This window comes from Gouania willdenowi, chromosome 1 (assembly GCF_900634775.1).
Source record: "Gouania willdenowi chromosome 1, fGouWil2.1, whole genome shotgun sequence".
Lineage (NCBI taxonomy): Eukaryota > Metazoa > Chordata > Actinopteri > Blenniiformes > Gobiesocidae > Gouania > Gouania willdenowi.
Window position 1 is genome coordinate 26891894 of NC_041044.1, and position 288358 is coordinate 27180251.

The window sequence follows — 288358 nt, forward strand, 5'->3', positions numbered from 1 at the left end:
TCTTTGGATTGGATTTAGAGCTGCTTCCTACAACGACAAATATCTCTGGCTGTATGGTAAGCAGTTTGAGCATACATTTGATATTGGTGATATAAATCATAGTTGAGCTCGGCTAGTCCTCAAATTTGGACTACATGTACTCAACGTTGGTTTACTAGTACACGAGAACACTTTACTAGTGAAACAAAAAGTGTCAGGAGTAAGCCTTCAATGCTAATAAAGGGGTGGGGGAAACCAAATCTAGGCTTACCATTGGCTTTCGAAAATATTATAACCAATCAGGGTACTTGATTTGGTTCTAATCCCTCCTACTTCATTTTCATTAGATATACTAGCAGCTACCAGTGAATCGGTGAACAATCTTTGACTATTAGTGAAATTTTGAGTGTTCTAGTGCGCAAGTAGACCTTACTAGTAAAGGAAATTGTCTGCTAGTAGACAATTTTGTTTTACTAGTTGTACTAGTTAGGCTAGTAATATATTTTAAGTCTACCAGTACCACTAGAAAACCAACATTGAATACCTGTACTCCAAATTTGAGTACTAGTAGAGCATAAACATGGTTGATATCACCAATATCAAATTTATGCTCAAACCGCTTTACATACGACCTGCCACCTAAACCTGCGAGGCAGCGATTCCAAACCCCACCAACGTGTAGCTCCAGGGTAACAGGAGCACATGGTAGGTGGTACATGGAAACTTTCACCAACCAATTTCAAGATTAGAACTTATGTGCGGTTGGCTGGCTTGTTGTCTTGCACTCACAAAGTAATGAAATAAAACCTCCGCTTTTTGGCTATATGCACCTATTCAAGTTGATTGCCATTAACCAAGAAAAAACTTGTGGTTTTTTGTCATTTGCTTGAGTGGGATTTATCCAAGCAGCTAAGTACCGTTTCATCACAATTCTGCCAAATTTAGGCAAAAATGTGTTTTCAATACATTTTAGAGTAATAACTTGTCAACAAAATAATTAAAAGCATATATATATATATATATATATATATATATATATATATAAGAGGTGTCCCAATCCGATATTGATATTGGATATTGGTCCGATATTAGCCAGAAAATGAATATCGTATTTTATCTGACAGCATCTAAAATCATCGGTACAAGCACTCCGATAAAATTTTCCGCTCCAGCATTTCTATCCATAGGTGACTGTGGTTCACACTCCAACAAAGTTTGTATATTATGTTGAAGGTTAAAATTTATGTAACCAATTGGTTAATAATAAATGGGTCAGTTTTTCTCATACCTACTGTTGCTGACTATTGTTCTCTGTTTGAGTGACATCACTTGATCGGGACATCCCTAATATCTCTCTCTCTCTCTCTCTCTCTATATATATATATATATATATATAATGTGCTTGTTGTTATTGAGGTTGCTTTGCTGTAACTAATTTGAAGTGAAGTGGATAAATATTTATTATTGTAATAAAAGGAAGACATTTTTGTATGTTGACTAAAAAAGCTAGACACACGTCAGCGCTATCAGAGTGGACAGAAGGCGAGCACTGGTCCGTGGAATACTTTTTCGGTATATGAAAGCTGATGATTGGGGGAATCACTGCTGTAAAGGATGGAGATCAGGTTTCCAGAAAAACCCACCAGACAAGTTTATGGCAACCGTCAGAGACGCCGGCCTGTTCTATGAGTACACTATGCGAGCTGTAATGTTTGTATAGTAGCCATCAAATGCCTCACAGCATGTACACCAGGGTCTAGACTCCTAGAGGAGAGCTAGCAGTCTTAGCTCAGAGGGCTATGTTTCTCCTGAGCCTGTGTTTTACGGATTTGATGGTGCATTCGGCCACTGTGTCACCAATAATTCCCTCCTTGTGACCGGTAACTTTGTTGTTGTTCAATAAGAAGTAAAGATTACGTTAAGATTTTTGCTATGTATAATTCTCACCAAGTGACAGGCTTGTATCCCTTGTTTGCCGTTGCCTCTCCTATCTTGGGTGGGCTGCTCAGAAAACCCTCTCCAAACCCTTACCACAAGATTTGGTTAGTTTCAAGGTTAACCCACATGAAGATGTGGTCCAGGGAATAAAAAAAATAATTTTGACAGCTGCTGTTTTTGTATCCATGTCTCTGAGCCTCTGGAGGCTTGTATTTTGTTTCTGTTCAGAAAAAAATGATCTTGGATAGATCAGCTATAAAGATAGAAGTGATCAAAGCTGTATCCAGCACAATCACTCGTTATGATATTGTAATGTTATTTAATTATACGGACAAAATAAGTAATGTATTTATTCGTTTTATTAATACACAGCATATTGAACTACCATATCTTCCTTTATGTGAAAAAAAAAAACCATGTTGCGTGCTGTCTGGTCAGGTTATGCCTACTTTCTACCAGAGCACAGACACTGAACTTGTACAGACCTCTTGATGATCTCACTTGTTTTGTAGACCATTAAGGATCAGGTACATTTCTCCACACTTTTTCAGATGAATCTACCAAAAAGGTTTCTTTGTGAGTGACACGTGCACTGCCGACATTCCCTTGCAAACCCCCTGGTATGCGGAAAACACGTGAGGGAGAGAAGCAGAGCAGAGCCCTTCCCCCGACATGTGAGAGTATTTTCTTTAGCTTGATATGAGCTTTAAACAGATCAACCAAATGTCTAAGTATACCACCACTTTAGTAAGTGTCTCATTACAAGTACCATTAAGGATGACACAAACATCAGTCATTAAATAGGAGGAGGAGCCTGTCTCGCCCCCTACTGGTCCCACAGCTAATTGCAGGTGGTTTGTGATCAAGTAGTCCACAAAATGGCTGACCTAAATCACACTGATTCAGTGAGAGCCACAAAATGAAAAGGAAATAAAATAACTGCTATTGCTGGTTGCCATGTATGATAATTAAGCTCCGTTGAACACAGCTGCTAGGCAACATTTAGTTAAATGTAAATTTTTCCTTGATCTGTGTTTGTCGTAATCATGTCATTTTGAAGAATGTGGAGAATATGAATTCTATATATATATATATATATATATATATAATCACTTTATTGGGTATTGTTCTGTCAGTCTGATCCAGAATCATTCAGGTTGTAGACAGAACAAGAAGAGAGGCTGGATTAACATGATTCGTATTACGAACTTTAACAAACGGCAGCCACATTTATTGCGAACGATCTTCAAGTTTATTCCGTTTGAATAATAACTGAAGAAGCCACTGTGCAAACACAGAAAAATTGTATGTATACACAAAGGGAAGGAAAGAAGGCAGATGCAGGAGTGTTTGTGTGCTTGGCTAGGCTTGGATACAACAAAGGTTGAATGAATGGAACCCCATATTTTCCAGGAGGACATTGCTTGTTCCTTGTGATTCCAGCTTCACGAGGAAGGGCACGGCATAGGATCCAATGTCCTCTATGCTGGACGAGGACTTTTGAAACTGGTGACCTTGGGGCTGTGAGACAATTCCCCATATATTTTTTACTCTGTGTCATGTCATATTAAAACAGCTAAATTATTCTTCATACAGTGAAAGCAGAGGATGGATGGGCAATGAGAGTTACACCAAGGAAGAAAAAATTAAATCAGTGGGATCATTGCATTTTGACTAGTTGAAACTAGCATATTTAAAAAGCTTCTTTTTTTTTTTGCCTAAACAATTATAGACTATGTGTCATGTAAGGAGGGAAAGCTAAAGAACCTAAAAAATGTCATCTGTTTGGGGTAGATGCAGTGATTTTTCCCTCTCTCACCCATAAAATACAACTACAAGGACAAACAGACAGACAGACACAGCTACAGACTGTAGCAGACCGGTAGTTTAAACAACATGTTCAGGTCGTTTCTCAACAGGCCCCTCCCCCTCCAACTGGCCCCTCCTCCTCCACGCTGGTGTCCTGCTCCTTTCTGTCGGTACACCAACCGCCATTCCGTTGCCTCGCTGAGGAGCTGCAGCCACCGTGACTGTGGGTCCTCTGTCCAGGGAGAAAAGCAGCTCCTGTCGCGGCAGCAATACACACACACTCCGTGGACGCGGCTTCATCCCGTGGCTGCTCATACTCACCCCCAGCACCTCTGTAACCGGCTGGACGGGATAGAAGACGGCTACTCGACGCGTCCGCTCTGTATTTTTTAACCGACCGACCGAGCCAACCGACCAATTCTCCCCTCCCTCCACCATTTGTATGACTGACGGTGACGTCGGTTCGAAGGAGGAGCCAATTCCGGAGAGCGGGGACAGACGCTGTCGACTACAGAGACTGAATAAACCACTCACCGGTGGCTCTGCAGTGCGCACCGGTTTCCCTTTGGAGTGGAGGAACACCGCTAGACTCAAATACAGGACTACTGGTGAGTGATCGTACTGCAACTTGGTGTTAGCTAACCAGATTTGAGTTGATTAATAAACCGTTGAATGTTGACAACAAAGATTTTAAACATCAGAATTCTCTTACTTTGCAATTACCTACATTGTGCAGTTAGTGATTGCTGCAGTTGAGACATTTGAATGTTAGCTAGCATGGAGCCTATACTAGCTAAACAGACATGCTTTTTTTTTTTTTTTTTTTTGTACGTATCGCATGTTATTTCAAATATGATTTTCCCACTTGAATTATTGTTAACTACGGGTTAAATGGTTTGCTAATATTTGTCATTTTACAGTTTTTCTTTTTTTTTTTTTTTTTTGTTTAAGAAAAAAAAAGCCAAAACTTTTTTAAGTTCAACAAAACTCATTCTAGATTGACTTCTGGTAGTCCAACATTTGTCGTCTGTAAAACTTGTACAAGAGTTCTACTTTTGTGGATGGCAACCAATTTCGTAAACTTTATTTGTCATAAATGGATTGCAACGGATAAAAGTGTACGTGAAACGAATTAACGAGAATGTGCCAAAAACACTATTAGATATTTTTGTCATGATTATAACTGATTTGAAATTTATCGCAATTTTTAGCGATGTTGCAATTTGGTTTTTTTTACATTAAAATGCAATTATATCTTGGGCCTGATGTTGGCTAGCATAAAATCTAGCAGAGGCCGAAAGCACTGTCGCGGATAAAGTCCATAATGTAAACGAGACAGATTTATATGCGGGTGTTGAACTTCGCTCCACAGACATGTTTTAGGACTAGCAATATGCATTGACTAAAGGTTTTTATTGTTGGCGACTACTTGGTTGAGGTAAGTAATCCATTTTGAAAATGGTTGTGAAATTTCGCAAGTTTGTGATACCTTGTATTTGATTAGCATCAAGATTTATCTAAAGAGATATATCAAAAATGTATTGGTTAATACTTGTGTATTGTGTTTATTTATTATGTACAATGAAGAAAAACAAAAACACATCGACCCAGTTTTCTTTTAGCTTGAAAAAACGAAATGTTAATGCTCATTTCACGTAGTTTCGTGTGATCAAATGTTTTTTTTCACAGTGATTCACAGATACCTTACATTTGCACATAGTCCTTTGATGTATTTTCAACTTAATTTGTTTTTATGAAACCCAACCCTACTAAGTCAGTGTAGCGGCCATGTTGTGTTAGTGCTAGAGCAAAGCAGCAGGAACAGACGGCACGCTGCACAGAGAGGATTGGGGGAGGGGCAAAAAAAAGGAAAGACATTTTTTGACAGTTCTCTCAAGCTCTCCTCTATAAATCAAGAGACTATTAGAAGAAAACAAGTAGCACTGCTTTGTCACATTGAAATTTAATTTTTAAATCTGGATTTCATTTAGGGTTCAGTGAGCATTGTCAGTCAAACCAAGGGATTTCAAAACAATTGTCCAACACTTACTGTAAACACAAAGTTTAGATCAAAGTGCAATGAGTAAAAAAATATTTTCAGGTAAAAGGAAGCAGCTCCACACAATAATTACATTGTGCTGCTGAACCTCCCCCCTCTCGGTCTAAAGTGGTACAGCCCAGTAATTTTCCACATGCAGCTCTGTCCTTGGATGTGGGTGTGGCCTAACGGCCATGGTAATGCAAGTGTATGCAGTTTTTTGGTTTTCTGTTTAATGCAATTTTTTTGAAACTGCAACAAGTACTTCAAGCGCATCCTTTAGAAATTATGCCCAATTATCTACAAAAATATACATTTGATAGAAATGTTAGAATGTCAATATTTAAACATTACCAGAAATTCAGAATGTGATTCAGAGCAATTTAATCATTTGTAGATTGGATATGAGGGTTTGTAGGGTTTATTTCACCACCCCCACTTATCCCTTTAGCACGACTGATGCGATGCTCATCTTGCCATTTATTATATAGCATGGAGTTTTTTTAACTGCAGAGGAGGAAACGGGGAAGGCTTAGCAGCCTGTTGCAGCTTTTGGTTCATGACGACCAAGAACCAGGGCCTTAACCTTCATACAAGGCGATTCTGAATAGATTTCGCAAGTATTACAGCTAGTTTTTTTAAATTAGACATCTGTCACACATTTAGGTATTGCAGGGTTTTTTGTTCCATGTTATTGAGATTCAAAATCCTGCAAGCTTTTCATGTCTCCCAGCAGTTGTACTATACCTGAATGTAGTAAATACATATTCCACCAGCTCTTTACAAGGCCAGATTATGAGGAACTCATTTCATTCAGTTGAATTAGGATGATACTAACAACTCGCAAGTCAGTGGCCCTGAAGGGAGAGGAATGAGAAACCCTCGGCCAGGGGTAGGCAACTCCAGTCCTCGAGGGCCTGATTCTTGAGACTTTTAGATGTCGCCCTGCTCCAACACACCTGAATTGAATGAATGGCTCGTTATATGCTTCTGCAGAGCTTGATGACAACACATTGGTTTCAACCGAGTGTGTTGGAGCAGGGAGACATCTAAAAGTCTCAAGAATCCAGCCCTCGAGGACTGGAGTTGCCTACCACTGGCCAAGGGTTTCTCATTCCTCTCCCTTCAGGGCCATCCTTAGTGTGTCACTGCTATGACATGTTCAGTGGAGTTAGGAATAATTTCAAATCTTTACCATGTAGCTATAATCGTTAAATAAGGGCAACTTGAATTGTAATTGTTAAAATTAATTGAGCTGCTTTTGCACTTTTTTATGGTTATAGAAATCTTCTCTCTCTTTGTGCGCCTCTGATAAAAGAACAAAAATATTTCCAAATGTAACTTTTTTTTTTTTAAATTAGTGAAAATAGGCATTTATTTAGAAATGTATACATTTATTTATAGTGTTCAATTTCTGCATTTTTTAATCATGCCTTTAATATTTTCAAACCGGTTCTAAAACAGTTGGTTTTTACTGCTATTGTGTGGAAAGTGTTATAAATGAGTCGCGTTTCCACACCTTTGTATTTATAAGTGTATTGGATAAATAGCAGGGTTTTTTTCTGGCTCAAATTTAAGCAGAGATGGTACCAGCCTAATCGTTTACAACTGAAATCTCAGAAATCATTCCCTGTTACATGACATAAAATTGCATGTGTATATTTACAAAGTTAAATGTTCGTCTACTTTTGAAAAATTAGCCAGGTAACATCGCAGATGAGTCTTAGTAAATGATAAAGAAATGTCTGTTATTGTTAACGTTTCAATTTCCTACATACATACAGTGCATACGTAAAGTACTTTGTGCTTTACTTTTTCCACATTTTATGTTACAGCCTTATTCCAAATCGTATTAAGTTAATCTCTTCCCTGAAAATTCTGTCGGAGGCTCAGTGCAGATGTCCGTCGGTCCTCTGTAAAATGCCATCATCTTATCTCAGTGTTGGAAGCACTGAGCGACATTTAGTTGAGCGATAGTTGAGCTCAGGTGCATTGTGTTTCCACTGAGCATCTTTGAGAGGTTTCTACAGCTCAATTGGAGTCCACCTGTGGCTAAACCGAGCTATCCGAGGAGAAGGGCCATAGTCAGGGAGGTGACCAAGAACACGATGGTCACTGTCAGAGCTCCAGCATTCCTCTGTGGAGAGAGGAGAACCTTCCAAAAAGACAACCATCTCTGCAGCAATCCACCAAGCAGGCATGTATGGTAGGGTGGCCATTACAAGCCACTCCTTAGTAAAAGGCACATGGCAGCGCGTCTGGAGTTTGCCAAAAGGCACGTAAAGGACTCTCAGACCACGAGTATCTAAATTATCTGGTTTAATGAGACAGCAATTGAAACTATTTGGTGTGTATGTCAGGGGTCATGTTTGGAGGAAACCAGGCACCGCTCATCACCAGGCCAGTACCGTCCCTACAGTGAAGCATGGTGGTGGCGGCATCATTTTATGGGGATGTTTTTCAGCTGCAGGAACTGGCAGACTAGTCGGCATAGAGGGAAAGATGAATGCACCGAAGTACAAAAACATCCCGGATGAAAACCTGCCCCAGAAATTTCTTGACCTCAGACTGGGGCGATGGTTCATTTTTCAGCAGGGCGTTGACCAAAAGCACGCAGCCAAGGTCTCAAAGGCTGTGAATACCAATGTAAATGTGTTTTCTTAAGTTTCTGCTTTTCGCAAATTTGCAAAAATCTAAAAAAAAAAAGTTTTCACAATGTCATTATGGAGTATTTTGTGTAGAATTTTGAGGATAGAGAATAATTGTATATGATTTGGAATAAAGCTGTAACATAACAAAATGTAGTGAAAGTGAAGTGCTTTTAATACTTTTGAGATACACAGTATATTTTGTATATTTTATTTGGGTCATATCGAATGTCAATTGACCTTATTGTGTGCTGCTGCCCAGTGATTGGAAACCTGCTGGTTTCATTCTGAGCTCAGCTGTGTTAACTGCTCTAATCTGGAGCTGTCGGAAAAATTTGCTCTGTACCTTCTACAGCAATGATAATGCAGGGTACAATAAGTGTAATGCTCACCGCTAAGTTAAACTATATCATAGTTTAACCTAGGGTCATTAATTTTCCATTTCAAAAGTTTGTTTTATTCATCTTTCCTTATTTAGATTAATGATTGTTAAATTTCCACCAATCGTACCAATCATAATAAACATAGTCAAATACTACTAAAGGCGGGCGGACACTGCGATTTTTTTTAATTGTACTTAGCTCCAGCTCAAACCGTGCGACTCAATTGCAGAGTTTGAATGTGCGCAGCTCGCGATTCATGTTCTCACGCTATACGAACAGACACTCTGACACGATCTGACTGCTCAAACTGTACGTCCATACACGACACGTTGGAGTCTTGTTTCCAGAAATGCAAACTTACAAAGAAGAAGACCTCTGAAGCGTTTTCTTTAAAAAAAGAAAAGGCAGCGATGCAGTGGAGTAGGAACTGGCTGAACAGACGTGGGCAGTACAGTCCGTCAATTTTACAGCAATCCTAGTGTTCGCGCATGCGCAGTGGGAGAGTTTGAGGTAAGCCGGTCCGTGACACTGCTTCAACAGTGTGATACCCGCACAAAGAGAGACCAGGATTTCAAACATGTTTGATTTCCTTACGACCATATGACTGCTGTTGTACAAAGCTGCTTTAACACCAGTGTAGTTTCCGATTCTGGCGAAATGGGCGGAGAACAGATGATAATTCTATCACATTAATTTGAATCAGCATGTGTTCACATTGCAATTTTTGATCCGCTTCAAATGGGCAAAACCCTGCCAGTTACAGAGCGCCTTGTTTTTGATGCACTGAGATTGTACAGCATTGATATAGTTTTTGTCAGTGACTGCCTCACTCGCCTCTCAGCGTGTCACAACTTGTTGTACTTGAAGACAGCACTCAGCACTTTTTTCTCTCTTGCGCTGCAGTTATCAGTCACAGGTTTAAATTTGATTGGAAATGCTCAGAGAACAGCCAAAAGAAACACTTTCCCCAGGGTTTACACTGGATACATCTCCGCTGCGCCACGGCTCCGATCCGGTTTTGCTCCATTGTCCGCCGTCCGGCGAACCCCACCAGTTGCATTTTGAGTGTGTCACGGTGCAGTCTGGTTGATGTCACAAGACCGATAAGTTCTCGCGATATTTACATAATCGCAGGAGAATGCAGTTAAAAGAAGTGTTATAAACTTTTTTTTAAATTTGAATTACAATGACATACAATATTAAAGTGCAGCAATATTCACAAACAAGTACAGATACAGACGAGCATTTCTGTGGTTAATAGAGCCAGCTAAATAGACTAATTGATAAATAGAGATAGAGAAAAGAGAGAGGAACAAAGAGGAAACATAAATTAATAAGATAAATAAATATTGATAAAGGGGTGAGAGGGAAACACATTAACACTTTTCTGACATATATGTATATATTACATTATTTAGTTTCACAGCTTTTTGGTTTGTTACATGTTTTAAGGTATTAAAATATAAGAGAGAAGAGAAGAGATAATATGATGAAATATAATCTGAAGTGTTTTATTTTGAAAAGTAATCGGAAGTTTTAATGTTTACTATGTGCTTAACTTCCTGTTTCACTGTTGTTGCGTCGTGCTCCGGCAACCTCCAGAAATAGAAGTCCTGCGTATTTCTGCCGAAGGGCTCCGGACTGTCGCAGCTGGGACTGATCAGATACGCAGCGCACCGGACCCGGTGGAAATTAACACATAGACTAAAGTGTGAACCTATCAGCTCGGGTGGCGTGGCGGAGACGTAACTCAGCTGACCCGCAGCCAGTGGAAATTGGGGTTTAGAATGCACTTGTCTGATCCACCCTCGACTTGGTTTGCGTGTTCAAACCAGCCAAAATGAAGCGGCTGTTTCGGGCACATAAATCTTAGAATGTTGTAGGATTTGCTGGTGGCACAGCCTGGGATTCTGGTCTGAAAGTAGCCTATTCTACTTCCTCATTGACTGCCTCCCCGGTCCGATATCAGCCAGAGAACGAATATTGGATCTCATCGGACTGCATCTAAAACCTCAGATATAATATATATTGGGTTTTTTTATTAATCTTCTATTTTATTTTTTTATTTTATTTATTCAATAATAGAATATTCTTATTTTAAAAAGTGAATTATATGTGATCCATTGGTTTATAATAAATTGGTCTGTTTTTTTTTTTTTTTAAATAATCAAGCATTCCACACTACAAAATAAGTAATAAAAGTATGTATGGTTCGTGCTGATATAGTCAATAGTTCAATACTCAAGGTTGTAATATCGGTGTTGTATCGGGACATCCCTAAAATAAATTAATTGCTGAAAGATGGTCAAATTAAAACACAAAGTTAATTTAATTTCTAGATGAAGAGTAGCTTCTCTGCTTTATCACAGTGAAGCCTGTTCCTCTTTTCATTGATAACGTGAACTGCAGCACTGAAAACTTTGTGTCAGCACTTAGCACTGCGTGTCTCACCGTCTCGAAGCGACTTCTCCAAGTGACGTGGGTCATTTGTTGTGCACGCTGCTTTGTTCCCACATTCATGCAACGATTAATGCAGATCCAGTACAGTCACGGTGAGTTGCGGAGGATCCCAATCGATCTTGGTGAAACGTGTGCTGACTGACTCTAAAAACTAACTAATAGTTCAACTTCTGACAGACCTTTTGGAGGCGTGTGTCCATGCAGAGGACTATGTGTGGCTGCTGCGTCAATATAATGCAGAAACATAAATCACACTTGAGACTTGTGTACTTGTGTACTTTTCATTGTTTTCACTCCATGGTCCATCTCAACCTCTGCTTAGAAGATGCTTTAGTGCTCAGATGTATTGAAATATGGCTGCTCCGTGGATATGTTGGTCCGTATTCAGACAAGCATGTGCTGGCCACAGTTTTTGTGAAACATTTAATTATGGCCAGTCGGCAAATCACTATGAAGTGCCACTTGATCAACGATTACCAGTTCAGCTAATACACCAACAGCTATACTTGTCTTTGTACTAGACTTTACATGATCAGGTTTTGTGGGCCGATCACCGATCAGTGAGTTTAGAAAAACAATCACTGATCCATTCATGTGAGTAGGGATGGCTACCGAATTTGGTATTTTTTTTAAGTACCAACTGAATACCTTCGGTACAACCTGATACTGATTTGTAAAATCAAACAGTACCATGTTTGGGTACCGAAACACATTCTTGTGACTGTGAGAGAGTGCAAGACTATTTTCATGCACGACATAACATTGGATGCACAAGAGCGTAATGACGTCAGTTGCTGCAGGTTCAGTAAACATGGCTGAGAGTAAGCAATTGAAAGTAAAGCTCTTGGACCTCATTTATAAAACATTTAGTAGAATCTACACTAAAAGTGAACGTATGTCAAAAATGTGAAAATGCACTATGCAAAAATGTCACACACCTGCACGCACTTTTCCCTTTATAAATTACAGCCCAGTTATAAGTTGGCGCAGGTGAATTCACTTCTTATGCCGCCCTTTCCACGCCCACATTCTACCATAAACGGTCAAAGCAAAGGAGTTCATTAATGGTTTTTGCATGAAAACAAGCTGCTGACCAATGGGATTCTATGGTCATCCGTGCCAGAAGTGACAAGGAAAAGGAATTTCAAAATGAGAAAAATATGCGTGTGAGTGATGAACCCTGGAAAAAATTGGATTTGTTTGGTGGTCACAGTAAAGGTGTAAATAAATGAAAACGAAGTTATTTACAGCAGTCATCACTGCAGTGTAAAATATGACGGAGGTGAAAAGAATTTCTGCTACAGACAAACCTGAGCCCACACTGCATCGCAACTCCAGTTAAACTCGTAATTTTAGGAATTTGTAGGGGCGCAACAGAGTGCGCTTACCTGCTGCACGCTTCACCAACCTGTGGACACTCCATCAAATGGCTTTCCATACACTGCAGTCTGTTGTGGATGTGCAGTCTTGTTGTGCTTCAGGATACGTGGATCATCATGTGTTGATGCCACCGTGCACCAAGTTTGTCCGATTGTATTCACATTTCAACGGTTCATGTTCCGGTACATGCATTAATTTTCACTCAGAAGTTTAATGTGAACATTTAAATCCAGGAGCTAATTGCTCAAATTCGGCCACCAAAATATTTTACCGGTTTACAGCCGAAACACTTACCACTGAAGCAAACCAGCCATAACAATATGCTGTGATGGCGTAGCAAAAGCCGCACCTAGCACGCCCTTATCTGGATACGGGCCAACCTGTCTGCGGAGCGCCGTCTTTCAATACATCTGAGCATTAAAGTGACTTCTAAGCAAAGGTTGAGACGGAGCACAGAGTGAAAAAGTCTGACTTATTATTTCTGTCATGTTGACGCTGTAGCTAAACATAGCCCTTTGTGTTGACCGGGACCCCTACATCGTGCACTGTACACTTACGCGCACCTCCAAAAAATCTTAATAATTACTTTTTATATATGTTTTATTGATTTATTCTTAGAAGTGTTAATATTAATGTATTAAATTGCAATGCCTTAATTTTAATGAGGTTAGTACACAGTCATAAATGCAATGCTACTAATAACTGGCAAAATAATTTATTATTTATGACTACACAAATGTAAATTCTCCTACTTGTCCTTTTAAAAGCGATATTGTTGCAATCATCATTAATACCTAAACAAAACATACAAGTTTATCAACCATTAAAATGTAAGCATTTAATCAAGAAAAAATGTGATGGGTTGCCTCAAGGAATTGTAGTTTTCAAATACCTTGAGGAATTGTCAGTGCAATCTCTATAGCTTGATAGCTAGACAGGTGTCTGCTGCAATGGTCGTCTATGTTCCGGCTCTGCTAGAAAACCAGCTGCAAGTGTGGGGGAGGGGCACTGGAGCTTTGTGTCAAACGACCTACACTCTGACTGTACTGGTAGCTACTGCTAACTACTGCTATTGGATTGTAATTGCACCTCTTTGAAATTGATTATTTACCTTCACAGTAATATGAGGACATTATTTACAGTTAGCTAGTCAACATCGCATCAAATATTTGTAAATGTCCTCAAGATAATAAATGAGCAGAGGACATGCCACAACTTGGTTTTAGAGTATTAAACTGATTGGCTTTGGTAAGACAAAATATAATTAAGCTGTAGGTCTTTGTAGCAGGAATTGTTCATGCAGGAGGAACAGCAGCCATTTTGTGCTGTAGCATGAGCTGCAACCAGTCCTTTGTAGGGTAGGGAAGGGGGGAGGGGAAATGTGGGACGGGCTTGTTTTGTGTCAAACGTTTTAGGTTTCTGTTATTAGTTTCTTGAAGTAAATAAGTGGTTTTCTTGGCCACTTTTGTTATTTGAATCCACTTACTTTAATCCACTTTTAACAACAACTTTAAAAATGTTATGGTCAGACAGAAACAAGGACATCTTTATCGATCCATTAAACTACATAATGACTCCAAAGTTCAGTGGGAACATTGAAAACCATTGTTAAAATCTGAATGAAGGAATAAGATTTTTATGAAGATTTTTCTTCTTCTAGTATGTACTTTTACTTGAACCATTTAAGCTCACATTTTTAATTGTATTTAGTAACTTATTTATCTATATAGCCCCTTTCCTTGCTGTTGCTAAACATATTTCTGCTGCAGTGGTCTACGCTTGGCTGTAAAGCACTAGACAGAAACCAGCTGCAAGTGTGGGGGAGGAGTACTGAAGCTTTATTACAGACAGGAGACTTGCGTTGTAACTGTTTGGTGCTAGCTACTGCTTTACCTGCCGATTGGACTGTAGGACTATAGCTCTTTGTAGGAGGTTGTTATCTTGACATTATTGGTACAGCGTATGTGGAAAGAAACATCCACAGTAGAGGACAAATGTTTTAAAAATCCAAGTAATGATTAATCAGCAATGAAAATGCTTCAAGCTGGTATAGAGTTTTATACATTCTGTATATAGTTTTTGAAACTGTATACCTACAGTAGAAAATTTATTTAGGTTTTGGTAGAAAGGGAATGAAAAGCAGCCATTTTGTGGTGTGGCATTAAATATAACCAGTCCCTTAGAGGGAGGAGAGTGGGGGAAGGGAAATGTGGGATGGGCTAGGCTGTTGACAATTGAGTGAGAAATGGTTTAGTTGCATTTTCCCATACTTAAAAATGTCTTTTCCTAGGTATGCTAAGTTTGTTTTTGTTTTTAATCTACGCATTTAAATGTGTTTAAAGTAACTTGTACTTGATGAAAATGTTTTTCTTTTCATATCTTTCTGTTAAAAATATGACTTGAAAATTAGTAAGTCCAAACGGCTGATGTAAGTCATGTACAGTAATACAGTGTCAGGTTTTTATGATTTTACGTCATCCTAGCTCTGGCTGAATGTTTTTGCTGTAGTGGTTCAGTCCAAGCTCAGCTATAAAACCCCAGCCAGCATTCGGCTACATGTGTGGGGGAGGGGTGGTAAACGTGTGTTAAGCAGGAGACTTGCATTGAGACTGGGTAATGCTAGCTATCGCTAGACTATTCAAAAGAAATGTACCTGTATCCCCTATAAAAGGAGTCTTTAGCCTCATACTTTTACAATAAAATTTCCAACTATTGTTTACCTCTTAGAATTATTCAATCAAAGCCATAGATTTAAAGTTATGTTTAAGTAAATTAAAGCACTTTTTTACCTTTTGTTTTTTGCAATGTACTCTTTTCTAATGTCTTTAATTTGTGCGGGAAAGTCAGCAAATAAGTTGCACCTGTCTATAAGTTATATGCTTGAATGCTAATGTTTCTACCACCTAAAAAAGATCTTCAGAGCAAAATGTTTGTTTGTTTGGTTGGTCCATGCTTTTATCTCCAGCAGACTGGACTATTGTAATTGTCTTCTGACAGGAATCCCCAAAGAGTATCAAACAGCTACAGCTGGTTCAGAACGCTGCAGCTCAGGTCTTAACCAGAACAAAGAGGTCCGAGCACATTTGTCCAGTTTTAAAATTTTTATACTGGCTCTCAGTCAGTCATAGAATAGACTTTAAAGTTCTGCTGCTGGTGCATAAATCTGTGAATGGGTTTGGTCCAGAATACATCAGTAAGATGTGAGTCAGGTATGAACCCAGCAGGTTTCTCAGATCTATGGACACAGGTCAGATAGTGGAGCCCAGAGTTCACAGCAAACAATGTGATGCTGCTTTTAGTTGTTATGCTACAAAGGAGTGGAAAAAAACTGCCAACATAGCTGAAGTCAGCATCCAATGTGAACATTTTTAAATCAAATTTAAAGGCACTCTTTTTCTCTGCTGCCTATGACTGAGAGGGAGATTTTTATTCATTTTATTGTTGTTTGTAAACCCTGTTTGATCTAATGTTTTTATGGATTGTTAAACAGTTTGATGTTTTCTGTTGCTATTTTTAATCATGTAAAACACATGGAATTGCCTTGTGTATGAAAAGCATTCTACAAATAAATTGGCCTTGCCTAAAATTTTCATTTATAAAACAACTGGCATGAAGAATTCAATTTGGCTACTTTTGAATTTATCTGTGTGGTAGCCTTTGAGTCTTAGTTTGGAGGCATAGGAGAGACCTTTAACTTTCTTCTCGGTCCGAGGTAGGTGGCGCTCTGAGGCAACACTCTTTTCATGGCAGAAGCACGAAAACAGAAAACAATATAATAAACTCACTGTTTAAAAGTCTCACTAGCCACTACTAGAATTCTGAAAGCCATCTTCACAACAGATCTTGATATCACTGGCACTCACCTATACAGCTGGTAGACCATACACCTGCCGTTTAATGATATTTTTCGGAATTGATTTTATAAGAACATGTTCTTTAAAAGACATTAAGAAGAATATATTTGTCAACATGTAAAGAGAGCAGAAATTGCAAGTTGATTTCAAATTTAAGTCAGAGGTGAATAAGGGGTTAGGGCAATCAACCTAAAAAACTAAAATACAAACAAATTTAAACCAAGCTGACTAAATGGTTACTGTTTATAGTGCATAAAATTATATCCCAAACCCGGATGTACATTGCACAAAAGAGTTTTAATGTGACTGAACTGAATACTAGGTGGCCATGTTGAATTCCTACTGAATCCAGATGCAAGCAGTGAGGATATGTGAGGCAAGGGAAGACTGCAGAATTTTGTGCAGGATTGTTATAGTGTAGTCTCTTCTATCATTGTCTGAGATTTAGTATGTTCATTTAGGGGGTATGCTACGAAGCTAGATAATTATATCCTGGATTAATCTCCATTAGCGGGCTTCACCTAACCAAACATTCCCTGTCAGAGAGAAGCTGTCCTACGAAGGTCGATAACAACACGCTAATTTAAGCCAAGTGTTTTCAGCCTTGGTACGTGCGCGTTCACATAAAATGGGTGGAGATTGCGGCGTCTGACCAATCATTACAATAGGGAAAACTGGCAGAGCAAGCGTCTTTACAATGAACAAACAGCTTATCATTTTAAACAAATATAATTAATTTAAATCCGTGATGGCAGTGAAGAGCAACAATGTACAGGAGGCGGAGCTTTTATACTTGCTCAGCTCTGATCCACTTTATAACCTGGTCCCGACCAGGTTAGGTGTTAGTTAAGTTTAAAAAAATGAACAATTAAAATCCATAATTCAGAGCACATTGTTTAACTGTAGTATGTTCCTGCTGATGCGGTCAGCCTGACTAGCGTATATGAACGAATGAATGAATGAACGAATTAATTAATTAATGACTTCACTCGTCCGCACATACGGAGGCACAGGCTTCATCAGCTGACTATAGATCAATCCATCAGATACAAATCTATATAATTCCGAAAGGATGTCATCGGTAAATGAAAGGATTGCATTTAACCATGAATAATTGTTCTTTCCTAAACGCAGCTGTCAGATCTGCACCAACCAGGATCTTCTAACAATGGGCACATCAGGAGGTGGGGCTTTAGTACTCGCAAGATCCTAGCCAGAGCAAAACCTGCTCCCGACCAGGCTAGTCGTAAAGCCTAAGTTTCCATGGTGATTTAGCTCCGAAAGACGTTAGCAAGCTTCGTAGGACAGCACACACTGATTAAATACCGGAACTTAGCGCGATAAGAGGTAATCTTGCTTCGTAACATACCCCCTTAGTGTTTAGCTTAAGCACAGCTTATTAAAGATCTTCTCGTGTTTTTAATCAAGGAAATACAGCCTTTTTTAGTCTGAAATTATATGAAGGTTATTTTGACTTGTGACGTGGGTGGGACAGGTGGGATAAAACGGTGGCATGAATCTGTTAATTTGTCTTAGTCGTAAAAATATTTTATCTGTTGTTGTGTGTAAAGTCAGCCTAAGGAACATGGGCTCTAGAATCAGCAGTTGATCATTTTTATAACAAAGGTTTGTAATTCTGTAACTAATTTAATGGAATGTCTCTTTAGGGACTTACATTTGTGCATGGAGATCTTTGCAGATAAACACGCAGGGTCTTTTTTCACTTTGTGGGTGGAGCTTGTTATATGATCTGCTCCTGCTTGTGCAATACCATTTTGTGTTCATCCTGTGGCCATTTTGTAATCTAGCTGTGGCAGAAAGGAGGCTCATGCGTATAGATGGAACAGTAATTTTAATTTACTGTTATCACTGGTTAATCTTAAAACAGATCAGAGTGCACAGGAATGACAGTTAAAGGAAAAAAAAGATGTTTTTGTGCATGTTTGAAGATGTTTTAACGTTCTAATTAAACTTATTCTGTGTCACTGTAATGTCAAGAGACCATTAGTATAATATCTGTATTACGTTTTTTTTTTGTGTATATCTTAAAACGGGGTGTTCACAGTTTTTTTTTAGACAAGTTATCACCCCCACTTCAAAATGGTTCTGCCTGTTTTCCAACAGCCCTCCCTCCCCTGTGAGAGACTGGGCGCAGTCTGCCATTTCTCTCTCGCTTTCCTCCTTGTTTTTACTTACTCGTGCACCTAGCATGTGACTGTAAAGCAAAATAAACAAAACAAAAGAATTTAGAAAGAATGAATATAGTTTAAGAGTGATTTCATTCTTCAAGGTAATATTCTAAACACATTTTTTTTTAATCTTCTTATTGACTTAAATAATTTGCTTTAGGGTATGTCAGTTTTGAAAAGTTGCTACCAATTATAACAAAAAAGACTTAATGCACCATCATTTTTTTAGTTGCTTTCATTGTTTCGCCCCACCCCCACACTCCCCTCTTCAGAAATGGTTCAATCCGTGTTAGTTGCTGTGGCTGTCCTCCCTAGTGTGTGTGTGTATGTGTTAGTAAGAGAGAAGGAGAGAAAGAAATGGGGGAGGGTGCAGCTGCCTCTGGGTGTGGAATGCTTCGGGTGTGCAATTTAGCGCTGGCTGCATGTTGCTAGCTACGCTGTGATTAAAGTACACATTGCGCTGCATGGCTGTCTTGTTTTGTCTTTTCACATTCATAACAGCAGTTTTTACATTTGTCAAATCTCTTCAATTTAGTAAATATACTAAGATTTAAATATAGCGTTTTTAACTGAATTAAAGAAAAATATACACATTTTGTACTGATTTCGTTAAATCTTCACTCTGGACTCTTCACTATCCAGTGTTTGTTTGGTCAACCTGGGTACTCAATTATTTTGGTCCAAGATTTTTCTTTAAAAGTACTTTTTGCATCTTAGTGTTTACCGACTCAAGTTCACTGATTAGCAGGTGATGCTTTTTCCAAATATAAATCAGCACAATTAAGTGTAGGTCGACCTTCCCAGAAGGTTTTATCTATCATATCATTTTTTTAACTGAATCAGCAGCTTTTTGTGGCATTACTCTTCATTTGTTCTTGTCTTTACCTGTAAATGGTAAAGTCTTCATTATCATGTTACAACCAGACTGGGCTCCTTTGTAGACAGTCGTGGCAGAATCATTGAGAAGGACAGAAGTAGGCTGAGGCTAACCAGAGGGCTTAGCTTGTGAACAGCAGAGCTCTTTCGTTCATGAGCTGGTCACATTCTACCTATGTTTCAAACAAAATCCAGCCAACATTACTGAAGCAGGATAGAAGACAGCCATGTATTAGTTTTTTTTAGGTGTAATTATGGTCCTTTTTTAATGATAAAAGGACACCCCCTTCCTTTCAGGCAGAATGGTTTAGTCCATGCTGGCTGTAAATTTCCATTCTGTGGACTAGTTTGTGCTAGAGTTGGGGGATGGGTGTTTCTAAGCAACAGTATTTGCAGTGTACTTGATCTCTCTCTGTGCGCTACTAGCTAAAGTACTACTTTATACATAACACATTCAAGTACTCTGTCTTGACACAAAATTTGTATATAGGAAACTCTGTCATCGGTATTAATAACATGTGTTTATACCATGGGAAAATAAATACTTTGTATGTGATCACAATCCTAGCATACTCATGTAAAGATTATTTATCTCACTTTTCTCCGATAAATGAGTTGATCTATACTTAGCTCAGGCCTTGAACGTCTATTTCTAAAAGTCAGTCTCTGGAAAAAACAAGGTCGACTAGTCTGGAATGAGCCCCTCCCCCTCTCTTTTGTGTTCGGGTGTTGGCTTTTCAGTGTTTTCCCTGCTTCTACAGTCATTCAAAAAAACATGCCGATGCTAATAGTTGCCTTATTTTATGTTTTTTAAATGTTGACTTGACCAAGTATCCATCTCTTTTTATACTTTCCTTTTGCCTCAATCTAAGCTTATTATTCAGTTTAAAATTTCAGTCCAATATTGTCACAGCCCAAAAAGGAATTCGCTAAAAGCAAATATGTCAAACTCTTTAATTCTGAAGAGCTAGTTTTATTAGCCACCATTTGTTTTTTGTTTTTCCCCCCTAGGATTGTCAGTGCATCCTGTGGTAGAGGAGGGAGCAAGAGCCATTTCGAGTCAAACAAAGCTTTAAAAAACCAAACTATTTGAACTCGTACCGGGTTCCTGCGGATCCTTAAAAAAAATCTTAATGGGCATTGAATTAAATGTTTCAAAATTAAGGCCTTATTTGGCATTAAATGTCTTAAATTTGTCTTTCAAAAGAGTTAGAAATCTTTACACATGGTAGCTACGGTTTTGATGATTTCTGACAGTGTAATTCGTCTCCAATCTAACACGTAATATTAATATAGGACTAAATAGTTTTCCGAATGTATCACAGTAACACTATGTAATAGTGTAAAGTTACACTAAACTGCAGTGTGGTTGTGGGTGTAACTCTCGGGCTAACTGCACACTACATACTAGCTGCATGCTACACACAAGCTTAAAGAGGGGTAGTATGTAAAAATCACTTTTTCAAGCTTTATATCATGTTAGTGTGTCATTCCCTCCTGAAAAACATACCTCCAGTGTTGAGTGATTCCCATATTTTTGAGTAATCTTTGAATCTCCTGCCAGCAGCCATTTTTCTGCTGTTTTGCTCGAGGGGACAAGGCTCCGCCTGGGGACGAGGCCCCTCCTATGTTCTCTTTCTCAGTTCAGCCCACAGCACCCACCTCTGCAAATTTTGCTTTGAATTTGCTTATTTTAAATACTTTAGCAAGAAACCCCTGGCTTATGTTGTCTGTACTCATTTATGTACGTATAAAAAAACTTGCTCCTATCCCCCTAAAAGAGAGAACTGCGTGTTGATTGGTCTACTCTGCTCATCGTAGTACAGTACGTAGCTACCTACCTTTACTTTATAAAAAGGCCTTCAGTGAGAAAATGCATTTTTGGATGCGAAGAAAACCGCCCTCTTTTTACACTCAAGGATCAAACAGTGGTTGGAGTTCATCTTTTGAAACGGCCCACGTCCCAAAAAGATCTGCTATGTTTGTTGCAGGCACTATTCAGATGACTGCTTTCAATGCAATACCTATTTGAAAGTGGATTAATAAGTACACTGACACTGAAAAACAATGCGATCCCTACTCTCAAGAGGAATACTTCTTCAGAGCTAGCAGCATGGGTAAGCGATACTGCAACTCAACGTTGTTAGCATTCCTCACTTTGATACCCATTCTAATTTATTGTAGCAAGCTTACACTGTACCATTCTTATAATACAATATTACATGTTGGGATAACTTACTGAAGGGGGGAGTGTTCATGGGCGTGTCAGACAGGCAAGGAGTTTCTTAAAGAGACAAAGGTGAAATCGAAGCGTTTAAACCATAGATTGCTTTGTATTACATCTAGTTGCATTACTTGCTCTATATGATGTGACCTTTAAAAGTGAACATAGAAACCCGCAAACATTCACAAACGTATGCCCTTTCTCAATGCTTTATGCCTATGAGCCGTTTTTGAATTTTTTATGGCTGTTTTTCAACTTTCATGGCACAGCTGTGCTGCTCTCTTTCAGCCTTCTCTACATCAGAGCTGTGAAATGGGCCAAATTTCAGTGTAACTGCTTCCTGAAGACAAATGTATCATGTTCAAATAAACACTTAGGTGAAACCGTTACCAACTTTATGTAATTGATGTGTTTTTTTTCCCATATTGTTTTATCATGATCATGGTCTTCATTTTCCATGTGGCATTAAAAAGATTTTCTGAAGTCTTAAATTCAACTCACATTAAACTGAAGGAACCCTAATTTAGATAGAACATAATTAATTTATTTTCACATGTAGTTCTGTGCCATTCCACACGTACAAATTTTTTGTCAAGGGTCGGCTTAGTAGCTGACATTTTGGACGCAAGGGGCTTTGTTCTCCTGTTATTTTGGCTACAGTGCACAGCATGTGTACAAGCTGCCTCAACATGCTGCAATGTCAACCCTGTGGGTGTAGAAACTAATGTAAAGCCAAGTAATTTTTTAATATTCCTGACCCAAATAAAAAACAACACTGTCAGGGACCAGGCAGCAAAGTGGCTGCAGTTTATTGGCACTGGTTTCACGGTTGAAATGTTTAAGTTCAGTTCATATCAAGTTCTATGCGAGGACCATTTCACGGCAGACTCGTTTACTGATGACACACACATTAAAATGTGCCGTGCGTTAAATATAATACCACGGTATAGCAAGACCTTAGTTCCTGGAGCTCAACCAACCATTATCAAGCAGGGACTCAAAAAGTATGGTCGCATATGGGTTGAAAGACTGCAACATTGTGTGCGTGAAAAATCCAAACAGGTGAGCGACAAACTGATAATGAATGTTACGATTAGTCTTCATTTGAACATGTCAACAAAGCTGATTAGATCCAATTATCACTACGGGCTCTACTTGGGTTAAAACCAGGATGATTCCGAAAGTTTTTATGATGCATATAATAGTTGCTGGCATGACTATCTTAATAATTAATGACAAATATCTGTTTTTTGAATAACAGTTGCTTTATGCAGTAATGTAGGTAGAAAGGCTTGGGTATGAGAGAACTTTGGAGAATCTCCGACCTAAACTATGAGATGAAAGTGCCATTTAATGCTACAGAGAGGCATGTACCAATACGTGAATTACACGCAAAAGTATACGCCCATGAAGATAGACCATGAATTTGATGTACACCATCTGGCAATGTCAATCTGCAAAGACCTGAAAGCTAAAGCCAGCAAGAAAAGGTTCAATCATAAACCATTTATCATGGTCAGCAGCGACATGTGATGGGGATCCTGAGATGCTCGTTGAAGAGTGGAAAAGTAATATTTACCATATGTCTAACAAACGCATTTTAGATGAGAATATTCTGTTCAAGCGATGTATACAACATAATACAACGCAAGGCCAAAGAACTCCAAGAAGTTGGAGGTGGGGGAAAAGAAATGGCTTAAGGTAGACGGCCCTGCACATATGACACTTTGTGCTTTCTTATTAAACAGAAGATTCTTGAATAGGCTTTACACCGATGGGATCGGCCAATATGGTATTTCACTTGCATTTGTGCGCATAGCTGAAAACCTATTCTTGAACGGCGTAAATGTAGCTCGGTTGTAGCGCTGGTCTACTTCCCCGAGTCTACCAGCTTTGAAAGCAGGGGCAGCGTCTGCTATTAGCAGGTAGTACCAAAGGAATTCAGTCGGTACCTAAAAAAAAATAAAATAAAAATTGATTTATTTTATTTATTTATTTATTTATTTTTTAAACTCAATGATCGGTGATCGGCCCAAAAATCCTGATCGTGTAAAGGCTGCTCTTGAAGGACATGAGAAAGGTTGCACATTTTTTGTCATAGTTATGCCCTAGAGGCCTTTCATTCTTTAGTCTTGAATTATGCACCAAAGAAAACAGAGTTGGACTCCCGGCAATGGCAGTGATTTTGCAGCTTGCAGCATTGGACCACAACAGCAATTATGACCAACAGCAAGCTGTATTCAAACACCCTAAGAAAGGCTCAGTTAAAAAAGGAGATAGTCGCACCAGGTACTCAAAAACAACTAATTGCTTGGTGTCTGAACCAGTATTGGAGAAGAAATCATGCAATTGACATTGTGGCAGTATATATTCTTAACACAATATGAAGCATTTAAAGGTTGACAATACTGGATTACGAAAGCAGACTAATGATTTGTTGTAATTAGGAGTGTGACAATATCTCGATACGGCGATATATCGCAATATTTTTCCGCACGATCGATTATCGATATGCTCCCGCTAAATATCGAATTTTTTAAATTTTTTTATTTATTTATTTTTTTTCCAAAAGCTTTTCTGCTTTTTCACTAAAATGTGCAGGTACGTCTTCACAGAAATGTTGTCACTGTTTGTTGAAGGAACCAATATATTGTTTACTGGAATATTGCACTATACTGGTGTCACTGGTAAGAAAGACCCTATTTATTGTTTACAGAAAGCACTATTGGAGATACTTATTCATTTACATTAGTATGTTGACACTTCTTTACAGAAATGTTCCACTAAAATAGTGTCACTGTTCATAGGACACTTTTTCAATTTATTGTCTTTCAGAAATATGAAATAAAAATTGTATTTTTTCACTTAATCTATTTTTTTCTTGTTATGTCATAGATTATTGTAGATTGATTTCTGACCAATATATTGATAATTGCAGTATCGTCATATCGTGAGATAATCGTTATCGTGAGCTTTGTATCGCGTGTTGTATCGTATCGTGAGGTACCCAGAGGTTCCCACCCCTAGTTGTAATGCATATGACAAAAACTGAATGTAAAAGGCAGGATTTAAATTTTAAAAATGTACGACAACATGCTTTTCAACACTAGAACCCTCTACATTGCTTCCAATATATGTTTGACGCAAGATAATTGGCTTCCATGTTCATTATTCATTAGTCAGTTCATTATTCAGTCTATGACATAAATTGCTAGAACTTACACGTATTTGTTAGGAAAAAAAACTGTGTATACACTTTTGTATCTTGTATACATTTTCTGTTGTCATGCTTTGTTTAAATTATTAGAAATATTTGTAATAACTGAAATAATATAAATATAGGGGAATGTACACTTAGTTACCGTACTTTACTGGTTGTGCTCCATCTTAATGAATCTTTTACTCCTGTCAACACAAATTGTCTTTTTTTATCACCTAAGAAATTCAGTCCCAAGAAGGATTCAGTTTCTATTTGAATCAAAATCTAGTTTATTTCTTACTCCCATCTCTATTTTCCTCTGGATAGTGCTTCATTATCTCTGAAACCACACATGCTGGAATTGTGTTTGCCAAGATGATGGCTTTAATTGGTCCAAAGTGAAAACGCATATGAAATTTTCTCTTTTTCCGCGTGACTGTGCTTCCCTCTGTATTTGCATTATTCTTTCACAAGTCCAACTGTCAGGCTACTATAGATATATTACACAACACTGGATATATCACTTGTATCACATAACTTGTGGGCATAACTGTTCATTACACACTGTACATGTAGTTACAAAACAATAAATTATTGTGAAGCATGTTGAACTGAAATATACTGGTAGATCTACAGGAAACCTGTGTCACATATTAAAGTTATATAGATACACACCTGTTTGTTAAAGTTTCTGGTGCCATGTCATTGAGTTTCATTTAGTCCATGATGTATTTATACTGTATATGCGATGCAAAAGACCACTGGTTGTGTGTTAACAGATTATTATCTGCATCACAAATTAATGTCTATCTAATGAACTTTGTCATTAGCTTGCTTGCTATAAACAGTATATGTAAACCCTGTATACAAATCACTTGGTGCAGTGTATACGTCACTTCCAGTAAGAAATGGTTGTCTTCAAGGGCCGAGTGTTGCCTATGGGAACACCTGATATTGTGTCATAAAAAGATATTTTATTCATGTAGGTGTAGATGATAGAACCACATATATGTTTTTGTCTACATGTTAAACATTTGTCTTTTGGATTTTGTTTGACTTTAAAAGCGAGTTGTGTGTGAGTGTGTGTGTATGTGTAATGTTATCTTCTACTTAATATCGCAAAAGCATTTATGTGCCTTTTTGTTAGTTTTGATTACCATCTTAATGTAAACAAGTTTAAATGGTTTTTGTTGTTTTTGTTGCTTGTTTGACAAGTAACCTAAAAACTTAATAGCTTAATAGACAAATGGAAAAGGTTTGTAATTTTATGCATTCTCTTCATTGCTGTCAGCATGGCTTCTACTTGGCTGCAATCACTTAGACTTGAACCAATAGGAGAACCGGGGGTGTGGGGGAGGGAGCAGTCAGCCTGCTCCTGTTGCTACTTGCTTCTGTTTCGTCTCTGTTTTTGTTCGTAACTTTGGTACAAGTGAATTAATTTAGTGGATTCAAAAAGTATTTGAGTAGCTGAAGCTTTTCCGCACTAAAATAAAAGCGGATCTCTGAGTAACCGCTTTGCTGTTTTGTGTTTTATAAAAATACAGCAAAATGTAATCAAATACTGAGGATGAGTCTGATTTTGCCCAGTTTCCCATGTGCAGCGAAGAAACAGGATATTTTAGGGAACCCACCATTTTGTTATGCAGGTTTGTGTGACAGAACCTTCCAGAAAAGAACTAACAGAAAACACTACAGAGCTCTACAGTGACCCTTAGTGAGCATTTTGGGTATTATAGCTCTTTCCTCACCATTCAGTGCGTAAAGAGACGGTGTTGAGCAAGTGCTGCACACTGCATCATTTATTTTTGCTGCTTGGTATCATTATTGTTCTAATCATGCTTTTTGTTGTTTCCTATGTCTTGTCACCTTACAGGCTGCAATGGAAGTGCTTGTTACCGAGGAAAAGAAAAAAATATTCCGAGCTAGAAAAACCATGAAGACTAGTGATCGACAGCATCTAGAGAGCGTTCACAACACTTTGCTAACTGCGACCCCAGGTTTGTCCAACCCATCTCCGCCTCCGTTATTGAACGGTACGCATAAAGAGGATGAGCAAAAAGCAGGGGACAAGGAGCCGAACATCTCAGACTCAAACTCTCCATGTGATCCATCCCCTGCTTCTCCAACCTCTCTGAACTCTCCTGCACCATTCTTGTCCCTAAATCTGTCACCCTCTACTTCTGCCTCGCAAAGTCCAAACGTACTGGATGAAGTTGTTTCACCCACATCACCATTCCACACTCTTAACTTTGAACTGAAGAAGATAGAGAAAGAGAAGAATGATTGTTCACCATCCCCACCCACTACATCTGTTACACTAGTACCAACGGATTGTAAAGAACAGAAAGAGAAGGACACAGAGGTCGTGCAAGAAGTGGAAAAGGATGATGTAAGTTGTCTTTTAAATATATATATATATATATATATATTTGTGTTATTTTGTTCTCAAAGTTGTTAATGTTAACTAACTAGATGCTTAAATGTGATTTATTATTTCAGGAGAAACTGACAACAAAGGACTCGAATGATGTCTTAGAAAAGAAATCTGCTGAAGATTTACCTGAAACAACACCTGAAAATGAGTATACAAGCCCAATGGAGATGGACAAAGAAATTAATGAGGATCCGGACCCTGAACCATGCACAGGAGAAATGAACGATACTGATCTTTCATCCACTAAACTTTCCATCTCAAACCCTCCTTCACCATGCAATCCAACAGTGGAAACCAAGGACAACATCCAAATAAAAGAGCAGGTTAAAAAAGATAGTGTGAAAAAGAAAATGATAAATGAAGAAAATATGGAGGTGATGGTCCAGCCAAAAACGGAAAAACCTGAAGCTGGACAAGTCACCAAGCTGTCTCGACCGTCATCCACGCCACCGTCCACTACAGGTAGGGAGTTAATGTAGTGATAGACTTTATAGTAGTTGCTAATTATTACCACGTAATGACTTTTAGAAATTGAAATTTGACTAGAATCTAATTTACCAATTTATTCTCCTTAAGAAATACTATCGTATTTGGATGATAAATAAATGATAAAAAATATCATGTCATGACACTGATAAATAGACTGATTGCTGCCTAATTTTTCTCATTGTAAGGGTTAAACATTAACCTTACAATGATAAATTACTAAATGCTGTGGAACTATAGCTGACAACTTGAATATAACACAGTGGTAAATAAAGGCTTACGTTGTAGTACATTGTCAGACCAGCTTACAGAACAAACGGTCATTGTTCAATCTTTGTCATTTAGTGAAAGAAGAGAAGTCCTCAACCTCGAGGTTGAAGCGTGCGCTGTCTGAGGGTTATGAGAAAGATGGGCAGAATGTGAAAAGGGAAGGCAAGAGAATCAAAATGGATCAAGAGGAACTAGAAGCCCAGCTTGAAGTGAAGATTACTGCCAAAGCTGGAAATGATCCTAAACTGGAAAAGGTCTGTTTTCAAAAGTCATCTTACTCCTTACATTGTATGAATCATTAATTGTTAAATCTTGAGATCTTTTTAACTTTGTTTCTGTACCGGATGTTGTTCTACAGCTTTTGCAACAACTGGTGGATGAGCGACTCAAAGTTTTGGAGGTGACAATATTCAACAAACATTTCCAAGAGCTCAAGGAGAGAATTGACAAAATCGACTGTGCGACAAAGCACCAAGCAGCTATTAACACTCTTCAAGTATGTACACTAACTTGACCAATTTGTACCAAGTAGCACAATTCTAGTAGTTAAGGTTCCCTTCTTATGGTATCTTTTGTCTGAAATGAAGTTGTCATGTTCTTCCTTAGGCCAAGATAGCCCGGATCGCAAAGAAGTTTGGTGAGGCTAATCAGGCATCGGAGAACAAAAGGAAACAGGAGGTAAAACACGTCTTTAGTCAGATTTGAGAAAAAATGCACCATAATTTCAATTGGATAATTTCTATAATCTGTTCTAAAAGTCAGCTTTTTGATTCCTAAAGGCACTTGCTGCTGCCTCTGCTGCTGCTGCTGCTGCTGCCGCTGCCGCTGCCTCTGCTGCTGCTGCTACTGTAACTGCTACTGCTGCCAAGGCCACAACTGTTACCATCAGCCCTCAACCTCAGCGGTAAGAATCTTCTTATTAACCTGTGTGTTCCAGTCTGAGTTAAAATTATTCAATTAAAAGCTCATTTTTCCATGATAAATTGTCTCTGTTAAACAGACGTTGTTTTCCAAAGTCCCAGGAAACATGCTTGTGATCATAACAATACCAGTTTGTGCAGTGAGATATTTTGTGTCAAAGATAACTTTGGATTTGTATGAACGTGACAATACCAGACTAAAGCCAGTTCTGCTGTTGCAACAGTTGGTAGTGACAGAGGAACCCTGACAATGTCCCAGAATGCTAGCTTTAATCACTCTAAACTTATCGAAAGACAAATGGAAGAAAATAAAACAATCGGTACATCCTTCAATTCCTCGTGCTCATTTGGAAAAAAGAGCTCAACTTCCTATGTTTAGATTGTCGCGATCAACTTTACACTCCTCGCGAGTCCAGGTCTTGAGTCTTGTGACGTTCTACAATGTGAAGCCTGATCACTCTTCAGGCAGTGCGGTGTGTGGTTAAAGCTGCACTTCTCCTCCCAACAGCATGCTCCATCAGCAGACAGTGGGGGTGCAGCCTGAGGTGCCTATTAAGGGATTGGTGCCCTCAGTTGGTACGACTCCTCTGGTCTCTGTCAAGAAGAAGAAGAAAGAAAAAGAAATGGCAAAGGATAAGAGGAAAGACGTGGAGCGCCACATTGCAATGGCAAAAAAGCTTGCGGAGTACAGTCATGACAAATGCAAAGTGGACATTAAACTAAGCAAATTATCTCCTAAGTTGGAGAATGCGCTGTACGAAAAATGCAAGAAAAAATCTGGGTATCCCAGGCCTGACCACTACGCGTCTTATGTGTTTCGCTGCCTGGTTTCATATAAAATCTACAGTAAATGGGTGTCAAGGGTAAGCTACTGTGGATCCTCAGAGAGGGCAGCACTGCCTGTTAACTTAAGAAAGACAATGAGGAAATACATTGAGCACCGATTCCCTTTTCTGACTTGTGACGAGTGGAGAAAGATTCGTGACGTAATTAACGACCTACTGCAAATAATGAGAAGACCGGCATTTTTTCAAGAAAACAATTAAGGAACTTTACTTTTGATACTAGCACATTGCTTCTTCTACCATCAAGTGTTGTTCTCAGTTCTCATTTGATAACATTTTTTTGAGTTCGAATCATCAAGGAAAACCTGGATGTGAGCTTTAATTATGACCTGGCATACTATTATTACAACCTGTTAATACATCATAGTTGAAAAGAAGAAGAAGAAAATAAATAAAATGCCTTTAAGTTACTAAATTCACTTGTCATTTTGTCAATAACACAAAAGCAATTAAGAATCAACATTTTTTAAGCAAAAGTAATTTCTCTGAACAGGCAAGTCCGAACATCTATGGAGGTAAAGCAGACTCCTACACTTGTCCCTTCGTCCACCTCAGCTGGTGAGTGCTACTTTTTTTTGTGTTGGATGTGGTTTAAGTCTCTGCTCCATTGTAAGAATGAAATGAAAAAGGTTGATCAACCCTTTACCCAAACTTCAACGAAGTGACCTGGTATTTAAAGGTGTTGGAAAAAGTTGATATGTCAAGGGTGGTGAGGAAGGATTACTTTTGCAGCATAAATTAGTGACTATAAAGACAGGAGGAGAAAGAGAGAACTATCATCCAGTAGGTCATTGTTGTACAGACCTACTGTATATGTGGTTATTATGGCCTAGCTGTCTTGTCATATTGACAAGTATATTATCAAGGGGATATGTGGATCTTATTACTTTGGGTTCGCTTTACATAAATTCCCCTTATAACTTATCAGCTTTGGTTTATCACAAGGATGAAAGTGGGTAATTTTTACTCACCAAAATATTTAAGTGCTTTTGAATTTGTAACAATAAATCTCTAAAGGCTGGGTTACACTGTGCGATTTTTTTCAATAGTTGTACTCAGCTCCAGCTCAAAATCGCAACTCACGATACATGTTCTCACACTGTACCTCCATACACGAAACGTCGGGGTCTTGTTTCCGGAAATGCAACGTACAAATTAGAAGAAGAAGAAGAACACTGAAGCGTCGCCATTAAAACAGACGAAGAAGAAAAACCCGGAAGTGGAGAGACACTCACAAATCTCAGCAAAAAGAGCTTTAAAAAAGAAAAGACGGCGATGTGATGGACCATAACTGACTGGACAGACGTGGGCAGTACAGTCCGTCAATTTTACAGCGGTCCTATGGTCTTCGTGCACGCGCAGTGTGAGCGTTTTCGGTAAGCCGGTCCGTGGCACTGCTTCTACTGTGCAATACCCTCACGAGGAGCGATTGGATTTCAAACATGTTTGAAGTTCTTACAACCCTACGATTGCTGATCGGGAGCTGGTCGTGAGGTGTTAATCGCTTCTCGTGACCCCATGTATACTACACGATCTATCAGAGACTCGCACAATCCCACAAAATAGTCACACGAGTCGAAAATCGGCTCAAAATGGACCAAAAATCGCACAGTGTATGCCTGCCTTAACATTGCAAAGGTTGTGACCAAGGGTAATGACCAGATGCTAGCTAACGGTTAGGCAAACTGGAAATGGAAAATTCTGCACTATGAAAATGAAAAATGCATTATATTTACTACTTTATTGTAGCTGTGACCAACTGGCTTTTACCTATCAACTCAACAGAGTGCAAGAGCTATGAAAAAGATAACCCCCAATTACCTTATCAGCTGTAGTATTGTAGTTTTTACATTAACAGCACATTTTCATTTAATAAATGTCTTTTCCACTGACTTGTAAGTTTAAAAAAACTGAATTGTGAGCTTGTGGTTTACCTAAAAGATTAAAGCCATCAACAAGATTTTTGAAAATTACATATGTCTTTTAGAGGTTCACCCCCATAGAATGATTGGGAATATGAAAGTCATTTTGGTACTCGGAAAAAGCACCTTCTCCAATCTGAGTACTAATGCTTATAAGTGGTATTAGTTCATCCATCACACCAAAACTAAATTGTGTCCAGTGATTTTGTTGAAAAAGGATAAGGTCAAACAAACGACTTGGAAATTTGAACACGGCAAGTGAGGATCTCAGAATGTTGGTAAAATTGAAGTCTCAGTCCAGTTGTTTTTTTTCTTTTGCAGTTATGGCTTCACCTTTGGCACCTCCCCCTGTAGCGACAGCTGCACCTTCCTCCTCCACGGCTGTAGTCTCAAAGGCTCCCATTCTCCAACTCATCACCTCCACCTCTAACGCTGTCTCTAACCTTGCTACTGGTATCACCACCCAAAGTCCCACTGGGACACTGGTGTTGAAGACGGCCCCTGGCAGCAGTGTGATGACGGCGGGCCAGCCCCTACTCATTCAGCTTCCTTTGTCAATGAACGGACAAACAGGAACAGTGGTCAACATTCCTGTGTCCTCGCTGTCTGCAGCTAGCTCTCTCAACAAGTCCAAAACCACAACTTCCACCACCTTCATCTTCAAACCTGCACCTATCACCACCACAGCTCATGGCTCCACTTCCATCTCAGTCCCATCCCTCCAAGCCTCCACCAGTCAGATGTCTCCTGCCCAGCTCTCTCTGGCACGCACCGTGTTCCAAGGAGGTGCTGGAGGTATCACTACGCCCAACGCTGGAGTTTCTGTTACTACAGTCAGGTCACCGGCTCAGTCGGTCTCAGTCGTTGGAGCGCTGTCCTCAGCCTCCTCCCCTGCAGCGTCTGGACCTGCAGCAACAGGTTCTACTGCTCCTGGGCCACCACAAGGGATATCACTGACATCGAAAACAGGTAAGAGTCACAACTGAACAATGTTTTTACATTTTTGAACAAATTACATTTTAACACTTCTGTTAAAGAGACTCATCTGAAAAAATGTTGTTAGTTGGAAGAACATAAAAACATGCTCATACTAAAGTGTCCTTTAAATAAATCCACCATCAAACATTTTGCCGATTCTTGTCACGGACATATCAATAACATTTCTTTTCATTCTTAGACAACCAAGCAACTGGAACCACTCCATCCAAAGCAGCTGCTCCTGTTGTGCGACCAAAGGGCTCAGTTATCGATCTTACTGAGGATGACGATGATGTGCAAGGTAGAACCTGACAGAAAACAAAACAATAATCACTATATGGTAACAGACTGTTAGATTAGGCAAATAATGTAATTTGTGTTTTTCAGTGACCGGAGTGAAGAAAGCCACCATCCCGACTCCCTCACCTGCTGCACGTGCAAACACAGCCATCAGCACTCCCAACAGTAAGACCATTAGTGCATACTTGAAGAAGTCTTTCTATGTTTGCATGTCAGAGCAGTAAAAGTATTTTGTGTCTCCTCAGGCACAGGAGCGCGATCATCCCCACAAAGCAGTCAGAACTCTGTCAATCCTCAATTGACAGTACACCATCGACCCCCACTGGTAAGATGTGGAAGTGCATTTATAAAAAAATTTTGCCAACCAGGATGGATATGTAGCCTTTTTTGGTTTTGTTTTGACTCATTTTGATGGAAAATATTTTATTTACAAATTTGAAACAATACTAACCTGACAAACTCCATTTACAGAGAAAATGCAAGTGAGAATGCTCTATGCTGAAATATTCCAAATAATATTCTAAATGATGAGGTACTTTTATAATTAAAATTTGCACGATAAGTGAGTTTATCTGTGAAAAAAATGTAAAGATGTAATAATTGAATAAGAAAAAATGTAAGTAAATAACTATCCTTAACTCATTCACTGCCAGCCATTTCCAGAGCAGCCATCCCCATATGGCCAGGCGTTTTAGATGATTTTCACTGATCTTTCAAGACCCACAGAACATATTTTACTAGGACAATCTAAAATCCGAAACCAGATTCTGAAAGATTAGATTATCTACTTTCATCAGAAATACAAATAAATAAATAAAATGTGTTTATAGCTTGTTTTGTTCTTTCATAATCAGCAGTTGAATAGAGGCAAGTTTCACACAAATCACCAGTTTGTGACAAAAAGCTGAGAAAAAAGCCTTTTTCTGAAAAAACCTGTCAGTGACTTTGAAACAATTTTTTTTTGCCTAGGGACACCTCAACATTGGTTTCCTTCTATAAAACAACAAAAACAACACTGAGAGCAGGCTTTTGCTGGCAAAAATATTATTATTTTGTTATCTAGGTCAGAATGGAATGGATTGCTTACTGTATTTTGGCTGTCCTCCAAGTCTCTCCCCCCGTCATTCTCCCCACGCGCAACTCCTCCTTCTCCCAGACAAGCCGAATGTCACCGCTTGCCCCGTTTTTTTGATAGTTTTCTCTCATTATCACGACACTCTCAATAATTCACTTAGTTCCACACATGCTCTGATCGAGTGTGAGCTGCTGGGAATTTCAGCATCAATTCTCATAGTGCCATTTTCTGTCTTGCAAACTCCTTTCCTCTTCCTCTGAGCTCTGCCCATCACGGGTGATCTCTCATCCAAAGGTGCGCTGCTGCCACCTACATGTCTCCAGTTGGTCACTACATCATTGTACAAGTTTCATATTCATGGGAGAGCTTCGTCACCCTGTCTCCAAGCAACCCCAGCCGAAAAACACAATTGACGTCTTTAGACGTCTTTGGCAGTCATTGAGTTAAGAGTAAAAATGTGTTTACTGAAATGTAAGTCAGGAAATAATTTGTCCAAATATGTCAAAAGCGATGGTTCTGAACATCTGCAAAAATCTTTCTCACAAAAGATTTTTGGTTGAACGAAAGACTTAGAATGGAGGAATCTGTTGTTTTTAGATGCATTTGTTATATAAGGCAGGTTTTCATTTTATAAAATCTGAAGTAGCACATTAAGGGCCTCCCTGTAGTCCAGCGAGTACATGTGCCCTGATTGACTACTATGTGAAATAAACTCATTTGGATTGTCTCTTTTTTAGGATTCTCCATTAAAAACTCGTCCAGTAAATGGCGCTGCACCCACACGCGTCACCAGTGTGACCCTCCCTCCACTTCCTACTGCACCAGCAGCACCACGCCTACCACCGGAGGCTGACCGGACATCGCCTCCGCAACAGCCTCAGCTGAAGCTGGTCCCGAGTCAGACTGGCATCGTGCTGTCCTGGTGTGTTGCAGAAACAGATCGGACCTGTGCGGCTGTAGACAGCTATCACCTCTATGCCTTCCACCAGGACAATTCCAGCAGCAGTGCAGCACAGCACCATTGGAAAAAAATTGGCGAGGTGAAGGCACTTCCTCTTCCCATGGCCTGCACACTGACCCAGTTCCAGTCTGGCTCCACCTATCACTTTGCTGTTCGGGCCAAAGACATCTATGGACGATTCGGTTCCTTCTGCGAACCACAGTGCACAAATGTTGTCAGTTCTAGCTCTAGCTAAACCGAATAGGGACAAAACTGTTTTTTTTTTTGCCTTTGGGAAAGTAGGATTTTTTATTCATGTTCATTTTTTCCCCAAGGAAGGTAATGTATTTTATTCTGAACATGTTCACCCAAATGTTTCTCTCCGTGACCACTGGAATATTGATCAACTTGTCAGTTTCATACGGTTGGTTTTACCTTTATTCATTGTATGTATCATACTTTTTTCTAACCACAGCTATTGTATAGAGATCGATTTACTTCGACCCACAACACATTTGAATATTTATGTTGTTGGCACCTGTTCCTTTAAGCAAGATCTTTTATTGACAAGACAATAGGTTACAGAAATGTTCATGCAGTTCGAATTGCATAGAATTGTGTAAATGTGTGTTACAAATGGAAACTTTTGTAAATTTGATCTGGTAAACAGATGAAACATACATAATAAAACTTTTTTTTAAAGTTCTGACTCACTGTTTTTCTGACACAAACTACTTTGATGTGTTCATTAAATAGAAAGTACAAGTGAGAATGGATGAACTGAAAACGGAACCCCTCGGAGTCAGTAAAACCCCTTGAAGTCATTATTACAGTAAAACGTAGAATCATAACTTAACAGCAGGAGATGCTGTGGTACCAATATGGACTGAATTAATCCTGACTAACGACGGGGTGCTTTGTTCACTGTCCCAAAAAGTTTGAATGGGATCATTTCAAATTAATGTGGCCATATATAACTGTTAAATCAGACTAAATTTAGTTGAAAGAGTTAATCGGTCAAAAAAACTCTTCTATAATGATAAAATGCATGGAAAACAATAGTGAGGATGTTATAAATTGAGCCACAAATTAATTAACATACTAACATTTGAATTGTGAGAGGAAGCAAGAGTACAGCACCCATGCAAGAGTTTGACTGAAATAGGAAGAATTAGGTGGATTAAAAAATAATACTGTAATGAACATCTTAGAATACAATGTGTTCTGTGTTCATTCTTATATTCACGGTATTTGGAGCTTTGTGCTATTTATTCAGAGCACTGAACATTTTTGGTCATTAATTTACGACATATTAATTGCATTTTTCCAAGACAACAGTGGACAAAAACAGTAACAAGTCTGCTGGTCCAGACACAAAGGCACACAGGTTCTATTTCATAATATTTTGTGAGATGTCTCACTATGGGATATTGCCTCTCACTACGGTGACAGCTCCGATACTAGCTCTGTACCGTAGACCAGAGCTCACGGACCCCAGCTCACCATAGCTGCCATCCCAGACTACGGCCCTCGACACCCCCGGGCTCCTGTGTACGTTGGTCCCCCTCCTGGGCCCACACCACGGTGTACGAGCTGAGGAACTCCAGCCCCCCAACTGCTGTTCAGAGGCGATGCTGTCCCCGACGTCTTGGACACTCCAGAACACGCTGTCCTGCATCCCTGCTAGCACCTGTGCTCGCCGCCATGTGGTAGTACTCACTAAACCACCTGCTCTCCTGCCTGCATCAGCAGCAATGGAAGACAAGGCTCCTCTGACCAAGGAAATGGGATGCGTCGTGGCTCGCCTTTATCCATGCGGTGGAAAAATATCCAGCAAGGACGGACACAAGACCTGCCTTGCCGTCAAGCACGCCCAGATGGCCATCGAATCCCCGGCCTCCTGGAAGCACCCGGTGCTCCACAGGAGACTGGCGCGGCTCTCAGCCGAACCTGGCAGATATCTCCCCCCCTGAGGAGGATGTTCTCGTTATTGACTGTGAAGAAGTTGATGGGAACGCCTCCGACCCACCCCTCTCCAGGATGGGCGAAGGGGACGAAGTGTTCATCACTGGGAGGACATGGAGGGCTCCACACCTGTCTCTCATCCGCTGAGCCTGGAGACCGTGGACGTGTGCAAACTGGCCATTCCCCAGCCCGCCGTTGCCGTGGAAACCACCAGGTCCTGCTACGAGGGGAAGAACCTCCCTCTCTCCAGAGGCGCTCCGAGACACACTCTCCCTTTCTTCCCTGAGCTTCTCAAGGAAGTGGCTCACCCCTGGCAGACCCACCCATTCACCGGGAGGGCCCCGGTTGTAGGCTCCTCCATCCTCGACTGTGAGGCCATATAGACCCGCTGACTTCTCAGGATGCCGCAGGTGGAACCGTTTGTTGCGGTGCACCTGCCCCCACACCAGCCTGCTGTGTCTCCATGGAGACCCATGCTGCTGTCGAGATCGGACCGTTTCCAGTCGGACCTGTCCCGTAAAACTTATGCAGTCGAGATGATGCTGTTTGCTGGGGGGCGGCGCTAGCTGTTCCCGTGGTTGCGGTTGCCGTTGGCTGCCTGGTAGGTCTGTCCTGCGGATCGGTGGGTGGTTCCGGGGAACCGGTGTTGGGGACTGCTGTTCCGCACTGGGTAGGTGCCGTTGGGGTGCCTCCTTCTTGCGGTGGTGGCCGCCGGTCGCTCGCGCGCCGGTGGGTGGCATTGCCTTGTGGATTGCGCTGTCCGGTGGGCGGCGGGGCCTGGGCTGCTGTCCTTGCGCCATCTGGGGCTGTGCGGTCCTGCTTGACTGTGGCCGGTTCGTGGGCTGGGTTGGAGGGGGAAGTGCTCCCCGGGGAGCTTCGCCCGAGGTCTCGCCCTTGGGGGTTCCCGGTCCCGGGGGGTGCTCTTGGGGGCCGGCGGGCTTGACCGGCTGGCTTGGCTGGTCCTGGCGGGGGTCTTCCGGGGTGGGTGGTGCGGGCCGCGCTCTTGCATGCCAGTGGGTGCGGCGTGGGGTGGCCCCTGCTTGGGCGGTCCCCAAAGTACCGCCTCTGGTTTGCCCGCATCGCATGCCATTGTGGCGGTCTGGCTGGGCCCCTGGGGGTTGGTGGGGTGGCGGGGGGGACTTTAGCAATAACTGAGGCGCATCGCGCTGGCGGTGTCAAAAAATGGTGACCTGGGGGCTGGCGGTGCGGCGTGCAGCGCCCCCTCGTTGCCCACAGCGGCCGGGGGTGTGGTCGTTGTCCTCGGGCGTGCTACTCCTGGTGCTGCTTCTATTCCGGGTCCTTCTGGCCTGGGGTACGGTCCCTGCTGGCTCTGGGCCCACTGGCGGGTGCCTGCCGGCTGCCCGTTTGTCGCGGCTCTGGCCGTCTGCTAGGCGTGGGCCTTGGCCCCTCTGCTGGGATCTCGAGCGGGGGGCTCTCTGGGCCCTCCCCTCGGGGGATTGGGTGGAGTGCGCTGGCTCCAAGGCTTCTAGGTGCTTTCTCGGGTGTGTATGTGGCTGCCTCTCGGCTTGGTGTCTTGGGGGCATCTGGGGAGCTGCTCGGCCGGGGGGGGTTGCCTGGGCTCGCTGGCCCCCGCTCTTTCTGCTATTCTGGCTTTCTGCTATTGGACTGTGGGATGAAACTTGTAGTGGGCTTAACTTTAGACACGTTGATCCCAAATACCTGTTTCAGGTATTAACACTCACACCTTCCCTCTGCCCACAGCCACCACCATTATAGTTAGGCCTCACGCCTACAACTTCACATCTCACTTTACAGTAAACAACTCTTCCCCACCCATCCATTTCTCTTCCTTGATTCGCTCCTCCCTGCTCTCTTTCTCGTCCACCTCCCCCCCAACCCCTCACCTAGGTGTAACACTGCCCTCTCTTTTTATACTCTCCCTTTAATAAAGTGTATTAAAAATAAATAAATAAATAAATAAATAAAACTTATGTAGCCGCTGCCCTCTCCGTCAGGGCCATGAATGTTCTCTCTTTCCTCACCGCCTACCAGGCTGAACTTTGTGAGGGTTTCGCTGCACCCCACGACCCGGCAATAATAGAAAAGATGTCCACTGTGATGGATGTGTGCCTCCGTATCCAAGCCTGCTCACTACAGACTATGGGGAAAGTCATGGGCAATATGGTGATCCAGGAGTGTGCTCACTGGCTCGACCTTGATAAACTGACAGACGCCAAAATATGCAACATCCTGGATGCTCCCATCATTCCTGAGGGGATTTTCGACTCTATCGTCCATGCAGCGGCGCTGCAAAGCAAAGAAGAGGAAGGATGAGGCTCTGCGCCTGTGCCTCCCTAGGAAGCCTACGCTCTGCCTGTGCATTGGAGAACGGCCCCACAGCTTCCTCCCCAGGGTCCGCTGGTCAAGACACTGAGACCCTCCACCCTTCCTCCGCTACCTCACCGCCTGCCTGGCCCGGGAAATCCTCGGCCCCAGCTGCTGCTGCACCAGTCCCAGCGTGCAGAGGCACGGAGAAAGAAAAAGTTGGCCTGAGCTCTTTCGTCTCCCACCCCAAAGCTGAAGATGACTGTTTCTTGTTCGCCAGCTCCAGCTGTTCCGCTTTCACATGTGCTTCCACAGGCTTCTCATGCCCTGCTTGGCCCTCTTATGACCGTGAGAAACGAACAGGTTCCACAGGACGGGTGGCTGTTGCCCCCTCCTGCATGTCCACAAGCATGCACCCACACACATGTCAAAAACAGAGTGATGTGCTCATTGCTCATGTCTCTGGGCCAATGGCCAGAGGCAACCCTAAATGTGAAAGCGGCGTCTGCCACAATAAACAGGGTAATAGCCGTTATCTCCACTCGAAGAGAGGCTTTGGCCCTCTTCCAGTCGGAAACGGCGCTCCTCCCGTGGTCAATCTGTCCCCCAGAACAAGCAGTGCATGCTTGTTCTGGGGAGTATATCGCTGTCCCACCGGCAGGTTGCTCCTCTACTGTGGGAGCAGTCCCTCTGGGGTCGGACGGCCGGCCGCCGACAGGGGGCTCCACTGCACCGCGGATGGGTTTCCACGTTGCGTGCCTCCGCCAGGGGGCTCTGCCACTGAGTGAAGGCTGCCTGCAGCAGAAGGTGCCATCTTGCCGCTCTTGGGTTCTCTGGCTGCATGCAGCCTGCCCCTGGGAGAGGGCGCCACCGCTCCGCTGACGGCGCCTCTCTCAGTGAGGGCACCGGAGCGCCTGTCCTCTCTTTCCCTAAGGATAGACAGACGGAAGGCGCACGCAGCCCCGTCCTGGGTGTTACAGATGTTATCGAAGGGTTACAGACTGCAGTTTGCATCTGTCCCTCCCGGTTTTGCCAGCATAGTGACCTCCTGAGCCCGGGAAGATTCAGCCCGCGTCTTACAAGAGGAAAACGCCTCTCTGCTGCACAAAGAAGCAATCTCAGTGGTCCTTCCCGGTTAATCCCGGGAGGGATTTTATTCCAGGTACTTCCTGGTCCCCAGACGAGGGGGGAGCGAGATCTGCCTTATCCTGGATTTACGAGCCCTGAACAAGGGTCTCAGGAAATATGCTTTCAGGATGCTCAGGCATTCCTCCCTCCTACGTCTGGTACGTCAGATGGACTGGTTCACGACTGTCGACCTCAAAGACGCGTATTTCTACATCCGGATATATCCTCCTCACAGAAAGTACCAACGGTTTGCTTTCCAGGGGATATGCTACGAATACCGCATACTCCCATTCGGCCTCTCTCTGAGCCCGAGGGTCTTTGTGCGCTGTACAAATGCGGCGATCACCCCGCTAAGGAGGCGGGTTATTCGCTTGGCCGCGTATCTGGACAATTGGCTGCTCCTGGCCCAGTCGGAGAGGGAGGCCAGGACACATACGCGCATCCCGCTGCATCACTTGTCCGATCTCGGATTCATGGTGAACATGGAGAAAAGCATGTTATCCCCTTCCCAGGAGATAGGCTTCCTGGGATTGTCCCTGCACTCTGTGCCTTTCACCGCATACCTGTCAGCGGAGCAGGTGAGGTCATTCAGAGCATGTCTTGCTCTGCTCCGACAGAGGAGCTCTGTTCGGTTCAAGTTATGTTTTTGGTTACTCGGATTGATGGCTTTGGCAATCCTCGTGATCCGTCTGTGCGTGAGGGAATTTCAGCTGTGGGTGGCCTTTCTTGGGCCAAACCCCTTGCGTCATGGCGCACTAAGGGTCTCAGTTACACCAGGGTGCAGCGCAGCGCTGCTTCACTGGCAGGCGCCCGGCTTCCTGACGGATGTAGTGCCCTTGGGCGCTGTCACAGACAGGAAGATGATTTCCACCGACGCCAGCCTGTCAGGCTGGGGTGGAGTTCACAAGGGCAGATCTGTGAGGGGTCGCTGGAATGGCCACTGGTAGGGCGGTTGCTTTCGCTGGCATCCAGATTGATCCTGTGGAGTGTGGAACGTCTCCTCTTGCTGAGGGTGACGCACATCCCAGGGATCATGAATGTGGGATTTACGGGGAATGGATGTTGCACCCCGACATGGTGCTGCAGTTATAGGCCCGTTACGTCGGGCCAAGGTGGATCTGTACGAGGGACAGGAAAACGTGCAATGTTTTTCTTCCTGCGCAGCACGGGTGCTGCCCTCCATGCAGAAGCGCAAGCTTGGTGCGCGTGCTTCTCAAGCCGAGGCGCCCAGACAGGCAGGCGGAGCGACCCACGGCTGCACCCTGCCACCCAGCAACCCAGGATGTAGGCGCCGCCCCGAGCAGTAGGAGAACGGGACAGGGGGACAGAGAGCAAGGGGAAAGAGCGGCAGAAAAACACGCAGGCCCCCAGCCCCACGGGCCTCCCAGACGTGTACGGAGGGGGCAGTCGAGCAAAATCAAACAGCCCAGGGTCCGGAGGACATCCAGAAGGAACGCACGCCCGCGAAGAGGCACCCAGACACCCAGGCAACCCTCCCAGGCCACCCCACAAGCCCAAGGAGATCCAGGTCTACAGTTTGATTAGTGTGTTAGTAAAGAGTGGTGCTGGCAGTTCGCTTGCAGGCTAGATCATTAGGCTAAGAAATCGAGATTTCCCCCCTGCCGGCTCTGATTCCTTTCTGCTCAGGGTGAGGGAATACAACCATTCTCTGATCCTAGTGGCTATGCACTGGTTGGCGGAGATATACCGGCAGCTAACGCTGCGCAGGGATCTGCTGTCGCAGGCGGGAGGCATGGTTTTCCATCCATGACCAGAGAGTCTGTTGCTGTGGGCCTGGCCCCTGAGTGGCATAATCTGTCGGCTGTAGGGTTATCACAGGACGTAATCTCTACCATACAGAGCGCTCGGGCCTCCTCCACTAGGTCTCTTTATGACTCTAAGTGGAGGGTGTTTGAGAACTGGTGTCTCCAGGGAGGCCACGGTCCTTTTCAGTGCCCGGTGGGTGTGTATTCTGTCATTCCTGCAGGGCCTGATTGACAAGCGCAAAGCCTTTTCCATGGTGAAGGTGTACTTGGCAGCGATTGCCGCCTGTCATGTGGGCTTTGAGGACAAACCGGCGAGTCAGCATTCGCTGATATGCAGGTTTATGAAGGGTGCGGTGCAGGCTCCTCCCCATGTCCAGATCGATGGTTCCACCATGGGATCTGGCGGTGGTTCTGGAGAGTCTTATGGGACCCCCGTTTGAACCGATGGGTGAGACGGACCGGAAGTTTGCTTCCCTTAAAGCTGTCTTGCTACTGGCTCTGGCTTCGGCCAAGAGGGTCAGTGACATTCATGCGATCTTGGTTCACCCGTTGTGCGCTCAGCTTTCCCCAGATGATGCGAGGATCATTCTGAGAACCAACCCAGCCTTTGTGCCAAAGGTGATGGGCTCATGTTCTCCCATTGACCTGCTGGCCTTTTCACAGGGTGAGCTGCGGCCTCATTTGTTTTGTCCGGTTCGTGCGATCCGTACTTATATAGACAGGACAAGGGCCCTCAGGAGGAGCGATCAGCTGTTAGTCTCCTGGGCCAACCCCCGTAAGGGGAAGCTTGTCTCTAAGCAATGCCTGTCACACTGGGTGGTGGAAGCTATTGCTTTGGCTTACTCGTGTCAGGGTCTGCAGCTGCTTACGGGTCTGCATGCACACTCGACACCACAGAGAATCTTTTTTGCCTGTTCAAATTAAGGGTGTGAAAAAAAATTATTTGGCAATATATTGCAATATTTCACGTCGCAATTATTGTATCGATCCCAAAAAATGTTTTAATCATGTTTTTTAATGAAAAAAAACCCATTTAGTTGCGCTAACATATGCATAGGTGTCAGTGAACGAACTTGTTGAACTACTTAAACTACTCCTCAATGCATTTTAGCTTGGAAGTTGATTGCACGTTATTTTCATAAAACATACTGGGCACTTTTGTAGATGTATGTGGTTACTTTTTTCATGAATTTAAGAATTTAACATAATCAAAATCTGTTGTAGAAGCAAACATTAAAGTTGAACTGAAAAACGTAATTTGACAGTTTGATAAACACACCACTTGTTTTTGAATTATAGTTGGCTCCCATTTACTTGTTCTCACGAGTTTAAAAAAAATCAAATGAATTGTATTTCATACTATATTGTACTGTAAAGGTGAAATTTGTGATTGATATATTGCAATGTACATTATATCATATTGTTTATCTATCTATCTATCTATTTATCTATCTATCTATCTATCTATCTATCTATCTAGCTCTTTAATTGTAAAATCATTAATTAAAAGATTATGTAAGACATTTGTTTTCAGCATAGATCTTCTAATTAGAACAATTAGAACATTTTGGGCCATCCTATTAAGACACTTTGGAGCCTCTGCTCTACACTATGACAGATGATGCTAAAATACAGAGCTATTGTATGAATTATGATACTTTACTGAAGGAGGCGGCACACATCACACATCTGGCCGAGGTCATGAGCATCAGAGAGAGTGCGCATGTGTCGGAGAGAGGTGGGCGTGTGTTGGGTTGTAAAAGCACAAACTTTTCTGAAATAAGTATAGTCCTCAGACTGCAGCTGTACAATTCCAACCTTAGACACACACTGGCTATGCAAAGGGAACTGATGGTAACAGAGTGGGAGACAGAGAAATAAAGAAACCTTGGACTTGGATTTCCTGAGACCTGTCACATCATCATCAGTTGTGTGAGTATATCTATACATTTCTTAAACAGAATGATGTCATTTGTCAAGTTTTTGTTTCACCAAGTTGATTTGCTGAACCAGATGGGACCACATCTGTATCAGGTTATTTACTAGATCATTTTTGCCCTGGCCTTTCAAACTGTATCACCTGAAAATATTTACAATGCTTCAACAGTGAGTCATCAGCCTGTTACTATTTGTGTTGCTGTTTAGTGTTTTCAGTTTGGATTTTTCCATGATCTGATTTCAAAATCAGAATAAAAACCTTCAGTCAGGGTTTTTGCCAATCCCATCAAAATCATTTTGTCTTAATCCCTTTTAAAATGTTCATTAAATCTTTTTCTCAGGTAAAAACCTTGTATGAAGATTCAGTCATCAAAATAACTGAATGTTTGCTAAAATCAGTAAACGTTTGCATGAGTTTTTATTTAAAATATGTTTTTACAGCTGTTATACAAGAAAAAGTCTTAATGAGGTGAAACTTTATGGAAAAGCATCCAAACAAATCCAGGTGTTTTCCCAAGTATTTCCAGATGTAATTGGTAAAAATATAAATGTAATTTTTTTTAGGATGGCCTTATTTACAAACACCAGTAATAAACCGGAGTTGCTTTTATTAGTACATGTACTTTTTGAAGTATATTGCTAGATCAGTAATTTTACTCATACTTAAGTATGTTTTTAAAGAAGTAAAGTAATTTGTTACATTTCTACAACAGTTACTGAGTAAATTAACATTTTTTGTTTTAATGAAATCAAATTGCCGCATCTTTCCGACATATTTGCATTTAAACAAAGGAAAGTCGACGGTATCATAATGCAATATATTATATATATAATATGTAAATATTAATATATTAACTTACGTCTCTTCCTTTTGAAGTTTATACATGAGATGCTAACTGTACGTAAGGGAACCGTGGCAAGATTTATTATCAAAAATAAACATGTGGGGTGAAAGTAACTTGTAACTTTTACTTTTAGCACTATTTAATTGTGCTAATTTTTACTTGTACTTGAGTAATTTATGAATAACTTACTTGTACTTGTACTTGAGTATAATTCCAATCAAGTAACAATACTTCTACTTGAGTAGGATATATCAGGACTCTTTACGCCTCTGATTAAATAAAAACTACAGTACCCACGGTACTTCACTTGTGGCCACAGATGTGTGCGCACATCTGCATGTTGCAGCTGAGTTTCCAGATGATGTAATTCATGGGCTATGTTGACTGTTTTTGGCTCTTTCACTTCTTTGATGTTTTCTCTCATTTCTCGAACAGACTGGACACAAAGGCCAGTGCTCTCCTCTCTTGGTTCTTCCTGTCAGGCCCCGCCATGGCCCCGCTCGCTCTGTTGATGATTCTGACAGTGGTTGCCTCGGCAACAGGGGCCCATGCAGCCAGTGAAGATAATGCACTGGATTATGGATACTGGAACTACAGAGAGGGAGGTATATATATATATCACAAGCCTCTGTTTGATCTGTGTATAGCTTGGAGATAACTGAGCTTGTAAATCAATGGGTGCTTGAAGCTGTGAATTACAGCAACATGGAATAACTCATAATAATAATAATAATTCCAGAACTGTTTGGATCGTATACATGTGTTAATGCACTAAAGTGGAGCCTGATGTAAGCTGGTGTCTATGGGGAGCCCATTGTAAAGTTGTGCATGCTAAAATAAACAGCAACTTTTTTTTTTTGCAACATTTAGCAACAAACCACTTTTAAATGTTGTGTGAATTTTTTCTAATGTTATTTTGTTATTTGTCATACTTGTTCTCTTTTGTCATGTTGTATTTTTAAATACCTTTTATATTCTAGGTTACCTTTTAAAATCTGGAAAACGAGCCTCTTTTGGCTAAATCTGGCTAATTTATGATTATTAATGTGCATTGTCCTTTTTAAATAATCAATAAATTCAAATAAATCTAAATGTTAAATCTAAATCTAAATGTTACATCTAAATCTAAATGTTACATCTAAATCTAAATGTTAAATCTAAATCTAAAAACTCATTCCGGTGAATTAGCTTATTAGCTAAATATTTAGTTTCACCCGTGACATTTGGATTTAACATTTAGATTTAATATGCAAATTCACCAGTATTATCAAAATAAAAGCTTATTCCGGTGAATTAGCACATTAGCTAGATAATTCGTTTCACTCATGACATTTAGATTTAACATTTAGATTTAATATTTAGATTTAGATTTAATATTTAGATTTAGATTTAATATTTAGATTTAGATTTAATATTTAGATTTAGATTTAATATTTAGATTTAGATTTAATATTTAGATTTTTTTTTTACAAGAAAAAGTATTGCTTTAAATCTGGTCAAAAGAAACACATGTTTTTTAAAATGTTTTTGTTGCTAAATGTTACAAAAAGTTGCTGTTTATTTTAGCATGTGCAACTTCCAGAATGGGCGCCTCATAGGTGTCATGTTGTGCTTTCAGCTGACAGGGTAAACGTGGCCACAGTGCGTAGTGTCACCAGAGTTTTGGACGCGTGGGGAAAACGAATATTCAGTGAAATTAAGAGTTTGTTGCACTCACAGCCCAGTACACTGCTGCCTGACTATTCCAGGTAAAATGACACAATCTCATCAGTTTGGTTTTATAATCACTGCTATCTTTTGTTCACACATTGAGACCGCAGTCACACACACACTGTAGAAGCTCTGCTAATGTAACATCCAGGTTCATGGACTGTGGGAAACCTCGATACACACTCCAGGAGAAAATGTGGGAAAAAATGTGGGAGAACAAAACAGTGATAATGCTTTTCCAAAAGCTCACAAGAAGCGTTGACCTTTAAAAAGATCACAAACATTTGATTTTGAATCAACATTTACTGACGTATAACATTGTTGAAGTTTTATGTAATCCCAATATTTGCACAGGCCACTATATTATGACATAGATAGGCAAAGTTTTTTTTTAAAATCTATAAGGCCCATTGTTTACATTACTGCAAAACGTGTGTTTTAAAAACATTCTTGTTGCTATTGTCAGATTTCATTTTCCTTTTTCTTGTTGAAAGTTTCCCTCGATGTGTCTCTGTTTATTTTCTCCCACAGTCCAAAAATATTGAGGTTGCTAGGTTAGATTATTTTCAGGTTCTATAGTTAGCATGTGTGTAGGTGTCAATACAGTATTTACCCATGTGTCTATAAGAGTCTGTGAATGTTTGTGGATGTAATTTGATTTCAGGCTTTTGAGTCAGTGTTTCTCACCTGGACTCTCTAAACCAGGGGTTCTCATACCTTTAGGATCCAGGAACTCCTCACACAGGAGAAACATTTTCAAGAACCTCGTCATAATTAAACCCTGGATTAAAGCCCCTCATTTGACCAAAATCTAGTGTCATTCGTGCCCCTGAATGAAATAGGAATGATCAAATATTTGCACGTCTTGTTTGTAGCATAAAATGTGTTCAATAGGTAAACTTATTTATTATTTATTGGTAATATAACGAAACATTACTTGAATTACTTGTTTTGCACAATTTTATAGCCATTGAGACAGCCGTCGCATTTCATAGCGATGCAGCTGTGCGTCATGTATCCATGAATTGTACATGTAAACTAAGTTTGTTTTATTGATGAATCGGTCTCTATAACATACAACACACTTTTAAAACGATATGCCATGAATAATAGTTTAAGAATAATTAATTATTTCACGGACCCCCAAGTTACACCACGGGGACCCCAGTTTGAGAACCACTGGTCTAAATTACCCAAAGTCATGACTGAGTGTGTGAATGGTTGTTTTACATGTGTTGACCCTGTGACAGACTAGTGCCACTTATTTATAAAATATATATTTTTAGGTATAAAAGCATACAACATGGGTAAAATTTAATGCTTTAATACTAATAGGATGATAATAATAGGGGGTTATAACTTTAAAGGGAAACTAAACTTGAAACAAAAGTATGCCTGAACTAATTTGAATAGTATGTGTGTTTCCATTTGTGGGGTGTTTTGTGGAACAATCTTGATGAAACAGTTAAACTAAGTATGAATATATTGCAGTTTTTTTTTTTTTTTTTTTTTTAAACAAAAGATGTATCATAGAAAAATACAGAAATGAAGAAGGCAAATGTTGATGGCGCCTGTGCATTTTGTTTGTTTTTGTTCTGTTTTTCTTAATAGCCTGATTGGAGTATTTATTTGTATTGTCAATCTAGTTTATTTCATTGAATTGTGCAGTTTTTGATGGAGAAGATTGGGGGTTGGACTTGACAAGCATTGGCTTCTTCCTATCCTGTCGAACGAATTCAATGTATTATATTGAAATAGACTTTTTTTTTTAATTTTATAGCCATTTATGTTGAAATACGTTTATTTGTTTTTGTTTTCATCCATTGTTTTTATTTGTTCATTTGAAATAAATAAAATCATGTGAAGGAGTATAATCATCTAACCCTTTGTCGCCCTGCAGGGTGCGCCCACTGTCCGAGTCACTCAACGACCTGTTCAGGGAGGTCTCCCTGCTGCACCGCCGCATCACTGAGCTCACCCATCGCCTAGCAACCCTGGATCCCTTCCTTCGTCGCTACGGTTACAAAGATGAGGAGGAGGCTGGAGGAGGCGGACAGGGTTCGACCCTCCGACTAGAGGGGGCAACTGTGGCTCAGCCCTCCCCGGTGAGGGGGGGCCCATCGAGAGGGAGTCGGGTGGTGAGGAGGAGGAGGGTGAGGGTCTATAAGAATGGAGAGAAAAGGCTCCTCATGGGAAAAACATAAATGGGGTGGATGATGGTGGTGTGTCCGTGTGAGGCGTGGAATATATTTTACAAAGTAGTTCCTTCTGGGACTTCTCAGTGGGATACAGAGTAATAGATAGAAGATCTGGGCTCATAAAGGCCTACTCTCTGTTTGTGTGGGTGGGTTCATTATCTGGGTCCTCCATTGAATCTCTAAAATTCTTCTTATAAATGTCTGTAATTGTCCTGTAGCTGTGTTAAAATGTCAATATTTGCTGTCAGATGAACTATTGTTCAACGGGAGAGGAGGAAATAAAGATGGATGGAGGGGAAGAAGAATCCATTCATGAATTGTTTTAAATCAACTTCTGTGAAAAAATCCGTAATGTGCCCACAGATTAATGAATGCCATGATATGATATTCAAATAAAGCCTTTTTCGTTCTCAACACTCAACTATTGGTGCCAGATATGAATCATAACATAACCTAACCACTAGAGTGGACATGGGCTCGTCTATAAACAGTAGCATTTACAGACCTTGGAGTCGCTGTTAGCTTACCAATAAATGGGAAGAGATTTGTCACCTTTATAATAAGTATTGACTAGGCCACTGAGAGTGAGGCTCAAGGCCAAGGCAGACTCACTTGATAATAATGTATCATGTTTTTCTGCAGTCAGTGCCTTCTCCTCGCCCTTCTATCTCTTCTCTATTTCAGGTGTTGTGAAGCTGATGATGGCAGTTCCTGATCTGTGGTTCATGGCTCAACAAGTCTGGGACACTGTTGTTCTATCTCTCTGTTGTAAATTGCGCTATACAAATAAAGTTGAATTGAATTGAATAGATATACTCACAATCTTACCTAATCTCTGTACTTACAGTCCCCTCCAAAAGTATTGGAACGACAAGGTTCAAACAAAATGTGCTCTGTCCTGAGTTGTTTAACACATCTAGATGTAAATACCCTGAAATAAAAGCTGGAATTCTGAATTTTTGTCTCATATTCATGTTTTGATCTGAAACCCAAATGTCTTCACAACAAAAACAAAGGAATTGACCTTGCCATTCCAATACTTTTGGAGGGGACTGTATAACATCACTGTGAGTTTTCTACTTCTATCCCAGCATCAACCTGAAAATTCAGAGTTATTAGTGACGATGCAGGAGGCATCATTTACATTTTCTTACTTTTTACTTTCCCATTAATTTCTATTGGAAATGTCAGCTTTTCCCCACTTGTAATGATGCCCTTCATCCCCAGACATTCTTCACCTGATTTGAACCATTCAGTCTTTAACATGTTCAGCTACTGCCTTCAACTCATTTAAAGTGTTTTCCAATTTTTCAACCCATTTCAACCTTTTTTAACCTTATTGCTAATGTTCAGCTAATGCTAGGTTAGTGCTAGACGAATGCTAATGCTAGCGTAATGCTAATGCGAGGTTAATGCTATTGCTAGGCGAATGCTAACAATAAAATAATGTTATGCTAATGCTAACACAAATTATAACAATAAAATAATGTTATGCTAATGCTAACACAAATGACAATGCACTAAGCTCATGCTAATGCTAGCTATTGCTAATGCTAAGCTAATGCAGTACGACGTGGGCCAGCAACTACATCCTCATTTGCATTTTCTTCAGGAACTGCAATTATTTTAGTTATTTTTTGTTTTACTTTTTGAAAATCATTTGCACTCTAATCCTCTCCAGTTACCTTCCACCTATGGACTAGAAACACTAAAGGAATTCTGGAGTTAGTGAGTTATTGATCCAACCCACTATAGATACATAACGATCAATAAAATGAATAGCTATAGTTAGTAGTAGATAGATATAATATCATAAATCAATATTCATCTGGTCTCATCTCATCTTACTACTAGTAAAAATATAATTTCAGTTCCAGGTTTTCAATAAGTGGGTGTATAACTAATAATGAAATCATAAAAATATACTCCTAATGATGAACGGATGTCCATTTAATGCAGCTGTGTCATAAACTGATCAAGGTTTATGTGGTTTTGTCATTTATAAATGTTTGTATGACATTTTACAGTTCTGAAACAAGACATAATCAGCTTAAACACTGAGTTTGAATTAAGATTATTTGGTGGTTAATCACCATGTATTAGGCAGATGATCATCATCAATCATAAAGTAATACTAACATATGAAAAGCTCTCCTGCACAATGTCAGTTACAGTGGTATTTATTAACTAGTTAGAGGACACCTAGTCTTCAAACCAGAACATCAAAGCTGATATCTGGGTTTCTAAGAAGACTAGGTTTATGTATGATTCTTTTGGAATGCAAAAAAATACCTAACTAGTCTTTTAGTATGGTCTACTGCCAGTGGTCGTTCATATACATTAACTCATTGAGTGCCATTCACGTCTATAGACATCAATTGTGTTTTTCAGCCGAGGTTGCTAGGAGATAGTGTGAGGAAACTCTCCTTTGAATATCAAGCTTGTACCATGATGTAGTGACCACTGGTGACATGTAGGTGGCAGCAGTGCATCTTTGGATGAGAAATCACCTGTGATGGGCAGAGCTCAGAGGAAGAGGAAAGGAGTTTACAAGACAGAAAATGGCGCTACGAGAGTTGATGCTGAAGTTCCCAGCAGCTCACACTCGACCAGAGCATGTGTGGAACTAAGTGGACTATTGAATGTTGCGATGGTGAGAGAAAACGATCAAAAAAACGGGGCAAGCGGTGACACCTGGCATGTCTGGGAGGAGTAGGAAATTGCGTGTGGAGAGAACGACAGGGGAGAGACTTGGAGGAAATACAGTAAGCAATCCACTTAAGCACAGAAAAAGGCTTTTTTTTTCTCAGCTTTTTGTCACAAACTGGCGATTTGTGTGAAACTTGCCTCTATTCAGCTGCTGATTACAGAAGAACAAAACAAGCTATACATTTCTGATGAAAGTAAAGATTCTAATCTTTCAGAATCTGGTTTCAGATTTCAGATTGTCATAGTTAAAAATATTCTGTGGGTCTTGAAAGATGAGTGAAAATCATCTAAAATGCCTGGCAATATGGGGTTGGCTGCTCTGAAAATGGCTGGCAGTGAATGAGTTAATATATATATATATATATATATATATAAGTCCCGCCTTCATCCATCTATAGACACCTATACAAATGGTAACAATTGCCAAGCCAATGGGCATCAGCTTCTGTCAATCAAAGTGAATGCGGAACTGTGCACGGAAACAAGGCTGCAACAGCAAACAGGTAAATATTATTTTGGCTCTTACCTGACCCCTAAACCTTTATCTATGTGACCCGATGCGACCTTGTTATGTTCGCGATGTGCGTGCAGAAAAGTAAAGGCGTGGCTTCTGGTAAATTGCAGAGGTAGGGGGAGGAGCTGGAGCTGTTGAGGCGTTTCTCATAAACTCCGGATATCAGCATTAAAGTATTTGCGCATTAATGCCCCATCCTCTGATAAAAAGCATTGATTTAAATCGAAATTCAGTCTTTTTTTCCTGAATACTCAGATTTTCTTTTTTTCTACCAAAACATCTATACATGTTCACACTGAAAAAACATTTCAGAAGATTTATTTATTTTGGTTCATCAGTTAATTAAACAGATGCATTATAGTAAAGGAGTACATATAATTAATCAACCAAAAAGGTGTACGCTGAAGCTGTAGTTTGTGTCAAACTCAAAACGAGTTTGGTCTGCAGGATAAAGTAAAAATGACAAAGAAACCATGAGTCATTATCTGAATTACCAAGTAGTTCAGTTGTAGACATCTCAGCCCCTCCAAATCCACAAATTCAATGAAACTTGACAGTATTTGCCATCTTTTATCAAATGATGGCAGTCTCTTTTAATTTAAAATTGTTGCAAGAACTTTTTTTTTTTTTTTTTAAATCCTGCAATTTTCCTTAAAATATTCTACATAATTACTCCAAAATTAATTAAAAAAAAATTAAGGAAATATGAAGATCCTACGGAAACTGATATCTGTAACTTATGGCTTGAATGTTATCAGTGCTTTACATAATTTACATATTATATATATGGAAAGTGAAAATTAGGGCACATTATTGTTCAAATTACTCAATTTCCCCATCTATAATGTGAGGCCCTTTTGATCTCAAACTGGTCTGTATTTGACCCCTGAACTACATGAATTTGACATCTCCGTAGAAGATGTCTACCCTTTTATTTGTATCATACATGTCTTAGACATCTCTGTCAAGCCCTGTGATAGACTGGCATCTTATCCAGGGGTGTACACTACCGTACACCCTACTGTATGTCTGCTGGGATGGGATCCAGCATCTCCTGTGACCCTGTAGGATAAGCAGGTATAGATGAAGGAGATGTCTTAAACATACCCTGTCTTGCACTCTAAATAAGCTTAATTTAGTTTATTCAATTAATTCACTAAAACCATGATGAAGCTGTTATTAAGTCAGTGATGCTCAACATGTAGCTCTTTTTATTTGATTTTTAATTAATATTCCCCCAGAAACCTTCAAAGGGGGAAACTTTTTAACCTCTTTTTACCTATTTCTTTGGCCATTTTGCAACTTCCTTTCTCCTATTTTTGCCCCTTTAAAAAAAAGATTTTAGCTTCATTTTGTCAATAAATATCACTTTTTGCCAGTTTTTTTTGATACATTTATCCTATTTTCGTCAATTTTGTATCAATTTTTTGCCACTTTTCATCCAAACAAGCTACTTTTAGCCTAATAAATACCACTTGTTTCCCTGTTCCCTACATTTTGCCTCTTTTTGTTCCACATTTTTGCCCTTTTTCACTATTGTTTGCCACTTTTTTGCTCATTTAAGTTACCTTTTTGCCATTATATACCACCTGGTTCCTCTTCTTTTTTTTCCTCGCCACTTTTGATTGCTTTTGGCCCATTTAAGTCACTTTTCACTCTTTTCTTGCCACCTGTTACGTATTTTGTTGTCACTTTACTGGCTGGCTGTTGTTGGCTTGATCATCTATTCAATCAATCTAACCGTACGCGCCTGTATGAGTCTATTCTATAATTCTAATGCTAAACAAATTGAATTAAATGCATATAAAGGCACAGTCCTGTGTTTGCCACAGGGTGTCAGTGTTGAGCTGCTGCTGTGATTCATGGAGGTTCATCTTCTGCCTTTGGTTGGCTGAGGTCAGGAGCTCAGATCATAGGCCCAGCAGGGGGAGCTACAATCAGCTAACTACAGCATTACAGTGTTGTTTGTGTGTGTAGGGTGTGTGTGTATGATGTGTGTGTATGATGTGTTTGTATGATGTGTGTGTGTGTTTGTGTATGTATGGTGTGTGTGTATGATGTGTATGTATGATGTGTGTGTGTGTTTGTGTATGTATGGTGTGTGTGTATGATGTGTGTGTGTAAGTGTTTGTGTATGTATGGTGTGTGTGTATGATGTGTATGTATGATGTGTGTGTGTAAGTGTTTGTGTATGTATGGTGTGTGTGTATGATGTGTATGTATGATGTGTGTGTGTAAGTGTTTGTGTATGTATGGTGTGTGTGTATGATGTGTGTGTGTGTGTAAGTGTTTGTGTATGTATGGTGTTTAAGTATGGTGTTTGTGTGTAAGTGTTTGTGTATGTATGGTGTGTGTGTATGATGTGTATGTATGATGTGTGTGTGTAAGTGTTTGTGTATGTATGGTGTGTGTGTATGATGTGTATGTATGATGTGTGTGTGTAAGTGTTTGTGTATGTATGGTGTGTGTGTATGATGTGTGTGTGTGTGTAAGTGTTTGTGTATGTATGGTGTTTAAGTATGGTGTTTGTGTGTAAGTGTTTGTGTATGTATGGTGTGTGTGTATGATGTGATTGTATGATGTGTGTGTGTAAGTGTTTGTGTATGTATGGTGTGTGTGTATGATGTGTGTGTGTGTGTAAGTGTTTGTGTATGTATGGTGTGTGTGTATGATGTGTGTGTGTGTAAGTGTTTGTGTATGTATGGTGTTTATGTATGGTGTTTGTGTATGTATGGTGTTTATGTATGGTGTTTGTGTATGTACGGTGTGTGTGTAAGTGTTTGTGTATGGTGTGTACAGACGTCTAACTTTAAGCCTTTGTTAAAAACTTTGCCAAGTGTTTCTACAGCAACCGGTGTCTCTCCGCTCCTCTAACTCCTCCTCCTTCCCACTTTTCATCCTTTTTTCATCCTGCATCTGCTCACCTGTTTGTTCGTTTGTTAAATTCTTCTGCTTCTTTTTGTCACAGGTTTTTATTCCACCTTCAAAATCTTTACATCAGAGTACCACACCCCTCCTCCTCCTCCTCCTCCTCCACTCTCCTCTCCTCTCTACGCTGCTCTGTGTGGGTGTTAAGCTCAGGCTGTACTTTCCATTTTGGTATACTGTATTGTCAATGCATTGTTGCATCCAGTGCAGTTAAGATGCTGTGGGAATACTGTATAAATCTCTCTCCCTGTCTCTGTCTCTCCTCCTTTCCTCCCCATCACTGGGAAAAAAAAAGATCCAGTTGCTAGGTAACAGTTAATTGTCAAGAAGTAGTTACATGTGTTGCAATGCATCCTGAGGTGGCAGGGCTGAACAAGTGATGGCAATGAATGGCTTTTTATCCCGTATTGAAAACTCTCCATGTTGCTTTCAAACCAACAGGTTGTTTTAAATAACTCCTGTTGCTGGACGAGGCTTTGGGATTAAAGACTGTGTCTGAGGAGTGAGGAGGAGTTGCTGCATGAAAACATAATGACCTCATATGGAGTGATTCATGTGAAAATGGCCAACATGGCAACCAGGGCTGGGGTCAATTATAATTGTAATTGGGTAATTGATAAACTTTGGCATGGAAATTTGGAAGTTAAAAACTTTCAATTACAATTCCGTTAAAAACAAAAAAACTGGGGAATCATCTTACAGTTCTATGGCTTAAACATATATAGTTAATATTTCTAAAATCATGTTTCATATCAAGGTTTCCCACGTTGAAGTCTAGAGGTATGCTGACACAAAAAAGGCTCAGACGCCCACACCAACAATATTAATACCAATATTTTTTTATTGATGAGGAAGCCTGACAAGGTAACCAAGGAGTTGAACAACAAATTGGATGATAACATTTTTAGTTTAGAGATCCTAGCACAAAGAGGAAGGTTACATTTTATGGGCTTATCTATTAAAGGCGCAGTAATTGTGATTAATTGTAATTTTACTTTAGTAATTGAGAACGTAATTTTAATTGACTTACAGGGGGAGAATAGTAATTGTAATTGTAAAAAATGCCGGTCAGCGGTCACCGTAACTGTAATTTAGTTGTAATTGAACATGGATAATTAAAGACGTAATTGTAAAGGGAAAATGTAATTGACCCCAAACCTGATGGCAACCCGTGGAACCTGTAACGCCACTCAAAGCACGAAACGATGAAAGAAACAAACAACAGAGTATTTCTTATATTTTTTTCTTAATACTCAACACTTTATTCCAAAAAGACAGAAGAATAATAGCTTTCAGCACTTATTTCAACATTGACCTTCTTTAAATCAAATTTTTTGATATTAATCAATATTTAATCTAATTTGAAATACTCTCCTCACACACGTTTTTCTGTTGATACAAAAAATGCAAGGGTGAACTAGATCTTTTTTATGTACATTTTTCACAATTTGTACAGCTCAGGCGTGGAATTGTCTGGTCAAAGCACAAAATCAGGAGATGAAAACCAAAGAACTGAAAGAAAAGAGTGACTTCTTCGGAGGAGCTGATGTTTTCCTGAATGCTGATTCATGATGGTACTGTTAAGTGATTCCCCTCTGAGATAAATGACTGCTTTTCGTTGACCTTTGACAAAACTAAAACACAGACGTCCACTAAATTGTGTGCGCTGTGTGTAATCATAAATAAATTCACATATCCATTACAAAAGCAATTTTTGTGCGGGGACATATGAATCAAAGATTTATCCAGTTTTCTCCGCTGTTTTTTTTTTTTTTTTTTTTTGTACAGAATATTATCAAAAATCCACAAGCGTGAGGTAAAGTATTTACATACAGCTTTACAGTACAAAGTGTTCACAGGTATTTTCCACGCACTCACTCACTCACGCACGCACGCACGCACACAATCTCTCTTCCTTATGAGCACACACAGAGGTAATCAAGCGTATGTATTCAGGCACATACAATAACAGAAACTATATGATTGTACTGAGATCAATTAAAAGTGACACAAATCAGGAAAGGGAAATCATTTCAAAAGGTGTCCGGCTCAATGACAAGAAAATTTGTCAGCAAAACCTCAGCTTTTATTGAAATGTACCAAACCTTAAGTCTGCGTTCAGGTTAAGGTTAACATAGATCTTGTCCTTGTGAAAATCAACGTAATCCTCCCTTTAAAATTGGCATCTGGTCTTGCACAAACACACACACACACACCTACAGTACCACGTAGAGCATCTGTACAAGTGAGAGTGCTAAAGAAAGTTCAGATATCATTAGAAAAAAAAACACACTTTTGGGCAGAAAAGTTAAGATTTCAAACATGAAAAATTAAGAGAATACATGCATATCCTTACAAACACTGGAAAACCATTTGTATCATACATACTGACTTGTCAACCAAGAGGAGGAAAAGTCCTTAAGGGTTTTGGCTGGGATGTACAGCAAAGTGGATAGTGGGTAGATCCATTAGATCCAGATTGTGCTTATATATTAAAGTTTGGTTTTGAAAAAGTCAAGTTTGGATAATGTCATAAAATGGTGATTATAGTATTTGATAAGAGCGTGAGAACATTTCCTCTTTGTAGCATTGATGACTGTTTCAGGGAAAGCTTTTATTTAAAAAAAAAATGAACAGTCCTGCCTATAGAAAAAATATTTTCTCTTTTGAGACTTTTCCTTAAAAGTAAATTAATTTTCTTCTGTATACTCACAGAAACTCAGGCTGGAGGGAAAATGACTGTTTTCATCATAATCCCAGCATGTGGAAGCTGCTCTGGCCAGCTGGAGGGAGAAGTCAAGGTCATAGTGTGTGATGAAGAGCCTTCATGGTCGTTCTACCAGAAGAAGAGATTTAATTTGTGACTTTTTTTATTTATTTATAAAGATGGCTTGATTCTGAATGTTAAATAAAACAATCAATAGTTAGAAAAACTGGTGCAAAGCACACTGCTTAATGCGTTTAATAGCCCGCTGTACAAAAGTTATCGGAGAACTCAGTGTTTATTCATTTTAGGATGTATTCCACTCTAAACGTTCTAAAGAAAAACAATAACTCATCAGTTGATCAGAACAGGGCAATCACATAGGGCTATAATATATATATATTTTTTGTTCTTAAGAATTTTTTATTTTAATAGTGCTTCGAGATGACTGTTCTTGTAATTTGCACTATACAAATAAAGTTAAATTGAATTAAAGGGGTTGGGATGTTTGCCCCCATCTGTCAATAGAACAACTCTAGATCTGGCAACATCTTTGATCTAATAATTTAACTGGATATGTGGCCTAAGTTTTGACAATTAATTGTGCTATCTTTATAAAAATAAAAAAACCAGGTCGTATCAGTATTTGCTTCAATCTCTATGGCACTTTTTCTTTTTGCGTGGTTATTTTTTATGCCATAAAACAGCATAAAATATTTCTGACAAGATCAATCAAATAAAAACATCTAGAATTTTAATGTTCTCTAGAAAGCCTTGGGGTTTAGGTAGTTCTGTGTTAGGACTAGGTACTGTGTTTACATTTTTGGACATGAAAGTCTTCATCATACACTATTTAAAACATTTGATTTAATCTAACACCACACTGGAGCAGGTGATGTTGGTTAGTCAAAGCTCTGAGACAAATAATGAGTTAATGAGCTTGAAATTACTTCTCCGTGCACACCAGACCTAAAGGTGATAATGAAGAATATTCATTTATCTATGTAGGAATAGAGTCCTAGCTTTGAGACTCCAATATGGGTCTTTCCTGAACTGCAAAACTATCACAGCCAATTGAATAGAGTGCTTTGAAGGAGAGAAAGGGGCGAACATCGAATACGATTTGAATGCATTTAATGATAGTAGGTTTATGGATCATCTGCTAATAAGAGGGAAAAAAGTGATAAAATGTGGATTAAAAAAATGTACTTGTTAAGATTCAATTGGATTTCTTCTTGTAGTTTGACCCTCATACCAAACAGTAGCTTTATCGAGCTGTGTCTTTCCACAAAGACACTTAAAAAAAAGAAACCACTTTTATTCCATTAAGGCACATCCAGCTCATAACGTATGACCCATTGGTTGCAGCCGAGCAGATGGAATGTAGGAATTAAGAATGGGCAAATCAGTATGATGATGTCACTTCAGCAGCCAAAAACTAAGACATTTGCAAACTCCCAGTACATACAATGTACTCATGCCTTTCATATACATTTTACAGCAATTGAAAGTAGTAAAGGAAAGTTAAAGAAAAAAAATCTAACATGATTTGATAGAAAATTAAAGTCCAAATTACAGGAATCCACAAAAGATCCATAGCAACAGCTGATCCACCAGTTTCCTGTAATATTGGTAAGCTAATAAAGAGATAACCTCATACAAATATGTAACATGAACTATTTAAATAAATTAAATCCAAAAACAATCCCAACTGATCATCATTAAACACTGGAATAATACTCTCTAACAATATTAACATTTTCAGTACAGTTATTATTAGTTTACCCTGTTACTTCGACTGAAGTGTTGATTTCTCGTTCATGATTGTGTTTCAATATCTAAAAAAAATGTAATGTTTGAGGGACTGCAGGAGGGAGGGAAAGACAACGAGCATGTGAAGAGAGCAGAGAATGGAGATTTCACTTCTCTTTTAACCCTCCTAGTCTCCCTCCCACCCTCTCTTGCTCCCTTCAGATATTTTACTGAGCGTAGGCACAGCACCCGAATCCTTGTTTCTCATTAAAAACTCGTTTCCCGCCAGATTTCATCACAGCTTAGCCGGCAGTAGCCTCAGAACATTGTCCAGACTCTTTCCATTTAGTGGAGGGAGAACATCACACACACATGCACACATACTAATGTGGCTCCTAATTCTCTTTACATAGAAAGGTCATCAGTTTGTGCTGCTTTTAAATTTTCATTCTCCCTTCACTTTCTTTGGCCACGACTCCATTTCACTCCCTTGTTCTCCCCTCGCCTTTGCTTTCACACATCTGACTCTATGCTGGAGAGCTTTTCGTAAACGTGTCCATTGGCACCGTTGAAGGGTCTCTGTCCCTGTCCCAAACCTAGCGTGTCTCTGCCACCAGGCAGTAGCTTGTTGGCCCCGTGGTGGTTTCCCATGGGCCCTCCCACCCCGCCCAGACACACCTCTTTGGGAAACCTGGGGGCCACATTGGACATCACCCCAGCTGTGGCAGACACAGGCAAATAGGAAGTTGCTCCCATGGGGCTGCGGAAGTCCCCTCCTCCTCGGCAGTTGTTCAGAAGTTGTTGCTGCTGCTGCTGCTGCGTCTGTGGCTTTTTGATGTAGTATGGTTTGGCACCGTGTAAAAGACACTGGTCGTCGCCGAAGGTTGGGATGAATGGGTTCTGGTTCACCTTATCTGGGTAGAGAGATTTAGACAAGGAGTAAGTCCCAGCCCCTCTGCTACCACCACCACCACAGCCCCCACCTCCCATCATAGCTCTATCTCTGTCCCTCAGGTCTCTCTCCCCAACTGACCGCCGATGCAACCCACTTTCCCCTCCACGGACCAAACTGAAGGAGGAGCCTCCATGCACTCTATCCCCACCTATTCCTCCAAACATGGGAGACTCCCTATCACCTGAATACCGCTCAAACATATGAGCATAAGGGCTTGGGCCCTCCATGAAGCGGTCTTTGTCTTTTAGGCTCACACTCCTGGACTGCTGAAATTGCCCTCCACCACCCCCACCAGCCCCTCCCATACGCCCTTCCCCTTCCCTCTGCAGATCCACAAATGTGTCGTATGAGTGCTGCCTGCGTAACACCCGCCCACCTGGACCTAACTTCCTGCGCTGTGCCTGGATTGGTGTTTGGCTTAGCACTGCATTACTCTTGGCTCCCATGAATACTGTGTTATTATCTTCACTGATGTTATAAAGGTTGCTCGGCTGGATCTTACAGGAGTCGCAGCGCTTGCATGAAGCAGAGCTGGGCCGACTGCTATTACCACCAACTCCACCAGCCTGACATGTGCTGCCTCCTGCACTGTGGTGACACACACTGTGGCAGTTATGACACTCCCAGTCACCCCCTGCTATACCACCCCCTCCTATACCGGAAACCCCCTTTTCCCAGCAGGTGTGGACTTGCTGCCCTGTTGACAATGTACCCATTCCACCTTTGCACTCTGGTTTCTTTCCTTTACCTTTGAGGAAGTCTTCCACAGGCACTAAGCTTTTACAAATTCCACCACTGCTACCACCGCCCACACCGCTTCCTCCACTTCCACCCTCTTGTTCCCACTTGGCCTTGCCCTCCTTGGAGCGGAACTGGTCCGCATAGATTTCCCTCAGGTTGTCTTTATCTTTACGTAGTATATAAGGTGAAGAATTACCCCCTCCTGTTCCCCTTTTCCGCTCCAGGGGAGGTGAGACCGTGCGGTGTGCCAAGGGTCCGTGGGGGAAGTGGTGGTGGACTGTGTGGTGGTAGGGTCTTCTCCTGAAGCCGCTCAACTCAATCTCGTCCTGCTCCCGTCTGCATTTGGCAGAGGCTGGCCTCTTTTTAAGGCTGTCCCTGTACTGTTTACGCCTCTTGGCGTTGCCTTCCAGGTTGCCGTAGGTGACTGTGTGGGTGGAGATATCCGAGACATCAGAACGAATGTTCCCATCATCACCCCCTGAGCCTCCCCCACCTCCACCACAATATCTGTCATGCCCCCCAATGAGCCCAGTGCTGGATGCTCCTCCTTTGAAAGAAAACCTGCCATACACCTGTCCTCCCTTGAACCCACCCTGCTTGGAATCCACTTGAGGGTGTCCGGCAATCAGGTCAAATTTACTTGTGTTCCTGTGGGTCATGGAGGGGCGGGGCTGGGTGGTGAAGATAGGTGCTACTCCTCCCACTAAACTGTCACAATCATACATGCCCCCCTCCAACGAGCTAGTGCTGCCTAAGCTACGTGGCCTGTTGGGAGGGGGGCCAGACATACCCAAAGCCGAAGCCGGGTGGTGGTGCCGGTAATGATCCTGATACAGGTTGTTGTCCTTCAGGGGCAAGTTGCCAAAAGTTCTTTCCACTTCACTGATGTAGTCACTGAACATGTTGTCCTCTTGTGCGTAGGGTGGGGCAGTTTTGCAATCCCCGGGATGACCCACTAGGCTGCGCCGGTGCTCCTGGATATCATAGATGGCTGAATCACGGCCACTGTGGCTGTACTCCAGAGCAGCATGTGGGGAGCCATTAACGCCTGGGACAGCAGTCATATCCTTGGCAGTTCGGAGTAATCGTAGGATGTTGGAGTGAGTGTTGTTCATGTTCTTCTTCATTGTGGATGAGGGTGAGTCTATTGTTGATTTGTTTTCCTCAATCTGTACCCCATGGATACAGCTGTAGATACCCTGGAGTGTGAAAAATTATGGGAAAAGGGAGGTAGAGAGAGAAAGAACGGGTGAGGCAGGCCATGAAAACAAGGAGAAGAAGACTACAAGTGACATAGTATGAAGCATAAGGAAGATAACAAGAGCAAAATGTGTGGTAACAATAAGGTGTGAAGGACTAGACGGAGGTTTGTGTAAGATAAACAGAGACAAACTCCAAGACGAAGGACAAACAAACAGAGAGGGAGAGAAAGAGAGAGGCAAACAGAAACAGGCCAAGGTGAAGAGGTTAATACATTGCTGTGTCTTTGAAAACCACCCTCTTGTTTACACACTAATTAACATTAATAAAGCCTGAGTTCATAAATGACTTCCCTCTGGGGAACAGCGTGAGTCGTCACAGCACTTCACCTCAAACTGAGGGAAAATGAATCCAGCCAATCAGGGCCTTTGATTGATATCATAAGAAGAGAAGTAATCGAAAGTTTTAATCAATGCTATTTACATTCAAAGTGGCAGCCTGGCTTTTCACATCACTGGTGTTTTACTTGATTTATTTCATTTAAAAACAAGCAAATGGGTCACTGTGGGAAGGTTTATCAAACCTAAGTTCTGTTAGAGACATAAGAGGAGATGAACTTTGTTTTCATTCATCAGCAGCATGCCTGTTTGTTTTGGACGGTGGGACCGGAATAATTTTCATCCGAAGAAGAAGCCCTCTTTAAGCGAATTCAAACAAGTGTGTTTAATTTGGGGTTGCAGGGATCTGTGGTCAAGGCGACAGCCAAATTTGAAAAGTCAAGGAGACACTTGCCACCAGCCAGCGTCTGGGCTGGCGTTCCTCAAAGGCGTCAACTTGTCACTAGAGGTTTTCGTCTTTCTTTTCTTCAGTCACAAAGTCACATTAATGAATAAGAATCAACAACTCCTTTTCTGGACTCCAATCTCTTTTGCGCCTGTTTTATCTACATTTTTGGGAGCTTTGGTGCCCTCTTATTGACTGTAATACATGATCATGACTTCTGCTAATTGATCGCCTTTTGTTTCTACCCTGAGTATTCTCATAATAAGTCTGGCTTTGAAAGCAGGCTTTAACCAGGCAGAGAAGATCACAGATTGTTTAACTTCTTTTCAGTTATAAGACTCACGCGTGATTTGTGAAATACATTTGTCCTCAGACTCTTTGCACATCAGGGGTGTGATAAATAAGCGCAACAAAAAAAGGGGAATACATGCTGGAGAACATTTAACATCCAAACTGTTTATCCCAGTGGTGACAAGGGATTAGGTGAGAACCTACAGCCAGAAATCATCATCTAGTGTCCTCTCTTAAATGTGCAGCATGTTGTCGGTTGATCACAATTTATAAAACCTCTTCATGATCAGATCTCTGTTTAAGATCTGCCACATTCATAAATTGGTTTGAAAGATTTCGGAGAGCATTCGTTGGTGATTGATGTTGCATCTTTTCTTGTGAATAATGGTTGAAAACTTTAAAATTAGAAATACTTTTAAATAACGGTTGAATCTTCTTACTTTTTGTAATGTTTTGTTTACTAGGCCTAATGTGATTATTGTTTGTGTAAAGCCCCTTCGATTGTGTCACAGAAATGTGTTTTTTCTTTTTAATTTTTTTTTCAATGCCTTGCCTTATTTCTTGACAAGCATTTTGAGGTCCTTTAAAGTTGCTAAAAAAGACACATCTAAAGATAAATGTAAAGATATACATGATAGGTTTGTCTTTCTGTTTTCTCCACTAACAAAAACAAAGTGAAGTTAGCATTCCCGTGAACGTATTCTGGCAGAGATTTATAGCCAGTTTAGGTCAAAGTTTGAGCTAATTGAACAGTCGTAACTGACAGCGTACATCTGATTCATGCACTAAGTAATTCATATCCCCTTTAAACACACTAGTGCTCTATTAAGTGCACAATTAACTCACAACCACTGTGTTTCAGCCGTTTCTCCTGCTTTAGGTCCTTTGGGTCAGTGTGAGTAGGTGTACACAGAAAGGGCATTACAATTAGAAACACTGAGATCCCTCGGACCAAACCTGAACACTGGTGTCCTTTCCTCTGACAACTAATAACACCATCAATTTACACATGAAAACAACTACTTGTCTCTTAAAAGGTAACATTATGCAAATGAACTGAACCTCAAGATGATGTTTATACCAACCTAATTTGCATGATGAGGCTGTGAGGTCGTAAAAAAGGGCTTTGTTTAATTCAGTACAATTACAACCAAGTACGATAGGTTTCACCTGGTCTCCGACTGTGTGAGTCTAACAGCTAGAAAGGCTTTTGTATTTCTATCGCTTCTGTTCTTGGACTTTCTGCTACAGATTGAGACATTATGAAATCTGAAATAGTAGTTTTGAACACAATTTAAACATTTGTAATATTACTCCAACTCATTCATCTCTTCACATGATAGAGTTCTCTCTGTTAATGTTTGTCTAATAAAAAGAAAAGTAGTACAACCCTTTAAAGCTGGTGTTTCACTTTGACAGATTAACAAACAGACGACCTAAAATTCCTCTTTAACTTCATGAAGACAAATATATATATACACACATACTGTATATACTGTATATAATATAATTGAACTGATATGCTATGTTCTGCTCTTAAGTTGTGCTTTTGTAAATTTAATTAATTAATTAAATAAAATTAATTTAATTTAATTGTGAGTAAAAAATAATATAAATAACAATTATTTCTGAGTTTGTTTTTCTGTTTGAAAGGTGCCTGTGTATAAAAATATGGGTAAAGGTTAATTTTTACATTATCCTCGATCAATGGTTCCCAAACTGAGGGGCATGCCCCGTGACATAACAACAATGGGCATGGGTGCGCATGATGGCCTTGCTCAACATTGAGCCTGTAAAATAGAAAAAACAAAAAAAACCAAATGTTTTAAAATATGATTGCATATTTTGTTATTTTTGTGACTTTTGAAGAATAGTCACAATTTTTTTACCTTTTTCAATAAAGGTTATATTTTCTACTAATTATTTTCAAAGGGCGCAATAGAAAAAGTTTGGGAACCACTGTCTGAGTGAATGTGTAGATACATCTAAACAAAGTGACCTTAGAACTAAACAAACACTCACTCTGCTTATGGAGAAGGTGAGCCCAGGTATCCCTGAGCACATGCCCATGAAGCAGAAGCGCAGCTGCCAGTAGAACAGATGTTCACAGATAAAGGTGATGAGTGACAGCACCATGGCAGCCCCCAGCATGTAGAAGACCCCGGCCATGTTGTCCACGTCCAACTGGCTGCTCATCACCTCATTTTTCTCATTGTGGCAGATGCCTGTCAGCCAAAGGGCCTCCAGCTCCTCCATCTCACCTGTACACACACACACACACACACACACACACACACACATGCACACACACACACAGGTTGTATCGGAGCAGTGGTCAGATGTGATAGTTAGGTATCTTAATGTACGTATCTTAGTATAATAGAGGGTTTTAATGTGGCAAAGCAGTCTCATGCATGTAACTAACCACATTCCATTACTTTTGACTGACGCCCTCCAAAGAATCTTCCTTATTACGAACCGCTTACACAAGGAAAACATTTCTTGTCTGTGGTAAAAGAAATAAAAACACTTCTGTCTGTTGGGACATGACAGTCCTTGGAGAGGAAGTAAGTGTGGTCATGTGATGAGCATTTCCGCCCTAAAATGTATCCCCGCTTAGATCCAAATCCTGAGAGGAAACTACTAATGGGGAGGACGTGTCCAGTGAGATTTGTTTGATCTGCACCAGTGGCGTCTGCGTGCATTTGTGTGTGCGAGTGTGTGTACGTGCATGTGTGTGTGTGAGAGAGTCAGACTGCTGTTAACTACAGTAGTTTTCACTTTGACTTTCATACCTGAATGGAATTGTAAATTTCTTTGGCGTCAAACAGAAGAATGTGAACACTGACAAGGCAGCATTTAATGGAAAGTTAATGTAGAGGAAACTATTTCATTGTGTTCATTAAAAGAACAGTTTGCTTTGTCACTTTCTTTAACATGTTAAACAAATTAGGATGTTTGACAATAGTCTTGACAGGAGCCTGCAAGCTGTAATTAATCATTCAAGCCGTGTAGACATTTTGCTTTAACCTTAACACTCCACCAATAAAAGTCAAAAGAACAGCTGTAAAATTGCTTTTTTTTAAATCATGAAAACTCCATAGAGGTCCTCGGTGTACGTCTGAGAGTCAAACCCAGGGCCTTCTTTGCATTCCTTCTCGGGAAGGCCAATTCTAGTCAGTCTGAAATACTTGATGCATGAATTCAGTGTATATTTTTTCCTACTTGTGCCATGTAGAGTATTTGCCAGTTGTACTCTTTCGCTCTGACAATACACCTACACCTCATCCACCTCTCATATTTACACCATTTCCATATGCATCTCTTGGATAAACCTTCTTGGTAAACTGACTTTCTTTCTCTGTCGTTAAGTCATTGTTGATTTACTCTTGCAGCACAAACACTTGAGCAAACAGTGACGTGTCTGATCTCTTAACCTTGGCTAATGAAGGAGATCTGACAGCCAAACAATCCATGTGAAGTACAAAAAGGATAAAGTGTGTGTTTGCCTTATGTACACAGCTGACAGAAAAATAAGACTTTTCATCCATTTGGTGAAACTGCAGGAATGTCTGATCCTTTGGAAATGCACACACTATCATACACAGAGTTAACTGTAACAAAAGCATTCAACACTTTCCATCCTGTTGTCTGCATGTGTTGTTAAAGGTTAACACAATGTGTAGGGCATTGTTTGGAAGAAAGGGAAAGGGGAGTTAGAGGGGGCTTACTCCAAGAGGATTCTATAGTTGTGCAGAGGTTAATGTAGATTTGGCCTCTGAAGAACTGTTTTTTGTCTAGATTACATTATCCTTCACTCAACTTTGAGAGTCAGAATGACATAAGAGGGTGTGTGTTTGTGTATGACACTGTTTTGTAGATTTTTGTGAGCTACACTTTGGGCAATTGTACTATGAATCTAGATTTCCTCTTCTCTTCTCTAACTTCCAGGATTTCATCGGTGTGTGCTATACTACGAAGCTGGCTAACGTCTTACGGGGCTAAATCATCACGGTAACTTAGGCTGAACACACAACCTGGTCAGGACCAGGTTTTATTTTGGCCTAGGTCTGAGCGAGTATGAAAGTGACAAGGATCATTGTGTGAACACCTATAGGAACATCTCGCTTGACGTCACGCCATTTGGAGCATCCATTTTGACGGTCTACAGGTAGTCGCTATCATGCCGGAGCGATGTTGTGCTGTTGGATGCTATCAGATTTGTGATCCTACTAATGGAATATATTTTTATCGTATCCCAAAAGAAACAAAACAGAGAATGGAGTGGCTGGTGGCAATAAACAGACAAAACGCTGATGGCGGTGTTTGGCTTCCAACTCAACACACGCGGCTTTGCAGTCTTCATTTTGGATCAGGTAAGTGGTCAACGAGAACGCTACTGAATGATTTTTCTGTGAGTTTGGAATTCAATGTTATAAATTTACTGTTATAATAGAAATCTGCAATGTTTGTGTGCAGTATCAGACAAACTACTTTTTTTTTTAAAACTTTTTTTTGTAGCAGTGAAAAAAACCTCCCAACATTAGCTAGAAACAGAATAAAGAGTAGAGAAGAGAGCTGTGGAACAGCTCAGTTAGCTACAGAGTCACTGCTGGTAAGTCAGTGTATGATTTGGTCATTGAATTTTCCGTTCAGAAAAGGAAATTGAAAAACAAAATACGAGTGTTTGTTTGATTTTCGTTTTTCAAATTCAAGGCATATTTCTTCGTCAGGGTCAAAAACAAACAATTAAAAATCGGTTGATTTTCAATTTTTGATTCTAAAACCAAAAGTCCTTTATCTTCCTCTTGTAATTAGCTTTTTTGGATGATAAACAGTGTGAAAAGTCTTTGACTATCAAAATGGCTCACACTCTGCTAGGGGTCACGTGACTGGGAGACACCTATAGCTGTGTGGATCTGATGTGAAGCTGACAGGAGAGAATACTTTCATTTACCAATGATATCCTATAGGAAAGATTTGTATTTGATAGACTGACCTACACTGGTCAGCTGATAAAGCCCGCGTGCATCGGACACTTTCAGACTGATTAATTAATTCATTCATCTATTCTGTGGTGACGCAGAGAGCCTCAGTCCTGTAAGATAATATAAAATACAAATACTGTTCACCTTATGATGTAGGCTGAGCTGTATGAATGCATCATCAGAGCCACAGACAAAGGTAAAAGTGAAACTCATCAGAGTGTCTGTTTATTCTCTGTTTATAATCTCACTAATTCAAGCATTAACACTCGTCAATTATTGGCATTCATTCCTCGCTGATTTTTCTGCAGCAACAATGTTGTTTTTGGTCTGAATTATGGATTTTTTTTTTTTTTTTTTTTTTTTTTTTTTTTTTTTTTTTTTTTTTTCAAACATCTGTTTATTGAAATTTACATCACATCAACATTTCTTACACAAATATGCATGTTTCTTTTTTGTTCTCTTTTTTAACAATGAAAAGTACAAAGTATACCCCCCTCCCCCCAATGAAAAAAAAAAAAAAAAAATAAAAATAATAGAAGAAAATACAATAAAAAATTTGAATCACTGTCATTTACAATTTGGATTTTTCAAAATAGTCGATAAAGGGTTGCCATATCTCCTGAAATTTTGATGTTACCTCTGACTGAGAATTTGATCTTTTCTAATTGTAACAGATTCATCACCTCCCTAAGTAGCGCTGGATGTGCTGGTGGGTTTTTCTGCTTCCAATTTAGTAATATCATCCTTCGGGCTAACAGCGTCACATAGCGTATCACATTGTATTGGTTCTTTGATAAAATTGTTGTTGTAGCTTTAACCCCAAATACAGCCAACACTGGGTCTGGCTCGAGTCGAATATTAAGAACGCTAGATAAAGTTTTAAAAACATTAACCCAGTAGTTACAAAGTCTCGGGCAGTTCCAGAACATATGTGCCAAGGAAGCTGGGGCCTGTCCACATCTGTCACACAGAGGATCGAATGTAGGAACATCTTTGACAGTCGTAGCTTAGATAAGTGTAGTCTGTGTAGAATTTGAACTGTATCAGTCCATGTCTGGCACATACAGAAGAAGAGTGGAACAAATTCTTGTGCTCTTTTCCATTGATTCCTGTGATTTCCACTCCCAGATCCTCCATCCAGCCTCTCTTAGGTGGTCTAGTGTTGTTGTGCAGTCCATTTGTGTTTAAATTATCGTGAATCTTAGAGATCGCCTTTTTAGTCTGTGGTTCAGGCAATAACAGTGAGTCCATTGGAGAAACCAAAGGTTTGTTGGGAAGGATGAAATGTCTTTTTAATAAAATTTCGGATTTTGTAAATACCTAAAGTGGTCTGTGTTGGGGATATTAAATTTCTCTTTTATTTGCTGGAATGAGGCCAAAATGTTGTCGATATATAAGTATTGATTGTCCGAAGACCCTGTAAATACCATTTGTGAAACGGACTTATCGGAAAGTGAGGGGGGGAATGAATGATATTTTATTATTGGCATTAGTGGCGAACATTTCTGCCAGCCAAGTGCTTCCGGATTTGGGACCAAATTTTATAGAGGTGAATAATTGGGTTTTTCATCTTTATTTTGGCGTTGGCAGAGTAGAAAAAAGTACTGCTGCTAAAGATGAAGGGGAGTCATTTAGATTTTCCATCTTAGCCCATTCAGCCCCCTCTGTGTGGAACCAAAAAGACATAGAGCGAATTGTTACCAGACCAGTAATAGAGGCGCAAGCAATGGCAATCCCATACCCCCCAATGTTTTAGGTCTCTGTAGAACTGTTTTTTAATTCTTGGTAGGTTTCTTATTCCAGATAAATTTAGATATGGCTGCATCTAATTTGTCAAAAATGATTTGTTAATAAAAATAGGGATACACTGAAAGAGAAATAAATATCTTGGTAAAATAGTCATTCTCACAATATTAATTCGACCCGCAAGGGAGATTGGAGAGATTAGCCCACTTTTCAAAGTTTACATATCTGGATTTTAATTCTTCATATTTTTTTAAGAATTATTCCTCAATTGTGACGTAAATCGCTCTTCACAGTTTCTCTGTGATTGTGATTGGTTTCCCTGAAATCAACTTGCTTAACTTAGCATGTTGATATCGAGATTGTAGGACAGCTTCTCCCTGACAGAGAATGTTGGTGAATCCCGCTGACGGAGATAAATCCAGGATATAATTATTTACAGGTAGCTTTGTAGTACAGAGCCCTTTATGTGTCAAAAACAAAATATTGCAGGTTTATTGTATTTTTTGTGCTGCCAATCAAAACAATAACAATATTAATAATCAAGATTCAACCTTTTTTCTTCATAAACTTATTTTAAGCAAAACAGTCCTCTGAGTTTATAGAACCACTGAATGTATGCATTCTTTTGCTTATGTAAAAGCTATAGATAGCACAATTTTGTACATGCTGTTACCTTTAAGTGCACATGCTACTCAGCCTGCCAAAGAGGACACTTCACTGCTTAATCTGACGTGAGGTGGCTGACAGATCTGCTTAAATTGAGCATGAGTGGGAAGCGCTCGAGGATGAAGACTGACCTACTAACAAGGCCCCTTCACAGCTGACGTTAACATCCAAAACAGGCAGATGCAAGTGACGATCTGTCGATTACACATATAAATATAGTACATTAATGTACAGTATCTATATGTACAGCAGCCATGATTGGTTGCATTTTGGTGTGTGAATGACCCTACTCTCGTCCCCATGCAGAAGCAGCATTTCTGTACAAAGTGCCGGTGGGGTCAGCGCACTCGTCCTTTTCTCTGATGCCAGGCACACTGCTGACTTTTTCGGTCACTAAACCAAAACACACACTAACAGCTGGGACTTCCAAACACAAACCATCTGAGAAACCATGTTTGTACGCTGGTGCATTCACTGTTGTCTGTGACGTACACTAACGTGCATAGAAACCCTTCCTGCGGGCACCAAATATTGTCACGATATGGTTTAGGTGTTAGTGACACCATAACATTTTCACTGATGCAAAGCAATAGTTTAAGACAAAGGTAACGTTCTTTTATGAGAACCCGCGTCCTCAACCATTTCTGCTTACCTGCTAAAGAAAGAGGTTAATGGTCCTAAATAGAAAAACATGAAAAGGCTTTGTGTGATATCTCTAAGGTTTTTCATAAGCCATAGAATATACCCATCATGTCTTATCACAATGTGGTATTAAAAATGATTTAAATCAGCATTGGAGTCATTTTGAGTTGGTAAATGTTGCTTTGTGTTGGTTCTATAGACATTAGATCGACACTGCACTGGATTATGGTTAAACTGGGGGAACCTGCAATCATTTAAAAGTATTTAAGCAGGCATGCAAGCTTGTTTATTTTTGATGGGGGGACATTGGCACTTGTAAAAGGTAAGGTAAACCACTAAAAACCTCTTTTCCTTGCTTGAATATTTATATGATTAGGTTTTGAAGTATGTAGTTAATTGGTCCTAGTCTCACTCTTCACATTTTAGTCCAAAATTTAAATTTTAGCGTTGTAGTTGTAAAATGTCAGAGTGACTGCCCTCTATGGGTGGAACGGAGGTTACGGTTTCATGTTGAGTTTCCTTCAATTTGAGGACATGATGCAGCTGTGACAAGCGATATAACGGTGAAAGCACCCGACATGTAAAGGTTGTATTCTTGTAAAAAAAAAATCCTTTATAAAAGTATGATGTCACATTCTCAATGCATTTATAGCCAAAACCCCGTTAAGTCCTCACCATCTCCAAACAGCATGAGGATGGCCAGGTCTACAGCTCGTTTCCAACCCGAGTCTTTCTGGATGGCGATGCCATATCCTGTGGAAGCAAAGACTTTCCCGCTCCCGATGGTGACCAGTTTACAGCCCTCGTCTCTGCCTGCCATGTAGTTCAGCACCGCAGCGTCGTAGATGAATGCATCCAATTTTCTGCAGAGCAAAAGAAAGTGTTGTTATTTAAAGGGAGTTATGAATTCACTTGCACGCTACCTAAGAGTGGCGGCCCCATGATTTACGCTGTCCTTTTACAAAGAGACTTGCAGCAGCCAGACACTTTCTAAGAAATGGATATTTAAAGATACTTGAAGCAGTGTTTGTGTTGTGGCAGTCCAATGAGCAAGGTGACTATTTGGTATATATTTCTCTCACTTAGGAGAAATTGGTTTTTGGACTGCTACACATTGAAGATATTTATAAAAAAAACATTCTCATCATAAAATCCAATAATAACAAATTGTGACAAAATGAAATTGTCAACAGTGTAAAATAGGGAAACAGAAATGTATTAAAGGTAAATTAAAGTGTTGATGTGATACATGGTAAGCGCATCCCTCATTCTGTAGAATCTATTAAATATCTTTAATGTGATTGGTGTTTGCTAATACATGGTTTCTTTTTTGGTAGAAGTCCTCTAACCGATTTCTTCAGTTGATCAGATGGTTCGTGTTCCACAGTCTTAACTACTCTGAAGGTCTCGGGATCAGATCCACTGTATTATCATAACTAATGTTGCCCTGTAGAAGCCATGATTTTCCAACCCACATAAACACTTTCTCTATAAGCCTTTGGTCGAGAGGGATAGAAACGTCAACAAACTCGTTCACTCTGTTGATGTTTCCAACCTAACGGCGGGTGAAGTGGTGAGCAATGTTAAACGTTAAACTGATGCCAACTAATGGATTCACTTTATGTGCACTGATGAAGTTGCATTAGCCTAAGGTTACTGCTGTGGCACTATGGGCTGTGGAATAGGTTCTGGGGCCTAATGTATAAAAAGTGCATTAAAAAAATGACTTCAATCCAGAAAACATTGTGCAGTGCACACAAATATATCCAAATGTGTGAATCTGTGCATATGCATAATGTATAAATAAGCATTAAACAGGTGTTAATATGGCAATCACTCACACACATCTCCTTGTTTTAATTTTATATTCATTCTTGTTTTTTAAATACTGACACCAACTAATCCAGCAAGTTCTTTTTGACTTCTTTTTGCAAAAAGTTGTCTGGATAATAATAATAATAATAATAATAATAATAATAATACATTTTATTTTTTGGCGCCTTTCAAAAAACCCAAGGACACCTTACAAGCAGAGTTAAAAATAGCATCAACAAAAACATAGAATTACAAAGCAGTAAATATAAAACGTAAAGATTAGAGATTTAAAAAGGAGGTAGGTAACATTTTTCCTGAAAAACTATTTAAAAAAAAGAAGTTTTGCTTTGTGGTGGATGGAAATCAGAGTGAACGTCTCAAAACGTGGGTTTTGAGATGTGATTTGAAGATGGTGAGAGTGTTAATAAAACCTTACCATAATTACACCAACAGCTACCATCTAGCAATTGCCTTGTTACCTCCACCAAGAGCGAAGCACAGAGCTGTGGCTGTATTGGTTTTGGTGGTTATTTAGCTGTACAGACATCAGGGTACTCCTCAGGTGTGAATTCTTTCCTCACTAAGGATCAATAAAACTAAAGAAAATAAACTGTGAGTCAACGTTCAGATTAATGTTTTAATGCTATTTTGGTAAATACGTAGCTCTGCTGGCTGCCCACACACGTCACCCAGAACGCTCATTCCTTATCCTTCTACGTATCTCTATCATCTGTTGTTTGTTTTAAACCAGTTCAGGACTTCACAGCTCTATGATCACTAAATATTTAATCCCAGGTGAATTGTCTGCAACTTTTCCCCTGTCCTTGTTTGATTCCTCACCCATGCTTCAGACTGTACAGTGCCTCGTCCACATTCTTCTGGTGGAAGCTGGTCATATAGGCGTGCATGTCGCGGTAGTTGTTGCGGATGTTACGCTCCGTACTTCCGTTGGGAACGGTGCCAAAGCGGAACGGCGGTGAGAATTCATTTGGCTTCTGGAACTGTGATGGGAGGGTTGAAGCGGAAAAAGGAAACAGATAAAAAAGGCAGAGAATGTGTGAGCATTGAAAAAAAAAAAAACACACACAGCTGAATCAAAGAGCCTTTAATCTGCTGTGAAGCAGCAAATTAAGATATTTTAGCTTGTCAACGTCCCTTAACTCTGATACGCAACAGACACACCTGTGGAAGACTTTTTAATCTAAAGCTTGTGGAAATGTTGGTAAATAAAGCTCAAATGTTTTACTCACATGGAGTAACTTAAAGTCACGCTAATGCTTAAACAACTAAACATTGATCTAATTATATTTTCTGCTTTAGATGAAAACAAGCTTAAATTAGATCCTTCAGGAAATTTACTTCAGTCTCTTGACATGTTTCGACTGTTCACTGCCAGACTTCTTCAGAGGCGTCTGCTGATCGCTTTGATGTTTCCCTGACTTCTTTGTAATAATTCCAGCAAGTTCTTTTTGAATAATATGTTAAGGTTACATTTATTTAGACAATTATATAGACAACTGTTTGATCCTTTCTCTATTCATGCATTGAATGACACTGGACTTAGACAATAATGATAATCTCTATTGTCCACAATTATAGTAATAGTAGACGATAAACTTCATAAGGTGGTTACCACCAACCTAGTGCTGATATATCATAGGCACACTCCAGTCTGAGTCATATTCAACAATTAAGAAATTATTTTGCATTTGGAGAAAAAGTACACGAAACCTCTTCCAGCTCCATAAAATACTCATATCTGCTTAAACACACCTCGCCACAGAGCAGCGCAATCAAAACAGCGGCAAAAAGGACATTTATTAGCCACCAAAGCAGCAAACATCCTTCAGTCATTTAACTCAGTGAATGCTTACCAAAATAAACACTAATAATTTGTTGGCAGCAATGCTTGACTCAAAAAACAAACATTTCTAATCAAAAGACACAGCATACGATTTTAATCTTCACTGTAAAACAGTTTTAATTTAAACTGGTAAAAGCTGTGGTCGGCAACTTCAGCTGTGTATGTGTGTGTGTGTGTGTATTTGATCTCGACATTCTACACTTGGCATATTGTTTACATTTATGATCTTTGGATATTTTTGAATTCTCAAATGACAAACAATCAGAAAAATCTGCCAATAGATGAATATAGATTTCAAAACAGATTGAAAACTTCACATTATCCTGTTTGAATGTCTGCCTAATAGACGGCTCTCACACTGTAAGCGTAGAACTGTGTGATTGATCATCCACATCACAGGCCAATATGTAATATGGATGATCATTGCAGTTTGATCCCTAAATCATATACGTTTCCCTCACAGTGACACAACTGATGTACTTTCACACACCTGCTCCTCAACCCTATGAACCATCACGCTGCCTAGAATCACACCTTTTTGTCTGACAGTCCCGACACCTGGTCCACATACTCCTCCTGGATCATAAAGGCAGCCAGGTTGGCAGTGTAGGAAGCCAGGAAGATGACAGCAAAGAAGGCCCACACTGACACCATAATCTTACTGGTGGTGCCCTTAGGGTTCTGCACAGGGACAGAGTTGTTGAAAACCAGACCCCAAAGCAGCCAGACGGCCTTGCCGATGGTGAAAGAGGGTCCACCGGGTTCTGGAGAACAGAAGGAAAAGTCATCAGTCACACAGATAACAGGCATGTCTCTGTTTATGAGCGTTTGATGGATAGAATAAATACATGTTTGCCCATTGCTTTGGCAGTGATCATCTGCTCTCGCTGCGACTGCAGTGAAAACGTGCTGTTACAAACTGGCTTTGTTCCTCCTACTACAATGGCAGTTTGACAAGGTGGCAGGAGGGAACTGCCACCTACTGTATCTTAGGGAGAATGAAAGTGTGGAGGAGGGGGAAGACGTGCACTCAGCAGGCTACAATTATGCTACAGTTGAAGTAGCAGTATGATAAAAAAAAAAAAAATAATAACCAACTCTCTTATATAACCTACAGATTAACCACCACATCCATCCATTGTTGCTTTGCTAAGGCACAGAGAAACCGTGAGAAGAAACACAGCCAACCTATTTCATCCTCTTTGGTTTGATCTTTAAAAAAATGGCTCAACAAGCAGCCCTCTAACCCTTCTTTGCTATTCTGCAACCTAATGGAAACCTAATGGAGTCAAACAGAACAAAGTGTATTACAGCAGAAGAGGAAATAAATAGATTGAATGAACCATTTTGATGGGCTTGTAGTACATTTCGTTCATCCCCGTCGCCATACTCCCTTCACCAGTAACTCTGACACGTACTTTGACTGGTTGACTGGTCACTGTTTAAGTATATCTACAGTAGCTTTTGCTGGGTTTTATTTTTTTTTGCTTCCAGAGCTTTCTTAACTCTTTGTGACATATTTTTGATTTAATAAGGTGCTGGAAACCACATCCATAATGGGAATGTCCTTTTCCACCACATCCCAAGGGTGCTCCATCAGAATAATACTAGAGGACTGGGAGGTTATTGGAGTTTAGTAGACTCATTGTCACATTCAGGAAACTAGTTTGAGATGATTCGATCTTTGAAATATTTTGAGCTTTTTTTTGCTGGAAGTGGCCATAGATGGTAAAATGTGGCTTATAAAGGGATTATGATCAGTGCATTTCCACATCAATACACCAAAACTGGAAACTTCAGAAGGCTGGATACGTCCAAGTTTTTACTCAGTGATAATTTTGACAGCAAAAATAACACTATATATATATATATATTCTCTGTATTTAGGATCCGTTTAGTTTTAGTTTAGTTGTAGGCGACTCAACACCACATGATTTTAGTCGACTAAACCTATAAATTAGTCAGTTAACTAAAATTACATCTGCTCATAATGTTTGATTAGTATGCCTTAAAGCTGCTACACACACACACACACACACACACACACACACACACACACACACATATATATATATATATATAGCAGTTAAATCCATAGTGTAGACCTCATAGATTAATAAATCAAAGATAATTTGCCTAAAACAGTTGTCGCTTGAAGTTTTGTTTTGATCTTCACCATAAACACTCCTTTTATTGACATTGTTGGAAAAGTTTCACGCTTTGCATTGTGGGATGTGAAGGAGGCACTAAATAATGTTTTTAATTCCACTTTATTTATAAAAGTAGATTCTTTAAAATGTGTGTTATCGCTCATTCATTCCGTCATTATGCTCTGTATGTTATGTTCTGTTGGGTGTTTTGTTATTCTGTGTCTGTTTATTCTGAGTCTTGTCGGTGTTTCAGGGATTCCTGTTTGTGGCTCCACCCCTCAGTGATGTCTGTGTGCTTGGGTGGTGATTGATTAGCTCCCTCGTGTTTTCACCCAGGTGTGGCCCATTCCCAATCAGGCCTCCTCCACTATTTAGCTGAGTGGTTGGACACAGTATGGCTGCGGGATCATTGTGTGTGATGTCTGGTTAGTTGTCTCCTTCCGTGTTTCTGGTCTTGCTCCCTGTTCCTACTCCCCTGTTTTTGTATTTAAGTTTGGATTTTGGATTTTGAAATAAACATGGACTGGTTCCAAGAACGCTACTCTTGCATCGTGCCTCCATCTTTCCCTGCATTTGGGTCCACAACAACAGCAATCCGTGACACTGTAGTTGTTTTTCAAAGTATTCTGAGCAAAATGTTGTGGTCAGACAAAGGGGGTACATGAATTTAGAAATAAGAGTATGGAAGGTAATTATATTCGGCTTCGGCCACAAATTTTCATTTCGGTGCATTCCTAGACAAAATTCCTGCAGCTTTCATTTAAATCCCAAATTTACCATCTAAAAGTGCAATGGTTAGTGCCTCTTCTTTACAATATGAAAAATGCAGAGTATGGACCAGCTGGCTCTGTGCAGTTTGCATGTTCTCCTAAAGCATAGTTTGTTCCTCTCCAGTTCCTTCCAACAGTTCAATAATACGTGTGTTGGAGATTAGCACTGCATTAGCAGGTTAGATAGATAGATAGATGGCTCTTTATTGTCATTGTACAAGTCATACAATGAATTTTTAGCAGCTTGCAATAGTGTTATGATACAAATAAAAACAATAAAATCTCAATAAATTAAAAGCACATAAATATTTTCATACAGTGCAAAGGTACAGCAGTGCAAATACTATGTAGTAGGTTCAGGGTGAAAATAAGTTCCAGCAAATCCAGAACTAATAGATGAAGGAAAAAGCGAACAAATTGCTTTATGTGTATTTTGCTGATTCTACAACTCTGAAGGTTTTTATATTTGTAATAATGTTGCTGTGTGTCCTTGGGCAAGGCACTTTACCCACATCGCCTCGTATGAATGGGTGTGAAATGTGTATGAATGTTGGTGGTGGTCAGATGGGGGAAATGACAGCCACGCTTCTGTCAGTATGCCTCAGGGCAGCTGTGGCTACAGTGTAGCTTACCACCACTTGTATGACTGATGTGAATGCTTCAGCGCATGAAAAATAGTTTCTGTAACGTGCTTTGAGTCTCATCAAAAAAAGCGCTATATAAATCCAAACCAATTATTATTATTAGTAGTAGTATTAGTCGTAGTAGTGAGTATAATAATGTCAAAAGGATAGAGAAAGCTGTAGTTGTTCCCTTTGTGTTGTCCTCATTTCATTCCCATGCTTTTCTTCAGGGGCACATTTAAAAGCACCAATAGAAGACACCGAACTTACTAAAAATTGTATTATCCTACATGCTCACCTTTATAGGGGAGTAAATTACCTTCCAAGTGTGTGTGTGTGTGTGTGTGTGTGTGTGTGTGTGTGTGTGTGTGTGTTAGCAGATGAGTGAATGTGTTCTCTCACCTCGCCCATCGGCCAGGCAGCGGTTGTAACCCACCGGGCTGAAATATTCAAACACAAAAACGGCCACAGCTGACACGATCAGCAGCATCACAAACATCATCACCCAGACATCGGCGCTGAAGGGTTCTGAAACACAGACGGAGGGAGGTGGGGTGAGCGTGTGTGCTCGGTTACAGAGGAAATAATACTAAAAGGCAAGTGAAGACAGACAGGGGAGTGGAGCAGCATTAAATTCAGCTAAATAATCCGCTGTCCCTCTGGTACCACTGAGGTACTTCATATTCATACATTGTGTGCTGTATTACATTTACATGTTTTGAATTTATCTGTGATTGTATAAGCACTAACAAGCACTTTTGAAAAAGAGTGTGCCAAGGTGTGGAAAGAAAAGAAGTAGCACTCTGCTTTGAGTGTTAGTCGTCACAGTGAAGTCGTTTTGCTTCATAGGTCAGTATAAGATTTACTGAGACAGATGAGCATGTTCACATCTGTACTGCGTCGATAGCTTGCACGAGAAGTGTCAACTACAAGATGATGTTCAGGTTAAACTAAGAGCTGATCGGAATGTAATAACTGATAGAATTCACTGAAATCATTTTTTGTATCCCAAATAAAGACATGAAATCAGACATCAGACCGCTGTCAAATTCCTGAGCTGTAACTATAGGTCTTCTTCTTCTTCACTTTGTTATTTAATTCAAACAACTGCCAGGTGTTAAAGTGTTTTAATCAATTTATGCATTTACATCAGTTGAAGTACACCTACACCTTTCTTATTCCTACAGCCAAAGCATTGTGTTCAATTAGTAAAGAAATGAGAAAATGTTAAGGGTGCATGAATTGTCGGTCTCTGTTTTTGCGTTCTATTTGCAGCGTGACACTTTTTGCATGTGAAAAGATTGGTCTTATTTATGTAATTGTTTCTTTAAAAGTATACTGTATATTCACTTGAGTTGAAAAGGTCACACCCACAGTAAGTATCTAAGTCTGGCCAGAGTTAAAGTTAAAAAAAAAAAAAAGCACGGTTAATTTTTTTAAACTGAATTCGTTTTTACTGTTTTTCCTTTCCAAAAGTATCATCCCGTATCGTTACTGTGAACACAGTATCGTATATCGTCCCATCCCTAGAAAATATGCACCCAACTTGCATTTGGAAAAACAGGAATGTGACAGCAGAATAGTCTGTCATTGCTGTGCATGTTTAATGTAAATTATGTAAACCAGTGTTTTTCAACCTTGGGGGCGTGACGCCATGTGGGGTTGCTTGAAAATGAAATGGGGTCACCTGAAATGTTTAATAATAATCACATTTCAAAAAATTACTAATAAAAAATCATAATTTTACTTTTTTTTTTAAAAATTACTATTCTTTTTCAAAATATGGGGCTAATGTGGGATAATCCTGGCTACTCTGTATTTGTAATTGTAACACAGTATAACAAACGTGATCAAAAGCTAATTTTAGAGAAAAAAAAGTCTCTGGGGTTCGCCAGAAATTTGTAAAATAAAAAATGGGGTCATGATGAAAAAAGGTTGGGAACCACTGATGTAAACTATCACCTTAACACACAAACATGGTGACATTGTTAGTTTTTTTAATCGCTATCACTTCGGTAATATTCTACTGCTATAATTACTGCTCCACAATATGTTTTCAATATGCAAATGTGCATGTGACATCACCTGATCCACAAACACCTCCCATATTTACAGTCCTGCTTTGTCTTTGGCTACTTCTCATGTTGATGGAATAATGTGCAGATGACACGCAGCAAATTAGACGTCCTATTTATGTGAAATCAACGTAAACATCAGCGCTTTTTCACACAACGTTCCACTTAGTCAGAGTAAAGTAATGAATAAATGTTTCCACATGATAGAAAGGAACTTGTTTTGAATGTCACTGAGTTTCTTCCTGTGATTGTGTTTTGCCCCTTTTCTGTGATTCTCACCAAGAAAAGCGGAGGGAGAAACTGTTCCATTGCTACGGGAGACCATGACACTGATGCCTGTCTCAATGAAGGGCACGGAGAAGTCGATGACCTCTGACCTCTCCTCGTTGATGGTGAGCGACCCCACTGCCATGTGGGCATTCTTCAACACCACCTATAAGTCAGCGGCAGACACACAGAGAGAGAGACAGAGGGAGAAGATAAACAGCGCTGATTAGTGCAGGTGCTACAGTTGGATCCATGGTAACGAAAAGAGAAAAACATGCAGCGGTCTTTCACAAATAGGTAAGAACAATTATCTTTAATCATATTAATAATGATGGTTTGGATTGCATTCAGTGCTTCAAAGAAAAGAGCGTAATTCTCTCCATGGTCAGACCATAGCAGAGACTAACGATCACTGTATTGTAAGCATTAAAACACAAAGGTTCAATAGATTTTCAGAGAAAGGCCATACTAATGTTTCAGTTTGTCATACGTCATAAAGTGTGTTATCGTTTGTGTGAAACGGAGAAAATCCAAAAAGCTGTGAAATGTGTTGTTAAACTTTGATGATGCATTCCAACATAACGGAAGACAAGTAATAGTCTAAATAGCCTTGATCCAGACATAAACCTTCACGCAGACAGTTTAGCGTTTAGTAGTAAAAGCTGCACAAAAACACTTTCAGAGAAAAAAATAGAAATAAAGAGCCAGCTGTGTTATTTACTGTTTCCTGTTGCTCTGTTTGTCTGTTCATTTTAAAATACTGCCTTGTTTGGTGTTTATGGATGTGGACTAATGAATCTATGTGCTCTCATTTTGCTTGTATCGCATATCCTTAACGTAGATGTATAGCCTTAACGCTGATGTATAGCCTTAACGCAGATGTATATCCTTAACGCTGATGTATAGGCTTAACGCAGAAGTATAGGCTTAACGCTGATGTATAGGCTTAACGCTGATGTATAGCCTTAACGCTTATGTATATCCTTAACACATATGTATATCCTTAACGCAGATGTATAGCCTTAACGCAGATGTATAGCCTTAACGCAGATGTATAGCCTTAACGCTGATGTATAGCCTTAACGCAGATGTATATCCTTAACGCTGATGTATAGGCTTAACGCAGAAGTATAGGCTTAACGCTGATGTATAGGCTTAACGCTGATGTATAGCCTTAACGCTTATGTATATCCTTAACACATATGTATATCCTTAACGTAGATATATAGCCTTAACGCTGATGTATAGCCTTAACGCAGATGTATATCCTTAACGCTGATGTATAGGCTTAACGCAGAAGTATAGGCTTAACGCTGATGTATAGGCTTAACGCTGATGTATAGCCTTAACGCTTATGTATATCCTTAACACATATGTATATCCTTAACGCAGATGTATAGCCTTAACGCAGATGTATAGCCTTAACGCAGATGTATAGCCTTAACGCTGATGTATAGCCTTAACACAGATGTATAGCCTTAATGCAGATGTATAGCCTTAACACAGATGTATAGCCTTAACGCAGATGTATAGCCTTAACGCTGATGTATAGCCTTAACGCAGATGTATAGCCTTAACGCAGATGTATAGCCTTAACGCAGATGTATAGCCTTAACGCTGATGTATAGCCTTAACACAGATGTATAGCCTTAACGCAGATGTATAGCCTTAACGCAGATGTATAGCCTTAACGCAGATGTATAGCCTTAACGCAGATGTATAGCCTTAACGCAGATGTATAGCCTTAACGCAGATGTATAGCCTTTACGCTGATGTATAGCCTTAACGCTGATGTATAGCCTTAATGCAGATGTATATCCTTAACGCTGATGTATAGCCTTAACGCAGATGTATAGCCTTAACACAGATGTATAGGCTTAACGCTGATGTAGGCTTACCTGAATATTTTTATCCCACATTGTAAAGTGCATGGGGAACATGAGCAATACTAATTTGATACTGCACATTATCAAATCCATGTTTTACAATATGTCATAATCAGTTACATTGAGTATGGCACTGATTTGTCCAGGCTGTCTATTGTATAGTGTGTGCGGAGGAGAAACGGTTCTTATCCTGAGGCTGTTTTCCCGCTCTCTCGTTCTTTTCATCCCCTCGCTCTGTTTTTCCATGTTCTGTGTCTTTCTGTTGCTCTGTCTCTGATCAGGAGCCTCATTATGTCCGTCTAAGATTCTGGGGAGCTGATCACAGGATGCCCTTCGGTCAGGGTGAGGGGAACAAGTGTTGATGCCATGAAAGACTGTCAGTTAATAATTGACAATGGGAGAGATATTCAGAAGATAGCGTAATTAGCGGCATTATTACATCCTGGGCACGACACAGTGGATAGTATCCATATAGGAAGCGAGCTGCACAGTATCAATAAAACTGTGAGGTTCAGAGGATCATTGAACACCTAAGAGAGAAAAAAATAATAATTTATGGACTGTTTATCTTTGATTAACACTGATTAGCAAATAAATAAAAAAAAGTTTCCTTTTTCACTCAGTTGAAATTCATATTTAAATCATTCATGACATAGAATCCGAAGGATACAATGTAAATTTACATTCTATTGCATAACAATGGGCCTATTATTCCTCAATGAAAACATTAGAAAATAATGCATTAAAAAGTGGGCAAATGTTTGTTTTAATTCTTCCTGATTTAGTCTTATTTTTAGTCATCAGAATTCTTCTAGTTTCTCGTAAATTTAAAACATTTCAGTAAATACAAAAAATGAAATTAGTTAGTTGACGAAATTTACAATTGTATGTATTTATTATATACGGTAATTTTTTTTTAAAGGGGTTTGTTATTAAGAAAATCCACAGGCGTATAATTCCTAACCAAATATAAAGTGATTGAGACGGGTGCACTGTGCTGACTCTGAGGGAAGTCAGAGAAATACATTTAACACCATTCTATTTTAAGGTGACTTTTTTATCGAGTGACACCGACAGCTCAGTAACAGGTGAGCATCTTTCTCCACTAGAGCACCTGTGAGATTTATTCTAGATCATAGCGTGGGAAGCTGTCACACAGAAACAGTTTATTGGTCACACACTGGCTGTCCATGCTGTAATGTAACAAGGTTTCATGTTTGTGTGTACATGACACAATGCTCTTCTTTCTGAAAAAGAATCTTAACTCAAGTTCAGGAGCAGATATTCTTTCACACCACAGTCAGACTGGTGGAGGTAAGCTACACGTGAGACCGCCAACTTGTGCCAATGGTTCCTCCTCCACAGTGTTTGGAATGACGGCGTTTAAAATAACGGCGTTATGTAACGGCGTTTGTTTTTTAGTAACGGGGTAATCTAACTATTTACTTTTTACGCCGTTACAACGCCGTTATCGTTACTGAACGTTAAATGCGGTGCGTTACATGCGTTGATTGATTAAACTGTGATCCGAAAGCACCCCTGGCTTCTTACTCAGCTGTTGTGAGGAGGTGGGTTAAAAACAAGGTGAGCGATTATGATTGGCTTAGGCGGCGTGCCAGCACACGCACACACACACACACACACACACACACACAGCCGATTAGATGAAGCAGCAGAGATGGTGAGCGTGGAGGAGTCTGATGAAAAGTTGGCATTTTTAAGGTAGCGATACAAACACTACTTTAAATTAATTGTGGTCAAAGGCAAGAACGTGTATGTGAAGTGTTCATTATATCCAGGAGAGAAGACTTTGTCGACATCCGTTGTAAGCAACTCAAATTTAATGAAGCACCTCACGACACACGCATCTAAAAAATCTGAATTCTTTGACATAGAGCAACTTTTTTTTTTTTTTCAACAGTAACACAAAGTTACTTTTATTATAGAGTAATTCAGGTACTAACGCAGTTACTTTTTTGAACAAGTAGTGAGTAACTATAACTAATTACCTTTTTAAAGTAACGTTCCCAACACTGATCCTCTAGCACCGAATTTACTAGAATAACAGGGATGGATCCCAATTTTAGCCCTGCAGTTATTGGATAAGTCATTCTAATCATTTAGTCTTGTCCTACGCGCATAAACATCCCAAAAGAGTGTTCTGTTCAATCATATTTTTGGTTTTTCACGAGCTTCTCATGAAAAAAAAAACACATTTAGTCACACAATACATTTCTATTTCCATTAAAAACGACACAGTAGGTCCAAATGTATTGTATGGGCACCCCCATTTTTCTTTTAAAAATCCAGATGAAATGTACATTCCGGATACGTTCTGGATGAAGCTTGGAGAGGAAATTGAGGAACCAACCTTGACATAACTGATTCAAAGTTCATAAGGATCGGTCAAATGTGAACTGAGGTGAAGAAAGAAAAAAATCATTAAATAGAGATGGGGATTTTGCAATTTTTTAAACTGAATATACTGATCCAGAATCAGTATATTTAATGGATTCTTCTTCCATTGCGAAGGTCTATCTTTGGTTAAAATTAATCAAAATCTGTAAATTGACCTAATGCTGCTAACAGACAAACAAACAAATAAATAGATTCTGGTGAAAATATGAATCTTCTTGGTGGAGGTTATTCAATTTTAGGAAAGGGAAATTTATTTCATACACAAGGCAATTCAATGTGCTTTACGTGATTTAAAAAAAAAAAAGAAAGCAACAGAAAACATGTGACAGTTAAAAAATAAATAAGATAAATAAGCAGTACAAACATTTAAAATCAGCAGTAAAAACATTAAATCAACAATAAAATGATTAAAAACCTCCCTCTCAGACATACACAGTAGTAGGGGCGGATCTACCGGGCGACAACAAAGCCATACCACCCCTGCTGCCAACCTAATTTGTACACACGGGCATGGAACTATGCGGCCACAGTCCGCCGACCGGTAATGCCCCGCTGCCGCTTCCTGACTGCGGAGCCAACGTTCTAAAACACCAACGAAGAAGACACGGAAGTATCGCGAGAGCGGCACGGCAGTGTTTACATTGGCGCACATTGCACAATGTTTATTTTTTGAAAAACATAAAACTTGCACCAACTGCACCAGAAGCTAAATGGACGTTACTGCAGAGGCAGTTACTGTAAGTACTCTATAGTGCACCGTGATAGCTGAGATGCGGCATTTATTGAATATTGACCTCAGGTCCCACAATGATAGCACAGTAACAACGTGCTGATGTCTGAATGCTCTGCCAGCTGTGTAATCCACAATCAGATAATGTGACAGCAGCTTTGCATGAAGCTGAGTGAACTGTTGTGTGTTTTGAGCTTTACGACCAGTATCAGAGCCTGCCAGCACTCAGAATCAGGTGAACAGATTAACAGTGTCAAAGCAGAGATGCACTCACCTCTCCCACCATCCCATTCCACGTCCCATTGACCTTCTTGCCATGTTTGCCATTAGTGACCAGGTAAAGGTCGTAGGTGAACTTGACGTTCTTGGCGATCTTCTTTAGGATGTCAATACAGAAACCTTTGCAGCAGCGTTTGATGTAAATCCCTGAATCCCCTGTGACATTGCTGACAGGATGAAGGATTGGATGGGAATAAAGGTAAGAAAACAAAAGAAAAAGGCATTAATCATTTCAGGTTAACAGTGTTTTTAGGCATTTTTTGGAAATATCTTTTGGTGCCTAAACCTTTATGATTTTGACAAGTGTTTCTCAAATGGAGGTACGCGATGGCACTACAGGGGGTACTTAGAGAGAGAGAAAGAGAATGGAAAATTTAAAAAAAATAAAGAGTCAGACCTGAACCCACCCCTGCAGGCGTGAGATGACCGGAAATGATAAAAACTATGGAAATAAATCTATTTCAGGAGCCACTAAATCAGTGTTTATAAATAAATGTCTTTGGGGTTACCCAAAATTCCTGATCCAAAAAAGGTTGGAACCACTGAACTAAATACTGTATTTTTCCACTTATTTACAAAATGAGATTCTTTAAAATGTGTGTTCTTATCACTCATTCATTCCATCATTGTGCTCTATAGTTGTTTTTAAATAGTTGCCTAAGCAAAATGTTGTAGTCAGACAAAGGGGGTGCTTGAGCCAAAAAGGTTTGAGAAACACTGATTTTGACCATACAATAAAAATAGGGACAAAAACACACTGAGTGAGCCACTTGGTTTGTTTTGCCATGCAGCACATGCAGGTGTGTAACTGCTGAGAGTCACAATCCGCTGGCAGCTCCAGCACACTAAGCAGGTGCTGCCAGCACTAGATCAAGGACAAATGTGGTTGTTTGAGTACTTAGTATTCACACAAGATTGTATGTCAACGTCTATTTATCGCAACGGTGGGTCCCTGCCTGAATTCAGCTCCTGCGTGTGAACAACCTCATGATTACCATGATAAAATGCAATATATAACACAGAGTAAAGTGAACACAGAGGTGTATTTAACAGGCTCCGCCGGCTGTGCTTGCGTTTCTGCTTGTCTGCTTCGCCTCTACACATCACTGTGTAGTAGTTTTGACTGAGAAACATGTCCTGCTTTAAATCTGCTTATATGATGCCAATGTATCGAATACTGTCAAGGGACTGCACAGAAAGAAAGAAAAAGGATGGATAGTGAAATGAGAGGGGATGAGCATGAAAAAAAGAGAACAGAACTACAAATAAAAAAATATTTAAAAAAAAACAACAAAACACTAAGCTAGGCGATGTAAGAAAAACTCAAGTTTTCAGGCGGAACATTGATAAAAAGGAGGACAATGGGATGAAATAATTATCAAAGTACAAGGACAACTTGATAGTAAGAAGATCAAAGTGAGGGGGCAGAGGAAAGACAAATATGTCGTTAGTTGAAGAGACACATGTCAAAGTGATGACATGGCACAGCAAAAAAGAGGGAAAAGCACTAGAAATTCAAATTCAAAGCAAGGAAAATGCAAAATAACCCAGTGTTGTCGTCAATCCTGTGAGTATGTAAATTTAAAGTGTAAGCACACCCTAAAACTTTAGGTTATGTATATAACCCCGGTTCTATGAGTGAAATGTCTCACTATGGGATGCAACCTCTGTCTGCATGTCCGTCCGCTAGGGAGTGACCCACCTCCTATAAAAGGAGGACACGGACAGACGCACACCATTCAAAATAAGCACCTCTTCACAAGAAGGGTCGTCTGGTGAGACATCTCACTCATACTACTCATCGAATTGGGGTTATAAACAAAACCTAAAGTTCTATTTCATAATATTACGTGAGATGTCTCACTATGGGATATGGAAAATCCCATAGTGCAGACATGCTTATCGATCGGCACCAGCCTCCAGGGCAGAAGTCTGATCACATCAGGACAGTAAAACCGCCCATGCCATGCACGGGACAGAAATGTCCAGCAAGTACAAGCGAACAGATGTCCTGAACAGACAGTCCCCTGAACAAAGCCCAGGATGTGGCAAGACCCCAAGTCTAGTGTGCACGCAGACTCGTAAGCGGCTGCAGACCCTGACACGAGTAAGCCAAAGCAATAGACTCCACCACCCAGTGTGACAGGCGTTGCTTAGTAACAGGATTCCCCTTGCAGGGATTGGCCCAGGAGACAAACAGCTGATCCCTCCTCCTGAGGCTTCTCGTCATATCTATGTAAGTGTGAACACGAGCCCACAACCTGCGCAGTGGGAGCTGCCAGGAACATGCACACAGCAGCTGAAAAATCTCCGCTTGCCTATGCACGGCCAGCCACAGTGGAGCCACCAGGATCAGTGTGTGTCCGCATTCCCTCACCCTGAACAAGGTGGAGGGAATCAGAGCCAACGGGGGGTTCGCGTAATAAAGCATTCGCAGCCAAACACTAGTGCATCTACGCCAAGGGGAGCCTCCGTGCTGCGCAGGGAGAAGAACATTGCTCACTGCGCGGTTTCTTCCCATGCGAACGGATCCACCTAGGCCCGTCCGTAACCGGCCCACAGCTGCCGCACCACCTCTGGGTGCAGCATCCGTTCCCCGTAAAGTGGTGCGCCCCTGGATTACAGGTCGGCGCCCACATTCATGATCAGCGAGAGGAGACGCCCAACACTCCACAAGATCAGTTTGCGTGCCTGTGACAGCAACCAATGCGAGCGCTACCCTCCCTGACGGTTGATGTATGCCACCACCATGGTATTCTCTGTCCTCACCAGGACATGATGTCCCCTGAGAGATGGAAGGAAGTGGATCAGCGAGAGGAACACAGCTGACAGTTCCAAGTAATTCATCTGAGCGTGCTGGAGGATCGCATCCAAGCGACCCCTCACAGCCCTGCCCTCGTGGGTCCAACACCAGCCTGTCAGTCTGGCATCCGTGGAGACCACCTTCCTGGATGTAACGATGCCCATCGGCTCCCCGTTCGTCTGGAAGCCCAGGGCAAGTCAGTGGTGCAGAGCCGCGCCGCCCTCTGGCGTAACCAAAACCCTCCATGAGCCATGACGCACAGGATCGAGCCAATGTGAGGCCACCCACAGTTGGAAATTCCTCATGTGAAGGTGACCAAGGATCACGAGAATGGCCGAAGCCATCAACCTGAGTAAACAAAGACACAATCTGAACTGAACAGATTTGCCCATCCGAAACAAGACATGCCTCAAATGTCTTCACCCGCTCTGATGAAAGATGCATGGTGAACGGGACTTAGTGCAGGGACAGACCCAAGAGTGATTCACACCGGCAAAACGGGGAGGGACGGATGCAAACTGCAACCTGTAACTCTTCGGTAACGTCCGTAACACCCAAGGCGAAGCCGTAAGCGCTCTCCAAGTCTCTATCCTCAGGGAGAGAGATGTCAAGCACTCACTGAGAGAGGAGCCATACACGGAGCGATGGCACCCTCTCTCTGAGGCAGACCGTAAGCGACCGGAGAGCCCAAAAGTGGCGTGATGGCGCCCCTGTCGGAGGCTGCCTGGGAAGTCTGAAGCGACCTTACCGTACAACGGTAGCGCCCCCTCGTGGCAGCGGGCCGTACGTCACCAGAGGGCTCGTCTACAGTGTGGTGGAGCCCTCTGCCCAGCGGCCACCTGACCAACAACAGAGGAACCTCCTGCAGAACGGAGGCGCCCCTTGCCGGTGGAACAGGGCAACACCCCCCAGAGCCAGAACACACTGCTCGCTCCGGGGGACAGGGTGACGACGGGGAAACCGCTATTCCTGACCAGGAGCCCTTAGGAGCTCTAGTCACCAATGAGTTCCATCTAAAATCTGATTTACTTTCCAGGATTCAAACTCACAAAGATAAGCAATTTCCCCCTGGGATTAATAAAGGAATTCTGATTCTGATAAATACATATGACAGATGTAGTTAGTACTTAACATTAAATACTGCTGCACGTTATAAAGTATTAGTATTAAACAACCATCTTTAAATGTTTATTTTCATTGAAACATTGTGACAAACATTTTTAAGTGTTGCAGATTTGATGTATGGGTTGTAGCATGATATACATTAAATATAATGTATAAAAAATATATTTTTGTAAAATGACATAATTTTTACATTTTACAAATGTCACATGTTATACGATTAGTTAAAAGTTTTTTCTATGAAGTGTAATGAAAATTAAACTGCATGAATTCAAAGTGTTGCATGTTGAAACTTAAACATTTCCTACTTTTTTAAGTAACTGCTCGCCATTTTTTTTTTTAATTATCTTAGCCTCTAATGAAAGTGAAACCATGAACATTGAGTATTTAAGAAATGCTTTTCTAACTGGTAGCCCTTCAGCCTATTCAGTATCTATGAAGTAGCTCACGGTTTCAGAAAGGCTGGTGGCCCCTGCTATATTATCATTAAATAATTGTATTGAGCAAAAATAAGTGTAAAGATGAAATCTCACTTGAGTTTGAGCTGTTTGCGGCAGGGCACAGTGTTCCTCATGCAGGTCCCACTGAGCGGGTCCACGTCCTCCACAATGACAAATGGCGCCTCCTCCAGAGTCACGATGGACAGGTGGTCCTCATGCTCCTCTGCCGCCGAGTACAGCTCAAAACGAGGCCACACGTGGTATCTCATCGTCAAAGAGCCTCTCTCCCACTTGCCAACCTGCATGAGTGAGTGGGAAGAGCACTGTGTGATTTACAGGCTACTGTAAAAGGCACCTCGAGTGGCAGACACATTGGACAGGAAAGAGAATACAAACCAGAGGGAACAAATGGAGGAGTTACAGGAAGCAAGTAGCAAAACAAGTAGGGAAATACATTTTACATGAAGATGCTTTACCCTGTCCCATTGTCTGTCCTTGTCTAGAAGAAGAATGACCAGCTTGGGAAACATCTGATGCCCTTTTTCATGGAAGGAAAGGTTTCGACCCTCAAATGTCACATTCATGATATACCTATGGAAAAACAGAGAAGTTTCTACATATTAGTAGCTGTTAACTGTTAACAGGCAACCTTAAAAAATAATTTAATAAGGATTTATTCCTAAGATCAAGTTTTATACCATCTCATTTGAGTCTTTTTCAGGCATTAAAGGAATCTGTAGCTAATGGAGAGTGATCATCTTTACTTAAAATAGTGTGTTCACCTTCACTTAAAATAGTAATCACACCACTTGAACTTTTCCACAATTCTTCACGCTACACCCACAAACCTAAATGTACTCAACTTGGATCCTAGGTGTTAGACCGAAACAAAACAGCACATAATTAAGAGATGGAAAGAAAGCCGAACAACGCTTTAATAAACACTTTGAGTGCAAAATGTGTTTAAATTAGGCTCTGTGTACAATAATACTCCAATATAAAATGATAACCCAAGTCCACCTGGTTAACCCTGTTTAATTTATTCTTAGTATAAATGATGTAAGACAAGGTGAGGGCAATTTATTTGTAAAGAGCATTTCTTACACAAGGGAAATTCAATATGCTTTATGTGATTAAAAAGTGCAACAGAAAACATTAAACAGTTTAAAAATCAATGAGAACAACAAAATCAACAATAAAAACATTAAATCAACCACAAAATGATTACAAATCTCCCTCAGTCATATGCAGTAGAGAAAAAGACAGCCTTTAACTTGGATTTAAAAATATTCACATTGGATGCCGACTTCAGTTCTGCTGGCAGTATGTTCCACTTTGGTCAGATAGTGGAACTGTGGGCTCCACTATCTGACTAACATCTCACTGATCTACTTTGGACCAAACCCATTCACAGATTTATACACCAACAGCAGAACTTTCAAGTCTATTCTTTGGACTATTTGGTCTATTCTGAGGCAGACTGGGAGCCAGTTTTAAGACTTTAAAACTGGACTAATGTGCTCTGACTTCTTTGTTGTGGTGAAGACCCGAGCTTTTAAAGATCGATACTCAAGATACTCGCTCACAGCAGTCCTCTCCGTGTTACCAAAGACAATCACCTCCATCTTGTCATGATTTAATTGAAGAAGGTTTTCACTCATCCAGCAGTTTACTTTTTCGAAGCAGTCACACAACACCTCAATGGGACCATAGTCATCTGGGTTCAGTAAGTGATACAGTTGTGTGTCATCTGCATAGCTCTGATCATGAACCTTACAGTTCTGCAGAATTTGTCCTAAAATAATCCTATAAAGGCTAAACAGAAAAGGTCCATGAACAGAGCCCTGAGGAATCCCACAGGAAATTGGTAATTTGTCAAATTCAAAGTTTCCAATTCTCACAAAATAACTTTTCTCTTCCAAGTAGGACTTAAATCATTGCATTACTTTACCTTTTAATCCAAACCACGCTTGCAATCTGTGTAACAAAATGAGAACAGAAACCTTTTCTGAATCAGTGTTCAACCTTAAGTCATGGAACACTTTGATAAGAGATGTTTCTGTGCTGTAAGAATGAAAGCCAGACTGAAATGTATCCAATTTTTTGTTGAAGATGTAGTTTATTTAGGGTTGCAGAGATTTCTTAAGGGACATTAATAAACCAATAAAACATCCTGACACAAAGGTGAAGGATACATTTCTGGAGACGTAAAAGTAAGGGTTTAGGTTTGCCAAGGCAGTAACAATTCAAGGCACACTGTTGCACCTCTCAAACCAACAAAACCTGCAAAGAGAGCATTAATTATTAAAGCAGAGATGAGGCCCAAAGGTCACTCTGAGGAAGCAGCAGAAATTACCAGCTAAGGTGGGAAATCTGTTCACAGGAGCTCCACAAATACCATATTTAGATGGTTTTTGTTGTTTTCCATGAGGGGGAGACACTGCACTATACTGTGGGGATGCATGTGACCTGAGAGACAAGGCACCATAGCTGCTGAAAATTTGGTTACAGCCTAAACTGTGTTAATCCTCGAGAAAAGCCTTTGAATGAGACATTGAAAAACAAACTTTGAAACGAAAAAGAAGGTTAATCTTCCAGCACAAGAACATCCTTACACATACAGCCAGTAAAAATTTAATAGTTGGAATCATCTATGTACGTATGTTGAAAAAGGTGCAGCTAATGTTCAGAACAACATCACAACAAAAGCCTGTGCCAAGACTTGAAAGTTGTTATTTGAGGTGTTTCAAGGCACCGTCGGTGATGATTGTAACACTTTAAACCAGACTAAAATCTAAACCTGCTAAATCTAAACATCATGAATGTGTTTGAGACAAAAACATATACAAGCTCTTAGTTTTCTGCCTTTGTCTGCATAGGTGCACCCTTCAGTGCACTGGTACATTTTATAGCTGAGCCTCGTACTCAAAACCTCTTTCATGTGACATTTTTTGAAGTCTAGCAACATCAAACTACAAAACTGTGTCTGGAATCGTCTGAAGGGCTGCTCAGTGGAGGAGAACGTAGCTGTGATGACACTAGAAGATTGTATAGGCTCAAGTTATTTAAATTTAAATTTTGCAAAAATCAGTTTTTTCTCCAGCAACAAAACCAAAAATCTGGAATGGTATGGATTTATAAGTGTGCTTCCTCTCTATTTTATGTGTTCATGATGAGCACTAAAGGAGCATTAATATTAATATTTATACAAACTGCATTTCCAAAAGAAAATGCATATGACGATAAATAAGCTGAACCCCTTATAGTCAGAATTACTCCTCGGAATCAGTATTATTAATAAGTAAATGGGTAAAAAAGCTATAATGACTAACAGAAGGGGAGGTTTTGTTCTGTGATCAAATAGGTTTGCATGGGAAGATTTACATTTAATTTAGCCGGCCAATCAATAACTATGTTAAACTTATGAAAATGCCAGAAAATAGCAGGGGTGTCCTTCGTATTCTGTACGCTAACCTGGTTGGTAAAATTGGACTAAATTTGAATATTAAATATTAAATATTAATATTAAAAATATTCTATTATATCAATAATAAAGTACACAGAAAATCACAGTAAGGATGTTATACAGCCTCACTAATTACACATATAGTCACAGAAGCTAATATCAATAAAAAGTTACTTATGTGAAGTCCAAATCCAATTTTAGTATTTAAACATTGATGGAAACTTCTCTTTTAAATTCATGTTATATATATTAAAAATCTATAACACAATTCCGTTAATTTATTAGATGTACAGTATGTTTTTAATGTTGGAAAGAAGGCAGCCAAAGTTGACCCAGTTTGACATACGTGACACCAGATAGACTAAGAAGCATACACAGTGTGCAGGGCGGGTGTGGGAATAAGTGATAGCATGTGTGTATTAAGTGGCTGTGTGAAAACACAATCAGCATATATACAGCATCAATACGTGGTTTTTTTTTTTTTTTCCTTTTCCCAACTGCCACCTCCTTCCCTCATCTTTCCTAGTCCAGATCTGTGGGCTGCCATCACCATGGAGACGCTCAGCCTCTGAAACAATCCACCAGAGAAATAAATATCTTGTCTGAATGCAACGAGGAAGGAGCTGTGTGAGTGTGTGTGGTTTTTACCACCATCCTCTCCAACCAAGTCAGTAGTGTGAATAAAAAGACACTAGATCTATTCACCATGTGAAAGGAGACATGCAGACAACAGATGAGCAACGGGTCTGAAGCTTGCCCAGGACTTTATCACAAGTACCTCCCACTAGAACATTCGGAAGCACAATCTGTAAAGCCTTAAACTATATTTACACACACACACACACACACACACGCAAACACACTCAGAAGTAAGCTGAAATTGTAGGGATTCGATACTATGACTCAGGCTTCTATTCATTGCCTCTATAGCTGAATCCAAGCTGTTTTTAAACCCCTACCCCCTCAACAGCTCTAATACCATTTACATGAGATCAGCCTCGCAGGAATGCTAAAAAAAATCCAGGAGCTGTGGGAGGAATCACCAAATGTCTAGATTGGTACCGCCCCGTCACCATGACGACCCCAACAGATGCCCTACGCCCTGTGATCACAGTTTGTGTCGTCATGATGACGTTGACATGCAGAAAAAACAACAACCCTGCAACATGAAGACGAATGGGTGTGTATATATATGTGTATGTGTGCGCACTCTCTACATAGATTAATGTAACGAGTAACCATGGCTACCACAACCACAGAAGTTTTTATGCAATCAGCTGTGTTGCCGTGGTAACAGTAATCCCACTCGAGAGCGGCTGTTTGAAAGACTGAAAGACGAGTAGTTTTCAGCCTAACCCCGAATGTTTACCAACTTCTCCACATGCTGTTTGTCACGCTCGTATCAATCCCAGCCATCGGAAGCAACACGTCAAACTGCTAATCAGGACTCATGAAGACTAATGCATGCTGTGAATTCATCATTTTATCATGTTTATCATGGTAGATTAGCAAATTGCATGGCAGCTCTGTCCCAATTGTGTGTGAATATGTGGTAATTAGTGTGAGTGGCTGATATTGGAAAACTAATACTTGGTGGTAATAGAAGTGCTTTTTGAATGAAATCCATTTAGTAAGGGTAGAACGATATGTTGTGTGACACTTGGCTCAGTGGTAGAGTGGGTCATCCAATAACCAAAGGGTTGTGGGATCGAACCCTTTGATTCATTGTTGTTGTGTCCTTGGGCAAGGTACTTCACCCACATTGTCTCACATGAATGTGGTGTGTGATGGTGGTTGGAGGGGCTGATGGCGCACTATGGCAGCCTCGCTTCTGTCAGTCTGCCCAAGGGCAGCTGTGGCTACAATAGTAGCTTACCACCATTATATGTGGAGTGAAAGAATAATGCACATCAATATAAAGCGCTTGTTTATGAAAAAGTGCTATATAAAATCCGATGCATTATTATTATCATTATTATAAGATATTACAAAATTAAAACTTATATATCATCAATGGTACAAGTGGTTTTCCGATATTGTATCGGTGGGATGGGTATTTTCAGAAAATGTAAACATGCTAATATTCTTGTAAAAGAACAAGTCATATCAGTATCTTAAATTTAAGATGTATAGACTATTCTAGTTCGTTTTGAGAAACTTCTATGTAAGGTTAATGCACAGATAGGAACTTTGATAACACTTTACTTAAGGCTGACATTACGCTGTCATTATTATGACATGACACCTGTCATTAGCATGAATAAGGTGTCATCAAGTAAAGTGTTTTTCGTTAATGTAACCCTAACCCTTCGTTACCTAAACCATAACCCAAACCATAATCTAACCCCATCAGATCCCTCCACCTAACACAAAAATGTCAACATAGGTCCAAAGGTGTCATCATTTAGTGAAAGGTGTCATAATATAGCTAACAACACTTAATGACAGCCTTCGTGACACCTTATTCATGCTAATAACGGATAATGACAGCATAATCCCAGCCTCATGTATCAAACTTCAAGTAAAGCGTTACTGGAACTTTTTTTTTCACGAATGTCATGATGATGACATGTTTTGTGTTAATTTTAGACTGGCATATTTTCAGACTCCTTTTTTGTGTTTTATTCTATTTGCAGAGTGGCACTTTTTGCACTTTGAATAGGCAACATGGGTCTTATTTATTATTAGTAGTATTGGTTGATTTGTATGTATATTCCTGAGTTGAATAATATTTATCTATCCTTTTCATGATTTGTCATCCAACCCCTATCATTTACGATTCTATAGGCCTGTTCCATTGATGTAACTTTTGGTGTTTTTGATCCCCTTACATGACAGAAGCTCACTTTGACTTCATTGGAGGGAAAAATGAAAAAAGCTGCTGGAAAAAGCTTGTACCACAACCTCATGTGGTTTCATCACTGCAATAAGCAGCACTTGTATACATGCTTCACTTACCAACAGTTTTTCCACTAATCACCAGCTGTGAAGGGAATTAAATCTTTTCAGTTACAGAGAGAATGAGTCATCGTCATCTGATTTAAATATATTTTTGAAGCAATTAAATGCAATCATCCAATTATTTCTATTATCTCAAAAAGTAGGCAGAACAGGGTCACAGATAATGATCCACCACGATGCATGGATGTTAAATGTATGTGCGTTGCTAATAAATTTATGTATAACCCATGATGAAACTATCTGGCTAAGCATTTAGAATATGGGCTTCCATTATCTGCAGCTGTTTTGACCCAGGAATGTGCTTAATGTGCAACTGCAAGACTCACGCACATGGAACCTCTTCATGGTGTTTTTATTATAGTCTGTGAAAAAGATCCAAGAACTATCACAGGAGAGGCAACAGGAGGGCAGACTGAAGTATGGGGCTCAGCTAAGATTCACTGTAGCTCTCTGAGACCCAGGATGACTGTAATCAGGATTGTTATATTCTAGCCTCTATGTGCATTAGGCCAGCGATTCCTCATCTTTGTCTTATTTTCACTTCTTAATTAACAAATGTTCAGTCTCGCATCTAGAACATGATTCCATTCCTGTTTTTATTTTAACAGAATTTCTATTATAAAAGACTGCCCTGTTTGTCAATGTTTGACCAATTCAAAGATATACTTCATTTAAAATGACATACATGAGCTGAAGATGCCTTGGGTCTATAATAATGTTGGGAGTTGAAAATTTGGTAACAAAGAAAAAGTATGAACACTTCCTGTAAGTAAGAGGTTGAAGAAATCAACACTTTTTTTTCACTTTCTAGAAAACAAATTCTGTTCTAATGCTCTTTAAATATTGAGTGCTTCCTCGGGCCTTGTGTATAGTTTTTCTGCATAGTTTGATGTTGTGACCTAAAAATGCATGAAAAAAAATGTAGTCAAGTTAGCACATAGCAAAAACAAACTGTGACTCAGGTAGATAGCTGGTGTTGTTGGAAACTCGACATCTGTGTTACAAACAAGAGAATCGGAGATGTCTTGAGAAAAGGAGCCCCATCCTGACTGCACAAGGACGACTGCTATCTGATCTGTGGCTGGCTGAAAAGGCAACCGTAAAATAATGCAGGCACTAATGTAAAATGAGTTGTTCTCAGAATCGTCAATGATGGTAAACATTGGCTTTGAATCAAACATGAATTCTGATCCTAATGATGATTTGCATTTCTCGGCTGTGGCTGCTCGTGGCAGGCAAACATGAGCAGAAAGCCGGACGGATGTGGAGGGTGGGACTGATGTGGCTGTGGATTAGAAAAATATGCAGTAGGTGAATTGACAGCTAGTTCCTAAATCTATGAATGTCAGAACAGATATCACCATGGATGCCAAGTGAGCTATGGAGCTGATTAAAACTTTACTTCACTAAAACAAACAATCTCCGATGTGAATTTGCAACTGTCTCTAACACAGGAAAATAAATACTGTAAAGCTATAGGTTTCAATTCTATTAGCTTGGTAACTTAATTTAACTTTTCTCACAGGTTGCATTTGGTAAGAGTAAGAGTAATGCTAGGTTTGTAATGCAGATTATGTTGCAAAATGTGAAGCCTCCAAATGCTTTCAAGATATCAAATTGAACATGGGCTGAAAAAGATTGGAAAACCAACATGGCTGAGCAGATAGTTCAAAAGTTTCCTCTCGAATCCCCATTTATTATCCACAGCCATCCACTACAAACCATACAGAGAAGCAACATACACTGAAAAAATGTTGCTGTAAAATGTAACTATTGTAATTTCTACATTGCAATGTTAGGTTTCAAATTGAATATTTTTTTATATCCCAAGTTAAATTCTGTAGAGATACAATTGGTGTATTAGTGCTAATCACCAGAAATGGTTTAAGATATTACTTTGATTTGACGAAAAAACACTTTTTACCTGTATGGCCAAATGACGCTGATAAATTATTTAATAAGTAAATATGAAATCCTGATATTGTAGAAAATGTAAAACTCAAATCCTAAAGCGTATAATTCCAGTTTACATTGAATATTATTGTATTGATCTGTTTGATATGATGTAATCTAATCCTTGTTTATAACTCACAGGTTCCAATCACAGGGGATGAAAATAGACAATGCTTTGGCTCAGTTTTAACACTGTGAACAACGTGCTAGAAATTAAGTGAAATTAATATTTATTTAACTGTAATTGTGATTCTTTGTCTGTTTATAAAGCCATGTGTTTAGATAGCTTGAGTCTTTAATCAAGGCTATTGGGATCAAAGTTTTTAAAAATGAATCCCAGGAACAAGTCATATGTTAATCTTGGTTTATGAATAATGTGTTACGTTGTAATAACTGCTCCTAAAAACGTACAGCATCAGCCTTCTTTAAAACATCTCTCTCACGTCTCATAATTAAACAAATTAGGTTACTGTCTGCCTGCAAGTTGGATTCAATTTGTTGTTGGTTGTTCTTCAATGCAGTCATGGCCAAAAATATTGTCACCCCCGTACCTCTATCAGATAATGCACCACAAGTGCAGAAGTGGTGCATTATCTGACAAAAGGGCAGGGGTGCCAATATTTTTGGCCATGACTGTATATTTAGAACATGACCACTTATCACCCGTAGCCCTGATGGCGTAAACGCATGCACAGAGTGAGGCACAGAGTTACAGACTGAAAAAGATGTGAGACTCACAGTCGATGTAAGCTACCGGCTTTAATAAGCTCACCAGTGCTTCATTTGATCTGGGCCCAGGACCCCTGGAGAGTGAGAGACATCAGACAGCTACCTGTGGAGCCTGTGAACACGGAGCATGCTTGAGAGAAACTGATCTCTCTTTAAAACCACAACAGAGGCAAAACAGGCCAGAAGTGACTGACCAAGGTCGAATAGCCTCTCGTCTAATTCTGAAAAGCACTTTTTGTTTCAGCAGCACTGATTGTGTTTTGTTTTTACTTCTAAATGCAGAAGCATAAAACATCACAGTCAGAAAAGTCATCAAGGTGACCTGATTTTTCTCATAAACCTACTAATCTGTTAATGCAACTGACTGCTGTCTCCTATTCAGTATTTACAAACTAGTGATCTTGTGTTTTGATCTAAAGAGTTCATAGTAATTTACAGTTTTAAACAGTTTTCATTTTGACAGGGATTCAACTTTGTCTTGATTATTATTTGCTTCCACGGACAGAGTTGAGTGTTTCTCACAGAAAGTTTGAAACAATTAAACTGTTTTTAATCAAGATTTTATATCCATAAGCAATAAAAAACATTACATTTACAGAATTGTTCACAACAGACATGAAGCATATACACACACACACAAATGAATAAATAAAATATCCTAATCAGTACGAATCAATAGTAACAGAGAGCTTCCAGTTTCCCAAAGTAACTAAAAGTAGTATGTACAGCAGAACAATCAGCTATCAGGATAAAATCTCTTCAGTTTTAAGGCTTAAACACAAGATATACTTGCTTGAAAAGGATAAACTTAGGGCTGGATCACTTTTTTTCTATCATGCTGCTCTAGGTTTAGATTATCTGCTGGTGAACCTTTTCTGGGGCACAAAGTAGCTCTTTTTCTTTAATTCACATTCTTAAATATTGATGCTTAATCCAAGTTTTTCTCTGTGCAGTCTGTGATTTCTCCTCTGTCTTTCCTTTTTCTCTCTATCCTGCTGCTGATACTCTAATGTTCTCTCTCTGTCCTCTTCTGTTCTCCTATTCCTGTCCACTCACCCCAACCAGTCAGACTCTGGTCCGGCTGGAGGTTCATTTCTGTTTGAAGTTCCAGTATTATGCTATTTTTCACCCATCTCCAATTAATCTAAGAACCCCAACTGATAGTATTTGAGGTTTATTTTCCCAAACTCGCCTGTTTTCTGGAGTTTTAGCCCTCTGTAAAGTCACTTTCAGAGCACTCCTAAAAACAGCCTGTTTTTTGGGCCTTCATGCATACTGTATACATGAGTAGGCGAAAACACACGCATTGCTTCCACAGGAAATCATCCTCCTCACCTCTTCTGCCCACAGAAATAGTTTAGGGTGATAGTCCAAACTGATTGTGACCCCTTACACTGCGCCGCAGGGAAGTAAAGTCTCAACTGTCATCTGTTTCAAACATTCACATGAGCTGCTACGTCACTTTCTTTTCATCCTCAACTCTTCTGACCATAGAAATAGTCAATCTAATCTAATCAATCTTCAAACTGAACGTAAAGATAGTAACTTTAGATTACGTATATAACCCCGGTTCTATGAGTAATATGAGTGAGATGTTTCACTATGGGATGCAACCTCTGTCTGCATTCCTCAGAAGCATTTATTTCAATCTGCCAATCCTGGTTGGTCGGTGAAGCGTGTCCGTCCAGCTATGGGGAGACCCACATCCTATAAAAGGAGGACACGGACAGACGTGCACCATTCAAAATAAGCACCTCTTCTCCTCGTTTGAGCAAGAAGGTTAGTCTGGTGAGACATCTCATTCATATGACTCATAGAACTGGGGTTATATACATAACCTAAAGTTCTCTTTCATAATATTTTGTGAGATGTCTCACTATGGGATGTGGAAACTCCTGTAGTGCAAACATGCTTATCAAGCGGTACCAGCCTTCAGGGCAGAAGTCTGATCACATTAAGGCAGTAAAACCGCCCCGTGCCATGCATGTAAAAGCGGACAACCGTGAGGGGGGAGGTCCAACTCGCCGCTGCACAGATGTTCGAAACAGACACTCCCCTGAACAAAGCCCAGGATGTGCCAAGACCCCGAGTCGAGTGTGCACGCAGACCCGTAGGTGGCTGCTGACCCTGACACAAGTAAGCCAAAGCAATGGGTTCCACCACCCAGTGTGACAGGCGTTGCTTAGTAACAGGCTCCCCCTTGCAGGGATTGGCCCAGGAGACGAACAGCTGATCACTCCTCCTGAGGCTCCTCGTCATATCCATTTAAGTGCGAATCGCACAAACTGGAAATAACATATTCGGCCGCTGCTCACCCTGTGAGGCAGAAATGGCCAAAAGGTCAATGGGAGAACACGAGCCCACAACCTTTGGCACAAAGGCCGGGTTGGGTCTCAAGATGATCCTTGCATCACCTGGGAAAAGCTGAGCGCACGACGGATGAACCGACAGCAAATAAATGTTACTGACCCTCTTGGCCGAAGCCAGAGCCAGTGACAAGACAGCCTTAAGAGAGGCGAACTTCAGGCCTGCCTCCTCCAGTGGGTCAAAAGGAAGACGTTTAAGTCTCTCCAATACCACCGCCAGATCCCATGATGGTACCAGTGGTCTTGACACGAGGAGGAGCCTACGTGCTCCCTTCATAAACCGACAGATTGGCGGGTGCTGACTAACCGACTTATCCCCAAAGACAAAGTGACAGGCGGCGATTGCCGCCAAATACACTTTCACAGTGGAAAAAGCTTTGTTTTTGTCAATCAGGTCCTGCAGAAAGGATAAAATCACTACCACCGGGCAGTGAAAAGGATGTGGTTTCTCTGGAGGTACCACCCCTCAAACAGCCTCCACCTAGAATCATATAGAGACCTAGTGGAGGGGACTTGAGCACTCTGTATGGTGGAGATCACACTCACGGCTGACAGATTGAGCCACCCAGGGGCCAAGCCCTCAGCGCCAGATGGTCTGTACGAGGATGTAAAACTGTGCCCCTCCCCTCTGACAGCAGGTCTCTGCCACTAGGCAGCTAGCACAGGTGCTAGCAGGGATGCAGGCCAATGTGTGCTGGACTGTCTGAGATGTCAAGGACAGCATTGGTTTTCGAGACGGTAGCTTTCGCTTTCGTCCGAAGCTAGGATACCGTAGTATCTGGAGCTGGAGCCGGGCTACACACTTTCATGTGAGCCCAGAGGGAGGACTGACGTGCGCACCGGCCCACAGGCACCGAGGGCATTGAGACCGAGACGACAGCGAGGTGTGCTGAGGTCAACGCACTGGTCTTGTGGCAAGGAGCATGCAGTGGGGCTAACACCTGAGTGAAAGAGCCGCTGGGGACCAACGTGTGCCGGAGCACAGCGTTGGAAGGAGTCGACAGCCGGAGCTGAGGCCCGGAGGTTCACTAACTTTTGGTCAAGTGCAGTGATTCTCAACTTGTTGGTTGGGACCCAAAAGTGGGTCGCGGACCTGTACTGGGTAAGTCGTGGACAGCTGGTCAAAAATAAATAAGTACTTTATGCTTTTAATGTTGGACTTGTCTTTTATTTTGAAAGAAACTTTTCTTTTGCAGACATGGAAATATATAGATTTATTTAAGAAAAGAAAAAAAGATTGTATATGTAGGAGGTGGGTCTCTCCCTAACGGATTGATGCGCTTCACTGGCCAATCAGGATTGGCAGATAAATGCTTCTGAGGAATGCAGACAGAGTTTGCATCCCATAGTGAGACATCTCACGAAATATTATGAAATAGAATTGTGATATTAACTGTAATGTCAACCTGCCTTTGCTATATTTATTTTACCTGTGGGGTAGTTTGAGAGAGAGGAGCTCACATTCTTATGTAGGGTAAGAGGAGCCAGGATTGTCAGGATTAGGAGTTTTTGCCTTGACGCATGAGGAGGGAAAAATCCAACTCGCCGATTTGGAGCCCAGTTTTACAAAATGTGGAATAGCAAGTGAGGGAGAAAACAGAACTTTTTCAACTTTGGCCTTCTGAATGAGGCTAAAGGAATGGATATCACTGTAGCAAAACCATTATTAAGTGATTTTTTTCACAATGCTGCCCCTTTAAGGGGATTTTTTCCTCTCCATCATGGCTGATGCGTGCTTATGAGGAAATTATTTTTTTTAATTAAATTATAAACTATATTATTTGTAATGAGTGCCATGAGATGACCTTGTTGTATTTGGCATTATATAAATAAACATGAATTTAATTTAAATAAATGTAATGTCTACAAGTCCTTTGACTCTTCCCTGAGCAGCTCTCATATATAGCAGCTAGAGATGTAACGATTAATCGTAAGGCAGTTAAAAATCGATTCATAGGTATCACGGTTGATATTGATTTTCTGAAAATTGAATTGCAGTACTTTTTTTAACCAGCAGAGCTATCCACAAGTGTAGGCGGCGGGCGGAGTCTGCTAATACTTTCTTTCTGGCTGCCTTCTACTCTTAAATATGTTAATAAATGATTCCTTACCCCTTTAGCACCAAAAGAATATCTGTAATATTACTTGAATATCTGTAAAAGTCACGTTTTTCTATTAGCTCTGTCTGCTAGCATAGCTTCTCTTCTTCACTGAAAGATATCTGCATGCCAACCGACCACTGTGTTACCAGCGCCCTCTGCTGGTCCAAACAAATATGACGTAAATCAGTGCAATCACGGTTTTTTTTTTTTTTTTTAAAGTCCAATTGTTAAGGCACAAAATACATTTTCAGTTGCACTTTTAAAAGAAAAAGAACTATTATGCAGTTTTGCATTGTTTATTATAGAACCAGAATTTAAATTAATAGGCATTTTCATTTGTATTATTCTTTTATTTATTTCATTCAAGATTTATTTTTAGTTAAATTGCATTGTTTTGAATAGTTTATCAAGGAATTCTTTTGACAATGAAAAATAAAAGGAAAATAGTACAACATTGTCTACCGTCCCATTTTGTAAAATAAATCGTGAGAGAATCGTATCGTGAACCCAGTATCGTGAATCGAATCGTATCGGGAGTTGAGTGAATCGTTACATCCCTAATAGCAGCAGCAGGTTTATAGATGTTCTGCTGCACTCACTCACTCACTCACTCACTGCTTCGATAAGTGAACATTCCAAAACAGATGTATGAAATATCTATTAGTTATTTCAGTGACATTTCAAAGGCCATTACAGCAATTAATTATAAACAAAGAAAAGACATGAATAAAATTCATGAAAATAATGAGGAAGCCATAGACTAAGTAATCCTTTCTCTCTTAAAAGCCATTTACTGTGCAGATTATAAAAAGTACATTTCAGACCAGAAGCACCCATACATGCATAATTAGTTACAAATCAGGAAGCATAAAAAAAGCTTTTTATAAAAGTGCACTCAAGGTTAAACAGTCTGATTCGGACATGTAAAGTTAAAGCACTTTGTTGCACTTAATCAGGGTTTTTACTCCAGTCTAAATCCTTTCCTGTGTAGTACGTCGCTTTAGACAAAAGCACACCATTGGTGTGTGAATGTGAGTGTCAATGGGTGAATGAGTCGATATTGTAAAGCTCTTTGAGACTACGTCACTGTAGGGATGAAGCGCTACAGTATATATGTAAATCAAGTACATTTACCATTTACAAATTAAATTGTAGAAAATTGTAGAATTGTATGTGTACTGCAAACTATCGTCAAACTGTTGTTCTGCTCCAAAATAATCGGAGTCCAGTAGAGAGATCTGCATTCTTTGTTTAAGAAACAAGTAGCTCAGGGAATGATTTCCCAGAATGAGCACAACCCATGTTCTAGAGTTCATTTTAATGCCCTCAGGCCGTCGTTTAATGGCGCCCCGTGGAAGAACAAACGGCTTTCCTAAGTCCTTCATTATTTCTGCCATCAGGCTGTTAATCCTCAACAGTAGTATCATGGACTGCTAGCTTGAGTTTTTGATATATGTCCCTTGCTTGACACAATGTACTTTTAGGTTATCTTACAGTACTTATGTTTACTTTTATCTGCCGCTATTCTTAAATGCGTATTACAATCTGCCTCACCCCGTGCGTCATTACTAGATGGATCACATGAGGGATGATGTGTCAATGAGCATCTTTGTCATGTACTGACTGTTTTTATTATTATTGTCTCTCTTGTCTGTGTATGAATGTATGCATAGTCTGGGATTGTCTAAACTAAACTTAATTAAACACTTTTTCTTTTGAAGTAAAGTGATAAATTACTTTATTATTAAATCAACCAACATGAGGAAGTTCCAGACGAGGAACATAAAGCCTGTAAATGTGAAAGTTTGGAACCAACCATGTTGGTAAAAACTTCCCTACCAAGTTCCAGAATGGATGCATGACATACAGAGGATTGAAGTCGACTGCACTTACACATACTTAAAGAGACATATACGTGAGAACAGAGTTGTCTAATCTGGCCCAAAGAACAAATAACTTTATATATCTTGCTAATATGTTATCTTATTTTCAAATAAGAAAAAATATAAATGTTTTGTTTTTTTTAAATCAAGATGTCTAGACCAAGCCAAATTAAACATTTTTTTCTTTTAAAGTAAAGTGATATATTATGTTTTTGATATCTTATCTTATTTTATTGTATTCCTTTTAAAATCAATCCAAATTCTCTAAATGTTTATTCAATGACAGAATGTAGCTGACTCTGGACCCACCCAGGACTCACATATCATCACGTCATCAAGAACATAACTTTATGTCTGTTTAAATGGGCCGATCGGCTGGTCTCACAAAGTATAAACTGCTCATCACAGAGTGCAGCTAATGCGTGTTGTCATTAAAATGATTAAAATTACAGTTACATTGTCCATGATTGAATTACAAAAGCAAAAAATGCCAAAACATAAGAGGGAATGGGTTGTACAAGCGCCAGATGTTTAAAAGTGAAATTGTACAGGTTTTGCAGAACTATCACAGAAAGGTGCAAAAAAACATTAATTACTCTGAACATTCTGCCTTTATGTCCAATGATTGAAGTGGCTTTCAGGGAGAATTGAATGAAGGTAGATTGGAGTTGTTGATAAAAGAACCAAAAAAGAAGAAAAGCCCAGAAGCACCTGAATGAGACCAAGTGAGAGCGACAGAACTGTGTCAGTTGACGCTTTAACCCACTTCAACAGTATGCAGGTTCAACGAGAAAAGACCAGAAGCACAACAGAGGAGCCTGCTTGCTTTCTAATAAACCCAAGATTTATTAGACAGACACTTTTATTGTATCCATTAAGAAATGCAATAATACATTTTTTTCCCTAAAGGAAAAACAACTTTAAAGGTGGGAAAAAAAGGAGGGCAACATGCTCTGCTGCTGTTCTGCTGCTGTGAATGGAAAGAAGCACAAGGAAGGAAACGTCTCCGACTGTCTTCAGCATCAAGAGGTTCCTATCACCCGAGAGCAAACCAAAAACCAAAATAAGAATCCTAGCCTCCATCACATCTACCAGTGAATGGGTGGAGTATCGGCGTAAACACAAAGGAAATGAAACCCACTAGCAATACATAAACACGCACAGTTTTCCCAACCAGGAAGCAAAGGATGCTCTCTAGAGCTGTTTGTGCAGAAGAGCATATCCTCATTGGTATTTAATGCATGCCTTCCAGTGCACATGTTTGTGTGTGTTGGATGCATCATGCGTGTGTTTGTGTGTGCCACATATGGTCAACAGCCCCTGAACAAACTTAAGAGCGTGACTCCTTTGAGTGTCATGTTTCTGTCCATCAGTGCTGACAGGATAACATGTTGATACAACAGGCGTGCAACCCACTGTAGCCGCATGGGACAATGCCAACACAGACAACTATTTTCTTAGGATTTTCTCTGGAGGGGAGTGCATGGAATAGGTGGAATTACCTCCACAAAAGAGGTTATATTTTCACCTTCGTTTATGTATTTATTTGTTTGACCTTTAGTTAGATCACGTCAAAAGTAATAAAGACTAAACCTCAAAACCACTTTTTTTGGGTATGAACTAGTAATGGTAATTGATTCTGGTCCAACTCTCAACATTTTTGTCAAAGTATTTTAATTTGGCATATTTTGTTGTAAAATATCAGAGTGACTGCCCTCTATGGATTGAAACCAGACTATTACAATAGATTTTTGCTATTGGCTGAGAACAAGATTATGTGATTGTTTTGGGGTCATTTTGTGTCACAAACAAGCACTGTTAGCCCCGCCCCTTGTACAAACATTAGCACCTGTGGGCTCTACAATCTGTGGTGTGTAGGTTGGATTGAGAGAAGAGTGAATAGAGGTATATTGCGTAATGAGTAGCTAGTTAGCATAGCATAGATTGTTCATTGGAGATTTTATAGTATAGACTGGGCGTGTCTTAACTGCTCCTGGAGCCCCGCCCATAATAAAGGCATTTTTTTTGAATTTGCTTCCTTGTGGCAGGTCAGGAGAAAGAAGAGGTTTAGTTACTCTTGAAGAAAATTTTAACCAAAGATAGACCTTATGCCATGGAAAATTCAATAAAATTTTGACAAGATCTATAAACTGAAACCATTCCACATTGGTGGAAAAAAATTATTTCTCTTCCTTCTTCCATTAAATTTTGGAGGTGATCCAGATCAATAAACTGATTTTGGAGCAGTTTGAAAAATAAAAAATCCCTGTCTCATCGATGGCTAAATTTGAATTCATATCTTGGGTTGTAATCACTTGACCTTTATGAAATTTGACTCAGTTATGTCGGGTTTGTTCCTAAATTATACCACAGATTTTCAATCGGATTGGATTGCGCATATCACAGCAATTTTTAGAGACATTTGGACCTACTGTATCATTATTAATGGGGATAGACATTTCTTCCAATCCTTTAAAGTGTGAATGATCATGGTACCATGACTAGGATCATTTATCCAGTTAACTGCCAATACAGTATCTGGCAAAGAGGATATTTGGTGCTTGGTGGATGTTTGCGCTCTTAGAATGTGTGTGGGGGTGTGTTTGTGAGTCTTTCCTTTTGCATGTTGGTGTCTCTTGGTAAACTCTGGTCATCAGGCAGTCCACTAAGTTAAGAAAGAAGAAAAATGGATACATTGGTTGAAAAACACACAACACACACACTAAACCTGTGTGTGATAGTGTCCTTGAGGGCAGTGAGATGAAATATTCATGGCTGTGGTGTTATTATTATCTTGATCCTGTTGGTGACTGTGCACCTGATACCAAAGGCAGAGACCGGGACAAAGATGTGCATGAAATTTGGAGTAAAGATCAACTTCAGTCAGAAGATTAACACAGAGGTGGCAATAGACACTGCATATTATTTCTGCACATTTCTCAAAATCAAGCTGCCAGTGAAAGATAAAGAAACCAGAGCAGGGGAACTATTTGTTATGATGTAAAAGGGTGAAGGGAAGCAAGCAGACGCCTCTTTGTAAAACAGCTGCTTTATGACGGGAAAGGAATCAAAACATCAAGCTTTCATTAGACTGAGCCCTTAAATATTATACCGTCGTCTGATGTAACTGTTGTGCTCATGCTTGTGGGTATATGTTCACACTCGCTGTTATTTTTGGCGCTTTTATTAAATAATCCAGTTGACCCCAAGCATTCAATTAGCAGTGGAATCTCTGATCAATGTGAACTTTAAAGTCATGCCCTGTGAAGTTAAATGGAGATAAATTATTGAACACTGATCTTTCGTGTTCTGTTTTGTGCTGAAAACACAAAGGTTCAGAGGGAGAGAAAGAAAGGGATGTTTTGTCTTCAAACATGGCTGTGGGTTAGCATAAAAGATAAGAAGAGATGTTTTAATAGGAGCCACTGTCTCAAATTTTCAGTAGCTGGTAAAAACCAACTGTGGCTCTCCTCAGAGAATGCCTCAGTGATGTTTATGTTTAATTGTAGAATTGTGTGCACAGGGAGTTTGCATGTTCTCCCAGTGCTTGTGTGGGTACTGTAGCTTCCTCCCACAGTCCACAAACATGTACTTGACTATGCAAATTGACTATAGCAGTAGATGAGTATGTTATTTTGTGATTGTATATCAGTTATCTGTATTTATCTGGACAATGGCCGTCATGGCTGTGGTTCTGTTTCCACAGCCTCCGTCACACATTGATTCATTCTGCATTAACTCACTTCAGGATTTCCTTGGAGTGGCCAGTGTTGATGTTTTTCTTGTCTGGCGTCCCAAGGCAGCTGGACTTTAGCAGCATATGCGGTCCCCTGTCCAACATCATGGTGGATGTTGCCGTGGCGATGACAGCCACTGCATCGCGCACCCTGGCCTCGATGTTGTAGTCCCATTCATCATAGGAGACTGAAATCAGCCCTATAAGGTGAAAAAAAAGATTAAAAGGAGGGAAATGAGAGTAGCGTGAGAAACTGTGGAGGATTGAAGCAGAAAGGCTGAGTGTCAGAAGAAAATAGCTGGGGGAAAACATAAGAAAATGACACTCAGCTTTAAATCTGATATCTGGAGTTTCTGCGAAATCTATGTTCGTGTATCATTCTTTTGAAATGCAAAAAAAAAATACCTAACAACCGATAGTCTTTTACTATGGTCTACTGCCGGTCGTCATTCATATACATTAATGTATTTAAGTTCCGCCTTTGTTCATAGACCCCTTTACAAATGCAAGACAGCGCACAATAGGCTTCGACTTTCTGGGGCGGGCCACTGTCAATGGGTTAGTGAATGCTCGTCACAACAGCAAACGTGTATCACGTCTTTGTGACCGCAACAGAATTTATCTCGGGGCTGCTTTTCAAAGGTGGAGGGACTTGCTGCTTTTAAAAGGATTCCGAACTGACCAGGATTTGGCCACATTTCTCATGGACAGATAATAAACATGTTTTAATCAAAAGTTATGGCACTCTAACAATAAATGTGTAGTTTTTGTAGTTATGCAACTTTCTTATGTTTTGCAAAGCGCATGCACAAAGGTGGAGGCGTAGCTTCTGGTAGATTGGCAGAGGCAGGGGAGGAAGTAAAGCTGTTGAGGGCGGGACATAAAAATTGAGAGCGCAATCTAGTTGCTTCTCAGCAGAGTGTGTCTGTTTAAACAAGAGAAATGCAGGTTGAAAATGCAAAAAGACAAGTGAATGGCAGCATGGCTGAAGCACGTGGTCCCTCCCATGTTTGTTTGGTCATGCTTGGCTTTCCAAGCATGAGAATCTGCTGCCTCCAACATTGCAGATCTACCACCTGCAAACATCCCTGTTTTCATGTCAGCTTTACTTGGCTGGTTTGAATTACCGTGTCGGTTTGAGTATTTTCTTGTAGTTTCTGCATTCACATTGAACCATGGTTTCAACATGGTAAAATGCCACAGAAAGCTCTCTGTGGCTGAAATAGACAGCCTCTGTGTGCTCAGTGAGTGGAAAGGCTCTTGGCACAGTATTCGTTGAAGGACCTAATGCCCTACAGCACTATCGTCAAATCATGTTAATGATGGACTAATATTAGAGCTGAAGGCAACCCTGCAAAAGGAAGTCATGTCAGTCTGTATTTTTCTCATAATGATAACTGTAAAATGTACAGATATATAAAATAATATTAACTCCAAAAGAAGCAAACAAGTCTGTACACCGAGTCCCCAGTTAGCAGTCAGACACCACATAATTAGTTTGTTTACACAGTAATATACTGTAACATTATGACCACTCATGGGTGAAATGAGTGAGACCCTCCTGGTTTGTTAAGGGTCTTTCTGTGCAGACATAAAACTGTCACTGTTATAGTGTGTTTCAAGGATGCAATGGTTGTTATTTATCAAAGCTGGTCAGTGTAGTCAGATAACAACAGGCAGATAGTAGAAAGAGTTAAGTTTGTTATGATCAGTAAACAGTGTATTGCAGAGAAGGTTGGGATCAATTATAATTGTTATCGAGTAATTGATAATTAATTGCAATAGTGACGTAATTCTAACCGCAATTGCTGTTATAATCGTAATTTAATTGTAATTGAGTTCAGATAATTCACTTTTTAATTGTATCTATGAAAACAGATATTTATCATTTAAACACCAACCCACGTTACAGTTCTATGGCTTACACATACGTACGTAATAGGGATGTAACGATTCACTCAACTCCCGATACGATTCGATTCATGATACTGGGTTCACGATACGATTCTCTCACGATTTTTTTTCATTTACAAAATGGGACTGTAGACAAATTTAGAATATAGAAAATACTGTATTATTTTCCTTTTATTTTTCATTGTCAAAAGAATTCCTTGATAAACTATTCAAAACAATGCAATTTAACTAAAAATAAATCTTGAATGAAATAAATAAAGGAATAATACAAATGAAAATGAAGCCTATTAATTTAAATTCTGGTTCTATAATAAACAATGCAAAACTGCATAGTAGTTCTTTTTCTTTTTAAAAGTGCAACTGAAAATGTATTTTGTGCCTCAACAATTGTCATTGCACTAATTTACGTCATATTTGTTTGAACCAGCAGAGGGCGCTGGAAACACAGTGGTCGGTTGGCATGCAGATATCTTGCAGTGAAGAAGAGAAGCTATGCTAGAAGACAGAGCTAATAGAAAAACGTGACTTTTACAGATATTCAAGTAATATTACAGATATTCTTTCGGTGCTAAAGGGGTAATGAATCATTTATTAACATATTTAAGAGTAGAAGGCAGCCAGAAAGAAAGTATTAGCAGACTCCGCCCGCCGCCAACACTTCCGGATAGAGCCCTCTGCTGGTTAAAAAAAGTACTGCGATTCAATTGTCAGAAAATCGATATCAACCGTGATACCTATGAATCGATTTTTAACTGCCTTACGATTAATCGTTACATCCCTAGTACGTAACAATTATTAAAATCGGTTTTATAAAAACTTTTTCCACTTTCTGTCACTTTCCTTAAGAGTCATTTCATTATTAAAAAAAAATTAAATCAAGGTATATATTAACAGAAAAATGCTCAGATGCCCACATCAAAAATATTAATACCAACATTTTAATAGATAAGGACACCTAACAAGGTAACCATGAGATAAAAAAAAAAAAATTGCATGACAGATTATATTTTTTTGTCAAAACCGACCCATTATCATAAGAGATGTTGACAAAAAGCTAACTCAAGAGATTAATTGTATTTTAACTTTAGTAATTGAGAATGTAATTAGTGATTGACTTTCAGGAGAAAAATATTAATTTTAATTGGAAAAAATACGGTCACCGTAAATGTAATTGAGTTGTATTTGAATATGGATAATTAAAGACGTAATATTTGCTCATATTTTCATGCTGAACCTTTACTAACTAATATGCCATCAATAGGATAAAAAATAATAACAAACCTAATTTGTTTTAGCTCATATGCTACCCGTATCTGCTAATAACAGTTTGAACAGCAAACATCCAATTTTTAAAAAATCCAACCCAGGTCACGTTCATGATGTGGTCCTAAATCTGATACATACTGTATCTGTTATTTCGCTACAAGACTACTGTCTGGACGGCCAGGTTGCATTTATTTGTCTTTTACATCATTCAAATGCAATAAACATTGCTATTCTGTGTCACAGGAGGAGTGGCAGGAAAAAGGCTTGCTCTCTTCTTTTTCAATCTTCTCCTTAAATTTAGCTGACTTTTATGGTGATAACTTCGGTTGTACAGAAACTTTATCAGTACCAGACACACGCCGAGAAAAGATGCCTCTATACTGTATTTACTGCTGTAAACACAGTGGGTGCATGCGTGCTCATGTATTACATCAGGACCTCTTTTGCGCATGCAGGTCACGTCAGGGTTACATTCAGTTTATATTCTAAACTGACAGAAGAAGCATTTACTGTCTAATACAATCAAGCACAAAAAAAAAAATCACATTTCAAAAAACTTATCTGAATTGTGCATTAAGAGCTACTGTCTGAACGTAGCCTATGTACACTCTGGAATGTCCTGATGCAGAAGCCACATTCAGCAACATAAATTAAGATGGATAAAAGCAGGAATAGGTGATAGGTATAGAATGTTTAAGGCATTGGCTTTTTCCTGTAAATTACTAAAATCTCAATCCAATCAAGCATTTCTGTGAAGTCTATGAGATCGTAAATCTGAAATTACTGCATAAAAAGGATATAGAAACCTTCAGAGGTGTTATGGAGGTCATGGTTTAACATGTTTAAAATGTTTTGACAGCAAATGTGTTGCATACATTATTACTGTGCAGGTGGTTGGATGGATAAGAGTTGTATTCTGTGGAGTGAATAGGTGATTAGCAAGACTTCAGTTTGGATTAGTCATGAGCTGAACCATTAAGGAAGAGAGTAATATAAAGCTGTGAATAGGGTCAAAAACAATATGTATACTTTTGGAAACTTAACAAAATGAAAAACAAAATATACAATGATGAGCTTCATGTACGAAACTTTAGGTTACTTTCGTAACCCCGGTTCTTTGAGTAATATGAGTGAGATGTCTCACTATGGGATGTGACCTCTGTTGACATTCCTCAGAAGCACTATGCCAATCCTGATTGGCCGGTGGAGTGCAACAGTCCACTGGGAGACCCTCCCACCTCCTATAAAGGGAGGAGATAGACACCTTTCAAATAAGCAAACCTCTTCTCCTTGTTTGAGAAAGAAGGGCAGTCTGGTGAGACATTTCACTCATATTACTTATAGAACCGGGGTCACGAGAGTAACCTAAAGTTCTATTTCATAATATTTCATGAGATGTCTCACTATGGGATATGGAAACTCCCGTAGTGTAGACATGCTTATCAAGCGTCACCAGCCTTCAAGGCTGAAGTCTGATTACATCAGGACAGTAAAACATTCAGCATGTAAAAGCGGACCAACGTGAGGGGCGAGGACCAGCTCGATGCCACACCGATGTCCTGAACAGGCACTGCCCTGAACAAACCCCAGGATGTGGCAAGACCCCAAGTCGAGTGTGCATGAAGACCCGTAGGTGGCTGCAGACCCTGACACGAATAAGCCAAAGCAATAGCCTCCACCACCCAGTGTGACAGGCGTTGCTTAGTGACAGGCATCCCCTTATGGGAATTGGCCCAGGAGACGAACAGCTGATGGCTCCTCCTGAGGCACCTCGTCCTGCCCATATAAGTGCGGATCGCATGACAGGGCACAACAAATGAGGCCGCTGCTCACCTTGTGATATCCTTCAGGAACAATGGGAGCATCCAGGATGTTGCATCTTTTAGAGTTCGTTAGTTTAGCGAAGTTGAGCCAGCGAGCATGCTCCTGGACCACCATGTTGCTCATCACCTTACCCATAGACTGCAGTGAGCAGGCCTGGATGCGGAGACAGATAATGGTGACCTTGGATATCTCCTCCATTATCGCTGGGTCCTGGGACAGATTGAAATCCTCACAAAGTTCTGTCTGGTAGGCGGTGAGGAGGGAGAGGACATTCATGGCCCTGACAGAGAGAGCAGCAGCTGCGTAGGTCATGCAGGATGGGTCCGACTGGAGCTGGTTCGATTTCAACAGCAGCATGGGTCTCCTTGGGGACACAGCAGGCTGACATGGAAGCAGGTGCGCCGCTGGGCTCCACCGGCATTCTGAGGAGATCGTGGCCCTCCATGGCCTCGCAGTTGAGGACGGAGGCACCTGCCCCAGGGATGTGCTACTTCCACGAGGAGCTCAGGGGAGACAGGGAAGATTTGTCTTGGAGCGCCCCTGGAAATGGCAAGCTTCTTCCCTTCGTAGCAGGACCTGGTGGTTTCAATCACAACGTGCAGCAGTACTTTTGCAATCCAGACTTGGAGAATGGGAGACGGGCGTGGAGCCCTCCATGCCCTCCTGAGAGGCAGCGAAGGCGGCCGACAGTCCGTCTCGAGCTGGGGTGACAAAGAGCTTGTCCTTGTCGTCCACACCCGAGAGGAGTCCAGTGGGGAGATATCTGCCAGGTTCAGCTGAGAGCCCCAGCTGGAGCCCTGAGCAGCAGCAGTGTTGAGAGGAGTCACCTTTTCCGGGTCCACCGCGGCAGGAGCACCGTGATTGGAGGGAAAGAGGCCAAAAGATGTGCTAGTCTCCTGTGGAGGCAGCGGGTGTTGAACACCGCGCAGTGCCTACAAGAGCCCGGAGAGTCCACCACCATTTGGGCATGTTTGACGACCATGCAGCTCGAGCAGGCTTCGTGCCCATCTTTGTTGGAGATTCTCCCACCACATGGACAAAGGCGAGCCACGGTGCATCCCGTCCCCTCGGCCTCAATTTCTGCTTGACGCAGGCAATGAGAGCAGGTGGATTAGCTTGCGCTACCACGTGGTGGCTAGCACTGGTGCTAGCAAGGATGTGAGCCAACGTGAGCCGGCGCATTGGAGACCTCGGGGACAACATTGAATTTTTGAAAAGCAGCTGGGTTGCTGGAGTTTGGAAGCTTGAGTACCGTGGTACAGAGCTGGAGCCGGTTCGTACACCGCAGTGAGGGGCCAGGAGGGAGACTGACGTGTGCAGGAGCCTGGAGGCGTCGAGGGCAGTGGTCAAGGACGACTAGGTGTGCTGAGGTCCGTGAGCTCCGGTCTTGCGGCACAAAGCTAGCAGTGGAGCTGTCATTGGAGTGAGAGGCCGCTGGGACCAACGTGTGCGCCGAAGCAGCAGCGTTGGAGGGGAGCAGTCAGCCGAAGCTGGGGCCCGGAGGTTCCACGTGCCTTGCGGCAGTGAAGACAACACTCACCGAGCAGAGCAAGGTAAGAGCTGTTTTAACCAGTTCTTGACCGGGTGTGGTCTTGAGTAGGCGATAGTCCTGCCAGCGTCCATCAACTGGAAAGTAGAAAATCCCGTCTGTGGACAGTTAAACTAGACAGAACTAAAAGAGGTTTAGAACTAGAACTAGAAGCGGTTTTTGAATGGTGTGCACCTGTCCGTTTCCTCCTTTTATAGGAGGTGGGAGGGTCTCCCAGCGGACTGCCACGCTTCACCGGCCAATCAGGATTGGCATAGTGAAATAGAGTGCTTCTGAGGAATGTAGACAGAGGTCACATCCCATAGTGAGATATCTCACGAAATATTATGAAAATACAACCAGTAAAATACTTTCTTTTTCAACATCAAAACTATGTCTCTGTTGGTATTTCAAGCATTTTGGGAATTCTCTATGAACACTGTGGTAGTAACTATTCATAGAATCATTAGTTAAGGTTTCTTACTAGTTAGTGGAGAGGATTTCTGCAGTTATGATTCCCATAATCCAATTGAACCATTCATTATCTGGAATATTTTTTTTTAGAATAAAGTTGGCCTTTGAGGTAGATTTTGCAAACAGGAAGTTGTGGTATTAATCTTCTGGTGCTCTGGTCTTTCCATGTGGAGTATGCATCAGGATTTATTGCAGGTTATTTGATTTTCTTCTTACAATTTACAAAATATATGTTTGATTCATTAATGTAAAACACTCACAATGCAACACGAATATGAATGGATGTCTAATGGGGAATCAATAAAGGTCCCTGCTAACTACAGGGCCCCAAGTCTGACGCATATTTGTAATGCTTTCTGAATCTAAAATCATTGTATTTAACTCCTTTTTATTTACTTGAGGGTCTCTATCCCTCTCCAAATCCATGTATAACAGTCCCTTCATCTCTGCTCACCCTATGTGCACAGTCTCATCAGCATAGTTTAAAATCATCCTGTTGTCATTTTCCATCTGACACATGTCGGCATGAGGCGAGGGTCAAAGGATGCATCCCTGAGTCACCAGATGAGCTGGCAGTTTTCATGTTTATTTTCACGCTCGGTGTCTTGTTTGTTAGAAAGGTACGAATTATCCTCACTAGATGATGCCAAAGAAATTCAAAAGCTTCTTGATGGGCTGGATAGTAATGGCACACAGACGACAAGGGCATTTGCATATATGCAAACACGACCATCTGCCGCTCGTACCCAGGTTTCAATACATACGTAGTTTGTCAAGAGATCACTGCAGAACAATGAGATAAATAGTTTGTTCTAATGTTCAATATTATCAATACATGTTCAAATTATTTATGAACGAGTGAAAAAGAGTCCCTAAAAATTAAATAACCAGTAGGAGAGAAGACATTAGAGAGATGAATAGTTTGTGTTGGAGATCGAGATATTTTAGACATTTAAATATTTAGGTCAGATATTTGGTGATGACCGGTAATTAAGTTTGTGTTGAAGAATGTGAGTGGATACAATTATTGATTTTTTAATCAACAAATGACTATATATAGTATCCTCTGTGGGCAACCTGCTCATCTCTGTGAGATCAAAGATTCATGTGACAGCTAACTGCCAATCAGCAGAGATCAAAGAGTTGGCAACACCAACGCCAGACTAAAAGTGACTAAATTACTTTTCAATGCCACAATGTATATTTACAATTTATACGTATTAAAGAGGATCGCCAAGACCATTTTCAGTAGATAGAATAATAGTCTTGGCCTCATAGATCAATGAATCGAACATCATTTACCCCAAAAATAAAATAAAAAGGTTGAAATTGATGCTTGAGAGATGGTTTTAATCTCCACTGTAAACACTCTCATTGACATTTTCAGAAAAGTTTAGCGGATGGTATTGTGGGATGTGGAGTCCTGTAAATGGATGCGGAGAATACGTTTTTTGTGTTTTTCACCAGACAAGGAGGATAGTGATTTTGCACAACTTTCAGTCTGTGAAAACACCAGAAATGTGTTAGGAAGTCACTTTGGCAGAGATTTTGGGGCTAACAAGAAATCACAGCTAGAATAAAGTAAAAGACATATATACACCCATTTACGGGACTCCACTTCCCACAATGCAATGTGCAAAGCTTTTCCGACAATGTCAATAACAGTGTGTTTACATACAGGTGAGACCAAAACAAACTTTTTGGAGTAAATTACGTTAGATTCATTGATCTATGAGGCATACACTATGACTTTATGTTATGAAAATTTGTGTGGGTAGCAGCTTTAATCTTTTCAAATCATGATTTAGATTTTTCAAGAAAAGCATGTAATTTCTGTCTTTACAATGGCTACAACATTATTACATGTATATGTGATTAAAGGCAAAGTGGTAATTTTGAATTAGGTGTTTCCTCATCCCTGAGCAGTGCAGAGAGCAGATGCTCATTGGGTATGGTTGCAGTTTTCTTGACAATAAATATGCTTGATAAAATTATCCTCTTTGAGGGATGATATGTGTCCGACAATCTGGGTTCCTGCGTGTTTCTGCCACTTCTAGTCTGTCAGGTAGGTGTAAGTTAGTTAGCCTCCCCCACCTTGTTACTCCATTGCACAGTTGTTCTTCTTGCACTGTTATGAGTAAGCAACGACTAATGTTGGCTGTACCTGTGGGGAAGACGGTGGGAATGTTGTCTGCATCACCAGCAACCAGTGAGGGCACAATCCAGGTGAATCCATAGCCAGTGAGACCAACGGAATGGGCCACCTCAAAAATTGTGGTGGACTCTTCCTTAGTGCAGTAGAGAAGGATAACTGGACTCTGAAGTTTCTTCATCTGGTTTTGAATCTTTGAGTCGCCATCATCAACTGACATGTCAAGTAGGATGACCTCTTCGAGCTCCCAGCCCACAAAGCTGTTGTCGATGGTGCTGCGGACCTGAACGGAAAATGAAACATGTTGGGAAATATATAAAAAAAAAAAACACTGACAACATTTCTTCATGGTTTCTTAAAATGTTCTCCCACAATCATTAAGCTACTGAAACTCAAATGAAATCATTTTACTTTTCTGTGGTCACCAGTAAATTCCCAGCATCACACTTTGTTAATAAAAAAGGCTGTGCACCAAAAGGCTGTCTCCAATATATTTGTGGCTCTCTGACATATAAATACTGTACTTGAGGCACGTATAATCCGCTTAAGACCATGAAAGTCAATGCCACACACTGTCCAAAATGACATCACTTTTCTTAAATGATACAAGCTTCAATGCGTACCCTGCAGAAAGACTTCCTGAATTTTTTTGTTAGACTTCAGAACTAATAAATTCACAGTGCCTTACCCTCACAATAATGTCCAGCACAGTGTGACTCCATCAGAATGAACCGAGAAAAAATGTAGATAAATGTATGGAAAATATTGTAATCTGACTCCTCATGATTAAAGTTTTGACAGTACAAAAACCTGTTTTTTTCTCATTTAAACCGGGTTTGACTTAAACTTTTGTTCAAAGGAAAGACTTTGACATTGCTGCAGCGTTTTGAAGAAAAATGATTAAATTATTTCATTCTTTCCAGTTGTGTGTCTGAAGTTCAAAGCTATTCAGGATATCCTGCCATTCTCTCTGAGGCTGCCTCAGTGTTCTCTGCCCGGAAGATAAGAAAGCTGAAGTCTGAGTGAGCGGGAGCATTCAAAACGACATATTCAGCCCATCTGCCATTTTTATTAAAGCAATCAGAAAATGAAACTGGCCACTTTTAATTGCATTCAGTTGAGCCTTGCCAATTCTTGGAGCTTGAAATCATTATTTAAAACAAGACAACTGGTGTCACAAAATGTTTAAAAACATTTAAAAAACAAAGAAAAAGAACTGCAATAATTAGATATATCTTATCAAGATAACATCAGGTCTCAAAATATAAGTCTTAGAAAATTGAAAGTAGTTATACCGTATGTGTCTGGGACCCCAAGGAAAAGAGAAACTGTCTTTTGAATTTACAGCTCATAACTTCACGGCAATTAGTTTGATGAGGAATAAGTATCCGGCTGCTTCTGGAGTTGACACTTACTGAAGAAAAACATTTATCTTTAAAGATAATAATGTCTCTCTTTTAATTCTAGCCTTACATTAGCACTTGGCCGTAAACGCTTTGTGGGAAGGTAGCAGAATTAACAATGCTGTTAAAAATACATGTACTTTTTGTGGCTTTACTTTTTTCACATCTTCGCCAAAGTGTTTGTGTGTGTTTGTTTACCTTGTTGACAAAGTCCTCGTGACCAGGGTAGTAGGTGGTAACTATGGAGAAGATGTACCAGTCATACTCCTCCATGATGTTCAGCATGACAGAGGCCTGCTGCTCTATAGAGGGGCCAAACTGGAAAAACATGGAGTGGTCGTCCTGGAAACCAGAGACAGAGACAGCACACAAGGTCATGACTCACAAAGCTTGAGTGTGTGTTGTAGAAGGTCAGATGAATGATGATGACAGATGAAGGATGGCAAGCTCCTGCAAGCCTCTGAATAAACACAGACTTCATTACCGCTCAGAACAGTCTGACCTCTAGTATGTCTGAACTACTGCACGATGCGCTCAGATAAATTAGCTCTGATATAAACTAGCTTTAAAAATTTAGTTGCAGACAAGGGGCCTCTAAATATCTAAAACCCCAACACGTAACTACCTAAGTACCTTATTAAGTATGCTACAGAGAGCACAATGGCTATGATGGCCACCTGGTACCATTATATTCATCTCAGAGCACAAGACTTGTGACATTTATGTCACAGCAGGTTTTGTTCAAGGAGACAAGATGAAAACACATCACATGAAGCTGTCTCTTAGCTAGTACCAGTTGGATACTATGAAAAGTTCAAGGGCAGGTCAATCCACCTTCGGGAATGCACCAAGTAACTCAACAGGATGCAGAAGTCGAGATAGATTAAATATAAATGAGAGAGACTGAAGGCTCCGAGGCGTGGGCTGCACATGAACTACGTCATGTCATTGTGTCCATTGGAAGATACGCAGTGGAGAGGTGACACAGATGACTAAGAGTTATCTGGACAGGAGATTGTCTCACTATTTACAAGGAAATCCATATTTGAAAAAGAATTATGAACAAGAGCACTTAGAGAGTGTAAACCTTTGTCAGGGGCCGAATATCCTCTTTGCCAGATAGAGGCAGGTATATGGATCAGTGATGCTGATCATGGTACCATGATCATTCACACTTTAAAGACTTTTAAATCTATTTTCCCATTAATAACAATACAGTAGGTCCAAATGTATGGGCAAACCCATTTTTTTTTTTTTTTTAAATTGCAAAGAAATGCGCAATCCACATCCGAGACAAAATCCAGTGGGGATAACTGAGGAACCAACCCAACATAGCTGAGTCAATTTTCATAAAGATCAGTTAATTACGAAACAAGATATGAATTTTTGAAATTTCAACCAATGATGAGAGATTTTTGATCTGGATCCCCTACATGAAATCTTCCATGACCTTAGGTCTATCTTTTGTGAAACTCCAGTCAAATTCTGTACTTTTGATGTACTCCTGCTAAGAGACAAACCAATAAATAAACTCTGGTGAAAATATGGCCTCCTTGACAGAGGTAAAAGAAATTTGCTCTCGTCACAATTTTCTTATAGAAGCCAAAAAAACACACCCAAACACAGTAAAACATATAATTTCAAATGTAAAAAATTTAAATGTAAAAAAATGGAGCATCCTAATTAAGCAGAACAGCATGCTATTAAAAGTATTTACATTGAATGATTGTAAACGGTGCAGTGGAAAATGTGGGTTAGAGACACTGCCTCTCAGTCAGAAGGACATAGTTTAGGTCCACGTTTGCAAGTCAGCACAAGCCAATTTAGTTCAGTTTATTTTCCCCTGAAGGGCAATTCAAGGCATCAATACTAAGATCATCAAAACATGTATAAAACACACAGAGACAGGAAGTCAAACTAGAGTCTCTAAATTAGCCCCTGGAGATTGACTGTTTGTTAAGCCAATAATGGACTGGGAACTTGTCCAAGTTCAACAGAGACACGTTCCAGCAACCTAAACAGATTGGAAATGCAGCCTAAAAAGTGAGTCCACCAAAGCCAACATTGAACTTGGACCAGCTCTGAATGGTCACAGTTTGCTGCGAAGTGGCACACAGATACTTTTCTCAGAAGCCTGTAAACACAGTTCAGGCTGTCATGCTTAGTCACCTCATCGGCCAGATTATTCTTGGGAGAAAATCTCCTGTCGAATTCTGTTGATCTTCTGAATTGACTTGCAGAAGAACAATATGTCTCTCACAGCGGACAAAGGGAGCAACGCCAGCTACAGAAACTATTGGACACTCGTGTCAATCTACAGGACTGACATACAGGAGCTGAACATGTTAGGATACACCGGCCCTGAACTGTAGTCACATTAACCATTTTAACCTTTGAAACACTGAGCGACCTTCACTTGAGTGAGACCACTTTTGGCAGCTTTTGCCTTAAAGGTCCTAAATCATGCTGTATTAAGAGCTTCCAAAATGAATTATAGCCACATATGGGTCATATTTTACATTTTGCAAAATCAAATACTAGTTTATTAAGAAACATGACTTATATTCTTTCAACCCGGAAGTTGAGACGCACGGTTTCTCGGAGCGCCGCCTCTGCCCGTGTGAGTGCCTCTCATTAAATGACGTAGCCCTAGAGCTCCGGCAGCATGGGCAACAGGCACGCCCACAAAACTTTGTAAACAGTTCCAGAGATGGAGGAGCGTTCTGTTGGAGCCTTATGTTTTTGACCCAGAGTCCAAGCAATCTTCTGTAAAGTGACGGTCACAGACTAACAGATGCTGGATGGTGCGTTGCGTGCTCCCAGAGATAAATTCCAACCACTTCTGGCGAGTAGACTCTTTTTTAGGAAATTTGAACAAATTCTGAGGACTTTCGCAGTCGAACACACATTTTGGGTTACCAGACTTTATCTTTTGGTACAAAAACCAAGACTGGTTCTTTTCCCTGTGTAGACTGGATGAAAAAAGGACAATGACCATCCAAGCAGATGTTTTTTGGCCAGATAATGGGTGTGTATGTTCACTGTGGAGGCGCGGCTCCAGCAGCAGGCACTTCCTGGGGGGGACGGTTCAGAATTCTCTTGACGCCACAAAAATTTGAACTGCTCGTTTTTTTAGAAGAGGGCAGAGAAGCAGCTCAGAGAGCAGGATTATTGAGGATTTTTCAGAGAAGCAGGAAGGAATCCCAATAATACTTTGGGGGTGTTTTTGATGAAGAATTAACATTGTAACAAGGTTAAAAGCTCAAAAAAGTTGATTTGCATTATATAGGACCTTTAATCAAATATTATTGGCATTTCTTACTCTAAAAGTGAAGAAGCATCTTCTGTTTATCAATATGGGAAATACATGTATAACAAAAACATTCAAAGAGTGCAAAACCTCCACAAAGCACGAAATCTCCTCTTTGCCAGTTATGGGCAGTTATCTGGATCAGTGATCCTGATCATAGTACATGATCATTCACAGTTTCATGGCTTATAAGAAATTTCTATCCCCATTAATAACGATCCAGTAGGTCCAAATGTATGGACAACCCCATTTTTTTTGAGAAAACTTGATGTAATGTGCAATTTGAATCCGATCTGGATGAAACGCTGTGGGATAAATGAGGAACCAACTACACATAATTGAGTCTCATTTCATAAAGATCAGTCAATTACAACCTGAGATATGAACTAATGGAGATGCAGGACGTCATGTAAAAATAGATCATACGGATCTGACCCTGCACACTTAAAAGACTTGGAAGAAATTTTTATCCCCATTAATAACAATACAGTGAGTCCAAATGTATGGGCACCCAAAAATTGTGATGCAATGCACAATCTCGAGCTAATCTCAGTGAAACTCAGGGATGTGAATGAGGAACCAACCCCACATATTTCAGTCAAATTTCAAAAAGATTGGTCAATTCTGACCTAATTGATGATGATTCAATAATGAGAGATTGGGATTTTTTAAAATGCAGAATCAGAAATTCGACTTGATCCCCTTCAAGATGTAATAGAATCTTTCATGTTGTCAGGTCTACCTTTAGTTAAAATGTTGTCAACATTTTTGACGTAATCCTGATAATAAAGAAGTAAATAATGCCAGTGAAAATATTACCTCCATGACAAGTAAAAAAGACAACAGTGTAACTTGTTCAGTGATTAAAATCAGTGTCAAATCCTGAACATTCATGCATTACAAAGGAAAATGCTTTTTTTTTTTCTTTTCTTGTCTGCACATGCTGTCAAAGGTCAACACCACAGGAAGTGCAATCATTATGAGACAGCAATGCATATTTTGTTATTGCAATAAAATACATTGATTTATTTTATTGCTTAATTGTGACCATCACCAGCCCTCCCTAAGGAAGGGTAAGAAATCTTTTATTATAGGGAGGATATAAAAAGGGAGAGCAGTGTTACACCTAAGTGGAGGGGGAGGGGGAAGGGGAGGGGAAAGGGAGCAGGGAGGAGAGACTCAAGGCAGGAAATAGAAAAGGTGGGGAAGAATAGACTGTTCTTCGTATACCAGCATATGTGCAAAAAAAAAAAAAAAAAAAAAAAAAAAACGCTACTGCATGCCCAGGAACTGCCCTGGGCCCGCAGATGCAGCCAGGCCAGCAGAAAGAGCGGAGGCCAGGGAGCCCCAGGCAACCCCCCCGCGGCCGAGCAACTCCCCAGATGCCCCCAAGATCCCAGGCCGAGAGGCAGGCACCGCCCCCCACACACACATCCGAGGTAAAAAAAAAACAAAGGAAAATGCTTACTCTTGATCTGTTATCTGACAACGTCTACTTCTCCCAAAATGACGAGTTAAAAAATTCCATCTTCTTTCATATCTGTGTCATGGAAGAATCCCATTTACCTATGCACACTCTATTTGCACTGTGAAAGAACACATCTAGGAACACTATAAATCCATCCACATGTGCAATTAGTCATACGTGTTTGTCATGCGGGAGGCTGTGTACTCCACGCTGAGGTGCACTACCATCACTGGAACATCAAAGCTCAACTCTCCCTTCCTCCTCTACCCAGAGAGGCAAAAAGGATGTTACCTTCTTTTCACAGTAATGATATGGTAATAACACTGCAGTGTCAGGTGACAGTAGATGGATTTGCAGTGCGGGCAATGAGAGGAGAAGCGTGCGATTGTGTGCGTGAAGACTCAACCGTGACATATTGCTCTTTCCGATGGTTAATGCACTTCAAGTCTATGGTGAAGTTAATCTTACACATAACAGACAGCTATAGCACACCATTCACTTTTGACCTCACACTTCCATCAAATTCCATCATTGTTCAAGCTCGACAAGTAAACAGTGCAGGTAAAGACTGCCTGTAACTTAACCTGACATTATCACTCCATCATCCTGTAAGCTGATCCCTTATAGATACTTCATGTGTCTTGAGGCCTTCAGGAGGTTTGAAAATATCCTCTAGACTGAGATGCTTTGAATCTACTGTATTATTCAGAAAAGTCTCCTTATTTAACTAATATGATCGTGCAAACCTGTAATGTCTTAAAGTCTAAGAAAAACAACATTTAATAAATGTGAGAAAACCATTAACAAGTCATCCAGGGACATTTTGAGTTATTAACAGATACTGAAAGTGTTAATTGATGCCATACATATGGAAATCAAAGAATATTTGTAGGCTTAATGGCAGTCTCCAAAGTAGTTTAGTGAGAAATCAGGCCTCAAGTTTTGCAAGGTTTGTCACCTACCTCAAAAGCCAGGCGTGCATTTTTTTTTAATTTTTTTTTCTTTCAAAAAAGACAAATTTCTTAGAAAATAAAGTTTTTTGTGTTTTATCGGCTTATTGTGTGAGGCCAAGTTGCTCCTACTTTTTTCGTGGGGCGTCACAAAAATCAAGATCCAGAACAACATGCAGGTCCACTACTTCAAACACTGACTAATGCAGTGGTAATAATATATTGTGTAACTTAAGTATACACATTTTTTTCACTGTGGTCTCATTACTACTTATTTCCCAGTCATTACACCCCCAGGGCAAATTGGACTCTCCTACACTATTCTATTCTTATTCCTGAGTCAAAGATCAATAAGCTGTTGTCTGTATTCTCTCATAGCCTTCTCCAAACACCTCAGTTCTGGTTCAGGCACTGAATCTAAAGTGGGTGGATTTTCTCTATTCAAAATAGTTACATATCTGAAAACCTTTGGTAGTTTTATAACAATGATCCAGCAAGCACAAACGATTGATGATGGGAAGAAGCCAAAAGTAAATGCTCAGTAAAATGTATGTGTCAAGGAGGCCCCAAACGCAGAGAGGAAGAGGAGTAACTTTCCATCGACCTGTGTATTTTTAATAAAACTCAAATTGCAAATTGTCCAAATCCACAAAGTTCATTAAAGTACAAACTTGGCCCCCAGCTGCCCAAACTGTTACCTAAGAAAAGTGCTTCTCAGGGAGGAAAAAACAAATAATATTTAGAAGCCTGGCTCATTGATTTGCAACATCTACAGTGTCTGCACCTCCTTGTTGCTTTACGTCCGTCCACGCATCATTTCCAAACTCTGTATATGATTGCTTGCTTGTTTTGCTCTGTGGGCAGTTCTTCTTCCTACCCACAATGCAATGCTTGATGTCACATTGGGTTCACTTCATTTGTGAACATTATGGAGCATTTGTGTTCACACTGAAACAAATTGCTCTAGAGTTTGGATAACACACGTACCAAGATCCCCATTTGCCTCCGGATTATATATACATACATGTATATTTCATGTGTCGAATGTAATCTAAGATGTCAGATATCTCACAGTGAGGAGTCCGTTGGCATTAACTCAACTTCCAACTTTGATCAGGTAAACCTTACTAGAGGAGTCTAGACAACTTTTTTGTAACATTGTCCTCAGATTATAGTTAAAATATTGAAGGTACATTTCAGGAACAAATCACAGCTTGTATAAAAAAAAAAAAACACCAATTTGATTAATCTTCATTATTTTAGGTTTTCAGGGGAATCACAGGGGAGCTGTTTTCCAATTACAAATGAGAGCAAGGCCGGTTTAAATCACAGCTTGGTAAAATCTACTTCCCCTGAAAACAACAAAATTACTTTGAGTTCTTCAGTGCTTCTGCACAAAACCTTTAATCTGTATAGCTTTGTGGAGAACCACTCAATTATTTATACCTTCTTGTAAGATTATGATGGTTCTTTATTGAAAATGCAAACATATATTTTTCATAAACAACTCTTTGCAGTAAATTGGCGAGTATTTGAATAATAGCTATAATGTTGTTCCTAGTGACATCCTTCTGTTGGCTAATTAAACATGAAGTCTGTTCGGCGTTGTGATGCTGTACTGTGGAAGCACACATCTGACAGGAGAATGTCCTTTTTGTGTGTGTGCCTCTGTCTGCACGTAGGACCAAACCCTCCAGCGAGGCTAGCTACTGGAAGCAGTAATTACTAGATTAATATGATTTCTTATCTGGACAGAACATTAGAGTCTACTCCCTTCACCTTTATACATTTCTCAATCTTGTGCAGATTGCACCTCTTTTGTCCTTCATCACTTCCAACTTCCCTTTTGTCTCGATATCTCGCTCTTCATGATTCCTCTTCATAAAGGCGAGTTCACATTAGTGTAATCACATGTTAGACCAAACCATTGAGAGGGATTGCGAGGGCCCTACTTCATTCACACACTCCTTAGATTACAGCTAATCATCCTCTCATTCTACTTTCCTTTTCACGCTGTAATAATGACAATTTAATTTCTGCCTGGTTGATATCAGTGTCCACTTCCCTTCTCTGTGCATTATAATAATGTCCTATCTCATCTGTCCCTATGGTGTCTATTTATATGATGCTCTGCAGCTCCATTAGTTCATATCAAAAAGGTGTGAAGTGCTAGGCAGGGAGCAGTCATTACTAGAATGGAGCTTTTCTGCCTGTTGTTTTCTATCTCACACTGCTTCGCTTTATGCCTTTAACCTCCACCAAATAGGTAATATTTTTATTTTATTATTTGTTTTTTTGTATGGAAGATTCAATTAAAATTTTGTAGAGGATCTAGATCAATATACTGATTCTAGATAAGTTTGGAAATCTCTATCTCTCTTCATTTAACTCAGTTTTGCCAGGATGGTTCCTCAATTATCGCACCGAGTTTCATTCGGATCGGATCCAGATTGCACATTTCATTGCAATTTTTCGGAGTGTTCATATAAACAATTGGACCAATTGTTTCATTAATGGAGATAGACATTTCTTCCAAGTCTTTAAAGTGTGAATTATCATGGTACATTGATCTAGATACTGTAACTGCCTATTTATGGCAAAGGGGAGATTTGGTGCTTGGCCTTATCATATGCTCTTATACGTATATGTTTTTGCCAGATTTGCGTATTTGTTTGTTTGTTAGTTTGTTTGTCTGTGAAGTGTATGACTCAAAAACCAATTTCAACATAAAAGTAGGATCAGGATTAAGTGACTACATTTTGGGGAGGATCCGGATCAATTTTCTGATTCTGAAAAAATCCCTGTCTCTCATTATTTCAGAAACCCATATCTCTGTTTGTAACAGGCCAATGATGATGAAATTTGACTCGGACATGTAGAGTTGATACTTCTATCACTCCGATGAGTTTCATCCTCATCGGATCTGGATTGTGCATTCCATATTGGTTTATTTTTTGTTTTTGCCCATACATTTCGACTGTATTGTTACTAATAGGAAAATACGTTTCTAACAGTTTTTCATGCTATTCTCAACTTCCTGTGTGAAATCTGATGTGACTCTAAAGCTAGCGCTGTTAAATGTCCACTGTATGAGATGAAACAATGGGATTATTTTTTATTGATTTGAATCCAATCCTCAAAGGAAAAATAAGCCAGCTGTCCATTCTTATGTGACCTTGTACAAGGTTGTGGCTGGCAAAATTAACAGCTTTCATGCTAGTGAATCAAACAGACATTCTTGCATGGAATTATTGTTTTTTTTTTCAGGACAGGAATGAAAGGTTGAATTATTTTAGTAAACTAAAGATGCCAGTATTGTAATGCCATCTGTGTGTCCTTGGCTGCTTTAAATGTTCAACTAAGAAAGTGTGTGTTCTCCCACAACCGCCTCTTAAAAAACACACGTCCACTTCTTATTGTACGTGCTGCACAGTCAGCTTCCTGCACTGCAAATCATCTTCACAAATATTAGGCTGCAGAAAAACAGTTGCAGGTGTGCCCAAAGAGATGTTGGAAGACATGAACAGATGATCAAGCTTAATATGGACGCTGATGCTTCTGGACATGCAGAGACAGAGATTCTCAAATTGACATCTCTGCTCATTAAGCCGGGTATCCCTTAGGTAACAATGTAGTTTATAATTTAAACACTTCATCATTTCATTCAGATTTACTCTTGAACATTACTTGGGATCGTTTGTCTTGAATAAAATAGAAATGACATACAAGTAATAATGAAATTGTTGTCAGTTTCAGCAGGCCAGTCAGATTTGGGCCTGTACAATATTATATAATGTATGAGTGGGGTAGGAGTTAAACATTTAATTTTATGTTGTGCATTGTTGGAATGTGATTGCTAAATAAATGTTGTCATATTTTTAATTGTTTTTATTCTTTAAAGCATTAACATTAATGTATATTATAATTTATATATTTATATATTGTAATTATTTAATTTAGAGCCATAAATGCAATGGGACTAATAATTTGCTTAATAATTTATTTCGGTGTTTCGGTTTTCGGTCTTGGTTTTCTCATTTTCAGTTTCAGCCAATAATTTTCATTTTGGTGCATTCCTACTAATAAGATTTAAAAGATAAGGATTTCTGTCAATATTATCCCTAGTAGTCAACAAGATGAAATCAAGATAAACCTGTCTAAGGTTTTAACACAGTGAGATCATTGTAAACACATGCTAAGCACACAGGTGTTCAACAGCTACTTGGGCTTTTTTTTTTTTTTGGGTGGTCATGTTTTGTTTCTCCCTTTGAAACAACAGAAAGCCTGTGAATTTAGGCCAAAGTTTAAGGGGAAAACATCCTCTCCAAATGTGTATTTAAGGTTTTCAGTCACTTTCCTCTGTAGAAAGTTGAGAACAATCAATTATGTGCATCTATGTACTTCTACGTCACACTTTCCCTTTCACACAGGCTGCCTTTTCTTCTTTCCAATGAACTTCTAACGGTGCTTTGTTGTTTCTCCTCGAGCAGAGAAATCATAAAACAACCACAGTGTGGTTGGACAAAATCAGCAACAGTCAGATTCTTCCTTTAACCACATCAAAAAGAAAGCATAACCTGACCTTAGTGCAGTTATGACACCACCGAGCTCCACAGTAACACAAACCTGTGTGTGTCTATCCCACTCCCTCAGGTGCTGAGCAGCAGTCTCACTTGTTAGTTTAACCTTCAGTTAAGAGGGCGACACTGCACACTCACTGGAGACAGATGACGGAAATACCCATAATGTTAGCGCAAGCATCCAACTGTGCAAATAGGACTCTGATTTGTGTGTCTTTCTCTATCCCCCACACAGCTTCATCTCTCTCTCACACACACACACACACACACACGTACACGCACACACACACACACACACACACACACACACACACACGCACACACACACACATTGGTATGCATTTTATTGAAACTTCTCCGAATTGTCACAGAAGAGCTGTTGCGTTACGTAGGCCCATTAAGACGGTGAGCGTTGGGTGTGTTTGAATTTGTTCCGATTGACACAGACATGGAGACGGATGCTTCCGCTGTGGCTGCAGCTGCTGCGTCAATGTGCAGATTTGCACGAGGGCTGAGCAGCGCGAGCCTCAAGCGGGAGAACTGAAAGGATTTGGCAACTCATCTCCATGTCATGCCAAGGAAAGCCTGTCTCCAATTAGATTTGTAGAGGGAAAGCTGCGTATCAACCCACTGCTTAACAAGCCTGGTAGAGGAGCAATCGGGGGGGGGGGGGGGGGGGGGGGGGGGGGACAATAATGTTTTCAATAATTAATTATTTGGAATTAAAGTATTCTGCTTTGTGTTTACATGGAGAGAGTCATTCCGAATTTAGGTTTACATGAAAAACAGTTAATTAATTTTGATTCAATTCCGCTTTATTCACTTCAACCGGGGGAAAAAACACACAACAAACCTTTTCTTTTCAGCTACAACATAGAAAACCACATAACAAGAACTGTTTTCACTTTGATTTTTATTGGAGTTTTGAAACAGCCGCTCGACAAAAAAATACTGTTTCACTTTCTTCAGCTGAGAAGAAGGGAGATAAAAGACCACACTTTGGCCAATCAAAGCCAGTGGTTAGTGCAACAGCTGTTGTGCCTCCATCTACAGGATGTTACAGTAAATGGAAGGAGAACTTCCGGACAATTAGTGAAGCTCTGTGTGTGTGTTGCTTCATGTCCACCGATGAAGTCTGTCCATGTGAGTGTAATGTGTCTGTGTGTCCGTATGAATGTTTGCATTCTTGTGCTTCTATCCATCCACTCTTTTCATTATATCCATGTCTTCTAAGGTTCTTATTAAATAAATAGTCACGGCTCCAGTCCAGGCGGCCATCCTTGGCTATGTTGTCACCAGCGCGTCATTGCAACAGGACGAGCATGTGCAGAACGACCGCAGTTCATTTAAAGCAGAATTAAACGTAGACAAGATCGAGGAATTATTCCATTTGGAATTAAAATCTGAATAAACCAGCCATTTAATTCAGATTTAAGCTGAATTCAGATTGGCTATTTTCATTCAGAACTAGGTGTTTACAAAGTCAGTTTAAAGAGGGTTTAATTTTTATTCTGAATTAAAGGGGAACTAAAGCTCTCATGTAAACGTGGCAAATGATTACAGAGCAATCCTTACGATTGATAATCACAAACACAATGAAAACACACAAAAACTCACACGTAGCAGTGTACACATTGTACTCCTTCACACCCATGACTCATACATCTCCCCTTTTCTTTCTTTCCTCCCATCCTCAGTCTGCTGTCAATCCTCCTCAGTTTGGGTTTGCGCTTCATCATCACATTTTTAATCAAACACACACAGCGCTTTAATTAATCTCATCTTCTGCTGTTTAATTTTCAGTGACCCTCTTTCGACATCGCACTCCTGGCTTCATTCAGCAACATTTTAAACATCCCATGATGTTCTGATTGAATTACTCCTGCTATTTTTATCGAGGAAATCATTTCAGGAGCGCTGAAATAAGATCGACTCCCACAGCAGCCTGGGAAGCGACGGCGAGGGCTCCGCTGTGATAGCAGAGATGTTCTCTGGATAATCTGCTGTTCCTCTCTAAAACATGAATTTCACCAGGCAATATCAACACGTGAAGCAGTAAGGTTGTGAAAGCATTTAATACCCTTAAACCGTGTGGAAAAAGAGCTACTTTAAGCTTGATTATGTGTTTGCCGGTGTGTGAAATTTCTTTTTTATCGTGTCATTAAAAGGACAATTATAGGCGAGTAGACATGATACATTAATTTACCTAACAATATTCAAATTTAGTCGACTTTTAATCAAAAGTAAGATATAGTCAGTGAGATAATATGCTCTTATTTTTCTACTTTCATCAAAGCAGCTCTAAAAAATAAATGTGTTTATAACCAAGGAAGGAAAAAACAAACATTAAGCTGCTGGAGACAATAACTTTTTATTAAATAAAGACTGAAGCTGTCTTTGCACGTACTCCTCGAAGTCTGACGTAAAAATGAGTGTGTAGTGCGTTCACATTAGATAGTTTGAAGAGATTGAATACACAAGAAATACCCGGAGGTATACTATATCGGGACATTCTTGAAGTATGCATGTCATACTCAACCGCCTCAAGACGCATTACCAGCGGAACGTAAAATCATCAAACGTCCCCCTTTCAAAACAAAAGCATCTCTACTTGTTTTCCATTTGTTTTTTAACGCTTTTGTAAATAAGGCTCTTGTTTTGAAGTTTTGTCAGTAGCACAGAGCGGGTCTCTGAAAATCTCCAAAATGTCGGCATGAAATGTGTTTCCATGAGTTTATGGATCAAATGACCACATGTTGATATTCTACTTGGTCACTTTCTCGCTTAAAATTCAAATGCACAGTACGGAGTGTGCCATTTCAAAGACACCCATAGTGTAGGTCTCACAGATCAATAAATGGAAGATCATTTGCTTGAGAAAAAGAAGTGAAACATCGAAAGTTTGTTTTAATCTCCACTGTAAACTCTCTTATTTACAATGTCAAAAAAGTTTTTTCGCAATGCATTGTGGGATGTAGAGAAGCGTTTTTCCTTAATTCTTACACGTCAAATACGAATTTCACTAATGGCGCATTTTGTCATATTTATATAACTTCAACTAAAAGATTCTAAAGCAACTCAAAACCATCAGTAACTCACAGCAACTCAACATGTCTCCTGTTTACAGCAGCCTGTGTTTGAATGCCTTTACATCAGCATCTGATGACATTTGGTTTCAGCTTCACAATAGTAAACAAAACTCCCCGAGGACACAACCTGTAGCTCTCTGTCAGCTTTACCTCAGACTACGGAGTGGTGGAAAAACACGCTGGGATGCAAACATAAGTACAAAAGCTGCGGCTGAATACAGATGTTAGAGTACAACCTGCATAAATCATAATAATATAAGCACACAAACAGAATAAGTAGAGACAGTTGAATATATTTTTCCTCTTATTGAATTCACATTGACCTTTCATCAGTATGCATGGTAATTTTCATTTTTAAAGGTATAAACCCTGTGGTTTAGTAAGTTTTCTCTGAAAAGCATTTACAACAGGTGAATAAATGACTAACTTGTTTATTTTTCTCTTTCTCGTGCTGACCACATTCCATCACAGACAGACAATCAAAGAAACATTTATGGCATTATTCTTTATAAGTTATAGGAGAAGACTGGAAGATCACAAGAGAAACAACCTACACACAATGAGAGTTGACATGTAAACTACATCCAGGGAGACCAGTCGGCAATGATAAAAGCCATAAAGGTCCTATGTCATGCAAATCAACTTTTTTCAGCTTTTAACCTTGTTACAATGTTAAGTCCTAATCAAAAACATCCCCAAAGTAACATTGGGATTCCTTCCTGCATCTCTGAGAAACCCTCAATAATCCTGCTCTCTGAGCTGCATCTCTGCCCTCTTCTGAAAACCGAGCGGTTCAAACTCTAGTGATGTCACTAGAATTATGAACCGTCCCCTCCAGGAAGTGCCTGCTGCTGGTGCCGTGCCTCCACGGTGAGCACTGCAGTGTAGGCACCCAGGGAGTAGACATCGTGTCGCCTTTGACTTGATCTGATGTGTTTGTGACCCAATGCGACGCAACAGTTGAGGTGATAAACAAATGATTAACACCTTAAATGCACTATTCCTGTATTTAATAAAGATGAGGAGGAGAAGAAAGTGAAATAGCAGCTTAAAACTCCGGTGAGTGTTTGAAGCAGCTGACTGCTGCTGCTGCTGGATGAACACACAGCACGGAGACGGACTCACACAATAGCCGCTTAAATAGCCATGTGTTTTACTGTAATGTGCAGTTTTTTGGTGGAAAACAGTAACAACAGTGTGTGGATAGCAAGAGAAAATTGCTTTGGTGATCATTGATCTACCTCAGAGCGAGTCATGCAGGAGCCTCGCAGACAAGTCAGTGTAAAGACAAGCTCACTCATGAATATGCATAAACAGGCATCAAACAGCCTGTTGGTCAGAAAGTCACTTTTTAGAGGCTAAAACTCTGGAAAACAGGTGAGTTTGGGAAAATAAACCTTAAATATTATGATTTTGGGGTTCTTAGAACAAATGGAGATGGGTGAAAAATGCATGATTTGGGACCTTTAAGCTCACATTTGTGGACAAATAATTCAGAGGGCACTGAAATAAGTTTAAAAAAAGAGACTAAGAAAAGCACACACAATTCTACATAATCATTTATTAAATGGCTGAAAGCTATGCCTGCAACACTATGGGGTGCCAAGTGTAAAAAATTAGTATAAAAGTTGTAGCTAACACATTTTCATTATTGATCTCACTTTTCTTATATTTAGCACATTTTCCTATATTTAACACATTTAACCACATACTGTATATAGAGGTAAAAAAAAAAAAAAAGCAGTAAATCTAAATATTTAAACCTAAATCTCCACCAAATTCCTCTAGTCCTGAAAGTTTGCTGTTTTTTTTTTTCTCTATGTCTTGTCATGGACTGAAGGCTTGTCAATCGTCTTCCACGTAAACAGAACCCAAACCTTCAAAGCACTGTCACAACATTACCATAGACTGCTGTGTGCTGTTCCTATACGCATTGTGAAGACCCAATAATAAGGTCTCAGTGCACACATAAACACAAAGAAGGGGAAATTTAATTCAAGTTTCCTTATCAGTCGTATGAAAATGCTGCTGCAGAGACTTGAAAGTTTTAAGGAGAAATTTATCAGTTTCTTAAACAACTGCACATGGATGTGCCACAATGGATTTTTTCGTATTTTAATTTTGCCAGGAAGAATCCATTCATTATCTTTTTTTGTAAAAGAAACACATATGTTATTGAATCACAGCTGCCTGGAAACTACATTAGTACTATGTAGTATAGCTTTAGACACACATCTTATTGAAATATGACTACACGTAGTTTCTTTCTGCAAATGAATGCAGCATTTCCTCTTCCTCCCCTCCTGCTGAGTAAAGATCACGAATCAAATAATGCAAATGACATCCTCCAGCATCTACTTACAGTAGCTCTACACAGTATATTCCCACAGAATTGTTTAACAAACAGCATGTTTCTGCCTGAAGACACTGACTGAATGCATCAATAAATCCTACCATGTTTGATTATGTGTTTCAACAACAAGTATTTGTGCATACAGTATGTTTTTCATGTGGACAACATTTGCAGCATACACACATCAACAAATACCTTTATAAGACTTATAACTTATAACACTTTAACAACACTAGTTACCTTTTCTATAGAATATTGAAAAAAAAAAAAAAATAGCTGCAAAAATCTGAAGCTGAAAAAATATATAGATACAAGATTTTTAAAACAAGAGCCGTTAGAGAGCACAACCTCCACCAAGCTGTCAAATCTCCTTTGTGCTAGATATTGTCAGTTTTCTGGATCAGTGATCCTGATCATGGTGTCATGATCGTTCACACTTTAAAGGCTTGGAAGAAATTTCTATCCTCGTTGATAACGATACTAGGTCAGAACACTTTTTTTTTTTTCTTAAAAAATCACAATGAAATGCGCAATTTGGACCTGATCCAGATGAAACTCTGTGGGGTAATTGAGGAAACAACTCAACTCTACTGAGTCACATTTCATCAGGAGATCAGTAAATTCTGACCTGAGATAGGATTTGTTGAAATTTCACCAATTATGAGATATAGGGATTTTTGAAACTGATCCAGACTCAGTTTATAGATTCAGGCCCCCTTCTAAATTTTATGGAATCTTCCATGGCGTAAGGTCTATCTTTGGTTAAAATGTTGTCAATTAAGCAATTTCACACGAGAGGGTGCACACCCGACCTCGAGTGGGATATTGCCTTTATACAACAGTTCTACAAGTGCACTTTATTAGTTATTAGTAATACATGACAAGAGATTGTGATTTGTTTGTTTATTTAAACATTTGGGGCTCTGCCAATAAAAATAGTTCCACAAGTGGAGAGCAAACAGTGTACTGCGGTGTTGCCCAACATGTAACGGTAATTACGATATTTAGACCAACTGTACAGCGGAGTGATATGATCCGTAAAAGGTCCTGCTGCTGTTATTAATCTGTATCAGTACTCTTGGAATGTCTGTAATCAAATCAAATTACATGGTTTGAACTAACTGTTGTATAAAATCTGTGAAGTACTATTGATGAAATTTTGTTAACAGACAAACAAAGAAACGCTGGTGAAAATATAACCTCCTCAGCGGAGGTAATAAATGCCCAGCTGAAACGCTCTGTGATTGGCTGAGGACAACTTGCTGGACCAACCCTAATGACATAGAACCACCTCAGGATACGGCTTTAGTATTCTCATCCTTCAGTATGTCACAACCAGAAGTCAAGTGATGGTCGACAGCAAAGGAAACTCCCTGTAGTCGTCTTCATCACAGAAAGAGACACATTCACTCTTGCAGTAGACATTTTTTTTATAGCCAAATGTAAAAACAAACCTGTGTCAAAGGTTGTTAAAGTCCTTGCGACTTTTGTTAGTGTTTAAATGAGTCAGTGTAATCAGAAATTCAAAGTTCTGTCAGATACAGAGTATGTGGTCCACTGAGCAGTTTGACTGACAGATAAAGAGGAGGAGGAGGAGGAGGAGGAGGAGGAGGAGGAGGAGGATGCATTCACTTGTCATTCAATAAACAAGTCCTTTATTTCAAATAAAATGTTTTTTTTCTGTTTTTGTTTTTACTTTAGCATCACTGGGCTCATTTTCAAAAGACATACCATTCAAAGCCACATTTATTTACCTCCCATTGTGAAAACAAGTGTGTCTGGAGGCATGTGGAGACCTGAACAGACAGACAGACAGACACAGATAGTGTGTATCCTGTCTTTGTAAGTCAGTGCTTTTCAAAGTGTGTGGCGCACCCCCCTGGTGGGGAATGGAGGTATGACGTCATGCTAATCTTCTTAAAAACCTTTTTTTCATTGACAATAAAGATCATTAACACTATAAAAAAGGCCTACACACAAAAAAGTGCTAAGGAGAAACCTAAAAATCTAGCAGAAATGAAAAGAGCATTCAGTTATTAGACTGCCTTAGATATGCGACTGGGAAACTTTTTTTAACATGGAACTAAAGTGCAAATATAATGGTTTGCATTGGCATGTGAAGTGGAGCGGAACAATAAACACTCATTCAATAGCTCACCTCAAAAATATTCTTCGGCACAGATGGCAAACAATGTTGTTCTTATATTTTTGACTACTGCACTTTTACATTTGTTTTTTATGCAGTTAATAAGTTTAATTTAGTTTTTGATTTATTGTGAAATATTGTGATACTTGTTCCCTGTTAATTCAATAAATTTGAAAATGTGTTATTTGTCAGAATTATTTTGGGGGGGGGGGGGGGGGGGGGGCAATGAGCGCAGGTGAGGCTTGAATGTTTACCTTGGTTCAAAGTGGGGAACACCCAAAGAAGTTTGTGAATCACTGGGGTTTAATGTGTTTACTGGGAGAAAGATTGGTGATTTGAAAAGATCATGAAAGTCAGGCTTTTTCTTCAAAGAAAGACAGAAAAAAAACCCGTTACTGAGACACTTTCAGCACTGCATGGTAACAAAATAACCAATGGATCGTTTTTATGTCAACAATTCTGAATGGACGTTATTCCTGTAACACATTTCACAGTCTTTTTTCGTACATTTTCTGCTGCTTTGACGACTAAATCTCTTAAAGAGGTGGGCATTTAAAAATAGCTTCTGTGTGAGCATCTTGCAGCCTTTGTACGCTGCATGCTTGTTGCTCGTTGCTATTTTTTCAGATTCACATTCATATTCTATTAGCTGTTATTAGCCTGAGTATGTTAGACAATAATTTAAAACATTTATTTTTAAAAGAACAAACTGTAGAGCAGGGAGACCACGTGTTTGAGTTAAAGGAGCTTAGGGCAGGATCAAGAAATAAGACTCAATAGTGACACGGCAGCTTGTTCAATGCAATAGGGAGATGCAGTATGTGTGTGGGCTCATTCTGTTTGGTTTTGAATGCTTCATCACCCATTATTAGCATTAAAAAACCTAAAATAAATGTTTATTTTTTCACAACTCCTGTCCTAAGCTCCTTTAAGATCTTAGTTTGGAGAAAAATGTAAATTAAGTGTGCAAACTTACACTGTTCATTAGAAATACACCAAGTGAATGTTCTCATGAATGCAGTGAAGTTGTGATTCACAAGTTAAGCAAGATAAACATTTGCCGGCTGCACAAAATGTGTTACAGGGGCATGAGAACATGCACGCAAAGACTAGTAAGTAAGTAATTGTCGGTACGCGCTCTTACTTTAAAAACGGCAGCCTCCGTTTGCACCACATGTTTGTTTTTGTTTCTAACATTGAATTTCTATTTATAGCATCAAAAAATAAAAATCAAATGTTTTTATTTGATTTTTTTTCCTCGACCCTGATTAAGAAAAATTCCTTGAATTTCAATGTTGTTTTTTGAATCTTAAAATGAAAATTAAATAACCACTCATTTTTATTTTTTTTTCTGAATAGAAAATCAAAACAAAACAATACAAACACTTACCAGTAATCTTTAGAAACACTGATTTTGAACTTAAATTGCTGGAACATTCCGAAAAATAGGAACATTTTGAAAAAATTCTAAATAATATATACTTTCATAAATGAGTCAGGTTTCTCCCTAAGTTAATTATTCAGGTATTATGAATTATTCTTACTTTCATTGTATCTTTAGAGCACTATTTGGTATTTTGTCAGCACCCTTTTTCCCCCTAAAATCAAAGATCCATTGTTCGTTTTAAATGTATACAGTTAATTCACTGCGACGCAACCATGTCCATCCCTTAAAACCCACAAAGAGTTTCTTTTATCTTCTCTAGAAGAATCCACCATGTGTTCAACACTGCGCCATCAGCTACTGAAACATAATCACCAACTGAATGCCTAATTAGAACAAATTAATCTCCTTGTCTCACAAACACGATCACTCTCAGGCAAACACACACAGAGAGGCTAAGAGGCTTGCGATGCCCAGCAATCCCATGTGTGTGCGTGCAAGCACATGCACAAGGACCCTTGAGAAAGCGCAGGAGATTTCCTCTTGCCTCAAGCATTCATCCAACCACTGCATCCATCGGTACAGCGCACCAAGGAACATACGATTAATTGTCTGATTCAATATCCTACTTTTGCGCTGAGCGCTCGAGCACCACTCACATCATGTCGGCCAGGCTCACAGCCCTGGCCTAGAGTAGAGAGAAAAGCAAGAACGACAGAGGAAAACAAGCCCTGAGAGCAACCGGTAGGTAGCAGATGTAAAACGGCTCCATGCAAGGACAATAACAGCAAATAGCCACTTAAACACACTCACACTCACATAAAGAAGAACACATAAGCCTGTCAGAGGCAGCAGACTAAGTAAGACAATGAGACATGGGAAGGAGTCAATTTAGCAACACCTTTGGCCCTGATCAGCTAATGGAAAGCTCCTTCATGAGCTGATTAAGCTCCTTAGCTGAGCGGAGAAGGTAGGTAATTAATCACTGACAGATTGGAGCATCCATGCAGAAATGTGTCCCACACATCCAAACCTGCACAAAACATCATCATATGACCTAAGCAAGTACGGCTAGCAGCTAAAAGAAGAAGAAGCAGAAAATTATAAAACTGAATGTGTCATAATTTCAATAAAACTTCTTATTGAAAGTAAAATCAACTCATAAATGATGGTTAATTGGAGGCTTTTGAGACTTGCCTGTTTATGCTTTTAATGAGTATAGTTTTTCTTGGTTTAGCGATTTCAGCACCCAATCATACACAAGAGGATTAGTGCTGCTGGAAAAAACTAAAAAAAACAGAGACACTGAAAGAAGAAAAAAAAAAACACAAAGCCAGTTGTGGAAGAAAAAAAAATCACAATTGTATTCTTTATTTATTTTTTCTTTTTGGTCTTAATTTATTGAAAGTGTCTGTCTGTACGGTTGTCGTACGGACAACCCCTGGTGCTATTGGTACGGTTACCAAAGTATACATACTGTACGTAGCGTCTTAGGGTTAGAGTTAGGTTTAGGGTTAGGTTACCATCCAATAACGCAACAATTTTTATGGTTAGGGTAAGGTTTAGTCTTAGACACGCGACCTAAACTGGCCAATGACTGACCTATCATCACGTGACCTAAACTGGCCAAACAGAGGCGCTGCGTACGCATAGAATGTCGGTATATTGATACGGCAACCGTACGGATAGGACTGCTTAATTTATTTATTCTTCCCTTTTCTTCCAGTCCTGCTTTTATTATCTTTTGTTTTTTTCTCCCATTTTCACCTGTTACTACTTTGTATGGAAGAGGAATAGGGGAGCTGGAAGAGCCAGTAGTGGAAGAAAAAAGAAACATCACAATTGTAATCTAAATTTTTCATCAAGTCGAGAGACTTTCTCACACTTTTAGGTATTGAGGCTGAAAATGAGTTTGTTAGTCTTAAATTTGTGGATTTCACTTCATCAACAAAGAATAAAATCTTTCAAATTACACCAACTGTATCAAATTAATCTATAAACCATTATTGATTTTATGAGTATATTCTGAAAGCGACTTGGGGAAATTTTGCTCTGTGTAGGACACTCCCTTGTTAGCTAATTAAATAACTAGCAACACCTAAGTCATTAATAAATTTTAATATTTATCAGTTAAAAACATCCAGATTGTGTGTGTGTACACAGGCTTCTGTGACTTTATTTCATTCATAAAAACCACCTGACTATTTTAATTTGTTCCCTTTCCTGTTCATCCCACTTTTATCTACCGTTTGGTCTTTTACATAATTTGATTTAATTCATTTAAATTCTGCCAGTTCCTGTTGTAACAAATCAATGTATTTTTTTACTTTTATTAAACGTGTTGCTCTTTAATAGAAATCCTGTCATGGAGACAGCAGCACCAGCTTTCATGTTTTTTTGGATTATTATTGCTTTTTGAATATTCTGCTTCCCCTGCTCAAAAGCCTGTTGATGTAATTTATATTCTTCCAGCACAGATCAAGTTATTATCGTTTTGTTTTTGTTTTTATTCTTTCTTTAATGCCCCACCCCTACACATATAGACATACTGTACACTGCGGAAGCAAAAAAAACTCAATAGGGGCTTAAAATGTTGTCCTTCCCAAAAATCAGATTATCGAATTATTCTGCATTATTTTACATGACATCACCACAGAAACGTCGTGAGGTACTTAATTATCAAAAAGATAAATGACAATAAATCTCTCTCTAACCTTTCTAGTCAAATATTAGTTGTTGATTAAAAGTTGATTATTTTGGAAAAGACAAATTTTGTTTATTATTGGTAGCACACTCTTCATCAGTGCATCACACTTTGAAAAGCTGTACCTTATTTACTTTTATAATTTCTAAACGTTTTATTTTTATCTTCCAGCCTCCCATAGGGTGGAGAAAAACGCCTCAGAGTAAAAGTTGAGAGTGAGCACATCTCTAATTGATGTTACAGCACCGAAGCAAAATATTTAAAGAAAACTTAACATCAGAGACAATTCTTTGAAGTTCAGGTGATGACTTATGAAGGCCTCATAATAAATCCATCAGTAAAGACTCCCAAACCATCTCACATCTAAAATGCTGGAGCTTTAATCAGCATGCGTGTTATACTCATCACACAGAGCTCATTTTATTCATTTCACCAGTGTGTGTCCACCACACCAGCCTAGTTTCTATGTCCTGTTTTCATTTTACTGCTTATGGTTTTCAGTCAGTTTTACTTCTGCAACATTGAATACACTCAAAAGTCCCTGCTGATGCTTCCAATAAAAGCTTTCTTTGACTGAAAAGCCATTGGAGGCCTGAATGAATGAAATGCCAAACGTGCATGAATGAATAATAAATGCATATAATCGTGATCCTAAACACAATTATACAGTGACAATATTTTGGAGAATGAAACCGAAAGGAATGTCTAAAAATAACTTTTTGTTTACATGGGTGAAGATGATCTGCCAACCAATCAGAAACCTAATGTCTTAAAGTCACACTTTTGCTAAATATAAATCTAAAAAATCAAGTTCATTCCACACTAAAAGCATCCATAAATATTCTAACATACATCAAAGTCTTCATCATGAAAGTGGATCTTCCTTCCTTAAACTTCCATAAACTTTCATTGCATAAACCAGTTTACCTAAAATAATTATGTTAATTAAATTAGTGTCCTGACAGTGTTTTGGTGCTCTGTGATGGATGGATTTATTATTGATTTCTATCTTAATTGTAATTATTTATGCAGTAAATAAAACCAACAAGCACGAATCAGATTAAACCGTTCTCTTTACAACTTCAAACTTCTAGTTTCAACTTTTGAACCATTCTGGCAAAAAGTCCATCGGTCCATCTTGTTTCAGTGGTCAAAGCCCTTTATGACAATGTTCACATTTTTCATAAATAAAAATAAAACTGAATTTATTACAACAACATTGCAAGTAAACATTTCACCTTTCTTCGAAAGTCTTTACACTGGCTCCCACTCAGCCTCAGAATAGACTTTAAAGTTCTGCTGCTGGTGTATAAATCTGTCAATGGGTTTGATCCAGAATACATAGGTTAGATGTTAGTCAGGTATGAACCCAGCAGGTCTCTCGGATCTATGGACACAGGTCAGATAGTGGAGCCCAGAGCTCACAGTAAACATGGTGTTGCTGCTTTTAGTTGTTATGCTGCAAAGAAGTGGAACAAACTGTCACCAGAGATGAAGTCAGCATCCAATGTGAACATTTTTAAATTAAAGTTAAAGGCACTTTTTTTCTCTACTGCGTATGACTGAAAGGGAGGTTTCTGGTGACGTTATTGTTGGTTTAATGTATCTATTTACTGCTGATTTTAATTGCACTGCATGGCTGGATCTACAGATGTGAGTCTTTATGTATGTCAAGGACCATGTTTGCACCCTCCTCCCTCGTTTCAACAACCACACACTCTGCCTTCCCAGCCCTGCCTCCCTCCCTGACAAGCATATGGGGCGGCAGTGCAGAGTGAAGTCAAGCACAGCGTGCAATGACAGACATGAGGTTCAAAACCTTGTCATGACGTGCTTCACCACAGCAGGTCTTCACTCCCCTTCCCTCTGCTGCCCTCTACTCCTCCTGGATTATTAAGTCTCTGCTCATCCTTGACAGCACTCGGCAAACGAGTAGTGAGTTTTTACTCTATCTCATTTGTACAGCCATCACCAGTAATTCCATTCTCTGTTTTCTATGTCCCTTTTCTCAATCTGTTGCTTTTCTTCAGAAACTTTGTCTGCATATCTCCCGCTCTGCCATTTTATCAGCGCACAGCTGAATCAAATAAGCTGGGTAAGTATGACGGGTGTGGTTCTGTAGATACCAGGGGAACCAGAGAAGCAAAAATCCATCCTTTCTTCTTGCGTCTTTCATCAGCTTTCTCCATTTTATTCTTTCTGACGTCAATCACCAGCTCCGCCTGAAGCGTCTGCCTTTTCATCACTACAAATTGAATACTATTCAATCCTTCCTCCCAATTTCACCAAATTTCCTCCAAAAAGATCATCGCTCATCGTCTGAAGCCCAGATTCATACCCATCATCCTTGCCGTTCCTGTACATGTGTTGTGCTTCTCCACAGGCCTCACAAGATACATTTGACTGACAGCAGTTGTCTGTCAAAAAACAAGTGTGACGGAGAGAAAAGATGTGGAGGGAAGACGAGCCACATTGGAGAGGATAGGAGTGAAGAAGGGACAGAGAAGAAGACATTTCTAATTCAAAGAGGCATGCAGTGTATCCCTGGCAACTCGGTTTCCATAGAAACGTTCTTGCTAAAAATGCCATTAGTGTGAAAAAATACCTTCTTACACAGCACTGCATTGGCACAGACATAAGGGCATGGGTGCCTCTTGACGTGTGTTACGCCTCAATCTGCAATCAACGCAAAAGCGTCACTGCACACTAGGCTTTCATTTGCTGATTGTCCAGGGGTAAATTACAACAGATCAATTACAAGCCACTTGCTCAATTATAGATTTGGCGCTTTGGGAAAAGAGATAAATTGTCTCACTAATAAATATTAGTTGCAGGTGTAGTTTCAGAGCCCAGTTTGGTTGTGACTTCCCTCCTCCAATTACATCTTCAGATTATTGTATGGAGGCCAAATTCTCCATACATTGTCTCATTGACTGTGACAGTCCTCTGGCTAGTACCACGCACTCGTCAAGACACAATCATAATGTATAACCAGCACAGGCTAACCTGGGCTGACAGAACCAGACTCTATATAAAATCCTGTTGACGAGATACACTGCAGGGAGTTATGGCTGTAATCATCATCAGCCGCATGTCTGTGGACGTCCCCGAAACCTCACTGCAGCTTCGTATTGAAAGACTGATGATTCAACATAATGAGGCTTCCCTACAACTACTCGCACAGAATGATGTCAGCGCTTGGTCAAAGTAAATATTCTCAGAACCAAAAAAACAACATCCTCTCACACTCCTCAAACAGCACATTATGCAGCCACTATTTATTTAGGATCACCTACTAACAGAGGTGTAAAGATACTGATATATTCTACTCAAGTAGATGTACAAGTAAGTCATACATAAAATACTCAAATACAAGTAAAAAATAGCTCAATTAAATAGTACTCAAAGTAAAGGTTACTAGTTACTTTCACCCCTCATGTTTATTTTTAGTAATAAATCTTGCCACGGTTCCCTTGCATACAGTAAACATCTCATGTATAAACTCAAAAAGAAAGAGACAAAATCTTGCACAATTGGAGTTTCATTTATTTTCCACAAAGTCATCTGTATAAAATAAAAGGTTTGTCAAAATGTAACGTTCTTTTTTTTTCTTTCTTTTTTTTCTAAATAAAAAACCATTTATTTCAGGCTCCGAGTATAGCTACATTTATGAACTCTAAAGCAGCCATGCCAAATGTGCCATGTGACTGCAGTCCACATAAGCAGCAGTAGGCCAATTCTTCTTCTGGCGATGCTCTGAGAAAATAGCATTCAATGCTGTTTTGGCGCTGTGCAGTTTAATCTGGTTGGTTGGCTATGATGTGATGCATTTGATTGTTGTCTGGTCATTTCATTTTTTGTAGGTTCCCAATATCTGTTGAGCCTTTTAAAACAAAAAAATTATAATTTACTCAGTAATGGTTGGGTGTAGAAATGTAACAAATTACTTTACTTCTTTTAAAGAGTACTTAAGTACAAGTAAAATTACTAATTTAGAGTACCCATAAAAACAACTCAATTACAGTAACGTGAGTACTTGTAATCAGTTACTTTCACCTCTGCCTTCTAATCCACTGACGTCTAAAATATTATAATTGCTAGTGTTTCTGGGACATTTAAAACCTCCCTAATCACTCACCCAATGACGTGCTGTGAGTACTAGGGTTGGGTAGGCAGGGTGTTGCAAATTGAGACCACCAATGTCGACACCAATGACAATTTCATATGTTTCTGCTGGCAAGTGTTAATCTAACAAAATCAAGATTGTAAAACACCATTGATTAAAGTTAAACAATTAATAAAAAGCAGCCTCCATACTCTCTTAACAAGATATATCTCATGACACGGCAACACATCTGTGGTTTGTGTTGGAAACAGAAACACGGAGAAAATGACAACAACCACCACTCAGAACAGCCTCAGTGAGGCGCATCCAAAAAGCCAATCCTTTGTTTTGTACCATTCACTGTGGAAAGTATGAGCAATTTTCTGACCTTTCCTTTGCTGAAGGTCTGGTAGCTCAGGTGTTAGTCTCCCATCTTTTAAAAGCTTTCGTTTTTCCTTGACAGAACGTCTTCATCGTCTCTAGCGCTGTCATCCTGCCTTAGTGTTATCCCGACCACTAGCTAGAGAAAGTAACAGCGACCACGCTTTATCAATTCACTAATGCACTGTGAACGTACTTATAGCATTTAGCCCAAAGGCAGCTTTGCGATCTTCCTTTTTAGGTAAATGGTCTGATAGACCTCTAATGAGTACTGTGGTATCTAGCACCAATAATTTAGCTGCAGAATTCTAAGTACTGATGGTTTCTAAGATCTGACTTGTTTTCACACTTCCCAAAATTGATGATTTGATCCAGATCTGAGGAATTTACTAGGTTGCAGGTCCAAAGCTTAAACTTGACTTTGCTTTTGCTTTACAAGTTTTTTAGAATGTTTAGTCATAGGTCAGCAATGATGATATGGTGGTTAGCAACTCTCCATTAAACCCAGAATAATCTGGGTTCAACTCTCATTATGGTGATCTGAATGGGTTTTCTTTAGGAATCATCACAGAATCTGTGTGGAGTATTGTAAATGACCTCAAATGTGAATTGGGTGAGTGAATGTGATGTGTGTTTGCCCTATACCTGACATTGTATCTTCAGGTTGTATATACAAACTTGCAAAAATATAGAAGATGAATGAATAAATACATTAATGCATTTAAGCTTTTTCACTGAGCGATCTTGGATGATTTTTGGTTGAAACTTTAATAGTCATTTCCAGGCTTTAATAGAAGTTAATTGTTGAAAAAAATTGAGAAAAAAATGTGATACACCTTAAAAACACTTTAAATTATAATCCCAACCTTATTGTAAGACGATCTGAATGAAAGTTTTCCTTTTTTCCTGCACACTAACATCTGGTTGACATGGTTTTTAGTTGGCACTAAAGCTTCATTTTCTAGAAAGTGTTAACCTGTCACTTTTCACAATGATTAAAGGGAGAACTTTATTTCTCTAAGCCGACTTAGAGCAGTGAAGAATCACTTTTATGTTATTTGTGCTTTACGCTTGCATTTCCTTCTGAGTGCGTCACAAAATGGAGAAATACGTTGAATTTTCTTCATTTAAATATCAACCTCATATCTTTGAAGACATAAGAATGTAAGCTTTGAGCCGGTATTGGGGGGTGAACACTGACTTACTTTGATGCACAACAGAAGAGGGAAGGAAAAAGGAAAAACGGAGTGAGAGAGGGAGATTACTAGAAGACACGCGAGGCCGATTTGGTGTAGAATGAGAGAAAAAGAGGTTATGGTGAGCGGAGAGAGTCATGGAGGAATCCACTGAAACAAGAGTACATTTATAAACTCCCAAAGAGGAACACAAAATAAGGCACAAGGTATGTGCAGTGAAACCATCTCACCAGTGCAAGGTGGATAAACAGGGTAGGGTAAAGTATCAGCTTTTTTCCCCCTCCTAGCTGGGCTACACTTCCACAGAGTGTATGGTAGGCCCCTTACCATTGGGGTTCATTGTGTCGAGACTGAATCCTGAATTTTAGACTGGCACTGTAACACGACATCTCATTGGTCATAGAAATACAGTAAATTACATAATCCTAATCCATTTTTCTTTGTTTGCCCAAAGACACTGACAAACCTCCAATATTTTACTTTTGCTTTCAGAGAATAAAGACTATTGTAGTTGTTTTTATGTTTTTGCGCTATATTGTCTATGTTGGTATTCATTTTTGTTTCTTACGGTTTGCTATTTTTTATCGTGCTGCTGAAACAAATATCTAAAACCCGGTGGAAGGGATGGATGGACTGATGGATGGATGAAGAGCTTCATTAGGTCCAAACATGACCTCATTACATATCTGTTGCAGGAGCTGACACTGACAGTATCTCAGGCTTTCGATGCATTTCAATTACCTTGCGCTAAATATAGAAAGTAGCCCCCGGGTCTGGAAAACTACAGATATTTTTTTTACATGAGGTAATATGTGGAGGAGCTATTGTATAACTCCTTCACTGTCATTGTTTAGCAGCTTCAGTACAGTTTGAAGAACCAATTCTCTCAAGAGTGACAGTTCAACGGCTCTGCAAGCATGGCGGGAAGTGTAAAAAAACACATTCCAGACAAAAGATCCAAGTTACAAGAACTTATGGGTATGAGTACTTCCACCTGTAGGAAATGAAGCAAAGCTTGGAGTGCACACTCAGGGAGGACGGATGTTGCTGTAAAGCATAGCAGGAGATCCGACTTCACTGAGGTGCTAATGTGGAGAATCAGGCCAAGACCGTTTAGAGGAAACACGAGGAAGAGCCAAAGAGAGGCAGTGAAAATGCCACTCATTGAGTGTTACTCTTACAGTAGAAAAATGTCACTGAGCCAAATGTGTTAGTCCTCACTAGGGGAGAGTCACCAGCTGCTCACACTGATATTATATCTGCTAATCCCACAACAACAAACATGCACACACACATTCTCAAACAGACACAAGGCAGGGGAAAGCATGCACACGAATTGAAAGACATGACTATGACCCATGCGTTACAATCACATTCAGCTACGAAGTGCATCTCAGAGAAGAGTTGCAAACACATTTTTTTTTCTATTGGTGCGGTGTTGCAGGTTTTCTTGTAAACTTTACTTCACTTCTTTACTGTTTTTTACAGTGTAGGACAATGTGGGTTTTCTATTTATTTTTTTCCTATAAAATGTTATTACTTGTGTCAATGCACATTAGTTAGGTTTTTGTCTTTCATATTGAAGACAAAAACCAAAAAAGAAAAAGAAGCCCTGGTGAACTTCTTTTTCTGTCAAAGGTTTAGTCTCGTTTTAAAAAAATGAAATTGTGTCCGTTTTGAGTGTGTTTGTTTTTTTTTCCTGTGTGTGTGTAGGTCGTAGATATTTCTTGTTTACTACTGTGTTAGTGCAGAGAGAGTGACTAGCCTTTCTCCTCCCTCCTGTTTCCATTAAGGTGTGCCTTGTCCCGTAATTGCTTTCCCTCACTATTTAAGCTATACTCCTTAGGTCTTAAATTGTTTTGTAGTCAGTCCTTTTGTGAATTTATGAATTTTACTTTAATTTAAAAAATGTTCATCATTGAATGAGTTTTACCCTTGATTAAGTGTAAGTGGTTCACATTTCATTTTATTTGGAGCCCTATTAGCTCCTGACATTTTGCAGCAGCTATTCTGCCTGGGGTCTTTTTCATTTTCATTACAAATATTTATAATATTACATAAAAAGCAACATAAACACACACACACACAAAACAAACCGTGGAAACTCAATGTAAAACCAAAAAAAAAAAATGTCACATAAATGTGGAGAGTAACAACAACATTGTTATCACTGTTCTTCATTGTCACCATCTGACAAAAACAATTCATTACTTCAACTAAAACAAAACAAATATTAACAATAGTCACAAAACATTTGGAGTTTTGTATTAAGGTAAATTCACACAAATCTCAACATGACAACTCAATTTTATAGTCTGCATCAATCTACATCTGAGATTTGTTTAAAAAATAAATCAGTATATGCACACCTTTACCTTCTGCTGTTGGGTAACGTAGCATGACGTAAAACATTTTATTCAAAAGATAGGGCTTAGATCAAAAAGATTGAGTTCTTCAGTACAAATCAATCATGGAGGGCAGGTTTAGATTGTGCTGGACAGGGACAGTCAGTGGGGATTTATGGGCAAGACATCAGACTTTGTTGTGATCAGATTTCACTCAGACTGATATGTCCAAAGCAGAGCAGCAAAGGAGAGCCTTGTGCACACATTCCAAACTAGATTTAGACACCATGGATCAGTTAAAATCCAAGGAAATGCATATAGTGGCATCTCTAATAGAAAAACATGGCTTTGCAATTAAAATAATATCCCACAGAACCGGTACTATTTCTATGCTTAACAAACACACGATCTATTTTAATCAAAACCTGATTTCCTTTCCAATTTCCAATATATTGAGCAGAAAACATGAATGTTGTGTAATGTTGATCGGGAACCTCAGTATGTGCTACAGAGAGCTTAAAAAGTGACAGAATATGTGCAACCAAATGTAGATGCATGCATGCTGGAATTCATCATCATATCTTTGGTACCACAGGCAAAGTCCAAATGTCTTTTGTCATATTTAAAATTGACCTCCTTTAGTCTCACATGGTTTTTACTCTTTAACTGACAATAGCAGATGATGAAAAAGCACATCGACACACTGAGAAGCAGCACATTGTGGGAATTTGTTGATAAAAGGGACAAAAACTAATCCTAGTACCAAAAAAGTTTCTCTTCCTTGGCTCGTCTTTCCCTTTCTTATCTCAACCCCAACAAACGGAGGCTTGCCGATGAACTGCACTTCTCCTTCTCCCCATGCAATTAGACCCAACTCAACCTCTCTGCCTGTTTGAGATTAAATACCCACAAGTCAGTTCCTTCCCTCACTAGAGGACTTTCGACACGTGATGCAAAACCGTGAAAACCACCACATTACGTGTCAACCTTTTCCCCCAGTTTTTGCTCTTATCTCCTCATCTTTTATCTCGCCACAGTTTTCTCCCTCTGTGTGTATTCCCTGAACATTGAAAATAGCAGCGTGATGAAGGTTAGCTCCATGAACATTGACAGCAGAGCTCCCAAGGATGAGCGCAACATTATTATAAAGATATTTGGCATTTATAGAACCAATTAAATCATTGACAAGTTATCTAAAGCAGAGACTAACTCTGCCTTACAGAGGAGCCGCAGAAATCTAAGTGGTCATTCACAGGGTAAGGATTACTTAAAAAATACTTCTCAATAACAAGCAGCTTGTTTCAACTTCATGAAATCAAAACCATTTTGTTACCGCATTTGATCAAGCATCAGTGAATACATTTGGATATTGCTGATTAAACAGATATCTGTCACTGTTCTTGTCTTCATTTGTACTTCATTTGATGCTGTGATGAAAAAACACCAACAACATGATGGCTGCAGGGATTGGCACAACAACAGCAAACCAGAAAAAGCACAAGAGACCAGCCCGTCACTCACTCTGATCAATGCTGCGCTTTTCTTTTTAAAGGTCTTGGAAACAAGTATTTTGTCAAGCAGCCATCACAACAAGTCCCATGAACCGAACAACAGAATGTGTTGCATGTCACAGCCTTTAGAAAACAACACACCGGAGCTGGTCCAACCATATCAGCATTTGTAGAGGCTTTTTTTATGAAAGGTACAATCTAGAAAGATTGTGTTTTCAGTGCACTTCCTAAAAATAAACTACCTACCAAATACATACTAAAAGGCTAGGTATTCATTTGGTGCCAGTGGTGCTTAACTAAAACACACTTTCTAATTTGCGTAACCAAAACTTTACGTCACCTCTCCTCAAGTGAGAACACGCGGTCTGGTCACACCTTGAATACAAATATCCTTGTTCTCAGTTTTCATACAATAGCTTCCAGTGTGCATAAGAAACCATATTAGCATCTTTCTTCAAGTCACACAGATACACTAAACAGCTAAAAAAGCGACACTCCCAGCAATATTTTTACTAATTTATTGGTTCAAGTCCTACCTAAAGGCAGGCATACACTGCGATTTTTGGCCCATTTTGAGCCGATTTTTGACTCACGCGACTATTTTGTGGGATCGTGAGAGTCTCTGCTGGATCGTGTGTCGTGCATCGTGTAGTATACATGGGGTCACAAGAAGCAATTAACACCTCACGACCAGCTCCCGATCAGCAATCGTAGGTTATAAGGATTTCAAACATGTTTGAAACATGTTTGAAATCCAGTCGCTTCTCGTGAGGGTATCTCACAGTTGAAGCAGTGCCACGGACCGGCTTACCATAAACTCTCACACTGCGCATGCGCGAACACCGTAGGACCGCTGTAAAATTGACGGACTGTACTGTATTTATGAACTCCCTCAGTTACAGTAAGCACATTTTCCTAAGCTAAGACTTTAAACCTCTTGACTATTGAAATGTGTCATTATTCCCTGAAATTCACCAGTTGCACCCATGTGGAGAGACAAGACGAGAAGCACAATCATCGCACTTGCTTTTTCACAAGTTGGTGCACGTGTTGCCTCAGGCTTGGATGAGTATGTCACTGCTGATTTACAGCTGAAACATGTTTTACAGGTGTGTTTAGCTTGTCTTCTCTTCTGATAGCAGTGGGTAAACTGTTGTCGAAAAGATAATATCAAATATTTATGACTAAAAACATTTCGGCTGGAAATTCATTCAATCATTTAGTCAAAACAAGTCGAATTTAGAAACTGTCAGTTCATCATGCTGTCGGCCTGAGCTCATGGATTTGTTTTGAAAAGAGGGAGTGAAAGAGACGAGCCCTGTTGTCAATTTGCTTTCAGATCTCGTTCCTAAACTGCCAACCCCAACTCTGACTTATATTTTTAGACATATTAAATCATGGCTTTACTTTTTGATAGAATATAAGAAAAACATGAGGCTGCTAAACCTAATTATATATGAGGATATAAATTATTTAAAGATGGATCAATTTGTCATAATTTTTGTCAAAGGATGCCAAAATAATGAGAATAATCCTTTTTCCCTTTGGTAATTTTCTATCTTTTTATGTTTTAGACAGATTAGCTAGATAATTAGGCTTCTTATATTGAATGAACAGTTGGATAGTTCAAGTGAAGCGAGGCTCCCGAAGCTTTCTGTCAACCTGTTGTAACCGAGTGAAATGTAGAGAAGTCTCCTGTGATCTCCAGAATTATTCATTCTATCCACGCAGAGCACAGCTGCTGATAAAACAACGTTATTATAGGGAGAGAAAGATGAGTCCGTCCAGAAGAGGAGCATTAGGAGGAAAAAGAAGGCGCAAAGGACTTGCAGCCCATTTCAAGACCACAATTCAAATTCAGAAAGGTTAAAAAAAATCTAATTCAAAGTCCATCATTACGAGCTCAGACTAAATTACTGGGACACACTCAGAGCACAGCAAAGTGCTCTGAGTGTGAGAATAAAAGAAGATGGAAGAACAAAAGTTAAGGCTGCTTGTGATGGTCCCCAACATTCTTTTTTTAACACAGATAAAGATGTCGTGTAGGCCTTACACATCAATGAAACACAAGATTGTTTTTGACACCATCACAAACAATGGGTTTGTTGACAAATGGTCATGTGACTTAAAGTTTTGTACATTGCATTTTGGGATTGGGAATACCTAGAAGAATTGAAAGATGGCACCGGAGCAAAAAAGTTTCTTGACAGATTTGCCAAGAAAGAGACTGAGGATAGTTCAAAGGAGTAGATTTTAAAATAATGGCTTGAAACTATTTTTGTTCTGGTTTAATTATAGTGCCATGGTGATATGACATCACCCCTCAAGACTTTTTTTTTTTTTACTTTGTCTGCACATGATCGAAGTGCAATCTTTTTAATACAGCAATGCATGTTTTGTTATTGCAGTTAAATAAATGAGATTATTTTATTGCATAATTGTGACCTAAACCAGCCCTCCCTAAGAAAGGGTAAGAAACCCTTTAATAAAGTGAGGATATAAAAAGAGAGCGCTGTGTTACACCTAGGTGAGGGGGAAGGGAACAGGGAAGAGGGAGTCAGGGTAGGGAAATGGGCTGTGTTAAATCTAGGTGAGGGGGAAGGGAACAGGGAAGACAGAGTCAGGGTAGGGAAATGGGCTGTGTTAAATCTAGGTGAGGGGGAAGGGAACAGGGAAGAGGGAGTCAGGGTAGGGAAATGGGCTGTGTTTCATCTAGATGAGGGGGAAGGGAACAGGGAAGATGGAGTCAGGGAGTTGACTGTTTTAAAGTGAGAGTGAGATGTGAGATGTAAGGTTTTTTTGGCTTCATTTGGTCAAAAATCCATAATCATCTTTGTGCATATTGTAATCCAAAGTGTTCTGAGTGGACAGTCAATCTCTGCTCCTCCTCCTGGCATTGTAAATGAGGTTTAGAAATCCAGGAGCGTGACACTGGATTTCAGCCAATCATGTCCCTAAAACACAAGAAAACTCTCCAATAACACAAGATAAAGTCCCGACATTTGTCACTAGTCTCTATTGAGAAAAAAGTCACTAAGAGCTCCACAGTTGTACACGTTCACAAGGATACCGGTAAAGGTTAAGTTTCGATACAGGGAGGAAGGGAGGGGAAGTAGGATTCTACACACTGCAGCTTTATGATGTAACTTTGGGGGCAAAGTGGCATCAGTAGTGGAAAGGACAACTTTTGAATGAAATAAAGGTACAGTATAGAAAAAGGATTGTCGTCAGCAGCTTTCAGGAGAGGAAGGTGAGAAATAAGGCAAAGAGGCCCTCAAAGGCCCTCCTGAATTGTGTGTGAGCGTGACAATATGAATGTAGGACTGTATAAAGAACCAATCTGTCTTTTCCTGGAGGCACTCTGAAAGAACTCATTCTGACCTCGCATCACAGTGGAGAAATGGTACAAAGTATTAAGCAGTGTTAACACTCCTCGATTTTAAGCCACATTTTCAAGAATTGCAACTGAGGTTAGAAATTATATAGTGATCCTTTTTGTCCATCTATTCTCAATAAACTTATCCTTCATTTCATGGTTAGAAGGTACCTCACTCAGCTTACTGAGGGCAGTAGTCAAGATTCACCCTGGACAGTTTGTCGGTCATTCACAGGGCTAAATAACAAATACACACACAATCACAGCGACACACATCCATCTTCATATTGGTTTGTCCCCTCTGGATTTTGGTTGCAGTATTTGGAGCAAGAAGGTGGGATATTGTTGTTTCCGACAAATACTTATTATTCTGAGGCTCGACAAGCGATATACTCCTTCTATTAATCATCTGTGTCTACACCATAAAATGAATCATACCAGAGGCTTCCTTAGCAGATGTTCACACTACCTCTGTCATGTATTTATCATTTTTTTATGACACCAACATAAATAGGCCTGAGTTACAACAAGTCATAGTCATTTACCCACAAAATAAAGAATGAAAACCATGCTGTTGAATGACTTTGTCCGTCCAGTTTAAAGTCCTAAAAACACTGTTATTTAATGTTTGAACACAATGGTTTTAACTGTCATTGAAAAATTAACAATAATGCACTCAACCAATACAGCACTATGATTTTTAGAAGTATTTAGAAATATTATGTTTTTGGGGTTTCTTAGAACAAATGGAGATGGGTGAAAAATAGCTGGATATGGAACCTTTAAATTATTACCGTTCATACCTCAGGAGCTACAGGTGTAAGAAATGATAATTTATGTGTGTAATGCTCGCACAGTTTGTGTGTGCTGCCTGCTATTATCACGACACAGCAGGATCCAAACCCTGCGCGCATCAAGGGCTGAAGGCATGGGTATAACAGCTACTGAAGAAATGTTGCAGTATTTCACCATATTTGATCCTCAGACAGCATGTACTGCATGATGTCGCACAGATGAGAAGTTTACTGACACTCCAGAAAACAGTTCAACCACTGAGCTACAGATGGAGTTTACGTGGTGGTATGACAGCGAGGCTAAAATCATGTATGGGCTTTATCTGAATCGATGCAGAACCTGTAGCTGAATCGTGATGCATCCGTTGAATAAATAATTTCCTACATGCGTAGCTCGGCAAGAGTGACTTTTATCTCAATTGCTCTTAGCCCCAACAAAGCTACAGGCTAAAAACAGAACAGTATCATAAATACGAGGAATTAAGAGACATTGCAATAATGGTAAAAGCAAATAATGCTATTTTCTTATATTATTAAGTTAAAAGTGCCTGCTGTTTGGATGGTGGAGTCATGGACAGGCTGACAGGACAGATAGAGGGTGGGATCCAAATGCTGTGTCCATCCGAATAATTGTTGCTCGTGTTAGTTTGCTCAACAAATACTAGTTTGTGCCGCTCAACAACCAGCAGCGCCTGAGGCTAGGATTTAATGATGGGAGTAAGACAGAGAGGCAGGAGATAAAGCAGGAAACGAAAAGTTCAGACTGTCACTCATGAGATCCGTCCCCCAGAGAAAAGCAAAGAGCTGCACCAAGAGGTGAATAAAACACACCCCATATTGTTGGGTTCTTTCTTTCTTACTGTGAACTTTATATTTTGTTAAGCGCACTGGGATGACTTTGTTGTAATTTGTGCTATGTAAATTGAATTTAATTGAATTGAATATTATAAACCCATAGCTGTATGTAGGGTATTATTGACTCTAGCCCAATTTCATGTACTGTATGTCAGGTTGCTCTCTACATGGATCATTAGAGAGAATTACGCTGCCTGTCATTTTGTATCTCGGACGTTAAATGTTTATGCCTGTTATGACAACAAAGGTTCAACATGTGAGTAAAGAGCTTTAAATAAAAGCATGTAAGTAGAAATTTGAATTCCATCCTCATGTAAACTAAAAGATAAGCTTCAGCCTGTGCTCCATTTACTGCAAAACACATTTTGGAAAGCGAGCTGCGGCACTGGACTAAATCATTAAACACTCTGCGAAAGCCACGAGTCGTAGAAGAAGTGTTTCTTCCCCACCGACTGCCGAGCCCCATGGCTGTGTTCACTGTGACATCCTAGATTTAACTGTACAATTATTTCTATGTTTTCTATTATGATTTCATTTTCAAATAAAACACAAGTGACAAACATTATTATTACTTGGCTTCATACTTTTGCCACCAATCTCAGCGCACATAACTGAATCAATCCTCCAGGTCCTATTAATTTCATTTATTTGTATGAAGTACTCCCTCTACTGCTGCTCTAACAACCCACATCTCACCAGTGGGTGGCACACACACATAAATATCTCATCTCATCTTATCTTAATGTTCTTCACAATGACAAAATATGTAATGTTTGAAAAGAAAAAAAATATTCCTACAACTGTAGTATACATGCAGCATTTTTCTGCCATTAAATTGAGCTTTATGACCACAGGGTTGACAGCATTTCCCCTCAAGTCTGATTTATACAATATAGGCAGGACGAGTGATAAGAACCCTACATTATGTTAGGAAAGCCAAACGTTGATGAAATAAAAAATCCTGTTCAGGTGGTACAGACTGTAAAAAATGATTTTGGGACACTGCACACCTCTGAAACCTTGTTTGCAACAAAAACAACTGTAATCCCTCCAAACACAGGCAAAAAAACCATTATCATTTAACACTGGCACCCTCTTCTTATATGTTTACACACGTGCAAAGACACACACATACAGCTTAAGTTCCAACAATGGATCTAAAAGACCTCATTGGAGACTGTTGAATGTGGTGGACTCTCCCATTCTATTATTCCAACTAAAACACATGGCAGACATGGGGTAGTAATGACAAGTAAACAAATTGGTTCATAATGGTCCTACCTGCATCTGCCATGTTGTCCTTACAACAAGCTTCTGGGCTGAGAAATCAAGTAAAGAATCCACCAAGTCTGATGCCAGGTTATATGGCCACTGGTTTTTTTTTTTTACCAAGCGTGTGTATTGTAGAGTACAAAGAACCAATGCCCTGAATAGCACATACCTCACCATTGTTGTTTCAAAAGGAAATCAAACTCACTGGCCACATTTGGAGAAATCAAGCAGCTTGCCCTGAAGCAAAGTTGAATGAAATAAAAGCAGCACAGTGGGAACAAAAGACTACAATCAACTGTGTATTGAAGAGGAATGGACTTGTAACCTGGAGGAAATTGGGTTATCGATGGTGGAAAATTACTCATTCGCTCTTTCACAGACGAATGCACAAAAAACATGCACAGACTTTAGTCCGCAGAGCTTAGCGTCATGATTCCATTGATCTAATGGAATCGGTAACATTTTCCAATGCTCCATTTCTCATCTGGTCTTTTGCTATCAGAAGGCTTTAAACACCTATGTGATTGAATGATTGGTTTGAAATAGCAGAGAAGGGTGATTTACGGGGACCATTGAACAGGTTCAACATTAAAATAGATAAGATGAGATGCCTCCATTTCTACCTACTGTGACAAAACAAAGCTCTCTTTGTGCTTCTCTGTTGCACATTAGGTAGAGTAAAGGGCCAGGCATCTTAATGTGTCTTATTTTGATTTGTACTTTATTTCCTTGTTGGTTCCTTGGGCAAGATAAATAACTTACACTGCTCTGTGACTGGATACCTGTGCTTTGGATTTCTGCACTGAAAAATAAGGCACTACATAAATCCAAGCCAATAACAGCATTTATATAATCCACATCAAGATTAATGTTTTTGTGTGTGTGTGTGTGTGTTTTTGCAAAGGATTTCGAATAGTTATGAATACCAAAAAAAGTTATATCAAGTCAGAAATACTTTCAAATATTTGATAAAGCTGGGGGAAGTCGCCCCACTTAGAATTTTTACAGGTTGAAATATAATATATATATATATATATAAAACCTCATTAAATGTGTTGAAAACCACATACCAGGTACTGTATATATATACCCTTAAGATTTTTATTAGAACATTGTCGAAAAGTTTGGCCTATAATCTGTTTCCGAACTGTAGTATTTATTAGGGCTGTCAAAAATGACGCGTTAACACGTGAACGCAAATTCCCTTTAATGCCACTATTTTTTTTAATGCGCAATTAACGTACGCCCCAATCTCCTACAAGTTGACCAACTCTGAAAATATAAACATGCATGTGTGTTTGCGCAACTGGCCCAGTGCTGAGAAACAAAAGTGATGTGGACAACCCACATATATACGGTAGTAGCTCTTTGGTTTTGTTCATTTTGTCAAGAATAGGATGGGAAAGGATAAGGATTACACAGACTTTGCTGAATACAATTTGAGAATTACAATGTCTTTGTTTTAATTGTTTTTGTAACACCCTATGTTGAGCCTACTTTGTAGTAAGGAATGATTTTGTGTTTTGTGTTATGTTTTATTTCTACCCCTGTGAGGTGGGTAGGCACAATCATATTGTGTGCTAGTTGCTTTGAGGTGGTACGTTTAAATGACGAATTGAAAATGTCTCTGCTGTGATGCAGAAGGATCAATTATTTATTTTAAGCTCATTGAAAACTGGATGTTTAATAATTATGTCCAAATGTTGAGTTGGACACTACATTGTCGGGATGAAGCCGCGTCCACGGAGCGTGTGTGTATTGCTGCCGTGGATTTTGAATTCATGTTAATGTGCCCATTTGATGATTCCTGTTGGGCTGAGTTTTAAATGTTGCAATAACAAATGTTTTCGCATAATGTAAGCATATTGGTCCACTCCTATGTTTATAAGAGTTTTATAAAGTTGAAAATATCCTTTTAATGTATAATCATAACAGATACAAAATATGCAATTAATTAGCGATTAATCATGAGTTAATTATCGAAGTTGTGCGATTAATTGCGATTAAAAGAATTAATTTTTTGACACCCCTAGTATTTATATTAGACTACTTCAAATAAGTAGTGGGGATTACATTGATCACAATAACAAGTATAGAATTTGAATGAATGGATTGGACTGAGATTTCTAAAAACGTCTTAATGAAAGACATTCTTCTTCATTGTGATTCATTTTTTCCTATTTTGGATCCTTTTTCTTTGAGTCTGTTATCAGGTATTTGTTTTTTTTTTTGTTTTGTTTTCTCTCTATGTCTGTGACCTTCTCCATTTGAGTGCGGCTTTTGCCAATTTCTCACATAATCCATGTTGATGCTTTATTTCAGTATGCAGTGTGAAATTCATAAGTCAACGGTTGCCATGCCAACAGCTTCCACCGCATTCACCCCCTCATTCAAAATGTGTGTGTGTGTGTGTGCGTGAGGCTATGGACATGTGACGCCAAGAAAGAAGCAAGTGGTAACCATTACATGACGTTTAATGCAGTTTTTCCTCTAACATACTGTAGATATTGTGAACTTCCTTCAGATTGTGGCCTGTTTATTTCCATCAGTGGAGAATCATTTTACTTCTCATTCAGCCACTCATTCGGTTCTTTTCCACTTCTTTCTACTTACTTCCAGTATCATCACTTCATTGTACCTTCCCGCTGTTGTTCTTGTTCACTATCATAATCTTTTAAGCCTTTGTTGTTAGCAGCCAAAGTAATGGCCTTGGGGAGGTCGGTGCTGGTTTCTGAGCCTGTCACACAGCTACAGGCCTTTGGGGAGAAGCTTTACCACAAGGTCACAAGAAAAGGCACATTTTGTAGTTTCTGTTGACTCCAATGCCTTTTGCAGCTGGAATTGAAGAGCAAAAGCCTGACTAAAGGCTTGACAATTTGTTATCCTCCAGCAGAAAATTGTTGGAGCTTATCCCCGCAGAGCCATGTGGTGGCAAACATGCAATCAATACACATACACACACATTCAGACCTGCAGATGTAAACATGTAGAGGCACCAATTGACCCATCATACATGCTTTTAGACTGTGGGGAGAAGTAGCTGGAATAGCTGGAGAATTGCTGGACATATTAGAACATCAAACTCAACTCAGGGAGACAGAAATGAATAAAGAGCTGAAGTCGCCTCTTCTAGCTGCATCTTTCTGCTCTCTGTAGGCAGTCTTGCTAATCCGTCTTTGGGAGCAACTTGTACTTCAGTGTCTTGCCACAAAACACTTCAACTAACCGCCTGAAATACAGTATATACTTGGAATGAAATCCCCAACCTATCGATCTGAATGCACCTGAGGAGAATGATATTTGCCATCAATGCCCCATCTGACAGCCAACAGTTTGATTGAATTAGAGTTAAGTTTAGAATAGGTGGCAAAGTAAATAATAGCTGGAGAATATTTGGATTAAAAATAATTCTTCAAAAAAAGTCAAACACTCTAATCATGCTCGGCCACTAATAAGGAAGTCACTGTGTGTTAGTGAATTCATTCTCATGGACTATGAAGGTTCCATAATGTAAAACTAATAAAGAAGAATGTAGCACTGAGTCCTGCAGTTTATATAGATTATTCTGACAATAATATTAACTTTAAAATGAATCTTCAACCAGTAGCAGTCATTCCAATAGATATATTTATCCATCGCAGTGTTAACCCCAGAGTGCCTCCAATATGGCCGCGCATCCGGGTTATTACCCAGAACGTGGCGTAGGTTAGGGATGGGCGATATAGATAGATATAAAAAATTATCTCGATGATTTCTGGTATGTATCACGATAACGATAAATGTCACAATAAATCAAAAACTATAAATAAATAAATAAAACAATTCCCAACTTAAAGTGTAAACAGGTTCCTTACAAACACAAATACATTTGAATACATCAACACTAGACACATTAAAAAAGGCTACAACGGCTGCTGACTCAAAAAGTTCATGAGCTGATATTTTAAGGAATATAATATATTAGTGCATGTGGATCAATAGTAGTGTTATCGTATGTAATTTATTTATTAATGAAATTATTTTCTAAATACATTAAGACTAATCCTGTTATTTTTTTTACTAATATGAGTGATGGATGGAGATTTCATGGTGATTCTGAATGAATGGAACAAACCATTGTTCTTACCTTTGCAGCCATAACCATGGAGGAGCCTCCTCTGATGCCCAGGATTGGAAGATGAGTCTGTGCAGAGATGAAGTCCAGGATTTGAGCGATGGCCTCTTGGTCCGTGTCATCACCAAACACGACACCTTGCAGGGAGTTTCTGGTCATTTGTGCACAGATCCTATTGATTATGCTCTTGGGGTCAGTTTCATTCATGGTCACCACCTCCACTTTAGGAGGATAAGGGATGTGAAGGAAGTCCTCTTTCTCTAGTCCAGCACCCAAAGCCACATCACTAGAGTTTCCCACCAGGACGACGGCAATGCTGAGTGAGTTGATAAGTTTGGGGCTGATGGGCGGCAGAACGGCGGGGCCAGGAGAGTACTGAGGAGGGATGACCACACCCCTCTGGTTGCTGCCTCCCCTCTGGCCTCCTTGACCACCTTGGGCCCCTCCAGGACCCGTTCCTTGACCTCCTCCTCTGCGGGACTCGCACATAGGCAACAGGATAAAGGAAAGGAAGAGCAGAAAGAGGAAGGGCAGGGTCAGCCGAGGGTGAGGATAAGGCTGAAGGGGTGAGTAGTTGGGAGGTGGAGGATGTGAGGAGGAAGAGGAGACCTCGCGCTTGTCCTGATCTTTGGAGGGAGAAGGGCGAAGGCTGACAAGCATTGTGGAGAAGTGTAAATGCCGTCCCTAAAGAGAAACAGAGGAGGAGAGGTAGAGAGAAATGATGATGGAATCTCAGAGCAATTCAAAGTCATTGAAATATAATATTTAGTCCAATGAATATACAAGCAGCTTTTTAGACACTACCTGCTTCAAACTGCCCATGGAGGATTATGTTTTTGGGTTTTTATCAAAGGTGGGGATACACTTTAAAAATTAATATACAGTATATACTCTAACCATTTATGTTAAAGGATTAAACTTGAAATACATATAGGAAATGTATTGATAATAATAGTTTAAGTAGGTTTTGTACAAATAAGAAGTTCCAATGCCACAACATGTTGCACGCAATGGATTCTTAATCGCATCACTATATCTTCAATAGTGATTTATTTTGATTAGAAACCGGGGAGGTATTTGATCAAACCCAGCTCAGGGTTAAGTCCAGGTTTAACCTGACAGTCCAGCTCCGTTAAGCCGGGTTCTAACTCAAACAGCTGTTTCATCAACGAGAAAACACCTTGGTTACCATAGTAACACAGTCCGTGGGTCAAACCTGCTCCCGACCAGGTTTAAGCAGTAGGCTTGGCTTAAGCTGCAGACGCACTCTCATGAAACCACGTCATCATTTTGAAAGAAGTCATTTAGTGATGCTTTAAAACACTCAATAAAGAAATACAAAAGGAAAAATTTGTCAAAAAGACTTTCAAATTGTTCAAACCACAGTTGGTCCTTTTATTTTCTATTTTTTTAACGTGTCCGTCATTTGTTTTCACTGCTAAGTAACAGATGACATCACGTCCTGTTGGTCTCAGCATTGGTTCCTATTGGCTTCTTATTCATCGTAAAAGCTGTGGGTCTTATGAGGAGGTGCACTTAAGCTAAACACTGTCAGCTGGCTCGGCTCAGCTGGGGAGCTTCAAGCTGAGAAGATTTTGATGAAATGGTAAAAGCCAACGTGGTCACGGACAGCTTTGCTGAACCAGGTTTAAACCATAAACCTGGCTCTACTGAGAACACTTTGATGAAATACCCCCCAGGTTAGCTGGAGCTAATCCCAGTCTTATCAGAGTGGAAAAACTGGAAAAATTAAGGAACTATTATTATCTATATTAAAATGAATAATTGTTAATTTGTATTTATTATTAGCAAGGTATTATAATAACAACAACAACAACAACAACAATAATAATAATAATATTAATAATAATAAATGACAATGATAATTAGTGATTATAGTGGGGCAATGTCTGTCTATTACGTAAACGAAAGATTTGCAGCTGTCAGGTCAACAAGATAGTTTATTGTGCTGTTTAAACATACAAACTGCAAAACTGAGTGACCCACAATGACAGATATCAAACTACACACTGAGACACAGAGGCCTGATGAAACCACATTTATCACACTATGCTTGGGGAACATAAAGAAGCTTCATTTTGAGATTTTGGGTCAAATCTCCATATCTACTGACAGTTCTTTTGGCTTTATGTGATTTCTTTGTATTTGGTTTCACAATGAGCTTCCCGGTTTGTGTGTGTGTGTGCGTGTGTTTCTAACAGACTGATATGCTCACAGCTTCATGGACTAGCTGTCAGGCTAAGTGACCATTAGAGACTCTGACTGAACCACACTAAGTCTTGCTCTCTACCTTGACCCCTCTCTCACTAACACACGCACAAACACACAAACACACACTCTGTCATAGCCTCTTGTCTGCCTTCTTCAGTCTCTCTGTCTCTCTGTCTCCTGCTCTTGAAGTGCAGACCCATTATTTAAATCATTGCTCTAATTTACAATCAGGCACCCATCGGTATACCAGAGTATAGAGGAGAGTTGAAGAAGGAGAGAGGCAAAGGAGGAGAATGTGTGTGAGACAGAGAGTGTGTGGAAGAAAAGATGTGCACAGAGGTGAGGTGAGGGGCGTGGAGAAACACAATTAGTCATAGCCTAATGTGAAAATTGTTGTTTCTCAGGACAGCCAGGAAGATTTCTGTTTGTACAGAACAAATCTAATCTCAATGGGTTTACATTCATGCTCAAACTCAAAATCATAGCAGTGGAGGAGTGCAGCAAAAGACTCGCTCGTGTTCGGCTGAGCTCACATAACACCTCTGCTCATCTTTTATAAATCAGACAGTCTGCGTGTTGTAGCACCAATCCAGTCATCACCAACACAACATGGGACAAGTGCGTCCAGACAAAAAAAAAAAAAAACCACAACGGGCGATAGCCAGAAAGTTGTGACAGGCGCTGAAAGCTGACAGTTGCAGAAAGCAACAAAAGAAAAGTCCAGAAAAATGTGAAACAAACTGAGCGCCTCCAGATGAGGTCACCCCATGCAATGGAAAACAAGACAATGAAGGAAAAAGGGTCTACGAACAAAAACCGTGTTTTTGTAAAAGGTCCTCATTAGGAGAGGTTTGTGGGGCCTAATTGCAGGTGCACATGCTAATTGTATAAGAGTTGAATCCTGCATGAGAGCTGGGAGAGAGACAATGAGCGAGGGAGGGAGAGGTGGCGGAGGAGGAGGAGGATGTGAGTGGGAAGAAAGAAGCGGCGAAAGAAGAGAGGAGGAGAGAGGAGAGTGGGGTGAAGATGAGAATAAATAGACAAACAAAAAAGAGATGGAGGTGGAAGAAGGAACAGCAATAAGAAACCTGGAGGAGGGGAAGGTGAGGGAGGAGGGGCACAGCTGAGGAGATTAAAAGAAGACATGATTAGGAAGAGATGATAGAAACTAGAGCCATGTGTTGGAAGCAGGAGCAGGTAAACATAAACAGAGGTGAAACTAAGAGAGAACAAAGGTCTAAATCTGTAACATATTTATTGAAAACACATTTTTAAAATTGTACAACTTGGCCAATTTCAAAGTGAGCAGTGGAGGGACACTTTGAGGAAAAAATCTCTAAACCATGCGAAAAGTGTGACAGCAGACGGAGAGGGAGAGAAAGATTCATCTGGATATCTTTCTTTATAAGAGCAGTGCTTTGTTTCCATGGTAACAACTCCAATATGCTTCCTGATGGACAGAAAGACTATACGCACACAAATCCATGCAGTACGCTACACCTTTAATAATACACAGTTTGATTTCTTCCATAAAGGTTCTTGTTGTGAGGGTGACTAGTAACAGGAGATAAATATCGAGGGGCATTTTTTGTTGAGACATGTGCTCACACACCCACATATGGTGAGCTAATGCACTCCTGCAGATAGAAATAATCATTAGCACAGTAACTCACATTAAAAGAAAGATCCACAGGCAAAAAATAGAAATAACACAATGAATCAGGAGCTACTGTGACATTTGGACTAATCTGACCTTCACGTCTTCACCGTCATTAATTGCAACTAATTATTATCCTTTGAAAACATTGTGTTGGATTATTTACTCACAACATACAAGAGCACGACACTGTGTCAATGAATCCAAGTTGACATGTGAATTTGCCGACTCTTTAGAGCCTATTATGAGTCTAATATACAGTAGCAATTACATGTAGATAAGTGGCAGCTAATTGCTGCAACAAAACATCCACTTATGCCCGATTCTTGTATGGCAGACGTCACTGACTTTCCGCTCAGTGTTCCCCCTAACTAGACACATGCTTGAACACAGAGTGAGCTTGTTTAAATGCCATCAATAGTTGACTGTAGGTCAAGTGTCCGCACACACGCACGCACACACACGTGAGGCTTTTCCAATATCAGAAAACAAGAGCAGCCTTTCATGCACCAATGCACATACACGATGACGTGTGTGCAACCTTAAGTACACAACTGCTACAGTTATGTTTTTAAATTGCAACGAATGAAGTATGATGAAGATTTAAACATGAACAACGAAAGGGCACTCGTGTTTATAATCCGTGTACTGTGTTCTGTTTGTGTGATATTTGGATATTTTCAGGAAAATTATGGACAATCACCACACAGACGAGAGGGGGTGGGGGAGGGACTTTAACTCTGCTGCGTTTGATTAAATTGATCTTGTAGCATGTTGTCCACCTCACACTAATGGCAAAGAGGAGTAATCTGTGTTGATGATGTTTCGTTAAACAGTTATTGATGCTGGTAGTCTGAATCTGTGAGTTTTGGGCCAACTTTACTGAACAGTGTTACGGTCCAAATAATATCTCAATAAACTGGTGACTGACTATGAACTGTGAGGCTGGTGTGAGGAACAATAGACGTTAGAACTTTTGACACTTTTGCAAAAAAAATTACAGCTTCTTTGAGGGCAGTAAAAAATATATTTTTTGATATAATACCGCTTAGCCACTAACGGCAGCTGTCAACACAGATGGAAGTTGATCACAAGAAACGAGGAGCACGAGTACATTCATTACACCACCTCTGGTTCCTTTAATCACATGTGCATGTTTTACATAACATCCATTTTTTTTGGTTTGATTTATTTATGTATTAATAACGTTTCAATTCACCAGTTCATCAGTTCAGTGACTTGTTGCTCCTTTTTTGTCCAGGAGTACTAAAGCCCCCCCCCCCAATCTGTGGGTCCCTTCTGTGTGGTGAGAGTAAAACCTGAAGCTCTCGTCCATAGTTTTCCCCCAAATATAATATCCAAATAGCACACAAACAGAAGATTTACATTTAAAACATAAAAACGCTGCTTGTCTGGTTTCTGTTTCTGTCTTTCTCTTTTGGTTAGTAAAACAAAATAACCACACCATTTATTTCTTATTTTGATTTGGTTTTAAAATGGAATAACCAAAGAATGAAGGGATCATGGATTGTTTATCAAGGAGTAGTGCCCTAGTGGTAAAGAAGAGGGCTTGAAGTTAAAGCCCAGGCTGCAAAGGACAATCCATCTATCTATCTAATTAGAAAATTAAAACCAGTTTATTGTTAGTTTTTTGTTGGTTTCATCACTGTTGCCCAGACAAACATCCAGTTCGAGGTTACAACCTTTTAATAGGACTGAAGCATCAATCATGTCAGTGCTAACATTTGCAAAGAGCATCGATTTCAGAAGTCTCTGAAATGGCACAAACCACTGACAGATTCAGGCCTGCCTGAGGCAACTCATAGGCTCCCAGACTGCCAATAAGGATTCCACATGATCAATGTAGCCATGAACATTGAGTCTTGATCAACTCGCTCCTTTTAGTTTCCACAGTAACACAAAGACTTCATCAATGGGGTGTGCACTTTTTAAACACTGCAGTGGATTACAGAGAGCGGAATATACACTGCAGAGGCTCAAAAAGACAACCGTGAGATGTTGAAAATGAACAAACGCACGCGGGTTGTGATTACTCGGCTTTGCTTGATCACTGGAGCTTGGATGCGTTGGGCTGTGCTTGATATGACTGGAAAGGCTTTGTGGATAACGTGAACTGACAGGCATATTTATCATTGAGCACATTTACATTCAATGGTTTGTTTCAGATAAAAGATATTCTCTTATCACACAATGAGTTTTATAATATAACAAATCCCAAAGTAATACCAAAATATAGCACTTAAAATAACTTCCGTGAAGAAATAAAGAAGATTCTTAAAAGATTAAAAGTGTATTCAACAATCTGGATAACATTTGAAGAACGTACTCAGCAGGTGAGCATGTTTGACATTTGTGTGTATCATCATAAACCTGACACATCTTTGATTCAGGGAGACATTCCCTTTACTGCACCACCTCTGTGTTTAAAAAACACATCATTAGAACCTGGCAACCAAGTCAACTTCCAGTCATGGCTTTTATGTCATTTTGACTTTCCGATTGCTTACCAGGCTCAGCAGAAGCTTTGACAATAAGACTGTTTACAGTGGAAATAAAACAAACTTTCATTGTTGTTTTTTCATCCTCTGTTGAGCAACATCTTCTGCGGTTGGAAATGGTGCTCGGTCGGCTTAAAACAGAGGGCCTCAAGGCGTGGCTCGAAAAGTGCTAGTTTTTCCAGCATGAGGTGGGGTATTTAGGCCATGTCATCTCAAACCAGGGGATCTCCACGGACCCTAAAAAGATAGAGGCTGTGTCCCAATGGGAGCGTCCCACTAATGCCTCCGAACTGCGCTCATTCTTGGGCTTCACGAGCTACTATCGCCGGTTTGTAGAGGGATTTGCCAAGTTGGCTACCCCTTTGCACCGGCTGGTGGCTGAGTTGGCAGGCACAAGGTCTAAAAAGGGCTCGGACAAAACTCTAGAGGCCGCATGGGCTCCACAGTGTGAGCAGGCGTTTGAGGCGTTGAAGGCAAAGCTAGTGTCTGCACCCGTTCTCGCGTTTGCAGACTTTTGAAAGCCGTTCATTTTGGAGGTGGACACTAGTTAGAGTGGATTGGGAGCTGTCCTCTCCTAAGAGACAGACAGTGGGGTGAGACCGGTGGCCTACGCAAGCAGGGGGTTGCGGCCCACTGAGCGCAACTTACAGCTCCATGAAGTCGGAATTCTTAGCGCTCAAGTGGGCCATGACGGAGAAGCTCCGCGAATATCTGTTGGGTCACAAGTGCACAGGGTACACCGACAATAATCCGCTGAGCCATCTCTAGACTGCGAAACTGGGTGCAACAGAGCAAAGATGGGCTGCTCAGCTTGCAGCCTTCGACTTCAAAATAAGGTACCGCTCAGGTCGAAGTAACAGGAATGCTGATGCCCTATCCAGGCAGTGTTCAGGCTCCGAGGCCTTGGCCCAATATCTGCCGGGTTTTCCAGCTCCTCTCGCACTGCAGCATGGCCCGATGCTAAACCCTGTTGTGACGGCTACCTAGTCCTTGGTCTCAGCCCTCCCAGGCCATTCTGTTTCTGACCTCCGGTTCCTTACAGGAACACAATCCTCTGCTAAAGGAAGGCCTGGTGTTTTTGCGGCAGAAAACCAAGCGTGCCCTTGCGTTGCTTCGCCAACGTTTGTGGAGCAAGATGGGGTTCTTTTTCGTTGTACTTACCATTCTGACGGTGGGGAGGAAATTCTGCCAACTTCCCTACAGAAAGAAACCCTGACCCTACTCCGGGAATGTTCCATGACATCCGGGGTTGAGTCCAAGACTGTGAGCGGTGCCAAGTGGCAAAAGATGCTGGTCAAGCGTCTCACAGTTACATGGGTCATCTACTCGCTTCCCGGCCCAATGACATCCTCGCCAAGGATTTCACGTTGCTTGAGCCCTCACGGAACGGGTTCAAAAACATCCTGGTCATGACAGACATGTTCAGAAAATTCACCGTCGCAGTTCCCACACGGGACCAAACAGCCTATACTGTGGCCCAGGTGCTGATTTCAGAGTGGTTTTATAAGTTCGGGGTCCCAGGTCGTTTGCACTCTGACCAAGGAAGGAGTTTCGAGAGTGTTTTGATTCAGCAACTTTGCTCGTTGTATGGTGTGGAAAAGTCTCGTACAACACCGTACCATCCTGCTGGCAACAGGCAATGTGACCGATTTAATCGCACCCTTCATAACCTTCTTCGGACATTGCCATTGCCACAGAAGCAGGATTGGGCTTTGTCTCTACCCCAAGTCCTCTTCTGTTACAACACAACACCACATCAGGGCACAGGAGAGTCTCCATATTACTTGATGTTCAGCCAAGAGCCGAGGCTTCCAATCGACTTCCTCCTTGGAAGGATTGAAGAACCAAGGTCGGGCGAGGTACAAGGATGGGTGGCTGAGCACCAAGAGTGGCTCAGGCTCGCGTTTGGTTGTGCTCGTGAGAGGCTTCTTGTAGCTGCAAATCGTAGGAAAGAGTGTCATGACCAACAAGTGTGGCATGCACTACTGTTCGTGGATCAGCGGATGTATGTGAGAGATCATAGTTTCCGAGGGCGCCATAAAATTCAGGATCTTTGGAGTTCGGTTGTTCATCAGGTAGTGAGTGCTTCATCTGGAGAGGGTGCAGTTTACTCCTGTTGATGATTTGCATAAGGTCAGGAATGTACATCGCAACATGTTGAAAGCCATTGTGGAGCCTAAGGAGGTTGTTGAGCAGGCACCCCGCTCGCCCCTTTTTCCAAACCCGGTCCCACTTGAGGATTCGTACTCTTCAGATGGTGACGTGTGGCTTTTGGTCTCAGAATCCCACCAGCATGTGGGTGCCCCTAGCGCCTCTCTTAGGGCTCCTTTGGGGACCTCTGTCTTGGGTGCACCAGGTCTTGGTCAGACTAGTGTGACCACTGCAACACCCTTTCAAGAAGCATCTTTAGCTGACCTAAATCAACCAAGTACCAGTGCTCAAGCATTATGTTGAACCACTCGGTCTACGGCTGGTCAACATTCAAACATGTATCGGCTTCCCCAGACTACTGAACGGGTTGGTAGGGCTCCGGACCCCGCTTCCAATCTGCAGGCTGTCATCTTTAGACCTTGGTCTTGATATTCTATCGTCGTGAACTCTCCCATTGCCCGTCCTTCTAGTAGAGAAATTTGACCAAAATCAAAAAAGACCAGATAATCAATTCCATGATTAGATTCAGGATTGGGATGCTGATAGAGGCTCCTGTTAGATTTGAACAAGACAAAACAAGACAAAAGAGCAGCAAGCAGGGAAAATGAGGGAGAGGGAAAAATAGTGTCCGTCTCCTCCGAGAGCAAGCAGGAAAAAAAAAAAAAAAAAGCCATCAGATTGGGATGTTTAGTGAGGTGCTTCGGTAGACGCATTTTGCACACATTTTCTGCAGAGTCTGGGAGCGCGCCTCTGTTGGGGTCTTGGGACCGGTGTTTCTCTTGACCGCGGGACCAAACTGCACCTTCCGTGTCTGCTGGGGATACGTCTCGGCCCACACCATTCATCGCGCTGTGGCGCAACTCCTCCAACCGGTGCTGTTCTGGATGCCTTAAAAACCCAGTAACCCTCCCAAGCTGGTCTTGGGATTTGGGATTAGCCACCAAAAAGTCTTTAAGCTTCTAAGAATTGTCAATGTGTAAATATTGTATCTTATCTGCGCATAACTGGTATTTGATTTATTTTGCATTCTGTCTTATTTTGCATGGTTTGTATTTTGTTTGGGTTTGAGTTTGTTTTGTTTAATCCATCTACACTATTTGAAAATAAATTATTACTCTTTTAAAGAAATCTGTGAAATAAAAACCATACCTGTTGTAATTAAAGGTTCTGTCTCTTCCCCATGATTAAAAGGTAAAACGAACCTGTCTGTCTTAATGCAGGGTCCTAGGCTTACCCTAGGTGGGGTTGTCACTTTGTAACCTACAGTTTCCTCCACCTGCCACATATGGAATGGATTAAAGAATCAGATTCAGAATGTTTTTTTGTTTTTTGTTTTTTTTGTAAATGACATTAAAACCCATACCATTTCGGTGCAAGAATATACTGTACAATATAAGCAAGAAAATCTGCATGCAATTGTAGAATAAAAATGAATAAAAGTAAAAAAACAATGAAATAACTGCTCCCTATTTACCAATAAAATAGAAATGCATTTAAGCTTCTAGTGGGTTCATAAATGTGTGCATCTGACTCCAGAGAAGTCACTGTCTGTCAGGGTGAGTTCAGTGTTTGCTGACAAACAAATCGAGAGACTAAACTGTCAAGAGTCCCGACTAGAGACAAATATATAAACTAGAGCAGATGACGGCACCAATATTCAAATTTGTTGAAACAAAAATCACATTGAGTGTTTTCTGTTGAATACACAGTTGGATTTGTGTTTATTTTTTCAGGGATATCACAAAGCATTTCTTTGTTTTCCAAAATCAGTCAAACGTAATACATTTTCTAATGAGGTAATTAATACATAAATAAATTAAATACAAGGACCACTTCAGTTTTTATCAAGTGTTTCCAAACACAAGTAAATAGTTTGCTGTTCAGCATTTTGAGCTGGAGATGAATGCGTGCTTCGGCCTTTAATGAGTATTTAATGCTGTGGGCTGATTTTTGTCTGTTTTCATTTTGAACTGAAGCCATGTTGCTTGGAAGTGTTTTATTTTTTCCAACAATGGAGGTCGAAGTCACAGAGGAATAAACCCAAAAACAACAACACTGATACGCTGCTTGTTTTGGAATTACGCGATAAAAAAACCAAAAACAAAACATATTCAGAGATTCTTTTTAGTAACAGCAGGAGAAACTTAAGAATGTGGAGGATTTTTTTTTAAATCCCCAAGTACAACCACCAGTTTAAATAGTGTTGTATAATTGGGCTTGTCTTACACAGGCTTTACTATTGACTGTAAGGGGGGGGGGGGGGGGGGGTACTTTATTGAAGACTGTCTTGAGTGTTTTATTAAGAGCACTTTGCTCTGGTGAAGAATCCTCTCTCTGTTAATTGCACTTTATAATGAGATGCTCAACAAATCTCTACAGTCATATTGATGCTGCTCCAGCTCTAAATAACGTTACAGGGTATCTTCATCAAAATGAGAAAAAACGGAACACACAATCAATGCACACATGAGTATCACACACACACACACACACACACACACACACACACACACACACACACACACACACACACAGGCAGATGTGTACAACAAAGTATACACAGATACAAGCACAGAGAAGAATGGAAATATAGAGTTTTGTGTAGGATTCATCTATCCCCAGAGGTCTTCATTACCTCATTGGAGCCATTTATCCAACAGAGGTTAGCTGTCATGCTCTGGACTTCATTTTGCAGCTACGTTAAGTGTCCCCACCACAGCAATGCAGCAACAAGGAGACACTCCCGAGGTCTGGGCATCAACTGTTCACGACGACTAAATGCAAGTATAATTGTACAGGATTACTCGTGCAACAATACATCATCAGCAGGGTAAAACGAACATGTCTCTTTACAGTTTGAACTCACCTTACAATCCCTATTACTCTGTGTGAGGTTAATTTTGTAAGTAAGAACCTGTTAACAAAAGAATAACCAAATAACAAAGAATCAAAAAGCAACGTCATTACCAACGGGCAAGTGGGCTTCATTTTTAAGTTTTGCACAAAGGTCCAGTACCAGACGGCAGTCCTAAAGGTGGTGATACAACCACACGCGGTGTCACGGCCCACGAATGTTTGGAAAATATCAGAAAATTTATATCAAAATGAGACATTTTAAGTGACGTGCAGTCAGGGTAGGCAAGGTAGGCAGTGCCTAACCAAGGGTTAATTATTATTTTGATTATTTGTTTTAATTATAATATAATGATAAATTATTTATTTTTCAATTTTCGATAGCCTACAGTACCTATAAGTTTGAACGTGTCAGCATTTTGTGCTTTTCATAGCCCAAATGGCTAAACATTGCTATTTCCTGGTACGGCAGCAACGCTGCACAGTCTCACTCCGCTATAAGGCAGGAGGAGGCCACACCCTTTCCCAAAAGCACATTGCTGCTCTGCCTCTGTTCCCATAGCGTGTTTTTATGTGTTTGCGTATGCGCAGTCAGTTCCCTAAGATGAAAACCATTTATGTAAAAAAGCAGCTCTCTATAAATGCTATACTTAAGCTTACAGTGCATTAGTGAACTGAAATCACGTGGCTGCTGCTACGTTCTCTAGCTAGAAGTGTAATAACACTACAGCAAGGATGACAGAGCTAGACACAATAAAGAAACTTTCTTTTGCAGAAAAACGAAAGCTTTTAAAAGATGTGAGACCAACACCTGTGCTACCAGAGCTTCAGCAAAGATACGGTCTGAAAATTGTTCATATTTTCCACAGTGAAAGGAAGGATTGGCTTTGTGGATGCTCCTCACTAAGGCTGTTCTGAGTTGTTGTTGTTGTCATTTTCTCCGTGTTTCTGTGTTTCCAACACAAACAACGGATGCGCTGCCGTGTCATGAGATATATCTTGTTAGGAGAGTATGGAGGCTATATTAAATAATTGTTTATGTTTCTTTAATGGTGTTTTACAATGTTGATTTTGTTTGATGGATAAATGCTTGTTGATGTGGATCTTGTTGGTTTTTTTCTTTCTTATTTTGAATTTAATATTTTGATAAGCGCATTGAGATGACTGTTGGAATTTGCGCTATACAAATAAAGTTGAATTGAATTGAATGAACACTTCCCAGCAGAGACATATGAAATTGTCATTGGTGTTGACATTGGTGGTCTCGATTTGCAACGCCCTGCCTAGCCAACCCTAGTGCTCACGGCACGTCACTGCTGTAAACGCTAACAGTTGCCGTTTTGTTTTGCCTAACATTGCCTTAAATGACTTTAAATGGCCAGTGAGTGCAGAGTTTTTCTTTATGAGAACCAGAAATAGAATAGTATGTCTTATATCCTCAGTCAACCTGATGCTCCTCACCCCTGCTTCACTGCCAGCACAATCTCAAAACTCAGCAGGTGTTACTCTCATGAGGGTTGAACAGAAAGCCTGTGGGAGAGGTTGTAATGATTCCTCGACTATCTACTCCATCTGTTCAATAATTCTACCCAATTACGTGAGGCCACTCACCTTCTTGAGGTTCTTAACATTCAAGCATCCTCAAACCCCTGCCTGCACCTGCACCCTGACTGCCTACGTGAGAATTATCTGTGCCTCAGCTGTTGGGAGAATAATGAGCCGTCTAATAAAGAACTAATAGATGTGGAAAAACAAGCTCATATTTTCTAGTGTAAGGGCTTGATTTCTTCTCAGCTGGTGATCATTTGAGAGTATGAAGAGCACGCCTGTGTGAATTTGGTCATCCCTTTAAGGGTCCTTGTACTAACTGCAAGTTCTATCAAAAGATTGTGTAGAATACCAGAGGTTCAGTTGGGAAATGTTCATCTGAAGTTCACGTGACGCAGTCACAGGAACTAAGTAACAGCTTTACAGGAATGTAAATCAGTGCCATTTTGTCTCCTTCACCGACGAGTGGAGACGAACAGTGGTTGAAATATTCCACTTGTTCTGGAGTAACTTAGACTTGACTGAATAAGAAGTTACCCATTTGTCAGGTCACTGTCATGTCCAGATCTTCAGACATAAGGTAACCTGAAAGGCAAAGGTGGGAACAGTACAATATGGATTCTCTTGGTGTTTGTGAACACCAGGAGAATCCATCTTGCAGGAAAGTTATCAGTAAGGGTTTGTTGAGAACATATTTATGCAGATTTATATTAGATATAATGTAACCTCGAGTCAGAGTCAGTCAGACTCCATGTCAGTTCTCATGACAGAACACTGCTCGTATCGGCACCATGTGACAGTAGCCACTTTACAACTGGACCTGCCATCACACACACCACTGGTGGCAGTTTCCTCCTTGGAATCACTGGAATGTGTTGACTCACTTTCCTCACAAACATTATTTGTCTCAGGTTTAAAGTGATAACCACTTACACCTACTTCATCAAAGTTGCTAAATATTTATTTCTTAAATGGTGTGGACCTACAGAACACTATATTACAAGATTTCAATTTTGTTTAGCAGACGCTTTAATACAAAGTGACGTACAACACGAGCAGTTAGGGTTAAGGGACTTGCTCAACTGCCAGTTTTGGCCCAGGTTGGATTTGAACCGGTGACCATATGAGTACAAGCCCATTTCCTTAATCATTCCATTTTTACTCTTAATAGAAAACATCTGGCTTAAAATGTTTTCTTTGTGCCCCAAGGGGAAAAAAGGATCAGAGGACGTTTTATGAATCTTTTGTTTTTTTGGTACAAGTGCATTTTAATCGGTGCACAATGACAGCAAGAAAAGTGTCATTAGGAAAACGTTAGACACAAGCGGTGTTTCCACTACAAATTTTTAACGCGCCATGTTTTCTCTGAGAGAAGTGGTCATGTGACCTGGTACGTCACGTTCTGGAATATGTAATTGTGGAAAAAGTGCTTCCATAGTGCCTTTGCCGTATATTTCAATATTGAAACATCTGAAATATCTCCTCATGAAAGCTTAAAAAACTTTTAATGATTTTTGAGTGTTTTTTCAAAATTCAGGTGTTTTCATTACCTGTTTTTTATTGCGCTATTTAGATTTTGCGCATTTCCAAGAGTAATGGAAACACAGCTATTGACAAGGAAGGACAGTTACTTTTCTCATAGAAATATTATGATCAGGAGCTGTAGCTCAACAAGATGGGAACCAACAATACCAGCTTGCAAAAGCCATTAAAATGACTGTATGTAGTTTTCCTTCAGCTCAGTGCAACTTTTAGGGTTAGGATGTGTCTTTGTACATCAAGTCACTTAGCTTGTTGTCAGTGTTGGGCGTTAGAAAGGAGAGCAAACGCAGCTTGATGGCAACAGGACATGCAACAGGTCATTTGGACAACAGATTAAATGTGTATAATAGTTCCTAATCTATGAACTACAGAAAGCTGTTTTTCCTCGACTGGTATTTAGCCAACTGAAACAAAAGTACAAACTTCTTTATGTTGAAGGCAGTAACTTAGCATTCCTTTTCTGCCGCTCCTCTTTTAATACCCAGCCGTGTGTGACTGACTGTGAAAGGGAGGGCGAGCTAAGAATAGAGAAAAGGAGGCCCGGTGCTGTGATGCTGCTTTCACCCACGATGCTCAGCTTCTCTGTGTGCTGTTCTCCCAACCAACAGACTTCCTTCCAATGTTTGCTGTTTGCTTGCTCTTTAGTGGACCACATTGTGCTTTTCACTGGCATATCATACATAGAAATGTAGCTGCAGCTTGGCTTTTCATCCTGAATGTGTTCACTAATAAGATGATCAGAAGGCTTGTGCCGTCACATGAAGGAATTTCATCAGAAACGCTCGGTTCTTATATGATGCCAAAGGGAGACTTTTTGAAGCTCTTTTACAGAGACTCAAGAGGTTTCTTTTCTTTCTTTTTATTTTCTCCTCTTTTTTTTAATAAAACAGTTTTCCACAGGGGTAGAGAAGGCTGAGAATAAAGCGGGAAAAAATCTGCATAGGTGGTGGTGCACATGAGAAGAGCTGAAGGAGCAATTGATTGCTGAGTATGATGGAATATTATTTGATGATACTTTCCTCAAAAGTTGCGCACGAAGAAGCCATCAAGACTTTCATGAAATCATGTCACGAGGTGACTTGACAGAGACAGGGTGATTAGCTGATAATTGAATAAGCTCTCTATGATGGAGGGGGAATGAAAGATGACACAAAAGGAGCACTGAGATGAATCTGAAGGCTTAACTTCCTGCAGTATGTGAAATCTTACAGTGGCTGTTTTATTTAGCCTATTCGAAATATTTGTTATTTCCATTAGTTTTTGTGCCTGTGTTGATTTCAAAAAATATGTAGCCCAATACCTGTGGCTGATAAACCTATTTAAAATGTTAGCCTATATGTCTCCCTGTGACTTGAGAGTAGGAGAGTGTTTGAAGGGCAGCTGAACCAGTAAGATAATTTCACATTCAATTCTATGGAGCCAAATAGCATAGGTACGGTAGGAAGAGCTGCAGCTGTCAGTGGATTTTATTGCTAATGAAGCAGAGGAACGGGTGATCAGTGAGACAGAGTCGACCTGGAAGGTAGCACGGTCGTCTCATGGGGTACATCTCAAAGTAGGAAGAAGGGAAGAAGGCATGTAGGTGTAAGGGCAGCTTGCAGCAAATGCGTTCAGTCATTAAAAGGGAGTGTGTGATTGTGATGAGGGGCAGGCGATCACGTCCCCCCCAAGGCAAAGCTTTAAAAGCCTGAAGGAGCTCTTAATATTCAGTGTTGAACACAAGAAGCAGAACTCAGATATAGAAAATCTCCACAGGTGGAACTGTTCACAGCCAATAATAACCCTGTTTTTCAGGCCATGAACTGAAGGTGAATGGTTCCACTCAAATGAATTGCTGGATATGTGGCTGTAAAGTGTCTAAGGTATATATTCAGATTGCCTGAAAATGTGGCCCAAATCCTATATTTTTTTTTTTTTTTTTTTTGCCTATATGCCACCTGTATCTGATCAGTTAAAGACAGTTTGAACATCACAAGTCCAAAATCTGATACGTATCTGATTTATTTTTTTTTTTACAAATGTTACTGTTGTTTGAACAGCCAGGTTTCATTTGTCTGACCTTTAAATCATTGAATTGCAATAAACATCACAATTCTGCATCCCAGGAGATGCAGCAGGGAAAAAAAACAGCCAATGGCGGGGGACAGAGTGTAAAGTGGGCAGTAAAATGAGAGTAAGGTCTTAGAAATAGAATGAATAAATATTTGCTGAGATGAGATGTCTCTATATTTACCGCCACCAAGCGTGAAGCGCAGAGCGAAAGATTGTGTTTTACCCTGCTTGGATCTGTCTGTTTGTCTTTTTGCAAGATAACCCGAAAGGCTATGAACGGATTTGGACGAAATTTTCAGGAAATAATGATAATGGGACAGGGAACAGGTGATTAGCTTTTGGTGATTACCAAAAAAGAGAAAATATCACTTGTGGATATCACAATATGGGTATGTGAGCGTTGCCAGAGCCTGGTCCTTTAAGCGCGATGGCTTATAAGTAATGTAGTAGTGGTAGGGAAGACAGTTCATGTGATACCTGCATGATAACAGAGACGATAGACATAACCAGCCAAGCCGGATTAAGATTTGCTGCGTGATTAGCGAGCAGGAGTTTGTCTCCTCACTGGATAGTGGACAGTGACACGTCAAGATCAGTATCAATATTTTGCTGTGGATTGTAGTACAGAGGTTGGAATTTTTTCCTTCTTGTACATTTTTGTTGGAATTATTCTGTATTTGTGGTGGACGAACAAAGATTGTGTGTGGCACAATTTCAGAGGAGATGTGAGTTACTGTATGTTATCATCTTGTGTGTTTTTCAGATGCATTTGTCTTTTTAATGGTCCTTTAGTGTGTTGTTTCTGTAATTTGTGTGTATTTTTCTCAGATTATGATGATTAAACACTCGTGTGTGTGATGAACGGAAGACGGACAGACCTTTGTGTGTTTAAACATTTGCTATTTGTTTTTTCCCCTTATAATCAGACTCATTACAGGCCCAAAATACTTCCTGAAATCATCATTAGCTTCATTATCAGGTTACAGTTTCTCAAAGCTTTCCTTTTAAAACCGATGGAAAAACAGAATGAAAATCCTGAAACGGAAATGGCAACGTTCTTATTATTTCTAAAGTTATTTTTTTAATTGTTCTTTTAAGCAAAATTGAGCAGAAACTGCATGGGTGGAAATGAGCTGCTTGGCGGAGGTATGCGCTCTTTGAGTGCTTTTCTAGTTACTTCTGTGACCACAGTGCATACCTGCGTGCTCACATATTACCTCAAGACCTCTATTGTACTAGCAGGTCACTTCAGGGTCAGCTTCAGTTCATTCTCTAAACTGATTGAAGTTGCATTTAATATTTACTATGAACGAGCAATTGTATTTATTTTTTTTAAATCAAGATTTCTCAAAAGAAAATCAGAGTTGTGCATTAAGACCTGCTGTATGAACGTATCCCATGAACGTATCCCAACATCTTTTGTAAACCAATGTTGTATTTGTATTGTAACCCAGCAGGTGGATGTTAGCAGTGGAAGCCGCTAACAGTCTCAGTTACTCACCTTTCTGGCACTTTATGGAAAAACAAACACAAATGTATCTGACACTACAGTTCCCATGAGGACTAGCTGCAGACGGTTTAAGCTCATCGGACTCCACTTAACTATTAGTTTGATCAAATCTGGTAAATGTGTTAAAATCTTGATTTGGTTTGTTTTCATTTACATTCAGCAGAATTAAAAATCTAAGTTTGAGGTTTAGCATGTCATCATTTGATAAAAGTTTGACCTGTAAGAACTTTCTATGGACTTCTTTGTCTGCACCTTCATTTTTTAATCCATTCTGTGTGAGTATCTGGTCCTTATTTTACTATAACTCTAAAGCTCTTGCATCATTTTTTGTTTTGTTTGTTTTTTTGTTGCTTCACTTTAGATTTTAGATGTTGGAAAAAACATTTGCACGGTGCTGATACAATCTTTTATCACCACTGATGAGGTCATGCTTCTCACTGACAATGAAGAACTGGAGCATAAGTGTACATTTAGCTTTGGTCTAGCTGTCTGCTACAATTCCCTAAAAGGCCATTTATGGGAAATTAAAGAGGCTGCTGCTGTTGCAGGAGACTTACTGATTCCCAGTGGAAAAGCAGCTCCCATATAGTATGCTGGCACTTTCAGGCTACATAGTTTATATTCATTCAAACTGATAAGGGCCATGTCTCATCTGCTCTATTTGGGCTTTTTCAAAAGGTGACAGACTGCTAATATTTTGGAACAGCTGTGTGATTTCTCCTACTACCTGTAAGGCTTATTACAGGGATCTGATGGACAGGACAGACTGGGAAATACCCACGTGATAAAACTGTTGAGCTGATATTTTACACTCTGCTCATCTGCTCAGTTATTTTCTAAATCAGTTTGGCCACTTAAGGATTGTATTTCTCTCTGACACATTAGGCATCTGTAACACTGACCCTGAGTTTGCTTTTGTTTTTGATCCACTTTTAAAAATTGTGCATTGGAAGTCTAGAAAAGCATGTATAAATGTATAATAATAAATAATAATAATTTATTAGCAGCTTTACATAGTAATGTTCACTTAGTTTGTCTTGAATCAAATTTTGGGTTTTGTAAAAATGTGTATTTATGAACAGTATGTCTAATGTGCAGGGGTGGAGCAGCGATTTTAAAAGTGTTCTAAGGGTAGGGCAACCGTTGACTCCCAATTTAGTTTATTAAATTAATTCACTAAAAAAACCATGATAATGCTGTTATTAAATCAGTGATACTCAACATATGGTTCTGTGTCTTAATTTTTATTATTCCGCCAGAAAACCTTAAAGGGGGACTCTTTTTAACCCATTCTTTCTTTGTCCCATTTTCACCCCTTTTCCAAAAAATAGGCACTTTTTTGTATTTTCAGATTTTAGCTACCTTTTGTCCAATAAATAACACTTGTTTCCCCCTACATTTTACCTCTTTTTGTTCCACATTTTTACCCTTTTTCACTCTTGTTTGTCACATTTTGCTCATTTAAGCTACTTTTTTCCATTACATACCACCTGTTTCCTCTTTTTGTCATTTTTTTTCTGCCACTCGACTGCTTTTGGCCTATTTCAGGCACTTTTCACTCTTTTTTTACCACATTTTTGCCACTTTTGGATGATTATTTGCCACTTGTTACTCAATTTTTGTCACTTTACTCATCGCTTTAATCATCTTTGTTTACCTTCTCGGAACGGCAACTTCGTCAAATGCTGGCTGTGATTGGCTTTGGTCACCATTCAGTCAATCTAACTGGACCAATACCTTTTCAACAATTAATCCCTGCGGGTGTCGCATCCCCCGCATCCCCCACGGGTGAGACGCGCATGCTCCTGAGTATAGATAATACTCATCCGGGTGCACCGGCGCCTTCTTCAGGGTCAAACAACTGCCTGGTGCCCGACCGCTCTAGTATAAAAACATGGCTAAATTTGACAGGACAATGGTTTACTCCTGTGTCATTCTTGACTGTCACAACCGACAAAACAAATTATGTTAAACGAATGTTTAACAGGGAGACGTGGATTGCCAGGATCCACAGAAATAACTTTGTGCCCAAAGTTTTCATCACCTCAGAGCTGCAGGCAGAGTGGGCAGAATAAAGGCTGTGCAATTGCATTAACCCAAACCCCCAGTAATGGTTGTGAATCGCTGTTTTAATGCGGTTTATATACAGCTTATATTTCTACGTTCACTGTATAGATATTCCAAAGCACAGCACGAGTGCTCACAATCAGTTTCACTTTTAGCAGCTGTATTTTGTCTCGTATCGCCTTTATGACATGATCTGACGTGTTTGTGACCCAATGTGATGCAGTGTTAGGACAACACAATGGATTATCACCTTAAATGGACTATTCCTAAGGTCAGAAGAGGTGAGGAGGACAAGAAAGAGACTTAGCAGCTACGATGAGTGTTTGAACCAGCTGACTGTTAATGATTTACTCCACTCCACTGCTGCTGCTGCTGCTACTGTGATAAACACACCCTGAAGCAGCGTTTATCGGAGTCACAATTACAATAGCCGCTTGAGTAGCCATGTGTTTTACTGTAATGTGCAGATTTTTGGCCAAAAACAATAACAAGAGTGTGTGGATAGTCAAAGACTATCGCTATAGTAATCAGTTGTTGGAATTCCCAACCATAAACAGACGCTTCCCATGGTGCATCACACATTTTAATAAAATTCGGAACTTATCTTAGCAGTCACCAACACTCAAGAGACTTTACATCCTTCACCCGTCCACACAGAAACTAGTTGTAACTTTCTAGGGATTTATATACGCTTTTAAGTCAGCCAGCACTCTTGTTTGTTTGCAAAGTAGTTCACGATTTCTAGATAACAAACAGCGGGTAAATCACCGGGTTCCATGGACCAGTCTGACAAATGGGCGTCATATGGGAAAATATCCCTTCCGATTAGCTGTAGTTTCTGATATATTTGCCGTTTTTGATATCTTTGCCTGTCAACATTAACCAGAGTGATTACGTTCTGCCCCTTGACATGGCGACCGGAGGTGCGTATACAGTAGTCTTAATCCATATATCGCCGAATGTATTGGTTATCGACCAACATGTCAGATAGCGGCCAATGCATCGGATATCGGCCCCAAAATACCCATGTTGGGCTCTAGTTTGGAATGAAATGAAGCATCAGTAAAGATGTTTTGCACACAAAAATGAATTTGTCTTCCTTTTTAATGTGTTTTTCTGCATCCCTTGGAGAAAACTGCACAAAGCATGAATAAAGGAGCCCTTTCTGAGTCACTGTCACTGCCTGTTTCTCTCTCTCTCTCTCTCTCTCTCCCTCCCTCTCTGCCACTCAGTAAACAATAACACCAGGCTTCTCAGCACCTGTAATCCTTCAACGACTTAACCAACATTTGCAAAGCTGGTCACATAAAGGTTCGAAGCCAAAACTGACTCAGCCAGCTCTCTGTGATGTTACACATCAACACTCGTATTTTTACAGAGCTGCCAATCCCGGAACAGAAACCTGCTTCTCGCCTTGACGAACCGATGCTAGGAATGAGTAATTCCCATTTACCAAAGCCACTCTCCATATACATGCAGCTACAGGACGCTACCACACAGTCTTTCAAAGCTGTGCTGCTTGCATGCTCAGAGCTACAATCATCTACAAAGCTTTCTATTTCATCCACTGTCAGAGAAGCTCCCGCAGGATTCACCGCCTGCGTCTGGATCTTTGCTTGTCTGTCTCTTCCTCTGTCTGCCACGCCTTAACCCATCACTGACTCTCTCTCTACGATCCCTCCCCTCCGTTCCATGCAACAGCTAAAATCTGCCCTACAAACACAGTTAACACGCAGTTACTTCAGGAGTGTCAGATGAGTGCCAAACCTCAACATCAAGACAGGAAATTACCTTTTGATTGATATAATATGACTGGGGGTTTCAAGCCCTGTGCAGTTTGTGCGTGTCTGTGCAGCGCATTTGAATACATAAACACACACACACGAATATGCATTAGATCTGTTGTGTTGTAAGGGAGGGACATTCAGCTCACACTCTACCTTAGAATGACACTTCAACAAAGAAGAGCATCATATTTGGACTCACTTCATATCCTGTGGTTTTATCAATGCCAATGATAAAATTTTAGGATTTTAATCACAAACTGGTATCATTTACAGCTGAAAACATTCAAGCGGATAAGCATCAAATACACAAGAAAGCTCTCAGAAAACAAACCCACCACCTCCACAGGAAGAAGATGGAAACTGTGCCACAGCAAAGTATCGACACATTTGAACAATTTCCGCTGGTCTTGTGTAAATTTCCTTTTTTTTGGCCATTTTAGTCTCACTATAACACCTCAACTGTTATGTTGTTATGGCTTTTAAGATGGCGCCTCATTGTATATATCTTAACTTCTGGCTTCCTCAAAAAAATCCCTTGTGACAAAACATTTAACAAAAAAGACAAATTGAATAATGAAGTATGAATAAATAAAAAAACATTGTTTTCTTACTTTTCTTCTGACATGAACTGTGTTTCTGTAAACGCAATGAGTAAGTGTGTGTTACGCACTTCAAATTAAAGCTTACTATATATCATTTTTATATACCAAAAATGGCTGGTTTAGAATTAATTTGTTTCCTGCTTATTATTAGAAAAACTTTAATAAAGTCACTTCTGGTACAAACAGAATTTCGTCCCCTTGGTCAAACCAATTCTCAAGTTTGACCAAAGCCAGACCTTTTTTTCATCTCCAGATCATGAGTGGTTTACATTAAGTTGTACAACTCTTTTATTACAATATCATTGATTGATGATTTTCCTGTCACAGTGGGGAGTGGAATTATTGTATGTAATATATAGTTTTGGCAGGAGATGAAGTTTTAAATAAATTAAAAGCCATGCCAGGTTATTTGGTGTCCTTAAATTGACCAAAGCGTGGAATGTGAGTGTGAAAATAAAACACAATCTCACAGTGAAACTAGAAATAGTTCCACTTTTCGCGTTTGCCACCTCGACTTCCACCTGATTTTTGTTGTACGACACAACTTTCAAAGGCAATTTGTTTCTATTTTAATATTAAAATGCACCACTTTGCAATCCCCACCAGGCAGTGGCACCACAGCTTGTGACATGCAGAACGAACAAAAAATGTGTCATATAGCACAAAAATATTCCTTAATGCACAATGCACAAATAAATACTGTGTCCTGCAGCAAGTAAAGTATGAGGAAATTATGTTGACACGCCATAAAATAATCAAAGTCCATTTTGTGTAATTGTCACAAACTTTGTCAAACTGGTCTGGAATATAAGAAGCTTATCTGTTTGTGATCTGCCTTGCAACAGGATTTTTCTGGGATTGGCTTCATTATCTTCCAAAACCAAGATCTAGAGGCAGGTGCTAAGGAAGGATATTTTTAGCACTGCTAATGGGAGAATATGCAGTTCTGATGAATAAAATAATATCTCATATGGATTAGGAGTTTATCTGATATTAAAAAGAAACCCAAACCCTGCATGAAAGCGTCAAACCTGACTTTACATTAAATTTAAAGTTTATGGTCACTTTAAAATGAGAGGGATATCACAGTCAGCTGACTTCTGACCAAGAAACAATGGGTGTCTGTTTAAGAATGTTTTTAAAATAAAAACGAAAACAGGAAAGTCTCAGTCCTACCTTGAACATTGCCAGCCCGGATCTCCTCTCTGCTCATCAGAACTGGCATGATGGAGTGATCTTGTATCCTGCTCTTCCTCTCATAGCCTCAGATGAAGGAAGGAGGAAGTCACCCACAGAAGACTGGATTTGGGTCTGAAGAATTAAACTCAGGTCAAAGCAGAGCTCAGCTTGAGAGTGCACGGATTGTCAACAGCAAAGCAGAAAAGGAATGTGGTTGAAGATCTCAGCTGAAGGAGAAAATACAACCATTAGGGACCCAGAACCCAGATTAAAATGGTAAATCAGTGTTTTTAAATACTTACAAACTGACCATAAAGATGGGAAAGTCAGCGATAATGTAAAGGTGAGTGATGGGGAGACTATGCTTATTTTTGCTTCTTTTCACCCGATCATCCTCCAAAGCTGTGATGCAGCTCGATGAGGTCTCCTTTCAGAAGTCTGCAAGTGTGGGAACACTGTTGCCGTGGAGATGAGGAGATGAGAAGCAGTGTGTGTGTGCGCCTCAGCAGTGTGCGCTCCACTATGTCTTCTTCATTTGTCCCTTCCCTTTCTTCTTCTTATTCTGGCCTCATTGGCTTTGTTTCACTCTCTGTCTTTGACTGAGTTCAATCAGTGCTGGACATCAGCCTGCTGCTCTTCACTCAGTCTGAAAGCAGAAAGCAGAGAAGGACAGAGTCAGATGGCAGAGGATGGGGGTGTTGTTGGTGGAGGCTGAATGCCACAGTGTACACAAATCTTCTGCTTTTGCAGTGGAGGTTTAGCTCAGTCAAGTCTCTGTGCCCACATGCTTCTTTCACTGTAATCTGAAGGTGTTGGATGCTGCATGATTGTTTCTCACATAACTTCTACTTTTACCCCTTCTCTTGAACCGAGTCCTCAAATTGGGTCAGTCTTCATGAGTGATAGTCACATGAAAATTCATCAGATGTGATACAGGAAAGATCTACATAAATCATCAGAGATTCCGCTGGCATATATTATTAAATCTCATTGGCTGCATTGGTGCACTTGTTGAAATTCAATAAGCTGAGCTGCTTGGTGAATCACACCTAATTGCCCTCTGGGTTGTGGCACGTTCTTTATTCACCTACTTTGGTCTTTTGTTCTGAAGGTTTTCCCTGCCTGTAATATGTATAGCATGTACTCCTGGAGGTTGATTTGGTTAAAGACTACAATTGATTTGTTTTTTATTTAAAGCTAATTCTCTGTCAATTCTGTGCACATACACTCAATAAAGCAACTGAGAAATAACAGTGCAGTAATGATAAGTTCACCAAAGGGTAGTTTTGGATTCTAAATTACGTTCTTTCACTGAACGTGAATGGAGAACTACTACGCCACAGTTTGTCAAACATGTCGACCTCCTCAAGCGTGCATTTAATGTACATTTTATTGCATACGCAGCTTCTAAATCGCCTTTTCATTCCTTCTGGTAAAGTTTATATATAATATTCTTTGTCATTTGGGTTGAGTGTCCCTATAACTTAAAACAGCCATTGTTTTGCTGCGCTGGCAGCAGGGTTAAGGGTTCAAGCGTCAAAGGCCTTTAGCTTTAATAGCAGAGTTTACCTTTGTTCTCTTTTCTACACATGCAGTGTCTAGTGATGGGTCTTCCACTGTGAGTCACCTGGAAAAGGGTTCAGGATAAGCAGGTATAGAAAACGGATGTATGAAGTCACACGATGTAGAATAGAATAGAATATTATGTACCCCATGTGTTGCTGTTTAAAGCTTTATAAACTGATTAAGCCAGTCCATTAAAAGTAGTTAATACATTAGTCCAGTTATCCACACAATGTATTAACTTTTACACATTATAATAAGATTTGGAAAGCTTTTAAGAGTTATGTATCCCTAAATCGATCTTATGGTGATGAGAATGTTTTTGGAATAGCTGTGTAGTTGACCCTAATGTAATGTGAGTGTGATTGTACACTTTGTTTTGTTTCACCTTTATTTAACCTGGTTAATCATTGAGAACCAATTCTCATTTGCAATGACCACCTGACCAAGTGTCATGGCATGTGTTATTATGTGTTACACTGGTTTCCTGTCCAGTAGGAATAGCTGATGGTGGTTGTTTTAAAAGACAGCAGTCATTACTTTTTACTTACTGTCTTTACCTTCAGAGTTAAAAGAAAAACAAACAAAAAAAAAGTTTCTAAAAGTTATTCGTGTGACGACCAGATATGGATTAACCATGATTGAGAATGTGTTCATTTTTGGGTCAGTCCATAGACACATGCTATAGTTGTAGAAGTGCTTGTCACCATTTAAATCAAGCAGATCAGTGTTCAATAGAACGTAGTGCTTTAAGCAAGGCCAGCGAGGAGCAAAAACTATGGAATCCTAATTCAATAAATGTCAGTGTGGAAATCCACACAGGGAGAATGTTTAGTCGAGCATAAAGAGGCTCGGACATCACATCACAACCGGGCATCCTATTGAGACAGCAGGTTTGCAAAATAAAGCTTTTAATTGGTAGAGCAGCAGGACTGTTGGATGTGGCTGTGCAGATGCATTATTCAGATTCCCGTGCTTACTTTTTTTTTTGAATCAGTGTCCACATTTACAACTTAGACAGTCAGAGGCATAAAACATTTATCTGGTAAAATTAAGGAGTACCCATCAGAGCACTTTTTCCTGCAGCAGGCTTGCAGACTAATGTTGATTGTTCTGCTTTGCGATAGTTTGAGATGTGCAGCATTACAGTTTTCACACTGGAAAAAAAAAAAACAACTTGTACACACGAACAAGTGCATTAACAATGTGTTTAATGTAAGAAAAGAAAAAACGCCATTTGTGATGTCAGGTGAAATAAACTTTTGCTATTTTCTTGTTGAAATCGATGAGACTGTGAGGGATATTGATCTATAACATCACATTTTAGACCATAGGGTGTCAAACTCAGCTCCATACCTGCTCCAACACACCAGAACCTGGTTAAGTTGGTAAAAAAAATGAACTTGCATAATAACCATAATCAGGTGTGTTAGCAAACACAGTAACTATTTCTTAGACTTAGCAGCACATCAGTGAGATTTGTTATTCACATTTTAAGTCCTAAATGGATTATGTGAGTTGTCAGAGGCATAAGTATCGCCTTGGAAACTTGTACGTGTTTGTATATTGTTGAAGTTGGATCTTTGACTAAACACTGTTTAGCCTGAAGGAAAATGGCCAGAGGATATCTGCATGTGTAAACTGTTAATCCTATTTTACCGTGTTTAATTATTCACTCGACAATTTTGAATTGATGACTTTCAAGGTTATCTATTGCTGATGCTCACGGTCACATCAACGTAGGACCACCATCCTCTCTGTTTTGTAGCTACTTAACCAGAATCACAATGACAAAGTTTTTTTCAACCTACAGTAAATAAAAGTTGTTGAGTTTTTTTAATAGGTCAACATGTGCTGAATTAGGAATGTACAGGATTGCCTTAATGGTCGGTAATCAGTTGCAGTAACTAAACAAAGCGGTAGGCCAGGCCAAGGCGTCGACATGTTCACTCAGCCTTTCCTATTTAACCTGATGTGTAACTCACATCAAACCATTGTATAATAATTGAGACAGTTGAAACTCTGAGATTTTCTGACAAAGGGATATGCATCAAACTATTTAAGAAGGGTTACTGTGATTTATATTTACGCTGCAAAACACACCTCAGTTATACAGCTGATTGGCTGCTTGTCTGATTCAAGTGTGAAATTAGACAGTTATATCATCAGCCCACTGACACTATCGGACTATATTAGCCATTAAATGTGAAATTGATGCTATTGTGTTATTGTGTGAGACAAAAAAAGTTTCCATAACTAAAGTTGAATAATAATTTTATATTTGCACAGATTATGTGTTTTTGTCGAATACATCCAGTGGAGCATTGCATTAAAAGTAGGCTGAATGTGTTATTTCCATGGAGAGATAATGTATGTGACCTAAAATTAGATCGAGGGGGGAGGGAGTATGTACTGTATATATCAGCATCGGTTAATATTGGGAATCGAAAATTTAGTGTTGGACCATATCGGATACAGGCAAAAAGCTAGTATTAACCATCTCTAGTAATAGGGAAAAAAATATGACCTCATAAACAATCCATTAGTCTTATAGCAAAGTGAAGACAATACAGCCCATAAAAGCAAATTTAGTATCTTAAAAAAGGTCTAATAGCAAACCTGCTTCCAAAAGTTCATGCCCAGCATGCAAGCGATCAAAAAAGCACACAAACACATGTACTTAATCTCTTAAAGCACTGTCCTCTTGTACAAGCACACACCTACTCATGCATGTGCATTACACTCACTTGCAAAAAGGAAGTGGGCTCTATAATAATGTACTACTCACCTAATTAACTCTTTTCTTTAACACATAATGTATAGATTTTAGTGGAGATGGTTTACAGAGGAGCAGAGTTGAGTCACAAAAGCAAAGACAGAGCAGAACGAGCGGTCCTTCATATTCCTTCATGACGACATCCCGCTCTCAGAACACTCAGAAATGGGGATGGGGGGGAGGGGGGGTATGTTTTTGACCCCTTAACTAGTCCGTGAGAGGGGGGGTGAGCATGGAGACTAAAGTAGCTGTGTGGGCCTTTCACTACTCAACATTATTTATCACCTTACACTGGAGTACACAGGCCATTTCAGGTGAATGTCCATGTACATGTAGGCAAGATGTGGATTGATTCCAATTGGTGATGCATTAAAACAGCGCTCTCAAAAAGGTGTGGCAGTAAGAGGGAGAGGAGAAGCAGCAAACAAAGCATACAGAGAAGAAGGAAAGCATGACACAGGAAAGGGCTCTTGGTGACATGGGAAACTAAATTCTACATATTCTGATCTGTCTATCAGTCTGTCTCTGTCAGCAACCTGCACAGCCTACAGTCTACAGATCCTCCAACCCCCCGTAAGGCATTAATTCACCGCTCATCATCCAACTAAAGGCAAGCCGCTCCATTTTGCCTGATAGAAAACGGAATGAGGAGAGGGGATGGAAGAAGCTTTAAGAGATTTAAATAAAAGGATGAGGCAAACCAAAAATATGAAGGAACTGTTTATGAATATATATATATATATATATAAGTTTTCTGAGTAGAATGTGAGCAATGGTAGGTCAGGAAGTAGTAGTAAGGAGGACAACAAAGGCACTAATGGCTGCTAATATACAGACAACACTAAAATAGGCTGAAATCAACCATAAATTAACATTTGCTCCAATTTTTACCAACGGTTCGATTAACAGGTAAAAAACAATGTTTAGTTCTCTGCATGATCCCAGTTTGACAAAATTTAAGCAAAGAAAACACCCCAAAATCTGACTTTTCTTCTCTCTAAACTCTTTGCGAAATCAAATAGAATGCAACAGGCTGATTTTTATGACTTCGGGGGTAAAAAACACATAAAACACCAAAAGTTAGTTCAAGTCAACAATTAAAAATGTAGTTTGAGCTGAGATTAGAGAGAAGAATGAAGAAAGATGCAAATACTAACACCAGACTGGAACAACAACATCATCTCACTCAACACCTTTCCTCTCTGAGACAGTTTAGTGTGTGTATGTGTGTGTTGATGTGTGTTTTATGTATACGTAAAGCACACACAAATACACACAGACAGACAGATAGACAGACACTAAACAATAGGTAACCTACCTAGAGTAAAATTTAAGAATCCCGCAAGAGTATGATGCAAAGAAAATGGTTGTGGAGGGACCAAAAGAGAAGGAAAAGAAGGGGGGGAAAAAAGAGTCATTCATGAGGAGTTGTTTTGGTTATGTTCATCCAAGGTGATCAAATATTTAATTAGGAGACAGAAAGAGGAGAGGAGAGGTGAGGTGTGGGATGAGGGGACGATGAACTGAGAGCAGCAGTTCGATGAGATGGAGAAGACAAATCGATAGGAATGATATGGTTTGGTGACTGAGAGGGAGGAAGCGGAGAAAGGACGGACTGAAAAATGTAAAACAAAAAAAAAAAAAACAAACTCCCCTCTCTTTCCTCCAATCTTTCACTCACAAATACACAAAATTATACACCAGGTAGATGGAGAAGTAGATGAGGAGGCAAATGATGGAGAGAGAGACTATATGAAAAGATGAAGCACCTCCCAGCACCGCGATGAGGAATAAGAAAAATATAAAACGAAAGAAAAAATTGAATACTCCAAAGCCTTCCGTGTTTGCTCTGCTAGTGAGGTGAGAGGGGGCTCTCAGCTGTCTCCCCCCTCTCCCAGCAACTGGTCTTCTTTTATCTTCAGTCCTCCTCAGGGCAAGTTGCTACCTTTCCTACAGACGAGCTGGAAGCCTACACACAGCTGTTGGACATGGTACTCAGGCTGGCTGCATGGTTGGGTGCTGGTATGCAGTGACACAGTGCTCAAACACACAGAGGCAGAGCTCCAATCCAAGAACACTCACTCACTTACTCAGAGAGAGAGAGAGAGAGAGAGAGAGAGAGTGTCAGTGAATCAGTAAGATATAGTATAAATGTTCTGCTGTTACTATTGTCAATACAAACTCTTATTAGAGCGTCAATGGCTCCCTCTGCTGTTACATGGTGCAAATTTGAGGCATTAATGATGAATAAAGAGCTGACAACAACAATGCAGACTTAACTCAAAAATACCTGTTGTTCCCAGCTCTAATAGCCTGTATACGTGCATAGTAAATTCTAATTCTTGGCCAAAACCGAAACAGTGGGTCGCAGATTATAGGTGGTGATAAAAAAGAACAATTTTAGCATCATTGTGCCCTGGTTTTCAAAATCAGTTCAATCAACAACAAAAAAAAAAAAAAAAAAAAAAAAAAAAAAAAATTGCTACAAATTTTTGTGTCATTTAGAGAAATTTTGTGGAATTGTTTGTGAGAAATTGCAAGATTTGTGGGGAAAAAAAACAGAGTTCTTTCCACCATTTGCAATTAAAAATGGTTGCATTTGTGATATTCAATTCAACTTTATTTATATAGCGCAAAATACAACCAAAGTCATCTCAAAGCGCTTTCAAAATATAAAATTCTTAATAAGAAGGGGAAAAAACAAAAATATATATATTATATAAACAAAGGAAAAATGTAAGCTCCTAAAAATATTGGGGGGTTTTATTAAATTGGTGAATTTGAGATATCTAGAACTGGATTATTTGGTAATTTACACAAAAATTAGTGTTTTCCCTGTCATTTTAACTTTCTCCTGCAGGCCAAATTAGATGCTCTAAAGGGCCAGATTTGGCCACCGTGCCTTGAGTTTGTGGTCCAAGTCACTGTTTCCCAAACTTAGCCTTTATTTCTTATTGCAAGTACCCCTTAGCTCATGTTATCCATTATTTATTTGTGTCTACAGGTGTTCAAGTACCCCTAGGGGTACACGTACCCCAGGTTGGGAACCACTGGTCTAGGTATTTGGTTTTCCTGCTTCAGAAAAGGTAGTTTTAGTAGTTTCCAGAATTAGTTGAGGAAAACTTCTGCAGACGACACACAGGTTTGTTATGTCAGGGAACATATGCAGATTGAAGGGAAAAAGGTTGTGCATATAGGCTAATTTCACCTGGTCTTCTTTGCATAGAAGTGTATTAGTAATTATTATTAGCCATTGTCATGATGAAGTTGTGCAACCAGGGTATGTGCAGGGTAAAGTGAGTACAAGCTGAATGCTTTGGTTAAGTTTCTAAAAAAAAAACTTACCATCGGGGATGTTTTAGTCTATTTCTGATACTTCAAAAATGTACTTTTTTGCTCATTCAGGTGGAAAAACAAACCCTAAAATAACACCCTGGCTGTAGCTAAGCTGGTTAAAAAGACAATTGATACCATGAATAGCACAAATCTAATCAGACGATACTATTCACTGCTTCTTTCATCGTCCATGCTAATCTCTGTGTTTTGGTGCGACACAAATAATTTTGCATGGCACATGGAAGGGGATAAGAGATAAGCAGAGCAGGAGGAGCAATATGAAATGGAATAACTGAGTCCTTATTGTGTGATGTTGCTACAAATGTTTCTCCAGTTTGTGTTTTCAGGCTGAAGAGGATGTGAGATCAGAGATGGCCTGGAATACAGTCAGTGTGACAACAGTAAAAAGGTCAGGAGGAGAGGGAATAGTGTGTAAAAAGGCAGAGGAAAACAAAAATACACACACAACCAAAACACAAGACAGGGTACCAAGATGATATACAGATAACAGCTATTGTTATTCACACAATACAACAGCTCAGCCTAGTAGAGCTTGCTTAAATTCCTTTATTTCAAGCTAGGCAATAAAACAAACGAAAAGGAAATACATTCTGCAAATCAAGTCTGTATCTGGCTCTTGGAACAAGATACAAAAAATAAAACAGAAATGCCCAAAATGAAGTGGGGTGAAGTAAAACTTATTTAAACTCACCCCATTGTAAAAAAAAAAAAAAAACCATCAATTTCTTAATGGCTTATAAATAATACTGTGTAGTATCACACTTACATATTCACATCGAGACAATCACATCACCACAAGTAACTGATAAAAAAAAAAAACAACAACAAACAAACAAAAAAATGCTTTTGTCCTAAAAATCTCCTTCAAACAGTTGAAATAATACAAAATAAAATGACATTTATTTCTATTTAGAAAGGCAAATTTCTATCACAAATATTAATTCCAATGATACAATCTTAGTCAAAGATAGAAAAGGATAGATATAGAAAATCCAGCTTATTGTGCATTCTGCACTGCAGCTCATACAATCAAATCCTTACACTAAAGGGAAGCATTTTCAAATGTATTTATTCATAAACGCTAGGATATGTTGCGTCTCTTTTGAGCTGCAATGAATGAAATGGATGGTTATGATAATTGTGAGAGGAGAGGCAAATAAAAAAAAAGAACAAAAATGACCCAAAACATTGAAAAATAATGGTCATGCAGACTATGTTTGTAGTTTTAAATGCAGACCTGACTAAGCCCTGAGGACATCTGTACACTTTGATTCTGCTTTTTAGTCTCAACACATTTTGTCGTGCTTTGTTTTCTCTCCCAATTGGAGAAACTTTTGTGCAATCAAAACAAAGCACTAAAAAGCATCACTTAAAAGGAGATTAGCAGAGTTTTCCTAAATGCTTTGGTAATTGTTATCTGATGTTTAAGAAGATTTCTCATGAACAAAGGCTTTAACCAATTCAAATATTTTGGTTGTTTGAGGAAGTGAGAGATTGTTGAGAAAGCAGCCGGGGGCGTGGAATCATTTCTCCTTCCTATTTCTTTCTTCTACACACTAAAAAAAAAAAGATAATAATCCTGAAATAAAGTCAGTTTGTCATTTCTACAACACTGTCTCACCCAACACATCAAATCCAGTACTTGGTATAATCAAAAATCTACAATCCTACAGAGCCTCATCAGTGCTCTACTGAGTCAATGTCCATAAAACATTAACAGCATTTTGAGGAAGTGATTTCACCAGTAACCGGAAAAAGGTTAGAGTTACACTCATCAAGAAATAGTGGAAATAACTAAAGAGAAACTAGCGCTTGGACTGAAAACAACCCAATTTGTGACATGCAGACTCAAAGAATTTGGCTTTTTCTCGTTATCTTTTCTTGCATAACTGTGATTTTTCTCCCCTGTACGTGCTCAGGCTTGAACACACCAGGTAAGCTAACTGAATCATAATGAATGGATGAAATCATGCATAAATATTTATTATGAAGCTATGATTTTTTTAAGTTTTTGTTTCCTGAAATAAAAAAGAATCATGCTCAAAATGACTTTGTTTTAAAGTATCACAAAAACATTGAAATTATAGATTTAGATTCACAATTGTCACTTCTCAGAACAATATTAGAAGATATCTTTTCACATGGCGAGCTTTGATGATGGTAGTTTGGTTTTACAAGCTGCGGAAGCTAAAATTGACAGTTGTGTAAAAGCATATGGTTCTAACACATAATGTTTACATTAATTTAACAAATGATACTAATCTTCTCTTCTCCAATATGTTCCCTTATAGAAATGATACTGGAGAGCACAGTGTTTATGGCCTTCAAAGGCGGAGAGCTCACTATTAAATGTGTTCTCAGGAAACCAATAAACCAAACTAAAGATTTCCTGAGGTGCTTTAATCCATCAAATGCTGAGATATTCAGGGTTCCCATCCCTGAAACAGGTAGCATAGAGACAACAACCAAACTGGAATTGAAGTTGACAAACCTGGTAACTTCAGGAGAATATCATTGCCAGTATAAAACGGTGAAAGAGTCCTGGTTTCTTCGAGTGAGAGGTAAGCAATGAGCATAAAAACGTATTATGACAGGAAAATTATTATTACCCTGTTTAGAAACTTATATGCTATAGTTTATTGAGTGTTTCACATATTTTAAAGGTAATATTTTCATTGTACAATCAGTAAAGTAAAGATTTCATCAGCTCTCAAACTAAATATCATTTTTATGTGTTGCACTGTAAACCCGAATGTTCAAAGTAATTAAATAGTTTATTCTCAAAGTTATAGAAAAAGGTATACTAACTTAATTATGTCAATTTGGAGTGACATGTTCTTCCTTTTTTTTTTTTAGTAACTTAAATTGATAATTTTTGAGTAAACAGAACTATTTGTTTATAAGTAAGCATAACTTAAAAGCAGAACTTAAGTACAATTCAATAGAATTAGATTGTACTTAACTTTATCATTCTTACATGCTAAGAATGATAAAGTTATTTCTGTTGTTTCAAATAGGGATTATTTAGAAATAAACTTCATTCATATTTTAATTTAACTGTCATCAAAAGGTACAAATAGCCAATCATCAAACTTTTTAAGTTAATCAACTTAGAAAAATCGATTGCCTGAATTTTTTGGAGTTCTGGTAACATATTTGGGTTTACAGAAAGCTTATCAAAGAAAAATCCTGTAGCTTCTGCTTTGATTAGTTGCTGAATGTTAAATGCTTTGAAACAATGTGACATGAACTGTTTCACTGTTTCAGGACGCTGCTTATTAATTTCTTGCCATTTTTTTTTTTTTTTTTTTTAATTCTGCAATAGAAAATTTTTAATAAATGGCAAATTTACTATTAAAATGATGCAAATATTGAGTGAAACTTTAGTCAACATTTATTGGGTTTAACCAAAAACCCAAAAAATGGCTGTTTGGTTTAAAAAGAGGATTTTTAGTCCAGACAGTGAGCAGTGTCTATTCTACAGCTGAAGGCTACAGAATGCCACCGATCCCCAATTACCCAGAGTTTATCACCATGGCCATCATCACTGGTTTTCTGCTGCTCTTCAGTGTGGTTGGTTCGGTGTATGTCTTCAGAGGACATTGGGTAAGGCGCACAATCCTAAGACTTGTTATGAAAGTTCGACTGAAAGAGGAACAACATCAAGAATACCAGACAGAATCAGATCTAAAAGATTTTTAGGAAGTTTAGTTTGACCTGAATCAGGGATACGTACAATTTTGAATTAAAAGCATTAAGCAGAAATATTTACAATAGTTTATTTCACGTTTAAATAGAGCAACTACAAAGCAACAGGCAACTACAAGGAGAATTATACTGCATTTTTTAGGCCGGGCTACCAAGTTAAAATCTCCTCTGTTATTTGTGAACGGATCAGGCTGAAATTTAGTAGCTATAATCTATGGATGTGAACGCATCGACTCTCGGAGCCCGATTTTTGATTTGGGACCCCAAAAGAAAAAAAAACGAAAGTCGATTTCTCATCAAGTCAAATATTACGACGGCTGGTGGTACCAAATTATTGGCACATACCAATATATAAATGGGGCCCATGGCCCTGTACGTGTCATGGGGGCCCCCGTGGGCACCATTTTTCAAATGACTACTCCTCCGTTAGTTCTCGTTAGATCGGAATGCAGTTTGCTATGAATACTCTATGAATGAATATGATGAGACACTCGTAGACCCCTATTTCCGGTACTTTACAAATTTACGGAACAAGTCGTGAGACATACGCATCTTTTTAAAGGGAATTCAACTTAGATCACGATTATGCCTCACAATTCGATTAGGGCTCACCCCCCTTTTTTCGACAATTTTCATTAAAGCCGTTTTGTCATTTATTTGTGAGTCAAATATTGTCATAGTTGGTGGTACCGAATCATTGACACATACCAATATATCAATGAGGCCCATTACTCCATATGTACCACGGGGGCGCCAGGGGGCCCTATTTTCAAATGTCTACTGCTTGTTGAATCGGGCTGTAATTTGACATAGATATTCGATGAGCGGATGTCAAGAGCCTGTCGGAGTCCACCCCCTTTTCCGGTAATTTCTAAATTTATCGAAACATAGTCGGGTGATATATCGTTTACGTCACACAATTTAATTTGTTTTACTCGGTGGAACCGAGTCATTTCACTGAATTCTCAGGAACGTGGTACGTGCTATTGGGCGTGGAGACATTCCGCGGGCCCAGCCGTAGTTCATCATAACTTGTTTCAAATAGAATAGCTAACAATCAGAAACACGATAAAAACTTTCAAATTTTAAAATTATTCAAACTGAGTCAGTTGCGTAGCTGTTACGTTTTGGCAACAGGGATATACTAGTAATTGAAGAAGAAGCCACTCATTATTAGGTTTGAAAAGAATTTGCCTGATAACATTTAAGAAGTCATTTATTCATCCCGAACTTCATCCCCAACACACTTTGATCTCGTTTTCCTGTTTGTAACATTAAATTCTACACCCTAGGTAAGACAACAAACCACTTAAATTCACCCAAACGTAAATTCTGACATGCACAGTCGAAAACAGTTTAAAAATGCTGCTTGTGGAGACGGGTTTTCGCAGGCATTCCACATTTTTGGATGCATTTTAAAACAACTAAAACATTCCTTTTGTAGTGCAATGAATTTGCCAGGTCTGCCTTGTAAATAAATAAATATATTATTATCTCAATAGGATTAACCTGGTTATATGAACCTATAAAAACAAAAATGTATAAGGCTTTCTAGATTGACAGAAGGTGAGTGAGAGGGTTTGTATTTGTATTTACTGGGGATGTAACGATTCACTCAACTCCCGATACGATTCGATTCACGATACTGGGTTCACGATGCGATTCTCTCACGATTTATTTTACAAAATGGAACTGTAGACAAATTTTTTTTTTGGGAAAAAAACTAGAAAATACTGTACTGTTTTCCTTTTATTTTTCATTGTCAAAAGAATTCCTTGATAAACAATTCAAAACAATGCAATTTAACTAAAAATAAATCTTGAATGAAATAAATAAAGGAATAATACAAATGAAAATGAAGCCTATTAATTTAAATTCTGGTTCTATAATAAACAATGCAAAACTGCAAAATAGTTCTTTTTCTTTTAAAAGTGCAACTGAAAATGTATTTTGTGCCTTAACAATTGGACTTAAAAAAAAAAAAAAAAAAACGTGATTAACACTGATTTACGTCATATTTGTTTGGACCAGCAGAGGGCGCTGGTAATACAGTGGTCGGTTGGCATGCAGATATCTTGCAGTGAAGAAGAGATGCTATGCTAGCAGACAGACCTAATAGAAAAACGTGACTTTTACAGATATTCAAGTAATATTACAGATATTCTTTCGGTGCTTAAGGGGTAATGAATCATTTATTAACATATTTAAGAGTAGAAGGCAGCCAGAAAGAAAGTATTAGCAGACTCCGCCCGCCGCCTACACTTGTAAAAAAAAGTACTGCGATTCAATTTTCAGAAAATCGATATCAACCGTGATACCTATGAATCGATTTTTAACTGCCTTACGATTAATCGTTACATCCCTAGTATTTACCTTTCTCCTATAGCCCAATGATGGAATCACAAAGCGACTATTGTGATCAAAGTTTCCGTGTTGAAAATTAAAGTAAAGAAGAGCTGCTTCTAAATACAACCTGGTTAAATACATTAGTTATTTTAGCTTAAACTACAACTATTTGGATTATTATTGATTATTACTATTTTTATTTCCATCTCTCACACAGAGGAATACCAATCGTGATGACTCTGGAAAAAAGCAGACAAAGGAAAATCAGCAAAACCCAGAGGAAGAGGAGTATAATGTGGATGTAACGGGGGCTCAGTCTACGTCTTTTTATGCTGTGAGTTACACCTTTCCATATCATATTCAATTTGCAAACAGAATTTTGTGCGCTCCAACATATAGTCACATATCCGGATTGGAACCTAATTTTTAAAATTCCCACAGAGTCTTGATTCCCGGCCCAGGTCTGTTTATGACGTGTTGGACTGCTCAGATGCCAACAAAGAGCCAAGCAAGAACAAACTGAAACCCAAGAAAAGTGAACTTCTGAACACGGTCTGTTTTAAAAAATATATTAAACTTCTGTGTTTATTGGACAAAAACATGTTGTATCAACGGAATGCAAAAGATTATCATCTGTGTGATGTCTTCTGCTTTGTTACAGGTGCAACCAAACATAGAACAGCCAGATGAAGGTGTTTTTGAGTCTGTTTATGAGAACATCTGAATTATGAATGAACAGGCTTGGAAAAAGAGCATGGTACATGCCATCATTCTTCTGACATCTATGCCAAAAAAATGTATTTATTGTAACACACACCACAGACAGACACACACACACACACACACACACACACACACACACACACACACACACACACACACACACACACACACATTGTTCCAATTGCTCTTCTTTAAAGATCTGTGCTGAACTAAATTAATAAATCTTAGATGGACCCATAATCTTTTCGTTGCCTTTTAAAGATTAGGGTTATCTACATGAGCAAGAAGGCCACCATCTTGAATGGCACGCAAAGCATCATGGGTTGATGACATCATCTGGGTGAATTGCCTCCTGAGAAGCTCATTGTTTGCTGTTGGAGTGGAACACTTTTCCTGCTTTTTGGAACATTTATCTCTAGTAGGGTTGATTAAACTTCTTCCGAGTTCAATCAAAGCTCAACATTGTCCTTAGGTTTAAACAGCCATTTCATGTCTTTACACGTCCAATGCCATCGGAACTAAGAAAATAAAATACAAAACTTAAATTAAGTTACATACACAACTCTAAGAGAATAAAGCCGAAGTTTTCTTCCTAAATAACAACTTTAGATATCCTTTTATCAACTTTTCTCAGACACTTCAGGTAGGCTATCCATCACCTTGTGGTGCTCTGGTGTGCCACAGCTGCTTATTACCCCCGGCAACGCAATGAAACAGAACAAAAAATAAGTTCTTCCCGTGTCTCTCTGTAATTATTCACTAAATAGATTAATTATATCTACGTGAATTAACTGAATTATTACTTATTTATTTACTTATTTATTTAACATTTATATAAAATATGTATATGTATTTATGAAATGTATTTATTTTCTTTTTAACTGAATGTGAAAACTATGAATTGCATTTATGAGAGAATCTCTGACAGCCGCTACAGTTGCCAATAATGCGTTATAGTGTTAATACCGTAATACTCACATTTGTGTGGAAAGAATTGGGAAAAAATTGGGTTCGTGAGCATATATTTAGTGGCTGTAGGAAAAACAAACAAACAAATCTTTTGTGCTTATTCGGACTTCCATTTTCACATCCATGACAGCAAAAGCACAGTTTGTTTGTTTTTGTTTTTTTTTTAAAGAAAAGATTGAATGAATTGAAGAATGGTTTAAATTATTTTGACTTCGGTGATGCAACCTAAAGGTTTTTTTTAGTTTATTTATAGTAGTTAGTAGTTTAGTTATAATAGTATGAATATTTGATGAATGACACGTATTAAAGCTTTAGGGTTGCTGGTCATTCCTTCTTTCTTGTCCTCTCAGTCATAAACTGCTCCATGTTTTTTGTCCATTAGTATTTACTCATTATCTCAAGGTGACGGTTGGTCCTAAAACCAGAGCAGAGGAGAATGACTGTATTACAAGGTATTTACTATTTGAGAATGCTGCGATATATACAGGTACATTAGATATAATATATATGTAATTTAAATCTTATTTAACTCTCAATCCCAGCCTCATTCCCCCACTGTTCCAGCTCACCTGTTACTGTTAAAGCTCATGTGTCCGTGTGGCTGATGTCTGTCGACTTAACCAGGTTACCGTTGTTTTCTGGTGTCTTTGAGAGAAGCTCCTGCGTTATAGAAGATGACCTTTTTTCTTTGTCTTTGAGTTTCAAACTTCATTCAGGTCGTGGGATGATGTTAATAGCATAGAGACAGCGTGATGGTGTGCAGGGTAATTAGCAAGCTGTTGTGCAGAGAAAAACAGATGGAGAGGAAATATAATGTTGCTATATGGCAATGTCCTTGGATTAGTTTAAACTGGGAGATGCATAGAAGTTTTACGATAATACAATGTGGTAGAAAAGCTGAATCAGAACTGACAGAAAGGGATGTAAACTAAGATTCCTATGTGTGTTTCTAATGGTTAATGGTGCGTTTCAAGGATTCTGTCAGTGATTAGATCCAACTTAATACTGTAAGGCTGTTGTGTTTACTGTAGGTTTTAAACCTTTGTGTCCTTTGTGTACTTAGCAGCAGCAGCACCAGCCTACTGATTCAGTACACATATTTAACTCACTAACACTTTATGAGGGTACTTGTAATAATCCTTAATAAGCAGTAATGAATCCCTTAATATGGCCTTACTAATGCTTATTACCTTAATAGGGCTATATAATAATAATTAAATAATAAAAATGAAAAGCTTTATAATTATATTTATTAATGCACCTAAGCATAAATTATCTGTTAATAAAGCTCTCAAGGACTTTTTAGAGGATGTTATTACTTTTCAACATTATTTACATGTTTATTGACATTAATAATACTTGGGTATGGGACAGTATTGCCTTACAAAGGCTATTACATCCTTTTTTGCACTCTTTGATTTAGTTAAAAATGCTGCTCTGCAGCTACTGAATTTAAAGTGGGAACAGTGCTTTATAGGGATTAATTATTATTATTATTATTATTATTATGCACTTATTAACAATTAATATTGCTATGAGGAAAGTATCTATTTAAGGTTTGAGTGTAATAAGTCACAACATATGATGAATCTAGAAAAACACAGGAATAAGTTAAAGCCTAAAAACACACTAAGAGACAGTTTTTCAGATTTTCTTTTTTAGAAAAAAAAAAAAAAACATTCATAACAATTAAGAGATGACATTACAATTAATGTGGTATGTGGTGAAGATTTTAATTCTGCATTTTTCTACCTGAACCCTGTTTCACATGGGTAGGAGTATACTGGGAATACAAATCTTTTCTGAAATCCTGCAAGTTCCAAATCTTTGGGGATTCAGTGGTGTTATAGGAAAATAGCAAAGAAAACTGCCATTTCTGCACAATAACTGCACAATATCAACATGTTTCAATTATGGCTTTTACGTCATTAAAGGACAGCACATGTGAGTGAGTTCTGTAGCGTGGCTTGTTTCAGGGCATGGTCTGGGTCACGGTGTGGGTTGCAGCACACATTTTACCTAACTCTGTGTTGTACATTATCGCTGTGTCGATGTATCTATAGGACCTAATAACTCATGAATATCATATTACCTAAAAGATTACAAAAAGCAGGGATAAAAATTTGGCAACGCAGACCCATATGCTGTAGTGAAACAGTAAACGTTTAAGATTTCAGGTAAACAGTGAGAGCATTATATTTGCTGGGTGTCCTATTCAAAAATATTAGGCCCTAAATAAATCTAGTATTCAGCTGCCTATGTATGAAGGTAGGTCTGTGTCTTCTTTATTCAATCAAAAAAAAAAAAAAAAAATCCAAAAACTTTACTTCAATAAAAAATACATAGTTTCAATTAAAATGTTCAAATGCAATATGTGTACATATATATTTTTTTTTGCATTTGAACACTTTTTTCTTTGATTAAAAATATTTATTGCTCAATGAAAATGTTTTTTACCTCTGCCTCCTGCCAATAATATAAGTTATTAACCCAAAATGTTGGTCCTGTACTCGTAAGGATTCCTGACCACACCCCCTATGAGGTAAAGTGACTGAGGACCAATTGGAATCGTAATGACAGATTCCGCCAGCCAACAGTCAACGCTGCAGTCATTTGGACTTCCGGGTTTAGTCTCGCCTGCTAAAAAAAAAAAAAAGAAAGAAAAAAAGAAAAATCTGGGCTTGCTTTAGCTGTCATGGCTGCAGAGGGAGACTTTTTAGCAAGATATCGAGCTGTATCCAACAAGCTGAAAAAGTAAGACGGCTTCGTGCAACACTACGTGTGTAGAGAGCCGTGATTCTGTGTGATCGTATTCTGTAGAAGGCATCCAAACCCTACGGAGCTAACGCTAACAGGCTAAGCTAGTGTGTGGATGTGTTGTTTACATGTTCTGTGGAAGATGTAATATATAAAGTAACCTCGTATGTTAATGACAGTTAACTGTAGACGTTTATTATAGTTGTGTTTATTGACCCGGAACATTAAATATGTTTGTATTGATGTTGCAGGCGTTTTCTACGAAAGCCTAATGTAGCGGAGGCCAGTGAGCAGTTTGGTAAGTGTCACCCAGTTTGATGGACAATGTAAATTAGTCGGTTTAATTTAGGGTATGTTGGAACAACGTGTGTCATATTTAGTAACCCAATGTGGACACTATTCAATGTTAGAATCAGAGTAAGACACGGTATCAAACATGCAGTCCGGGGGCTCTGTACGTGGTCTACTGAGGGCTTTCAAAGGGCTTGAATTCTGATTTAATCTTTTATTTAGTTCTTTTCACCCGAATGCTATCAACAGACAAATGCACTAATGATGTTCCATACACAGTGGCGTGAAAAAGTGTTTGCCCCCTTCCTGATTTTTTTTTTTTTTTTTTTTTTTTTTTTAACTAATTTGCATGTTTTCCACACTTAAATGTTTCAGACATTTTTCACACATGGCCATGTAGCTTTGGATTTTTTTTTTTATTTTTTTTTTCTTCCTCATTAATAAAACCCTTGATTTAAAAACTGCATTTTGTGTTTACTTGTGTTACCTTTGACTGGTGTTTAAATTAGTTTGATGATCTGAAACATTTAAGTGTGGAAATGATGTCAAAAAGTAAGAAATCAGGAAAGGGGGGAAACACTTTTTCACGCCACTGTAGGTAAATTCAAACCTGACCGCTATCAGTCCCATTGAGGACAGACGTCTCTTTCCTACGTTGTTTTTACATTCCTACAAACTTCACATGTGCCAGTGCTCTGAAAGAGTTCTCTGATATCTAAAGTTATATATTAAATAATTTCTATTAAGATTTTGTCCCAATCCATATATATGCTTTATCTAATATAGAATATTACATGCATTTATGTGGCGGTGATTGCAGTAATTTTACTATTATTTGGTGATTAAATAATATGGTAGTATTGGTGATCGGGGGCTACTCAGTCCTTTGGTGTGATCGCAGAGGAAATACAGTAAATCAAGTTCAGCGACCAAGCCAATGCATTGTTTTTCTACATGTTAATACAGTGATCTAGGTAATATCCTAATCATTTAACTCTTCTAGGTACGTCTACATCACTAGCACAAAAGCTTGAAATTGTTCATCAGGGGAAAAAAAACAATGCTCGGCTAAGTTTAGTCATATTTATTTTAGGTCTAATATTGTATCTCTAACGTTTGTAAAATAAAGGCATCCTCTGAAACTAGAATCATTTGCATTATTCTGAACAATATAATGAATCACATCACATACAGATTAGACTTTGTTCCCTTTATTCTTCATTTTAAGGCCGTTAATCTTCTGAATTGCTAAAACACTGGATGGTATATGACAGCAGCTCCAGCTTGTGTTCCACACAATGAAATGAGAAAGGTGTCTTTTTTATTGTTGCTCTTTGGTTTCAGGTCAGTTGGCCAAAGAGCTGAAGCAGCAGGACTGTCTTCAGTATGCAGCCTTCTGCAACCTGGCCATGGCTCGGTGAGTCAGACACTCTATGATGAACCACTTCATGTTAGTTTGGCACAAACAGTCTGAGAGCTTAGGTGTACACTTCTTACAGGCCTTTTTTCCCTTTATCCTCAAGACAAAAATTTAACACTCTAAATAGCTCTATTTATCATTTATGGGGAAAGAATGATACATCTTTGTTTATATTTGAATTAATTTCCTGTTTCTTTAAGTGCATAATCCCCTCAGGCAGGGGTTGCCAACTACCGGGCTGCAGGCAGATATTGGTCCATGGATTATTCGGTGTGGGGTCGCAGTGAAAAAAAAAATGTTATTTTTTAAATGAATTTTATTTCATTTTTATGTATGTTCCTGTGATTTTATTTTGAAAAAAATGTCGTTTCCACATGTGGGCTCACATCTTACATTTACTTGACTGCGTTTGATTAGACACAATGGCCCTCATTTATCAACCTTGCGTGAAAACGGGTGCAAATCTGTGCACATTGGTGTGGTACGACAGGACCAACGTGTGCTTTATGAAACATTGGCATCTGACCAATCCCATCGCACCAATGATCGGGTGTTGACAAATGCAGCAGCTGAATTTGATTGTCATTAACATGTTACGCCCTCAAATATTCCAGGTTTTGAGGCCCCCGCCCACTGAGGTCAAACAAACATTTGCAAGGAAATAAATGTTTCCGAGATGAAAATCAACATTCAAAAACAAAGATGTGCTTTTCAGTAGTGTGAAAACTGGAATTTAATGAGCTCATTTTAACGCTCTGTGGAAGAGGATAACAGAGGAAGTGAACAACATTTCCGTATTAGAAAGGACTCAGGCTGAGGTTTGATTTAAATTCTCAATAACAGCAAATTATGGTTTAAATGAAATGTTACTCATCCACAGCCTAAAAACTTAAATTCCTGCTATTTGATCAAGACAATTCTTTACATTTAGAAGAGTCAGATTGGTGAGCGTGAGCCCGTGCAAACCCCACCACCTGTTTTGATCTGTTCTGAAAGTGTGTCTGCTTATGTTTAAATGAGGTTTGTTTAATACTTTATTTTCAGAGTCAGTCACATTAGGCTGGGCTCCAGCACAAATCCACACACTCGGATTATGGTACACGAGGTCAGACCAGAAGTGAGATCTGATTGTAGCGTACAATCACGTCAGAATTGATTTATACCGGAACTTGTGTGAATTTGGTCGAACGCACGTCGTACGCTCAGATCTGAACGTACAAATGGTTGATAAATGAAGGCCAATGTGAGTGGAAAATCTGCTGTGATTTAATCTCTCTACTGTCATTGCTTCAGATGTGAGCAGACTCTGTTCAACGCTCCTGGGGAGGCCCTGGCTTTAACTGATGCCGCCCGCCTCTTCCTCTCGTCTGAGAAGGAGAACCGAGCCTTGCAGGCACCGGGCTTTGACGAGCACCTTCAGGCGGCTCTCAACTGTTATAGTTTTGCCATCAAGGTAAAGAATAACATTATTGTTTTCTCATTTTGTAGTTAAGAGTGTGGTCCCTATAGTCTGTGTTTGAATGGATTTTAGGTGTACATTGAGATGAACCAGCCTGTGATGGCAGCCAGTCTGTGTTTGGAGCTTGGAAACGCACTTAAGGTAACACATTGTTCCAAAAGAGACATTGCTCTGTTTTGTTCAAAGATTTTTTTTCCCTAATAGAGCAAATGATTTCACCAGTCCTTGTGTGTTTTACCAGGAGATGAACAGGCCGGGCGAGGCCATTGTTCACTTTCAAAGAGCCGCAGAGTTACAAACTCAGACACCAATTGAAGCCCTGCTGTCCATGGGTGAAATGGCAACTTGTAAAATCCTCACCCGTAAGTTCTGTCTGCTGCATCTCATGGTGTAGAGCGCACCGCTGTATTGGCCACTTTATACTAAATGAACAATATTCCCTGAAAAATCCACAATGTGACAATTTTGGGACATAGGCCGCACCCTTTTGGTTGGCGAGGGTGCAATTCAAACGACTGAGCCAATCAGAACATGTAGGTAGGCGGGCTGCTATGTATTCTGATATGGTTTAACTGATGAGCTTCCATCTACACATGAAGTCACCTTCTCCACGTCTGTATATTTGTCCATTGTCCTGCTATTACAAACTGGCTGAGATCTCTTACATTTTAAACCCTGTTGTGTATTTTAGTCCTGCTCTTCCTGCTGTAAATGCATACGAGCCCGCAGCTCTCCCCGGTCCAGAAACTTTAATTTATTATCTATGTTTGCTTTTTATTCAAGCAAACACCTTATTTTAGGCATAGAGAATGAAAACGTCTCGTCTGTCCTACGTGCTGCACGTGCATCACTCTAGCCATAACTTCCGAAGCTTGTTTTTCATGTTCAGTTCATGGAGATGTACAGTGGTTTTGCCAGTTCAGTCATTCCACCAGGGGTGACAGTCAATAATACACTGTTCTGCCTCCAACAGCCACTTTCACTGGACAAATGTGTTCTACCGTATTGGCCCCATCTCAACTTTAAATGAAAATAACAGCGGTCTATACAAAGGAAAACACTGTATAAAACTGCTGTGTGGTTCTTGTGCAGTGTGAAGACGTGTGCGTGTGTGTATCTTTTTTAGGGGACTACGACGGTGCATTGTCAGTATTTACAGAGATGCAGCTCATGTGCCAGGAGAGAGGCCTGCAGCTACCAGGCACAACCACCCCTGTCGGTGAGCAATGAGTCAGCAGAAAACCACCTGTGGAACTTAGACTTTTGGATGAACAGTGATTAATTACATTACACACACACAATGTTGTAGGGCTGCTCAATTAATCGAAGTTGATTACCTTTTTGATTATTAAACCCAACGATTTAAAAAATAACAATCGAAAAAAAATGATTATTAGAAGAAGAAAAAATATATATATATATATTTTTTTTTTTTTTACACATGTTTTATTCGCTAAATAAAACAAAACCACTATTTTGGACATTTACAAAAAAATAAAGCTTGGCACACACATGTTATTAATACTAACTTTGAGTTGTTTAATCCACACACATGCAAGCTCCTCCCCTCCACCTTGCCCCTCTCAAAGCCAGAAGAAGAAGAAAAGTTGTTGCTAGTGGTCTTGAAACATGGCAGGAGAAATGCAGCAAAAACACTTGGTAAACAAGTGGCAAGTCAAATTCTCTGATATGGGAACACTTTGGGTTTGATGATGAAGACTTAGAGCAAAGACACATCACGTGCAACAAGTGTTTTGTTTTGTGCAAAAGTGAATATACTTGATTTTAGTGTTTGTAGGATTTTATTTATGTTTAAAGAATATATTTTATGTTTTTTGTACAAAAAATAAATAATTTTTTGGTTGACAAATAATGGTTTGAATAATCGTGATTTCTATTACGACTAAAATAATCGTGATTATTTAGTTTTTTATAATCAAGCAGCCCTATGATGTCCAAAAACAGAGAATTTGTCTGAGTAAGATGCTGTTGTTTCACATTGCTATTCGCTATAGTTGCATTTATGTGACTGTAGTGACTGTAATATAGTATTGAAACTATTAAACCTTCCTTTATTCAGGAGCTTTTCTGGACATTGTGGCCAAATGTGAGATATCCAGAGTGCTGCTGCTCATGTTACTTGAGGTAAGCAATAAGCAGGAAAACATCAGTGGACAAAGATCAAAATCATATTTTAAGAATGTGATTAAAACTTGTAAAGATGGTCCTCAGCCTAGAAATACTAGGGGTACAATTGGAAAAGCAAACACCATTTGTTCTATAAGTTAATTTTCAAGTGTCTCTTTTCTTTCCCGAAAGACTTGGAAGTTATTGACCTTCAAAATGTGAAGTGTGCCACTTAGTGGCTTTCAGGGGTACTGCATGTGTGTCATCAGAGGTCATACTCAAAGGGTTTCGGTATTCAACTTTGCAAATGTTTACAATTCAATCACAGTAATGAATATTTGCGATATGTGGATGTGGTATTATAATGCACTTTGTTGACTTACTTACATTTTATAAAAAAAAATGTATCAGGAAAGTTCCTGTCTTTTAGTTAGACCTGAGATTTTAGGTTTGTGTGAACACTAAAGAAAGGTCGTATAAATTTGGCTTCCCTTTGATTGGTTTTTTCTTATGTGCGATTCGCCATTCTTAACTGTAGGAACAGCCAGGCAAAGTAATAGAAACCAATGTTGGCTTTATTTACATTAGATACATTAGATAAGCTATCTTCATTTCTTAGCACATGCACTGTGCAACATATTCACCTGCTGACAGTTCAGACTTCAGTACTCAAAAAGCTTAAGCCATCAGGGCAGGAATGACTGAATTGTAGAAAGCAACAGCTACACAGCATCAATTGATTCCCACCTTCTATTTCAGTATTTCTCAAATGGGGGTACACAATGGCATTACAGGGGGTACTTGAGAGAGAAAGTGCAAAATGAACAAATAGAAGCATAAAAATACGGGGTTTCATGTTGTTTATTATTTAGGTTAAAATTATATAATAATAATGATGGAAATGATCTTGATTAGAACATGAACTCAAAATACAAGGGTAAACCGGAAATGATTAAAAACTGTAGGAATAATTCTATTTAGGAGCCATTAAATACAGTTTCATTCCACTTATTTACAAAATTAGGTATTTAAAATGTGTTATCACTCATTCTTTCATTCCATCATTATGTTCTATAGTGGTTTTTCACATTATTCTGAGCAAAATGTATTGGACCAAGGGGGTACTTGGATTCAGAAACAGGAGAAAGACAGTTTGAGAACCACTGTTCTTAATTCATTTTATTGATGATGTTTTGGAGCCGACTGTTTTTGATTCACTATTGTTTTTTTTCTTTCTGTGAAGCCTCCTCCTCAGAAGTTGTTACCAGAACATGCTCAGACACTGGAACGCTATGCCTGGGAGTCCTTTGACCCTCACGGCCAGGGTAAATAAAAGCTCATTCATTTAAAAAGATTGTAACTTGTTGTTTTCTTTCTACTGGGAAGGCAGAAGTTTATTTTTGAATCGTGAGCAGCACGATTCATGATGTTAACGTGAAACTTTTGCTTTCCCTCAGTGACCTTCCTTCCAGAGAACGTCTTCCTGCTTCTGCAGTCAGTCGTAGTGAGTTTTATCATCCATTCAGTTATTCTGTCCACAGGATTTCCTGGTGCTTTCTGCCTCAAACAGGAAATATCTGTGTTTCAAGGCCTTCCCATTAATGCATAGCTTGTCAAAAGCTTTTCCTTAAACCAGTAACACAGTTCTTCAAAGTTGAAGTATTTCATTACTTTTTCCTGTGAATCCAGTGCGACACACTCAGTACTCTCTGCGTACATACATAGATACACTCACTTATTTGATGCAAATGGATGAGTCTTTTAAGAACTTAGACTCCTTTCTTGTAAATTTGAAATTTTAGTTCAGGGGCCAAATATGGACCAGTTTTATCTCAATTGGGCCACAGATTTTAGGCGGGAAAAAGATGAATTTCAATCAATTGTGCTCTAGTTTTCAATATCAGTCTTTGTTGGGTCTTTGCTTAAAAAATTCTTGATTTTGTAACCAATTTTTGTGGAATTGTTTGTGAGAAATTGCAAGATTTGTGAAAAAAAATAAGGGTTTTTCCACAATTTACTATTTAAATGACTGCATTAATTTGATGTAAACTGCAAGCCCCTTAAAATATTGTAGAGTTTCATTAAATTGGTGAATTTGAGATATAAACAACTGGATTTTTTGTTTTCTCTGTAATTTTTACTGTCTCCTGCGGGCTGAATTGGAGGCTTTAAAACGCCGTATCTAGCACATGGGCCTTGAGTTTGACACGTGTTGTAAATGGAAGAATTCTATGAATTTATTAGTTCTGTGCATGACAGCAGATCTGTTTTGCAGATGGCGTGTCAGGAAAAAGATACAGAGTCCCTCAAGTCCCTTCAGACTGAGCTCTGGTGAGTGTTCACAGATGCTTGTTGATACAGTGTGCTCAGAATGAAAGAGAAAGATTCCTGTTCTTTGCTTTTTGATGGTATTAATGTGTTCGTTCATTCCCTTCTCCTTCCTTCAGGCCATTTTTAACAGCCGAGCAGAACCACCTACTCCACCTGGTGGTGCAGGAGCGCATCACGCCGTCTGGTCAAGGCATTTAAGTTTGCTCCAGATGTGACTCACTTCCTCTGGGAACAGTGCTTTATATAATGGAACATTCCTGTTTTGGCTTGGGTCTGTTGTAAGGCCTGGGAGTGGATTTATTTCAAGAGTTCAGTGTAGCTTTTACCCAGAAATTTGTGTACAAAAATGTTGTTTTTCTTTAGCACTTGTAAAAAAAAAAAATAATAACTGTTTGCTCCCGTTATTTAACAACAATATCTCTATGTATATTTATTTTGTCTTTGGTTTTGTCATATTCTCTGATAACTGCTGGTCAAAGAAAAATAGACACGACTGCTTTGTGTTGTAATTTTAATAATAAATGTCATGGCTTCAGTTCCAATGTAATCATAAACAAGCCCTTCTTGTTGCATAGTCCTGTAAATACAGTCATATTAAACACAGCATTATCCTCCATCTCTGGTTCATGTTGTGTAGGCCTGTACAAATGCATACGCTGTTGTCATCATAGCAGCCAACTACTGAGACAAATTCAATAATGTTAAAAACAGTACAAAAAGCTACAAAAATATGGTTACAATGAAAATAGATTAAAAAAATAAAATAAAAAGGATACATTATACTTCAGTTGTAGAAAGTTGATACATAAAAACTACTTGTACTGTAGGTTAAGGCTCGTATGTCTGAATTCTTCAAGTTCTACAACAGCAACGTTGCAGTTTTGGCTAAAAACAAACATACAAGATTCCTTTTTTCACTGCTGAAACCTTTCACGACCTTGTATTTAAGCTGACAAGTACTTTACACACACATGTTAAGATTAACACGTTAAACTATCATGTTATAAATGTTTGCTGCCTAATGCAGAAACGTTGGTATAATCTCTAAAGAAAAGGAACATTTTTCAGAGATGCTCCTTGTTTTAAAAAGGCACTTTTTACAATTGTGTTTTTTGTGTAAATGAAACCACAGACATTACACAGTGATTACTGACGCTGTGGAATAAGCTGGACAGATCAGCAGACTTTAGAGCGGCACCGATTTGGTCATCCTGTGGTCATAAAACATCACTACATATTACTCTGAAGAAGTATGTCTCGAATTTATAAAGCAGAACTGATTGTCTTTTAAACTAACAATAAATTCTTGAAAACTTTGTCGAATTAAAGCCTTTATGTGAGATTTGATTGCGCTCCATTCTAACTGATTATGGTTGGCATTTAAAGCAAATTGTGTTTCTAGCTGCAGATGGAGTTTAAAAAAATGTCTTGTCAAATTTAAACGATTCCTTTCTTTTCCCATACTTGGAGGAATGCCAGGTTAGCTTTTTTTTTTTTTTTTTTTTTAATTAACTCTCACTCACTCTTCTTCCGCAGGACAAGGTAGACGATTGCTAAGAGGAAGGTGAAGACAAAAGAGATCCATGCCAGGATGTAGGAGTGTCCGTAACCTCCCTGTGTGTCTTCAGCATGGAGCTCAGCCGTGTAGATGGCAGCAGCAATCATTATACACAGGCCTGCGTTACACAGTTAGGGGAGAAAAGGGCTGCGTTAAATGTCATTTTATGGTCCAGTGGGTGACATCACAAAATACGTAAACAGTCAAATTAAATTCAAGACTTTTTAAGACTTTTTATTGCCATTTGAAATTAAATTTAAGACCAATTTTCACAGTAAACACAATTGGTGGGAGGGAAAAAAAATGCCTCATCGATTACATAGGGTTAGGGTAAATTATTTCCAGTCTCTAGTGCAGATGTGCAGCTGGCGCAAGAACACAAAAAATATACAAAATTACAGTAAAATACACACGAAAAAAGAATGAAATAATCAAAATCACTCCAAAAACACACAAGATGACTAAAAAAAATAGCCAGAAATATATAAAACAACAAAAGTACAAAAAATAAACGCCATTAAGAAAAATCTTTGTTGGACAGACAATTTTTGAGTCCTGCTGCAGCCACTTAGTTGCTTCCGCTGGTGTGATTGCACAATGTTTGAGTAAATTATACTTTTTTAAAAAAAATGAAAGTTACCATTTATTTTGAAATGTGAGACTAATTACAATCATAAAATTATACTTGTGTTAAAATCTCAGACATTTAAACAACTAAGGCCTTATTTTTAGATTCATGAATTTAATGCCTTTTAAGACGTTTTAAGTAACCCTGGTAAATGAGATAAATCCTTTATGAAGTTGTAAACATTAACGGACATGGTTACAACAAAAACCCTTGATTGGGTGCACAGGATCACAATACAAAAGTAAGCTAGAGGCAAACCAGCCAAGTCTACTAAAGTGTCTATTGCCTCCATCATTAGTCCAATAGTTATTTTAATGACATTTGAGGTTTTATCCATCTAAGAACTTTACTCACTGCTAACAAATCTTAATTCATGTTAGGAGCTTAATGACTTATTTAAAAAAAATAATAATAATAATAAAAGAACCTCCCTTCTCTGTAAAATACTTGGTTTTCTTCAAAACACAATATTTTAACTCTCAATAATACACAGTAATATAAAACATGTGTTTCTTGTTTTTGCTGGAGAAACTGCCAGGACCTGGTTGTAGTTTCTATAGTGTGACAATGACAGTGAGGGTTGGCCTTTGGCAAACTAAAAAACATCTCAAGACAGAGAATGATTTCAAAAACACACATATTTCTATGTTCTGAAGTGAAAAAAAGTGTTGAAAACCAGTTAAAGTAATTGTTTCACTATGTAAAAACAGACAAATGCAACACTTAGAGCAACTTAAAGTATAGTTGAAATCAAAAACTAGTGTTTTTATATACATCTGTGTTCTGATAACAATTTTGTTTGAAATAAAAAAAATAGGGGGTGTCAGAGCTGTAGGTATCCAAGCATCACACTTTGCCTCATTATTCCAATCAAAACCTATAATATCCCAGTGCTAAAGCTGAGCTTTTGTTTATGTTGTAAACATGCCTACGACATAGCATAGGATCACACCCATTGAACATGTTTTTACTGTAAAGTCGAACAAATGTCAGGAAGAGTTTCCTTCCTTCCATTCCCTCACGTTTTATATTCAATTCATAATTCTAAAATTGTTTTTATTGTTTCAGTCCAATCAATTCCTAATAATTGTATTATTATTAAACAATGAGGTTTCCAACAAAAGTTGTTTGTTTTGTTTTTTGTTTTTTACAGCGAGCTCACATCCCCCGCCGAAACACACACATCACCGATTCGAAAGCAGCACATAAATCAATGTGTCTCTCCGCTGCAGGTCACACATTCATCTTTATGTTACTTACAGGCGATTAGCTGTAAAATGCCAGTGAATGTGAACCTCTGGCCTTTGGGCAAGGTGAACAGCTGAGCAACAAACACAAACAAAGCCAGGATGGAGAAAATACAGGCCAGCACAGAAGTGGCCTGCACGGTCTGGAGGTATTCTGCAGGACAAGAAAAAAGACAAATAGAGGCCATAGAGAATGAGTGACACAACTATGAGGTCGTCTTCACCAAATTAACAATTCCAGGGGAAATTAAATATAGCCAGAGCCAATTAATTGAGCCATCTCATTGCTAAAATGTGGCAAATAGTTAGTGTTTATGCTAGGTCCCAGGGAGTGTGTACCTTCTGGATAGTCCTTCAGGTTGGTGTAATGCCACACTGAGTTTGTCAGCACCCACTTGCCCCACAGGTCAGTGGACACTGTGTCAGTGACCCACCAGGCCTGCAGACACAGAGAAAAAAAGCAGATCTTAGAACTAAAATAAAGAAAAACCTTAATAACCCACTTGAGTGAAGCATTAGTTATAAATGTAATCATAGGGATCCTGTGGGGCTTTGCATGTGACGGGGCCTCCACGAGAGTTGCGCAGTGTGGGGGTGTGGCCTGTGCCTTCTGGCCTGGCTGATCCACGTCGGGAGTGACTGGTCTGCTGGCTGGGTGCGCTGGGCCCCGTGAGTGCTTGGGCTGGGGTGTCTTAGGGGTGGGTCTTTGGGTTGGGCCTCTCAGAGAGTGGTCTCCTGCCGTCTGCTTGGTAGCTGGCCACGGTTTGGTGTGGCACCGTGCTGCCTTGGGCGGGGTGGGGCTGGTGGCCTTGGGCCCGCTGTCCACCGGGCTGTACCGGTATCGGGGGGTGTCTCGTGTCAGTGCGTGGGTGGTCGGGGGTGGCCTCTGTGGGTGGGGGAACTATGCTGGAGGCATTGGTGTGGGGTGGCGGTGCCGGGGTTGGGGATGCTTGTGGTATCGTGGGGCCGTGCGGGCCTGTACTGGTCCTGGTGTGGGTTTCTCTGCTGCGCAGCCGCTCCCTGTTGCGATGGGGTAGGCCGCCTTGGACCAGCCTGGCTGGTGACCCGCTGTGCCTGGGGGTGGGGGTGCCTCGTGCTCCGTGGGGCTCTGCTACCTCGAGGCTGTGCATGCCACTTACCGGTATGACAGTCTGACTGGTTGGTGCCCTTGGGAGGTCCTGACTTTAACAATAATTAAGCCTCATTGAGCAGGCGACATCGATGAGATGTGATTTGGGGCGCCCTGGGGGGCTTGGCTGGTGCTCCAGGGGGGTTGTGGTTGGTGGCGGGGTGCGCTTGGTCCTCTGCTCCTTGGGGCTTTCTCGGGTGTGTGTGTAGGGGAAGTGGCTGCCTCTCGGCCTGGGATCTCCCCGGGGTGTTTGGGGGGCTTTTCGGTCATTGGGGGGTGGCCTGGGGCCCCTTGGCTCCCGTTGTTCCTGCCGGGCTGGCTGCATTGGGGCGGCGCTTGGGTTCGCAGAAGCGGTTCTTGCACAAACATTGGTCATAAATGCACTGGCATGCCTTGGGCTGTGGGATAAGCTCGTACTGGACCTAACCTTAAACACGTTGATCCCAAATACCAGTTTTATGTATAACCACTGACTCCTTCCCTCTGTTCAAGGCCACCACCATTACACTTAAGCTGGGTGGTGTGTCACCCGTTTCAATGTATCCACAATTGTCACCAGACTGGCTGAACTAACTACAGTATACAGCACAATATGCACAACTGTAACATCACATCTCACTCTCACTTTAAAACAGACAACTCTTCCCCATCCCTTCCATTTTCTTACCCTAACTCCCTCTTCCCTGTTCCCTTCCCCTTCACCCAGGTGTAACACTGCCCTCGATTTTTATATTGTCCCTTTTGTGATGGTCACAATTATGCAATAAAATAAATTCATTCATTTAATTGCAATAACAAAACATTCATTGTCGTCTTAAAAAGATTGCACTTCTTGTAGTGTTGACCTTTGACAGCATGGGCAGACAACAGAATAACATGATGAATGGATGACGTAGTTACATGAAAAGCAATATGTGTCGAGAATAATTCGGCAAATCTAACAAATATTTAATATCAAATTTCTCTATTTGGTTCACTGTTTTCAGTATGTGTTTGAGTATCAACGCAAGTTTTTTTTTTCTGCACTGAATCTATTAAAGAAATCCCTGTCAGGATCAGTGTGTCAAAAAATAAGTTGAGATTTATCAAGTAAAAACTAAAATTCCCTTCATTCTTTATTTGGGGACTGGGTGTATAACTGAGAAAACAACTAAGAATAGGAATGAACAAATCAATCCCAAAAGGACAATTAAAACATCACAGCACTTACAGAGCAGAGATAGTATATAGAATATTGGCTAGAGGACAATAGGATAACGCTGTATACATACTTCATTGTCTCAAAAAATTCTTAAAAATTCTTCTTGCCAATTTTTCTGTGATTATTCAATGGGCACCCTGTTTGATCAGAAGAACACTTTTTAAGACATGGCCAATTTAGTGAGGGGAATATGTGTTGATATTTTTTTTCTTCCATTTTCAGCTTTGAATCTAAAGCACATAGGAAACTGAGATTTGGTATGATAATACAGCTCCATCTACTCTCTTATAATATACAAAAATATCTGCTATATATCCTATTTGGTCGACATGCCAGCCCCTCAAATTTGGAAAAAAGTTTGTCGGGGTTTCGGCCTTGAACATGTTTCAGTAAACAACCTTGCATATGCCTCAGCTCCCTGTAATGGTATCAGCTTTGAGCTCTGGACATATGACTGTTCACATCACTAATGATTAGTCAGATATACACACTGGTTCTTGGGTGACAGTCTCTTCACATCTGAAAAAATGTTTTTTTTTCTTTTTTATTATTTTCATTGGCCAATAACTGCATGTGGGAATGTAAAAAAATCAAATGTATCAGATTTCTGTTTTAATTTATTGTATAAAGATGACCCTTTCTTGGGATATAAAACGGTTTTTCTTGAAGCAACTTTTACATTTTTATTTTGTACCCCAACTTTGGGGCTATTTTATCACTCGCCAATATTGAAAATCCTTTACATGAGGTCATTGTAGCATGCCTCTGTGTCTTTAATTAATTTAATGTTCATTAGTTTTGCACATAAAAGATATAAATTGTAGAAAATATAGAAATTTGTTCATTGTTAATATTATGTTTTCAAAAATAAATGTTTTTCGGATTCAATGTTTTTTCGATTTTTTATGTTTTTTTTTATTATTATTTATTAGTTTTTAATTAGTAACAAACTACACAAACAAAAAATTTACAATGTGCCTCTTGAAATTAAAAATTCTGAATTTTCTAGACCTAAGTGCATGGGATGTGCTGAAAATGTGTTGAAATGACATGGAATGATCCAGAGTTCTTAATGGTTGCTAATATTTCCTTATTGGATATAAAAAATAGATATATTAACAATAGTTAAGGTTTTTATATTGCTAAGCTAATGTCACATCTTGATGCTGAGATGATGGACGTGTGATGCTTTGTTAAATTACAGGCAGTACCACATATTAATAATTAGACACATTTGACACAAGAGCATTGTAGAATATACAAACAATCTGCCGCACATCTACCAAGTGTTTGTTTTTGTAGACCTGCTTATCCTGATCAGCATCCTGGCAAACTAAAAGCCTATCCCAGCTTAATCAGGATGGAAGTGATGTACATACACACTGGAAATGTGTTACACACACACACACACGCCTACATTCGTTTTATAAACTCAAATTATACCAGCATGTAGGGCGTGGCAATATGGACCAAAACTCATATCTCTAAATTTTTTTCCCAAAATGGCGATATACGATATAAATCTTGATCATTTCTATTCAATTGAAGTCTGACCCGAAAAACAATTTAGGGTTAAATTTGCTGATGCAAAATGCCACACAGGCATGTGTATTGAACAATTGCACAATATGTGCCACTTTTGGCTTTTTCCACCTATAAAGAAGTGAGTGAGTTCTTTAGTGTGGCTTGTTTAGGGGAAGGTCTGGGTTAGGACACACTCAGCGATCCATCTAACTGTGCTTTTCATGTTGTTCTGAGAAGTAGTGAAAGAAGCAACTCCTAAAACAAGTGTTTTAAAACAAGCTCGAAAAGTCACTCTTGCGCAAGAGCCCAATATATATATATACACATATATATTGCTACAGTAAACATCTCATGTATAAACTTAATTTATTTTCCACAAAGCCGTCTGTATAAAATAAAAGGTTTGTCAAAATGTAACATTCTTTTTTAAAGAAAATAACACCAATGAATTCAATTCAAAATAAAAAAAATAAAAAATCTGGCCATAAGTATAGTTACATTTATGAAATCTAAAACTGAGAAAATAACCTGCATTCAATGCTTTTTTTGGCGCTGTGCATTACGTTTAATCTGGCTTGTCGGCTATGATGTGATGTATTTGATTGTTGTCTGGTCTTTTTTTGTAGTTTCACAATGCCTGTTGATCATTATAAAAAAAAATTAGTCAGTAATGGTTGGGTGTAGAAATGTTACAAATTACTTCTTTTAAAACAAGTACAATTACTGATTTAGCAATATACTCAAAAAAGTAAAAGTACCCATAAAAGCTACTCAATTACAGTAACGTGAGTACTTGTAGTCCCTTACTTTAACCTCTGTATATACATCGATAGAGGCGATATTGTAATTTTCTATCTCGCCAAAATAGAAACTCGATATATCTTGAATCGCGATATATCGCCCAGCTCTACTAGCATGCATGTCTTGGACTTTGTATGTACCCCTTGGGAGAACATGCAAACTGCACAAAAAGACCGGGGCCACTTGGCAGCATTATCGCAAACAATTCCACAGCCATTCCCTGGCTAAACAATACACATTGTACAGTGACAGAGTGGAGCTACTGGTGGAAGCATTCTTACATTATCAATGGTGGCCACCAGCAGTAGGATGATGGTCGTGACGTGCAGAACAACGATTCCACCCAGCATCAACATTGTGGCCTCCTGAAACATACCAGGAGAAGGGAAGGATGGAAGGACGCACAGCATTACGCACAGTACACACACACACACACACACGCGCGCACGCGGTCGTACGTGTTGCTTTAACGCAGGAATTCATACCAGTCAGTGGAGACCAGTATTACGCACACTACCTTCCCAAAGAGATCCCCTTTCTTTCATATATTCACTGATCCAAGTGAAGCCGTGTCTCACAAGCCCAAACTTGTCCCCAGCAGCAGAGCAGACGTTCACATTACGTTACGTTATAACACGGTGTTGGCCACATCACTGTCCCACATTCACATTCACAACTTTTTCCCACATTAGAAGAAAACATTTCCATGATTATTTGACAAAAGTAGCGAGCAATAAACCCCACAACGACTCCCGTTTTTATTGCTTTGGGCTGGTTTCCGTCCACAAGAAAGGCGCATTTGTCTGAGACGCAGTGAAGGCATTCCCCGTTACACCGCAGGCCCAACGCTGTAGTTTAAAAAAAAAAAAAAAAAAAAAAAAAGAGCGCCACATTTCACACAACGCAAAAACTAAAAACCATTCACACCTCTAACAATACTGTTCTAAACATAAACACAGCCCACGGACCAGCGACGGACTGATCTCTAGCGCAAAAGTCCGTCTTTAAGGACTTTTTTGAGCTCTCAGTCGGAAATCTCACAGAGCGTCTAAAAGGTGGCATTTATACACTCACACGTTAATAAAACATCTACGGATCATGCACAACACGCTTCAAAAGACCTCGATTAATCAGAAACATGAGAAAACATTGGGTAAACATTACCTGAAAGCGCTAAAAACGCACGGCGCGGATTTTTTGGGGGAATGTGAAAGAGCGTAGACCCACCCAGATTTGACTTCACAGCGTACACATCACCCTCTCCCTCTTCATTCCCTCTTTCCCCCCCTCACCAAGCCCCACCCATCAAGTTTAAACGTCCCTGCCTTCTTCTCTCTCTAAAATATCCAGATGAGCTCAAAGGTTCAGGTTGCCCCCTGCAGCTCCATTCTGTGCGTAAAAACGCGGAGTGCATTTCTAACACCACTCACAAACCTCTGGTGCGTTTTGGGTTTCCAACACTCCACATTCCGCTTCAGAGTGGATTTCAGGCAACACTAAAACTAACAGCTGCACGTTTTATTGCACATACAAAGCAGTTTTTTGTTCAGTCAGAGCACGTTTTGGTCTATTGTCAAACATAGGCAATAAGTGGCCCAGGGGCCACATGCGGCCCTCAATCTAATTTTGTGCAGCCCCAAAACAAAATTGTAATTCATGAAGTTGGAAATTATACAAAGAGCAACTTAATAGAAATGCACAAAATGTCAAGAGAAGTACAAAAAGTAACAACAAAAGATAAAAACAGTGCAAAAAACGTATTCACAAAACACACAAGACACACTAAACAACCACTCAAACACACAAAATGACTACAAAAACAACAGCATGTACAAAAGGTCTTCAAAGACGCACAAGATTACTCGAAATGACAGAAAAATACACAAAATTACAACAAGAACAGGACAAATATAATGAAAACACACAATGACTTGAAACACACACAAAAAGAAATAAAAAAATCACCATGATGATGAAAAAATCTCCAAAAACAATTTAAAAACACACAAAATGTGTGTTTACAAGCTTGTATTAATGCTCAGATTGGTCATTATTTTTAAATGCTGACATGAATGATGATAATGTGGCCCTCGGGTCAGACAATCACATTTTTGTGGCCCCCGCTGCTAGAAGTTGCCCATCTCTGGTCTGAGTTCACATGGCTTCTCTGATTGCAGTAGGAATAAATAGTTACCGGTACACTGAATTATCACAAATAAAATGGTATTTGATCACTTTAAGTAGGAATAAATGGACAGTATAATGTACAAACCCTGAATAAAACCATTTCCTGATTGTTGGTATTCTCCTCACAGAGATAATTTAACATGTTTTTAAAGGGCAAAAGGATGTGAGCTGCATTTTATTCTATTCGAAAAAAAGGTTTCCAGCCCAATGTGGACATATTCCAGTTGAACTACACTGTGGTAACCAAAGCCATGGTTTCTAGCCCAGCCCACTCTATTGTCTTGCAGCCCATTTTTGGAGATAATGCCTCATGTGTTCCCTCTGGGTGCACACAACAGGACAAAAGTCACACATTCACAGTTAAGAAAAAAAGAGAAAAAGGGAAAAAAGTAAAGGAAATAAAGAGGAAAAATAGGGAAGAAACAAATTCACTGTTACAATTTGCACTAATTTAAATACATAGAAAATAATTGCAGGGAAAAACCGCCAATAAAGACATTTTTTTTCATTTTTCTATCAGTGTTTCTTTGCAGTCCGTCCATCAGTTCCACCATTCACATGTCTATTCTTCTAAGTGGTTATGAGCACCTCCTCCTTCCCCAATGTACTCAGTGTGCATGAGAATGAACTGCATGAACCAGTTTTCGGTCCATCATTAAGACTTTTTCACATTACAGACAATTGGAACCAAACTGTGGAGAAACTCTATGAGCATTGAGGTACCTCTATAAAAGTGTGTATATAAGACAGTCCGCAGAAACAGGACTGAATCATAACATAACCTAACTGCTAGAGCAGATACGGGCACGTCTGTGAATGGTCGCATTTACAGACCTTGGAGTCGCTGTTAGTTTACCAATAAATGGGAAGAGATTCCTCACCTTTATAATAAGTGTTGACTAGGCCACTGGGAGTGAGGCCCAAGGCCAAGGCAGGCTGACTTGATAATACTGTATCATGTTTTTCTGCAGTCAGTGCCTTCTCCGCGTCCTTCTCTCGCTGATGATGGCAGTTCCTGATCTGTGGTTCACGGCTCAACTAGTCTGGGACACTCTAATGTTCTATCTCTATATCCTGTTCTGTTGGTCCTTCTGTCCACTAACCCCAACCAGTCGACGCAGATGGCTGCCACCTCTGAACCTAGTTCTGCTGGAGATTTCTTCCTGTTAAAAGGGAGTTGTTTCTTCTCACTGTCGCTAAATGCTTGTTCATGTAGATCTTGTTGGGTTTTTTCTTTCTTATTATGAATTTTATATTTTGAAAAGCGCGTTGAGATGACTTTGTTGTAAATTGCGTTATACAAATAAAGTTGAATTGAAATGAAAAATGTTTCAAAGACCAATTTAAGTCATTTCTGACCTACACAGATGACACAGTTTAAAACCATGTGTTCAACGTGACCTGAAAATGAACGTCAGCAATAATAAATTGGTGCAGGATAAACACTGAACACCTAAACTTTAGCTATGTGATGAACCATATAATTATAGCCATATGTAAAAACATAGTATTAGACATAGACCCTTTCATTGATTGTGGTCTAAATCACCAAATTATATGTAAATTATACATCACTTGTCTCAGATGAAAGAAGGTAAGCGTGATTGTGTGAAGTTCCTTATTTCTACAAAAGGAAAAACACCTTTTGTGCGTGTGTCCGTGTGTGTGTGTATTTTATATGACATTTCAGGCTGTATTTTTTGGCAAAGATCACATGGTAAGAGGAAGTCCTGCTCTAAGCTTCACAATAGCTGCTTTATTCTAAAAGGTGACATAGGGACAGATACTATAAATGCTTCCCTGGCTCTTCCACTCTCTCCTTGTCTCATTTGTGGACGGGTTTTGGACAGATTTTCTAAGTTGCCAGGCCCCTTCACCGTATGGACCATAACTAATAGGGGCTTTAACACCATGTCTCAGCATCCAGTGCTTAGCGGGTACAGTATGTACTGCTCTTGTGATTTAAGTAGCACAGGAAGACGCTTGTGGTCTGGCAAGGAGGGGAGGCTTGTTAAACTAGGCCCCTCTTCCTGCAGTTGTTTCCAAGGAATCAATAAATCAATCTACCATTAGAAAGCAGACTGTTTTAAACAGATTTGACTTGAAAGTCATTCAAGTGTTCAGTATACATAATGAAAATAACAGTAATACTACAGTGATAGCAGCAAAAAAAAAAAAAAAAAAAGGACCGTAAGTAAGATTGAGGCAATCTTTAATAATTTAAGTGTGGTTGCAAACAACATTATAGCTCATATCCAGAGTTTCTGAGAAATCTATGTTTATGTATTATTCTTTTGAAATGCGAAAAAATACCTAACTAGTCTTGTACTATGGTCTACTGCCGGTGGTCATTCATATACATTAATGTATATAAGTCCCGCCTTCGTCCATAGACCCCTATACAAATGCAAGAAAGCGTCGACTTTGCCCAGCCAATAGGCTTCAACTTCCTGGAGCGGGCCACTGTCAGTCAAAGTGAATGACGTGCACCGTCACAACAGCAAATAGGAATCACTCTGGGAAGCGTAGCGTCATGGAGGAGCGTTCCGAAACTCCAGTTACCCACTCCACGATTGCCAACGTATAAAGCTTCTACTAAAAAACAAAAGAAAAGTCTGGGTACAAAGCTTGTGGATAAACGTCTTCGCGACCGCAACAGAATTTATCTCGTAGCTGCTTTCCATAGGATTCTGAACGGACCAGGATTTGGTGACATTTCTCATGGACAGGTATTAAACATGTTGTAATCAAAAGTTATTTGGCACTCTAACAGTAAATGTGTTGTTTTTGTAGTTATGCGACTTTGTTATGTCTGCGCAAACGTAGTGGCGTGGGTTCTGGTAGATTGGTAGAGGCAGGGGAGGGAGTAGAGTTGTTGAGGGCCGGACATCAAGACGTTCTCTCAGAAACTCAGCTCTAACATAGATTTTCAATGGAATATATGCTCTATGAATATAGAGAATTAAACAAATTTTCAACTGCTATGCACCAATGGTCAGGGTCATTTTAGGCAAAATTAAGCAGTTCTTAGCAACAAGCAGAGTGTAGGAAGATGAAAAAAGTGGCTTTCTAATGTGCATTTTATATTGGTTGAGGCTTAAACTCACAATTTCTGGCAAGTCAACAAAATCAATAATACATATTAATCCACAACTATTTCATGATGGAACATCCTCTGTATCACTGAGCAAATTAGCACATGGAAACATCACATATAGCTTTACTAAATAACTAACTATCAAATTCACTAAGCCAGTCACATGTGTGCAAGACAGCAGCTGTTAGCGTTTAAAGGGTTCAAAAGCATTAAATTCAGTTATTAAGATAAAAATCCCAAATTACACAAATTGCATCTAGGCAGCATGGAGATGTTTTTTTCAACAATGATTCATTGGCTCGATAAGTGGAAAACTGATGTTTATAAAAAGGCAATTATCGACTGCAATGGTTCGCATGAGAGCAAATGCTGTAAAAAAAAAAAGGGTTTTTGAGATAAATTTCTGATATTTTTCAAACGTCGTCTAATGCCTCCAAAATGTTGTTTTTTTTAATGAACATTGGATTTTTTTTAGCAAGAATTTGCAAGTATATGTTTACATTACCATTTACAGTCAAACATTTGGATGCACTGTGTGGGTCGGTTGTGTAGGACAGTCTGAATATGAGCTGTGGCAAGTTTGGTGTTAAATGTGCAAAAATTGTGGAACAGCAAAGGTTCAACAGGTTTTACAGCTTTTGTAGAAAACTGAGTAATGGACAATGTGCAAAAGGTTTCTGGCTACGTTTTTGGTGAAATTTGAAAATCTGTCACACATATGGTTGTTTTGTTGTGATTTTTCCAAATGTTGAACTTTAGAGGCTTGCTGTAACGCCACCTTTAGGACGATAGGATGGTGTTTGCAGCTGAAGGAATCTGGCACGGGACAGAACCTTTGTGCAAACTTTGGTCCTTGTTTACACGTGGGTAGTATGATTTCTTCGCAAGTAATTTCCGAAGTTTGGAGGAAAGAAGGAAGGAAAGAAGGAAGAACATGAAGGATAACAATAGATCCCTGGCAGCTTAGGCTGTTTGGCCGTAATGAGTTTATTGTGTGTGGACTGAACATGAGCTGTTTAGGTTTTCATCTTTGCTGAGATAAAGTAACATTGGTGATTCAAATAGGACTTCTGCCTAAGCATGCAGTAAAACATAATATATATATATATATATATATATATATATATATATATATATATATATACATATATATATATATATCAGATCAGCATAAGAGAGTATGCTACAGTAAAAAAAAACTTCCAAGCTTTGTGATATTTTTTTATACAATTACAGGTACTTATAGGGGCATTTTTCAAAGTCTCAGTTAATAACAGACCTGCTGTGATGAAAATAATCACAGTGTCAGAAGGTTTGGAAGTGAACCAGGGGAACATAATGTACACATCGCTCAACATAACACATTGTGATTAAATCATCATTTTCAAAACTTCCCAGCTTCAGGCTCTATTCTTTGGAATCACTGCACAGTCCAGTAACATTCAGTCTATTACCACAGCTGTCACTGCAGGACCTCAGAGCCAGACGGAGAGGTTTTCTTATAGATCACCTCCAGATGCTCACAGCCCTCGGGCAATGGGCACTGGTGAATGCTTAAAGTTCATCTTGAATTAAAGACTGCAGCCATCCTTCTGATGCTTCAAAACCACATTATTCATTCCAATACTATTGTACACACAACATTCACAATATCATCAGCGGGGCACAAAGAAATTATCAACAGTCAGGAAATACATTTTTGTCGTTGTTTCGTATATTTTACTGTTATTTTTGTTGTTTTAGTGAGCCATTTTGAGTGTTTATGGAGTCATTCTGTTAGTTTTGGTTGTTGTTTTTTATATTTATTCAGTATTTTTGAAGTCTTCTTGTGTGTTTCAGTTGTCCTTTATGTATTTTTGTTTTCTTTTTTATCATGTAATTTAGTAGTTTTGTTTTCTATGTCAGTGTGTGTATTTTTGCTGTCCTTTTAAGCATTTTTTTTTGAGTAATTTTGTGGATTTTTGTTGCCATTTAGTGTAATTTTATGTAATTTTAAGTTGTTGTTGCTGTTGCTTTTATTATTTCTCACTTTGGTCACAGTTACTTTGGGGCCACACAAAATTGGTCGAGTAGTGGCACCCAAGCCACCCGTTTGCCCATATCTGACCTCAAAATTGTTCTATTGTCTGTTCTGGTTTCTAACTCTACCAGCCAAGTTGAAGGCATGCTTTCTATACACCTTTATTTCACCCAGGAGAGAATATATACACTTTCTTTTATGGTGGGTTTAGCTTTTTTGAAGTGAACACTGGTGGAAAAAAAAGGTTTTTTATATTAATCTTCTCTGTGTGAGTCCATCCACAATTTCAGATTTTTTAAAAACTGGTAATTTGAGATTATTTAAACAAAATAAGCCTCATTTGCCCACAGGTTCACTTCCATTTCTCCAACAAAATATTATTGGAGCTGTTCTAAAAGTAAGGCTATAAAAGTAACTTGAAAAGCTAGTTATGTTCATTCATGATATAAAATTGGAAAAAGTCGTAAGGAGAAATAAGCTTTACTTCTACCAATCCATTTCATTTTTATGTTCATGTATGTGTGTTATTGAATCTGCATTTGATCGCTTGTTATTGTGTGCTTGCTGAATTGTCCTGCAACTTGTCCAGTATGGAGGTAGATTTGTGTCTTTATTATTCAATAATAATAATAATAATAATAATAATGATGATGATGATGATGATGATGATGATGATAAAAACACTTTACAATAATAATTTAAAAAAAATCGCTTCAATCAAAAAAAAGTTGTCTTCAATAAAAATAAAAAAATAAATTAAGACCCAAATAATTGCATTTGAACACTTTTTATTTGATTGAAAATGTTTTATTTATTTTTTGATTGAATAATAAAGACACAAATCGGCCTCCACATGTACCCCACCTCTATTTTTAAGGTTATACTCCTAAAAAATAAAATAAAAATAAAAACTGATGACGTCACAGCTCTGACATGAGGATTGCTATCAATACGTTTCCCACACGCAGCTCCCTCTGCACGCGGAGCCTTGCAGCGTTTTCATTGGTCGGCTCTTAATGACTCTTAATTGGTGTCGCTCTTGTTCAGGTGTTGCACCTGAGCGCGTGTGAGCGAAGAGCGTCAGCAACCCTGCGATGTCTTGCAAACAGAAAAGAAGAACCCGTTTTGTTTTGTTTGTAGCTACTGGTTATTTTTACACAGCTCTGGTTTGCTGTCTGGTTCAGTCAGTGGAGGATTTCACAGCCTCCACCGGCTGGGAACGACTTCACCCTGCAGACAAGGACGAGGACCGGGGCCGAAAGAACTCAGTAATACCGGTTTTTCGGGGACCTAATCAGCGTAAATCGAACCAGCCAGGTCTTGGAAAACTCCGTCCTCAGTCTACTTTTTCCGGCGGAGGGACAAAACCACACCGGAGAGAAGCAAAACCCACCCAAACCTTCCCTTGGACTGTGGGTAACGTCAGGAGAGAACCACAGGCTCGTTCTCCAGTATCCGAAGATGGATATCAAGCAGACTTTGGAGGTTAAACGGGGAATTCTCCTTTTTTTTCTGCTTCCCAAATTCATAAACACCATTTAAACTTTGGCATTTTTGGACTCTAATGTATATAATTCTGCGAGAGTTGGAATAACCATAGGCCTCATTGCCTGCCACTCTCTGATATTAGAGCTGGGCGATTTTACCTAAAAAAAAAATTCTCTGATAGTAACAAGATTACTATTGCAACAACACATCATCAGTAGGGTAAAACTAACCTGTTTCACGACGGTTAAAAATCTCAGATTCTCGATTTTTTTTAATTTTTTTTTTTGTTTTTGTTTCAGTGCACTTAAAAATGACTGCAGACATCAAATATATTGTCAAAAGTGCAACTTTTTTGCTGTGATTGTCATCACGAGTCAAAATGTATAGAACAATTCCAAAATAAAAAGTAAATGAGGTTCTGTCATTGAACAATTTCAAACTTTAACCCAGGTTTAAAGCAAGAGTGCAACAGCAACTTCACAGTAGCTTAAATTTTTGGATTAAGAAATCAGATAACTACATATTCTATAACATTACAATTAAACAAAATAAATAAATAAACTCTTCCCTTAGCATCTCAGCATAGTGCGAATAAAAAAATTGAACATGACTGTGGCACACATAGCCTATACTCAAAGGGTAAACACATGTAAACAAAGAGGGGGGCTGGCTCATATCAGAACGCAAAAAAGTCCAAAAAAAAACTATGGTGGGGAAAAAAAATAAATAAAAAAACTCGAATTTGCAAAATAAAAATTGTTTTTATCTACAAATTAAATGAATCGTTTTTTGTTTTTTTTTTGCTCAGCGCTATGTTCTTATCCTCTGAATTGTAGTAGTGCTGCTTTCACTTGCTCCTCCTCCAATGACCTGTCTCACTATCAGCTGTTTCTCAGATGCATTCTGGGTAATGTAGGCGGTACGAGGAAAAAGAAAAAACATTCTATGTATGTGCAAAGATGAAGGAAGGTTTGGGAATTGGGGGGGGGACAAGAAATTTACCCATGTTGTATGCATTCTCAGTAAATCATTATGGAAAGAGAAATTACAGGCTTAAGTTACTGAAATAAGTAATACATAAAATAAACACCTTTGGGTTACTCAAGTAGTTAAATCAAATAGCTCAATTAATAGATTTTTGAAACACAAATGACTATATATAATAAACACATGTAGGCCTTTTTTTTTCACGCACATTGAACAGGGTCATTGTCAGCCTTTTAATAATTCCAGGGGAGAATGCACTTAAATATTTCGGTGAATCATGTCTCTTGCCTTAGCTGCCTTTCATGTGCTATTGTATAATTTGCTGTGATTTTCACCTTGAGATGAATAACTTTAATTTTCCTTTTGTTAAGGTTTTAATGGAGTCCAAGGGAAAATTTTGGGCTTATCATCTGACTCCAGTCCACATTTCAGAGAGTGGCAGGCAATGAGGCCTATGGTTGAGTGTAATAATGATGTCATGACCTTTACTGCCTCGGGTGAAGGATTCACCCACTTACTAGTGGACAGAGGTAAGATTTACAATCACCAAATGGTACTGGAGTGTAATATGCTGATTAAAAATGCAATTATTGGACATGGGTTACTTTTAAATATCTGATTAATTATCAATGTATCCTGTTTTGTGAGAAATGTTAGATTTTTAAATGAGGTGAGGTGGTTTTAAGGCTGAACAATTTTAAAAAATTAAATTTTATTCATTTTTTCCTCAATATTACAATTTAATATGCAATTATTTTTTCAAGGGCCTCTTGTCATGTATTTTTCAATGAACACGAGCAATAAATCAATCTGTTTCATAATAAACAATTTCAGATTTATTTAAACTTTAAATAAATATGAAATAAACATTTTAAAGCACAGATTACAACAATAAAGCAAACAAATATGTGGCTTTACGCCTTTGCGATTAGAAAATTGCGTTTTATGATATCGTGACTATCGCAAATGCAATTAATCGTTCAGCCCTAGGTGGTTTTAATTTTAACTTGACTCACAAATTGATAAAAAGGCAAACTGTCACTACCTGAATAAAGCCTCATTGTTTTATACTGAGCTAATTTGATCTAGTTGAAATGGTAAATACGCTTATTTTAGATTGAGCATATCACAATTTATAGGACATCCTAACTCTGATGGTTAGTTTCAATACCTTGATTTAAGTGCTTGTTCCCAAACTTTTTAAAATCTTCGATTTTCAATCTTCTACTTGTGTTGTAGATAAATTCAAGTGTATTTTTTAGTTTTTTTTTTATATCATAAATTTACATTTTAATTGTTTATGGTTTGGCCTGAGTGATTTCACTATTTTACACAACACAAAATGTACCTCACACAAATAAAGACTTGTGAAATCTTTGCTTTAGTGACAAACCATTTCTCTCCATAGAGGGGGCCTCTCCCATCTCACTCTTCCAGTTACCTGCGTACTGTGGTTACTCTGTGAAGGCTTCATGGAGGGACCTTGAACTGATGGTGCCATTTGATGGGTGCTACATTACCCAGGAGGTATTGGTAGATGGTCCATCGCCTCTCACTCAATGTAATGATGCCCTTTGATTTCTCTCTTCCCATCAGAATGGCAGTTACGTTCTGCCTCTGCAGTGGTTGGGCACCCCCCTGAAGTTGTCCTGCCCAGTACCAACTCCCTCCCCCTCCGCCTCCAACCCTACTGTGTTCTGCTCCCCGTACGGCATGTCAGTACAGCTAGAGGGAGAGGAGGAAGATGTAATTGTGCTCGGCGCATTGGGTGTGTTTTCAGCTAAACCTCTGCTTTAATATGAAAATCAATTTAATCGCCCTATCTGTCTATTTATATCTCTTATTTCACATTTGTATTATGAGACAATTTTTAAAGTGTTTTTTAAGGGCATTTTCAGTAAAGGTTTAGTCAAGCTTGTGTCCAAATGCAAATACTTTCTGTGGCATCAATTTAAAAGGGGGTTAAACTGATTTTCAATCTTTGTTTGTATTTGATAAATCTACAAAGAACTTTGAGCATAAAGCCGTCATCATAAGAACTCCTGTGTATAGTCGTACACTTACACTGTGTGCGTGTGTATATGAAAAGTGATGGCTTGTAAGCATGATTAACCCATTCTATTTACATGATTGTGACTTAAAATGTTTCGAAAAAGAAAAACTACATCAGTCCTTCTAAAAACTGACTTATATTTCAGAAAAAAGGCATTTGGATTTTAGGGAAAAAAATTCTATATATACGGTGTATGTATGTATATATATATATATATATATATATATTTTTTTTTTTATCATATCTTGGGAAACTGTAAAATTGGGATGTTCACAGATGGCTTTACATAATTTTCTTTCAAAATTCTCCTAAAAACAAATGACAGTAAATGAAGCATGGCGCCCGCTTGTTTCCGAGCACTGTGCATACCGTGTTGCCTCCCCATCTCCAAAGCTTTCCTTCTTCATTCCATACAATGCTCCTTGTATCACTCATGAGGTAAGTTGTTGTTATTCATTTATTTTAATAATTTGTAATAAACTCAAGGCATGACAAGTATTTAACATGTTCTTTCTATTGCAGGACAATCTACAACTCCAACTTGTATTAGATGATCAAGATTATCTCCTCTCCTGCCCAATTACCAGTAGTCCTCAGTTTGCCTCATACCCATCGCCTCCTTCATCTCCATTATTTCCTGGTGAACCCCAGTTTATAAAATCGCCAGTTCCCACTGACGCATCATCCACCACCCCTCCTTCTCCACCTCCAATATTAACACAAGCTGCACACCTCCCTGACTACCTCCACTACCCCGACCCTGGACATGAGCTTTCCCAGGTGAACCCTCTGAGCTTACTCCATCCTTTAACTCATGTTGGGCTGAAGAAGCATCATGACGAGAAGGACTTCCTTTACCCCAAAGACAGCAGCAAGTACCTGCCTTATCCAAATCATTTATCTGTCATGGTCCAGACCTCATCTGCCTCAAATTTAAATCCAACACATGCTCGTTCATGGCATCAGAACATCCCCGATGGTCACTTCCAGAGCTCATTTGATCAATATCATCAATACATGCCTTTTTTCTACCCTGTGTCAACGCCAGCTCCAACCACCACAATCATGACGACTGTATCGCCTGCCACCCAGCCACCTAAACCTCCAGCAGGTGTCTTTTACCATCCATACTATGTAAATGCGCCCCATTATCCTGAAACTACTGCAGCACCAGTAACCCAAACCCGTACACCTCTCCTTCCCACTCCACTCTCACTCTTGCCACTAAAACAACCTTCCAGTCAGCATTACCGTCATAGTCTTTCTCATCCTCATGTTTCTTTAGGCTCGCTTTATTCTTACTGGGCAGATTCCCAGCAAAAACCCTTAGCTTCACATCCAGGTTCTCTGCCAACCCCGAGCCCGACGGCTTCCAACTCTGACATTTACGGCTATCCTTTCTACCTACCAGACCCTCCTGCCAAAGGGAAACCACCGAGTCCAGTAGCTATGTATCGCACATGCCTTCCATACACTCAGACCATTTGTGGTTATCACTATTATCCCCATTATTTTTACTATGGACCAAACCCATCACTCTATCATAATGTCCCTCAGTTCACCAGCTATTATTCACCGACGACAACCCAAATGCCCACCACTGCAACTCCACCCGCCTCAATTTACCAAACTCCTGCTTCACCGTTCCCTCATATGCAGTGTCTCAATGGAAGGATGCTGGCATTCCTGCCTTTTGCTCACCCAGACTCCATCCAAGTCAAAGGTCAGAGTTTGCTTTCAGAATTTTAGTCAACATTTTTCAAGATTTATTTTATTTTAGTCTTGGATCAGACATTGTTAACGACCATTTGTTCTTGACAGTAAGACACTCACTGATTTGAAGAAATTGGTTATCATTGGCTAACAAAGAACATTTTTACCGTCATTTCTTTTATTAAATAGGTCTTTCTCCCGTCAGAAATGTCAGTAAATCACATGAAGAATAACTCACCCTAAGTTTAAAGCGGGTATTAAACTTGAAAAGGAGACAAAATCAAATAAACTTAATGATACATCTTGTCATAAGGGAAAAAAAATGAAATCACTGCTTTGAAAAAGATGTGCAGCAAATTGCTGGCAATACATCTCTTTTGAAAGTAAAGCTCAAAATTTTTTTGCTTTGGAAAATGCCTGCAACCCACGAAAAAGGTTGTGGAACCGCTTAAAACATAACATGGTAAGAAGTTGATGAATATTTGTAATAAGAAGTGAAACCTGCTCCTCTGTTTAAAAAAAAAAAAAAAAAAATCAACTGGTAGGTTTGTGGCCACAACCATAATTGGCATGTTATTGAAATCCATTTGTATAATGATTTTAGTCCTTATTTGCTCAACTGCCATTATTTCTCACATAGACCAAATTCAGGGATGGGTGTTCCTGTCTACTGTCTCTCCACTGTGTGGCTATGTGGTGAAGGGGACTGATGAGGCTGGAGTGGCCTTCTACTCTCCTCTTCCTGGTTGTCATAGCCAATCACAGGTAAGCCTCTCATTAGGGCTTTTTCATTGCCTTTAAAGATAACCTACATGCTGTCAATGGAAAAGATGCATACATGGAAGAGTAACCCCAAAGAACCGAACATGTATACAGATTTTCTGCGTTCCCACTGAGTGTGTCCATAACTTGGATCTAATACCAAATTCATTATAGTTCAAACCACTTTTCCTCTTTCTTTTTACATATTTAATAAGCCTGTATTTTTCAAAAGTGTGGTTATTTTCATTGTGGCAGGTGTAGCATGTGGGAATGGCGTGGTTATTTAAAATGAAAGATTGTTGTTAGTGCTTTAAAAAAAATTATTTGCAATGGTTATAAATATCGTAAGCCAGAGTACCTGAAGAAAACTGATCAGGAGAACGCGCAAACTCCATTAAAAAATAATCCCAGGTCTACCTTTGTGAATTGAACCTACCGGTAGTTAACAGGACTGTCTTGCTACCCACACAGTTGCACTGTGACACAAAGGTTAAATAGTCATGTAAATTAATTCAAGTGCACAAGTGGACACATTGATTTTGAGTACTAATTAATTAAGCTAATTTATTTTCTAACTTCACTTAGTTCAGAAAGTTTAAAAAGATTTGTGTACCCCTCGGTTTGTCACTGGAGAAATTTACAACACTATTCCTGTTTGTATAAAGAAAATGGACATGGAATTCTTACGAGTCAGCAATTCATGTTTATGATTAATCCCATATGGACCATAAGCAGCATTGGCTCTGCATGCATGCATCTGTTCTTAGTGCACTATTTTTTTATATTCTCTGCACCCCAACTGGTGAGAAAGTAATGATTTCCTGAGTTGAGCTCAACTTTATTATTAAATGCAATAGTGGGAAATCATAAGTTGTTGGACTAATTTAGATTTTTCTTTTGGTTAAGGCTCCCATGACTATTTCCTTAGCTGTGAGATTTTGGGATCTATCCACGGCCCAATATAGGACCGTGGACCTGCAGTGCCCTTATCAGAGTACTCCAGAAGCATCGGTGCCTGTGTACCCATCCGTTCCAACTCCACAGACTACCACTAAGGACAAGAAAGTCCAATCTGTTGTTCCGAAGATTGAAGTTTACTGTTCCTCTCATCAGATGATTGTCGAGCTTCCTCCTGGTTCCATTTCTGGAATAGAAGTCAAAGGTGTGTGCATAAATGCAAGATGGTTTATATATATTTATATGAGCTACATATGGTTTCCATCAGCTCTGCAGGATCTAAATGTTAACATGGTTCAGGCGCTGTGAAGCAAGTTGGGTGGAGGTAGGGAGGAAAGGGCCTTGTCTTTGTTATGATTTGGGAAAACTTCAGCTCTGTTGGTCACAACACTTAGAGCAGCAAGTCTACTTAAAAATACATCAATCATTGTGTGTTCTGCAGACGTTACAGGGAACCAAATGAAGCTCCAAGAGGCCCCAAAGTACTGTGGCTATTCTGCCAGCAAAGGCAAAGATGGCAAAATTCATTTGAGTTTCCAGTTACACTCTCGATGTCACATGAGTGTGCAGGCAAGTACTGACCCACATTTACTTTAAACTAAGCTTCACTGTTTTATGTGCATGTTCACTCGTTCTTTTCCCCTCAAAGGGTAAAATGCACATTATCGGCGTCATCTACATAACCGAGAATGGAAGAAAGGAAGCAAAGTTTTCTTGTCCAGTTTTCACCCCAGAATCTGGCCAAGGTAGAAGAATAACACTAGAAGACTGATCAACTCAGCGAGGAGTAGTTTAAGGCCTATGGTTGTTTAAACAGTGTGGCTGACATTTGTTTCATTGTCTCAGAGTGTAACCTTCCCACCGAACAACGTCTCCCTTGTGGATCAGGCTCTGTCTCTCCACCTCAGTGCCTTTCTCTGGGCTGCTGCTTCAACAAGCATCCTCCTGCTTGTTACTACCCCATGGATGGTAAGCCATAGTCTGTCCCTAATGGCATGCCACAGTTATCAGAGCACAGATGAGCTTTTTTTGTATGAATGTGTCTGCACTACATTCGTTGTGTGTTAAGGTCTATTCATTGCTATCATTTTCAATAACCCCTAAAATGTCTGACATTCTGACAAATATTTGACCTTTACCTGTGTTTCTCTCTTGGTCTTCAGAGTGCACTGTTGACCGCCACTTTGTCTTCTCTGTGCCTGCTGATCTCACGGAGCCAGCTCTTAAACCAGACTTGCTTGTTGCTGCAAGCAATTTCAGCTGCAAACCTGAGAAAGTGACGGCTGATTACGCCTTATTCAAAGTCCCAATGGATGGCTGCGGCACACACAGAGTGGTGAGATTTGCCTGTGAATGCTGGTTTAAACAGAGGTTGTGTGCAAATTCCATCAAAAAGCCCAAAATAAACAGTGAACTGTATGGGAGTATTTCCTCTCCAGTGAAAGTCTAATATCCCATTTCATTGTTCTCTAGAGCAGCATTGGTATCCAAAAATCACAACATTGGACTTGGTAGTACTAATAGTCACCTTTGACTTTGTAAAGTACAGTGAATTGCCTTGTGTATGAAATGCACTTTACAAATAAATTTGCCTTGACATGGCAACAGCTTTTTCCCAACATCTGTTTTCGATTTTTAGAAATTATATTCACACTCATCCTGTTTGGAGGTTTTCTTAAAGAGAAGGAAACATTTCACAATTCAAGTCTTACTGAATTTAAGGAAAGCTTCTGTGGGCTTTAAAAAACTTTATTCAACTACAGGCTGTTCTATCTATCATTTTATGTATTAAGTTTTGTGAATTTTTTTTTTTTTTTTTTTTACTCCCAAAATCCTATTTGAATTATAAACTCCCCTACTGCTGCATCCAGTGAACTCATTGTTGCGGATTTAGTTGTTAATTTGGCGATGCCGCTTGTTTGTATACACAACACAAGAACAAATATCAACAGGTATTAGTTAGATTTTTTTTTTAACAGAAATGTCTGATGCCACTTCAGTTTGAGTACTTTGATGCTTATCCACATTTTTAAACTTTTAATCTAAGCCATTTACGTATTGCAACTTTAGTATTTTCTATATTAATGTATAATCCTCTTTCAAGCACTTTCAAGTGTTAAGACAACCTGCAATGTGATGCCTTGTGAGTTAAATCGAGTTTACATAACTGTATTATAACAATCACGTGTGTTAAAGAGAATTTAATACTAGAACAGTGGTTCTAAAACTTTTTTGGCTGAAGTACCCCCATTCTCTTATTTCTGAATCCATGTACCCCCTTTCTCCAGCTTCAACATTTTTCTCAGAATACTATAAAAACTACTATAGAGCACAATGATGGAAATAATGAGGATTACCTTAACACACATTTTGAAAAATCTAACTAAGTAAACAAGTGGAAGAAATGGTATGTACTGCCTCATGAATAGATTTTTTAATAATTTCCTGTCATCTCTCACCTGGTGTGGGACTCAGACTGACCTTTGTATTTTCAGTTCATGGTCTAATTAAAATATTTTCATCATCAATATTATAATTATTTTAAACCAAAAATACTTGTGTACCCCATTTGAGAAACACTACTAGATTAATGCATTAAAAAACGATTTTGTTTTCTCAATCAAAACTTGATAAGCATAGGCAGGATCCCGTCAGGCTACCGTCAGGTGTCCCTTCTCTATCCACCGTATCTAATCAGCTGTGCCCCGGTGATAAACATTTGATGCGCGTTCCCGCGGTGGCTTGGCTGATGGCTGCAGTTACACTAACCACCGTGGTGTCACTATGGAGTCTAATTTCTAGATCCTGTCCTAGGCTCCTTTAAGAACATTTTGGGTAAATATCAAGTTTTAGTGTAGTAAACTCTAAATGATTAGTTTGACCTTCAACTTTGAAATGCCATTTTCCTTTTGAGTACTAATGCCCTCAGTACAATGTAAAATAAACTTGACTTTTCTATGCTAACAGGTGGTGGGCAAAATGGTTGTCTACATGTTGGAAGTCATCAACAAGGTTCAGACAATCAGCCTCAACTACGGCACCATTACAAGAGATTCCCCTGTGAGGTCAGAGCACACTGTTAATGTTACAGTATCCAATCACAGCTACATGAGAATGTCTGTTCCTTTCAAACTGACATTTCTCTGACCATGTCAACTAAATATCTTTATAGCAGAATAAAAAGTTGAAAGTGCTTATCCTGAGGTGGAAGTCTTGCACATAGCTGAAGTGGACTTTGTACATAAAAAAAAAAAATTAAGCTGTGGTGTCTGCTCTCCTTTAAGTCTTCAATTTCATTGTCTGTATAAAATAATTCCTTTGCATCATTTTATTATTTGTACCTTAAAATTAGGTTATTTGACTTGTTTTGTTGCCATCCTTTTCAGGTTGCTGGTGGAGTGCAGGTACATGCCTGGAACAGTTCTTACTGTAAGCTACGTGGTTAAAACACCATCTCTTGGTCCTGAAATTCATACCCAGGGTGTGTTTGGAGTGCAGCTCAGGATTGCCAAAGGTGAATTAGTCTGTTTTGAGATTACTGGTTTAGTTAGCCACCTTTTATACTCTTGTGGTGTTCAGTACTAGGCAGGGAGCCAATAACAGAAACCATTGCAAGGTGAGTTGGACTGGGCTCCTACCAACCTTCAGTCCATTCTCATTTCAGATGCCTATTACAGCAGTTACTACCCTCAGTATCACCAGCCCCTAAAGATGTTGTTGGGGAAACCTCTCTATTTAGAAGTGCGGCTTCTAAACTCCCCGGATCCCAGCTTGGTGCTGCTGGTGCACTTCTGTGTAGCCTACCCACGCTCTGGAAAATCTGTGTGGGTGCTGCTTTACAACGGGTACGCTGAAACAGCTTTCATGTGGAAAAAGGAAGAAAAAAGGTTATGCAAAGGAGGCAATGGGAAAAAAGATTAAAAATGACAAATTTGGCTTCTGGTCTACCTCATTTCCATTCATAGATGCCCCAATCCACTGGATCCAGTTGAACCTCAAACAGTACCCGTACCACAGTTACCTTCTCCTCACAGTCAGATCCGCCGTTTTACCATTAACACTTTCCAGTTCCTTCCCGATGGTGAGTTCAAGGATCCAGCTGAAGAGGTAAGCACAAGCTACACACTGCTACACACTTCACATACTGCTCTATTGCTTTACTAAACAGATTGCAAACCTGAAAGGATGACAGTCTGTTAAATGTGAGCACATTGTTTTACTAATTCATGCCTGGGGGCACTTGAGCATCACTATTTAACCTAATTTGTATGTCTCTTGACGTGACATGCAGCTCGTGGCACTGCAAGCCCCAGGAGTTTGCAGATGCATGCAAACCATGTATATGAGAATCCTAGTTACGTTACAGGCTATGGATTTTCTAATGAAATGAGTGATGCTGTGTCAAACATGTTTGTGAAAACAGTGTATGACGGGTATAGTTTTGTCAGTTTTAAATTAATTATATGGATGCCAATATTTCAGGTTCTGGAAACTCTGAACCTTTGGTTCAGAAGAACAAACCTAATCTTGTTAAAGTGCACATATAATACAGTTTATTTAAAAAAATTGCTGTACTATCAAGTTCCAAGAAAACTAAGAATGATTATAGCACTGAGATAATTGTTTTAGTGAAGCAAATACCATTTTAAATGTGTGCAAACATAATTACCTTATGCTGGTTATTACAATGTAATATACAAATGTAAATTTGAGATCAGTGAATCTATAATCAGTGATATGATGTACATGTACACACGTAACATAGTATTTTACTCAAAGCTTTCATATTTTTTTAACTCTGAGGTATTTCCATAGAGGCCAAATTGACACTGGGTGCATTTTAGTTATAGCAGAAATTTAATTCTTTTGAAGGTGGACTTTGGCACAAGCATGTGTTGCATGAAATGTGCATTGACAAGTGCTATTGCACATGTGATTGATTGCTTCTGTTTGCGCAAGTCTACAAATGTACATGTGTACATCTACGGGGGTGTGTCTGTACTCATGACCCAGTTGATCCAGTTAAATCATTAGTCAGTAGGCCTCAGAAGTCAATACAAATTGCACAGTGGTATCAATTACTATGAAATTGTCTTAATAAAAGTGACGTAACATTTTCTGTATTCCTATTGTTAAAAAGCAGATCGACTGGTGATAAATTTACCAGACGGGTAAATTCTAGAGTTGGGTATAATTTTGTAATATATGATTGGACATATTTTACAAAAGTATACATACCATCGAACTACTTACTGAAAGTAATACATTTCTCATCGGCATCACTTACCTAATGTTCTCCATATGATCATAGATAATGTCAAACTGACGTTTATTTTTCTTTTATTTAAAAGGATGATGGCAAATTTATAATAAGATCTATAATATTGCATGAAGGTTGTCTGATGAATTGAGTGATTTTACTTATGTCAGCATTGAGAACATACTAGGGATAAGACGATATATTGTGCGAGAATATATTGCGATATTAAAATGTCACACAATATATATCGTCAATAGTGCAAGTGGTATTGCAATACCACTGTTAAACCTGCACTCTTTCAAATGCAGGTGACAGTCATTGTCCAAAGGTCTCACTTGCTGCTAGAAAATGTAGACATATCTATATCTTACATCTGGGCTGTGTATGCAAAGATCATGCTCAGAAATAAGTATATTCTTTAAGAATGTCATAAAATTATTTGGTTTTAATTTTAGACTGGCATGGATTGTCATTCTGTTTTTGTGTTCTATTTGCAGAGTGGCAATAGGTAAAAATCTTTTTTTATTTATTTTTTTTTATATTTCTATTAAGTTGAAAAGGTCATACCAAGAGTAAGTATGTCAGTTAATTTCTTTCAAACTTATTGCAACAATTTTACTGCAATTTCTTTCTTTATTTCCCCTGTCCAAAATATCCCATTGTTATGAGCCCACTATTGTGTACCATATTGTTTGTATATCCTCCCACCCTTGGAATATACAGTCCAATAAAAAAATATTCATGACTTTCTTTTCCTAAGCATTCATTATGATTAAATAAGGAGCCATCTTCTTAGCAGCCAGGTGTCTGCCAGCAGCTGTTTTACATGTTTAACACTGGGCTGGATGTAAATTCAAATTGTGGCTAATACTTCATTGCATTTGCAGATTTACTTCATGTGTTCCACTGAACTCTGCTCGCCACACGACGGCCCCTGTGTTGAGGGATGCTTCGGCCAATGAAAGTGAGGGAATATTGGCTCTCTTTGCATCCAATAATCTAATCCACTTGCATGAACTTGGTGTCAGACATAGAAACGCTCCTGAATGTGCTAGGAGCAGCAATAGTCTGTGTAGCTGCTGCACTGTATGACAGCAGGGCAATGTTTTATTAATGAGGCAAGTTTTTGAATTATTTATCAAGACGATCCGTTTCCTGTTTTCCAGTGGCAACATGGAAGACCCTTAAAGACAGGCAAGATGAAGTGGTAAATCTTTAAAAAGGATGCATTAGCTTGAAGGAAAACAGCTTTTCTTCCACCAGCCCCCCACCCCCCGTACTCATTTTTTCCTTTCAGAGACATCACACTATTAACCACCAATAAAGGGTCTTATTTAACACTGATGGGGTTTTGTTTTTCTTGCAGCATTTTGGTTGTTACAGCGGGGAATGACACTGCCTCGGAATGTGGGTGGCTGGATTGTTGGGTTTGTGGCCATTGAGGAATATGCGGTTGGTTCAGACTCAAAGCAACTAATTGCATTCTAGTGCACCCCGTATATATTTTTGGCTGAATGGACCCAATCTGAACCCCTGTCATGTAGTATTACCTACCCTGACCAAAATAAGCCATGGTTGAGGTTTGTAGGGTGTGGAAATTAAAGCTGAAAAAAGCTGCTGGATTTTCACAAACCTCAACTATACAATTTAAGCAGAGCTTTGTAATATAAATGTGAACTATTCCCTTCATCAAGGAAGTAATTTGGCCATGTTTATTTTTTTTTTTGTGTTTTAGAGGCTGGACCTTACATCATGAAAGATTCTATTACATTTTGGAGTGGCTCTAGATCAATGAATTCTGAATCAGTTAGATTAGAATGTTTTTAAATGTAGTCTTTTTATTTTTCTGCTTGTATTTTACTGATCTTAATAAAATTTGATCAGTTATGTTTGGTTGGTTCCTTGATTAACCCACTGAGTTTCATCCAGATGGGTTTCGGATTGCACATCTGTTATTAAAGTGTGAATGATCAGGATCCCTGGTCTACATAACTGCCAATATTAGGCAAAGATCGCTATTTGGTGCTTGGTGGAGGTGGTCTTGTTCAATATGAAGTATCACTCCATGTGATCATTTCATTTAACACTTTTTTTTGTAAAAATATTTCCATGTAATGTCATCCTTTCTACCATGATGGATAGAAAATAAATCCTGTTTTTTTTTTTTTTAAAGTAGCTTATATAGTCAATGTTGTGGCAAAGTGTCATATCACCCCTTAGGCATTTGAAATGCATTAAGTTTGAATACAGTTTTCATCTCAAACTTTTTTAAAGTGTAACCCAAAGGTTTTATAGAGAAAGTTTGGGGACACCAGTTCACCAGATGGCTGTATTTTATTGTCTAAAGGTTAACCATTATGCTGTTCAAAGTAAAAGCACCCAAACAGCCTCTGCAGGGACTCTGGAGAAACATAAGCCAACGCCAAGAGCAATAGAAATAAATGGCATTTTGCAAAATGATTTTATGACAAGTGTGTTCATATCGCTTTGTCCGAATAATGTCAGACTGCACGCAGTTGCTTTGGCTTGAAACAAGAAACTTGGCTCTGAAAAAATGTGATAATTGCTCTAAGCCTTGGAGAAAATTGCTGCATTATCATGAAAGTGAAGCTTACAGTAAATTCAATTTGTCTGGCTGGCATCATGCAGCAACTGATTGTTCAAACAATTCCAACATAATCTGTAATACCAAAACTTTTACTTTTTTATTATATAAATTGAAATGTTTTCAATTGTTATTTATATATCCTACTGATACTGTTTTACATTAAGGGAACATGCTTTTAAACCATATGTATGTCATTAAAACAAAAAGGTAAAATCCAAATAGTTGTATTTTTCTTTCAATGAACCAGTTGCAATGACATGACAAATAGACTAGTGGTAGACAATTTCCTAATTTAATGATTTTTTTTTTGCATTTTTGTTCCAGGTTACTATTGTTCAGCCTAACTAATATGAATATTTAGTCATCATTCATTCATTAGCTTTTATTTAGTCAGGAGAACCACATTGAGATTAATAATCTATTTTACAAGTGTGTCCTAGCAACAGTAAATGCATAAAACAAGTTTATAGTGTCAAAAAACACAAAAATGTTCTTAAAACAAAAAAATAGCAGATAAGGCAAGTACATGAAGATCAGAGAGTACAGTCAGAGGAAGAAATTATGAAACATAAAATTATAAAAGCCAAATAGTTAAAAATAAATTATAATTAAAACAAGAACAAGGTGATGTGAAAGGTCCCTAAACTCTCCCAGTGAGACAAACGCTGAGTTTAAAGCTTTTCTGTAAAGGCAAGGCAAGTTTATTTTTATAGTGCATTTCATTCACAAGGCAACTCAATGTGCTTTACATGATAAAACATGCATTTTGTATATCATTCATGTGTAGCATTCCATGAACAAGGAGCAGAACACATTGACAAATCATTAATATTTAGAGTCAACAATGACGAATAACCAATAATGAATAGGAATATTTAGTCATTAACAAATAACCAATAATTAATATGAATATTTAGTCATTGACAAATTACCAATAGTTAATTTGAATATTTAGTCATGGACAACCAATAACGAAAACATCAAATCTCAGAAATAACGTTTAGAGATGGTGGTGCGTTCAATTTAAGAGACATGTGGCGTATGTGGTGCTTAATAAAGTTTATGAACACAGTGGTATAGAGGATCAATCATCTTCCAGCTGTACTGCGTAGGTGTAATTACCTCCTATGGTCCCCTTTGACCACTGGGTGTCATCCAAGCAATAAAAAACGCCATGCTGCATGACTCACTACTGGGTTTGTTTGTCGACCAGGACCTTGGTCTGTGTGTTGGTTGTGTAATGGTTTAGGCATGAAATCTATCAAAGTGCTGCCCTTTCCTTTCCTTGGTTCTGCAGCTTTCCATTGTGACGGCACGAGACAGGAATGTAATGGCTTATGTTTATGGAGAACTCAAAATTGAAATTGGATAAAGAATTGTTGGTTTAAGATAGTGTTTTTCTGTAAGAGGGGGAAGGAGGGTAATGGGGGGTACACATGAGTTCCTGGGATCCCCCCTCCTCACACTGTGGCCCTCCCTCCCCTCAGTGAAATGTATGGAAGCACTGCGGCAGTGCACGGCTGGCCTGCATGGCTCAGCGTTCAAAGGCAGAGCGGAAGATAGGAGGAGGGGAAGGACTACAGCAGAGAGGGGGAGGAGGGGGAGGGAAGACGGTTTCCTCTCACAAACACACGCTCCATGAACGCACCGGGAAAACCGAGGCAAGACAGACAATAAAGACGGGACGGAAGGACAGCCAGGAGCCTCTGCGTCCGTCCGTGTGTGCCTGCTTCAGGAAGGGGGATAATTCCTGCTTTTCTGCGGACTAACATGGAGAGAGGACGCCGCTGAGGAGGCTTGACTTTGAGTGAACCTCTGCTCTGTGGCCCAGAGAGAAAGAGAGAGAGAGAGGGAGGACATGTTTCTGGGCTTTTCGTCCTGAAGCTGTTGATGCTCCTGAAGACACCGGACAGGCCGCATGGAAGCTGGACACCTCAGTGGGCTTTGTATGTCGGTGGTGTGTGTTTAATTGGTTTGTTATGATGTGGGCCAACCTATAGGCCTCTATACAGCCCCGCGGTAAATACATCATTATACACTCACTGCTACGTATTACCATGCTCACCCATGGAACAGTCATCTGTAATTGGCCCAAATGATTATGGAATAAGGCATTTTTATTCTATACAGTGGGAAGCTAACCGTTATATTGTTGTGTTTTTCCTCACAGATACGTTTACCCATAAGGAGCTTTTCAACAAAGGCCCCGCTACCTGGCATTTGAAGACCAACTGAACCTCCAAGCACCGATTCATTTCACCCGAAGAAGCGGATCAGAAGCAGATTTTTAAATGTTAATGTCGACTGACGTCGCATCCATCATGCTGCCTGTGTCCCGGGGTCTCATGGACCGGGATAGAGAGCTGGACACCATGGCCGCAATGCATGGCAACCCGGGGGGAGCTCCAGCAGCTGTCCGGGGCATGAAGCGCGGAGACCCGGAGCCCGATGGGCAGACGGCCGCTGCTCTGGTGGAAACAACCGGCGCGGAGTGCAAGCGTCCCCGCATCGACGGCTCCGTGGGGATCGGGGAGGTCGGTCAGGTGAGCTGGAGAGTCGAATCTCTATTCTAGTCTATTGTTCATATTCATACAGTAAAGCATGCAAGGCTGTCTACACTCAGAGATACAGTGTCTGAATGACTTCATGCTCTGAGGTGTCCTTTTTATTACTTGTGTAGGAAACTCCACCACAGAAATAGTGACATTGTATTTGATATGGGCCAGAAGGTCTGTTAGCTGCTTTATTGATGCTCATAGGTTCACATTAGGCTGGCAAACACAGTCACGTGGTTTGTTTTAACTCTAAATCTTGGGCATCTTATTTCTTTCAAAGAAATACTTTAAGACCAAACGTTTTCTGACTTATTAAAAGCTTAAAACTCCAAGTAGGATCCGAGTATTGACATGAAGACAAACCTGAGCTTTCACTATTGAAAATAATAATGGAAAGAACATGTGGTGAGTTGTGTCAACAATGTTGGGTTAAATGGGAAAGGATGTCAGTGTTTGATCTTTAAGGTGGAGGAAGGGTGGAGTGGTTATTTGAGGTACCAATGTTGACTCCTAATGGAGGAAATCAGGTCAACGTATCCAACATGATTCTCACATTGTTGCTTTTGAACCAACATATGGATAATGTTTGCAATACTCTGTATTATCTGACCTTACATATCATTATCACAGTTGTTAGCATTAATGATTGAATGGTGGTCCAATGTGGTTGCTATTAGAGCATCAAAGGAGATCAGGAGAATGCCCAGGATATCATTAGGGTGGATTATGTGGGTTGAAGTACTCTGTTGGAAGATAGAAAGTGATTTCTCAGTTACTGAAAGCATCAGTAATGGAGGTGAAGTGGCTTGTTTGGAAAACTAAATGGCTGACTTTACGTCGTCATGCTGTCCGCTGAGTGCTGACAGACAGCCTTAGAACTGTAATGCACTTACAAACAAATGCCAGTGATAGCATGTGTGTGTATGTGTGTCTGTGAGTGATGGATCAATAGCCTCAGCTCCTAAATTGTATTGAACTGGCTGCTCGGTCCGGAAATGAGAGTGGGAGAGGTGCCTCTTCATCCACCATCATCCCCCCTCCCTCCCCTCCCCTCGCTCTCAATTGGTGCAGGAGCAGATTTGCCCTATCACTAGCAGTAAAGAGGCTTTGTTTCCAGCTAATGGGATCACATCTCCTACTGGAGGGGGCATTATAACCACACTGATCTAGGAGATTCTTATTTAAAGCAGAGGATTAACAGGATGTTTATGCGTGCATATGTACACATTTGTACACAGATGTTTTTATTTCTGTGGAGATAATACCATTTGTCTATTAAGTGACAGAGTTGTGTACATTTAGGTAATGATATCAGTAAGGGTGATTGACTATATCGGCCTGCATCTAAAAACTCGATTATAATATATATTGTTTTTATTGGATTTTTTTAGGCTATTCCTCAGTCTTCACATTTTTTTAAACTTTGAATTGACTTTATTCGTTTGTATTATACTCTTATGTTTAAGGTTGAAATTTATGTAACCATTGGTTAATAATAAATTGGTCAGTTTTTTTAATCTCTACTCTACTCACTTGATCAAGCCTTTTTTTTAACATGCCATTCCAGACTACAAAATACAGTGTTGTGCCTGAATGATTGTTCATATTTTGGGTGAATTTTAACTGAACCTATGGTGTTTCTGCCTGATGAATGTTATTGTCAGCGTGTTCATTCTGGCGTTTGTAAACAGCGCTCTCTCACAGTTGAACTTCGTTCAAGAGAGTGCCAAACCTGGCTAAAACAAGCCGTAAACAGGCCCCAATATAAACACCAAATATGGCAACCCCAGCCACCACACAGTCACACTGCCAAAGGCAGCAGTCTGCAGCCCAAGCAGCACTACCTCAGATTCTGTCTCCATAATTAATACGGTGTCTCACTTAAAATAATTTTATGAAAAGGTCAGTGATGATCCAGGTGGGAAAAATGATAACGTTTTTCTTTCAACTTTGCGCACCAGGTTATAAGAAGCAACTGCTCACATTGACAACGTCAACAGCAAACCTGAAACAATGCATTGAACTAAAACACCTATCTAGTATGAACTGAAATAGAATTTGATGTGAATTGATTCCAGGTTTGGAAAATTATTAAAATGCAAAAACAGATGCACCTTTAGGGCTACTGTTTTTGTTTACATAATTTTCATTAAAAAAAAGCCCTTTCAAAGGCAAGTTTTTCTTCCTGTTTTTGAAAATATATTGTCGGCGTGAATGCTGCAGCTGCTACTACCATGGACTAAATGGGTAGCTAATATGGGGAAATGCCAGTATTCTGAATAAGGTCTCAGCAACATATTGGGTGACGAAAACCAAAAGTCTAAGTACTAGTTTATTTTTGGAAGTGAGAACTTAGTAAAACATTTTGACTGATAAACTATGAACTGAACTAATTTTAAACTTTGTGAACTGAATTTTGAAATAGTTAGTGTACTTTGGAAAGTGAACTTTCCCACTACTGACAAAATAAGGAATAAAAACAGGCCTGGGTCGATAACACATTTTTTGCTGCACGACATATTGTTCCACAAATTATTGACGATAAACAATATTATTGACAACAATTTTTCTAGACCAAATTAATCACTAATATAATGATAATACAGTATATGATAATACATCAAGTACACCCTTTTAAATGATATAAACTTTAATTTATCCTGAGTATTTCCCATTGTAATTGGTATGTCAAGAACTTTTAAACATCCTAAATACATGAAACAAACAAAACAATAAAAATAAAAAGGACTTTCTCTTTGTTATAAAAAAAAAAGGAAACGGAAAATTGCACTTGGAAAAAAAATGATAACCAAAACCAATAAAATAGACCCTGTCACTGTTAAGAACGCACACTCCAATATAAACCCACACACAACCAAAATAATAAGAGCTCATGAAGTTTCGACAAACAAAATTGCTCTTCAATAAATATTAACATTTAGGAACAGAAGTTATAGTTGTACATTCCTTAAAGACCGTATAAAGCAAATTCAGCTAAACACTTTAAATAGGTCATAAATGTATTAAAACATGTAAAAAGCCATTCGACCATTTATAATTTAATTGTGGAGCTAGGCCTCACAAACTGTTTTTTATTTCTGTGTTCAGGATTTAATGGGCGGGTCAGAACTCAGCCGCGTTATGTAACGGTGCCATTATTAGCATAAACCCGACCCTGCTGCTAAAGCGTACAAATGCATCCAACTAGCTAACCAGTCATGTCTCCTCCAGAGTAGTGCAATAATGGTAAACACACACCTTTTATCCGCGATTAACTCCGTTTGGCGGTAATTCATGTGTTCTGCATCCCATGAAAGGAAATAATAAAACTGGCACTTTTATCTGTCTCAGTTCTCTCTTTGACTCAATCCACTGTATAAACAACACTCGTATCGCTAAAAAGTTGAAACAACACAGTGTTGAGTGAAAAAGACAGTGACCGGGGCTGAGGTTCAGGCAGACCAATCACAGCGCTTACGTTCCGCCTCATCTCGACGTGTAGTCAGGATTTTTTGGAGTCAGTTTCTGGCTCTGATGGCTCAAACAGGTAGAGCTGGGCCTGTCCAATGACACTGCTAGCGCTAACTTCCTTTGTTACTGTAGGTTACATCCTCTTTCGGTACACAGAGGCGGCGCCCTTCCCGTGCATGGTTCCAGAGCCTCTAACTGACACGCCCCCAGTGTTTCAGAGCAGAGAGAAGTGCTTGTTTTTCCAGGAATTTGAGACCTAATTGTTATATACTTAGCGATTTTTTTTCCTCTTTCAAATTTGGCTCAATGGTCAATGACATGTTTTTGTGGTGTGACAAACTCATAACACAAATGTATTTCTGCTTTACACTGACTTTAATGTGTAACTCTGCCAATCCATTAAGGACCTTGTTAACCCATTTACACAATGATTTAGTTTGAAAAAAAAAATGAAAACTGTTCAAATGGGACAAAAAATTGCAGGTTTTTTTTTTAAATTTCTAAAGAAATAATATGCGTTGATTTTAGTGAGTTTGCATCAGTAATGATTGTCCTTTAACGTCTGTGACACGGGGACACCGTATGTCCCTGTATCGGACTTCTCATGCTGTCAGGGCTAGCACCTTTATTAGCTTCAAGAGGATGCTACGAAGATGCTACAGTTTCCTTTTTAAACTGCGTGAGCACCTGTTTTACAATCGCATGGGATGCTCATGGGTGGTTTTTACGGCAGTGGATTGTAGGGGTGGGGGAAAAATTGATTCACATAAGAATCGCAATTCTAATCATACACAATTCTGAATCGATTCATAAACTTCAAAAATCGATTTAAAAAAAAAAAAAATTTTTTTTTTTTTTGGGTGAGTTTGTGTGTTTTGACCTAACACTGTTGCTGTAGTAGTCGGAAGTTGCCATCTTGAAAACCCATGACCTAATAGTCTCTAATAAAAAAACATATGCTTGTAAGTGTGTTTAAGTATACTGTTTGATAACACTCCTAAGACTGTTTGTGAAAGTTGAGCATAAACGGTGTGAAACATAAATCATCGCCGATCACGGTAAATGTTAGCATGAGCATATATATCAGTTTTCCCATAGATGTTAGCACGGAGCTAGCTGACTTTTTGAATAGTGGTATTTTTTTATTTATGAGAACACTAATATGTATTTTTATGTTCAGTTTACAGTGTTACCTGAGTAAAGACTCTAAGCGGACCTTCTGAATTAGAGTTTTTCTTGAGAAAAAAGAAATAAAATCGATTTTTGAAGTTTATGAATTGATTCAGAATTGTAGATGATTAGAATTGCGATTCTCACGTGGATAGATTTTTTTTTTTTTTTTTCTACCCCTACCTTACAGTCTGACACAATCCCAACAGGAAACAACAGCGACGCTAACTTACATGGTATTACATAGACAGCACAAGGAGTGTGTGTGTGTTTTTATTTGTTTAGTATGAATAAATGTTACTTTTGTCTTAAGTTTGCCTTTGTGTGATTACATCATTGTAATCAGTTTATTTAAAATAATCTTATACAAACTGTGTTGTTTTGATGCCATAATTTGCCTTAACACACTATACATTGTATCAATTTTTGAAACGAGAATCGGTTAAAACGAGAATTGATTTTTGAATCAAATCATGACCCTAAGAATCGATTCGTGAAACACCCAAAGATTCACGTCCCTAGTGGATTGGTAGCTCATGCAACTGTGGCCGTGCCATGCGGGGAACGCTAACATGGAGCTGAGCGGTGCTTAAGTTATCCTGCAGCCACAAACACAAAGAGACAGGATGAATGACGGGAGAGTCATTCCGCTGCTATAAATTAATGTCCTCGGGCCTGTTTGGAGGCGGGAGACATGGAAAACAAACACGCACATAGCGATATATCGAGGCCAAAAAAGTCCATTATTTTATAGTTTGATAAATTAACTGTTGCCCTAGGTGTGAAAAAAAGTATATATGATTCATACTAATATCGGATCGGTGTCGGCCAACGCAAAATGCAGCAATATTGGCATCATGTTGATTGTGAAAAAGTTGTATTGCAACTTTTTTCCTAATCATAGCTAAGCAGAAGACAAGGTCTACATACCCACTGGCAATAGATGAAGCTCTAACTGATGAACTGTTATTTTCCATTAAAAATACGTTCTCTATAAATGTTTTTACTCGTCTCAATGCCATACACCTAAACATCACCCTACAATCCCAATGTGCTTTTACATAAAACAGTGACGTAAGTTGTTCCAACAGTCCCGTGTTTTAGGCTGAATAATGTTCAGTTCTCCCATTTTTATTATTCAGAAGTTTTCTATTTTCCATGAAACATCTGCATCTCTAAAGCCAATTAACAAAGGACTGCAAATCTTATAGCGGGCGTTCTCTACCCTGGCGCTCGTAAAGCCCGGCGTCTCCTCTGTAATCCTTTCCGTTCTTGAGGAAAAAAAGCTCTGATTGTTGACATCAGGAAAAGTACTGAACCCTGACCTTCTCTAAAGCTGCCACAACAGGGTGTGGTTGTAGTTGAAAGCAATCCATTTTGCACCACTGCAGCATCCTAATGGGATTCTTCCCATTTGGTTATTGACACTGCATTTTTTATTTTTTCTAATCAGGTTGTGATGTCGTCATAGTGCAGGAAAAGAAAAGCTCTGTCGAAGCAGATCTGGAAAGTTTTTTCCAGGCAGCAGCACATTTATAAATCAGTGCTTTATGTGCTGGATGAGTGAATGTTCTGCTAACGCGAGCAAAATAAAGCTAGCGGAAGGCTGTGGAGTGTATTCAGCAGAGTGAGTTTAAATGTTCATTGCCGTGCATCAAGAGTAGCTACTTATCTGCAGGGTTTGTCCAAATCTGCACTGGGGGAATCCTGCATTTTTCAGTACGACTGAGGTTTTATAACACAGTGCAAACTGCGGCTCAGGTTTAGGGAAAAGCACAGAGGATGCTGTCGGCTTCAATATCTATCTGGCCTCCTGTTTAGAGGCCGTGTTTTGTTGTCATTCTGTGTAGGAAGTGGGACACTTTAACCTAATAAGGTCCTGCCTGGGGTGACAGTGCGAGGAACAAATGACTAGGACATTAATGAGGGGGGATAACTCCTCTGTGCAAACTGAAATTGTATGAAAAATATCAGCAAGAAAAACAAATTCACTTTCTAATTGGACTTATTAGTTTTACTTTTGGACTCTAGTGCCTCTGCGACAAACTGCTGGAATTTTGCCGGCCAATTTGTCTTTGAAGTACTTGAGTGGTTTATGGCTTCGATTTTGGGAAGATTTAGAGTTAGTGCTAGACTTAGCGATTTTCCCCCCCCAATATTAAAGATTTAAGCTATATATTCAGGTTAGTGTAATTTATGCTTGATAGGTAATGTGGTGGAGATCAATAATCCAACCATCAACTCAGCAAAAGGTAATAAACCAAAACATAAGCCTTGGGTACAAGACATTTAAACTGGATAATCACGCATATCATGACAACAATAAAGAAACTTGGCTAAAATGTTCCGTCAGATTCCAACAAATGGCTTTCTGTATAGTTTACTTGTGGTTTAAGCAGCACTGCAAAACGTCACAGCTTGGAATTATTGTGCGGTTACATAACCCACTGAATAAATCAGTGGAGACATGATTCAGGGAGCTTTTGCCAAACATGCAATTAATAAATATTAACCTTGATCTCGAGAAACTGTAGCTTTTTTTTTAAAGATGCGTCACTCAATGCCAAGTGAGTTGTGGACAGTAGATGTGATGATGCCTTGATTCTGGCCATTGGCTCAGGTTATGCTGTGGTTTCTCTTTTATACATCTACTACATTCCTAGTCTTTTGTGCACTCTGTGAGAATCTTGCTTTCAGATTTGATAGAAATCCTTCAAGCATTTACCAAACTCACTAATTATTATATAAGAGACAAGGTAATAAAGCAGATGGAAATAACACCTTTTATGCCTGCAATGGGATAATGGTGTCTCACTGTTACCTGGAAATTTTAGTGGAGAACTCTGAATAATTGGACAAAGATGACAAATGCAGACTTTTGTTTCTAATTAACTTTAAACATCTAGGCCACTATTAAAAAATACAATAAATGTATCTTCTAATACCTGAAGTTATACTTGGCACACTTACAGCCATTGCTGTCAATCCCTTTTTAGATCCCAAACTCAGAATGGCAGTGGCCACGGTTACATTATGTTTTTTTAATTTGGAATTAGTAACTCTGAATTAAGTCATTTGGAATTAAAGTGTTCTGCTTCGTGTTTACATGGAAATAGTAATTACCGAATTGAGGTTTACATGGAAAACCGATTTATTCGCCTTTATTCAATTCCGCTTTCAGTCTGGGGGTTGGGAAGGCTCTGATTGGACAGGGGGAGAATGCGATGTATTCACGTCTATCGGGAAACAACACAACAAACCTTTTATTTTCAGCTCCAACATAGAAGATCACACATGAGGACTGTTTTCACTTTTATTTTGATTGTAGTTGTGAAGATGTCAAAAACACACAGTTTTGCTTTCACTCGTGAAGCAGAAGGAGAGACATAGGGCAGGAGAAGGGAGATAGAAGTCCGTACTTTGGTCAGTCAAAGCCAGCGGTTAATGCAACAGCAGTTCTGCCTCCACTACACAGGACGTTGCCTGAAAAAATAACGTCATAAGTGAAGCTCTGGTGCATGGTGCCCCGATGAAGCCTCTCTGTTTGCTCATGTCCGTGTGCCGCCATCTTGGATTATGTCGTCAAGTCACCAGCATGTCATCGTGGCAAATCGCATGCGCAGAAAGACCGGAATTAACTTAAAGAGGAATTAAGTGCTTACAACATAGAGGAATTATTTAATTTGGAATAAACCAGCCACCTAATTTGGATTTAAGTTTAATTTGGAATCACATTAGCATGAGGAATGAACTGTTTACAAGGCCAGTTTAAAGAGGAATTAACTTTTATTCTGCTTTAAAGCAGAATTAAAGCTCCCATGTAAACGTGGCCAGTGTAAAATCAACTTCAGCTTCCTTTACGGTGTACATTTTACGACATCCTCAGGTCTGAGTGAGATATTGCATTCTCAGAGTGAGACTAATTTGTCAAATCCAACGGTGTCACTTGTCAAACCAAACGGAATCACGTCTCAACAAAATGTCCATCAAAAGAAACGGCGCCACTTGTTAAACCAGAAGCAGTCAAATGACAGGATCTCAGGCTTCAAAATTAAAGTCATCAGACTCAACTGCCTCAGGCTGTAAAACACAACAGGATATTGTATTTTGAAGAAACTGGCAATAGACGTCATCATCATTATGTTTGGATATGAGAGTAAGTTGAAAGCTGTTATTTTCTATTTATTTTGAAAGGTTTAGTTAGATCAAAGTTTTATTTAACTTTAACTTTTTAAAAATAAAAGGAAAGAACGGCTTTTAAACTTACCTTGTCATGTGCACTTCCGGTTCCTTCAAAATAAAATGCTATGTTGTATTTTATGGCCTGAGTCATTTGCGGGGTGGGAGGGTTTCTTTAAAAAGTAATGCTGTACAATTACAAGTTACGGCGTGCTTGGGAGCGTAAGGTTGGGGTTCGATTCCAAGCTCAGTCATATTTTTAATGACGTCTTTTTTGGACTGGCGACTACAATACATTAAAAACCAATATAAATGAGATATGATCTTTGCTCATTGATGATGGCTTTTTATCGCACCCGTGCACGTAGGCAACCCAAGCTTTACATACTCAGAGTTGCATCCATGCGTCCATTTGTTTTTGTTTAATCATTACGGTCTGGAATGATGTCGTCAGGATAATTTAAATTAGGTTAATTTAAATTAAGTTGATCAAAACCTAATCAATGAACCTGATCAGATTCAGCAAACCATTGATCACTGAGGGGGAATTGGCTGACATTAATGCTGCTTTCATACATCTTTATATGACATATAAATAATTAAAAATGAGCATTCAGAATAAGCCATGTGTTTACAAGTTAGATTAGTTTTACCCTACTGATGGTGTGTTGTTGCAATAGTAACTTATACTGTATCTATCTTTTAATTGTATCTTACTCATTATTTTAAATTACATTCTTATTTTTGACATACATTTTTGTTTAATTATGGGTTGCATTTTTATTAGTATTTATTTTGTTTTCTTAAAAAAAAATTGTAAATTCACCACAGATGGTACAAGTAAAACAAAAGGAAAACCTTCATGGGCATGGGCCGCATGGCATTATTTTACGTATGACTTCACAGCACCATACTATTACTGTAGGAACGTATGCCGTCTATGTGCTTTTGACATGTTGAGCTGACGTCTGAAATCCCCGGCTGCCAGCCCTATCCCTTTGAGACAGCAGGTGTGCGTTCACTGTGAAAAGTCGGAGGGATGTTAGCTACATTGTGGGAAAATAGACTTCAGGCCCTGACTGACTGTCGGCAGACTTAGCACATGAGTGGAAGAAGTGGATTCACATCCTCCAGCGTGTGTGTGGCTCTCCTTCACAGCTTGGTGGGATGAATCTCAGAAAAGTAAAATGCACCTCTCTCTGCTCCGTGGTCCCAAGGCAGGATAGGAATAGACACGAGTGTTGTGATAAAATTAGACGTCACACTCGCTTACTAAACAATTACTCACATATACACCTAGCACCACCTGTAGTTTTTGGAGAGGAGGAACGAGTAGGTTTGTGGATTTCTGTTGCATCCAGAAAAACAGAGGCCTGAAGCAGATGAAGACTTTCATTTTTCTATCTACGTATAATCCTGAGCTCACATGCCCTGCCCCCAGCTCTACCTGCCCCCCTTTTCCTCTGCCATCTGTTTACTTGAGGTCATTTTGCGACTTTCTTCTGATCACTTACTGTGGTCTTATCTAACAAATCCCTGTGTTGTTTTCCCCACCAATACCACTTGCAAGTATGAGGAATCAGTGGTTCTCTGGTCAAATTTTCTACTTTTTTTTTTTTACTTTGTGGAGGTAAAAGTAAAATGGAAAAATTCGTCTTAAGCTGCCTCCCTGTGGCCTACGCTTCTCTTCCCTTCGAGTTCCTTAAGGAAATTAAGCACATGACTCCGCTCATGTATGAGTCATTGTCTTTGTTCCCTCCTTCTTTTCAGATTTCTTTTTCTTTTTCTTTTCAAGATTCTGTCTCTCTCCTGTGGTTTTTCCAGCTGTGGTTTTGCAATTATAAGCCCCAGGTTTATTCTGATAAATGTTGTTCAACCTTTGCTGAAGCTTGCACCTCCGTTTTGTCGACTCTGGTTTAGTTTTATTTTTGCCTCTTCACCAATTGCATTTAGAGTTTGGCCTTGTCGTAAAGCAAAGTTTATGCTTTATTCATTATATTCAAGCCTCTTAGAGGTAATTCATTATTTAGAGCTTCTACCTCCAGAAGCCAGTTCACTAAGTACATTTTTGGCTCTGAGGTAGATGCACAAACTGCATTTTTTTTTTTTTTTTTTAATCACAAAAATACAAAGACCTCCTCGTTTCTCGACTAAGCCTTTTCACATTTGGAAACGGTATGGTTAGTTTTTAGTGAAATGGCCCTGTGGGGGTTGTCGAGTTAGATGGCTACAGTATTAATCAAGGGAACTCAAGCTGCGAAGCACACACAGCAAAGTATTCCCCCGGGGACCAGAGCAGGCGAGGGACATTGGTTGGTAGATGAAAAGAAGATCAGAGTAGGACGGAGAGATGAGGGAGGTGCAGAGATGTTTTCTAATCTAGTGATGTGAAGTCAGGGACGGGCAGATTCAACCCCCTCCCTACCACGTGGGCCTTAATTGCTGTGAAAAGCTCTTTTTTAATGGAATACATTTACATAAAAGCAAAGGATATTGTTATGAGTATGAATAAAGTGAGTCAGGGGCTATTTTTGTTGCTCTCACTTCTTTTCTGCTTAACGTTTAGTACCATACAAAGCCATGTTTTCCCTTCTGCATCTAACTTTACAGTAATCACTCGCCAGATGTTTGATGTATCTATATCTGCTTCACACTGCCAGAACATTGAGAGGAATGTTTTGGCGATTGCATCAAGGCTCATGATCGCATTTCACACTGATGGGCTCCAGCTCACTGACACTCTTGACCTATTTATGATTTAAGAGCTGTGGTGACACTCCATTTTTTCTTCCTTCTTCTTCTTCTCGTCTTTCATCTCTCCTGCTTGCATGATCTCACTCGCCCCCGTTATCACGTCTTTTACACCCAGACAAAAGATTCGCTGGGCGTAAAACTCTGGAGCAGAGCGATATAAGGAAACAGCGGGAGTGTTTCACCAATGGAGTTAATTAGATTAGGCTTCAGAAAGGCGGAGTTTGGAATACAGAGTCACAAATATAAAGAATAGAAACTATCTGTATATAAAGAAAGCTGTTTTGTGTACAAGATTAATATAAGTGATTTGTTAACTTTTCAAAAATGTGCTTCTCTCTTCCAGAACAACGATCCTTTGACCCTCGGTTACCATGGATACCCATCTCACAGTCAGGTAAGGGCAACCACAAAATACCTTTTTATGTAATGGTTCTCAAATCCATTTTTTTAAACTTTTAACGAGGCATGGATCGTTTCGTGCATTAAAGAAACCTTGCAGCATACCATCAATAATTCGCAGCCTTCGTGTGCGCTCCCCTGTCGGCACGAAGTACCATTCAGTTACCATGTCAACAACATGCATGTATAATAATTTTCAAGGTCCTGATGATATTCTGTATTAAAACTTGCAATATTAGTTATTGTAATAAAAGATATTTGAAACTGAACTGACTAAATATTGGCAAAGGTAATCCGTCACGGCACACTAACGTGCCTTAATCTTTGCTTCCAGTATTTCCTCATAAAAATCTGGATTTAGTTTTCATTTAACAGTATTATGAGGCTTTATAAATCACAAGGATGGGGTGAATATCAGAATAGATCAGCCAGCTAGGAGACATGCCTGCTCAACTTTCACCATTTCTTTTTTTAATCCTCCAGATAATCATCTTTTAGGCTGTAAAAATAACGCTTTTTTTAAAGAATTTTCTTGGGTTTTTTTTCCCTCCTCTGTTCACCAAGACAAATCCACACTTAAAAAGAGGAACTCACATCTTTGTGTGTGTGTGTCTGTGTGTGTAAAGCTACAATCTGTTGGCTCGTTTGTGTATTAGCCAGCTCATTGTGTTATTAGACTGTTCAGTTTCTGCGGTTAATCCTCAGATCATCCTCTACTCGTTCACTCATCCTCTCACATGCTCTGCCCATAATCCCCTCATGGCTCTCTCTCCCGGCGATGCCCGGCAACCTCTGGCTGCTTATCTGCACTTTATCTGTTCTAACATGTCAGGTTTTATTTGCTTCAGTAAAAGGCTACAATAGCTTTTGCACTACTGTTTTTCACTATGGAAGTCTGAACATGAATTGACCGTTCGCAAAACCCCGCCCACAAACAATCATTGTTCAATCGTACGTCCGAGCAACCGTTACTATGTAAACAGGGTCCGACATGCTCAGCGAAGGCACAATGGTGCAGCGGTGTGCTCATGGCTTGTGCAGGTCGGATACCCCAAGAGTTTAGCTTGGGGAGTCGTGTTCTCAAAACTGAAAACACAACTGGAGCGATGTCTATAATGAACTATAAAACTATAAAAAAAAAAAAAAAACGTCTCAGGGATGTGTGTGTGTGTGTGTGTCAGTATGCGTGTATGTGTTGTATGGGAGATGTGTATGTTTTTAACGTTATCTCATCTTGTCTGGACTGTGTATGTTCAGCAAAAAGACAATAAAGCTTGATTTGGTTTTGATTAAATAAGGTGACAATTATATATTCACGTACCTATAGCGCTGTGAGCCACGACTCCGTAAACATCAGCTGGCTCGCCTCCCGAAGTCGTTCTCATGCCGGGTTAGTAGCGCCGCTAGCTCGTCCATCTTATTGGAGATAGATCTAACATTCCCCATAACGATGGACCGAAGTACAGGCTGATATCTACTTCTTGCTCGCGCAACATCCCCGCTGTTTCCTCCTGAGTTCACGGGGGATGTCTGGTCTCACTGCATAGGCTGGCGTAGCATTACCATGGAGAGCTAACAGCTGATCTCGGGTGTAAACACCCGAGCAAAATCTCTGGACACGATTGCAAAAATTGCAGACACAAGCAGCAGAAAAAACAATGCAGTTTGAGCATCCATGTTTATCAGAAATAAAGGAACACATTAAGAATAAAAAATATAGGTAAACAAAAAAAAGGAATAGGAAAAAGAAGGGAAAAAGGTCAGTTGTGAGCTGGAGCTGCTGCTGCACCATTTTAAAATGTTGAATATATCCCTCCACAGCATATTGTAACCCCTTTTGCCTGGATCTGGAGGATATTGCGCAGGTATTGCTCCAAAAAGACTTGATAGGTAACCATTCCAGATGAGAGCAACTCAGGAAAATGACAGACCTCCCAAAAGTAAGTAAGGGGCTCAAGGCTTTTGTGAAAGGTCCATTGTCTCCGACAAGGAGGTAAAAGTTTCATCAGCGTTTATTCATTCTTGTATTTTTCTGTTAGCAGGATTACATCAAAAGTACTTAAAATAATTTTAGACCTTATGGCTTAGGCCATTTAAGATTCCATGATCCAGTATACTGACTTTGGATCTGTCATCATTGGGGAAATTTAAAAAAAGAATATCTCTATTCGTAATTGACCGATCTTTATGAAATTTGACTGTTATGTCGGGTTGGTTCCTTAATTTCATCTGGATCGGATTCAGATTGCGCATTTCGTTGCGGTGGTGCTCTTACGTTTCGGCCCACTCTATTGTTGCTAAAGGGAATGGAAATTTGAGCGAATGATTGTTATCTGGATCAGTGATTCTGATCATACCACGAAGAGATCCTCTTTGCCAAATGAAAATAAACTTAATAACTTTCTCAGCCTTGATATATCGCCACGTTTGTTTTCCTTGTCTCCTGCCTCCAAACCGGACGGATAACATTGGTCTCAGCACATGGGCGCATTTGTCCCGTAGTGGAATGAATGGAGTGAATGTGTGTGATACCCGTGTGATATTGCGGCAGCGTGAGCACCCACGCTTATGCCGTTGTGGAAGTTCAGCGGATGCTCACATGGCTTCAGATGGAAGCTCTAGCATCTTTGTAACTTCGTTTTGACGCTGCCGGCCGCTATAGGCGCTAGCCGCCCTCATTGTGGCTTCAAATGTCTCCAGGAAAGGCCTCCGTGTGTACGTGTGTGTGTATATGTATATATATTACTAAAAAATAGTCCAGTTTATTTTTATTGTTTTTTGTTTGTTTTATTTATTTAGGATATTTAAAAGTTCCCAATATTCCAACTACAAGTGTATAAAAAATAGGTTTATTGCGTTTGAAAGGGTGTACTTGCATTATTATGATATATTATCATTAAATCAGTGGTTAATTTGATCTAAAACATTTTTTATTTGTGGGTCAATATATTGTCCAGCAAAATTTGTCCAAGGAATATTGTGAACTCAGTGTGTCGTTCAAGCGCTAATATCTATTTTAATTATTTTGAGTGTATATTTAGTATCCAAAAAGAGACTAAATGCTGCAAAAATAGAATGACAAATGGTCTCTGCTTTTAGGGAGAATTGAAATGTTTTGCTGATGCCTTGTGTTCTGTTAGTTTCAAAGGCAGTTGGCTTTGTTCCTCCGTTTGGTTCTATGTCAGGCACATATGTCTATCCATAATGTACGCAAACATGAGGAGATTAAAGAGTGGAGGGAAAACACTGCAGGTGGTGCATTAGTATATCATTTGACTTACTACAACACAGGGCAGCAGCTAAAGTGGTTCAATTTGTACACTTTTACATTGGTTGCATCCCCCCCCCCACCACAAAAAAGGGGGGGGGCAACCTGCTCGACTGATCCGTGGTCAGCCGAGGAGGTGTACACACTCACTGTTTGGTTGCCAAGTAATTGTCTCATGCGGCGTTGCTATGACGACGGACTGAAAGAATACGATGTGAGCTGTAAAATGGAAACCAGGAAGGAATCGGGTACTGAAAGCTGATTGGTTCAAACCAGTGTCTCTTCGTGCAACATAAATGCAATCCTCAACAAGCCTGAGATTGTTGTACGTCAGGGCAAAGTATTCCTCGTTCACCTTAATGTTAAACTTTTACAGTGAAAGATTAGTCTTTCGAGACTGGGGGAAAAAAAAGGTATACATGTTAAGAATCTCCAAATAATGTATGCTGTTACCTAAACTTGAATTGATTGACCTATAATTGAATCTTCTGTTGAGTATTGACATGTTGAAAGTTGATGATCATTGACGTTCCTCTTTGTTGTAGTGAAAGCTGGTTGCTCATGTGTGTGGTGTTCATAAAAGGCTAGATCGGTGCAGCTTTCCAGATTCCTAATTAATGATATACAAGCATGTGCGCGTCTGATATTTAGCCGTAAGTGAATGAATGAACCTGTACATTTACGAGAAGCTATTTTGTTGTCCACAAAGGAGGTGGAAAAGGAGAATTTAAGTATTCACTTGCTTTCCCAATGGTACCAGCAGCCCCAGTTAACTCACCTACATGGAGAAAGAGAACGGGAGAAAAGGGAGAGTGGGGGAGAGGGAGGAGGGGAGGACTGCGACACCAGATGAAGCAGAGGGGAGGGGAAAGTTTGCAGGTGTGACAGGCAGAGAAGTAGGAGGGGGAGGCGTCAGGCTATCTGGGTGAGAGAGGAGGAGGACTAGGGAAGAGGCAGAAGAGATGAGCAGGCAAGGGCACAGCAGCAAAACACAAGACTGGGGTAGAGGCGCAGCACGGAACGAGTGGGAGACGGAAAGTGAGGGAGAGGAGATGAAATAAAAGAGAGTAAGCGGTGGAGGAGAAGCAGTGTTAACGACAGAGGCCTGACGAGGAGGAGGAGGAGGAGGAGGGGGTGGGGACTGGAAGGGGGGGACAGAGCGAGCGGGGGCAGAGAGAGGGAGATTTTGAATCTGTGAGACAGACAAGAGAGACTGAGCTGGTGAGGTGACACAAGCACGGAGAGAGGGAGATAGCGAGGCAGAGCGAGAGAAAGGAGCAACGGCAACTGGAGTTGTTGCACAGAATACGATGATGGGACTGTACTATCCTAACGTGCTGTCGGTGAGTGCTCTATTTTCCATTGCCTGCTTTCTCCGCATGCCTCTAGTAGGTCTTTGCCAGAGCTCAGGCTTCACTGTACACGAAACGGCACAAGAGCCAGCAAGCGTAGCTGTCATTGAGCATTAAACGCTAATCAACTACTAACAGATGAGGACTTTGCTTGACCCTTTTACTTGAGCAGTCTCGTAGTCGGTGCATTTCACTGCTGTTTGGACAAGGTTGCCAGTTCCTCTGAAGGTGGCATAAACATTAGAACTCAGGCAGTTGGCATATAGCAAGAAGCAAACTGCAAATTCCTATAATTGTGTTGATGAAATTCACAAGCGTTGGTGTGTTATTGTACACTGTTGCCGTGGCATCTGTTCTCCTGCCCAGAGCTAGAAGTGCATGAACATCAAGAGTTGTCACTGCCTGAAACTGTGCGCTGCCATGTATTATGTATGCTCAGAGGAATCTGTGTGAGCACATTATATTGCATGTTAGTCCTTACATGGTAGCTCAGTGATTTACTCTGTAAGCTTCTGCGAGGGAAAGTAATTGGAAAATGGTGAGGGGAAAAAAGTATGAGTGGAGGAGAAACTCTTGTTCGTCTTCATGCAGCTGTCGCTGTACTTCGCTCGGGCCTGTGAGTTAAAGAGACAGGTGTCCCCTGAACAGTTGTCCATGTCTTTTTCTTAATTCAACCAACACCTCCTCACTGTAATCTGTGTCACACATTTCACAAACACACAGAAGCTCAAGCACACAGTGGGCTGAAAAGTTGGTGCGTGAAGTGTCATGTTCTTATCGTTACATTTCCAATGGCGTCAGAATTAGTGTGCCCGCCTGTGTGTGTGTGCCCCTCTCTTTCAGCTGTACCTCAGATTCCTGCTCTCTTTACTGTTTGACCTCTTTTCTCCCTGCTCTTGCTCTCCCTGGGGCCTTGGCAGCTGTTATCTCAATGTTTTTCTTTAAGAGCCCCTCGAAGAGGGGGATGGGTCATAAAAGATAGACAGAAAGGAGGCATGGGATGGGAAATTGATTTTTTTTAAGTGATGGGACATCCGAAGTCTGCAAAGGTAAAATAAGGTCTGATTAAGCAGAGAGTAGGAGGTAAAATACAGGGAATTGTGACAAGACTGTAGATCCTATAGAGAGCCAGTTTACTCAGTAGTGCAGATGAAGTACTTAAAGCTGACTTGGCAGTTATTTGTGAGTTATATTATGACAGAGAGTAATGTAATTTATCAATGCTTGAGCACTGCTACTTTCCTTAATCATTTTGGCCTGAGCTGCCAGAGAGTTGAAGCAGTAGAACGGGTGCAAAAGACTAAAATACTTTCTCAAGCCCCACCTAAGAGTGCACCCTGAGGCGAGGGAGAGACGCCTACCTGCTGCAAAAAGCTGTGCTCTTACTGCCACGCTTGCACACACAGCAAACAGGGTCGTAAGGCTTCGACCAACCTCCACCTCTCCACCACGGCCTCCTCCACCTCCCAAATCTTGGTTATTGATTCAGGGTTAGCAGTAATGGTTGTTAAATGATTCCAATTAGCCATGTTGCCATGGCAACTTTCACGACTCGTGCTTTTTGTGCAAATTGTTAGGTGGTTGAAGACATTAAGAGAGACTGTAAGAGGTAAAAGCCCTTCATGGACTGTGGTTCCAAACAAAATGGTTATGTAATGGATCAAACCTCGCACTGCCTAGATTATTGTGCTTCTCAAATGGATATTTGCATTTGTAATGTCTTCAGAAGTGTGTGCGATGAGGCATTTGCGTGACTTTAAATCCTCTCTTTTGAAATGGATAGGGGTTGCCCCCACTCACTGGTTTGATTGGTTGACAGTAACAACAATGCCGTACAGCCACCTTGTGTACATATTGAAACCACGCTGGACACCCAGAGAAGGACGTTTATTATCGAGCGCTTATTTATCTCCAAGCAGGACAAACTTGTTTCATGGTCAGTCTAAAGCTTGTGGTGAGTAAATACATGGCTCTCTGCAAGTTTGTGTGTTCACCTGCACACGTGTTTGCTCTTGGGTGGCGTGTGGACAGTAATGAGGAATAATGTCGACAATTACCGTCATCATCTTTTTGTTTTGAAGTGTTTATTTTTCATAAAGCGTCGCACTGGTGCAGGCCCAGTGACACGCAGCTGATTGGAAGATGAAAAGCAAAGTCGAGAATGGCATGTGTGTGCATGTGCACATGTATGATGAAGGGGGATTCTCGCTGAAATTTTGTGTGAGGAAGAAGATACCCTACACGGAGAAAGACTGGGGGTGGGGGTTTGTTTGACAAGCAGACATGTTACCCTATAAGGAGATGGTGAGTGGTGTGAAGGGAGGAGTCTGGATACCACTGATATCCTGTTGCTACGAGGTTTTGATTGACACGTGTGGGGGCGGGACGTATGCAAGGGTCCCGTCTGGATTTTATGAAGCGTAAAGAAATGAAGCGCACAGCAGAGGGAGTGGGAGGAAAGGGAGAGCAGCAGCAGTGAGAGGAGAAGAGAGGAAGAGCAAGGGGGAGGAGGAAGAGTGATGGAGACGAAGGAGGGTGGAGGTTGACGTGGGATGGAATAATTTAACAAGAGGGTGTCTCCTGGCTCATCGGTATGCCACGGACGCATCCTAAACGTTTCTCCAGCTGTTTGCTGCTTGACTAACAGCATCGCAGCCTCCCAAGCCAAGACGTGATCTCATCGCTCATCGTCCACAGTTAAGATGATTAAATATGAGCGTCTCCTACTCATAACTACATGAATCACAACATCCACATTCAAGTTTGTAGAATTAGGCTGTAGACTAATATGCTGTAGGCCAGAGAAAGTAAAATCCTGCGCTGCTATTATTCATGTGAAATGACCCATTGACGTTGCGGTTAGATGGTAAGCCTCCTCTCCTCGTCTGCTCTTTATCCTTTTCCTCCTGCTGTATCTTGGTGAGACTGTCGCAGTCGTGCACATTTTATAACATTCTTCCTCAGACACACTTGCAGTTGCTAACTGACCCGAAAGTAAGCTAGCTACAGCTACCGCTCTGAGTCACTGGCCTTGCCTGGCCAAAGCATACACTTACACAACCCCTTAACGTCCCAGCACCACAGGAGTGTGTGTGTGTGTGTGTGTGTGTGCAAACACACAAGCAGACATGCACAAGACATGCACACAAAACAAAAGCCTGCACAGACACGAGTGCTGACAGAAATGCAAAGCACAGAGTTTGCTTGTCTACGGGGCAGCACTTTGCTTCAAATTGACCAAGAATGCCCTTCCTCTATGTCTTTGTGTTCTTCCTTTTATGCCGCTATCTTTGTGCATTTATTCAGCTGATGCTTTTATCCTGGTGCGACTCACAAAGGCCACTCACAGTCAGAGTTTGACAGGTGGAGAGAGCAAAGAAAAAATAAAAACAGGTAAAAGCAGCACACAGGAGTGTTGTTTTTTTTTTTTTAGGTATTAGTTTGAGGACACAATGTATCAAATAGAAAGAGGACTGCTGAGAGGAAGCTGAAATGGATCTGCTCTGAAAAGGCCAATCGTCACACACAAACGAACGGCTGTTTTTTTGTGGGTTTTTTCTTGTGCTCATAATCTTGTTTCTATTTTGGTCTGGCAGAAGGAGCAGCAACAGCCGGGGTTGTCCATTCTCCCACTAGGCTGTAGTCTGTTTCTGTGCCAGAGCCACCACAATAACACGACTTAAGTGACTGGGAACTTATCAGTGGTAGAACACGCTGTGTTTGCAACCAGAATTAAAACCAAATCTCAGATATCAAACCACAAGAGTGCAGAATAAAAACTACAGTCACTATCACACACTGTCAGAGTTGCATCACAACTTGTCAAATCCAAGACTGACTCATCTTTAGTTCGAGTGAGATTTCTCATGAGTCATCAATGTTAAAGCGTACGAAAACACTGGAGCTGTGATAAACATTTTAGTGCACAGCAGGAGGGAAGTTTTCCCAGAAAACTGCACCAAGTGCAACATTTCTGGGTGTGTTGTCCTCAACTTGTAAAGTCAACAATCCTTCACTACAGCACTGGATCCCTTTACAAACCTTCTGCATTATAGCTTTGTGTTTTGCATATTGTCTGAAAGGAAGCATATTTATTTTTACCTAGCACAACCACTTGGAAGATTCAGATTCAGAAGGACGTTAGCTCAATGCTAAAGTAACAGCGTCATCAGCATTGATGAACACACTAGATGTCTGCCCTTTCCAAACTTGATTGAATGTGATTGCATTATTTCAATGTTTTTATCCATCATTTGGCATTTTAATTGAATTTTAAATGCAAATGTACTGTGGAAAAAACTAATATCCATTATTTTCAGATATCACATCTCTTCATACCTGTTTTTTAATACATTTGTATTCAGTTTCTGTCACGTTCCTTGGCCAAATGTGCAGTAGTGAGAAAGTTACTATTCTAGTACGATGCTTTCAATGTGACTGTGTGAAAAATGGTGAATGTTATCCCGGCGAGACAGGGGGATATAAAGCGTCTCTAAAGCAGCCAGTTGGTTAGTTCAGTGTTGTATGACCAAAATGAGCTCATGCAGAAGTAGAAAAGGGACTATTTATAATCGATGACTATAATCCTATCTTTATGTGAGAAAGGGGGAAGCCCGCTACAGCCAATGATTGGCTTAGTATCTTGATTGGCTTTTTTTTTTTTTCAACCAATCTCATTTCTTCATGTGCAATTAAAAAAAAAAGTAGGGTCTTAAGATGCTGAAGGACATTTAGATTTTTAGGCCTTGAAGTAATATCATCTGAAATGTTTTATTTGTTTTGTGCAATAAAAAAGGATTTTTGTCACATGAATCAGTTGGTTTTGGAATAAGATGAGGAAGCATAAAGACTGCAAAATGTGTGATTTTTCTTATTTTATTAATCATTTAAAAACTCATAGATTATCGTTATTGATTGCTAAAGGAATCTTTTACTGCAGCCCTACGCACAACCATCAAATCAGTGCTATTTGTGATGGCCGGACTTTACACGAGTTTTCTTATTGCATAGGGATAAAACCGTTCCTCCATTAAATTGACTTGGACTCGTATATTTCCAATCTCACCAGAGCAACAATCTCTGAGTCTTATTAGTTAGTTCGATGTGCTCTGCACGAGCATTTATTTGTTAAACACAATGATGCTCACGCTTCCTCTAGTGTTTTTAAAGCAGCCTCAGCAGAAACAAGTTGTGGAATGTAATGGAGAAACTAGTGGCGAGAGTCTAAGGCATCACTACAGAGGAAAAGGGAGTGCTCAAAATGTAGAACCACTACAAGCTACACTGCAGTGTTTTTTAACCCTAGAGCTGCTGAACAAAAAGCATTTGTTTGATGCGTCAATTGGTGCAGACTAGTCATGTTTATAATCTGGGATTGACGTTAACTCTGAACACTTCTCAGTCACTGTTGGATTTTGTATTTTTTGAACTAAGTTGAAATGGGTCACTGTTAGATTTGGGATAAATGTTTTATTAGTGTTTCAGTCCGTTGTCATGGACTCTGCACCATCAAAATGTGGTGCATTAAGAAGCCTCCACCTTCATATGTTAAATAGAATGAAGGTTAACACGCAGGTTACACATGGAGGCTCACGAAAACATCATCTCTAATGCATCATAAGCCATAAACAGACGACCGTGTGCACAAACGGACACATTAAGGATAATGGATAGCGCTCAACAATAATTGGTTGACTGCTGGTTGAAACACTTAGTATTAATCTTAAGTCACGTTCTCATGTCTTGTTTCTGTCTTTCTGTACCTTACTCTGATTAGCATTTACCTGGTGACCCAGAGAGACTTGCTTTGCCTTCTCTTACATTCACCTTAACAAATGCAGTTGATGTCAGATGAACCGTTACAGTTAAGTGAGGTCATTGAGGGAAATTATTGCATTTTTTTTCAGCGCTGAAAGCCGGTCTCGACGAGATCATTTCCATTGTATTGCTCTTGAATTCCTGTGCAAGAATGTCGTACATTTTGGATGTGATATCTCAGTTTGAAGCTTAGCTCATACATATTTATATTTGTTGTCTTTCAAGGAGAAACCTTAACTTTTGTGATTTTTTTTTTTTTTTTTTGTGATACTAAAATAGGACTCAAAGACCAGCTGACCAGCAATTTCACAACAGCACTACATTTACGCAACAATTTAAAACGGAAGCGAACACAGCTGCCTACTAAAAATATGAATGAAGGTGAACTTGAACTCTGTGGGTCAGTAATCTCAGTCTGGGGGGATTGGGGGGAGGGTCGGCCCTGAATGTTGAGCCTGAGTTTTCTGGTTCTAGCATCTCTGCAATTTTAGTGTGAACACTGTGTACCAAAGGTTCTGTGTGCCAATGATAAATATGTATTTATTGCTTGTTATCAGAGTGAGGGTGAGGTAAGAGTGTTAGGTTGTGATTGCACCATTGAGATCATTAAGGCAGACGATTGTTGCAGCTGTAAAAAGGCGAGTTCAAAGCTGTGTGCGTGTGTGTGACTGTAAACCATAGTACCTCGAAGGAGCATTAACACTCCTAAAAGGATTGATATATTTAGTTTTAGTTAATACTATGGGGCATCATTTTTTATTGACTTTGCAACAAGGGTCAAACGTGGCAGGTGTAATGATAAACCCTGAATCTGCTGTAAAATGCAAAGTACAGTTGTTCGCGTAGGTTGATCTCACTTACTTGCAGGGCAAAGTTCCCCCTCCCCCTGAAGCTATGCTCATTTCACGATATCAATGTGTTGTGTGTCGACAGCGTGCATATGACGGTGTGTTGCTAAGTCAGGGGGCCACCGCAGTGTCACAGGTGTGACGCTGAGAAAGGTCAAAAGCTGGGAGACAGATGGTACATAGTCCCACTTTTAACACTCCCAAAGGGACGGTGATCTATTGTGCGACAGATAAACATCGATACTGTCTCTCTTCCTCTGTCTCTCTCTCATGCACGTGCACACACAGTTAAGGTAATTCTAACCAAGCAGATGTCTGGTGCGCTTGATGGAGAGACTTTTAGACCGTGGTGCACAATTTCCTGTCTAATAACGATTTAAACTATTGTCTCTGTAAACCACAGCTAAAATTCGACCATTACCACACCTACGACTATTAGCATGCTTAGTGAAAATGACATGATGATAATAATTAGCCACAGGAGGGAAACATAATAAGGAAAGATGAGAAAGAACAAGAATATCGGACTGAAAGCTCAGCAGTGGCTGCCACACTTTATGAAGAGTAGATTATTGAAGTATTTAGACATGCTGTATCTTACATGCGTTGGTAACACTTTATAATAACTATTCGTTATAAGTAGTTAATAGACAATTAATTAACTGTTTGTTAGTGAATTATAAATTGCTTGTTGAATATTTGCTAACAGTTTAAGGATTGCACTTTATAGATAACTTACAAGCTGTTAGTTAACAATTTATATTTGACATGTTAACTGTATGTTAATGATTAATAATTATGCCTTATCGCTGGGTGATTTTGCCGAAAAAAAATTCTCTGATTTTTTTTTTTTAAAAGAAAAATTCGAGTTTCGTTTTGATTTTCGATTTTTTTTTTTCAATGCACTTAAAAATGACTGCAGACATCAGATATATTGTCAAAAGGGCATTTTTAATGCTGTGATTGTCCTCAAGAGTTAAAATGCATAGAACAATTCAGAAATAAAAAGTAAATGAGACTCTGTCATTCAATAATTTCAAGCTTTAACCCAGGTTTAAGTAAAAGCGCAACAGCAACTTCACAGTAGCTTAAATTTTCTCATTAACAAATCAGATAACAACATATTTTACAACATATAACATTACAATTAAAAAAAATAATCAACTCTTCCCTTACTATCTCAGCATAGTGCGAATAAAAATTTAAACATGCCTGTGGCACACATAGCCTACTCAACGGGTAAACAAATGTAAACAAAGAGGGGGTTGGCTCATATTGGAAGAAAAAAAAAAAAAAAAAGAAATATATATATATATATATATATATATTTTTTTTTTTTAAACTTGAATTTACAAAATAAAAATCGTTTTTATCTACAAATTTGATTAATCAATTAAATCGATTTTTTGCCCAGCCCTACTATACCTTATAAATTAGCAATAGATCATGAATCAGCTATTAGTAAATTGCTTACTGATCATTGACTAACACACATTTATAAACAGTAATTTTATGTTATAATACATTTTAATGTCAAACAGTTGCTGAACCCAGAGTGTTGATTTGATCTTCTGTTTGTCTTTAACGCCTTCTTCTGAAGAATAATTAGATGAAGGCCCATCATTTGATCTATGATGTAATGACTGTTCTCACATTCACAAAAGCAAGACTATTTTCCTCACCATTTTTTTCTAGCCCAGTTTAATTTAATTTCTCTACTTCAAACAGTGTACACGCACTGCTACAGTTCTTCTCCGTCTATCTCAATGGTCATTAGTTTGAGTTATAAATAAACGTGATTGGCACTCATGGTTGGCCATTCTTTTTTCATCATCAGTCACCACCTTTCTCTTCCATCTCTCCTCTCTCACCATTACCATTTAGGGTATCCATGCCCCACTGCCAGCAGCAAGGAATGTGTGCAAGTGTGTGTGTGTGTGTGTGTGTGTGTGTGTGTGTGTGTGTGTGTGTGTGTGTGTGTGTGTGTGTGTGTGTTGTTACAGATAGTGCCACGTTTATATGTCTGTGTAATGTGTTTATGTGGGCCTGATTTACTGTCCCACTAACTCGACTGTAAGTCTTTTGAACATTTATCCTTTGTGGTGTTGATAATCAAGTGTATTTTAATTAGATTTAAAAGAATTACTTCATGAGCCCATCTGCTAAGAGTTGGTTTATGCGTGCGCATTTATGTGTTTTTGCTTCCAATTGCAGAGGTGTGTGTGCGCGAGCAGCCATTAGACACTCATGCTCGTACAACACACGGAGCATTAGGGGATCTGACCCTCAATAATAGATAAGACTGTAGTGAATATTTAATGGTTGGGGATGTCGATGCGTACACACAGGTACACACACTCACACAGTCAGTGTGGGCTAAAGGTTCGAACAGCAAACTTGAGGCTGAAGAGTTAGGGTTTGAATCCCACAATTGTGCAAATGCTCCCAGTGCCAGGGGCTGAATTTCCTGAATGTGCTTGTATGTCAATAAAGTTATCTTCTAAATAAAGATGGTAAAATAAACTGTAGATTTTCACAACCTCCATTTTCTCTCCTCTCTCCTGTTTCTTCCCACAGGGCTCTCAGGATAGTGCTGGTGGTCAGGAGGGACTCGTACCTCCACCTTTCTCTGCCTTCCCACCTCCCCCACCACCGCCGCCACAGAACGGCCTGGCACTGGATTACGGGGGCAGCCTGTACGCAGCGGGGGCCGTCCAGGGCCCAGTGGAGGCCGGTGGAGCAGTGAACAGCGTGACCAATGCTGCCAACCTCAGTGTCCAAGTGAGTGCCAGCGTGGGGAGAGGCAGACGTGTGCTGCCAATGTCTGATATATATATATATATATATATATATAAAAACAACATAGACAATGATTATATTAAAAAAACTGAAACTGTTATTAATGTCTTTTCTCAGCTTCACCGTCCATAGTGTTCGTAGAATCTGAACTATTGTGTGCTAAAAGCTCCTACAATACAACTTTCACACTTGAGCAATGTTATTTAATCAACTTTTGGGTTTTTTTTTTAAATTGTAAAGATAACTTTTTCATGTGACAAATTTTAGACTTTGAATAAATGCAAATAAATGCCTAAGGACAAATTTGGTCAAAAATACTTAAAACGTGAATATAGATTTACAAGGCTCTGCCTAATGTGGTCAGAAATACTTTTGTGAATGATGAAGGGAACATTTATTATTATTGGGAATTGACTTTATTAAACTATACAACAAATAAAAATATTAGTTTTAAACACAAATTTCATTGATTATTTATTTTGTTAGAAGAGCTTAAAAAACCTCAGTGAAGTATTGGCATTTTTGTTTATGACAAAACTACAGGTAATTTCTCAAAGAACTGAATAGTTGTTGGTTTAAGTCCCATTGGATTTGATACTGTTGTTTCAAACAGTTGACCAGTGGATTGCAAATAAATATGTAAAAAATAAAATAAAATATAAAAATAAGGATCTCATTTATTTTAATGAATGCTCCTGGTATTTATTTTAAATTGGCCACGTTCACTTGTGCAGACACGACTCCCGCTCTTGACACATTAATAAGCACAGTTGTGTTGGTTGAATTAGTGGTAAGTTTAAGTCCAATTGGGCAGTGGCAACCCTGCTAAAGTTTTGCTGCTGTTGTAGAAAATATATTTTGCAATTTTAAGAGTTGAAAAGACTGTTCCTTCATCACACTGAGAAGTAACAATCTGAGATGGTAAATCTTCTTGTCTCATGCTGTTTTTCTGCCCTTCTCCTTTTTTTCTTCCTGTTGTAGCAGTCAGACGGTTCCTCCCAAATTGACGTCCAGTCTGGGGTCAGTTCTGGAGGCGGGGCTGGTGGAGGGAGCCTCGGGGACGACTCGGACTCTAAGGGCACCCCCAAACGTCTCCATGTTTCCAACATCCCCTTTCGCTTCCGAGACCCTGACCTACGGCAGATGTTTGGGGTGCGTGAACTAGAGTATTCCCCCTGTTTAACAGAGCCTCATCACATAACGTGGCTATGGAATAGCAGACTCTGAAAAATGACTCATACTAGTGTTGTCAGCACCCTGTCCTCAGATGTCTTGTCACTGTGAGTACATTTCAAATGATTGAGGTGATGTTTTAGATTAAAAAGGTTCCTTTTAGGACTTTCTATTCAGTTAAAAAAGAATGACTCGTTACAATTGAAATTGCCGCTTCTGGAGAGGTATCTAAGGTGAGGTTTGATGATCTGGCTTTGTGCCTGGCTGTTTTGTAAGAGGAACATCTCCAAAATGTGATTCAGAGAAAGGAGGAGAGGATGGTAGCAGCCCAGACTGTAGGGGGTTGGATCAGTGCCAGCTCTTCATGGCTGAAAAGCGCTGACACCCTGTGGTTAGGTGCAGAATGAGATTCAATCCTTCATTTTCCCTCCTCCTCTGCTTGTTCTTTCAGCAATTTGGCAAAATCCTCGACGTGGAGATCATTTTCAATGAGCGGGGCTCCAAGGTACGGCAGTGAGCAAAGCTGTCAAACATTTTCTGCTTTGTTGATGAAAAAAAACGAGCAACTGAAAAAGATGGAACCTCTTCTCCCACTCTTACTGATCTCTTCTTCTCACAGGGCTTTGGTTTTGTAACGTTCGAGTCGAGTGCAGAGGCAGAGCGAGCTCGAGAGAAGCTTCACGGCACGCTGGTGGAAGGGCGTAAAATCGAGGTAACTTCCCTCCCTGGCACTTTTCTCCCCACAAAAGTGTAAATAATGTTTCCCCCTCAGTGTTTGAGAATGAGTTGTTATGGCCATTTCTGCCCCTCAACAAGGTATCCGGAAGGCTGTTGTGTTTTGACCTTTAACCCTCTTTGGCTTGACGATGGCATGGTGCAGCGGTGTCGCACTCCTGCAGCGCCACTTCCTGTCGGTGTCCATGCTGTCGTTGCTGTTCTTGTTGATGTTGTGGGCTGTCCATTGCACTTTGATCTGAAAAAGCTGTGTGGTTTGCAAAGCATGCTGTGTGGAGTGGCTACACTATACGGGCATGGCTGATGAGACTGTAGCGCCGACACTGTTGCTGAAGATATTCTGCTTTTGTCACACAGCATGGAGGATCTCATTTTCTGTGTTCCTGCACCTTTTTTAGCCTCACTCTCATCACTTTTTTCCATGATCATAATGAATGAAGAGTTTTGCCAACTGGTTTTAGGTCGTCTGTGGCTGGATTGGGCAGCTTGTGGCCTCTCAGTTATTCTCCTCAAGGGAAAACAGTGCTTGCTGGTGTTTGTAAAGAGGCTACTGTATGTTGCATGGATGGGGTTGAAGGTCAGAATGTCGTCAGAGAGTTTTTCTTTTCTCTCTTGATGGTGTGTGGCTGCACCTGGGTTGCAGTTTGATTTGACATGTCTGATGCATGATGGGGCGGGGGGCAGTTTTCGGGAATGAGACTGCTGTGAGAAGTGCGGTGTCACTTCGAATGCCTCAAAACCAGAGATGTAATTTGTGACTTGCAAGATGGATGGTAGAGATTCAGAAACAGTTTACACACACCTGCATCCACCACAATTGAAAAGCAAAGTTTCCATGGAAGTGCATTTTGTTGTGATTTATTTTTATTATTATTATTATTTGGTCGGCATGAGCTCGGACTGCAATTGCAAATAGCTGTGAGGAACAATCATCATGCTTTTTCCATTTGCTCTGGCTCCTGATATTAAAATTAAAGCTTTTGTTTTACATTTTTCATGCTACCAAAGCTCTTCTGCATGGTCGTTTAAGTCCTGCACTCTTTTGTCTCTGTCTTTCTCTCTCTCTCTTTTTCTCCCTATCTCTCTCTTTGTGTGTGTGTGTGTGTGTGTGTGTGTTAGGAGTTACAAAGCTGAAGGGTAGAGAAAGATGTTGAATCCTGTCCAGCTACTTGTAGTTTTCTTTAATTGGTCATCATCCTTTGCCGCTCTTTCTCACTTCCTGTCTCTGACTGCCCTAGTTTGTGTTTTCATGTACGCTGCATTTGGGTCTTCATTCCTCCCCTAGTATGTTTGTCCATCCATGTCCTAGTCCTGGACTGTAGTCAGGGAGCACATTTACTGGAGAATGGGATTAAGTTTTAAGGTCATTTATAGAATCATAATCTTAAATATGTTTGAAGTTAATTTTTTCTGCTTTTTTTTAATTTTATGTTTAAGTTTTTTTTTTTTTGTTTTTTTTAAAGGCACATTTCCATTAGTTTTGTCCTTTTACATAAACTGTGATCTGTGTTTGTGCTAGTTGGGGCCAGGTTGTCTAGACAGTTGATTGACGGGTATATACTGTGACATCACTTCCTCTCTACCACAGGGTGGGGGGGTTGCTTTTCATTACCACATTTTTTTTTGTGTGTGTTTTCTTTATTTTCTTATATATATTTTTTTTACATCGTTTCTTTTTCTCTATTTCCCTGATGATTTTTGTATGTTGTTGTTGTCAGTCTCCACGGTAACTGCTCGCGTGTCCTCACGCCGTCCCCCCTGGCAATGGTAAGTTGTGTATACATAGCATCATCTTTGAATGACCCCCCCCACCCCACCCCATCCGCCCAAAAATGAGATAAAATGCACCCGGCACCCCAAATGGTGGACTCCTTTTGCTAAAGGGAGCTTGATTTATTGATTGACAGATCCCAATTGGCCAATCCTTGTGATAGATTGATTGGGGAGGCGGTGAATGAAAACTATTACCAGATTAGCCATTGACCGCATGGCATTATAAGGGCCACTCTATAACTGAATGTACTGCATCTATCTGCAAGTGCAACAACTATGACTACCACTTCTTATGCATTTATTCCAATCACCTCTAACTGCATTCAGCATTTAATTCCAGAGCTGTATCCTGCATGGTTTATTCTTTCTCTTGTCGTTTGTATGGCGCCATAAAGTACTATGTCATCTCTCTCTGTGTCATGTGTCAGCCAGTAGCTGCATTTTTTTGCACTTTAGTAGGACAGCATGCTGAAGCATGAATGCTATGTTAGCTGTGCTGGAGAGGGTTCTCTGGTTGTGCTGTAGTGCCTGATTTTCTCCATATGAACCAGTTTGCAGACTGCAGAGATAGTTGTCGAGGTGTCTGTGCAGACTTTACATCCAAATTCTAGCTAGTATGTGAATAAACAGTGTGCGCCACAAAAAAGGCTAAGCATTTTGAGGCTAATTCCCAATGTTTACAAAGACGTTGAGAAGCATAAGAAAGTAAAAGTTGCCATAAAATAACAAATGGCTAATTTTGACAGTTGTCAAAGTGACTTTTTTCTGCTGATTTCTGTGACTAGCTGTGTGTTTAATTCTTTTATCCGTTGTGGTTTTGGATGGTGTGTGTCGGTGGATGTGAACTTCCAGGTGTTTCTGATGTGCGACACTGGTTTGAATGTCTGGCAGTGTTTCACAGCCATGATTTGATTTGATGGCTTTTTTTTTTCTTTTCTTAAAACATTATTTTGTTTAGAGGAATGATATTTGCATCCCCCCATCTGCTCTCTCTCTCTTTCTCTTTCTTATATCTGAACTGTTCTATCTGCGTTCACGCTCGCTCCGTTCATCATTTCTTGTGCACAGTTAGTTTCAATGTGGGCCAGTAGATGCGTTTTGTATGTCTGTACTGCATCCTTTTCTTTGTTTAGAAGAATAGAGCATTTGGGTAGATTACTCTCACTCCCTCTCTCTCTCGCTCTCTCTCTTCTTGACGTCGTGTGTCCGTTTTTTCAGTCTTTTCATGTGCCTCTTGCTGCATCTCTTAGGATTCGCCTCCTTTCTGCTGTTCTCTCTTTCCTCTTCTTTTTTCTGTATGACATGTATTTGATGGGTAGGGTCGCCAACCCTACTTGATTGCTCTCTTGCTGCATTGGATGCTTGCTTTGTGGCTACTTTTGCTGACTTCTGGTGATGTGATGCGCTCCTGATGGCCGTGTGTAATTTGTGTTTGAACCATTGATTGATATGTTTTTTTTGCATTGTGTTAAACTGATGAATATGCATCTTAATTCACCTTCTTTTCCCCCTTTTTTTCAAAGGTAGCCGTAAATTGGTCTTGGATTTTTTTCCTTTTTTTTATTGAATGCAATTTTTTTCTTTTCAAATATTTTGTTTGTTTTTCTTTAATTTTGTGTGCCAATGGTTGCATTGTTTGTATGCAAAACTGCCTGAGTACTAAGTGGGATCCTCGTTTTTAATGTCTTTTTTTCCTTCAAAAGAAATGCATGCTTCAAATGCCATCGCTGCTCATCAACAGAATTTCCCCACAAATTCAAAAATGAGTTTAAAAGCCAAACTTTTAAGCTCACACATAATGTTACTATTAATTTGTAAGGGTTGCACCCCCATTGTGTTGTTTAAAGTATGTATCTTAACCCTGTAAAGCCAGAACCACTTACATAAAATCTGCTTAGGTCATTTTACAGAGGTCATAAAAGTATATTTGTCAGATGTGGTTGGATGTAGCTTTAAAGGGTTAAATTATACCAGCAATGCAAGTAAATATGTAAAGTTTGTGTTTTTTGGGGGTTTTTTCTCTTGAATGCGATAATTTAGTTTCTTACCGCATCCTTTGATGTTCAGGTCAATAACGCCACAGCCAGAGTGATGACCAACAAGAAGATGACCACACCGTACTCTAATGGAGAGGGCCTTGCTGCACTTCCTTATGGTAAGATAGTCAGACCAGTCAACCCTGGAAAAGCTAATACGGGGTTAAGGTCAGATTTTTGTTACGATAAACAGCCAATGCACTGTCAACAAAAATTGATAAAACAGTGTTTGGCGAAAGCAGCAGAAATTGCAATCACAACAAAATGGCTTCTTGTGTCGTTGAGTAGAATTGTTGTGTTAAACCAACATTTTCGTCCCTGTTCATTATAGCGGGATGGAAGCTGAGTCCTATGGTTGGAGCCATGTACAGTCCTGAGCTCTATACAGGTAAGATTTAAGATTAAATCTTGTGCACCAGACATCAATAGGTTAATGAATTCCATGATCACACCTTCTACTCTGGTGTTTTACTGGTGTTTGGCAAAAAAAATGTTGGTGCATTACCGCCACCAACTGGACTGGAGTGTGGATCAGAATGTTTACTATTACCCTCTCAAAATTAGACTAGTAAAAAAATAAATTAATGATATAAAAAAGATATATATATATATTTAAAACGTAACAACTTAAAGGAACTGAAACACCAATTTATAACTCTTACATCCTGAGTTTTGTTATAGAATATCAATGATGACAAGTGGTACTTAATATTTCGGAGGTGTGCAGTAAACGCTTGTCTTTTCCCCTCATGCCTTTTCCATTGTAATATCACATGTTCTATTGTTTTCTTGGCCACACACAGTGGTCACAATTCCCCAGGGTTGGGGTCAATTGCACTTTTCAGTTACAATTGTGATTTAAATTACCTATGTTCAATTACATTTCAATTACGATTACAGTGACCAGAATTTTTTCCAATTACAATGAAATTACATCTATGTTGTATCCTCAGAAAGTCAATTACAGTTTTGTTCTCAATTACTAAAGTTCAATTATTCACAATTATTACTAAGCCTAAAATAAATAACTTAATAAAAGTTAACCTTCCTCTCGTGTTAGCTTTCTGTTAGCGTCTCTCATGATAATGGCTCCTAAATCAAATGTAAAATGTACTAAAAACAAATATCTATCATCTAATTTCTTTCCTATCTCTTGGTTACCATGTTAGGCTTCCTAATCAATAAAAATATTATTTTTGTGTCAGTATATCCCTCGATTTACAAAAAAAAAGTTAAATGGTAAAAAGTGGGAAAGCTTGATTTGAAACATATTTTAATTATTTACTACATATGTGTAGAACTGTACATAGAAATGTAACATGGTTCCCCAGATTTGCATTAAATTAAATTCCACAATGGCAATTGTAATTGACCCCAACCCTGCAATTCCCTGTATTGTGTTTTCCAGTTATGAAAAGTGTTTTAAGTGCAGTTTATCCATGGCATTATTGTCTCTTCTGTTCTTTCCTGTGCATCTCATGATACACACCGTGCTGCACACCTTATAAATGGAAGGGGTGAAAAACAACAACAGTTTATTGCCCACAATTCCCAGTTTGGATGACTCACACTTTAATGAAACCATAATTTTATGGCATCTTTATTTTAGTTATTTTTTTGATGTTGTTGTTGTTATAGCGCTTTGGTGTCCTGGAGTTTTAAAGCAGTATACAAAGAAATACTGATACTGTAGATACATCGTTTAATCTCTCATTACACACCAGTTTGCCATTAGACACATTATTTGGAAATCATTAACATAAACAGGGTTCCTGTGGATCCTTAAAAAATCTTAAAAGACATTAAATTCATCAATCTAAAAATAAGGCCTTAGTTGTCATTAAAATGTCTTAAATCAATGTTTCAAAAGTCTTAAAACAGATAAAAAGTGTGATTTCATAATTGTAATTAGTCTCACATTTCAAAATAAATGGTAACATCCGGGGTTTTTTCATTTATAAATGTGGGTAAATGTAAATTTAACGAAAATTGCCTGTCCAACAAAAATTTTCTTAATAGTTTTTATTTTGTTTAATTTTTTTGTTTTATAGGTTTCTGGCTATTTTTGTAGTTATCTTGTGTTTTTGGAGTGATTTTGATTATTATTCAGTTTATTTTTTGTGTATTTTACTGTCATTTTGTGTATATTTGTGTGTTCATTTTGGGGGCCGCCAGTTGCACGTCTGTACTAGACACTAAAGGAAAATGACCCTAGCCCTATGTAATTGATGTGGCAAGTTTTTCCCCAATTGTGTTTACTGTGGAGTTGGTCTTAAATTGAATTTAAAATGCCAACAACAAGTTTTAAAAAGTGTTGAATTTAATTTGACTAAAGCTGTAGGAACCCTGATAAAGGATCCAGTCAGGCTTTGGTAAATTCAATTTTTCATAGTTTTACTAAGAAATATGTTTTCTTTCTTAAAAAAAAAAATAAAAAATCTAAAACCTCTCTTTATTGTTCTTATTTCAGTACCAGGGTTTCCGTACCCAGCAGCAGCAGCAGCCGCAGCCTCCACCGCTGCCACCTTCCGCGGCGCTCACCTGCGGGGCCGCGCCCGACCCGTGTACAGTGCAGTCAGGGCAGCCGTCCCTCAGGCAGCTATTCCCACCTACCCTGGGTAAAGTCACTCAGCATACCATCACACACATCCATACACTGTATGAAGTTATTATTGTATATTGTGCTATGACATCAGATTGACTAGTTGAAAGCATGGCTTGACTTTTTAAACCAGTACCTAATAACAGTGCATGTTGTGCATCTAAACGTGATTTTAGGAGAAGTATTGACAATTGTTGGTGAAATACCATTTCCTTGTATATCAAAGCATTTAGGGGTCTATTCTCCCATCTGGACTTAGGCGCTTTTTTACGCGCCCTCAGTGAGACGCTTCTCTTCTGCGCGTATTCTCCGGTCCAGGTTTCTGCCACGCCCACCACGCGTAAGTAGACCAAAAGCGCGTAGCCTGTGAATGAAGGCGGGCTGGGGCATTATGTAATGTTTTTGGGGCTGTCTAGAAATCATGGAACATTGTTTTCCCAACGCTTGTAAATGTCATTGAAATTCGTGAAAATGATAAAGCACACTTTTAATTTGGAACGCCTTTGTTGATAACCATTGTAACAGGTTGATTTGATCAGATTATTGCAGTCTGAGAGGATCGGCCGCATTCTTCTGTCCGAGTCACAGTTAAAATCTCTCCTTTTTCCCCCTCGTATTAACGACAGATTAATGTACGTTTGTGTGGAAAGCCTGATTTTATTAACTTTTTACATTCCTGCGTTCAGAAACATCCGTCATCAATACAGGACCTGCTCTAAAGCGTGGCTGAGTTTGATGCACTGCAGGTTTGAGGAAATAACCCCTGCAGAGCGTCCTGCTTTAATCCAGAGACAGAGATGTTTGCAGAACCATTGGCCCCCCACAGTTTTAAATATAAATTGTTTAAAGCCTTATGGAGCTGATGTAACCGAGTCCAAACTAAAGATGAGCCTCATTTAAATATGTGTGGGAACAATTTCTGGTATCCATCCACTCATGCGCATTTCACCAACCTTTGCATATGACTGCTTCACATATTATTTACTCTGTAGTGGATCAAATTTTGGCTTCACGTTGGACATCACTGTGACGAACGTAGACAGAAGTCTGCATCTGTCAGAGTTTTAATTAATGGAGCAGCAGCAGCTGAGACACAACTCGGGTGATCACAGGTTATCTGCTCCATGACGCACAACCTACAGTCTCTGCAGGAAAAAGAGTAGACGGAAATGTAACGTATTTGTCCCACCGAGAACTGGTACATTATTATTGCTGATGGCCAATCCTTTGGCGTGCTTGTGTGACTCCTCCCACTTCCATGACAGTGTTACTTTGGATCGATTCTTTCCGGGAGTCTCTTCTGCCATAGTATGAGTCCGTGTGGCTTAAAATTAACTAACTCCATATTTGTAGTGCAATGTAATGTTTCACTTAGTCGGGGCGCTGCTCTTCTTCCACGTTTGGAAGCACGTAAGAGGAAAAGGACTTAAGGAGAGTGCATAACTGGGATGAAGGCGCGCTGTGACTGACTTAACTCATTGACTGCCAAAAACGTCATGTGTGGAACTAAGTGGACTATTGAGTGTCGTGATAGTGAGAGAAAACGATCAAAAAACTGGGCAAGCGGTGAGACTTGGCATGTCCGGGATGAGGAGGTAGTTGCGTGTGGGGAGAATGACGGGGGGAGAGACTTGGAGGACGGCCAAAAATACAGTAAGCAATCCATTCAACTCTGACCCAGATAGCAAAATAATAATAATTTTGCCATCAAAAGCCCGCTTTCAGTGTTGTTTTTGTAGTTTTATAGAAGGAAACTAAAGTTGAGGTGTCACTAAAGCAAAAAAATTTGCTTCAAAGTCACTCATAGATTTTTTCAGAAAAATACGTTTTTCTCAGCTTTTTGTCACAAACTGGCAATTTGTGTGAAATTTGCCTCTATTCAAATGCTGATTATGGAAGAACAAAACAAGCTAGAAACTAAATTATTTTAGTCTAATCTTTTCAGAACCTCTCAGATTTCAGATTGTCTTAGTACAAAATATTCTGTGGGTCTTAAAATATCTGTGAAAATCATCTAAAACGCCTGGCTGCTCTGAAAAGGGCTGGCAGTGAATGAGTTAAGTACAGGGGGAGAATAGCGCGCAACCAAAAACAGCACTGCTACACGGCTTTTTAGACTTATGCTCATGAGAGAATAGAGCCCTTAATGTTTATGTATGTAATAGATTTTTACCCAATGGCTTTTGTGGCCATAGTAACGGTAGTATCACTGCAAAGTTTCAACATTTGAATACAAAGAGGTGGTATTTGATATTGCATGTTGCACGGTGTGTAATAATCTCGCTTTTTTTTCCCTCTCTTTCACAATCTTCACCGTTTCCTCACTTCTCTCATCTCCAACCATCAACCTTTTTTGTTGTTTCCTGCGATGGCCACATGGTGGCGCATCACACCATTGTTTTTGGTTTTGTTTGTTTTCGACTTGGCACCACCACCCCTGTGCTCTCTACCTTTCTGTCCCTCTGCTCTCTCTCTCTCTTTCTCTCTCAGTGTGATGGCCTATCAGGATGGTTTTTACAGTGCAGCTGATCTCTATGTAAGTACCCCTGTCCCTCCTCCACTGCCTCACCCATCACCTGCGTTTTTTTCCCCTTTCTTGCCTGTGAGTTTATAAGTGTGAGTCAGTGCCGATCAAACCCACAGAGATGTGTACTTCTGAATGCTGTGAAACACAAACCCCACACGGTTATAAGATCCCTTTTTTGAATTGATAGCAAGCACTTTTCAGACAATGTCGCATTTTAAAGGTATTAATGCCCATAACGAAATCCAGTATGAAGCCCTTTTCCAGCTCATGTCACTCACATTCAAAAGTAAATTGCTCACGGGTTTGTTTTGGTGCTTTTTTGTGAATTGGTTTCAACCAATGAGATTATGAGTGTGTGCCTGGTTGTGTTGATGTGAGTTGCCTTGTGAGAGAGACCAGGTTGACAATAGCTGTTTCTGTTCTCTCTGTAGACTAGTGTTTCAGGACATTAGTGGCAGATTGGCCCAGGTAGGGTTTACACTCTCTGTGTGGAAGCCAGTGTGCATCCTCCTCGTCTCCAATGACTGCGTGCTGCTAGACATTATTGACCATCTGAGATTGAAATGCCTTCGCTGTCTTTTTACTAACTCACTGGATTCTGACATAGGTGGAGTTGCGGAAGGGGGAAGTTTAAAAACCTGATTTCTTAAATCATGCCATGTGACATTCTTAGATTTATTTTTTAATAACACAGGTTTTGGTTAAAATATTTCAGCTCAGTATTTCACTTATGTTTTCACATTATACTTTAAACCAGGGGTGTCCAAACACAGTCCTGCAGGTTTTATTTGTCTGCCTGGTTTAAAAAAACTAAATAAATACAATGAATTTGATGATCACCCTCCATCTTTATCCATCTCTGCAGAATCCTGAGCACTAAAATTAGCCTCGCCTCACATTTAAATCCTGCAGTACTGCGGTCGTCCATGATCACCTTTAGAAACACCCACTTTAGACGATGAAATTGTCTTATTCTCCTCACCATTATTGTAAAGGAAATACATTGTTTAGAACGTTTGCACAAAATTCTGGAGGGACCAAGTGATAACTTCTTCACTTTACTCATTTATTATTATTATTATTATTATTATTTACATTTCCATGAAAACGTTTTTTTTAAAAAAGTTACATGCCTTTATTTTTTTCTCATGCCACAAATTTTTTTCTGAACTTTTACAACTTTCTGGATGAAAAAAAAATCCTCAAACTGCTACAAAATAGATGCCTGCACTTGTCCAGCACAAACTAAAGTTACTCATACATAAAAAACTATTTTCCAAAGATAAAGCCTTAAAAAACACTTTAGTTCAAATATGTTCATCCTTGATTCAGACCCCTTCCAGGAATCTCCCTATCCGTTTCACCTGTGGCATGCTAACTGAATCGATGTCAGCATGCGGACATACTTACCAGGCTGCCCTCCACCCCACCTGACCCCCCTTTCCTCTAGTTCTCACTTTTTCTCTCTACCTTTTTTCCTTAAAACATTTCTTTGTATATTTTGTTGTAGAATTAATTCTTAATCATTTTTTTTTACTATTATTTTTCCACTTCATTTTTTTTCTCATTCATCACTTCAATCCCAAACTTGACCCCGCCCCCTCTTCCCAGTCCAGCCTTCCTCCCCGTAGCACCAACTGTGTGGTCCTGAATGCAGGGACGTGGTCGTGATTGATCCTGTAGGGTAGAATGCAGTGGTGCTTCTGTTTTTATTCAAAGGGATGTTTGGCCTAATACACTGTGTACGTTCTGAGTTTGGGGAAAGCATGCTGTGTCTGTCAGTGATTGATCGCTGGTCATGCGAGTGTGTGTGTGCGCGTGCGTGTGTGTGTTTGCCTTTTTTTTAAATCTGACTGGCTGACTGTTTTTGTTGAGTCTGTTCATCAGCTGTTCATCCAATGACACAATGACACAATCATCTCACTACCCCTTCCCCTCTCTTTAACCGTCTGTTTTTGGTAGGGGAACTAGGGTCGGGCACAGTAATGGCTATGATTGCTCTCTCCTTTCATGTCTAAAGCACACCAGTTTAAAAAAAAAAAAAAAACAGATACAAGTGTTTGGCAGCCGAGGATAAAATGACGTGCACCCTCAAGAAGGTTTTGTTGGTTAGCCATGGAGCGAGAGAGCCACACAGAGCCTGAGCTACGTCTTTGTGAATGCTGTACTGCACCGGATTAGCCAGTTTTGCTGACTGTCTGCTTGTTAATCTTTCACTCTCTTCTCAGCAGTTTTTTCCTCACAATGTAACCCTTTAGATTCACCACTAGTCTTTTAATCTTCAATGATTTTTTGTTTTTTTTTTGCCAACGGTTAACATGTTTTCTTCTTCTTCTGCCCCACCTTCCTCGCTGCCTCATCATATCTCCCCCTCCTCTCCTCCTCCTTCTCCATCGTCTCCTCACAGGGTGGTTATGCAGCGTACCGTTACGCTCAGCCTGCTGCAGTAGCAACTCCAGCAGCAGCAGCTGCTGCAGCTGCCGCTTACAGTGACAGGTGAGCAACTTTAAAGCAGGAGGAAAGATTTACTACGACAACTTCTAGGGCGGAGTGCGGTTCAGTTCCAAACATTTGCAATGTTTATTTGTTCAGGTTTGTTAAGAATTCTTCTGATCATTGTCGAACGATGTAAAACTAGTGTTATCCATTTTTAGCAATGGAGAAAGCATGGAAGAGCGTTACATTTTCTTGTTTATTACTGTAGGCTGAGTGTGGGTGGGCAAACTGGGTCATGCTTGGATGTTAGTATATAATGAAACTGTGGAGAAAGTGTTTACATCTCTGCGGTGCTGTTTGCAGGCAGGATTTATTTAGCATCACGACTTTAGTGACGCAATGAAGAAAATGCATGCGTGTGTTCTGTTATTAATTTCATATACGCAATTACATAAAATGTGCAAATGAATGCAAAACACAAACATCATAATGTGCTTGTGTATTACACTGCAACAGAACAATGGCATAATTGATTACATCAGTCATCAGTCTATAACAGTACTTCAGCTTTTTGGAATGTGTAATTTTGTTCACGGGGTTGATTTTAAGCAACTAAATGGAATTCAAGTAATATAGTGTTTTGTGTAGATTTTGCATCTGGTTGTTGTAACACACCAGTAAAACAACTGGGAATCATATTCCTGTTAGGTGAATTTAAGAGAGTCTGAGTCCATATTTTAGGCTTTTAATTCACTTTTCAGCTGATCTACTAATCCGTCCGTTACATTATTTAAATAAATTCCTTTCCCTTATCAATTCATCCTATCATCTATCCACCCTCGACTAAAACCCTGCACAAGGCAGTAAACACCTGACATCTGGCCAGCCTCCCACTGAGCAAACACACCCACTCATGAACTCCTATGGAAGATATAGAAACGTTGTGCAGTCTTTGCACAGATCAACAATGAAGGCCTTGAAACATCAAACATTTTAGTTTTTTTTTTTTTTTTTTTGTTCACACACAAAAAAAAACCAGTTTTATTCAGTTAGATTGTTCTTATACAAGAATATCTCTGTAACCAATTATCAATTGTATGTTTACATATTGCTGTTACCTTCACCACTGGGTTAATATTTTCACAGTGTTTATTAATTTGTTTGCATTATAGCCGGATTACCTTAAAAAATACTTAATGGATTTTGACAGATTTTTAATTAAAGTTAGACCTTATGGCAGACATGATCAACTGGCATGTGGCACCCAGTTGATTTTTGTGCGGCCCCCAAAAATTGTATTTCAAGAAGTTGGAAGGAATAGAAAGCCCGGCATAATACTCAAAATAACTCTCACAACACACAAATCGACAACAAAAGGCACAACGTACACAAAAAATTCCAAAAATACATCAAATGACAACAAAGACACAACAACCTGAACAACTTAAACAAATCAAATGACGACAAAAACACAAGAAACACATTACAGGATAGTTCCAAAGACACACAAACTGTCAAGAAAATTGCACAAAATGACAAATACAACAAACAATAAAAAAAAAAATAGATAAATTACCCCATAAATGCACAAATTGACAAGAACCCAAAAAAACAAGAACAAACCACACATAATGACTAAAAGTTGACAAAACCCTGTTTGTCTTGCAGGGAGAAACCCTGTATTAATGCTCACATTGGTCATTATTGTAAATGCTGACGTGTGTTGCTAACGTGGCCCTCTATTTTATGGATGCATGAATTGTATGAACAAATGCTATGTTAGATAAGTATGTAGCCTCAACTTTTAAAATTTTGTATATGTTTTATAATTGTTGTTTGCATTATACACCTTGCCCAGGAACAACAGTTGAAAACTAGCTTTGCAGCTCATACTGACACATTTACAGAAATGTTCATTGTGTATTGTTTCTGTCAAATAAACTAATATATAAATGGGATACAAGTTGCCCATCTTAGAAGATTCCATTATGTTTTGAAGGTAATCTGGAGTAATAAACTGATTCTGGATCACTTTCAAAAATAAAGAAAAAATCCCTATCTCTCATCATTGGTAAAATTTCAAAAATTCATATTTTGGTTCATAATAAACAATCTTTGACAATTACCCCACAGAGTTTCATCCAGATCAGATCTAGATTGCGTATTTCATTATGATTCCTTGAAAAAATAGGGGTGCCCAAACATTTTGACCCACAGTATTGTTATTAATGGGGATTATTACATTTCTTCCAAGCCTTTAAAGTGTGATCATTGATAACTGCAATAATCTGAGAAAGAGGATGTATGGCGTTTGGTGGAAGTTTGCGTTCTTGTTTGAATTGTTACGAACATTTCCTGATATTTGTGTTTTTATGTCTAATAGTTATGGACGGGTTTACACAGCAGATCCCTACCATGCAGCACTCGCCCCAGCTGCCTACGGAGTCGGAGCTATGGTGAGTGCAGTCTGCCTGCAGGATAATCCTGACTCTACATGAAATATGATATGACTAACTCCTGCTTCCTGTTGTTGTCCTACAGGCCACACTGTACAGGGGGGGCTATAGTAGATTTGCCCCTTATTAAAGACACTACATTTCCCATGAGTTACTCCTCTCCATTGAATTACTCTGAAAGAGCTCCCTCTGTTGTCTTGGAAGTGGACTGCACCCAGTCGGTCACTGCAAAAAAATATCTCCCACCCCAGAGCAGCCCCAGATTTCTTATACACAACTACTACCGAAATAGAGGAATGCTGTATTAAAGACTGAAGAATGGCCTTAACACAAAAAAAAAGAAAAAAGTAAGACTGAAAGTGGGCCACCTTCACCATTGCACGGCTGTATAATAGTTTCCCCTTCTTATACCCTTGGCACTTGGCAGCACAAGATTTGAGGACAAATGTTCTTCCAGCGGCTGTTCATAGACATTTGAACGGCGGTCACGTGTGTCAGAAGGAAGAGCCGAGCCATGAGTAGACGGCACTAACTGCATTTTTAAAGAAAAGAGCGAGAAAATCAGGAACGTCAAGATACCATCACGGCAGTGCGAAGACAGCAGAGGCATCGACAGCACCTGTAATCCAAGATGGAGGAGCCACAGAAGTGGTATTACGCCCCGATAACAGACTTTATCATTTCTTCTTGTCGAGGGCAGGTGGGGTGTAAAGGAAGGGTCTCCAGGC

General features: G+C 39.4%; 8 protein-coding genes across 22 annotated transcripts in view; 5 read left to right on the forward strand and 3 right to left on the reverse strand.

Annotated features, from left to right (window-relative positions):
* Positions 1-3862: 3862 nt before the first annotated feature.
* atf7ip (activating transcription factor 7 interacting protein) lies at positions 3863-35853 on the forward strand. The gene is made up of 13 exons (XM_028450676.1): positions 3863-4334; positions 26851-27366; positions 27477-27873; positions 28243-28421; positions 28526-28663; positions 28774-28845; positions 28947-29071; positions 30426-30490; positions 32176-32823; positions 33032-33133; positions 33220-33297; positions 33378-33457; positions 34945-35853. Exons 2-13 carry the CDS (start codon positions 26857-26859, stop codon positions 35401-35403), a joined length of 2853 nt encoding a protein of 950 aa, XP_028306477.1. The 5' UTR covers positions 3863-4334; positions 26851-26856; the 3' UTR covers positions 35404-35853.
* Positions 35854-56895: 21042 nt separating this feature from the next.
* Positions 56896-192604, reverse strand: grin2bb (glutamate receptor, ionotropic, N-methyl D-aspartate 2B, genome duplicate b). 9 transcript variants are annotated; one of them, XM_028443152.1, is made up of 18 exons: positions 192342-192604; positions 186536-186879; positions 186231-186460; positions 162547-163218; positions 120800-120943; positions 119211-119481; positions 110048-110240; positions 91321-91435; positions 90938-91143; positions 86475-86646; positions 81179-81332; positions 79227-79352; positions 75816-76045; positions 74258-74418; positions 72278-72465; positions 65583-65821; positions 62077-62485; positions 56896-60504 (listed from the first exon to the last, which is right to left on the reverse strand). In XM_028443152.1, exons 3-18 carry the CDS (start codon positions 186237-186239, stop codon positions 60104-60106), a joined length of 3690 nt encoding a protein of 1229 aa, XP_028298953.1. In that variant the 5' UTR covers positions 186240-186460; positions 186536-186879; positions 192342-192604; the 3' UTR covers positions 56896-60103. The 9 variants fall into 9 exon arrangements, with proteins under 9 accessions (XP_028298953.1, XP_028298944.1, XP_028298935.1 ...); XM_028443143.1 differs by having other exon boundaries at positions 61879-62485; XM_028443134.1 differs by having other exon boundaries at positions 61483-62485.
* A 3040-nt stretch (positions 192605-195644) lies between these two features.
* Positions 195645-201400, forward strand: nfam1 (NFAT activating protein with ITAM motif 1). Of its 3 annotated transcripts, none has more exons than XM_028452774.1 (7): positions 195645-195863; positions 196221-196490; positions 197414-197535; positions 200201-200317; positions 200425-200535; positions 200645-200740; positions 200968-201400. In XM_028452774.1, exons 1-6 carry the CDS (start codon positions 195770-195772, stop codon positions 200705-200707), a joined length of 777 nt encoding a protein of 258 aa, XP_028308575.1. In that variant the 5' UTR covers positions 195645-195769; the 3' UTR covers positions 200708-200740; positions 200968-201400. The 3 variants fall into 3 exon arrangements, with proteins under 3 accessions (XP_028308575.1, XP_028308583.1, XP_028308568.1); XM_028452782.1 differs by having other exon boundaries at positions 200973-201400; XM_028452767.1 differs by lacking the exon at positions 200968-201400 and having other exon boundaries at positions 195646-195863; positions 200645-200936.
* Positions 201401-204213: 2813 nt separating this feature from the next.
* On the forward strand, positions 204214-213568 carry f8a (coagulation factor VIII associated). Its single transcript, XM_028446071.1, has 12 exons — positions 204214-204429; positions 204684-204730; positions 206068-206140; positions 207437-207596; positions 207675-207743; positions 207844-207964; positions 208729-208821; positions 209683-209747; positions 210973-211054; positions 211187-211233; positions 212005-212060; positions 212177-213568. The coding sequence occupies exons 1-12, from the start codon at positions 204371-204373 to the stop codon at positions 212256-212258; spliced, it is 954 nt and encodes a 317-aa protein (XP_028301872.1). The 5' UTR covers positions 204214-204370; the 3' UTR covers positions 212259-213568.
* LOC114462949 (epithelial membrane protein 1) lies at positions 213494-221423 on the reverse strand. Its single transcript, XM_028446086.1, has 5 exons — positions 221313-221423; positions 220430-220513; positions 215833-215932; positions 215507-215647; positions 213494-213736 (listed from the first exon to the last, which is right to left on the reverse strand). Exons 2-5 carry the CDS (start codon positions 220502-220504, stop codon positions 213576-213578), a joined length of 477 nt encoding a protein of 158 aa, XP_028301887.1. The 5' UTR covers positions 220505-220513; positions 221313-221423; the 3' UTR covers positions 213494-213575.
* LOC114462957 (extensin-like) lies at positions 215998-233317 on the reverse strand. Its single transcript, XM_028446099.1, has 2 exons — positions 233305-233317; positions 215998-217129 (listed from the first exon to the last, which is right to left on the reverse strand). The coding sequence occupies exon 2, from the start codon at positions 216621-216623 to the stop codon at positions 216186-216188; it is 438 nt and encodes a 145-aa protein (XP_028301900.1). The 5' UTR covers positions 216624-217129; positions 233305-233317; the 3' UTR covers positions 215998-216185.
* LOC114462934 (uncharacterized) lies at positions 228439-241978 on the forward strand. Of its 2 annotated transcripts, XM_028446060.1 has the most exons (18): positions 228439-228937; positions 230299-230457; positions 231336-231454; positions 231524-231695; positions 232306-232418; positions 232503-233703; positions 234334-234458; positions 235362-235617; positions 235855-235982; positions 236062-236158; positions 236259-236381; positions 236576-236748; positions 238380-238477; positions 238799-238926; positions 239077-239257; positions 239378-239519; positions 241560-241636; positions 241839-241978. In XM_028446060.1, exons 1-17 carry the CDS (start codon positions 228547-228549, stop codon positions 241632-241634), a joined length of 3681 nt encoding a protein of 1226 aa, XP_028301861.1. In that variant the 5' UTR covers positions 228439-228546; the 3' UTR covers positions 241635-241636; positions 241839-241978. The 2 variants fall into 2 exon arrangements, with proteins under 2 accessions (XP_028301861.1, XP_028301852.1); XM_028446051.1 differs by lacking the exon at positions 241839-241978 and having other exon boundaries at positions 241560-241811.
* A 2875-nt stretch (positions 241979-244853) lies between these two features.
* The window catches only part of rbfox2 (RNA binding fox-1 homolog 2), a 46174-nt gene continuing 2669 nt past the window's right edge, over positions 244854-288358 (forward strand). The window contains exons 1-13 of one of the 4 annotated variants that reach the window (XM_028470522.1): positions 244854-245823; positions 257753-257803; positions 271671-271874; positions 272874-273044; positions 273517-273570; positions 273685-273777; positions 277641-277728; positions 277941-277997; positions 280080-280227; positions 283170-283206; positions 285146-285234; positions 287558-287630; positions 287716-288358. The exon at positions 287716-288358 is cut by the window's right edge and continues 2669 nt beyond it. In XM_028470522.1, coding sequence (XP_028326323.1) covers positions 245572-245823; positions 257753-257803; positions 271671-271874; positions 272874-273044; positions 273517-273570; positions 273685-273777; positions 277641-277728; positions 277941-277997; positions 280080-280227; positions 283170-283206; positions 285146-285234; positions 287558-287630; positions 287716-287760 — 1362 coding nt within the window. In that variant the 5' untranslated portion in view covers positions 244854-245571 and the 3' untranslated portion in view covers positions 287761-288358. Of the gene's footprint in view, positions 245824-257752; positions 257804-271670; positions 271875-272873; positions 273045-273516; positions 273571-273684; positions 273778-277640; positions 277729-277940; positions 277998-280079; positions 280228-282701; positions 282748-283169; positions 283207-285145; positions 285235-287557; positions 287631-287715 lie in introns of those variants that run through there. The other 3 variants (XR_003675780.1, XM_028470438.1, XR_003675785.1) reach the window with 3 other exon arrangements.

Excerpts from the sequence above, each read along its gene's own strand:
- LOC114462934 (XM_028446060.1), top strand. The coding sequence starts at position 228,547 with ATGTCTTGCAAACAGAAAAGAAGAACCCGTTTTGTTTTGTTTGTAGCT. Across the intron at positions 231,455-231,523 it reads GGTGCTACATTACCCAGGAG|AATGGCAGTTACGTTCTGCC; the intron begins GTATTGGTAGAT and ends TCTTCCCATCAG. Across the intron at positions 231,696-232,305 it reads AATTGTGCTCGGCGCATTGG|TAAATGAAGCATGGCGCCCG; the intron begins GTGTGTTTTCAG and ends AACAAATGACAG.
- LOC114462957 (XM_028446099.1), bottom strand. The coding sequence starts at position 216,623 with ATGCACAGCCTCGAGGTAGCAGAGCCCCACGGAGCACGAGGCACCCCC.
- nfam1 (XM_028452774.1), top strand. The coding sequence starts at position 195,770 with ATGCAGACTCAAAGAATTTGGCTTTTTCTCGTTATCTTTTCTTGCATA. Across the intron at positions 200,318-200,424 it reads AGTCTACGTCTTTTTATGCT|AGTCTTGATTCCCGGCCCAG; the intron begins GTGAGTTACACC and ends AAATTCCCACAG. Across the intron at positions 200,536-200,644 it reads AAAGTGAACTTCTGAACACG|GTGCAACCAAACATAGAACA; the intron begins GTCTGTTTTAAA and ends GCTTTGTTACAG.
- grin2bb (XM_028443108.1), bottom strand. Across the intron at positions 72,466-74,257 it reads CTGTACAGTCTGAAGCATGG|AAAATTGGATGCATTCATCT; the intron begins GTGAGGAATCAA and ends TTTGCTCTGCAG. Across the intron at positions 62,486-65,582 it reads TCACCTTCTCCATAAGCAGA|GGTATCTACAGCTGTATCCA; the intron begins GTGAGTGTTTGT and ends TTCACACTCCAG.
- atf7ip (XM_028450676.1), top strand. The coding sequence starts at position 26,857 with ATGGAAGTGCTTGTTACCGAGGAAAAGAAAAAAATATTCCGAGCTAGA. Across the intron at positions 29,072-30,425 it reads ATCAGCCCTCAACCTCAGCG|GCAAGTCCGAACATCTATGG; the intron begins GTAAGAATCTTC and ends TTCTCTGAACAG. Across the intron at positions 33,458-34,944 it reads TACACCATCGACCCCCACTG|GATTCTCCATTAAAAACTCG; the intron begins GTAAGATGTGGA and ends TCTCTTTTTTAG.
- f8a (XM_028446071.1), top strand. The coding sequence starts at position 204,371 with ATGGCTGCAGAGGGAGACTTTTTAGCAAGATATCGAGCTGTATCCAAC. Across the intron at positions 204,430-204,683 it reads GTATCCAACAAGCTGAAAAA|GCGTTTTCTACGAAAGCCTA; the intron begins GTAAGACGGCTT and ends TTGATGTTGCAG. Across the intron at positions 212,061-212,176 it reads TCCCTTCAGACTGAGCTCTG|GCCATTTTTAACAGCCGAGC; the intron begins GTGAGTGTTCAC and ends TCCTTCCTTCAG.
- LOC114462949 (XM_028446086.1), bottom strand. The coding sequence starts at position 220,504 with ATGTTGATGCTGGGTGGAATCGTTGTTCTGCACGTCACGACCATCATC. Across the intron at positions 215,933-220,429 it reads TGGTGGCCACCATTGATAAT|GCCTGGTGGGTCACTGACAC; the intron begins GTAAGAATGCTT and ends CTGTGTCTGCAG. Across the intron at positions 215,648-215,832 it reads CCTGAAGGACTATCCAGAAG|AATACCTCCAGACCGTGCAG; the intron begins GTACACACTCCC and ends CTTGTCCTGCAG.